Source organism: Lethenteron reissneri, chromosome 3, assembly GCF_015708825.2.
Source record: "Lethenteron reissneri isolate LAM-NWPU_2019-01 chromosome 3, ASM1570882v1, whole genome shotgun sequence".
Taxonomy (NCBI): Eukaryota; Metazoa; Chordata; class Hyperoartia; order Petromyzontiformes; family Petromyzontidae; genus Lethenteron; species Lethenteron reissneri.
The window spans coordinates 9,174,811-9,408,879 of record NC_083781.1 but is presented as its reverse complement, the minus strand read 5'-3'; the positions used below and the strand labels follow the sequence as shown (position 1 = coordinate 9,408,879).

Genomic DNA, 234,069 nt, shown 5'->3' with positions numbered 1-234,069 from the left:
TTCCACAAAGAGATACGGGACAAACGTGATTACAGTGCTCTATTATATTGCAAACCCATATTAAAAAAATAACAAAAATAATTGGCGACGAATTGTCATTAACAATGGCAACTGTTAGCACATACGACGACGGTACGCGCGCACAGACACGCGCACAGACACGCGCGCACAGACACACGCGTGCCCACAGAAATAACTTGACTCGTCCAAAGGGCAGCAAAGGAGTCAAGACCGTAGTCCCGACTCCTTAACCGTGGTCGTCCCGAGAGAACGGCGACACGGGAGCACGCCACTACGCACGCATCCCGGCACCACCAACAGCCCCCTGCCTCCTCACGCACGCGGACAAATCGCGTCGCTAGCAGAGAGCCGTCAAGCCCTGAGCCTCGCCGCGCCGCGCTCTCTCCCCTTCTCCGCCGAATATTTTTGTGGGTCGCTCGCAGACTCGACTGGAGCAGGCGGCTCGTGACCGGTCGTAGCCAAAGGGAGAGGAGGAATACTCGAGGCGGCGTTCCGGCTCGCAGGCAATATTTTACGGGCGGTTTTATTTTTTTCCGGGTCTCTGGAAGACTCGTTCGCGTGGGTTGCCCCGTGACTAGTTAGCCGCCTTGGACACAGCGAAAGGTTGAATACTGGATGCGGGTGTGCCGGCTTGCTTGCAGAAATGTCTCCCGAGCCGCCGACGTATCGTGAGTCGGTGGTACGTTGGGCTCGTGGTCACGGCGAGCGGTATTGCTGGATGTGTGTGGGGTGCCAGAACGTCACCCGAGGCAGAGCCAGCTGACGTGAAAGCGCTAGCCGCCACGTGGTTCGCACGCAGGCAAAGGTGCTCGACCGCTCGAACCGACTCGGCCACTTCCTGAAAATTACGAGGAACTCATCGGAACAGAATTATGAGGCGCAGGCTGGAAACAAATAACGGTTAAAATTATTTGTACCAAAAGGTTATTTCAAGGATAGAAAATAAAAAGTGCGGTTGTGACCAATGGCTTCATTTCTGCTGGGTACGACAATATCTTGGGGCACCTGGCACACCGCAGCACCCAGCACACCTCTCGCACATCTCCCTCGCCCCGTGCACAACGGCGTGGGTTCCATCCCGGACCCTGGCGATGCCTATTGTTGTTTAGTTGGAATCCGCGTGTTCTCTCTCTCTCCCCCCCCCCACGGTGGTCGGAGTGTGGATTTTCTCCTCCAGGTCCCTCCAGTTTTGCCCCCCCCCCCCACCACCACCGCTCCACATTTAGAATCAACGTGCGTTTAGATTATTTGGTGGCTACTTTACCAGGTAAAGCAGTGGGCTTTACCTGGTAAAATAAAAAAAAACACATTTTAGTTACTTTTAGAATTTGTTCCGAGATAGCACCCCGGAAAAAATTCTAAGACATTGATAACAACATTAGGTGGGGGTGGGGGGGTGAGCGGGGGGGGGGGGCTCACGAAACCTGGAGTTGTGGATCTGTCTCAGGAACCGACGCTCACCGTTGCACAAAAACGCGCTACCCCTCCCAGACAGAGGCGATTAAAAACGATCGCGAAAACCACGACATTTGTCACGACCACCTCCCCTATGACCTCCACAACCACGGCCACCACCACAACCACGGCCACCTACACGATCACCGCCACCACCACCACCACCGCACACGCATCACCACTCATGCATTTGTTCTCACGGCCAAACGGAACGGCCTTTAAAAAAGAAATGTCGCTCGCGATCCTTGCAACAAAAAAACTATTCAAGTGAGTTGGACTGCTGCCGTGCTACGAACCCAACGCTGCGCTAGCGCCGACAGAAATAGTTCGGACCGACTCCCAAGCCCGGGGCTGGCATCAAGGCCACGCTCGATTCCGCGGGTGCAACGGTTACGGAAATTGTCCCCAGCCATCGCAAACAGGCGGCTTTCTCGTTGGAACAAAAATGTTGCCGTCCCAAAATCTGAACAAATCGAAATCGCCGCATCCCTCCCCCGCCGTGGGAAACCGAGACGGCAACTTCCAATCGAACGAGAGACGGCAGGACGTGACTGCACGACGTCGCGTCGTCTTCGCTTGAGAGAACCGCTTCGAGTCCGGTGCGCGAGTGGGATGTTGACGGATGAAAGGGAAAGCCACCCTCCTGATTTATAGCGTCTCCATTAAGCAAGGCTTACATTGCAATGCACCGGCGTAAACCGAGTGACCGGCAATGATGGACTGCATCACGGTTTGATGACCTTCACTGCATTCCGTCGGCCAGCAATTTGGCAAAGTCGCTCGCGGTTTAACGACGCTGGCCGGCTAAGGATCGCCGCGAAAATCGCAGTCGTGGATCGCGTTAGGCTTGTGGAGCCCTCACAAGCACCAACGCGGCGGACCTCTAAATACGCAGCTTCCATTTGGAGGTTTAATTCATTCAAAGGCTCCTAACGTCGGCCTGCCCGTCGTGGCACTGAACGTGGACCAACGAACGCCGGAGGCCACGGTTTCGCGAGGGGCGGTGCACGTTCGAGTCGACGGGCGAGAGAATTGGGGCCGCACCGTCCCCGTGTGACTCCGGCTAAGGGGGACGGACAGGCGGCGGTAACAAGCTTTCTAGATGGGCCCCTTTTCAAATAAATCGGCCGACACCTCCGGTGGAATGCCACGAGTTAGCGCCGTGGTTAGGGTCGCACACCTCCGGCGTACAAAGCACCGGGACGTGCCGCGGGGGGACAAGGCCGCCTCTCGATAGCGGACGCGGTGAGGGCGGCGAGACGATGCGGCGAATGCATCGCCGGTCCTGCGCGGAAGGTTCTCCGAGAACGGCGGCTACCTTGTCAACGAGAGGGATAACCATGGCAGGTGGCGACCAGAGCTGGAACGCTCACGGGGCTTGGCAGGCGACAGACCGAACGAAAAAAAATAAACGCGGTTCGCGTCGCTGGACGAGATACCGAAACCCAAACGCTCTGGCAAGGTTTCGCTCCGAACTCGGTCTCAATTCTCAGATGGGTCATCGTTCCTGCGCTCTCCACTCTTAAACGATGCCTCTCCCCCCCCCCCCCCCCCTCCAAAGCAAATTAATCCTTGTGCCCAGTCATCACCGGTCTTCCCTAGCGACTGTCGTAGCGCGGTTGGCGTGGGCACTGGTGCAAGGAATTAAATGCGCCCCTAACCCAACCCCCCCCCGCCAGTGCCTGCCCCCCCCCCCCCCCCCGCCCCCGAATTGAACTGCTTTTTGTGTTTAGCTTGTTGTCCTTTCCCCTGCACCTCCCGTTAGCACGGTTGGCTACGTATGGCGCGAAAGAATCTCAACATACACACATACGTGTATGACCAGCATGCAACAGTCGACCCAATTATTCCCCGGATACTCGCTCGCTCTCTCTAGAGCTCCTTCTGGTGGAACCTCTTGGCAGGCGGGTTGCTCCTTTAACCTTTGTAGGATTTAATTAATTAAAACACCACATTAGTCGGATGCTCCACAAGCAAAGAAATCCGTCTAAATTAACCCCCCCCCCTCCACCGCGTCCGAATCATTACGGTGCAATGGAAAACGTTAAAAGGTGTTCTCACAGCAGGTGAAGGAGAGGGTTTACACTACCGCCAGTGTCTGTCTGTGTGTGTGTGTGCACGTGTCTGTGTGCTGCGTCACACCGTGTCACACCGAATCTCTCGTAGTCCCCACGTAATCTTCCACAAGCGGACGATCCCTTCCCCCACCTCCCCTTCTTTAGATACAGCCCAAAGCAAAGAGCAGGACGAAAGACGTAAAAATAACAAGTAACCCGCGGCAAAAATATGGAAAGGTGGCAGCCGGTTAAAGTTAAATTTTTAAAACGTCGTATGTAACAAAAACTACGTGGGTCTGCTGTGACCGCAAAATTAGCAGAATATTCTTTCGCTCCGATAACTGCAGTTTCAACTGAACCCGTTCCCACCGTGGCAGACGCTGCTTCCGGCGGTGTCTTTACTTCCAACTTGGCCAGAGTGGCTCCGTCTCTGCGTTCTTGCGCTGGGATGGCACAGAGTGCGTTCCTTTTACAGCATTGGGCACCGAATGGTCAGGAATGAGATTTGAGCGCATGCGTGAGCGTGCGAGTGCGTGCACACGCACATACGTCAGTACATTCGAGCGTGTGCGGTGCGGTGCGAGCGTACGGGACTGCGTGTGCGTGCACGAGAGCGCGCGTGCGTCGGCGCACGCAACGACGACGTGTCAGTGAATGTGTGTGCGCATGCGAGACCGTGCGGCGAGTGGCAACGTGTGTGTGTGCGCGTGTAGGCGCGCGCGTGCGTGTGTGTGTGTGTAGAGTCCCCCCCCCACGCATGAACACGTAGAGAGAGAGAGAGAGTTGGGGCGTGCGCCGCGCGTGGCCTTCCCTCCCACCCCTCCCCGAGCACGCCACTACAGCAGCTTGCACTTCTTGGAGGAGCTCCTGACTGGCGGGGGGCAGAGCACGGCACGGATCGCCTCGTCAAACACCGTCTTCAGTCCCCGCTGGGTCAGCGCCGAGCACTCCAGGTACTTCACGCTGCCTGCTCACGCGCACAAAGACAAAGGTGCCCCCCCCACCGCGACCCCGGATAGCCGTTTAACAAACTGTTGGGCGGCGTTGGCGAACTCCTGTTGAGGCCCGGCGAGGCACACGGGGCGGTGGGTGACCAGCACCACACAACCGGTCGTCCACCATCGTCAACCCCAGTGCTGATGTTCACACACCGGTCACTCATTTAAGGCTGATTTGACCTAGGGGAAGGGCTCCCAGGACCGGTTCGGAAATATTCGTAACCGACGTTGCCGGCGAGCGGGCGTCGAAACTCGGCTCGCCGGGTTCGTGTCGCGGTGGTTGCTCGGCCTAGTCTTCCACGCTAGCCAGACGTCTCGGGACGAAGGTGAGGGTACCCACACTTTACGGCACCACACGCGGACCTGGCGATCGACTCTGCCGGGTTGACAGAGGTGGTGGTGGTGGTGGTGGTGGCAAGGGGATTCAAGAAACTTGCACCAAATGGAACCGGCGACCTCGGGACGGCACCTCTGAAGGGCACACGCGGCGCAGCGTCAACACCGCCGATACGGCGACGGAGGCAGATCGGTGTTTTGTTGAATCGCGCGCGGGGACGTTGCGTGATTCAACGACACATTCTGTCCACTCCTCGGTGAGCAACTCGAGCGTTGCGAGGATTGCGGCGAGGAGGCGGCTGGGGGAAGCGAGGTGGGCGGGAGTCGGCACGTAGTGTGCCCACCGTGCCACGTCCTGGCGGGGGATCGCCAGCGCGTTGTGGACAACGAAACGGCGGACGGTGGCATAAACTATTTTAAACAATTTTGTTTGTTTTACCAGGTAAGGCGACCTGGCCGCAAATGATAGCTCAACAAAATGGCTTATCACGTGGAAATTTAGAGAAGCCAAACACTCTAAACACACGTTTATAAATGTGGACGTAAAAACCGGAGGACCTGGAGAAAAATACACACGACCACGGGGAGAGACACATGCAAACTTCAAATATACAGCACAAATGGTAGCTCAACGAAGTGGCTCATCGCGTGGAAATTTATAGAAGCCAAATACTCGTGAATGCACGTTGATTCTAAATGTGGAGGGAATAACCAGGGAAACTCAAAATGTGCAGGTGTCCGGGTCGGGATCGAACGCACGACCTCCTGTATACCAGGCGAGGTAGTCAACATCCCGCCACTGTGGCGCCCTTTGACATCGACGATGACAAAACGCTCTTCCGCCCCAGGGCCTGGCCCAGGATAGTGGTTGAGAGGCAGTGACGTACCGATGTCTTTGGCCATGGCGAGCCCCTGAGGGTAGGAGATGGGGGACAGCTTCTTGTCCTTGAGTCGCTCCGTGGTGTCCTTGTCGTCCCGCAGGTCCAGCTTGGTGCCCACCAGGATGATGGGGGTGTTGGGGCAGTGGTGTCGCACCTCCGGGTACCACTGCACAAAGACACACGGGCCTTATGGCGGGCTGTGGGGGCTTGTGCTGGTAGACAAAACAGCCGACCGGGGCTGGAAAAGCGGACCAGGGGGGTATGGGATGGCCAGCAGTATGCCCGGCCGCCATTGTCTCCACAGTGCTGCAGTGCTGTTCTAGACGCACTGCACCGGGACAGGCACCGATATTCGTCACCGATGTTGGGCGTGAGCAGGTATCGAACTCAGGTTGCCAGGTTCATAGGGCAGTGCGCTAACCACTACACCGCCGCTCCCCGTACCCCTATATGCACACACACACACACGGGCGCAAACACTCTTAAACAAGGCTCCGATAATCAATGAGCTACTTCCTCGCTAATTACTTATTTGGAATAAACAAGGAGCAATATTGCCCTCTAAATGCAGCATAATGCCCACATGTGTAGTGTTGTAAAGGACGGACTAATAAACTTCTTTGTGGCACACACAGTTTATTATCAGTTTAACACGTAGGCTTTCGCGACCAATGTTATTCATAATCAACGTTTTTGGGTTTAGATCGCGTTTATTTATAAATGTGTCGTAACCCTCCACCACCCGACACGGCCAATCAGTAAAAAAGTGTCACGTTGACAAAGACAAATAGTTCACTGCTTTAGCCCACCGGTGTGTTGAAGCCACAACATTTACAATTTGAGTACGACGTTTCGCTGGTAATTGCAACCAGCATCATCGGGCAATTCGCCATTCTGGCTAAAGCAGTGAACTATTTGTCTTTGTCAACGTGACACTTTTTTACTGATTGGCCGTGTCGGGTGGTGGAGGGTTACGACACATTTATAAATAAACGCGATCTAAACCCAAAAACGTTGATTACAGTTTATTATCTTAATTATACAGTCCCTAACACACAAGGGGTATACGGTCCCCTTACCCGTTAACCTGGGAAGCTACAGCCTCCGGACTTGCCGGCTATCTAAGCTCCCCGCTAGCCTAGCGTCCTCCGGCTGGGACCTAGGGGAGGCACACTGACCCGCCGCTGGCCCGGCGGGTCCCCGACCTCTGGTCGCTCAGGACCTTCGCCCTCACAAGGGCGGGAAGGCTGGGAGCCAGGGCCCTATCCAGGACCTATCTCCCCTGACCACTGGTTACACTGAGCCCCAGCCCTGACAAGGGCTGGAAGGCTTGGTCCAGGGTCCTAGCTGTCTCCGGCCGACTTCGGTCTTCGTGTGGCAGAACTGGCCCCGAGCCCTCTGGCTTTCCGCCTTTTATAAGAATCCCCTTCGAGGGGTGGGGCTATGGGGGATCACAGCGCCCCCATGGCCCCCCAGGGTTAACCGATGCGGACGTGGGTGTAGACACCCGTGTGTGGGTGCAGACACCCTTGTGTTTCTTGTCCGCCTCTCCCCGTAACAACCCCTACACATGCAGGCCGAGGCCTTCATCCAGCAGTGAAAGGTTTGAAATGTATTATTATGACTTTTACTGTAGGTCCTGGTGTTTAGTGGAATATCAATAGATGTTTCAAACACCCCTTTTATGGGTCGCCCGCGCGAAGACACTTGAATATTCAGTCAGATCTTATCTCTAGACCTGAATCCCTGTGTTCGTTGTCCACACATCACCTACAGACATCTAAGGGCCATATCAAACGGAAGCTCCTGACCTATAGTTGTGACATGCCGACATAGTCGTGTAGCTTACAATGTTGTGGGTCTTCTTGGTTCTTTCGGTAAAGTCACGTAGAAGGGAAATAATAAAAATAAAAGATAATCAAATAATTCTCACAACGTTTCGGCCACAACGCAGGCAGCCGTCCTCAGGTGAAGAACAGGTCTGTCGGGAAGACGGCGTCTGAATGAAACACCACCAGACGCTGTCTTCCCGACAGACCTGTTCTTCACCTGAGGACGGCTGCTTGCGTTGTGGCCGAAACGTCGTGAGAATTATTGTATTATGTTTTAATTTATTATTTTATTATTTCCCTTCTACGTGACTTTACCGAAAGAACCAAGAAGATGAATCCCTGCAGTCACGGAAGCTTTAAATCGAAATTTAATGTTGTGGGTGTCTCCTAGCCGTGAACAAAAACGCGGTGGGGTGTCTCTCTCGAACTCATCTAAACGGTCCGTGAGTGCTCGGGACACCCACGGCCACCTCCTGCTATCCCAAGCCCCCCCCCCCCACCCCCCCGCCCGTGGGCATGGACACACGGAGACGTGGAGGTTCGCCTGCCGGAACTTGCATCGACGTCGTCGCAGCAGCTATGCGTCCCGCGGGCCCGAGCACAACAGCCACCGCTCTGTGGCCGCCCGCTCGCCCGCCCTTCCCCACTCAAAACGTTCATCTGCCAAACGGCTCCAGCGGCGCGCGCACAAATTTTCGCGCGAGTTTTTCTGCCGCAGCGACCGGTTTTGACAGGAATCGTGCGGTTTTGCTGGGTTTTTTGGACGGGTTAAAAATACGCACCACTTCCAGGAAATGGCTCGTTCCCATTTTTGACAGATATCACGAAGTCTGAATCAAATGTTGGTAGAAACGAGAGAAGGGCGATGGGCGCGTCCGCGATGGTGGTAATGATAATGATGACGATGATGATGACGATGATGATTTTAAATTTAGATTTAAAGCTTTCGTGACTGCAGGGATTCATCTTCTTGGTTTTTTCCGGTAAAGTCACGTAGAAGGGAAGGGAAATTTTTTTTTTATTATATAAAAATGTTTTATTTTTTATTATTTTATTATTTCCCTTCTACGCGACTTTACCGAAAAAACCAAGAAGATGATGATGTTGGCCGTGGAATCATTTCAAGGGTTCTTTTAGATAAAGCGTGGAGTGGCCGCACTGGAAACGCGTCTTCTCCCCGCAAGTGCACACACAATCGCAAGTGCCATTGTGCCATAGGGACCGGCAGCTCGCTGCATATAGCTTCGAACACTTTCCAACTCAATTTGAGAGCGCGACCGCGTTAGCTTTGTCTGTCCCGTCGGGTGTAACGCAGGGAGGCACGCTATCTCTCATGAAGATGATCCAATACGAAAGAAACTTTCGTAAAAAACCTTGCGTTGCTCTTTGGGATGTACCCCGGAGAAAACCGGCCAAATTGATCAAAGAGTTGCCAAATATTCCAGAGACAAAACCCATCGCTAAAAGTTTTCACCCTGGTGGTCGAGGCACGTGCGCCTGCCACCCTCCCTTTAGCCCTCCCGACAACGTGACCACGTGCGATGTCATCCCGCGAAACCACGCCGATCCCCCCCGCCCTGCCCTCTGCTCTGGCGAACCATCGGACACCAAGTATCCACAGAGACACTGAGCAAGCTGCAGAGGAAGTGCATGCGTTTTCTCGACAACGGCAATGACCTCCCGTCAACCAAGATCTCGACAGTTCAACCCCGTCGTCGTTGTAAGTCCTGATCCCATCCCTTCTGAGATGAAGCTGCCGCTGCTACTGCTGCTAGTCGCCATCCCAGACGCTCACCCAGATCCGGAAGAACGCTGGCAAACACAGCGCGGACATCCAGAATAATAAACATCTCACTCGGGACCCAAACATCGCACCTCCTGAGTTTGACATTCCTCGAAGACGCTGGTGTAACCTTCAACGGCATCAGAACACCAGCAGGCCAACGCACACCAGCCTCCTCCAGGAATGGAAAATTAAAGGCACGAGCGGCAATGCTGTGACTGTGGCCATGCAACCTAAGCCATGGGCCGTGCAGTAAACCCACTGTGCTTTCTGCGTTCATTCAACGGAGGAGAAAAAGCAAAATGACACGAACTCTCCCTCTCATCGTGGACAGCAGCAGAACCCTCGGCATTGGCATCGAGCAACTTGAACCACACTGCTGCTGCAATCGGGCGCGAGAGCAGAACAGAACCACGTGACGTCTTGCGACACGCGCGAGGTCGCCTACGAAAGGTTCAGAGCGAAAGGCCTGCGTGCGGACGTCAAACTAAAACGTTGCCGATTTTCATGCTGCGGCGTCGCTGGTTGGGGGTGGGAAGGAGAGGGGGGGGGAAAGGAGAAGTTGGGCAGCGCGGGAAGCAGAGAGCCAGCCAGGAGCAGGAGCCCTGTAGCCGCCCGCCACACCACTACGTACGGTGCGAAATAAGTTCAATGTATGATAATTGGTTTTTTACCCTTTTATCTGGCAACAAAACTGACACCTTTTTTGTTTACAAGGAGTCACGTTTGCATTGACCACAATACCTGCGGTCGGAATGCAAACAAAAAACACAACTCTGATAATGTGTGCACTGTCCGTGAAATTGATTGGTCCAATTGACGTTGACGATGATTGCCGACGATATATACCAACTGGCTTGGGGAGGGGCCTTCATCTAGCGGGCGGGCTGACAAAAGAGCCGTAAATTATTCTCCTCGTGACGATAGTGCGACACCACCAAGTGCCTGCCAAGCGGGCAGGCCCGGCACGGCTCGCGCCGTCCTCGCGTGCTGCAAAACGAGCGGCGTGCAGCGGCGAAACGTGACCGCGGTCGCTTATCTCTGCCGGTGTACGGAGCCCCTCGCCAGCGCACGCACGCTCGCACGCCACGATAACGAGCCACCACGTGAGCCTCTCGCTTCCTTATTCCACGGCGTCACCGCGCAACGCCGGCACATGGGCAAAGATCGCCCGTGTAGCCTTCAACAGACAGCGAGGGCAAGTGCTGTTGGTAAGTAGCACCCTACGAAGGCCGGCACGGCCGCTGCCTTTGTCTCCCCAGTGCTGATGGTTTACACACCGCACCAGGTACTCATTTGAGGCTGAGTCGACCTAAGGGAGGCCCAGGACCGGTTCAGATAAAATTCGTCACCGATGTTTGTGTGAATTGGGCTCGTGCACCACTGGCAAATGCAGTGGCAGCAGCAGCACCGACAGAATTAGTTTAATAAAAAAACAATCTCTTCTCTTTTGTATCTGCAGAACCAGGCCATGTCTCAAGTTCAACGCCTCGTTAAAAGAGAAAACAAAATAGGGGAAAGTCGCGCACGCGCGTGGATTCTGTAACGCTTTCCAACACGCGTTCTGTCTGCCTAAGAATTTAATTTGCGGTGCGGAAGCCGATGGGAAGCAGCTGCCAGAGCAAAATGTGTTTGCGCATTTGCAAATGGTCCTTTTTGCCCCTGGTTTGGGGGAAAGTCTTTGATAAACCTGGGCGGATTTCACTCTGGCAAGTCCCTAACAGCGACACAACTTTGGGCCCTGCTGCAGCTGCACCGCCTGCACACTCGACGGCCACGCCACACCCTCACCTTGGCACGGACGTTCTCAAACGACGCTGGGCTCACGAGCGAGAAGCAGATGAGAAAGACGTCCTGCGAAAACACACAAAAACGCGCACACAAGCGTAAAGATCTAACCGCTGTAGCCTTTCGCCGTCATCACGTGACGATAGTCGGCGTTCTTGAAACTTCTCTTGAGGAATGAGAGAATAACAAAAATAATCGAGAAACAATATAAACGAGCCCAAAAAACAATAATCCACTCTCGAATCTTCACTGAGAAAACGTTGCATTATTACACACGCCGAGCTAAAGCCCCACGGTTGACAAAACTTCAACCACAAGCGGCCGAGCGAGCCGGGGGTTTACACAGTCCGTCCGTTTCCTGCGGCATTAAACAGTGTCCAGTGGTCAATCGTCACCAGCAATCGACCGACCCAATCGGGGGCCATGGCAACGCAACTCAGATTCTCTCTCTTCTCCGACCTGCCTTCCCCCCACAGCCGCCGGATCGATTTTAAAGAGGTTCTCAGCGCATTCGGGGCAGCAGTGACCCTGTCATCGGCTCGCATGCACGCACCCCACCCCCCGCCAACACCCCCCCCCCCGCCCCCCCCGGGCGCGAACCGTGCATTGATTAACTCGTAAATTTCACGGTCGCTAAATGGAAATTTTTACTGCGACATTTTTTACGACCGTTTTATCTGCGATTTTGATATGCCTCTGCTCTGCTCGTACAGTGGTTCGAAAGGGCGGTTTCTAGCAGCAGAGTTTCGCAAAATAGTACCATCCGCAGCTCTGCAATAAGCTCTGTTCTCCTGGCCTTAAATGAACCACCATTCATATTCTTAGGTTTTTTCGGTAAAGTCACGTAGGTAAAACAAATTAAAATGAATAAAAGTAAAATAAAAATAAAATCACGACACTTCGGAGGCAACACAAGCTTCCGTCTTCAGGTGGAACCGTCACTTTTATTATTTTTATTTTTTACCTACGTGACTTTACCGAAAAAACCTAAGAATATGAATCCTTGCAGTCACGAAAGCTTCAAATCTAGAACCACCATTCGTTCATCGTCAGCCATGGTCACTGCCACTGCTGTATAAAACGCCTCCCCAAGCCACAGCCATCTGTGACGACCCTGCAATGTGCACGAGTGTCCTGGATTAGCACGGAAAATCCTCGCAGTAGTCTCGTGGCTGCCTTTAAGGAGGGTCCTGCATCGGTAAGTTTGGTCAAATCCACAAAATGAGTGCTTGATTTTGTCTGGAAGGAAACCGTAGAACTCGCAGGAGACCCACCATACATATGTGGTGGGACGGGTGGGGGGGGTTAACACTCAAAGCTCCGTACAGATAGATTCAAAAATCCGTTGCCATGCTGCCATCTCCTGGTCATATCACAGCCCGAGTGTAGAACACGTGGTGTTCCCAGGCAGCCTCCAATCGCAGTACTATCCAGGCTCAGGCCTGCTTAGCTTCCGAGATCCGACGAGGCCAGGTGCGTTCAGGGTGAATTCTCATTCAGGGCGATGAATGAGCTCCGTGTCCGGGGAGCTTCCTCACTTCCCCGAGAAGCGGGAACGCCGGGAGTCGCGCCGGACAACGAGCGGCGCAACCCGTGAAGACGTCGGCGAGATCCGCACGGGCTTAACAACCGCGAGGAGATCGTGGGTTCGATCCCGTCCCTGAGGCCTGTTGTATATTTGGAGTTTGCATGTTCTCTCTCTCTCTCCGTGGTTGCGTGGATTTTTCTCCAGGTCCTCTGGTTTTTCCCTTCCACATTTAAAAACACGCGTTTAGAGTGTTTGGCTGTTGCTATACATTTCCACGTGATAAGCTGTTTGGTTCAGCTATCATTTGTGGCCAGGTCGCTTCTGACAAAGAGCTACATAGCTCAGTGGGCTTTCCGTGGTAAAATAAAAAAAATAGTTTTTATATATATATATAGTTTAACAATGAGCAAATCTTATAAACCCCTTTCGCCCACCTCCACCCTCCGCCCCACCTATCAGCCCAGCAGTTTAATGGGTACTACACAGCCAGTTAATCGGCAAGTAGCACGTGGTGGGGTAAAGTGTGGGTACTGCCACCTCTTATAAGACATGCGGCGGCGAACCGTGGATCAAAATGCCCTCAAGCAGTGGTGCGAGCCAGCGACTGCAGGGCTGCACCTTTACCACCGATCCCGATTGTGCTTTTAGCGTCGCGTCACGGGACCCTGCGCACTCGGGAACGAACGCCACCGCCCCCCCCCAGCGCAAAGCGGATGCCACAGGGGTGCCTTGGAGGTGACAATCTGGCACGCGCCCCAGAGGGCGGCACTTTTATCACCCATCCTGCCATGCGAGAATTTCAGTGAGTTCTCGTTTAACGCGGCAGACGAGTTCCTGAAAAGTGCCGTGCTGAGCGGGGTATTGCCGTTCACCGAATCACATTTGCGCTTTTAAAATCATCAGCCTGCAGTCATACTCTTAGTTCTTTCGGTAAAGTCATGTAGGTAAAAAATGAAATTAAAATTTATAAAAATTAAATAAAAATCACGACGTTTCGGAGGCAACACAGATTTGCTGCATCACTTGATGCAGCAAATGTGGCTGTGACGGTCCCACCTGATGACGGAGACTTGTGTTGCCTCCGAAATGTCGTGATTTTTATTTTATTCTTCTTAATTTTAATTTCATTTTTTACCTACGTGACTTTACCGAAAGAACTAAGAGTATGAATCCTTGCAGTCACGAAAGCTTCAAATCTAGAATTAGCCTGCAGTCATCCCATAATGGGACAAACTGAGACGATAGCGCAACGCCACCACGTTAATGTATCATTCCGCGTACTGTATCGCACCGCTCAGCCGTGCAGCTCAAGAAAGTAGTTCCTCGTTGACCGCTCCGCATTATAACGGCGTGCGTTCCGCATTCCGTCAAAAAAGTGTTTCCTAATCGAAGAACCGCGTGGGTAGGGAAAACGCCCTTTGCGTGAACACGCGCCAAGCGAGGACTTCCCGTAATGTTCGACACACGGCAGTCAAACCAACGATCCTCTCAAAGCTGGAATGTCGCCAAAAATTACGCGATTTGGTTTTCTTGCTTCTGGGTTTGAATGGGTGACCGCTATGGACAAACAAGGTTGTCATCGGACAAAGGGCTGCGGGTCTGCATGGTGGCCAGCAGTGAGCAGTGCGGAAAAAAATTAACCCGTAAAAACTAAGTTTTTCACTATAAATCCTTTATATGCGTGGCGGCTAGAGTCCTCTCGTCCTCTGGCTTGAGATGGCTGCCACCTATGGGTCAGATGATTGCCTGCCACCATTAAGTAATTGGTAATTAAATATCATTATTTTTTCCTAAAAAGTGTAACATTTTGGAACAAAAATCTTTCACGAAAATAATTGTCACGCACAACGAGTCTGTGTGTAAAATGTCAGCTCGATTGGATCACGGGAAGTGGGTTAAAAAACAACCGAAAGATTTGCACAGTCGTAAGCGCGCAAGCAAGCAAGTGAACTTAATATAAAGGATTTAAAAAATTAAATAGTTCTGCTCTACCTCGACGATTCCATGTGGTGTAGTACGCTCCCCTACCGTCACCAAGCCGCGCTCGGCTGACCCGCATCGGTGACGTACGATCACCTTAACCCCGAGATGCGGGGCCGTACACGCACGGCGTTCCCTCGCTATTCACGAGGGATACGCTCCGGAGATGCTCGTGAATGGCACATTTCACGGACAATGACATTGGCCTACGAAATCCATGAATGAATATGCAAATAAGCTACTAAATGTGTGAAAATTATCATAACGTAACTTTTTGGGAAATAAATATTAAATATTATAAATAGATCATCATGGGACCTTTCCTGCCAGTATCAAAGTATCAAAGATACTGGCAAGAAGTTTGTTGCCCTATTATAAATAGATATTAAAAGATCTCATCGCTTTATCTCTCACCACTTTCTTTCTCACTCTCTATCGATGCAGATGCGTAGAGTTCCAGGTGCGATTCGCGGATATCCAAAATCGAGGACAGAAAGTTTGTGAATAACGAGGGAGCACTGCACCATGTACTAGAATTATGACGTTTAACAACGTATAACATATTCTTGGTTCTTTCGGTAAAGTCACGTAGAAGGGAAATAATCAAATAAAAAAATATATAAAACAATCAAATTCTTACCAAAAGAACCAAGAATATGAATCCCTGCAGTCACGAAAGCTTTAAATAAAAACGTACAACATACCAACCATGAATCTGGGACCCACACAGCAAACCGACAGGCAAATGAACACACACTGTACGGATGGTAGCATGTGCCAGGGCCTCGAAACGGGGGGCGTTACCAAACTCCGTGCCAGGTGAGACCACCAGGTGTGGCTCAACGTCATTGCGTCGGCTCTGCTTGTAAACTGCGTTGCGTTTTTTTCTTCTTTTTTCCAGCCATCCCAACCAAAGTTCACGTACAGGAGCAGGCGACGACGCACGGCGGCCACCCCGTCGATGATCTCTGCGTGCTGTTAATTCTACCACGACTGACGGTGATCGTGATGACGATGATGAAGGTGATGATGGTGAAGGTGATGATAACGATAAGGTGATTGATGATGGTGATGATGCTGAAAGTGATCAAGGTGATGATGACGACGACGAAGGTGATGATGATGACAATGATGACAAAGGTGATGACGGTGAAAGTTGGTGGTGGGGGGGGGGGGGGCGGCGGTGGTACGGTGCAGGAGCCGGGGCTCACCGTCTGCGGGTAGGAGAGCGGTCTCAGTCGGTCGTAGTCCTCTTGCCCGGCTGTGTCCCACAGTCCCAGGTTCACCGGCTTGCCGTCCACCATCACGTTCGCCGAGTAGTTGTCGAACCTGGGGTCCAGAAGCCATCGCAGGAGGTGCAGTGGGGAGCACGGAGGCATGAGGATGTGTGGGTACAACCGTCACAATGTGTGTTTCTATTTTCTATGAAGGCATTTTTTACGATATTAATATCATCGTAGTGCGGTGGGACTCGTCTTATCCATGATGAACTGCTGGGAGCAGGGGACAACTGTCTGAAATTTCAGAATCAGAATCTTTATTTATCCTGGAGAAAAATTATATTCGGTATTAAGCTCTTTTTTCACAGATGTCCAGTAGGGGCGGGTCCGAGAGTTACAACAAACAATACAAAAACACGATAGGAGTGCAAAGAATAGGAAAGGTAAACAAATCACTAAATATAAATAACAAGAGATAAATATTATTGGTTCTTTCGGTAAAGTCACGTAGAAGGGAAATAATAAAATAATGAAATATAAAACAATACAATTATCACGACGCTTCGACTGCAACACAAGCAATCATCATCAGGTGATACGTGACTTTACCGAAAGAACCAAGAATATGAATCCCTGCAGTCACGAAAGCTTTAAATCAAAACAGAGATAAAGTATTCTAATTCATAAGTACACCAATTCCGAAGCTTGACCAAGGCAGCAAAACAACAGCAAACACAGTTCCAGACCACACCAAGACAAGACGGCGAGATGTTAACTATCTCGCCTGGTATACATGAGGTCGTGGGTTTGATCCTGACCCTGACACCTGCACATTTGGAGTTTCCCTGTGGTCGCGTGGATTTTTCTCTGGGTCCTCCCAGGTTTTTCCCTCCACATTTAGAATCAACGTGCGTTCCCGAGTATTTGGCATCTATAAATTTACGCGCGATAAGCCACTTCGTTGAGCCTACCATTCGTGGTAAAATAAAATAAAAATGTGTTTTGGTTTAAAAAATTGTCACCCAATGACCACCGGGAACCATTCGCTGTTGGGACACCTTCAACTTCCAAACGCGTGGCTGTGCCCACGGTAAGAGGACATTGCCAACGCCCTGTAGTTATAGCACCTAGGCAGTGTGTCCCAGGCTACTTTACGTGTCGTTCATGAAATAAATAAACGAACGCTTTTAAGTTACCGTCAAGCCATCGTTGCAACATTGAGTGACGTCACCGTGACAACGCAGTCAGTGGTCACCCATCGACGCACAATCGGGTTGCCATAGGCCGCTTCGTGGAGACACGCGGCAGACAGCAGAGGGCAGTGCAGTAAAAGCCATTGTTGTACTGTGCTTCTATGATCCGGTGTCTATGCTCCCCGGCCGAGCCAACCCGCACTGACCGGCACGGTGAAGTGTGGTCAAACAGCCCCTCCCTCCCAGACCCGCACGGCGTTGGGAGGCCTTCATCCAGCAGTGGATTGACAACAAACAAAAAAGGGGGGGGGCCGCGAAACGTCTCCAAGAGCGGCGACGACGTGGCGGGGGCGGCCGCGGTGGAATGATGCGCCGTCACTTTGAACTCCCTCTTATTATAATTAACGGAGCTTAACGATTCGTGCACGGGACAGGCTGGCACACGCAGGGACCCGGAGCACGCCCGAGGTTTGTTCGGAGAGGGGGGGGGGGGGTGGCGGTCGACAAAGACGGCTGCTTGCACGGTGTCAGTGAATCACGCACAGGTAGCAGTCAAACGCCGGCTAGAGGTGCAGACCCTGCAATTGCTTGATCACGCCACTGCTTGGCAGTAGGGCCTCCACGAGACGGGAGATCTCGAGGGGGCCTGTTCTAGAGGACATTTTTCGGCCCACTCTTTCACACCGATGCCTTGGGAGAGGTGCGGGTACCCACACTTGACCCCACCACACAAGACCAGCTGATCGACTGACTGTGCGTGGTGCGACCGCTCACAATGCTGGGCGGACGGAGGCAAGAAACGTGCCCATTGTGTCTGCTGCCACGCCGGGAGATCAAACCGTGCTCGACTATTACAGCGTGAAAACGAATCGTAACGCCTCCTAATTACTCACCGAACAAGTTCAAGTTCATGTATTAGGTATAGCCCTGTGAGCCATTCGGCTCTTGAATCGGGTGCAACCGCAACAAACAAAAAAACTAAAACATGAACAAAAAAACATCTTAAAGTGAATATTTGACTGAGTACAAACAGAAAATCCAAGAAAAGAAAGCTAAATATTGCATAAAAAAACACCGCCGAGTCTCTGGGACTCTTTGTCAAGAGGGTGCTGCTACACTGCGCTGTGCTTGGGTCAATTACATTCACTACGGGCGGTGGGAAACCCGACTGCTCGGAGGAAACCCACGTGTACAAGGGAATAAAGCTCAAGGCTCCACACCGATAGGATTCAAGAATCCAAGTTAAAGTTCATTTATTAGGTACTAGCCCTGTGAGCCATTTGGCTCTTGAATCGGGTGCAACTGCAACAAACAAAAAACAAAAAAGATGAACAAGAAAACATCTGCAAGTGACTATGTGACTATGTGCAAACTGAAAATCCAGAAGAAAAAAACCAGCAAAAATTCCAGAAAAAAGCACCGTACACCAACGCTGTGTGCAAAAATCCCAGTGGGATGCAAGTCAAACAACAACAACAACCACAAGACAACTGTGATGCCATCTTCTACCCAACCGGAAACCCAGGCCTATAAAAGCACTTATTGTTTTTTGAGGCAGTCTCCGTTCCATGTTACTATCCAGGCTTAAATCCTGCTTATCTTCTGGGATCAGTGGCATTCTGGACGATTTAGAATTCAACAACATATGACGAATCGGCAGCAGCGTACCCATTAACTTACCAAGTCATGCGGTCTGCAGTGTAACACCACCACCACCCTCCCACTATTCGCTTGCCCTCAAATCTCACGCTGGCACGAGAAAATCGCAAGATGTCTTTGCGTTGGCTACACCTGCCACCAGAGGTCGCAAACGGGTTTTGATTCCTTACACGTACCCGGCCGCACCAGGGTCGCAAACGGGTACCCGTACCCAGCCATACCCGTACCCGGCCGGCCGGGTACGGCCGGCCGGGTACGGGTAGGGTACGTGTATCGGGTACCTGATTGCGACCTCTGGGATGAAGCCATGTAGCAGGCGTGGGTGGGTTGATTCTAGGAACTTGAATTGTGAGAAGAGACAAGACGTTGAGAAATGAGTGACAAACAGTTACTCACCAGTGACTCACGGCCTACCCGTACCCGTACCCAGCCGCTGCAACGGGTACCTGTACCCGGCAGGGTATGGGTAGCCGGGTATCGGGTAGGGTACGGGTATCGGGTACCCGGTTGCGTCCTCTGCCTGCCACCCCCCCCCCCTTGACATTTTCCCTTCCGTCTCCAGCCGGCTTAGCGGCTAGCGACGAGCGCTGTGGCGTAAGTGCAGCGCGCTGGTCGGGGGAAGCGCGGTTAACGAGCGTTTCCTGAAGGCCAAGACGGGCACACAAGGTGGCCGGGACCAATTGGAGAGCATTATTAAAGGGTGGTGGTGGTGGTAAAGGTGCAGCCCTGCAATTGCTTGCTCACACCGCAGTCGGCGGAAGGGCCTCAACAAGAGGAAGCTTTAGAGAGCCCCCTCTAAGAGAGTATTGACCTACTCTTCCACGATGGCCAGTACATGTCTTCACAGAGGGGGGAGTACCACGCACTGCTCACAATGGGAAAGTTGCGATTTCGAATCCTGGTTGTGGTGGCGAACTCAGCCCATCATCGCTCTGGGGTCGATAAAATAAACAGCACTTTGTGCGGACATTAACGGCGATTGTCATAAAGAGAGACTCGCCCCCGCCACAGGAATGTGGAATTTCTACCACGAGTTCCGGGCTGTAAACAGGAAATGAGTACCACCTCGCTACGAATTAGAGCAAGAAAATGTATTGACCAGAAAGGGTGTGATCACACAATGATATACTTGATATGGAATGTGTACTATTGTATCGAGTTGGCATGGATACATTGTGTGGGGTAGATACGTATCCTCTGTACAGAGCCGGCTGAAATTAACCTCCGATCAAACATTAACCGGTTTCAAGCCGCTCAGTCAAACAAACCCAGCGGATGACTGACACCGGATGACTGACACCGCTAGGTGTGGGTGCGAGTACACTACATACGGATCATATTTGGACTGCAAACAGTCCAAGGGTTCATTATAACACCACAAGATTACGAGGGACCCACGACTGCTTTCAAACACGGCGCTCCTTTCTGCACGTTTTTGTTTTAATTACACGATTTATTTTAACTCACTTTGTCTGTTGTTGTTGTCGTTGTTGTATCCTCAAAACTCAATTTTAACCCACTTCCCAATGTGGTATCGACTGCAAACTCGGTATACTTATGTCATACTGATGACAACACTATATTCTATCATGAAATAAAACAATATATATTTTTAAACATTATTTTTTACATGTTATGTTTCGGCTTGGGTCTAATTGTCCACGGTCAACTCACGTTGGCTGGAATCGGCCACGGTCCCTTACGTTGTGGCAAGCTTCGGGGCCACTTCCTGGAGTCGTGGAGTTCTGCCATTACTAGTACATTTCTTAAAAGCGTGTTTAAAAAAAGTTTTTAATAAAAATATTACTGATTTTTAATCAATGGCGCGAAATACCAGCCCGGCCACCAAAGGCCCCGGTGTAACATCCCCCACCGTTGTAAACTGTTGTTCCGCCCAACGATTAATAGTTGAAAGGTGCGCGAAGAATGACGGAGCATCGCGTGCTTTGGAATTGCATTGAGATGCGGCGGGGAGCAAAGTTCAAAGTTCATATATTAGATATAGCCCTGTGAGCCATTCGGCTCTTGAATCGGGTGCAACCGCGACAAACAAAAATATGAACAAGGGGTAGAAAAAGAGCGCAGGTTGTCGTTGTTGTCGTCGTCGCCGCCATATTGACGGTTAAGAATCGTCGGTGGCCTTGGGCCAGGGCATGCGATGGTTTTGCGCGGTGCACTATGAACCCAGGGGGAGACTGCGTTTGAGTCGCCGCCAAGGCAAACGTCAGCAACGGGCGCTATCTGAACCGCTCCTCGACCTTCTACCCTGGAGCAGCCCATAGCGGGCTGCAGGGGGAAGTATGGTCAAACAACCCCACCGGCCCCCCCCCCTCCTCGCCCCCCCCCCCCCCACCAAGACAATAGAATGGAACGGAGGTCTTCATCGAGCAGAGGAATGCAAGTTATTCAATTTTTTAAATAAATAAGAAATAAACTTCCAGCCCTATGTCAACCGACACAGCAGGGTGGGTTGCAGTTGTTTGGACCATACTTCATCATGCTGGTCACTTTGTGGGTCGGTGAAGGACATGTGTGGAAAAGAGCTTCATAGCCCATCGGATTCCTCCATTCTAAATAAAGATTCATATTCTTGGTTCTTTCGGTAAAGTCACGTAGATATAAAAGAAAATGACGAAGACCGCTTGTGTTGCGATCGAAAAGTCGTGTTTTTTTTGCTTTTATTATTTTCAATTTATTATTTTATTTTTTATTTTATTATCTGTTATTTTATTTTCTATCTACGTGACTTCACCGAAAGAACCAAGAACATGAATTGCTGCAGTCACCAAAGTTTTACGTCAAAAGATTCTGATTATCAAAAGATTTTGAAGGTGGGAAAAGCCACAGCCGTGGGGAGCATAGAAGTAGAGCACAACAATTGATGTTGCTTCCCACAACAGCCTACAACACCTGTTGTATATATATAAATGGTGCTCACCAATCCAAGCGCTATGCAGGCTCAACCGTTGCTCGGCTTTTGAGATGTGATGAGTTGAGGCCTCGCCGGAGGATTTGGTCATAATAATTCATCTGTAGTCCCTTCTAATAGAATATACTGTAAGGCGAAGCAGCCTTAAACCACACACACACAGTCAACCAACGCGGAAACCCATCCTTGCGTGTCCCAACAAGACTTCCTCACTGTGACAAGAAAACCACACGCATGCACAACTCCTCCGAACTTCCGTGTTCACAGCCACCGGGGCAGAAATGCACCCTGGGGGGGGGGGGAGCCTGGAATGTCATCATTTTGGGGATTTGTCTTGAATGGGAAATTGAAAAGAATCATGTAAGGAAACATATTTGGTCATCATCATAAAGTCATGGTCAATCCACTGCTGGATGAAGGCCTCCCCAACCCGACAGCATCTCTCATGATCACTGTGATGTAATAATCCACCCAGCAATTGCGCACGAGTTCATTTCATGGCTCCATCTCCTGGGAAAGACGTCCTCTCTCTCGGACACGTTCCGTTCGTTTGCTAACCGCCCCGTTCATATGTACGTATGTATTCATCTTCTTGGTTCTTTCGGTAAAGTCACGTAGAAGGGAAATAATAAAATAATAAAAATAAACATAATAAATAATTCTCACGACGTTTTGGCCACAACGCAAGCAGCCGTCCTCAGGTGAAGAACAGGTCTGTCGGAAAGACAGCATCTGAAGACAGACCTGTTCTTCACCTGAGGACAGCTGCTTACATTGTGGCAGAAATGTCGTGAGAATTATTTTATCATGTTTTATTTTATTATTATTTTATTATTTCCCTTCTACGTGACTTTACCGAAAGAACCAAGAAGATGAATCCCTGCAGTCACGAAAGCTTTACATCGAAACGTATGTATTGTTGAACTTCTTTCGCACCGTACGTAGCCAACCATGCTAATCGGAGGTGAGGAGGGGGGCGGGGGAAGGGGGTGGGGAAAGGACGACAAACTGTGATCGTCTGCCATCATCTCTTTTCAAGCGACGTGTCCTGCACAGGCCTAACTCAACTCGGTAAGTTAAAAAGGCACCCCCCTGGGAGCGGGGAAAAGAACGCGTCCTCTTTGCACGAAGTGTTTAGCAGGGCGCGCCACGGACTGCAGCCCAGGGGTCGTTAGAGCTGGAGCCATTTCCGCGTTGGCCTTATCGCGTTTCCCCGAGGAGGAGGGAGGGAGGGAGTGGTTGTGTGTGCCCTATAGCCAGCCTGGGCGTGGTGTCAGTGTTTACAGAGGGGAGAGGACCTGAGGAGAGAGGGCAAGAGGGGTGTGGGGCAGAGGGGGAGGGTGGGAGGGGTGGGGGCAAGAGGGTGGAGGGTGGGGGCAATAGGGGAGTGTGGGGGCAAGATGGGAGGGTGGGGGCAATAGAGGGGGAGGGTGGGGGCAAGAGGGGGAGGGTGGGGGCAAGAGGGGGGTAGGGTGGGGGCAGAGGGGGAATGGTGGGGGCCAAGAGGGGGAGGGTGGGGGCAAGAGGGGAGGGTGGGGCAAGGGGGGGGGTGAGGGGGGGAGGTGGGGGGGGAGGGGGGGGGGGGCAGAGGGGGGAGTGGGGGGGGAGGTGGGGGAGGGGGGGGTGGGGGCAAGAGGGGGAGGGGTGGGGCAGAGGGGGAGGGTGGGGCAGAGGGGGCGGGGGGGGCAAGAGGGGCGAGGGTGGGGGCAAGAGGGACGAGGGTGGGGGTAAGAGGGACAAGGGTGGGGGCAAGAGGGGGAGGGTGGGGGGCAAGATGGACGAGGGTGGGGGCAAGAGGGACGAGGGTGGGGGGCAAGAGGGGAGGGTGGGGGCAAGAGGGGGGAGGGTGGGGGGCAAGAGGGGGGAGGGTGGGAGCAAGAGGGACGAGGGTGGGGACAAGAGGGACGAGGGTGGGGGCAAGAGGGGGAGGGTGGGGGGCAAGATGGATGAGGGTGGGGGTAAGAGGGGGGAGGGTGGGGGGCTGATACTCCAGCTCCACCCGCTACACGGGGCAGCACAACAACATTAGCCCACAGGCAGGACCAACCGCATTTTTTAACGCGTTCCAACCGAGACTGAGCGTGTTAACACGGTGCAAAACTCAGTGTTGAGCAATGTGGCACGACAGCAAATGTAAATCCGAACTCCATTGTTTATCTCCAAGTATAGATTTTTTTTTTTAAAAAGGAATGAGCCTATCGACCTGTTGGGGTTTCCAGACCAACCAGCCGGTTCAGAGGTTTCTTGCTTCAAACTAATTCTGGCGTGGAAAGTCGAAGGGGGGCGAAAGACTACGAACGCAATCTTGTTCACGCGGAGATACAGATTAAGTTTATTTTATTTATTTCTTTCGGTAAAGCCACGTAGGTAGAAAAATAACAGATCGCGACGTTTCGATCGCAACACAAGCAATCGTCATCAGGTGGGACAACCACAGCAAGAAATAACTGCTGAAGTTGTCTTACTTCAGCAGTTATGGATTCCTGCAGTCACGAAAGCTTCAAATAAAGATTTGATTTAATTTCTTTCACTGTTGATCCCGTCTGGCCAGTTTCCCCGCTACTTGACACGGGAGATCCGTGGAGGCCGTGAGCACAGCAACAACAACAAAACAAAACCGAGACAGAAACATCAACAATTGCTGAGAACGAGAGTACAGAGTCCTTATTGAATACTGCAGGCCTAACAAATACTGTAGACTAACAGAACAGAGTTCTGCGTGTGCTGTGTATGTACATTCATTAGTTCTGTTTGACCGTCTGACTCTTGGTCTGCCTGCACCGGGTGTATGATAAACCCTCGAAAGATGATCCGATGAGATGAAAATCTGCGCGTAAAGTTACGATGCCGCGGCGAGGGACTAACCCGACAGAATTCCGGCCAATTTTTTTTTTTGCCTACGTGACTTTACCGAAAAAACCGAAGAGTATGAATCATTGCAGTCACGAAAGCTTGAAATCTAGGATTAGTCAAAGAGTTGCTCTAAAGTTGACAGCAAATTCCAGCTCTAAATGGATGAATTCACCGCATCGGACGAGGCGATTTCAAAGACGTCCACGTCTCGCCTCACCACGACATCATTACGCGTGACGTAACCTCGTGACACGTCACCATCATCATCACCACCACCACCGGACATGAACAATCCACTGCTGAATGAAACCACCGGCCCTTTTATGAGGGTCTCTGTGATGTAACGCTCCACCAGCACTAACATTCCTCCAAGTGACGTATCCGATCCAAGTCACCTTAAACATTCGGCGTGCATATATCCTGGTGTTAATCACAGGCGGCTAGATAGAAACTCAATCGATGTGTGAATGTCGTTTTTAATTTTATCACGGCATTTTTTCCCTTTACATTGTAACAGCCCCACTTATATATAGCACAGCGGAGTGAGAAGGAAGGCAGGTCACAGGCTGAGGGCCGAGGGGGACAGTGGCAGCAACGGAAGTGATCGCGTGGACACTTACACGGTCGGAATGTATTCTCCGGGGAAGGCGTTTGTGGTGTAGCTGATGAGAAGACATGTCTTACCCACGGCACTGTTGGGGAGAGAAACGAGAAACAAAGACGACGACGTGAGGTGGAGCTTGTGTGCGTGTGTGCGTGTGCGTGTGTGCGCGTTCTCAGTTGTCAGTTCGATGAAGACGTGTGCAATGTGTTGGTGACGTGCGTGTCAGAGTTGATCAAGTTGTATGACATTAAGAGTGGCGGGTTTTTGTTTTAAATCTCTCCGAGTTCGATTGTTGGATTGCGTGCACGCAACGTCATTAAGTGTTTTGATGCGTGCGTGTTGAGGATGTGCGTGCGATTGAGTTGGTGAGTAGATGTGTGTGTGCGTTGGTCATCTCGGTCAGTCGACCCGTGGCACCTGGGTCTGCCCCGTGACCTCCTGCCAGCGGGCGTTCGACACGTCACGTGGCCTCAAGGTGCACTTGGCCTGGCACAAGAGTCGTGGTGACATCACCGCCACTTAGTGGCGAATGGCGGTTGTTGTTGTTGTTGTGTGCGTTGGTGCATGTGAGTTGATATGTGTGTGCGTCGATGCATGTGGGTGTTGTACACGTGTGCAAGTTGGTGTTGTACGTGTGTGCAAGTTGGTGTGTAGTGCAGCGGGTGGCACACTGCACGGCTAATCCGGCGAACCGAGGTCGATTACCGCTCACGGCTAACACCAGTGACTAATATCTCAACTGGTCCGAGGCCTCGCCCTGGTCGACTCAGCCTTAACTTAGTACCTCGTGTGGAATGTTCAACATTAGCACTGGGGAAATAAAGGTGGCCAGGCGTGGTGCTGGCCACCACTTCTTTGTGTGTGCCCTGCCAGCCTTCATAGGAGCTTGCTAACAGAACTTACCCCAACAGTCTGTTAAAGGCTCTGCTGGGGATATTTCAGTTTAACTTGTAGGCTTTTGCGACCAATATCATCCATGATAGAGGTTGTTTTGGGTTAGATCGCGTATATTTGTCTGTCTTGCTAGCTTGTGTGATTGAGAGATTGGCAATGTGTTTTCTTGTTTATTGGTGTGTATGTTAGCACGTCTGTATGTATTAAACTAAGCATCTGTTTTGTTACTTATTTAGATTTTACCAGGTAAGTCCCACTGAGCTAGAGAACTATTTTTTTCAGACGCGAACTGGTCAACAAAACGATTGCTCAACGGAGTGGCTTATCACGTGGAAATTTACAGCAGCCAAAGTTGAATTGGTTTAAATTATTCGATAGTGATGTGGCCTAACAGTAGCGACTTCGCCAGCTTATTCCAGAGGTTCACGGTTTGAATCGAACAGGTCGCCCCGATTAATACTGCGGTGTGTATTTACCCTAACATTGCTACAGCCATCTGCATCGCAGAGTCGGCCAAATCTGCTACCGGCTACATGGTCCAAATTTGCCCGATTTTTTTAAACAAAAAATTACATGGCAAATTACTCAAATTGAATACACATCAACCTTGGCAGTACCTTGCTGAAGTGTCATGAAACTCAGCGAGGCTTTCCTGGGTGGTGTCTGATTTGGAGATGATGGTACTTTGAGTTTGTGAATGTGTGTATGTGAGTGTGCAAGTCTGTGCCACGGACACATCTCGCCGTGTTCACGCTGGCAAAGCACGCTGCAAGACAAACCCCACACAACACACACGCACGCCACCCTCTCTCTCTCGCCGCCTGCAACCGACAGATTTTGCAGAACTTCCTGCCTGCGAAGTGATAACGTTTTGGCGCAACAAAAAAAATGCGACGGATGGAACTTCTCCAAACCGGGCCCAGCCACACACACCCGAGTGATTCACCATCTCGTGCGTGGAAGTGCCGTGCCGATTACCTGCTACTCCCATGAAAATTCGAAGGCGCAGACCTGCAACTGCTTGACTCACGGACATTGCTGGCGGGGAGGGCCTCCGCTCAAGACAGCCGCCTTGCTCGAGGCTAATTTGGTCTACTCGTCCATTCCTTTACTGCCACTCCGTCATTACCCTTGGCCATCGGACATTGTATCTTCTCTAGAAATGACAATTTCTGCTACCCATTGCCACGTAACTTCCCCTAACGGTTTTAGTTTAAAGTTCAATGCGTGATCTTTCGCAGTCCGTGGCATTATCAATGAACGTGCGGCGGCTAAAATAAGACATCAGCCCAGAATGTGAAACTGAAACATGTCAACAGCCTGAGATGCGGTGGTGAAAATTCTAAATTACTCTGGCGGGAATGAGTCGTGACATTATAGCCATTGACTTCCCACCACGTCTTGCTACTCGTTTTATCGACCCGGAATGAAATGTTACGCTGGGTTCGTCCTCCACCCCCGATTTGGATTTTAAACTCGTAACAATTCTCGAGCCAGAACGAGAGCGAGAAGATTAAGAGAGTATTAGAATATGGCCATTCCTATGTACCACTGTGATCACCACTAACAACACCAACAACACCAACAAGCACCACCGGCACCAAAATTACCACTACCAGCAGCACCACCAACAATCACCAACACCACAACCATCACTACCAAATACACCACACTTGCAATGCTCTCACCAACACCACAACACGACAACCATCGCAACCCAACGTGAACATCAACCACCACCACCAAATTCTCAACACGAATACCATCGTCAACACCATCACCGCCAACAACAACCACCAACAACAACAACAACCACCACCGAGATGCCAAGTGTTCCTCTGAACGACCTGCTGTCAACATGTCGTCCCGTAAAACACAAACAAATCTATAGTATTTGTGTACTGTTTGTTGCTGTAACGTTCCTACCCCGTGCCCCTACATCTGTGTGGGGCTAAAAAGAGCTTTCTAGATCATCGGATTCCTCCAGTGATGACGGTTCTGAAATCCGTCTTCCACGGGCCTTGAGCCTCACACCGGCCATGGCAAAACTACTTGGTTCACCGACGACCAGCAGATGGGACACCATCGTACCACCCATGTGGAGTGACGTTACATCATAGTATTTGACGTTTCCAGTAGGAATGTCAGTGGCAGCTCGCCAAAAACCCATCCCGACCCAGCCCATCCAGGCCCTGCCGACCGGCCGGCGTCTAAGGCAAATGTGGCCCACGCCAACCACCCCAAAATCTGGGGTTCCAAAACCCCAGGACCCACGGATTTGAGCTATGGGGTGGGTGTGGTTTGGGGTTATAGTTCCAATAGGGTTACTGGGATCAGGGTCCCAGTGGAGCCCTGTGTGGAGTGTGTGAGAGAAAGGGGTGGTTGGAGGGGTACGCAAAGCAGCGCGCAAAAACTCACCCATCGCCGACCACCACGCACTTAATCGCTTGCATTTCACGGGGCGACGGAGAGCGCAGGACAAGAGACGTGAAGACGACTGTGTTGGTTGAAGACAGACAGACAGAGACACAGAGAGAGAGACAGACAGAGACACAGACAGACAGAGAGACGGGCACACTTGGCGCTACGAGACGCTATAATGACGGCTTTTACGGCAACAGGGCACACAGCTGAGAGCAGCAGCAGCCACCACCCAACCCACCCCGCGTATTGATGGCTCGAGGCGGAGATGTGTGTTCACTTCCTCCTGTTGGCCCGGCTTGGGCTGGGCTGGAGGAGGAGGAAGGGAGGAGGAGGATGAAGAGGGAGGTGGCAGTGGCTGTGGGTTGGTTGGTTGTGGCGTGGGCGGAATGGATTTGCTCAATTCAACCGGTGGAGGAAACGCCGCAGCCATCCTGCTCAGGGAGCTTGATGATAGGAGGCCCATCGGGCCTGACTGCTGCTGATGATGAGACACTCAATGTTATTGTTTAAAAAAAAATTTTGTTTCTCTTCTACGTGACTTTACTGAAAGAACCAAGAATACGAATCCCTGCAGTCACGAAAGCTTTAAATCAAAAATGAGACGCTGAATGTTGGAACTTGCCCATGCTTATAAAGATCTGGACAGTTCACCGAAATTGTTGCCCAACGAGGCTGACTGCGACTGATGAGACACTGCAAGTTGAAACCTCCCCGTGCCTATAAAGATCTGGGCAGTTCGTCGGAATTGGTGCCAATCGGGCCTGACTGACGATGATGATACACTCAATTTTTCGATTTAAAGCTTTCGTGACTGCAGGGATTCATCTTCTTGGTTCCAAGAAGAGACACTCAATGTTGGAACGGTTCCTTGCCTAACAAACATCTGGCCAGTTGACCAGCATTGGTGCCAAGCCGGGGGGCCCTGCCTACATCCCTTCTACGTGACTTTACCGAAAGAACCAAGAATATGAATCCCTGCAGTCACGAAAGCTTTAAATACAAAAAAATGAGACACTCAATGTTGGAACCTGCCCATGTTTATAAAGATCTGGGCAATTCACCGGAATTGGTGCCAATTGGGACTGACGATGATGATACTCAATTTTTCGATTTAAAGCTTTCGTGACTGCAGAGATTCATCTTCTTGGTTCCAAGAAAAGACACTTAATGTTGGAACAGGTCCTTGCCTAACAAACATCTGGCCAGTTGACCAGCATTGGTGCCAAGCCTGGGGGGGGGGGGCCCTGCCTACATCTGCACCCCCTGAATGAGTCCCAGAGATTTCGAGGACGCACTCGCTGCTAACAGGACCTGTGAGTGGTGGCGCAGCGATTAGCGCACCACGCGAATGAATCCGGCGATACCTGCGGTTAAACTATCGGGCACGGCTAACGTCAGTGCAACACACCGGTGTGTTGCAGAGTAAACCCACTGCAACATTAGACAACTCTGGCTGTTGCCTGATGATGCTGGTTGTTGTAATTACCAGAGGTGTGGACTCGAGTCATGTGACTTGGACTCGAGTCAGACTCGAGTCATGAATTTGATGACTTGAGACTCGACTTGAGGTGTGGACTCGAGTCATGTGACTTGGACTCGAGTCAGACTCGAGTCATGAATTTGATGACTTGAGACTCGACTTGGACTTGCATAACAATGACTTTGTCCCACCTCTGAGGTGTGGACTCGAGTCATGTGACTTGGACTCGAGTCAGACTCGAGTCATGAATTTGATGACTTGAGATTCGACTTGGACTTGCATAACAATGACTTTGTCCCACCTCTGGTAATTACTAGCGAAACTTCGTACTCCCAATTGTAAATGTTGTAGCGGATTCACTTGCTTGTACTAGCAACGACGTGACACACCTTACATACATTGGCTGCGTGGCGGGTTTAACGAAACGATGTATATTGACACGATCTAACTTAGAACGCAACAAAAACACAACCCTCTCTATTGGGGACGGACGTTCATTTTCCCGTGGTAAGATGGCCGGCTAAGTTGACCTCGTGTTGTGATGACGTCACCCCCACCCCACCTCACACACACCCCCACCCCGAACACGCTGCCGCTGCCTTCTTCCTCTCCCATTGGACACACCAGCCCACGTGTCAGCCTGTTTGGGGTGGGGTGGGGGCGGGGCTGTGCGGTTGGGGGCGGGGCCAAGAGCGGAGAACCCGAAGGCGGGGCGGGCCGCGTCTTCGGAGACGTTCGGCTTTTTCCGTAAGGTGATTACGTCACCCACGTTTCGCCGTTTGTGTTTCCCAGTGCAGATAAGGCGGGATGTGAGGGGGGGAGTCTGAGCGAGCGCTGCTTATCAATTGTAGGAATTGTTACTCGCGCTTGCGGAAGCCGTTAGCGTTATTGGTCGCGTTAAACCACGAGGAGGGTTTTAAACACCGAGTTTTAAGACGTTTAATTGTAATTAGCGTGCTTTGTTTAATTGGTTGAACAGTCTATTTTGCATATTCTTTTTTTTGAGGTTTGCAACCTTGTTTTTTTGCACTGTTAAGTATTTCAGTATTATTTTGTGAGAATAATTAAAACAAATAATAAAATTTTAAAAAATCAGGGCAAACATTTTATTTAGTGTTTTTATTATCAGCTAAGACCCACTGAGCCATCTCGCTATTTTTTTTCATAAGCGACCTGGCCACAGATGGTAATAGCTCAACGAAGTGGCTTATCATGTGGGAATTTAAAGGAGCCAAATCATCTCAACGCAAGTTGGTGAATGTTGGCTGTTCGAAATTAGCACCTGACGAGCCAGGGCTGGGGATAGGCATTGCCACGGTAATAAAATGTTAACTTCCTCGCATGGTATACAGGAGGTTGTGGGTTAGATCCTGACCCTCTCATCATCATCACGGTGGCTAGGAGATGTTAACTACCTCGCCTGGTACACAGGAGGTCGTGGGTTAGATCCTGACCCTCTCATCATCATCACGGTGGCTAGGAGATGTTAACTACCTCGCCTGGTACACAGGAGGTCGTGGGTTAGATCCTGACCCTCTCATCATCATCACGGTGACTAGGAGACTGTTAACTACCTCGCCTGGTACACAGGAGGTCGTGGGTTAGATCCTGACCCTCTCATCATCACGGTGACTAGGAGATGTTAACTACCTCGCCTGGTATACAGGAGGTCTTGGGTTAGATCCTGACCCTCTCATCATCATCACGGTGACTAGGAGATGTTAACTACCTCGCCTGGTACACAGGAGGTCGTGGGTTAGATCCTGACCCTATCATCATCATCACGGTGACTAGGAGATGTTAACTACCTCGCCTGGTGTACAGGAGGTCGTGGGTTAGATCCTGACCCTCATCACGGTGGCTAGGAGATGTTAACTACCTCGCCTGGTATACAGGAGGTCGTGGGTTAGATCCTGACCCTCTCATCATCACAGTGGCTAGGAGATGTTAACTACCTCGCCTGGTATACAGGAGGTCGTGGGTTAGATCTTGACCCTCTCATCATCACGGTGGCTAGGAGATGTTAACCACCTCGCCTGGTATACAGGAGGTCGTGGGTTAGATCCTGACCCTGATGCCTGCTGCTGTATATTTGGAGTTTGCGTCTCTCTCTCATCATCACGGTGACTAGGAGATGTTAACTACCTCGCCTGGTATACAGGGTCGTGGGTTAGATCCTGACCCTGACGCCTGCTGCTGCTGTATATTTGGAGTTTGCGTGTCTCTCTCTCCCCGTGGTCGCGTGAGTTTTTCTCCAGGTTTTCCCTCCACATTTAGACACCTGCGTTTGGAGCTAATTGACTGCTTTAAACGTCTACGTGATAAGCCACTTCGTTGAACTGTCATTTGTGGCCAGGTCGCTTCCGACAAAAAGAGCTATATAGCTCAGTGGGCCTTTACATAGGTAAAAAAAACACATTCCTGCGGAGGGAGCTGGTAGGAACGTTGGGTTGCTCGGTCAATGGCCTGCAGGGTCAACGGCGGCGTGGTGTATTCCGCAAATATGCCCGACTGTGAGGGCGGGCACAAGCCGGCGTGAGTAGGTTAAACGTTGAGTTTTATAAGGGCACCACGAGGTGACCAGCCCTCCCCACCCAGCCCCTCCCCACCCAGCCCCTCCCCACCCAGCCCCACCCCCACCCAGCCCCTCTCCACCCAACCCCTCCCATCTCCACCCAGCCCCTCCCATCTCCACCCAGCCCCACCCTCCCCACCCAACCCCACCCCTCCCCACCGAGCCCCTCTCCACCCAATCCCTCCCCTCTCCACCCAGCTCGACCCCTCCCATTTTTAGATGCACGGCGGACGGACGGACACAATAATCCCGTGGGCTGGTGGAACCAGGTGGTTCCTACCAGTAACAAAAGTAGTTTGGGATGTGTAGCCAGATAGAGGAAGTTGTGATCAGCAGGACATGGGGCGGGAAGCAGAGTTAAGAGTAATGAAAGCGATTATGGCGCAAGAGAAAAACCGAACATTCTATGTGGCAATACAAAAACTCAACACAAGTCAATAAATAATTGTAGGTCCTATGAATGGGGGCAATTGCCCGAAACGTCACATTATTTCGCTTTAAGGCCACAGTGTTGACAAATGTGTTGAGCTTATTTCGTTAACGGAGGCCTAAGTATGTGGACATTGGATCAATTCTGTTAGGCCCTGTTCTAACGTTTCGAAATAGCTGGCAGGTTTAATCGGATCTTGACAAACACTTCCTCACAATTTCATAAAACGCTGCGATACTTTTTTTGGAAAAGTAACGTTAAATTTAATTGAAAACGATTTTCTTGTCAGAGGGAAAAAAAAAAACTCATCAACATTGTTTACCAAGCCATTCATTCAAACACATTTAAGACAAAAACCATCCAAATAAAAAAAATTGACAATTACCTTTTGATTCAATGTACAAAATAAGTCCTCGAATAAAAACAATTACATGCCCCCCCAACCCTGGACATAAAAAACCACTGAAATCCGTACAAAAAAAACTTGTCCGCGTTTACAGCAAAACACCATTGGCCATGTTTTTGTGAACTTTAACCCCCTCGCAGTGACGGCAAGGTCTGGCCCAGCACAGACAAACTTCTCATTATTGCGTTGCCAAGCAGAGGCTGGTGGCTTTATTTGTGCGTGCAGTCGAACCCCAGAGGTGTCCCCGGGATAATGTTGGTGGGCCCTGAGAAATGGCAAACGCGGATAATGCAACACGTGTAAATTTGGCGACAAAATTAGTGAATGCGTGGATTCTCGCCGGTTCTAGTGTTGGCATAGTTCTGCGATGTGTTCGGTTTAAGGTACTGCGTGTTGTTGAGCGCGATGTATTAGTTGTGTATGTGTTGTTCACCTGTGTAGAACATCCAACTGCTTTTTTATTGCTTCTTTGAATACTGTATCTACTTGCCATCGTCTTTCTGTTCACGTGTGCGCTGAGTCACCAACCCTCGAACAAGTGAGGAACGGCGACCGATTCCAAACCCAGCATGCCCATGTAAAGCCCTTTTTTTGCAAGCAGGGTGAATCTGCCCACGTGTAATCGATAGGTCATTATAACACTTAAGCATTGGAGGAGTGACATCACCACCGGTGCATTCACTCAGCCACGCTGGTCAACAGCTGGAGCACAAGTCGGCATGTCACGTGTTCGGGCGATCAACGATCTCATTCAACATCTTGATAAATCGATCAAGATGTCTAATCGAGCGAACCCAATTCCATTTACCCTGGGATAGACCAACTCTCGTCCATTTACACAGCAGTGCTGAGTGCAGATGACCGAGGCACGATTTGATCAACTGAGGCTACAATTTTTCTGAGAGGCTCAACCAGGACTCGTGGCGAGCTGGCCCGCCCACTTTATCATGACCACACCCACTCAACCACGAGCCCCTTCAACAGTTGAGCGGCCTATTTGACTCTTTTAGATGTTTGCACCAGCCTACTGCTTGTAGGCCCCACCCACTACCAAAGTAGCATTGGAGGAGTGATATCACCACCGCCTTCTGCCCGCATCGTTCAGTATGAGGCCAGAACATTTAGAAACCGGCAACGAAACCAAGATGTTTGCAAATGTTTCAAGTGGACACTGAGAAATGACGTTCTGACACCACCGGGACCGTGTCGGCCAAGCCAATACATTTGGTAGCTTATTAAGCTCGTGATAGTCGGGGTTAGACTGGGCAACAAAAACAGGCAGGAATTTGCCCCGAGATCCATCCCTGGAGTCGGGAACGCCTCGTGTGCACTCGGTGGAGCCGAAATAATTTGGCGGCTGATTGAAGTTGAGATTGCGTCGTGCCAGTTCATGCAGTGACTCAATTTCAAGACCGCAGAACCCGGTCGCCCTGGTGATTTGATAAGAGGTCGTCGCCATGGTGATTTGATAAGACGGTCGTAAATACAACGAGCAAACAGTGGGTCTGTTTGCCAAAGAGGAAACGATTGCCGCGTGGCCTGGCAACACCCACAGACGATTTCCGATAGCGGTCTTCCTCCGAGCGTCCACCAGGTCCTGGCTACGTCTGCCTACAACCATGCCCTTAAGCAGGGCCATCCTAGGGGAAGTGAGGGTAGCGGGGCCCGGGGCCCCCTACGCCGGTAGTATTACGTCTTGACGCCTTGATGTCGAGGTGCGGGGTTGGGGAGGTCGCCCCGATTCGCCGCACCCTGGGGACGGCTCTGCCTGTAAGAGTGGGTGGGGCCAGTGCGCAGGCGGTGCAACTGCACAGAGGCCCACGGGCCCGAAGGGGGGCAGGCGCTGGGCTACGAAGAGGCACTGTGGAGGCAGCAGTGAGGGATGGTGGATCGCCGCACGAATGTTTGTGAAACTCCCTTCCCGTGCGGCGTTGAGGAGGTTGCCGTACCCTGGCATGCCAGGAGAAGGCAGTACAGCAGGTGGACTTTATCGCCGTGTGTTCATCTGCACGGGGATCGAGTGTTGCCCCCTCGCGTAAAGGCGCTGGGTGGGTTTTTTCCGGGAAGCTCCAGTCTCCCGCGTATAAACACAACTCGTAGATAATTGGCTGAAAACGTCTTCAATAAACACCCAATGCAGGACCCTCCTCAAAAAGAGTCGTACGACTCGGTGTGGCTTACCTGGATAAATAAGTAATTATCATTATTATTACATAGGAGTGGGGTAGGGGAGGGGGTGGTCAACTATTTAATTCCTATCATTCTTTTTGTATCGTTTGCTGTTGGAACTTGCTCACCTGCCCACACTGTACATCTGTGAAAAAGAGCTCCATAGCTCATCGGATTCCTCCGGCCTAAGTCAAAGATTACGATGATTCTGAATTCGCTGACACCCAGGGCACAATGCTAACCACACGCTGCCACGCCAACCGCCTTTCGCCACGGGCACCCCCCGGCAAATTCGGCACAGGTGCGCTCAGGTGCGCGCGTGGGCACTGGCGGCGAGGGGCGACAGCGCCGGTGCGCCGTGCAGGTAGGTGAGCACGGCGGCCTGCAGCCCGCGTGCCCGCTGGGCCTCCTCCTCCCTGGCGCGCGTCGCCTCTGCTTCACGAGCGCGCACGCTCTCGCGCAGCGACGCGATCTCCGAGTCGCGGTCCCGCAAGCTCTCCCTGTGGCTGCTCGCCTGGCCTGGGTGGGGCGGGGGGGGAAGGAGACGCAGTTGTCGTCATTATTATTCTTCTTGGTTCTTTCGGTAAAGTCACGTAGAATGGAAATGATAAAATAATAAAAATAAAACATTTATTTTATTATGTTTCATATTTATTTTTATTATTTTATTATTTCCATTCTACGGTAAAGTCACGTAGAATGGAAATAATAAAATAATAAAAAGAAAACTTGCTACATTTTTATGTTTAATATTTATTTTTATTATTTTATTATTTCCATTCTACGGTAAAGTCACGTAGAATGGAAATAATAAAATAATAAAAAGAAACCTTGCTACATTTTTATGTTTAATATTTATTTTTATTATTTTATTATTTCCATTCTACGGTAAAGTCACGTAGAATGGAAATAAAAGTTTTTTTTATTTTAATAGTTATTTTTATTATTTTTTAATTTTATTATTTCCATTCTACGTGACTTTACCGAAAGAACCAAGAAGATGAATCCCTGCAGTCACGAAAGCTTTAAATCGAAATCATTATTATTGCCGTGTCCTCCGGATGTTAAGATGCTCCGCAACATAATACGCCCCCCCCCCCCCCACCCCCCACCCGTGGCTCTCGCACACCTCCACCGCTTCTGTCACCGCACAAGGGGGCGGCCCCCCATCCGCGGTGACAGAAGCAACTGGCCGTGTCGGGTGGTGGAGCGTTACGACACATTTATAAATAACGCGATCTAAACCCAAAAACGTTGATTATGAATAATATTGGTCGCGAAAGCCTACGTGTTAAACTGAGAAGCAACTGAGCACACGTAGACAATGATTGGAAACGCGACGCGGCGCGCGTTGTTGGCTGGGAAAAATAATCACCCCCCCTCCCCTCCCGGAGTAACCGATGGGTGCGGTGAGGACGCTCGCAGCGACGGGTGGGTCAACTTCTTGGTTCTTTCGGTAAAGTCACGTAGATTTGAAATAATAAAATAAAATATAATAAAATAATTCTCACGACGTTTCGGCCACAACGCAAGCAGCCGTCCTCAGGTGAAGACCGGGTCTGTCGCGGAGACAGCGTCTGAATGAAACAGCACCACGCTTGGAGCGTATATTTAAGCTGGGTTGGAAGGGGGGGGGAAGGCGCCTTGACAAAAGAATGTGCATATCAAGAGGAATTTAGCATATTTATGGGAAATGCAGGTATGTGATTAGTACTACTTATGCCCGTGCATAACGTCGTTTGCGGGCTGTTTACAAGCGATCGACCTCGTTGGGCCGCGGGCTGTACGACATGAAGTTGTGGGGCCAGATCCGGCTCGTGCGCCTCGGATTCCCTGGCGCCAGTCTCCCGGCCGGACCCGCGCCGAGCCGGTTGCGCCGCCGCCGCGAGCCGAGCGTTTCGTTGCCTTTGAGCTGTCGCTCCAGAGCGGCGATCTTCTCGCGCAGGCCCTCCTGGTGCGTCCTCTCCGCCTCCAGGTGTCCGATCTTCTCCTGCATCTCGAGCCGGACGCGTTGCACCTCCCCCGCCACCTCCTCCCGCTTCCCGGCCAGCTCCTGCACAACCGAGCACGACGCCACCCGTCCCCCCCCCCATTCGTGGTCAGAAACGATGCAGCCTCGTTGCGGATTTAAGTCTGCGCACGCACAGATGAACGGCTCGGTTACAGGCCATTGTGAACCTCGTGAGATGGGGAGAGAGATAAAAACCCAGGCCCAGGGCTCAAACCGAGGCCTCACAGCAGGCAGGGCTAGGTGAGTGTCTCCGACACGGCCGTTGTGAATCCTCCTACCCACCCGGTCGCCTTTCGGCTCTCTCCGGCGCCACAGTTTGAGCAAAATACATTGAAGTCACAAGTTACCGTGGTGACGTACTGTAGATGCAAATGACCAATTCACCGTGCCTTGTGTAATCCACGTACAAATGACCAACTACTTCGAGGTGCGCAATTTAGACTTGAAGTGCAAATTACAATTGCAACGTGACTGCACGGTGCCGAAATCGCACGTGCGATTTATAAATTGCGCGCAATTTATAAATTGAGCGCAATTTCGATTGCAATCCAGATACCACGCCCTCCCCCCCCCGTCACCGGACACGCGAGCCTCACATGGCTGAGCTCTTCGGCGCGTCGCTTCAGCGCCTCCGCGTCGAGCAGGAGCCGCGCGTTCTTGGCGCCGGCGTCGGCGGCCGCCTGAGCGTGCTGGGCTGCGCGAGCCTCCGCCTCGTCTCGAGCCAGGCCCAGCAGACGGCACCGCTCCTCCAGCTGGGACGTGCGCTGGCGCTGTCACCGCGGCACAAGCGTCAGTCCGTCCGTCAGCCAAACGTTGATAATTGTTTTTTTACCCTTTTATCTGGCAACAAAACTGACACCTTTTTTACGAGGAGTCATGTTTGCATAGACCACAATACCTGCAGTCATAATGCAGACAAAAAACATAACTCTGATAATGTATGCACTGTCCTTGAAGTTGATTGGTCCACACCCGAGACAGCTTTCCTTAGAGCCGAGTCTCACATGGGTTGGACCAGATGACGCCAAAAGGCGCACATTATCAAAGTTGTGTTTTTTGTTTGCATTATGACTGCAGGTATTGTGGTCTATGCAAACATGACTCCTCGTAACAAAAAGGTGTCAGTTTTGTTGCCAGATAAAAGGGTAAAAAACCAATTATCATATTTTTCTTTTTTACTGGCAAATGAGGTACCAAAGGGGTTCCAACATTGTTCCCCGAGTGTAGCGAGTGTGCGACTGTGGTCGTCCAGAGCGGACCGTGACAACGTGTAACGACGCAACGGCGATCCACAAATACGAAGAAGACATCACGGCGATACACAACTCCGCTGCTCCTGACGCGGTTGTCCACCTGAATGTGAACTTGTAGTCGTCGCTCTGCTTCTACATCAGCCGTACGAAAGAAGAGGAAGAAGCGAGTGTGTCGCACAGCCTGGATGAGTTGTCACCGATCACTGTCATCTCCCTGAACGGAGAGTTCACTCAGACGTGAGAATCTATTCGCATGATCAACCTCCACCGTTTAGCCCTGCCCACCGTCATGTAGCTCCGCCCCCTGTCATGTAGCCCCGCCCCCCGTCATGTAGCTCCACCCCGTCATGTAGCTCCGCCCCCTGCCATGTAGCCCCGCCCCCTGTCATGTAGCCCCGCCCCCTGCCGTGTAGCTCCGCCCCCTGTCATGTAGCTCCGCCCCGTCATGTAGCTCCGCCCCGTCATGTAGCTCCGCCCCCTGTCATGTAGCTCCGCCCCGTCGTGTAGCTCCGCCCCCTGTCGTGGAGCCCCGCCCCCTGTCGTGTAGCCCCGCCCCCTATCGTGTAGCCCCGCCCCTGTCATGTAGCTCCACCCCGTCATGTAGCTCCGCCCCGTCATGTAGCTCCACCCCGTCATGTAGCTCCACCCCTTGTCATGTAGCTCCACCCCCTGTCTCGTAGCTCCGCCCCCTGTCTCGTAGCTCCGCCCCACACGGCAATGCAAGCCAGGGCCACGCTCACCACCTGCAGTGTTGGCCTGACTTCGGAGAGAGGACAGCGACGCGGCCGGCTGCCGAATGGAGGACTAAATACAAATATTTGTTATTGCGTCATCGCAGCCTCACGAGCTTTTGAACTCCACCGCAGATCATTCGCGAGAAGGGGGCCAGAACACCAACGCAGAGAATCGAGCCCCCCCCTCCCCCCACCACCAACTCCCCCCTCACCTCCCACCAGGTAGTTCAGGCCAGCGGAGCAGAAGCAGCAGACCGTCTGCGCAAGCAGTGCATCGCCGAAGCGACGCTTCAAATGGGGCGACGCTTCCAAGTTCTGTACGAACAACCGAGGAGGTTCATCGGCGGAGAGGGCCTCGCGAAACGGCGTCCTCCGCTCGCCGTGCCAGCGCCGGGCCCCCGCCCCCCCTATGCCGAGCGATCCCACGGCACCTCGGCGCTCTCCTCTCACCTCCTCGTGACGCGCCTGGCTCCGCGCCTTCGCGAGCTCCTCCTCGGCCCGCGCTCGCTCCGTCACGAGCGCCGCCCGGGCCTGGCACAGGTCCTGCGACGTCGGCACACCGACGAGGTCGCTCGGCGTTAGAGTCAGGGTCGCCACGATGCGGCGATGTTACGATGCGGCAATGTTATGATGCGGCAATGTTACGATGCGGCAATATTACGATGCGGCAATGCAATGATGCTGTAATGCGTCGATGCTGCGATACGTCGTACGTTATAACAATATCTGGCACCTTCTTGGTTCTTTCGGTAAAGTCACGTAGAAGGGAAATAATAAAATAATGAAAATAAAACATAATTAAAAACAATAGCCGTCCTGCTTGCGTTGTGGCCGAAACGTCGTGAGAATTGTATTTTATTATGTTTTATTTTTATTATTTTATTATTTCCCTTCTACGTGACTTTACCGAAAGAACCAAGAATATATATAAATCGAAATATCTGGCACGTGCGAATCGTCCGTTTTGTTTCGGGCAATTATCGTTGCTCGTAGAAAATAATTCACAATGTTTTTTTCCCCCGACAATGTTTATAGAAATAACAAAAGCAGTTCGCAATAGCTGTTATCCACTCAATCGGTGCTTTGCAAACGATTTCCGGAGGAATGGATGACGTGGTGTTAAAGTGACAGCATTATCGTAGTTCATGTAACGGCAGCTTCATGCTGAGAGAACTGCAGTAGAAGAACCATGCTGGGAGTACGGCAAAGTGCAAAATTACAGAGATATAGCAAATTGATGTTGCGATAACAACATTGCGAAAAGTTATCACGTGTCAGATTACGTCGATAAAATTTGATATCGCATCGCGAGACTTGACATTGTATGGCATTGCGCAATCCGACGTCGGATCGGATCGCGTTCAACTGACACCGCCGGAAACCCAAACGCTCACGGAACGACCCGGACCTCCTCGAGCGCCAAGCGGGTGTTCTCCAGCCTCTGGACGCGCTCCAGCAGACACCGCTCCGACTCGGACTGGTGGCGGCTCATGTGCTCCACCTGAGGGCCAAGGGTGGGTGCGTGCCGCGGGGGCGGCACGGAGGACACGGTCGTCACTAGGGACGACACGGTCGCTACGGACGACACGGACAGGACGGACGGCACCCTAACTACGCACGACACGGTCACTACGGACGGCACGGTAAATCCAGACGGCACCCTAACTACGAACGAGACGGTCACTACGGACGACACGCTCACTACAGGCATGTGACACGCCTGCAGTGACGTTGGGGCACAGATTGCCACAGGAGGGAAGCTGCAACAGGGCTAGGTCGCCCCTCCAAATTATCACGGTTGGCTACGTGTGGTGCGACGTACATACAGACACATTCGTCGATAAACCGACAACAGCACGAAGAAAGGCCAGAGAGGTAGTGCGGCCCGTGTGCTGTGAAGGGCCACTGCTCGAGATGTAGGCCATGATATACTTTTCTTTTTAAATCCTTTATATTAAGTTCACTTGCTTGCGTGCTTGCGTGCTTGCTTGCTTGCTTACGACCGTGCAAATCTTTCGGTCGTTTTTTAACCCACTTTCCGTGATCCAATCGAGCTGACATTTTGCACACAGACTCGTTGTGCGAGACAATTAATTTTCCCAAATTTTACACTGTTTAGGGAAATTTTTTTAATATTTAATTACCAATTGCTTAATGGTGGCAGACAATCATCTGACCCATAGGTGGCAGCCATCTCAAGCCAGAGGACGAGAGGACTCTAGCCGCCCCGATGCCACGCATATAAAGGATTTATAGTGAAAAACTTTGTTTTTACGGGTTAATTTTTTAAGTTCCCACGCAGTATTACGGACGAATGTGTTGAGTGTTGTTGCTGTTGTTCACTGCGTTTGTGCACCACTGCCAACGCACCTCCGATTTCCCCGCACCTCCGATTAGCACGTACGGTGCTCAAGTAGTTCAACGTACGTACAGGTTGCGTGCCCAATGAACACAGCCATCGCTGTTAACTCGGGTTTCCTAATTTGGCTAAAATACAAAAAAAATCTGACTGCCACATAACGAACACCTGTCCGTGGCACAGCGTCGTTAAGCGACAGCCGATAGAATCGCGGGAAGATCTATTATTTGTTTTATTTTTAACGTAAAAGCAAAGCGAACGTTGTGCCGTCACCTCTTTTTGACGAAGGCTTTCGGCGTCTTCAAGGCTCTGCTTGAATCGCTTCTTCTCCTCCTCGACGCGCTCTGTAACACGCGGCGCGACGCCGCTCAGTTTACGTTCCCCGGGCAACGGCTCATCGGCCCGTCGGCCACAACCACTGAATGCTGCCGGGTCCACGGAAGCCACGGGTGACGTGGATACCCGACGCACAAAGGGGAGAATCAAAGACCTCTCTCTCTGTGTGCGACTGCCGCTACAAACTCCAAACCGTTGACCACGTGACCTTGCGCTGCCACAAATATTTATTTGAAGTCGGTGGGTGGGTGAGTGAGTGGGTGACGAGTGGGTAGTGTAGCGGTTAGCGCGCTGCGCTACTAACCCGGCGACCCGAGTTCAATTATCGCACACGGCCTACACCGGTGACGATTATCTGAACCGGTCTTAGTTCGAGTCAGCCTCAAATGATTACCTGGTGCGGTGTGTAAACATCGCTACTGGGGAGACAAAGGCGGTCGGGCGTGGTGCTGGCCACCCACCCCCTCGTGCGCCGTGCCAGCTTTTATAAGTGTTGCTAACAGCACTTGCCCCAACAGTCTGTTAAGGCTATACAGGGGATCTTTGCCTTTGTTTGAGTGGGTAGAGTGGGTATATCTGCAATTCACCAACTCTCAGACGAAGCAACTAAATGGCTAACCAGCCACTCTTGACTGGCCTCACGAAACCATCACTCGCCGAGGTGGACAGTGGCCATGGGTCAGCGTGGAGTTGAAACCCCGAGTTCGAATCCGGGCAGCCGCCTGTGATCTAAAGCGGCTTCTTAAATGTGAGTGAACCCGATGGTCTCAGCCTGGGCCACCGATGACATTCAATGACGTGTTCCTCTTAAATCCCAGCAGGGGGAGACTTGAAAACGTTGGAACCCTGAGTTCGAATCCGGGCAGCCGCCTGTGATCTAAAGCGGCTTCTTAAATGTGAGTGAACCCGATGGTCTCAGCCTGGGCCACCGATGACATTCAATGACATGTTCCGCTTAAATCCCAGCAGGGGGAGACTTGAAAACGTTGGAACCCTGAGTTTGAATCCGGGCAGCCGCCTGTGATCTAAAGCGTACTTCTTAAATGTGAGTGAACCCGATGGTCTCAGCCTGGGCCACCGATGACATTCAATGACGTGTTCCTCTTAAATCCTCAACAGCGGAGACGTTGAAACGTTGGGTTTTGGTTGAATGACGCGGGCGCGATGCACACGGCCGCCTGCCCGGGCGCAGGTGGGCAGTGGGGCAGAGGCGGAGCAGGGTGCGGTGGCTCACCCTCGGCCTGCGTGACTCGGAGGCGCAGGTCGGCAGCGCTGTGAGTCAGGTCCTGCTTCAGCTGGAAGATCTGCTCCTGCTGCACGTGGCACCTGCGCTCCAGCTCTGCCGCCTGCGGCGAAAGGGAGACGGCCACGCGGGGAGGGCTCCAGCCGCGTGCGGGGGTCGAGTGGGAAGAGCTGCGAGTGAGTGGAGTAGTGGAGTGAGTGGAGTGGAGTAGTAGAGTGAGTCACGCAGGTCGAGGGTAAGCCACCGCACCCCGCTCCGCCTGAGTGGAGTAGTGGAGTGAGTGAGTGGAGTGGTGGAGTGAGTGGAGTAGTGGAGTGAGTGGAGTGAGTGGAGTGAGTGGAATAGTGGAGTGAGTGGAGTGAGTGGAGTGAGTGAGTGGAGTGAGTGAGTGGAGTGAGTGGGGTGAGTGAGTGAGTGGAGTAGTGGAGTAGTGGAGTGAGTGAGTGGGAAGAGCTGCGAGTGGAGTGAGTGGAGTGAGTGGAGTGAGTGAGTGGAGTGAGTGGAGTGAGTGAGTGGAGTGAGTGGAGTGAGTGAGTGAGTGGAGTGAGTGGAGTGAGTGGTGTGAGTGGGGTCGTGAGTGGAGTGGAGTAGTGAGTGGAGTAGTGAGTGGAGTGGTGGAGTGAGTGGTGTAGTGGAGGGAGTGGTGTAGTGGCGTGGTGGAGTGAGTGTAGTAGTGGAGTGAGTGGAGTGGTAGAGTGGTGGAGTGAGTGGAATAGTGGAGTGAGTGGAGTGAGTGGAGTGAGTGAGTGGAGTGAGTGAGTGGAGTGAGTGGGGTGAGTGAGTGAGTGGAGTAGTGGAGTAGTGGAGTGAGTGAGTGGGAAGAGCTGCGAGTGGAGTGAGTGGAGTGAGTGGAGTGAGTGAGTGGAGTGAGTGGAGTGAGTGGAGTGAGTGGAGTGAGTGAGTGAGTGGAGTGAGTGGTGTGAGTGGGGTCGTGAGTGGAGTGGAGTAGTGAGTGGAGTAGTGAGTGGAGTGGTGGAGTGAGTGGTGTAGTGGAGGGAGTGGTGTAGTGGCGTGGTGGAGTGAGTGTAGTAGTGGAGTGAGTGGAGTGGTAGAGTGGTGGGGTGAGTGTAGTGAGTGGAGTACATCCTTCGGGTGATCAGGGGTTTACGTTGGTGGCTCCCCGGTTGTGGAACTCCCCCACCGTTGGAGATGTGGCTTTCCGAGAATATTGCCATCTTAAAGTCTCGACTAAAAACACGTCTTTATGACAGAACAGCTTTCTTCTCATCGTTTACCATTGCTCTCTGACATTTAATCTACCACCCGGCTGCTTCTTCCGTTTCCTTTGATCCTCTTCACGCTCGGCGCTGCGAGACGGTCGTTGTTGTGAACGTGTGAGACAATCGGTACGAACCCGTAAAAAATATGATAATTGTTTTTTTACCCTTCGATCTGGCAACAAAACTGACACATTTTTTTACAAGGAGTCATGTTTGCATAGACCACAATACCTGCAGTCATAATGCAAACAAAAAACATAACTCTGATAATGTATGCACTGTCCTTGAAGTTGATTGGTCCACACCCGAGACAGCTTTCCTTAGAGCCTAGTCTCACATGGGTTGGACCAGATGATGCCAAAAGGCGCACAACTCAAAGACAATGCACCATCAGAGTATGAGAGCTCGGGGTAAGCATTTACACCATTGGAACCTCATTTGCCAGTAAAAAATATGATAATTGTTTTTTTACCCTTCTATCTGGCAACAAAACTGACACCTTTTTTTTACAAGGAGTCATGTTTGCATAGACCACAATACCTGCAGTCATAATGCAAACAAAAACATAACTCTGATAATGTATGTACTGTCCTTGAAGTTGATTGGTCCACACCCGAGACAGCTTCCCTTAGAGCCTAATCTCACATGGTGTTGGACCAGATTATCAGAGTTATGTTTAGTGTTTGCATTACGACTGCAGGTATTGTGGTCTATGCAAACATGACTCCTTGTAAAAAAGGTGTCAGTTTTGTTGCCAGATAGAAGGGTAAAAAAACAATTATCATCATGGTTGTTGTTGTAGATTTGAAGCTTTCGTGACTGCAAGTATTCATATTCTTGTGTTGCCTTCAAAACGTCGTGATTTTTATTTTATTTTTATTTTACTTTTATGAATTTAAATTTTTTACCTATGTGACTTTACCGAAAAAAACCTAAGAATATGTTGTTGTTGTGTTTATTGGGGGTTGGGGGGGGGTGCTCTGGGGCCCGGTGATTGGTGTGCCGCTCACCTTGTGCTGCAACTCAATGTTGTTCTCCCGCGCCGTGCTCAGCTCCGTTTGCAGCTTGCCCTCCCTGCGGCTCCATTCCTGCGGGGAAACCGCACGGCACGAAAATCCGCCGGGCCGTAAGCACCTTTAGCGCATCGCAAAATGTTTCCTCCCCCTCCCTTCGCTTCCGAGTTTTTTGAGCAGAGCTCTGATGAATGTGCCCAGTTTTCAGTGGGGTCCGTCTCAAACAACGCAACTTTACACCAAATTTTGTTCATACTATACTCTCAGTTTTTTCGGTAAAGTCACGTAGGTAAAAAATGAAATTAAAATTAATAAAAGTATTACTTTACCGAAAAAACTAAGAGCATGAATCCTTGCAGTCATGAACGCTTCAAATCTAAACTTGTTCATACTGCATCATCTTTATGACTCATAGTGCCCCGCACCCCGCTTATGGACGGCACCAGATTCGGCCGGCGCTGCCCTCACCAGCGCTGCCCTCGCCAGCGCTGCCCTTGCCAGCGCTGCACTCACCTCGCGTTCCCGCGCCAGCGTGTGCGCGTACGTCTTCTTCGCCGTCACCCTCTCGTCGTCGGTGCGCCGCAGCAGCTCGCTGAGCTCGCGCACACGATGCTCCCCGAGCTTCGCGTTGGATTCAGACATCTGCAGCCTGTGGTGAGCGAGCGGGCGAGCGGGCGAGTGAGCGAGTGAGCGAGCGAGCGGGTGGTTGAGCGAGGGAGTGAACAAGTGAGCAGGCAAGCGAGCAGGCGGCCGAGTGAGCAAGTGAGCGATCGGGCGGGTGGGTAAGCAGGAAGAGCGAACAAGTGGGCGAGCGAGTGAGTGGGTGGTCGGGTAAGCGAGCGAGTGAGCGATCGGGTGAGTCAGTGAGTGAGTGAACGAGTGAGCGAGCAAGTGAGTGGGTGGTCGGGTAAGCGAGCGAGTGAGCGATCGGATGGGTGAGTGAGTGAATGAGCGAGCGAGTTAGCGAGCAAGTGAGTGAGCGAGTGGGCGGGCCAACGGAAGGACGGACGGACTTCATGCAATAACGTGCTCGATCTTAGTTGGGAGTGGAAAAGTGTTAAAAAGAAGTTGGAATCTCGGCAGGAGTGTCGGGATCTGTCCACGAAAGAGGGAAGGAGAGAGGAAGACGGAGAGAGAGAGAGTGTAGGAGAGTGTAGGAGAGCGTAGGAGAGCGGAAGAGAGCGATACACACTCGCCTGGCCGTAAGCGCGTCGACAGCGGACTTTCTCTCGTCCAAGGCGCTGTGGAGCTGACCGAGGCGAGACACGGAAGTCCTGATCGCCGGACATGATGGGGGGAGGGGTGAGGATCACCGAGACATATTCACCGCTTCTCCCTTAACCTCATTTCCACTGGGCAACCGAGCCAGCCCGGCACAGGTCAGGACGCTCTGGGTTGCTTTTCCACTGCAGAAGCCGAGCCGTGCTACCCGGTTGCAGGCCAGGTGTCAAGTTACCTTGTTGCCGCACAGGGGCAGCTGGCACTGGGGGTGCCCTTTCAAACCGTGAGGGTGAGATGGTAACTATCTCTCCTGGTATTCAGGAGGCCGTGGGTTCGATCCCAACCCTGCCGCCTGTATATTTGGAGTCTACATGTGTCTCTCCCCGTGGTCGCGTGGATTTTTATCTGGGTCCTCCGGTTTTTCCCTCCACGTTTAGAATCAACGTGCGTTCAGAGTATTTGGCTGCTAGCAATTTCCACGTGGTAAGTCACTTCATTGAGCAATCATTCGTGGCCAGGTCGCTTCTGAAAAAGAGCTGTATAGCTCAGTGGCCCTTAGCTGGTAAAATAAAAAAATAGTTTAGTCCGAGTTTAAACGTTTGAGATGTGTAAGTCACCTCGCTCACGTATAGATGCAACGGGCGCAAGGCAGGGGATATCAACAGGCTCGCACAAAACGCGCTGCACTCAAATCCACCCACGTTCTCCTCTCGTTTGTGGATTTTTGCGCGGAAAAACAAAGGCTGAAAAGTGCGCAAAGAAGCGCAGGGGAGAGGCTACGGCGGTGAACACGCGCGGAGTTACAAGGGCGCAGGGAGGTGAACACACGGGAGGTGAACACTCGGGACGTGAACAGAGAGATGAACACACGAGGGAGGTGAACACTCGGGAGGTGAACAGAGAGATGAACACACACGGGAGTTGAACACACAGGTTCAACACGTGGTCACCATGCCGACAGGCAGGCAGCGTGAGTGGGGTTGGGCAGGACGCAGCACGCGGAGGGAACGCTGCAGAGAGGACTGCCACAATCACCGTGAGAGATGGCCGAGGCTTGGTGAAGACTTCATCCAGCAGTGGATTGGTCGTGGCTGATGATGATGGTGGTCACGACTACACCGAGGGGCTTCTGATCGAGACTGGTTACGTGTCACTGCGGGTCTCGATCAAAGGCAAAGATCCCCCGTATAGCCCCAGAAAGAGTGTAGGAGCAAGTGCTGTTCGCGATCACACGCACACAGTTGCACGCTCGCTCACCTGTTAGACCGAGCCATCTCTTCCTTCTGCCTCTCAATGGTGTCCATCAGGTCCAGGAACTGACAAAAAGAAAACCAAGTCAATGTAGTTAATTTCACAATCGTTTAAATATATACAGATAGTCCCCGACTTACAATGGTCCGACGTACGATATTTCGATCTTACTATGGCGATAGCAATACGACAAAATTGTAAAATATTTTAAATTTCGCGCGGCAGGCAAACATCAGTCGCACGAGCAGCAGTAACGTCGGCGGCATCAGCAACATCATCAGCAAGCGTGGACAGTAGCGGCAGCAGCATCAGCAAGCGTGGACAGTAGCGGTAGCAGCAGCATCAGCAACATCATCAGCAAGCGTGGACAGTAGCGGCAGCAGCATCAGCAACATCATCAGCAAGCGTGGACAGTAGCGGCAGCAGCATCATCAACACCATCAGCAAGCGTAGACAGTGTGGCGGCAGCATCAGCAAAAACATCAGCAAGCGTGGACAGTAGCGGCAGCAGCATCAGCAGCAGCATCAGCAAGCGTAGACAGTAGCGGCAGCAGCATCAGCAACATCATCAGCAAGCGTGTACAGTAGCGGCAGCAGCATCAGCAGCAGCATCAGCAAGCGTAGACAGTAGCGGCAGCAGCATCAGCAACAACATCAGCAAGTGTGGACAGTAGTGGCAACATCATCAGCAAGCGTGGACACTAGCGGCAGCAGCATCAGCATCAGCAACATCATCAGCAAGCGTGGACAGTAGCGGCAGCAGGCCGGAGCAGCACCTGCTTCTTGTGCTCGTGCTGCAGGTGGCCGATCTCGCGCGTCAGCAGCTGCGTGCGTCCCTGGGCCTCGCGTGCGCTGGCGTTGCGCTCCGCCGTGCGGCCCACCGCCTGCTCTGCACCGCCACACGACGTCATCGCACGTGACAGGAGGGTACGATTACAATGTGGTTTAGCACGAGGGCGGTGGGGGGGGGTGGGGGGCACAGGGCACCGGCGGTCTTGACCGGGGGGGGGGCCAACGGACCAAGCGAGGCTGGGTAACGTTGTCTCTACAGGGATGGAAAATTGAGAATGGCCCACGGTGCAATTGAGGTAGGAAGTGGTGGTGCAAGGGGCAGTATCAGTGCAAGCGGCAGTCTCGATGCAGGGGTCAGTATCGGTGCAAGGGGCAGTATCAGTGCAGGGGGCAGTATCGGTGCAGGGGGCAGTATCAGTGCAAGCGGCAGTCTCGATGCAGGGGTCAGTATCGGTGCAGGGGGCAGCAGTGGCGGTGGCGCCGCTCGGTACCCATGGCCTTGATGACGTCGCTGGGGATGTTGTTGCCGGCCGCTTCGAGCCGCACGAGCGCGCGGTTCTGCAGGAGGCCCTCGAGCAACGCCCGGCCTCCCAGCAGCCCCAGGTTGTTCCAGCGCAGGTCTGGGGGTTCACGGCCGACACACACAAACCCGTGTGTCGGGCCATGGTGGCGGCGGTGGTGGCGATGGTGGTGGTAATGGTGGTGGTGATGGTGGTGGGAGCGATGGTGACGATGGTGGTGGTGACGATGGTAGTGACGATGGTAGTAGCAATGGTGGCGATGGTGGTGGGAGCGATGGTGGCGGTGACGATGGTAATGACGATGGTGACGATGGTAGTAACGATGGTGGTGACGATGGTGACGATGGTAGTGGCGATGATGACGATGGTAGTGGCGATGATGGCGATGGTGGTGGGAGCGATGGTGACGATGGTGGTGGTGACGATGGTAGTTGCGATGGTAGTGACGATGGTAGTGGCGATGGTGGCGATGGTGGCGGTGATGGTGGTGGTGATGGTGGTGGTGATGATGGTGGTGATGAAGATGATGATGGTGGTGATAATAGTGGTGATGGTGGTGGTGATGGTGGTAGTTATGGTGGTGATGGTGGTGGGAGCGATGGTGACGATGGTGGTGATGATGGTGGTGAGGCCTCACCGAGCTCCTGCAGGGTCCCGTTTCGCCGCAGGGCCGTGGCGATGTCGCCGGCGCCACGAGCGTCGATCTGGTTGTTGCGGAGGTCGAGCTGCACGAGCGAGGAGTTGACCCCGAGCGACTCGGCGAGCAGCGAGAAGCTCGCGTCCGACACGCCCAGCGAGTTCCACTCGAGGATCAGCCTAAGAGCGTGCGCACGCGCGCGTTACAACAACATGGGTGAACTTCTTTCGCACCCTACATAGCCAACCGTGCTAATCAAGAGGTGCGGGGCAAAGACAACAAACTAAACATCAAAAGCAGTTCATCTTCTTGGTTCTTTCGGTAAAGTCACGTAGAAGGGAAGTAATAAAATAATAAGTCACGTAGAAGGGAAGTAATAAAATAAAACATAATAATATAATATAATAATATTATATGTTATGTTTTATTTTTATTATTTTATTACTTCCCTTCTACGTGACTTTACCGAAAGAACCAAGAAGATGAATTCCTGCAGTCACGAAAGCTTTAAATCGAAAATCAAAAGCAGTTGTCAAGAAATGAGTTTTGAATCTAGATTAAAACGTGCATAGCTGCGGTGGCTTCCTAATGCTGGAAGCAAGAGCGTTCCAGACGGGCGTCCGTGCGCATCCCTTACCGCTGGATGCTGCCGTTCTGTCGCAGGAGCTTGGCCAAGGCCTCGGCTCCCCTGGCTCGGAGGTTGTTCCCCTGTGTGACGCAGCGGCACGCGCGAGACACGGGTCAGCCCGGAAGTGGGTTTCGCGAGTGGACTGATGACGATGGTGATGATGATGATGGTGGTGATGATGATGATGATGGTGGTGGTGGTGGTGGTGATGATGATGATGATGGTGGTGGTGGTGGTGATGATGATGTTGGTGGTGGTGATGATGGTGGTGGTGGTGTGATGATGATGATGGTGGTGGTGGTGGTGATGATGATGATGGTGGTGGTGGTGGTGATGATGATGATGGTGGTGGTGGTGGTGATGATGATGATGGTGGTGGTGGTGGTGGTGGTGATGATGATGGTGGTGGTGGTGGTGGTGATGATGATGATGATGGTGGTGGTGGTGATGATGGTGGTGGTGGTGGTAACAAGATGAGAGTGGCTGTCACCTTCAGGTCCAGCACTCGCACCCTCACGTTGGAGCAGAGGCCCTGGACCAACACCGCCGCTCCTGCACGCACGCAAGAACCGCACCGCCCATCGATCGATCGTTCATTCCATCCACGAGTTGCAACGCGGCACTATCAACCGACTATCGATGGCATCTCGCGACGGCCACTCATGATTCCTCGTTACGCACCCGCGTGCGTTTTTACCTTCAGGAGGCTCCGAGGACTCCGTGTGGCTTTGCTGCATAAAGCAGTAACTCAGTGTCACTATTATTATTATTCTATCAGAATCTGTGTTAATCCTGGAGAAATCCGATGAGCCATGAAGCTCTTTTTCACAGAAGTCCAGTAGGGGTGGGTAATAAAGTTGCAACAAACAATGGCAAAAACGATAGCAGTGCAAAAGTATAGGAAAGGTAAGCAAATCGCTAAAAATTAAAAATAAATAAAGTACGTAAGTTCAAATTTCATAAGTACACCAAATCCCCAGCTTGGACAAGGCAGAAAAACGGCAAACACAGTCCCAGCACACAGTCCCTCAATACAATTGCACGTAAACTATATAACAACTGATGATACATGGGTAATCTGGTGTCCCCGTAATCGAGCGACGCTGTCGCCCAGGGTGTTTAGTTTGTTGTCCTTCGCCGCACCTCCGATGAGCACGGGTAACTACGTATGGTGCGAAAGAAGTTCAACATACATACAAAACTCTAAAGCAATTTACATTTAATAAAAATAAAACGTAATTCTCACGACGTTTAGGCCACAAAGCAAGCAGCCGTCCTCAGGTGAATAACAGGTCTGTCGAGAAGAGTCTGAATGACACACTCCAGGCTTGGAGCGTCTATTTAAGCTGGGAGGGAGGAGGAAGAGTGCCTTGACAAAAGAATTTGCATATCAATCGCATATCTGCATTTACCATAAATATGCTAAAAATCCTCTTGATATGCAAATTATTTTGTCAAGGCGCTCTTCCTCCTCCCTCCCAGCTTAAATAGACGCTCCAAGCCTGGAGTGTGTCATTCAGACTCTGCCTTCTCGACAGACCTGTTCTTCACCTGAGGACGGCTGCTTGCGTTGTGGCTGAAACGTCGTGAGAATTATTTTATTATGTTTTATTTTTATTATTTTATTATTTCCATTCTACGTGACTTTACCGAAAGAACCAAGAAGATGAATCCCTGCAGTCACGAAAGCTTTAAATCGAAATTTAATTTAGCTTTACCAGGTAAGGTCCACTGATTTGCATAGCTCTTTCCCAGAAGCGACCTGGCCAAAAATGATATTTATAGCAGCAACCAAACACTCGAAACGCACGTTGATTCTAAATGTGGAGGGGAAAACCGGAAGACCCGGAGAAAAATCCACGCCACCACGGGGAAATGGAGAGAGACATGCAGCCCTCCAAATATACAACAGGCGTCAGGGTCGGGAACGAACCCACGGCCTCCTGTATACCAAGCGAGGCAGTTAACATCTCCTAGCAACCGTGATGATGATGAGAGAGACACTCAAACTCCAAATATACAGCAGGCGTTAGGGTCGGGAACGAACCCACGACCTCCTGCATACCAAGCGAGGTAGTTAACATCTCCTAGCCACCGTGATGATGATGATGATGAGAGAGACACTCCAACTCCAAATATACAGCAGCAGGCGTCAGGGTCGGGCTCGAACCCACGACCTACCAAGCGAGGTAGTCACCATCTCCGAGCCACTGTGGTAGCGCCCGGTAGTACATGACGTGAGAGGGGTAAAGCCCGCCGCGTCGCCCGCACCCACCCTCCTCGCTGAGCATGCAGTCGGCGAGCGACAGCTCCGCGAACAGGGAGTCGTCGGCGAGCGCTCGTCCCAGCACGGCGCAGGCGTCGGCCGGGACGCCTTGCCCGGCCAGGTCGAGGCGAGCTCCGTCCGAGTCACCGCTGCCTTGGCTCGCACCGTCCTCCCGCATCTGCCTCAGCACGCAGTCCAGCGGCTCCTGGCGCCCCTCGGTGCACAGCGCCACGTAGAGGCGCCGCAGGGCGTCCATCGTCGCCGTTGTCGTTGTCGTCGTTGTCGTTGCCGCCACTCACGTCTCTCCCTCTCTCTCACACTCTCTCCCCTTACTCTCACTCCCCTTACTCTCTCACTCTCTCCTCTCACTCACTCTCCTCTTTCACTCCCCTTACTCTCTCCTCTCACTCTCTCCTCTTTCACTCCCCTTACTCTCTCTCCCCTTTCTCTCTCTCTCTGCTCTTTCACTTCCCTTTCTCTCTCTCCTCTCTCTCTCTCTCTCCTCTCTCTCTCTCCTCTCTCTCTCTCTCTCCTCTCACTCTCTCCTCTCACTCTCTCCTCTCACTCTCTCCTCTCACTCTCTCCTCCCCGTTGGACGCCCGGCCTGATTGTCCACCAACACCGCCGCTGCATCGCCCACACGCCCGCCCGGTAGCTGCTACCTGTGCATCCCTAACGACATCATTGCATACCCGTCAATCCCTTACCAGCGCCCTACCTTATTAGAGACCAACTTAGACCTTATTGGTCACCCCGTGCCCTTATTCGTCTCAACCGTTCATCCTACAAAGTCCCATGACAAGGAGAGAAACACAAACAAATTGACAAATCATTTGTTTGCCCGCATTAAAACGGCCGTACGCCGTATGGACCTAAAAATAAAATTTCCCTGTACAAGAATACGGGATAAACCATATGGGTTGCCAGGTATGTCGTTGCGAAACGAGATGGAAAAACCCCAGCCAAGGTTGCGGTACACTGTTACAATTCTAACGAGTTGTACAGCCCTCGTGTCGAATCACTGCTGGATGAGGGCCTCCCCATGCCGTTCCGAGTCACGGGGGGCTGTCGTTCGATCGCACTTGGCTACGTTGGTCGGAGGAATACTCCGGGCACCGTACACTCGACAGAGGTCGCAAACGGGTTTTGATTCCTTACCCGTACCCGGCCGCACCAGGGTCGCAAACGGGTACCCGTACCCGTACCCGGCCGAGTACGGGTACCCGTACCCGTACCCTACCCGAAATGAGTAACAAACGGCTACTCACCAGTGACTCACGGCCTACCCGTACCCTACCCACACCAGGGTCGCAAACGGGTACCCGTACCCGGCCGGGTACGGGTACCCGTTCCGTATCCTACCCGAAATGAGTGACAAACGGTTACTCACCAGTGACTCACGGCCTACCCGTACCCGTACCCGGCCGCACCAGGGTCGCAAACGGGTACCCGTTCCCTACCCGTACCCTACCCGAAATGAGTGACAAACGGTTACTCACCAATGACTCACGGCCTACCCGTACCCGGCCGCACCAAGGTCGCAAACGGGTACGGGTAGCCGGGTATCGGGTAGGGTACGGGTATCGGGTACCCGATTGCGACCTCTGACACTCGACCTCTGTACGGCGTTACCATGGCTGGGGTGCCCCCCACTTGGTTCGATGTCGTCGAATCGCCCCCACGCCCCCCCCCCCCCAAGTACATATCTCGTTTACCTCGTGTGGTCGCGATGTTCACACGCCGTGGCAGAGAGCCCAGAGCCGTGTATTAACTCCCTTGCTGCTGCTGCTGCCGCCTCCCTCGCCCGCGTCAACGCCGCGCCACGACTCGTCGCGACCCACGCCGTATCCATAGCGCCGCTCCTCCTCCTACCCACCCACCCACCTCCCCAAAGTTCAACATCCCTCTCTTCATAATCCCAGCGGGCATCACCGTCCGCACGGAGGTCGATTTCCACGTCCCTCTCTGCTCATCCCAGCGGACATCATCGTCCGCACGAAGGTCAATTTAAACATCCCTTAATTCTAGATTTGAAGCTTTCGTGACTGCAAGGATTCATATTCTTAGGTGTTTTCGGTAAAGTCACGTAGGTAAAACATTAAAATTAATAAAAGTAAAATAAAATAAAATTCACGACGTCTCGGAGGCAACACAAGCTTCCGTCTTCAGGTGGAACCGTCAGCTGTATCAAGTAAATGAGAGATTGAAAGAGCTACCACTCCGTTTATATAATGGTTGGAGAGGGGGGAAGGGCCAAGTACAGCACACTTTTTTATCCATATGGTAAGGCAGGGGTCGGGGACCTTTTTGACTGGGAGAGCCATAAAAGCCAAATATTTCTAAATATATTTCATTGAGAGCCATATAGTATTTTTAACGTATAATAAATTAAATATGTCTTACTTTTAATGCGACTTCTGGTGCTGCGTGGTTTTGCTGATGGCCTTGTAGTCTGGTTCATACGTGGTGAGGTTGAGCTTCGTGCAGGCGTGACCCGTGAAATTTATTTAAGTATTTTAAAATCAGTTCCAAACTGATTTTTTTTTTCAACTCAAAATTGTCTGGGAAGCCATATGCCGTCACTGGAAGAGCCATATATGGGCTCGCGAGCCATAGGCTCCCGACCGCTGTGGTAAGGTGAGGCTCATAATCCTAGCGGGCATCACCGTCCGCACGAAGGGGCCTGTAAGCCACCGCACGCCCTCACCGTTCCACCTCCCCCCAACCCGGCTCCCAGCGTGGTGAAGTATGGTCAAAACAAACCCCAGGCGCCAAGACCTAAACGAGATCGCTCGCTATGATCTGGAGCCGGTGGAGGAGCAGCCGTTTGCCGACTGCGATGTGAGTCGGATTGCCGAGCGCGAACATCGGTGGCGAGTTTCGATTTAAAGCTTTCGTGACTGCAGGGATTCATCTTCTTGGTTCTTTCGGTAAAGTCGTTGTAGCCGAAACGTCGTGAGAATTATTTTATTTTATGGTTTATTTTTATTATTTTATTACTTCCCTTCTACGTGACTTTACCGAAAGAACCAAGAAGATCGGTGGCGAGTCGTTCGGAATCAAGAGAGGGCTTGGAGTGTGTGTCTGGCAGGGGTGTGATTGTCTATCGCCACGTCAATAACCTCTTGTTGTTGTTGTAACAGCTCTCTCGCTGCCTCAGCAGGGACGCTGCTGGATCATTTTTTTTCCTACCCGAGGACGACCGCTTGTGTTGCGATCGAAACGTCGTGATAGATTGTTTTTTTTGTTTTGTTTTAGTTTTCTACCTACGTGACTTTACCGAAAGAACCAAAGAGCATGGGATGCCTGCAGTCACGAAAGCTTCAAACCAAGAGGGGTATAAGAGTTAAGAGTTGTTTGGGTTGGAGGTTAGCGCGAGTGTGTGGCTTGCAAGTTAGTTAGAGGCGTAAAAAAAGATGTGCGTTCAACTTCTTTCGCACCATACGTAGCCCAGCGTGCCCATCGGAGGTGCGGACAACAATCTAAACACCCACCCCCCAACACAACCCTCAACGTCTGCGCGTCTCGCCCTCACCAAGCCAAGCGTAGTCGACGAGCGTCTTGACGTGTAGCCACGCGCCAAACCTCTGCACGAGTCACGAGCAAAACTCGTTGCTCGCCATGCGAACGTGGAGTGACCAGAGAGGGCCGTAGGAGTGGCCAGAGAGGGCCGTAGGAGGGAGCGGAGAGGGAAGAGACGGTGACTTCCCCAACTGCGTTTCACGTGGTCCTGCGCCTGTGCCCGGGCAGTCAGCTGTTTCCGGTTGTAACGGACGTGCCGAGTGACGCACTTCCGGGGGTTCCCTCGTGGGCGGTGAGAGGGGATTCCCCCGGCACGGCCCGGCCAGCCCCAACACAGCGTGCAAAAATAACAATTTCTTTATATTCTTGGTTCTTTCGGTAAAGTCACGTAGAAGGGAAATAATGAAATAATATTGATATAAATAAATTAATATTTCTTTATTTTTTCAAATAAAATAATATAAATATAAAACAATTCTAGATTTGAAGCTTTCGTGACTGCAAGGATTCATATTCTTAGGTTTTTTCGGTAAAGTCACGTGGGTCAAACATTAAAATTAATAAAAGTAAAATAAAAATAAAAATCACGACGTTTCGGAGGCAACACAAGCTTCCGTCTTCAGGTGGAACCGTCACAGCCACGACGGCTGTATCAAGTAAATGAGAGATTACAATAGCTACCACTCCGTATATATAATGGTTGAAGAGGGGAAGGACCAAGTACGGCACTAACTACACTTATTTGGTCCATCTTATTTGACAGACAACTATTACAGGTTATTGATAGACAGCCAGGCTTGTTTTTACCATGTTTAGTTGTTTTCTTTTTTCACACTATTGTTATGTGGGCCAGGCTTAGTCACAAACCGTACCTCTCCATAACAAAGGCTCAGCCTTTGTTATGCAATCTATTCTTAGTCTTAAGCCTCACCTTACCATATTAATAAAAAGTGTGCCGTACTGGGCCCTTCCCCTCTTCAACCATTATATATACGGAGTGGTAGCTCTTGTAATCTCTCATTTACTTGATACAGCTGTCGTGGCTGTGACGGTTCCACCTGAAGACGGAAGCTTGTGTTGCCTGTTCATACCCAAAAGGGCTAATTTCTCGTGGCTCGGGGGACGTTCATAAATGACGTCACGCACCTAGGGGGGAGGGGGGGGGTCAGACATTTGTGACGATGTGTGACGAGGGGGGGGGGGTGGTGAGAAATGTGACGTCACATCAAAATGCGCAACTTTAAATAAATATAGACAACACGTTCTACTTAATTAAATATACTTTTCAATAAATATTTTCTCCTACAACATCAGAGTGCAGCGCCACATTAAACACGCGCTACAATGACAATAGTTTAAAGCGATTTGAAGCATGTTTCATTTGGGGGGGGGGGCAGAGCTTTGTGACGTCATATTTAAAGGGGGGGTCTGACTTTTTGTGACGCCGTGTGACGATGGGGGGGGGGGGGGTCAAAAATCGTCCAAAATCGCAGTGACGTCATTTATGGACGGCCCTTAAAGCGATAGGGGTTTGGGTTTGAGTGTTCAGATGACTGACATTGCCCTACCGTTCCGTCTCAATGTCACGGCCAATCGTAGCAGTTATGTAACATTTACCCCACCCCAAAACTCGATCCGGAATCGGCTTCACGATTATTACGACTTAGCTAATGATGATGATGATGTTGTTGTCTGGCGTGTTAAACTGTCTTCACTTTGTGCCCTTCAATCTCCTGCAATATGTACTGCACGTTCTGTACAACGTGTCCGAACGGAATGTGTCCTTGCCTGAATCTGTACTCCCCATTTCGTCCCGTCTGTACTGCGGGGTTTGGGGCCGTCCATAAATGACGTCACGCGATTTCGGACGATTTTTGACCACCCCCCCCCATCGTCACACGGCGTCACAAAAAGTCAGACCACCCCCCCCCCTCAAATATGACTTCACAAAGCTCTGCCCCCCCCCCCCCCCAAAAAATAAAACATGCTTCAAATCGCTTTAAACTATTGTCATTGTAGTGCGTATTCAATGTGGCGCTGCACTCTGATGTTGTAGGAGAAAACATTTATTAGAAAGTCTATTTAATTAAGTAGAACGTGTTGTCTATATTTATTTAAAGTTGCGCGTTTTGATGTGACGTCACATTTCTAACCCCCCCCCCCCTCGTCACACATCGTCACAAATGTCTGACACCCCCCCCCCCCCCAGGTGGGTGACGTCATTTATGGACGGCCCCTTAGTCTGTACTGTCACGTGTGTACTGCGGGGTGAGTCTGTCACGTGTGTACTGCGGGGTGAGTCTGTCACGTGTGTACTGGACAAGCCAGTGGTTCTTCACCTGGGAGTGCGAGATTCCCTTTATGAGAACCATAGAGGTGCGTGGCTGCAGCAAAGGTGAAGAACCACCGGTTTCATAATGAAAACGCAACGCGATAAACAAACAGGACAGATGGAATCGAAACATAACAGATCTATGGGGTTGCCGCGGGCGAGGAATCGATTTGGAAGGGAACGCCAGCGCAAGCGGAGACATCGCTCAGCAGTGTGAGAGGGTGAGTGACTGAGTGTGACAGACTGACAGTCACCCCCCTGAGTGGAGAGAGTGACTGAGTGTGACCCCCCCCCCCCTCTGTGCGGAGTGTGATTGACTGAGTGTGACAGTCACCCCTCTGTGTGTAGTGTGAGTGACCCCCCCCCCCTCTGAGTGGAGTGTGAGTGACCCCCCTCCCTCTGAGTGGAGTGTGAGTGACCCCCCCTCTGTGTGGTGTGAGTGACTGAGTGACCCCCCCCCTCTGAGTGGAGTGTGAGTGACCCCCCTCCCTCTGAGTGGAGTGTGAGTGACCCCCCCCCTCTGAGTGGTGTGAGTGACTGAGTGACCCCCCCCCCCTCTGAGTGGTGTGAGTGACTGAGTGACCCCCCCCCCCCTCTGAGTGGTGTGAGTGACTGAGTGACCCCCCCCCTCTGAGTGGAGGGTGAGTGACCCCCCCCCCCTCTGTGTGGTGTGAGTGACTGAGTGACCCCCCCCCCTCTGAGTGGTGTGAGTGACTGAGTGACCCCCCCCTCTGAGTGGAGGGTGAGTGACTGAGTGACCCCCCCCCCCTCTGTGTGGTGTGGTGTGACTGAGTGACCCCCCCTCTGAGTGGAGTGTGAGTGACCCCCCCCTCTGAGTGGAGTGTGAGTGACCCCCCCCCTCTGAGTGGAGTGTGAGTGACCCCCCCCTCTGAGTGGAGGGTGAGTGACCCCCCCCCCTCTGAGTGGAGTGTGAGTGACCCCCCCCCCTCTGAGTGGAGTGTGAGTGACCCCCCCCCCTCTGTGTGGTGTGAGTGACTGAGTGCCCCCCCCCTCTGTGTGGAGTGTGAGTGACCCCCCCCCCTCTGTGTGGAGTGTGAGTGACCCCCCCCTCTGAGTGGAGTGTGAGTGACCCCCCCCCCCTGAGTGGAGTGTGAGTGACCCCCCCCCCTCTGTGTGGTGTGAGTGACTGAGTGACCCCCCTCCCTCTGAGTGGAGTGTGAGTGACCCCCCCCCTGAGTGGAGTGTGAGTGACCCCCCCCCTCTGTGTGGTGTGAGTGACTGAGTGACCCCCCCCCCTCTGAGTGGAGGGTGAGTGACTGAGTGACCCCCCCCCCTCTGTGTGGTGTGAGTGACTGAGTGACCCCCCTCCCTCTGAGTGGAGTGTGAGTGACCCCCCCCCCCTGAGTGGAGTGTGAGTGACCCCCCCCCTCTGTGTGGTGTGAGTGACTGAGTGACCCCCCCCCTCTGAGTGGAGGGTGAGTGACTGAGTGACCCCCCCCTCTGTGTGGAGGGTGAGTGACTGAGTGACCCCCCCCTCTGAGTGGTGTGAGTGACTGAGTGACCCCCCCCCCCTCTGAGTGGAGGGTGAGTGACTGAGTGACCCCCCCCTCTGTGTGGTGTGACTGAGTGCCCCCCCCCCTCTGAGTGGAGGGTGAGTGACCCCCCCCCTCTGTGTGGTGTGACTGAGTGACCCCCCCCCCTCTGAGTGGAGGGTGAGTGACCCCCCCCCTCTGAGTGGAGGGTGAGTGACCCCCCCCCCCTCTGAGTGGAGGGTGAGTGACCCCCCCCCCTCTGAGTGGAGGGTGAGTGACTGAGTGACCCCCCCCCTCTGTGTGGCGTGAGTGACTGAGTGACCCCCCCCCTCTGTGTGGTGTGAGTGACTGAGTGACCCCCCCCCCCCTCTGAGTGGAGGGTGAGTGACCCCCCCCCCCCACCTCTGTGTGGTGTGAGTGAGTGATTAGACTATTAGAGGATCTGGACTGATCTATTTTTAATGGCTCCAGTATAACTGAGTCTGCCTGCTGCTGACTACGGCACTTACAGCAGAAGCGGCAGCCGCAGCAGAAGCAGCAGCAACAACTGCAACAACAACAACAGCAGCAACAACAGCAGCAGCAACAACAACAACAGCAGTAGAAGCAGCAACATCAACATCAGCAACAGCAGCAACAACAACAACAGCAGCAGTAGCAACAACAGCAGCGGCCGTGCAGTCTCCGAGCTGCTTTGCTCCGAGGCCGTGGTGGTGGTGGAGGAGGAGGAGGCTGAGGAGGTTTAGACGACGAGGGAAGGAGGCGTGGTGCGTATCCCGCGTGTGTGTGTGTACTGTACGTGCCGTGCGTGTACTGTACGTGCCGTGTGTACTGTACGTGTGTGTACTGTACGAGTGTACTGTACGCGTGTGTACTGTACGTGCCGTGTGTGTACTGTACGCGCCGTGTGTGTACTGTACTGTGTACTGTACGTGTCGTGTGTGTACTGTATGTGCCGCGTGTGTACTGTACGTGTGTACTGTACGTGTGTACTGTACGCGTGTGTACTGTACGCGCCGTGTGTGTACTGTACTGTGTACTGTACGTGTCGTGTGTGTACTGTACGTGCCGCGTGTGTACTGTACGTGCCGTGTGTGTACTGTACGTGCCGCGTGTGTACTGTACGTGTGTACTGTACGCGCCGTCTGTGTACTGTACGTGCCGTGTGTGTACTGTACGTGCCGTGTGTACTGTACGTGTGTACTGTACGTGGTGTGTGTACTGTACGTGCCGTGTGTACTGTATGTGTATGTACTGTACGTGCCGTGTGTGTATTGTACGTGCTGTGTGTACTGTACGTGCCGCGCGTGTACTGTCCGCGCCGTATGTACTGTACGTGCGGTGTGTACTGTACGTGCTGTATGTACTATAGTGTTGTGTGTACTGTCTGTGCCGCGTGTGTACTGCATGCGCTGTGTGTACTGTCTATGCTGTGTGTTTATGCTGCTCTGTGTAGGCTGCGTACTCTGTGTGTGCCGTACATGGATGATGTGTGGACTGTGTGTACCGCATGCTGTGTGTGTACAGCACACACACACATACACAATGTAACACTGTGTGTGTGTGTGCTGTACACACCGCATATGCTGGATGTATGCAGTACTGCATGTGCTGTGTGAACTCTCAAAGCTGGAGGGTGTGATGTGTGTACTGTGTGTATGTAGCCATGCTGTGTGTGTGTATATACACACAGATGTGTGTAGTATGTATTCACACACCATACATACATACACAGCACGCAGAGTGTACATACACAGCATGTGCTGTGTGTGTGTATATATGCACACACCATACATACATACACAGCACGCAGAGTGTACACACACAGCATGTGCTGTGTGTGGTGTGTATATGCACACACCATACATATAACACAGCACGCAGTGTGTACACACACAGCATGTGCTGTGCTGTGTGTGTGTGTATATGCACACACCATACATACATACACAGCACGCAGAGTGTACACACACAGCATGTGCTGTGTGTGTGTGTATATGCACACACCATACATATATACACAGCACGCAGTGTGTACACACACAGCATGTGCTGTGTGTGTGTGTATATGCACACACCATACATATATACACAGCACGCAGTGTGTACACACACAGCATGTGTTGTGTGTGTGTGTACATACAGTGCTGCACGTGGTGCACTGTATACGCTGTAGTGTATACGGTACTGTAGCTATTGTCAAGCTATGCGTGTTGCTGCTGCTGTTGCAGTCGCTGTGCATACGGCTTCAATGTGCATTTGCTGTCGTTGCTATTGCTACTGTTGTCTGCGCCTGGTTCTGATGATTTTGCGGTATCTTGCCATGAATTTCTGCTGTCCCTACTGCTGTCTCCCTGGCTGTGGCTTGCATTCTGCTGTATCTCGTTCCAGCTGTCTCTTGCGTGCTACCGATTCGCCTCGATGTCACCTCCCTTGCTATCACCTCTCTTGCTGTCACCTCCCTTGTTGTTTTCATTGCTGGCTTGTCAACCACTGCGGTCAAATTAATGGATGGCAGTGGCAGCTGCTTGTATCTCTCTCTCCCCCCTGTCCCTACAGCCTGCCCGTATCACAAATCACCAAAACTCAGTCACCCCACTCAGTCAAGCATTGGACAGTTCTCATCTCCCACTGGTGGCCCTAAGACTGTCGTAGAATAATTGGTGTTTTACCCTTCTATCTGGCAACAAAACTGACACCTTTTGGCGTCATCTGGTCCAACCCATGTGAGACTAGGCTCTAAGGAAAGCTGACTCGGGTGTGGACCAATCAACTTCAAGAACAGTGCATACATTATTAGAGTTGTGTTTTTTGTTTCCATTATGACTGCAGGTATTGTGGTCTATACAAACATGACTCCTTGTAGAAAAGGTGTCAGTTTTGTTGCCAGATAGAAGGGTAAAAAAACAATTATCATATTTTTTACTGGTAAATGAGGTTCCAATGGTGACTGTCATAGAAATTCCACATTGCTATGGTGGGGGTTTGCACCTCCTGAAGAAAGAAAAACATCAACGTTGAATTGTCACCACGGAGGAGGTGGTGATGATGTTGTGCTGATGCGACCTTCAACCGGTGTGCCAAAGTGTCCGTGAACTTGTCACAGTGGCTCGTGAAATTGTTCACAAATCTGTGCATTTGTTTAGCACGAGGAAAACATTCTTGACAAAGCGTTGACACAGTATCACTCCAACAACAGCTTTGACCACTCCAGCAAGGGAGGCCAAGAAGGCCGAAAGGTCAGAGCGCTGAGCCAACACCTGGGCTTGATCCCAGGTTTCAGACACCAGCGGTTAAGCTGGCTTCTCAGGTGTGTTTCAAACAATCAACCTTTATTGTACGTGCCAATTATAGCCCTTAATAAAGTGGGCGTCAGTGGACATTACAGCGGAACGGGAACCGTCACAGAGGGCACGGAGCAGCAATAGGGATGAGATAAAGAAACCCATCGGCGGCCTACATCGACTGGAGGATCATATATTGCGAGCGCGCGCAAAGTATTTTAATTGAATGTCTCAGCCGGGTCACGAATAACTGCACACAAAAGCCGTAAATAAAATAAAATTGTTTAAATTGCTGTGGCCAAATTCAGACTCTTGAGAATATAAAGCCCTCTCAAGGATGCGACAAAACCCATCTTAACGGACAAAAATATCATAGGCCAAAAATCCATAAGTTTTAAAACACGTGGGCTTTTATTTTGTTTGTTTGCTAAAGTGCAAAGGCCCAGTGCTTCTTGTTCATTTTTATGTTGGTTCGACAACAGTATCTGGCCGCAGAGTGGAGTGTGCAGTCAAGTGTGCCACCAAGTGCGGAGAGATAAAAAGGCCACGTGAAACGTTGACAAACGGCTGTAAAGGATACTGATCATTACGACAATCTAGAACCTTCGTGATCTGGATTTAGACAGCTACATTAAAACAAGCAGGTAACAAAGCTTTCCCAGCAGGTATATGAATTGTCCATGTATCGGCATATCAGCGCTAGAAATACAACATTGCATCACTTCAGCGGTTAAATCATCATGAGTAAACTAATGGATTCATATGGATGTTTACTTTCGTGATACATGCATTGAATACACAATTGATATGTACCAAAATCCAGAAAAACGCATGTCAAAAATGTTATAAATTGATTTGCATTTTATTGAGGGAAATAAGCCAACTACAAGAAACGTCTGACCTCTGTGATTGCCAACAAGGGTTTTGTCACCAAGTACTAAGTCATGTTTTGCAGAGGGGTCAAATACTTATTTCCCTCATTAAAATGCAAATCAATTTATAACATTTTTGACATGCGTTTTTCTGGATTTTGTTGTTGTTATTCTGTCTCTCACTGTTCAAATAAACCTACCATTAAAATTATACACTGATCATTTCTTTGTCAGTGGGAAAACGTACAAAATCAGCAGGGGATCAAATACTTTTTTCCCTCACTGTATACAAGTCTTCACTAATACCCCGCCTCTGCCATCCCCGTTTCCCCGCAGACTCGGAGCGTCGACCGCTACACCCCATCGCCATGCCCTGCGCCTGCCTCTCCTTGCTGCGCCTGCGAGAGGTCGCGTCCAGAGTCGTGGCCAGGAGGGTGGCGGCCGTGACCTTCGCCGGGGTCAGGTCGCGTAGCTTTAGCGAGGTCTCCACCGGGGCAAGAGATACCTCGGAGGTCGTGGGTGACGTCGCCAGTCTGGTCAAAAAGGTGGAGGAGGCGAAGAGGACGCGGAGGAGGAGGGAGGCGGTGGGAGATGGCACGCACAGCACCTACACGGAGCGATACGTGCCCGTGACGAGGGCCAAGCTCACATCGATGCTCGCGAAGGTGTGGGCCTACGTGTGTTTGTACGTTGAACTTCTTTCGCACCGTACGTGGCCAACTGTGCTAATTGGAGGTGCGGGGGAAGAAATTATTTTTCAATGTAGTTGATTTAGAAGTGCTAAGCTCCAGTGGCTTCCGAATATCGGAAGGAAGAGCGTTCCAGACGGCCGCAGAAGCGTACGTGAAAGTGCGCAATGCAGTGGCCGTCTTTGTTCAATGGCTAGCCAAAATCGACAGCCAGAATGACCGGAGTTCGTGTGATGATTTATGCTCCTTGACGAGATCAGCAAAGTATTGTACTTCATTTGAGGCAAACACTTTGTGTGTAATGAGTGCGACCTTATAATGTATTCGTTCAGCAACCGGAAGCCAATGCAACTCAGCGAGCATTGGACGGACATGGTCGGACCCATTGGCGGAGCCAGTGGGGGGGGGTGGGGTGGCACGTGCCCCCCCCAATGAACCGATCGAAATTAGGGATTTCGAAATTAGGGATTTCGAAATTAGGGATTTCGATCGGATCTGTGGGGTTTATTAGTAATAAATTGGCATTTTGCGACCCCCACTGCCACTGTGTAGCATATTAGTACGTGCCAGGGACTCTATGAGATGATAGGACAATAGTCTGATTCATAATTGGCAATAAGTAACGGCAAAGTGGTTATAAGTGACACACAGAATTGTGCGCAGTTGCGTACACAGTCCACGACTTCCCTGAAGTCATTCACCTTCAGCGAGCGCGATGCCGATCACACAACGCGGTTCGAATTCGACCCTCGATCGATGGCTGCGCCATCGCCGCACACGCGTCGAACAAAAATCAAGGCACAAGTCCTCACTTACTAACAACTCCTCTATCATTTTTCATTGCTGGAGGGGTTGCCTCCCCCCTACCTGAAAATCCTGGCTCCGCCATTGGTCGGACCTACAGCAGAGGTGGGGAGTATCTTCCTGACGGGGTGGCAGAGGCCTGGGAGAGGGGTGAAAGGAGGGCAGTTGCACTCCTTCTCTCTCCGCCAGAGGTCGCAACCCGGTACCCGATACCCGTACCCTACCCGATACCCGGCTACCCGTACCCGGCCAGGTACGGGTACACGTTTGCGACCCTGGTGCGGCCGGGTACGAGTACGGGTAAGGCGTGAGTCACTGGTGAGTAACCCTCTCTCTATTTAAGGCCTCGTCACAGAGACAATCTCTCTCTTTGTGCCAATGCGTGTTCTCTCTCTGTGTATCTGTGTGATATCTGTCTGCTTATATGTCTGTCTATAGTTTTATTTCTTTTATACCTGATGATGATTGCTTGTGTTGCAATCGAAACGTCGTAGTATGCTATTATTTAATTTAATATTTTATCTTTATACGTGACTTTACCGAAAGAACCAAAGAATAATTCCTGCAGTCACGAAAGCTCCAAATTAAGATTGGTGAGTAACCGTTTGCCACTCATTTCGGGTAGGGTACGGGTAGGGAACGGGCCGGGTACGAGTACGGGTACCCATTTGCGACCCTGGTGCGGCCGGGTACGGGTACGGGTAAGGAATCAAAACCCATTTGCGACCTCTGCTCTCGGCTAAGACGCCTGCAGTGGTGGATAAATGTCGCTTGTGGGCCGTTTAGAATTGGTAGACCTCACGTGGCCATCATGATCCCGTATGGGATACCACCCTTGACGTTATTTCATGCGGCCCACAATCACATGACGCCTACCACTTCCAAATGTTATGCATCATTGTAAGCATCTCGGCTGCACTGATCGGGTACTAGAGGGGAATTTTTTTGGCCTGGATAAACTCTAATGAACACACTTGGTCATATCTTGCAGTGACAGAAGAGGCTGTTTGCCCGCCATTGATATTTTAAAGTCTCATTCGGCCCTCAGGACTAGCTTCACCCACCCCTGATTGAGGGTTTGGTCTAGGCTGTCCTGTGCTCCCATTGTCCCCGTGGGCCTCGCGTCCCATTTTGCCATCCTCTCCGGCGCAGGATCTGCCCGAAGGCGAGCGAGAAGACTTCTGGAAGTTCTCCGAGTCCCTGGACCCGGCGCTGCTGCCGCACTATCACACCACACTGGAGGATATCCAGGTACCCCAGCCCCAGCCCCCAGCTCCCAGCCCCCAGCCCAGCTGCTCTGCGACCAACCCTGCCGCTTAAGCGCACAATGGAGAATGGCTAAACACGTGGATTGGGCTCGTGGTCAGAGGTGAAAGAAGCTTGCTGAAGGAATTTCTGTTGATGTTGCTGTGTGTGTAATGATGCAGGTTGTAATCATGTGATGATGCTGTGTATGATGATCTAAAAAAGGCTACAGATGTGCGCTGGATACATTTTCAGAAGTGAAAGCTTGATGACGGAAGTTCTTGGAGGAACTTCCATTAGGAAAGAGGCGAATGGTTAAATAAATTAAATAACGTGCTGCTTGACAACTTAAAGGAATTACGGATAAGGATTTGCATTTCTAGGACATGTGCTTAAATGACTTAGCATCTCAAAGCGCCTTACATCACATTCCATCTCAATAAATGATATTGCCATGTGGCAGTCTAGCATAGGGGGGCCTCAGTGGCAGCCATCCCTACGTGGAACAAGGGAGTACGCATCACCGGCCTTCAAATGGGTCATATTCTGGTAGTTAGGCGGCGACCTTGAAACATGGTTTCCCCGCTGAAGTGAAAAGAAAGAGAACGAACTTCCTGGTCTCAACTGCTTAAACAAAGTAAACTTGACAGCTCAAGATCGGACAGGGTGCAGCAGAGTTTGAGCGAAGCACTCCTGCGCCAGAGGTCGCAAACGGGTTTTGATTTCTTACCCGTACCTGGCTGCACCAGGGTCGCAAACGGGTACCCGTACCCGGCCGTACCCGTACCCTACCCATACCCGACCGGGTACGGGTAGGGTACGGGTATCGGGTACCTGATTGCGACCTCTGGGATGAAGCCATGTTGCAGGCGCGGGTGGGTTGATTCTAGGAACTTGAATTGTGAGAAGAGACAAGACATTGGGAAATAAGTGACAAACAGTTACTCACAAGTGACTCACGGTCTACCCGTACCCGTACCCGGCCGCACCAGGGTCGCAAACGGGTACCCGTACCCGGCTGGGTACGGGTAGCTGGGTATCAGGTAGGGTACGGGTATCGGGTACCCGGTTGCGACCTCTGACCTGCGCTGGTTAGTGTTCCCTGCTGGCGAGAGCCCAGCGCCGTCGTCTAGAGAGAGTTGTTGGCACTGCGCTGGAGTGCGTCGTTTCGATTCAGGGCGTCTGTGACGGCGTCTGCAACGGCGTCGTCTATTCTGAAAGAATTATAATTAGACAACTATTTGGGCTGCGTGGAGGGGCCTGTCGACATCATTTATGCTGCTGGAGGAATCCGAGGAAGTCTGAAGCTCTTTTTCACAGATGCCCAGTAGGGGCTGTTCAGAACGCTACTCAGGCCCCACCGGCACGAATGGCAGCACAGTATTTTCGGCAGTAAATGGCTGCGGTGAGTGCTAATTAGGGCGAAACCAGGAAACAATAGCATACTCATCCTTCCGCTGCCGAAATTTTAATTAAGAGATCATGGCCTCCGCGATTGAGATTGTGGCATTCTTGTACACGGGAGTGTGGGGAATGTGTGACATGTAAAGCACGCTGAGATGGATTCTGCTAAAGGTACGTATTCCACATAAATGAAAAAGTAACGGCCCTCTGACTTTATACCCCCCGCCAACCTCCTACGCATTTCATAAGTAGTATTAATCGCATATCTGCATTTCCCATAAATATGCTAAATTCCTCTTGATATGCAAATTCTTTTGTCAAGGCGCTCTCCCCCCTCCAACCCAGCTTAAATAGACGCTCCAAACCTGGGGTGTCTCATTCAGACTCTGTCTTCCCGACAGACCTGTTCTTCACCTGAGGACGGCTGCTTGCGTTGTGGCCGAAACGTCGTGAGAATTATTTTATTATGTTTTATTTTTATTATTTTATTATTTCCATTCTACGTGACTTTACCGAAAGAAACAAGCAGATGAAGATAATGGCCGTCTGTCAATTCACTGTTGGACGATGACCTCTCGGAGCAGTGTTGGTCGTGCGAGGTTGATTGGCCATACTTCACCACGATGGTCGGTGTGGGTTTGTATAAATGTCAAGGGGAGCCAGGGTGCTGGTGGGTAGGGGGGGGGGGTGGTTCTGGCAGGGGAGCTGGGGAAGGGGGTATGACCAGGACTTGTTCAGATATCACTTGCCACTGATGTTAGCCGTGGGTCGGAATTGAACTTAGGTCACCAGGTTCAGAATGGAGGATGTGAACCACTGCGCCGCCACTCCACCCCTTGAGCAAGCTCGGGGCTTAAACTTGCACAGAATCTTTTCCAGGTCATTGGTAGACTGGAGTGGGTGACACGTGATTAGTAATAGCCACAGCCATAGCGATAGGTATACTGGATGTGGTGTGCCGGGCCGAGCAAGATATTATATAAAATTAACCCGTAAAAACTAAGTTTTTCACTCTAAATCCTTTATATGCGTGGCGGCTAGAGTCCTCTCGTCCTCTGGCTTGAGATGGCTGCCACCTATGGGTCAGATGATTGCCTGCCACCATTAAGCAATTGGTAATTAAATATAAAAAAAATTCCTAAAAAGTGTCAAATTTTGGATTTTTTTTCACGAAAATAAATTGTCATGCACAACGAGTCTGTGTGGAAAATGTCAGCTCGATTGGATCACGGGAAGTGGGTTAAAAAACGACCGAAAGATTTGCACGGTCGTAAGCACGCAAGAAAGCAAGCAAGTGAACTTAATATAAAGGATTTAAAAATGCAGCGCGTGCATAATCCTACACAGTGTTTGTATATACATTCGTGTTGTGTGTGTCAAAGTATTGCACGTGACACATAAGTAATGATGCTCTTCGCTTTAATAAAGCATACAAATAGGCGGGGCCCAGGAATTGCAGTTGACCACGCAAACAAAACACACGCACCACACCCTATAACTGGTCCGGTGGTTAATTGTAAAGTTTTGAGTCAAAATCCTGGTTGAGGGTTACCAACCCTCTGGGGTCGATAAATTTAGTACTAATTTGCTAGGGAAGTCGACGGTGGTTGTGGATAGACCCCGCCACCCCCGCCATAGTAATGTGGAATTTCCGCCTCTGGCTCAGGGCTGTAAACGGGAGATTAGCACCAATGTCTCACTGCTTATTTGAGCAGCAGCAGCAGCAGCAGGAGGAGGAGGTCGCTTTGACTGGGTCGTGATGCCCTGTAAACCTCCTTCAAGTCTGCGTTAAAGACGCGAGGGAGGGCTCTTCAAGGCCCTCGCGGGATCATTGTGCTGAACACAAGTAGATAATAATAATCAACATCATGAATTAATGATTAATCACAGTAATAACAGGCTATGGACGGATCTGGTTGGATCTCGTAAGCTAAGCAGGCACAAGCCTGGAGATATCATTATGGTGGCACGGTTAGTTTAGACCCGCGGCTCGCAAGGAGTGAATTGGGAACCCGTCCTGTCCATTTCCACCCCGGGAAGTATAATTTTATTTATAGTGTTTGTTACTTTCTAAGGGTATTTTGTGATGAAATAAAATATCTGAGGAAAACACGATGAAGCAACGAAATATAACGACATATTGCAAAAAAATAAGACGATATGATCGTCGTACATTCGTAAACGACACTGCCCTGAAAAGGAAGGTGCATTATATACAGTCTTGTCTCAGAGTGCGCTGGGAGGGGTTAGGTTCCGTGTACCCCCCTCGTAAGCACAAATTCTCATAAGTTGGCATTCGCCTGTACGAGTGTATACGCTATAGCCACACACAACTGTATACTACTATATATACTATACACTAAATTTCGATTTAAAGCTTTCGTGACTGCAGAAATTCATCTTCTTGGTTCTTTCGGTAAAGTCACGTAGAAGGGAAGTAATACAAGATAATTATTTTATTATGTTTTATTTTTATTATTTTAAAACTTCCTTTCTACGTGACTTTACCGAAAGAACCAAGAAGATACTATACACTACTTTATACTCATATTACTATATACTACTTTATTACTATATACTACTTTACACTACTATATTACTATACAAGTGTAGTATATAAAATGTAAGAGTGATTATAAAATGTTTTTCAATGTACATCATATTTAATCAAGTACAGTACTGTACAGTAAATGATTCGCTAATCATCGGTAGCATCCAGGTCAGGTCGAACACTAGATGATTATTTGTTTTTTTCGCTAAAGTCACGTAGTTAAAAAATAAAATAAAAATAAATGAAAAAACAACAGAATTTCATTTATTTTAATTTTATTTTTCACCTACGTGACTTTACCCAAAAAACCAAAGAGTATGAATCCTTGCAGTCACGAAAACTTCAAATCTAGAATATTAACACGATATATTTTGTTAACACGAGATTAGAACACGACAGTTTGTTTTGGACTCGTTTCTGCCGCGGGCGATACGGTTTACACGCCGTCAAATCCACGTGCGGGTGGATGGCGGGGAGTTCGATTTGACTCCTCGCTTGCCGCCCCGTGCGTGTCGCGAAAGTACGAGTCACAAGATGTGAGTATGAATCGGGGTCGGTCGCGTATGAGCGGGTCCGCGTACTCTGAGCCCGCGTACTCTGAGACCTTACTGTTTATTTACCAGAGCTGACATTCGGGGCAACGGCCCAACTTCGTAACAGAAGGATGGACCATTCGTGAAACGTCTCCTATTGTACATTTATTCCTTCTCGGGGCAGCGTGATCGATGAACGTGTTGAGTATTTTAACCGCGTAGGTTTTCAAATACGAGTTGTGTTCCACGTGCCTGGGTTGGGCTATCCGCCTGGGTTGGGCCACGTGTCAAGAGCCTTCGTTCTCCAAATTCTAAACTCCTAAAGATGCCCCCCGCAGTAGTGGTGCATGGCAAACCCAGGACACGCAGCCCAAATGGGTGGAAACCGCACCCGAGTTCCATCGGAGTAAGAAGTTCATTTCGCACCCGAATAAAGAGCCCGTCCAGCCAGGACGCTCTTTTTTTCAAGGGCGACTCGGCCGGCAGACAACATCGCAGCATTCCACGGTTACAGACAAAAAGCAACAGCCATTTTGCCGTAAAATTACATTCACACTTTGAACCTCGGTGATTTTAAGAGAGTAAGTGTCAATGAGAATATAGACGGCAGAATGGGGATGCCAAAGGAGACAAAACTGAGCGGCGGTTCCAAACACTTTTGGGGAAGCTGCACGAAATGCTTTTGATCTAAATTGCGTGCGAAATATGGGAACCATTGCCGGACAATCAAGACGCTTGTCGGCCGGGTCGCCCCCTCGAGCGTTTGTCATTTTGCGTCTGTGCCCCAACAACTCCACCGGCGGCTCCCTCGTATTTTCTCAAAATATCCTCGTGCGGTACCGCGGCGACCGCCCCCCCCCCCCCCCGCCCGAGGTCGCAACCGGGTACCCGATACCCGGCTACCAGTACCCAGCCAGGTACGGGTACCCGTTTGCGACCCTGGTGCGGCCGGGTACGGGTACGGGTAGACCGTGAGTCACTGGTGAGTAACTTTTGTCACTCATTTCCCAACGTCTTGTCTCTTCTCACAATTTAAGTTCCTAGCATCAACCCAACCGCGCCTGCAACATGGCTTCATCCCAGAGGTCGCAATCAGGTACCCGATACCCGTACCCTACCCGTACCCGGCCGGGTACGGGTAGGGTACGGGTACGGCCGGGTACGGGTACCCGTTTGCGACCCTGATGCGGCCGGGTACGGGTACGTGTAAGGAATCAAAAGCCGTTTGCGACCTCTGCCCCCCGCCCATTGGGTGATCTTGAGCCTCCCCGCCCCGGTGCCGGCTCGCAGATGCTGTACGAGCCTCTGAACCCGGACCGCGACACCCTGACCCACCCGGGGAGGCCCTCCCTCGACCGAGGGCGCGGCTGGGAGGACGAGGAGGCGGAGGAGTGGGACCTGGACTGGGAGGCCGAGGAGGAGGCCTCACTGGCCCTGACCACGGCGGCCCTCACAGAGCCCGAGGGCCGCCTCTCCGTCTTCCTGCGCCGTCTGGCGGAGCTGGCCGACGCCGCAAACTTCTCCCGGCTCTCGGACGAAGCGGTCGCCTACGCCTTGACGCGCCACCACCCGCTCGACGGGCCGCAGGTGGGTGTGGGTTCCATCCCCGGATGTGGTCCGTGTATGATGTTGTTTTTTTCCGTAAAGCTTTCCGACTTGAGGTTGAAAAGCGCGGATGCCATCAGCTCCTGCCACGTCTGTCTGTCAGTCCGTCTGTCTGTCTGTGATGGGTGGGGCACGGTAACTCTCGTAAAGATGATGCAGTGTGAATGTAATTGTGTTGCCGTTAGGAACTTGCTCTACAGAAAACCGGTCAAATTGAGTTAAGGGTTAGTTCTCCGGTGTGCTATCTTTTATCCCCCGTGAGCGGCGGTGCTGCGTGAAGATTAGCGACAGTTGACGTGACCGAGTGGGTTGTTCGCGGGTGTGCTGCTGCGTAGCCTCCGCCGTGCGTTGCCAGGTTGTACCGCGCATCGCTCGGCACGGTGTCCGACGTTTCGATCCGCGTGGAGCACAGCCGTTAAATCCTACACGGTACGATCGCTACGTGGCATCATTACATGCGGCGTCATCTCCCCGTGTGGCTTACAACCCACCATTGATGATGCTCACCAACTACCCGTGGGCAAACAGGTGTTGGAAATCCTCGAAGAATCCGTGCGTGTGACCTTTCTTACCCGTTTTGTTACGGAGGTGTTTCAGTAAGTGGGGAGGAGAGGCTGTGAGTAGCTCTGTAACTATACGCCGGTGCGAGGCGGGTCACAGCTGCTCTGCGAATGGGGCAATGCTCCGGCGGCTACACGTACGGCCTCCTTCGTCAATCCACTGCTGGATGAGGGCCTCCCCTGCACACAGCTATGCGGGTCATGGGGCTTACGTATTATTTTATCACGCTTCACCACGGTGGCCGATGCGGGTGTTGGTAAAGGGCGAGGAGCATTAACGGCGGAAGCGTGGGAGTTACGGCACAGCGGTGGATTTGAACGGCTCTGCTCACCACGCACCACACCTCCGCAGCCACTTAATGGCGACCTGTTTGTGCGTAGCACAGTGGTGTCGAAGGTATAGATGGTTGAGTAGCCACTGAAGGCCTCGCCACCGCGCCTTCACCATCTCGATGCAACGGAGATGACGGTGGTGACGATGACGGTGACAGCGATGATGCGGTAAACGTTGACTCGCGAGCTGCCCGCGTACTTCCGGCCCTCACCAGCGCGCCTTCACCATCTCGATGTCGCTGAGCATCTTGGTCGCGAGCCCCAGCGCCGCCACCTGCGCCGACAGCAACACGATGGCAGCGGCGCCCAGGCCGCCGGCGTTGGCATGGAACCACGCGGAGAAGCGTGCCGCGCAGCCCGCGGCGTGCACGCGCGCCAGCGCCTCCGCCTCGGTCACGCGCAGCGCCCCGTAGCCGCACTGCGAGTTGACCACCGGGTCCGGTAGGGCGGCCTCGCCGTCGATCTGCGGCAGGCAGCAGGAGGCCGGCACGCCGCACGCCTGCACGCCCGGCGAGCTGCAGTTGAAGTAGCTGTGGTGGGGAGGCGGGCGGGGGGGTAGAGGCGCGGCGGCGGTGAAAGAAAATCATCATCATAATTGTTTTTTTACCCTTCTATCTGGCAACAAAACTGACTCCTTTTTACAAGGAGTCATGTTTGCATGGACTGCAATACCTGCAGTCATAATACAAAAAAAGAACTCTGATAATGTGCACTGTCCTTGAAGTTGATTGGTCCACACCCGAGACAGCTTTCCTTAGAGCCTAGTCTCACATGACTGCAGGTATTGCGGTCTATGCAAACATGACTCCTTGTAAAAAGGTGTCAGTTTTGTTGCCAGATAGAAGGGTAAAAAACCAATTATCATATTTTTACTGGCAAATGAGGTTCCCATAGTGTAAAATCATCATCGTTGACATCATGGGCGGTGACAAGGCCGAGCGGGAAGCCCGTTTGCAGCTCGTTGAGAAAGGTTTGTGGTTCGAGCCCCAGTGGCTGCCCCGGTTAATACTTAGTTGTATTAGCCGCCGTCTGCACAACCTTTGCCATCGTGCGTAGATGCGCGGGTCGTGTGTGCCGAACCAAGTCTGCCGAGTTTGGAAGTCACCCTGGGAACATGGCCAATTGGGTAAAAAAAACGCAAAGCAACACTGCCCTCTACCGCAGGCTATACCCGTCTGTGAAGACTAGCGCCTTCGCCATAACCTTGCGCTATGCGAATGGTGCAATAAATACGTGTACGTATGATGATGATAAAGATTACATTATGTAACACAGTTTTTGTTCCTGGGTACTAAGTGTTATATTTTTTATTGCTTATGCCTAAAAAGTATAGAAAATGGCTATTATTCCCCACAAACTTTGCTTTTGTGACCAGGACTTTACGTGAACGAAAGACACAAATGCACACCGCGTTTTCTCATTGAAAATAGCTAAATTTCAAAATATCACTGTCCTGGTAACAAAAGCAAAGTTTCTGGGGAATAACAGCCATTTTCTGTACTTGGGAGGCATAAGCAATTAGGAAATAATACTTACTACCCAGGAACAATTTTTTTTTTACACAATCTTATTGTTGTCTATCCACTGCTGGATAAAGGCCTCCCCATGGCACGGTGCAGTGCTGCTCCCGTCCATCTCACTGCTGCACATGACCCAAGCCCGTCGCTCCGTGTCCCCATGGCTGGTCGGTGTACTTGCCGTCACGCGACCGAAACAACGGTAACTAACGATGCCGGGTTTATTTAGATGGGAGAGCCGCGCCGAGTCTCGCCAAGGCACGCACCAACTTGCTTCTTCAGCGAATTTACCAAACAAAAGAAAAGTTTATTTTGGGGGAATGTCGGTGGGGGGCGGCACGCGCAGAATTTTCTACGAAGCATGTGCGCAACCGGGGGGGGGGGGGGGGGGCAGTCATTGAAGACGGATCCGGGATCAGAGCGGTTGAATAAGGCGGCGAGCAAGAGCAGTGCGTATGTGTGCATGTTGAATTTCTTTCACATCGTACGTAGCCAGCCATGGCTAATCGGAGGTACGGGGGGGAGGGGGGGAAGGACAAAAAACTAAACACAAAAAGCAGTTGCAAAGAAATTAGTTTTCAATCTATATCAAAAATTGCATAGATCCAGTGGCTTCTTAATATTTAAAGGAAGAGCGTTCCAGACGGGCATCCGAGCGGGCTGGCTATTTTGCAAAACCCAAACCTGACCCCCCACCACTCACACATTCCTCTCCCAGTCGCGGTACGATGCAGCGCCGCAGCAGCGCAGGCCGCGCTGCAGCTCGTCCACGATGAACCTCACGTCCGGGTCGTCCCGGTAGCGCTCCACCCCCCTTGCCACCCCTCGCGCCAGCGCCTCGCCGACCCTCTCCCTCGCCCCGTACGCCGCCAGCGCCCCCACGGCCTCGGCGCACACCAGCGCCCCGAGCCCGGCCGCGAAAGCCCGGAGCAGCGGGGGCCTCTCCCGGAGCGACCCCGCGCAGCCCAGGGCCGCCAGCGCGGCCGAGCCGGCGCCGGCGAGCAGCGGGATGAGCAGCGGGTCGGCGGGGAGCAGCGCGGCGCCACCGTCGGCACCTTCCGAGGAGGAGAATCGCTCCTTGTCCGCGAGTCCCCACAGCGACACGGCGAGCGTCAGGCAGCTGAGCGCCGCCACGAAGAACTGCGAGCAGAAGAGCGAGTACTTGGCGCAGAGGTTGACGCGGGGAGCGCCGCGCCGGTGGTGCCGCTGGTGATGCCGGTGATACCGGTGCTGCGGTAGAGAGTGTAGACGTTGGCCGGGGCCCTGCTGCTGCTGCTGCTGCTGCTGCTGATGCTGCTGCTGATGCCGCCGATGGTGCTGGTGCTCCCGCGCTTTGGAGCGCCCGAGTGCGAACCAAGTGCGGAGCCGGACTCTAACCGCGACCCACCGCGCCGCGAGGCTCAAGGGGGCGACCTGCCCAGCCGGCCTGTCCTCTTCGACCTCTCCGACCTCCGTGACATCCTCCGCGGAACCCTCGGGCCGCCCCTTGGCCTCGCGTTGCTGAGCAGCGGAGACCTGCAGACCCGGCAGCACAATGCGAGGCGACCTCTCGACCGGCATCTGCTCATCGTGGGGGGCGCCCGGCGCAGGGTGGGGGGCACCGGGACGGGCCCGGCTGCCGCTGGGACCCCCAGGAGGAGGAGGGAAGAGAGGTGGGGAACGGGGATCGCTAGCTTCGAGCTACGGCGGCACCGGTCGGGGAAGCGACAATCGCCGGCGGCTCCGTGCGGGGCGCGGCGAGGCGCATGCTGACCTCCGGCACAAGCAGCAGAATCAGTTCGAGGAGCAGAGAAGCAGCAGCGGCAACATTGACAGAAGCGTTTGTATTGAAGCAGCGGAAGCACTTCCAGAAATAGCAGTGGTAACTGTCAAAGCGTCAGAGGCTTCACGGGCACTTGTTGAAGCAACAGAAGCAGTTGTATCGAAGGAGCAGAGGAGCAGTGGCAAAAGCAGTTATAGAACCTGCACCGGTAGAAAAAGCAACCGCAGTTATCGAAACGGCAGCAGGAGAAGCAGCAGTTAAAGAAGCAGCATCAGCGGTTATGGAAGCGTCAGCAGTTACGCAAACAGCAGCTTGATCAAAAACCAGTTGCAGCAGCAGCAGCAACAGCAAGAACTATAGAGCCCGAAGCAGGAGCAGAGGCTGCAGCAGCAGCAGCAGGGTAGAAACTGTGCTCGTTATTCAGGCCCGGCGAGAGCCCATTGAGATGGAAAGTGCCCCCACGTTCAAGCGGGACCGTGGCCACAAAGCGACGGAGCGGACACCCGAGGAGGCCGGTCGAAGCACCGCCGATGTCCTCACGAACACTCCCGCAGCAGCAGCAGCAGCGGCAGCAGCAGAAGCAGCAGTTACAACAGAAGAATATAAGATACTCTTTCACGGAGCATGGGAGTGAAAGGGTGGCGGTGGGGGTGGTGATGGGGGAGGAGGTGGCAGTGACTGAAAGAGGTGGTGGTGGTGACAGTGGTGGTTGGGGGTGGTGGTGGGGGTGGTGGTGGGGGTGGTGGTGACGGTGGGGGTGGTGGTGGTGGGGGTGGTGGTGGTGACAGTGGTGATGGGGGTGGTGGTGGGTGTGGTGGAGACAGTGGTGGTGGTAGGGGACAAGGAAATAGTGGTGATGGGGGTGTTGGAAGTGCGCGTGGTGGTGGTAGTGGTGGTAATGCTGATAGGAGGGATTTTGGTGGTGATTGTGTTGATGGGCTGTGGTGGTCGTGGTGATGATTGTGATTGGATAGTGATCATGGTGGTGGTGGTGTTTTTGGTCGTGATAATGGTGATAGTGGTGGTGGTGTACGAGTGATCGTTGGGGAAGTCAAACTATGTCCGCACCCGGCACACCACATCCAGTACACGTCTCGCAGTGGCTGTGGCCAAGCTTAGTCTCGGTGAGAAATGAAGCGACGTGGTTATCGCTGCGAATCTGAACGATGAGACCCAGCACTGCGAATGTTTAACACTTGGGTGCACTTTGCAAAAGCGATCCCCGTTGGGTGCACTTTCATAAAGTTACCTCCTTAATATGCGAGCCATTGAGTCTGGTGTTGGGGGGGGGGACGGGTCACTTAGCATTCCGTGGGCGATGCCCCCAGCGACTCATTGAGGCAGACTCGGTGCAGCGGGGAGCGTCGCACAAAGGAGGGAAGCGACGTGAAGGGGTTGGGGGGTGTTGGCGTTCATTACCACAGACGGAGGAGACACTCCCAGTTGCAAGAGACTGGCAGTGGCAACACGCCCAGTCAAATGAATCTAACAGAGGCACTCTCAAGAGACGCGCTCCCACTGTTGCTGCTGGTGGCTGGTTATGGGTGGTAGTGGTTTTGGTGGTTTTGGTGGTGGTGGTGGTTTTGGTGGTGGTGGGAGGTGATGTTGTGGGGAGCGGTCGTGCAGCGGTTTGCACTCCGCGCTCCGAACCCGGCGATCAGAGATCGATTTCCGCTCACGGACAACACCGGTGACGATTTTTCTGAATAGGTCCTGGGCCTCTCCTAGGTTGACTCAGCCTCAAATGAGAACCTGGTGCGATGTATAAAACAACGTGGTGCTGGCCACCCACCCCCTCGTGTGCCGTGCCGGCCTTCACAGGTGCTACCCGCTAACAGCACTTGCCCCAACAGTCTGTGAAGGCAGCACGCGGGATTTTTGTCTTGGTAGGTGCTTGTGGCAGCCGATGAAGCAATTTCCACAATTGGCTGCCACGTGGCCGCAAGGGCGATCGGAGCACCGTCTCGGGTCTCACTCGAGCAGGAAATCGCCGCGACTTTCACTCTGCGATACGGCGACGTGTGGATATATGGCAGAGGTCGCAAACGGGTTTTGATTCCTTACCCGTACCCGGCCGCACCAGGGTCGCAAACGGGTACCCGTACCCGGCCGGGTATGGGTAGCCGGGTATCGGGTACGGTACGGGTATCGGGTACCCGGTTGCGACCTCTGATATATGTCAATGGGCAGTCGGGGTAATGACCACCGTAGGACTCGGCTGGCCGTCATGACCACCGGCACCGCAGCTGGCTGTCACGGCACACAACTCGGACGTCCGCGTCTGTCTCTCCCCCCACCCCCCGGCCCTCTCTCCCCCCTGCCCCCTCGTCCCGTGAACCACAATGCATTCTTAAGGCTGCGGGTGCGAGTGGTCTGAGCAACGCAAAGGGGCTCCGGCCCTTTGTCAGTCTGGGCAGGGATGGGAGGAGCGACCGGCCAGCAGCTCCGTAGGTCCACCCAGGGAGAGCCGCATGCGAGGGTGCCGGTAGGGGGGTGGCGGGTGAGAGGATGACGAAGGCAGAAGGCTGCGGTCACTACCACCCCCCTTCCCGCCCATCACCCGCTACACTCGCATCTCATGTTCACCGCCACCGCACCCACTGCACGCCACTTTCTCCCTCTCCCCGACTGCTCGTCAGCCGGTCCTGGAGCCCAACTCGCGCCCGAGTAGTTCGATGTCCGAGTGCGTAGTGGCGATTGTCCATTGAGTCCCGACGTGCATCTGTTGGGTCGGACACATCGGCCGCTTCTTCTCCCAGCTAATTGCCAGTGATTTAGGTTTTGCATCGCTTACCAACTGACCAAGGTCGGTGAGCGTGAATGCGTTGGCTCTGTCCGCCTGTAACGGGTCGCGGCGTGGCGGCACGGCGCGACAACTCTTGCAGGCGTGATCCGATGCGGAGGAAACTTTGGCGTAAGGTTGAGTTGCGATCAGGGACATAGGCGATGGAAAATCGGCCACGTTGATCAAAGGGTTGTCCAAAAGATATGTGCAGAATAACCAGCGCATTCGTGGTATATAGCGGCCGAGGCGGCTTAATACGTAACATTCCAATCGCTAATGAGATGCATCCAAGCACAAAGGCACGTTGGAAAGCATTAAGGAAGCCATGTGAATGCATGATTTTTCTTCTTTGTTACTTAATCGATTGATGACCAGGTTTTTTAGTACATTTAAATGTTATCGGCCAAGCATAGGGTGCCAAATATTATTTTGTTAGTCGACATACCCCAGTAAAATATATGTTAATTCTTTCTCACGGATTCTATAACAGAATTGTACAAATACAATTCATGGGTTTTCATTTTACACTTTCCAACGAAGGCTCGTATGCATCAACGCATCGGCTCTCCCCATTCATTCACCTGTCCGTCTGTATATCTATCTATGACGGGGTGGGCGGCACGTGATAACTTTAGTAAAGATCGCCCAATATGAACGCAACTTCACCTTGAAATTGCGTTGCGAGGAGGGATCTCACCCAATTGAAAACCGGCCGAATCGATAGAAGCGTTGCCAAAAAGTGTCCCTCCTTATCCCCCTGGTGCTGTTGCTCACACTATGTATCACCAGACTCGCCCACACTGGACATCTGGAGAAAAAGAGCTTCATATTCTTAGGTTTTTTCGGTAAAGTCACGTAGGTAAAAATTTATAATTAATTAAAGTAAAATAAAATACAAATCACGTTTCGGAGGCAACACAAGCTTCCGTCTTGTGTTGCCTCCGAAACGTCGTGATTTTTATTTTACTTTTAATAATTTAAATTTTTAACCTACGTGACTTTACCGAAATAACCTAAGAATATGGATCCTTGCAGTCACGAAAGCTTCAAATCTAGAAGAGCTTCATAGCTCATCGGATTCCTCCTCCCATCGAAATAATTCTGATTCTGATAAAGGTTCTGATTCTGAAGTTTGCAGGCATGATCCGTGAAGTTGTTCCCTGCTCCCCGCAGTTCTTCACGGACACCAGCAGCCCTCCCGCACTACGATGATATTAATATCGTAAATGTCTTCATAGAGACAAAAACACACACACACATTATGACGGTTGTGGCCCATGTTTCCTCACGGCCGTGCTCCCTGATGATCTCCTAGCCACCGTGCTGCCCCCAGTGGCTAGGAGATGTTAACTACCTCACCTGTTATACAGGAGGTCGTCGGTTCGATCCCGACCCTGACGCCTGCTGCTGTATATTTGGAGTTTGCGTCTCTCTCTCATCATCATCACGGTGGCTAGGATATGTTAATTACCTCGCCTGGTATACAGGAGGTCATGGGTTCGATCCCGACCCTGACGCCTGCTGTATATTTGGAGTTTACGTCTCTCTCATCATCATCACGGTGGCTAGGAGATGTTGAACTACCTCGCCTGGTATGCAGGAGGTCGTGGGTTCGATCCCGACCCTGGCGTCTATATATTTAGGATTTTGCATTTTTCCGCCCGTGGTTGCGTGGATTTTTCTTCCAGGTCTTTCGGGTTTTACCTAATCATTTAGAATCAACGTAGGTATTTGGCTGCTATAAATTTACACAAAAGCCACTCCGTTGGGCTATCATTTGTGGTAGCCAGGTCGCTTCTGAGAAACAGCTATATAGCCCAGTGGGCCTTACCTGCTAAAATAAATCATTGTTCATCGTTTTATCATTAGACCTTCTTTGCCAGTACCAAAATATTATAATAGGGGTTTTCCCATTTTTTCTGGCAACAAAACTGAAACCTTTTTACAAGGAATCGTGTGTGCATTAACTACAATACTTGCGGTCAAAATGCAAAAAAAACCATGCTCTGATAATCTATGCATTGTCCTTGAAACTGATTGGTCCACACCAGAGACGGCTTTCTTTTGAGCCTCGTCTCAATTGGTGCGAGACCAGAGGACGCCAAAAGCCGCCTCTGGTGTGGACCAATCAGTTTCAAGGACAATGCATATATCATCAGTGTGTGTTTTTTGTTTGCATTTTGACCACAAGTATTGTGGTTAACGCAGACACGATTCCTTGTAAAAAGGTTTCAGTTTTGTTGCCATAAAAAAGGGGGAAAACCCTATTATTATTTTCTAGTTTTAGTTTAGACAGAACGAGTGACCCTAGTCTGTTGTCCTCCCACCACACCTGAGCTCACCTGAGCGGTTGTCGACAGCAGCGGTTGGCGCTCCTCCGTGTCGAAGGCGGAGGGAGGCAGGAAGAGACTTCTCCATGGCAGCCTCATCCTTCCCGTACCCAACGGACGATGCCGGCAGTGGCTCGGGGCTGGGTCTCAGAGTTGAGGCTCTGGGGTCGAACCGCCTTGAGAAGAGGTCCTCCAGCTCTTGCTACCGGCCCTCACACCATCTCCGCGATCAAGATCCCATCGCCAGGGGGATGCCGCTTGCTTTCTACCCTCCGTCGGAGTGCGTAGCTGCTGCACAGAAGATAACGCGATCTCCAAGATCTGCCCAAACGGTATCCCGCCGTCCGATGTAGCCCCGAGAGACTGTCGGTCGCAAAGTCCTGTCTGCGAGCACCTACTTGGGACACGGGAGACGCACACACGGGGGTGGTGTGGCCAGCACGACACCCAGCCGCCTTCGTATCCGCAAGTGCTGATGCTTTACACGCCGCACCGGGGACTCATTCGAGGCGGAGTGTACTCACCTACGGGGGGGTGCAGGATGAGTTCAGTTACTGTACGACTGCGCCACCGGTGTTTACCACGGGCAGGAGTTGAACTCGGGTCTCCGTCGCGAAGTAGCGAAACCGCTTACAACGCCGCTCCCCAAACAGCCACACACAGGCAAACCGGAGTGGTCCAGACTTCACTACCGATGACAACTCCTTCCCCAAGCCTCCTCTACTAACCCCCCCCCCCCCCCCCCACTCTCCCCTCCTCACTCTGTGTGTGTGTCACGGCGTGCCTGTCCGTCCATGTGAGAGTCATGTGCTACGGATTAGTTACGGAGAGGACGTGGTCATGCGTATGTGAAAATTCCTCTGGCCCCCTCCGCCCCCCCCTCCCTCCCCTCCGCGGATCGACCAGTTGAGATACTGCCGCCACTGACATTAGCCGTGGCCGGGAATTAAACTCGGGTTGCCAGATTTTATTTTCCATAAGACGTTTTTTTTTTTTGGGGTTAGATCTCGTAAACATAAATGTGTCGTTACACCCGCCACCACCCGACACAGCTAATTAGTAAGGTTTGTCACGCCTGATGTGGCTGGTTCTAATTACTGACGAAACATCGTACTCCAATATTGCAAATATTGTTGGTTTACTCTCAAACACCGGTGTGCTGAACTAGTAACTGAATGGCACGTTTTGTTCACGTGACAAACCTTGCTAATTGGTTGTGTCGGGTGGTGACGGGTTTAACGACACATTTATATTTACGTGCCGTAACCCGAAAAAAGCACTTAATTGGTGTTAAACAGTTTTTAGTTTGTTTTCCTCCCCCCTGCACCTCCAGTGAGCATGGTTGGCTACGTACGGTGCGAAAGAAGTTCAGCATACATACAGATTTGCCACGCAAGTTCGCGCTGCGACGCCAGCGGTGTAGCTATCGAGTGTGCGGGCGGTGGGAGAAGCACCTTCTTGTTGACATCTTTCCTCCCGCGCGATCGGTCAGCCGTTATGCTCTTCAAAAAGATAAACGATGAAGCCACCGCCGCCGCCGCCGCCCACCCCCCACGATCCCGCAACGCGACAATTCCACCCAGCATCTGCGCGCGAGCTGACGTGTGACATCGAGCTGACGTGTGACATCGTTCTTTCGGACGCATACAAATAAATGTTTATCTTGGACCGAGCTAAAAATCAGAAACCCGACTCTATCATCCCCCTCCCAATCTCCCTCTCCCAATCTCCCTCTCCCCATCTTCTCCCTCCGCCCGTCCGATGTGCACCGCCGGCGTGTGGACTGCCTCGGAATCAGAATCTTTATATATCCTGGAGAAATCCCATGAGCTATGAGGCTCTTTTTTTCCCACAGATTTCCGGTCGGGGCACGGGGGGGTCAGAAAGCCTGTTACCGTTTGTCGACGACGATGACGCACGCCGTCCCCATCTGTGCCGTGTGCCGTCTCTGCCTTTACCTTGCGCCGTCTCGCGTGCGCTGCCCTGGTGATGCAGCGAGGTGGCCTTCCTGTGAGAGCAGGTGTCCGTGAACCTGGACCGCTACGAGGTGGTGGCCTTCTGGGCGATCGGAAGTCGCACGTCGCGTGCCGCGGAGCGCTGGAGGACGCACGGCAGGAGGTGGATGTCCTGGATACCGTGGACGCGCGCGTCGGACCCGTGGCCCGAGAGGTGAGGCCTCGTCCGCGCGTGTGACTCTCTCGCACCGGCGGACGAAACGCCGCCACCAGCGTCGGCAATCAGCAACGAGCAACAACCAGCAGCAACGAGCGGCCGCCAGCAGCATCGGCAACTAGCAACCAGCAGCAACTAGCAACCAGCAGCAACTAGCAACCGGTAACAACCATCAACACCGAGCAACTAGTAGCAAAGGCAACTACAACCACTCACTGTCAACTGCCAAGAACGTCAGCCGCTATGAACTACCACGAGCGTCAACCACCGCTGATATCAACCACCATCACCCACCACTGATATCAACCACCATCAATCACCACTGATATCAACCACCATCACCCACCGCTGATATCAACCACCGTCAACCACCACTGATATCAACCACCATCAACCACCACCAACCAAATGGCCCCACCAGCCTGCATCGCCAATTTGCCTCGATGTTTAACAAATTAAATGAAGGTGATGTGGGATGTGTTATCATTCACGTTGATGCTCTGAGCGATGACAGTCTTGGTGACGATGCTGTAGCGAGCGAAGTCTTTGCGATATTTGTGATGATGCCGTATGCGGTGAGCGATGTTGCTCCGAGTTATCATTATTTCTAGATTTGAAGCTTTCGTGACTGCAAGGATTCATACTCTGTTTTTTTCGGTAAAGTCACGGAGGTAAAAAATCAAATCAAATAAATGAAAACAACTAAATTAAATCACGACGTTTCGGGCGCAACACAAGCGTCCTTCTTCAGGTGGGGACAACTTAGCTGTTGTTTTCATTTATTTGATTTGATTTTTTACCTTCGTGACTTTACCGAAAAAACCAAACAGTATGATCATTATTTGTGATGCTGCTGCTGCATGCTGTGAGCGATGTTGTCGTGAGTGATGACAATATCGGTGAGTGACGCCGTTCGCTATGAATGCTGACGCTGCGAGTGACGACGACGATGATGATATTGACGGTGCGATCAGCCTACTGACGTGTGTGAGCTGTGACGCTACGATTCACGTCTGCTGCGAGTGACGGTGCGACGAATCGTCTCGCCCGTGCCCTCCGCGCCTCCCCGTCCACCCCTGTGTGCCCAGACGCATCTTCACGCGCGTCCTTGTCGCGGCGCGGTTGAAGGGCGGGCGCCTGATGCTCAAGGCCTTCAAAGGTGAGAGTCAACTTTGGGAAGAACACAGAGGAGGAGTGGGGCACCGAGCAGGCTTTGGGTCAGAGGTCGCAAACGGGTTTTGATTCCTTACCCGTACCCGTACCCGGCCGCACCAGGGTCGCAAACGGGTACCCGTACCCGGCCGTACCCGTACCCTACCCGCACCCGGCTGGGTACGGGTAGGGTACGGGTATCGGGTACCCGATTGCGACCTCTGGGATGAAGCCATGTTGCAGGCGCGGGTGGGTTGATTCTAGGAACTTGAATTGTGAGAAGAGACAAGACGTTGGGAAATGAGTGACAAACGGTTACTCACCAGTGACTCACGGTCTACCCGTACCCGGCCGCACCAGGCCGGGTACGAGTAGCCGGATATCGGGTAGGGTACGGGTATCGGGTACCCGGTTGCGACCTCTGCCTTGGGCCAAGCGCAAGCCGCTGCTTCATTTCACTCGGCCCGCGGCCCCTGAGGATGGCACAATTGGGCGGCAGTGATGCGGGGCAGCTGGCAACTTGAGATTTTATTTATATCCGATAAACTTGATGAGAGTCGTCGTAAACCAACCCCCTCGCCCCGACCGCGTTACGGACGAACGCATGGACGCTTTCAAATCTGAGTTGGCAAGCGGCATTTAAACACAACACGTGGATTATATTCGTACACATTTTCTACTAAGCTCAGTGGGAAAATATTAAGATATACTTCACCGATATGCTGAATAACATTTTTATTTACGAAAACTTTGCATGTGTATTTTGAAAAAGCGAGAGGCAAACTAAGCATATCTCATTATCACCGAACCCCAACGCTGATGTTTACACACCGCACCAGGTACTCATTTAAGGCTCAGCCGACCTAGGGAGGGGAGGCCCAGCACCGATTCAGACATTAGTCACCGATGTTGACCACGAGTGGGAATTGAACTCTGGTCGCCGGGTTCACAGCGCAGTGCGCTGACCACTCCACTACCTGCCACACCCGACCTCACCCTTTCCCCCCCCCCCCCCCACTATTCCCCTCCCCCCCACCCTGACCCCGCCCCCCTACCCCCCACCCCCCCTCCCCACAGACATGCCATGGACGGCGCTTGAGCTGACGCTGCCCGAGGTGCGGGTGCACATGTCCACGCTGGACAAGACGCTGGTCAACGGCACGCTGGCCGTCGGCGGCCTCGCCGTGTTCGTCAACGTCTACATGGTCATCATGACCGACCTCAAGGTTGCGGCGACGCGGGGGGCGCACGCGCGCGCATCGGGGAGACGCGCGGGGGGACGCACAGGGAGACACGGGTTATGCGCGGGGGGACACGCGGGGGGACACGCGGGGGGACGCGTGGGGGGACGCGTGGGGGGACACGTGGGGGGACACATGGGGTGGGGAGACGCGTGGGGGGACGCGTGGGGGGACGCGTGGGGGGACGCGTGGGGGGACGCACGGGGAGACACGGGGGACGCGTGGGGAGATGCGCGGGGAGACGCGCGATCACCTATGCATCACTAACCGGGTACTATAGGGGAGAATATTTTCGACCTGGCAAAAAATATACGCCTTGTTTACAACTTCGCCGAATCGCCTCTCGGTAAGGCACTCGGCGGCAGTGCGCTGGCGCCCCGGCGCTGCAAACGCAAAAAATCCAAAAAGATTCGTTCGACCGTTGACGCCGCCGCAGGTGCAGCTGATGCTGGTGCTGGCCCTGTTCTCGCTGCTGCTGGGCGCGCGCACGCTGTCCGCGTACCGGCGGCGGCGCGCGCGCTACACGCTGGGGCTGGCGCGCATGCTCTACTACAAGGGCACGGCCAACAACGGCGCCCTCGTCACTGCGCTGGCGCGGCGCGCCCTGCACGAGCACTGCAAGGACGTGCTGCTCGCCCGCGCCGCCATCCTGCGCATGGCGGGAGGCGGTGGAGCGCAAGGTGAGGGGCAACACGGCGGTGGGGGGGGGGGGGGGGAGTTAGGGTGGGGGGACTGGTGGCAGTTGCACCGCCTGCGAGATTCATCCGGAGGGAGGACGGGTGAGGTGAGCGCTGAGCATAGCAGGAGGCCGTGTGAGAGTTTGAGGGTCATTTGGTCGTGGTGAACGGGCATCGGGCAGCCAAGCCGGCGCGGGGGGAGACAAAGTCCATACTCCTAGGTTTTTTCTGTGAAGTCAAATAATAAAAATAAAATAATAATAAATGAAAATAAATCAATTAAATCGATTTAAAATAAATCTCGATTTGAAGCTTTCGTGACTGCAAGGATTCATACTCTTAGGTTTTTTCGGTAAAGTCACGTAGGTAAAAAATAATAATAAATGAAAATAAATCAATTAAATTGATTTAAAAATAAATCAATTAAATTGATTTATTAAAAATTTTTAATTTTTTAATTTTATTACTTTTTACCTACGTGACTTTACCGAAAAAAAACCTAAGAGTATGAATCCTTGCAGTCACGAAAGCTTCAAATCGAGACGAGTCCAGTTCGCTGAGAGTTCGGTTTATAGGCGAGAGGTGAAGGGGTGAGCCAGATGCACAGTTGAGGTAGTCACCTCACGTCCCCGTGTGTCCCCGTTTATCCTCCCTGTTCCTTAATGTCCCGTCTTGTGTGTCTCCTTCAATCTCTGTGCCTCCCCTCTTGCCCACGTGACCTCCCCCCCTCCATGCATGCATCCTCTTCTACGGTAGCGAGATGTCAACTACCTCGCCTGCTATACAGGAGGTTGTGGGTTCGATCCCGATCCTGACGCCTGCTGTATATTTGGAATTTGCACGTCTTTCTCTCCCCGTGATTGTGTGGATTTCTCTCGAGGTCCTCCGATTTTCCCCTCCACGTTTAGAAACAACGTGCGTTTCTAGTATTTGGCTGCTTTGAATATCCACACGATGATAAACCACTTCGTTGAGCCATCATTTGTGGCCATGTTGCTTCTAAAAAAAGAGCTACATACAGCTCAGTGGGGCCACACTTGGTAAAATAAAAATACCATTGGAACCTCATTTGCCAGTAAAAAATATGATGATTGGTTTTTTACCCTTCTATCTGGCAACAAAACTGACACCTTTTTTTACAAGGAGTCATGTTTGCATAGACCACAATACCTGCAGTCATAATGCAAAAAAAAACATAACTCTGATAACAGTGCATACATTATCAGAGTTATGGTTTTTTTGTTGTTTGCATTATGACTGCAGGTATTGTGGTCTATGCAAACATGTCAGTTTTGTTGCCAGATAGAAGGGTAAAAAAAAACAATTATGAAAATAAAAATAGTTTCGAGTTTTTATACTTTAGTTTATATTTTCACCCTCCCTTGTCGCCCGCCACCCCCCTGCACCCCCACCCCTGCAACCCCCCCCACCTCCCCCCCGCTTTGCCCCAGCAGGGTCGTCGGTGTCCCCGGCGGCCGTGTCCCTGGAGGTGGAGCGCTGGCTAGAGTCGCGGTGCGGCCTGCGCGTGGCGTTCAGGCCTCACCGCGCCCTGCGCCACCTTGAGCAGGCCGGCCTCTTGGACACGCAGCCCGTGAAGACGCAGGGGCCACAGGCGCCGACTCCCTGAGCCTATCAGCGCCCACCCCCCCCCCCTCGTCTCTCCCGCTCCCCCACAGCGGTGTATGGGCTCTGGTGCCACAAATTAAATGCCCCATCCCACCCACCAAATTTCCATAATTCCCCTCCTCTTCATAGCGTAGTGCCTGCGACACTGCCCGCCCCCACTCCAGCCCGTCGGCCCGGGTGCAGTTGCACCACCTGCACGCTCGATAGCTGCGCCACCGGACGATGAGGCTCTGTGCGAGTCTATGAATCTCTACGTGAGGCTATGGTAGAGTGTGCTTGCCATGGGTCCTGGTGCAGGGAACGACATCGGCCCCCCCCCCCCATCCAGTTTCTCCCCCCTCTACTTCAAAGCGTGGCATCTGAGACCCTGGATCCGTTTTCTTCAAATGCGGCTCATCCTTGCCGGGTCTTCTTCATCATCATCATCATCATTGGCCAATGTCTATCCACCGCTGGATGACGGCCTGCCCTCGACGCCGTTGACATGCCCTCGCGGTCCAGTGGCGGCGCTGCGATCCACCTCGCGCGCACACGAATTCTCATTGCTCCCATCTCCCGAGCTCACTCGGCCCTTCGCGTGTGACGTCCCCAATTAAGCCGCTTGCGCCCCGATCCGTTGGGTTCTTCTTTTAAGTCTCTCGCTCTTCACTTCGAGCCGTTGACACCCTCTTCGCCGCACCCTTGCTTCGCGGCGGGTCTTACAGCGGCGTAAGCGACCGCAGGATCCGTCGTGAGCTGGCGCGTGACGATGAAGCCGCCGTTGAACCAATCGCCAGGAATGCGCCCGAACCCCTGAACCCCTGAACCCCTGAACCCCTGAACCCCTACCAGACGTCGGGGGCTAAGCAGGCGTTGAGCCTGGACGACGGACGAGCACGCACAACAGGTGTTGCCGGTGTCGTGGGAAGCGGAGGACACCGTTTCGAAAATAGTTGTTCTGTACTCCGCCCCCCCCCCCAGCACATCCACTGACCATGACGGTGAAGAATGGTCAGATAACCCTTGCAGGGGGGGTGGGCGGGGGAGGCCTCATCCAGCAGTGGATGGGACAAACGCGCTGTAACGTGTATATGCGGCGATGTGGTGCTTGAGATTTGGGGGGTCACGATGCTAGAATCGATGCTGTTTTATTTGCCACTGTGCACCGTGTGGAACGTATGCATGTTCAACTTCTTTCGCACCGGACGTAGCCAACCGTGGTTATCGGAGGTGCGGGGAAAGGACAACAAACTAAATACGGTGGCGGCAGTGCTCGCATGAACCAATCGCAGCGTGGTGAAGTATGGTCAAAAAACCCCATTGACCAGCACGGCGGCGAGATGTTAACTACCTCGCCTGGTATACAGGAGTTCGTGGATTATATCTTGATCCTGTATATTTTGGAGTTTGCATGTTCTCCCCGTGGTCGCGTGGAATTTTCTCCGGGTCCCCCCGGGTTTTTACCTCCACGTTTAGAAACACGCGTTTAGCGTAGAGTATTTGGCTGTTGCTAACCATTTCAACTTAAGTCACTTCGTTTGTGAGAAGCCAGGTCGCTTCTAAACAAAGAGCTATACAGCTTGGTGGGCCTTAAAAATGTGTCATCCAGCAGATCATCATCAGCCACGATCAATCAACCGCTTGGATAAAGGCTTACCCAAGCCTTCACCATCCTGGCCAAGTCACCCTTGAAAAGGTCACCCTTGCATAGGGAAATACACTTCTGGTTCTGATTCTCATGATAACTGTGATGTTAAGTTATTATACGAACTGAAAATAAAGTATTACGAAAAGTGTCTTCAATGAAATCGCGATATCCTAGCGCCGCGAATAGAAATGCTACAGAACATTCTGCCGTTGCATGTTGGGTAGCACAGGACAGTCCAGAGGTCACCGATTCAATCTCCTGGCGCGGCATTTGAAAGGGCAATTTATATCTCCCCAGCATCCCCCTCCCCCGCCGCCTCTATCCTCCCAGGGTGTACTGCAGTCGATTGGCCAGGTATAGAATTTCTCAACCGGTGCATCGTAATTGCAATGACACCATTGGAATCTCATTTGCCAGTAAAAAATCTTAAGTTTTTTTACCCTTTTATCTGGCAACAAAACTGACACCTGTTGCCAGATAAAATGGTAAAAAAACAATTATCATATTTTTTACTGGCAAGAGGTTCCAATGGTGTAAATGCTTACCCCGGGCTCTCATACTCTGATGGTGCATTGTCTATGAGTTGTGCGCCTTTTGGCGTCATCTGGTCCAACACCATGTGAGACTAGGCTCTAAGGAAAGCTGTCTCGGGTGTGGACCAATCAACTTCAAGGACAGTGCATATATTATCAGAGTTATGTTTTTTTTTGCATTATGCCTGCAGGTATTGTGGTCTATGCAACATGACTCCTTGTAAAAAATGTGTCAGTTTTGTTGCCAGATAGAAGGGTAAAAAAACAATTATCAATGTGCAATGACTTTATTTATTTAGCAATATGCTTGTTTACCCAGGAAAGCCTCGGCGAGTCTGGAGGGTGCTGCTAGGAGAGGGGTCGACGATTGCTACTTCTCGTCACAATCAAGTCATGCAAAAAATTTACCCGTAAAAACAAAGTGTTTCACTATAAATCCTTTATATGCGTGGCATCGGTTTTATTTTATTATTAATTTCTGTTTTTCTTGAGTAAGAGTTTCATTTTTATCACATTGGTATTTTAAATAAAATATGAAAAAAATGTTTTCCTAAAAAGTGGAAAATTTAGGAATTTTTTTTCACGAAAATAAATTGTCACGCACAACGAGTCTGTGTGCAAAATGTCAGCTCGATTGGATCACGGGAAGTGGGTTAAAAAACGACCCAAATATTTTCACAGTCGTAAGCGCGCAAGCTAGCAAGCAAGTGAACTTAATATAAAGGATTTAAAAAGGGCTTCACGTGACTAAATAAATGTTATCCAGGTAGGAACAACAGTTCCACACTGCCCACCAGGGATTATTTGTCTGTCGTGCATAGCCCCTCCCAAACATGTAATACGCTCCCGGATTGGTTGAAGTGCGTCACGTGACCGCGAGCTTTCTGTCGTGCACGAATGCGCTGTCCAACCAAGTTCCTACCTGCCCACTCCGAAGGAACGTGTTGTTGATGACCAATCCCTTAGCAACAGTTACACACAAGAGACAGACAGGACATCTCTTTTTGCTTCGGGTTGCCTTGTGAGGCCAGGCAGCATTTTATTGTTTCACAGATGTGACGGTGCAGAAAACAGGCGAGGATGTGTGACGGTAGCCATGTATCACTCTTCAGGTCACGTCCTTTCGTACTCATAATAATCACAACTCGATGTATTCATCCAGTAAAGTCTCAGTCTTCTGTCTAGGCCAGAGGTCGGCAACCAAAATAACAAGAAGAGCCATTTCTTTCCAATTCGGTACAAAATTCAGTATTTCAAGAGCCGCAATGCATCTGAGTACATACTGTACATACGTACATATCGTCAAGAAGCAGCCCGTAAAGAGCCGCATGCGGCTCCGGAGCCGTAGGTTGCCGACCCCTGGTCTAGGCCCTAGGGGGTTCCTGCTACATTGGGACGTTTGGTTCATTCCATTCATGAGAGTGTTACAGCCTTTCGGGGGTGTGTGGGGAAACTGGAGAACCCGGAGTAAACCCATCGCCACCCACACCAGATGAGGGGCACTCAAAGCGCCGCACAGTTTCACCACCGCACAGCCCAAGCCTGCAACACGTGGTACACACCCAGGTAGTCCGTTCTCCTTATCCAAGTACTAACCAGGCTCGATCCTGCTCGGCTCGGCTGCCGAGATGGGACGAGATCGGGATGTGGTGAGCGTTACGCGACGACGCGGGGCGCGCACACACATCCACAATCGGCGCAGTTCCAACGCAACTCGTGGTTTAATTTTATTCTTAACTTCAATGGTGAGATAATTGCACCGGTCCTCCCCGCACCCCCATCCCACTTCACCAAACTGCAGTGAAGAAAGTGGTCAAGTAAGGGTTGCTTGTTGGCTATGCGTGTGGCCTGTAATCCTGCACTGGATCGCGCACACACGTTGTGCTATAATACCCTGGGAGATGGCGGTACAGCAAAAATGTTGGATCTTCTTGGTTCTTTCGTTAAAGTCACGTAGAATGGAAATAATAAAATAATAAAAATAAACCATAAAATAATTCTCACGACGTTTCGGCCACAACGCAAGCAGCCGTCCTCAGGTGGAGAGCAGGTCTGTGACTTTACCGAAAGAACCAAGAAGATGAATCCCTGCAGTCACGTAAGCATTAAATCGAAAGAAAAAAAATGTTGGACTCAACCTGTTCTGAACTTATGGGATAGAGTGTTTCCCTCTCGCACGTGTGATGTAAACACTCATTGGCCAATAGTACATGAATACATAGAGGACCTCAGAGCTTGGGCAAGCCACCCTCGCCGTGGGGGGCTTGCATATGGCGGGGGGGCATGCTGAGACCCACGAGGCGCGCCACGTCCTCGGGGGAGCGCTCCCCTCCGCCCTGGTACTTGTGATTCAGCGCCGCGTACTGCCGCGTGCTCCGGAGGAGGCACAGGTAAGTGGTCGCGCGGTGCAGCATCTCCTCGCGAGCGCGGCACTTCTGCTCCTCCGTCACCTGGCGGGCAGAGGAGGTGGGTGGGGGGGGAGTGCAGTGGAGGGGTCGGCGACAGGTGATCAGGAAGTGCTGTGGTAGATGGGAATAGGGGGTAGCAGCTGGTGCATCTGCCGGTCATCTCAGTCGGTTGCAGAGGTCGCAAACGGGTTTTGATTCCTTACCCGTACCCGGCCGCACCAGGGTCGCAAATGGGTACCCGTACCCGACCGGGTACGGGTAGCCGTTCCCTACCCGTACCCTACCTGAAATGAGTGACAAACGGTTACTCATTCTTTGGTTCTTTCGGTAAAGTCACGTATAAAGAAAAAATAATAAATTAAATAATAGCATACGACGTTTAATTTATTCTTTTTTCTTTATACGTGACTTTACCGAAAGAACCAAAGAATAATTCCTGCAGTCACGAAAGCTCCAAAGTTAAGATTGAAACGGTTACTCACCAGTGACTCACGGCCTACCCGTACCCGGCCGCACCAGGGTCGCAAACGGCTACCCGTACCCGGCCAGGTACGGGTAGCCGGGTATCGGGTAGGGTACGGGTATCGGGTACCCGGTTGCGACCTCTGGTCGGTTGACACACGGGCACCTGGGTCTGTCCCGAGACCGCCTCCTGTCGGCGAGCCTTCCGACACTTGGCGTGGCCTCAAAGTGCACCTGGCCTGGCACAGTCGCCGTGGTGCTTGTCACTTTGTGGCCAATGGCGGGCATTGGATGGGAATTTTGGAAGCTATGGTCTCGGTAGTGGCGTCGGCTCATGTCTCTGTCCTGTTTGTAAAAACAAATCACTTGGCGATATTGAGGAGGAACGACCGTTGCCTGAAACGTCGCTTATTGTATATTTTTATTTAGAAGAGCACGGCTATTGACGAGCATGTTTAATCTTTTTTTTCAACGGTTTTACTTAACTGGACTCCTGTATCCTGGTCAAATCGTCAAATCTTGTAATCTACATTTCGTCCACTTCCCATCGTCCAATCAATCCCTAATTTTGCACACGTACTCAGATGCGGTGACAATACATGCCTTTATCGAAATCGGCATCAAATAATCAATTAATTGGCTCCTTGGAAGCAATTAACTTTCTGTATGGACGACTTATTAATTATATATTTGTGTTCTTGGTTCTTTCGGTAAAGTCACGTAGAAGGGAAGTAATAAAATAATAAAAATAAAACATAATAAAATAATTCTCACGACGTTTCGGCTACAACGGCTGCTTGCGTTGTAGCCTAAACATCGTGAGAATTATTTTATTATGTTTTATTTTTATTATTTCATTACTTCCCTTCTACGTGACTTTTCCGAAAGAACCAAGAAGATGAATCCCTGCAGTCACGAAAGCTTTAAATCGAAATATATATTTGTGGTCAAAAACGCCACGGTCCCTAAACTCTGGAATCGCCTTGGCCAAGAAGCAGGCTCCACGTGTCTCAATGTCAATCCCAAACTTTGCCCACACTCAGATCCAGAGGCAATGCATTTTGTATCAACATCGCCATCAAATAAGCAATTAAATCGCTCGTTTAATGCAATACATATTTTGTATAGCACTTTAAAATAAACCCGTTAAAAATTTTTTTAAGTCGTTTATTTATTAGTCCCGATTGATTTCGCCTGTCCCATTGCCTGGCGATGTTCTCTTGTCCGTGTTGTCTCACCTCTACTGTCTCCTGCACGGTCTGTCTCCCTACGTACTGCAGTCTGTCCTGTGCGTACGGTCACGTGCGTACTGTCCCCTATGTACTGTTCATCTCGTGTGTCCTGGGTCACGTGCGTAGCTTCATACGTACTCTGTCTCATGTGTACTGCCCGTATGTATTGTCGCATGTTTACAGGCCATATTGCTCTCTGCCCATCTCGTGTGTACTGCCCGTCCCACGTATACTGTCCATCTCGTGTGTAGTGTCTCATATGTACTGTCTGCCCCATGTGTACTGTCCATCTCGTGTGTAGTGTCCCACGTGTACTGCCCATCTCGCGTGTACTGTATCTCATGTGTACGGTCTGCCCCATGTGTACTGTCCATTTCGTGTGTACTGTATCTCATGTGTACTCTCTGCCCCAAGTGTACTGCCCATCTCGTGTGTAGTGTCCCAAGTGTACTGTCCATCTCGTGTGTACTGTCTCATGTGTACTGTCCATCTCGTGTGTACTGTCTCATGTGTACTGTCCATCTCGTGTGTACTGTCCCATGTGTACTGCCCATCTCGCGTGTACTGTCCCATGTGTACTGTCCATCTCGTGTGTACTGTCTCGTGTGTACTGTCCATCTCGCGTGTACTGTCCCATGTCTACTGTCCATCTCGCGTGTACTGTCCCATGTGTACTGTCCATCTCGTGTGTACTGTCCCATGTTTACTGTCCATCTCGCGTGTACTGTCCAATGTGTACTGTCCATCTCGCGTGTACTGTCCCGCGTGTACTGTCCCATGTGTAATGTCCATCTCGTGTGTACTGTCTCGTGTGTACTGTCCATCTCGCGTGTACTGTCCCATGTCTACTGTCCATCTCGCGTGTACTGTCCCATGTGTACTGTCCATCTCGTGTGTACTGTCTCATGTGTACTGTCCATCTCGTGTGTAGTGTATCATGTGTACTGTACATCTCGTGTGTACTGTCCCACGTGTACTGTCCATCTCGCGTGTACTGTCCCATGTGTACTGTCCATCTCGTGTGTACTGTCCCATGTTTACTGTCCATCTCGTGTGTAGTGTATCATGTCTACTGCTCATCTCGCGTGTACTGTCCCGCGTGTACTGTCCCACGTGCACTGCCCATCGTGTGCACTGCCCCACGTGTACTGTCCCATGTGTACTGTCCATCTCGTGTGTACTGTCCCGTGTGTACTGTCCCGCGTGCACTGCCTCAGCCCCGTGCCTGGTTGTCGCGGAACAGCTGCGCCACGTGGCGGTACGCGAGGCCGTCTCGGAGGCGCCGCTCCGGGGGTGACGCCAAGCGCAGCTCCCGCAGCAGCGCGCGGACCACGCGCGCCGCCTCCATCGCTCGCCCACCACCACCCACCACCACCCACCACCACCACCCACCACAGTTCACCACCACCCACCACCACTACCACCCACCACAGCTCACCACCACTCGCTCGGCGTGTACACCACGACGCGGCCTACACAACGCACCGCTTCCCCACCCTCTCTCCTCCCCTCTCCCCGTGCAGCCTGCTGACGCTTTACACACCGCACCGGGAGACAGGCCTCATTTGAGTCCGAGCCGACCTACGTGACCTCCACACGTGAAGGTGGTGTGAAGGGAATCGATTCCCCCTTTGCGTACACGGTGTAGTCGATTCACTCTCACGATATCGATTCCACCGCTCAGGCGCGCGATTTCTTTCTTAAAGGCACGAGGGGGAATCGATTACGGCAGTCGTGGAATCGATTATGGAATCGAGTACAAATTACTTCCGCGCTACGTCACTATCTCAATTAACATATTGCGACGCATGCGCACTCCGTGGTGTTCATACCCCCCCCGCCCCCCACACTCGCCCACGTGGGTGCCGCGTTGTCCAATCAGCGCTCGTCTCAGGCGGGGGGGATGAGGGGCGGCGGGTGGCGGAGGGGGGGGGTCTGCGTTGCCTATCCTCACTGGGAAAAATAAACAGGTGGGGGTGGGGGGGGTAGGAAACTGGTCACGTGCTGCCCAGTTGTCCAATAGCAGCGCACTTCTGAGCCTTATCAGCGCTACAAAATATAAAGGTGCGGGTGGGGGGGTAAGACCACGTGATCCTGTGTTGTGTGGACATCGGTGGCGCGTGATGGTGAGTCCAGCGAATATACAATCGTCATAGTTTATGATATCATAACGATAACTATTACATCTAGATTTGAACTATTAACTTCTCCAAGTTATAGTCGTAACAGTAACACGACGTTGCTCAACGGCACCAACAACAATTGTAACAATTCGATATTCGTAGTAAACCTGTGGCGGTGCTGGTATGAGGAGGGAGTGATGGAGGGGAGAGCGTCAGCCGCGAAAGTTTCCTCGCTCGCGTCACGGCTCTCCGTGGGCGGGAAGTCAGAATGTTCGTCCTTTGAGCAATCCGAAGAGCTGTAAAGCGCTTTGTTCCACTAGAGGCCGCTGTAGAGAGAACCCCCACTGTACAGGGGGTATGGGGCATTAATTCTAGATTCGAAGCTTTCGTGACTGCAAGGATTCATATTCTTAGGTTTTTCCGGAAAAAGTCACGTAGGTAAAATATTAAAATTAATAAAAGTAAAATAAAATAAAAGTCACGACGATTCGGAGGCAACGCAAGCTTCCGTCTTCAGGTGGAACCGTCAGCTGTATCAAGTAAATGAGAGATTGAAAGAGCTACCACTCCGTTTATATAATGGTTGGAGAAGGGGGGGGGGTAAGGGCCAAATACAGCACACTTTTTATTAATATGGTAAGGTGAGGCTTAAGAGGGTGAGCCTTTGTTATGGAGAGGTACGGTTTGTGACTCAACCTGTGACAAGGAGACAACAACTAAACATGGTAAACCTGTAATAGTTGTCTGTCAAATAAGATTGGCCAACTAAGGGTAATGGGGCACTCAACGTCGTTGTGAATCGCCATCAACAACGATGTGAAATACTCTTAGGTTTTTTTCGGGAAAGTCACGTAGGTAAAAATAACTAATACAAATAAAAAATAATAGAAATAAAAATTGTACATCACGACGTTTCGGAGGCAACACAAGTCTCCGTCAAGAAATAAATAACACGAAATAAATACCAAGAAATAAAAACCATGTGAAACGTCATGAGAATTTTATTGTGTTTTATTTTTATAAATTTATTATTTCCCGTCTACGGGACTTTACCGAAAGATCCAAGAATATAAAAAACGACGACCTGTGTACGTTGGTAACTTCTTTCGCGCCGTACGGAGGCCAACAGCGCTAATCGGAAGTCGTTCTCAGGAAACGGGTTTTCAATCTTAATCGCAGGTGACTGAAATCCAGACTCGCACCTGATTTGCCCGACATCTGAAGCAATGAACGAGCCAAGGTGTATTTCAACGACGCGTTGATTGCTGTGTCCTCGGTGTTACTGACATCGCAACGCAGTGCTCGGCATGGTGAATGGCGTGGGGGGGGGGGTGACCCACTTGTACCGTGACGACCCCCCACGCTGCCTCGCCACGGTTGTGTCAGTCTTCTCCTTCTCTGGTATGGGTCGACTTGAGGGTTCCAATGATACACCACGTTGCAGTGTTCATTTAGACATCAACAGGTCGAGTGTGACTGCTTCTGGTCCATGCTGGTGATGTCTCGCGGCTACAGAGTGCACAAGGGCCACTGTTGATGTCCGTAGCACCCGTGCTAATGCTCCCCAGCTTGTGCTTGCCAGTGTAGAGGTGTATTTGTAAAGGTGTATTGGCACGGATGGGTAACAGACACAAGGGGCGTGGTTATGGCCGTACGCAGAGAAGGTGCTCACACCGACGTCCGCACCTGCCATTCCCCACGGCCCCCCCTGGGGGCCGATTGCTATAAAAGGTGGTGAGCCGGAGGGCTCGGGGTAGAGTGTTCAGCTTTAACCAGCGAAGATTGAAGACCAGCTAGAGTAGGCCCCGGAACTCCCCTGGCTCGCTGTCCTTGTCAGGACCGACCAGGCAAAGCCGGTGGCGTGGCCCCGAGAGCCCGAACTGATGTTCTTATAAGAGCCGGTCTGGAGACTCAGGGTGCCGGGAATCCCAGCTTGACCAGGGCTGGGATAGATAGCCTCCCTTAGCTCTGTAGTGGAGGACCTGGGAGTAGGCTAGCCGGGGTAGACGTTGGGTCTCCCTGTTAGACGGGTGAAGGGGCCGATACCCCTTCAAGTGTTGTGTATCCACGGCTCTGTAAATACGTTGGTGTTAATAAATATGTGTGCCTCCAACTACGTCGTCCAAGCCTCCTGCAACTTACTACACCAGTATGTGCCAGTGGGAAAAAACGCTTACTTGTGTGTGTGTCTCTCTCCTAGGGCACAGCGACTTGAACCCCACACCATCTCCGACTCCATCGGTTCGTCTGTCCGTCCATCGTCGTCGTGATTAGCGCCAGTCGGTTAAGAAGCCCCCAGCCAGCGCTTCACAATGAACGCCATCGTGGCGCTGTGCCACTTCTGCGAGCTGCACGGGCCCCGCACGCTGTTTTGCACCCAGGCGCTGCACTCGGCGCACCCTGGGGGCGGCCCCGACTCGTGTGGCCTCCCAGGGCCGCCGGCCAGAGGAGACCTTGGCCCGGCGGGAGGAGTATCAGCAGGAGGAGGAGGAGGGGGCGATGGTGGGGCGCACGCGATGTCTCGCAGTGAAGCGGTGGACGCTCGAAATTCGATGGCGACGGCCGCGGCGGCTGGGTCTGGCTGCCACCGGGGCGGCGATGGGGGTGACGGCCGCGTGGAGATGGAGCGTGGGGTGGGGCTGGGTCGCGGCACGCGCCCGTCGTCGAGCCTTTCCGAGTCGGACGCCGGTCTCAGTGCCAGCTACGGCCCGATGACCTCGGAAATGTGCGAGGTGTGGCTGTCGTGGGACGGGCAGATCGGTTTCTTTTCGATTTAAAGCTTTCGTGACTGCAGGGATTCATCTTCTTGGTTCTTTCGGTAAAGTCGTCACGTAGAATGGAAATAATAAAATAATAAAAATAAAACATAATAAAATAATTCTCACGACGTTTCGGCCACAACGCAAGCAGCTGTCCTCAGGTGGAGAGCAGGTCTGTCGAGTAGACAGAGTTTTATTTTTATTATTTTATTATTTCCATTCTACGTGACTTTACCGAAAGAACCAAGAAGATCGGTTTCTGTTGCGCTTTTACAACCACGATATTTCGATTTTTAAAGACTCCTGCGACCCCTTCCCCTCCGACCCCTGTGACCCCCCCCCCTGTACTGAACCCTGTGCTAACCCCGTGCTGACCTTTCTAAGCCCCTCTTCCAAGCCTACCCCTGTTGTGACCCCATTCCAACTTCTGACGCCCCTCCCATGCTCACCCTTCTGACTCCGCCCCCCCACGTTGACTCCCCAGGGCTGCCGCTCACTGGCCGCGGGCCACCCCGGCTTTGTGAGTCGCGACCGCGAAGCAAACATCAGCTACGTGAGCCACCAGCACCCGACGCGCTCTGAGGTGTTCAGCATCGTTCGCCAGGCCTGCGTGCGCAGCCTCAGCTGCGAGGTCAGCGAGGGGTCACGGTGGGGTCACGGGGAGCGTGGGGGAATGGGGTGGAGGTCATGGTGAGATCAGGGTGGAGTCGTAGGATCAGGGTGTGGTCGGGTTGTGGGCAGGTGCGGGACAGATTGCGGCGAGGCCTGGCCACAAGGGATTGTGGTGGCTTGCGAGGGCCTTAGTTCAGCTCTATATATATAGACCATGGTTCACGATGAGAATGACCGTGATGAAGGGGGACAGTTTATGCAGCAGTGGACAGACCATGGCTGTAATTTGTTTTATATCACCAGCGAAGGTATGCTGAGGAGGAGGCCGTCATCCAGCAGCGGATAGATCGTGTCTCGTGATGACGTATTGTTGAAAACGTATTGTTTGTATTTGCTTCTGCGACTCCAGGTACGCCGAAGGGTGAGGCCTTCATCCAGCAGTGAGTCGGAAGGTGGCTCACGACGTCTTTGTCGCTGCTGTCTTTGCGACCGTCGCAGGTGTGTCCGGGTCGCGAGGGCCCCATCCTCTTTGGCGACGAGCAGCAGGGCTACGTGTTCAGCCACACGTTCTTCATCAAGGACAGCCTGGCGCGCGGCTTCCAGCGCTGGTACAGCTTCATCGTGGTCACCATGGACCGCATCTACCTCATCAACTCCTGGCCCTTCCTGCTCGCCAAGCTCAAGGCCTTCATCGACGACCTACAAAGCAAGGCCATGAGGGTGGGGCGACCAGCAGTGATGCGCGCTAGGGGGATGGAACGGGGGGAGGGGGTTATATGATGAAGTGTGTGCGCTCGCGTGTGTGTATGCGACGCTCACAAAGACGAGCGGAGCACCGGGCGGCTAAAATACAGCAAGTTGGCACAGTAGGGGGCACAGGTGGTGCAATCGGCCAGTCATCTCAGTCGGTCGACCCATAGCTCCTGGGTCTGCCCAGTGACCTCCTGCCAGTGGGCATTCAACACTTTACATGGCCTTAACGTGCACATAGCCTGGCACAAGCGCCGTGGTGACGTCACCGCCACTGAGTGGCGAATGGCGGTTGTTGTATGTATGTTGCCAGGCTTGGTGCTGGTCACCCACTAACCTCGTGTGCCGTGCCCGCCTCCATGGGTGCTCACTAACAGCACTTGCCCCAACAGTCTGTCAAAGTTATATGGGGGATCTTTGTGTTGTATGTATGCATGTGCAATTCGGAGGTGCAGGGAAGGACAACACACTAAACACAAAAAAGCAGTTGCTACTCAGCATTCATTGGCCTTAACTATAATAATCTCAGCAGGACCCTACTGAAAAAAAAGAGTCGTGAGGAAGTAATAATAATTCTAGATTTGAAGCTTTCGTGACTGCAAGGATTCATATTCTTAGGTTTTTTCGGTAAAGTCACGTAGGTAAAAAATTTAAATTAATAAAAGTAAAAAAATAAAAAACATTTATTTTGCTTTTATTAATTTGAATTTTTTACCTACGTGACTTTACCGAAAAACCTAAGAATAATAATAATGACACGCGCGCGTGAGTTGGTTGTTGAGCGTTGCCCTGTGTGTCGCCGTGCAGGTGTTTGACTCGGAGCAGGCCGAATGTCCCCAGCGAGCGCTGCGCATCAACACGGCGTTCACACCGGGCTCCTACCTCCACCAGCGCAACGGCAGCGCCGCACGCTCCCTCCTCTCCCTCACCGCCGATGACGACCTCTGGGCTCACCTCCACACCTCCTTTGCCTGGTACCGGCTGCCCTCATCATCATCATCACCATCGTCATCATTGTCCTGTTCCTGTCTCTTTCCCTACCCTGTTACATATTGTATCTCTGAATAGCACGGTTGGCTAGATACGATGCGAAAGACATTCAACATACATAGTGCCGCATCAACCCTCCAACCCTTACCCCTCCACCTTTTGCCCACCATCCCCTCCCCTGCCCTGCCGTCCTGTTTCTGCCGCCCCTCTACGCTCTCTGTGGGTCACGTGACCCAGGCTACTGAAGGCTTGTGGGAGCCGTCTTACTGAGAAGCTTCTGGAGGGCGCCCCCACGGAGGACACCCTCGTGGAGATGGAGCAACGCGCCGGTAACTCGCCAACAGCGCCGAGTTCACTCTAGATTTGAAGCTTTCGTGACTGCAATGATTCATGCTCTTAGGTTTTTTCGGTAAAGTCACATAGGTAAGAATAAATAATAAAAATAAAAAGAATAGAAATAATAATAGAAATAAAATAATAAATCACGACGTTTCGGAGGCAACACAAGTCTCCGTCATCAGGTGGGACCGTTACAGCTGAATTTACTGTATCAAGTGAGACAAAATTCCAAGAGACAAGCTTTTAAATACAAGTTAAGGGGGGAGGGGCTTATCTGAATGTGGTAGCCAATGAATGGAACGTTCTAGATTTGAAGCCTTCGTGACTGCAAGGATTCATATTCTTAGGTTTTCGGTAAAGTCACGTAGGTAAAAATTTTAAATTAATAAAAGTAAAATAAAATAAAAATCACAGTGAATCACTGATTTTTATTTTATTTTACTTTTATAAATTTTTATTTTTTACCTACGTGACTTTACCGAAAACCTATGAATATGAATGGAACGTGTTGTGTGGGGTGGGCTTATCTAAAGGAGAACAATAGGTGCACATGTTGTTGTACCCGGTGTTGGTTGACAATCCAACTGCAAAAAGGAGAGTACTGTTAAACGCTGGGGATGTCAACACTCGGTAAAGTAGAATAGTACCTGTCAAGTTCCTCCTGGATTCCAAGGAATTGAGCAAAATAATTTACTTTAAGAGAGTTGTTCTCAACATTTTTGGTAACCAAGACCACCGCTCACTTGAAATGATCTCAGTGGTAGCCCTGTGAGGTCCGCTTGGATTGGGACGTGAAGTGGTCCACTGCAGTTGAGAGATCTGATCGGATACTTTGTCTCATGACGTGACGCTGGTAGCAAGAACATAAAATTAAGGTAAAAGACTCGAAAACAGCAGTCACAGTTTGATCAGCTTTCTATTTTGCTTATATTTAATCCATACTCGTGAGCTTTATAAAATCTAGATTATTATTTTTCGATTTAAAGCTTTCGTGACTGCAGGGATTCATCTTCTTGGTTCTTTCGGTAAAGTCACGTAGAAGGGAAGTAATAAAATAATAAAAATTAAACATAATAATAATTCTCACTGAGAATTATTTTATTATGTTTTATTTTTATAATAATAATTCTCACTGAGAATTATTTTATTATGTTTTATTTTTATAATAACAATTCTCACTGAGAATTTTATTATGTTTTATTTTTATAATAATAATTCTCACCGAGAATTATTTTATTATGTTTTATTTATATTATTTTATTACTTCCCTTCTACGTGACTTTACCGAAAGAACCAAGAAGATAGGTTATTATAAGTCAATCGGTCAACTTAATCGACTCATCATTCCAGCTGGAACCATTAACATCTTCCTTCGTAAGTAAATGCAATTGTCGTCGTCATCATCATCACTACCGCTTGCGCTGCCTACCCGATTCCCCCGCGCGGTCGGCCGCTGAAGAGCGCGAAGAGGAGGCGCGGCTGAGGCAAGACGCGGCTTCCGGTTCGGAAGGAGCCGAGTCCGCTCCGCTGCCCGTCCTCGCCGACGGCGTCTCGCGCTCCGCGGTGGGAGACGGGGGAGCGTGGGGGAGCAGAGGAGGGAGCAGCGAGACGTGGTGTGACGCGCCCGTATTCCACTCTCTACGCCACCTGCGGCAGGTGAGCACGGTTGGGGGGGGGGTGTGGGGCGGATCGTGAGTCGGTGGAGAAGATTGTTACACCTTTATGGGACCTCCTTTGCCAGTAACCAAAATATACTCATAGGTCTTCTTGGTTCTTTCGGTAAAGTCACGTTGAAGGGAAGTAATAAAATAATAATAATAAAATAAATAAATAATTCTCACGACGTTTCGGCCACAACGCAAGCAGCCGTCTTCAGGTGTTGTGGCCGAAACGTCGTGAGAATTATTTTATTTTATTATGTTTTATTATTTTATTACTTCCCTTCTACGTGACTTTACCGAAAGAACCAAGAAGATGAATCCCTGCAGTCACGAAAGCTTTAAATCGAAATATACTCGTAGGGTTTTTCGCCTTTTTTCTGGCAACAAAACGATGTAGCTGCTCACCCCGAGCTCTCATTACTCTGGTAGTGCGTTGTCTTTGAACTGTGCGTCTTTTGGCGTCATCTGGTCGAACACCGTATGAGACTAGGCTCCAAAGAAAGCTGTCTCTGGTGTGGACCAATCAGTTTCAAAGACAATGCATAAATTATCAGAGTATTGTTTTTTGTTTGCATTTGACTGCAAGTATTGTGGTTAATGTAAGCATGATTCCTTGCAAAAGGTGTCAGTTTTGTTGCCAGAAAAAAGGGGAAAAACCCTATTAGTATTGTTACTCCTATTATTTGTTTCCCCCCACTCGGCATCCGAGCCGGGCTGGGCCGTGTCAGCCCGGCTCGGATCAGGAGGCACCAGCTTGTTTTTCCACTGCAGAAGCTGAGCTGTGCCACTGTAACTTAGATTGAAAACGAATTTCTTTAGAACTGCTTTTTATGGTTATTTATTATCCTTCCCCCGCACCTCCAATTAGCACAGTTGGCCATGTACGACGCGAAAGAAGTTCAACATGCACACGTACAAATAAAGATTCTGATTCTGACGTCGTGCACAACCTTCCAAGTTGAGATGCGTGGAGAGACGTGTTATTAGCCTCGCCCCTGACCCTGCTTGCCCCGAAGCCAGTGGAGAAAACAAAACATAAAATAGCCAGTGGAGATAACGACCTGTACCGTGAAGGCTATTTTTGTGTTTACTTGTCCTTCGCCGCACCTGATTAGCATGGTTGGCTATGTACGGGGCGAAAGAAGTTGAACGTAGACACACAAGGCCCTGCCCTGGCTCGGGTTTGACGAGTGAGAAAAATTATAATACTCCGATTGATGCTCCTGCTGTTGTGGAGTGACTCATGCAGCCAGCTTCTGCCTGCAGGGTTTTGGTAGTACATGTTGTTTATGCCATTTATTGTGAAAATTCCGTCACAGTTCCTATGATCACTGTTTCATTGGTTTCATGGCTTTATTTTATGGTGATTAAGAAAAGTGTATTGGTTTAGCCATGTTTGTTTGTTGTAGTACAGAGTTAGACCGATGGCCTTAATCTAAGTTGTCTTGTGGTTGTTGTTGGTTGTTTGACTTGCATCCCACTGGGATTTTTGCACACAGCGTTGGTGTACGGTGTTTTTTTCTGCAATATTTTGCTGTCTTTTCTTGGATTTTCTGTTTGCACTCAGTCACATATTCACTTTAAGATGTTTTCTTGTTCATGCTTTTTGTTTGTTGCGGTTGCACCCGATTCAAGAGCCGAATGGCTCACAGGGCTATACCTAATAAATGAACTTGAACTTGAGTGGAAAAGAGTCGTAGTAAGTGGCGTTTGCCTGCAGGTGTTGGGGCCGGCATGGTTCCGTGTGCTGGCGTGGCACGTGCTCATGGGGAACCAGGTGGTGTGGCAGGCTGACGACAGAAGAATGATGCAATCGGCCTTCGACGTGCTCAAGGTACTGTGGTGTCCAGGCACGTCGTTTAAACTAGAAGTCCTGCGAGACGCGGACAAGTTACCGGCGATGAACACGGTTGGCTACATACGCTGCGGAAAAAGTTCAACATACATACGCCGGGTGACCCGGAGGTTAGAGACACTGTGTAGGAACCGCTGAGATCTCTGGGTTTGATGTCAGGTATCGGTCGCCAAAGTGGGTACGTGTGCATGCGTGTGTGTGTGTGTGTCTGTATTTGTGTGGGGAGCGGTGGTGTAGCGGTTAGCGTGCTGCGCTACGAACCCGGCGACCCGAGTTCGATTCCCGCTCATGGCCAACACCAGTGACGATTATCTGAGCCGGTTCTGGGCCTCCCCGAGGTCGACTCGGCCTCAAATAAGTACCTGGTTGCAGTCTGTAAACAGCACCACTTGGGAGAGAAAAGCGGTCGGGCGTGGTGCTGGCCACCCACACCCTCGTGTGCCGTGCTGGCCTTCATAGGTCCTCGCTAACAGCAGTTGCCCCAAAAGACTGTTAAGGATATACTGGGGGGTCTTTGTACTTGTGTGTGCACAGTGACTTGTTGCAGAGACAATTAGTTGTGTGATACTTAATTCCCCCAGCAATTAATTGGTTTGTCAAGATTCGAGGATCACAGTTCGATTCGATAACCTCTAACCCTTTTTTGTCGTCTCATCTGCGTCTTGTTTGAAATTTTTGTCTGTCTCGCTTGCATTGCCTTGTCCACCCTTGTCCATCCTGTCGGCATGAATTGAGAATATCCGATTCCACGCGCGCAGCCCAACGAGCGCGGATCGTGGTCTGACGAGACTCTGCGTGTGTGCATTGCGTGCCCACAGACGATGTTGCCTGTGGGCTGCGTGCGGATCATTGCGCACAGCGAGGAGTACAAGGAATCCTACCACTGCAACTTCCTGGGCCTCCTTCCAGGAGTGCCACTGCCTCCTCATGTGGCTGTCTCCGGTACGCACGCACGCACGCACAAAAGAACAATAAAAACTGTAGTAGAAGATAAGAATACGAGCGATAACGGATCACCATTTTTGGCCAAGGCCATGACATCACGTGTGATGTCATCTCACGACGTTACATGTCATATGTTGTAATGACATCATCGCGGTAATGTAGCGGTTAGCGCGCTGCGCTATGAACCTGGCGACCCGGGTTCGATTCCCGCTCACGGCCAACACCAGTGACGACTATCTGAACCGGTCCTGGGCCTCCCCTAGGTTGACTCAGCCTTAAATGAGTACCTGGTGCGGTGTGTAAACATCGCCACTGGGGAGACAAAGGCGGTAGGGCGTGGTGCTGGCCACCCACCCCCTCGTGTACCGTTCCGGCCTTCATAGGTGCTCGCTAACAGCACTTGCCCCGACAGTCTGTTAAGGCTACACGGGGGATCTTTGTCTTTGTGCGTCCTGCAGAGTTTTACGTGCTGGTGGAGGCGCGTGGCCCCGCGCTGCGGCGCGTTTACCCCGACCTCTCGGCGCTGGAGCACGACCCCCTTCTCAAGTACGAGTTCTCGCTCAGCTCCGGATCGCCCGCCACCTCCGACAGAGGTGAGGACCGCGCCCGTACACCCACTCGCTCGCTCACTCACTCGCTGGCTCGCTCACTCGCTCGCTCACCCAGTCACTTGTACGTGAATTCAATCACCAACCCACTCACTCACCAAACCACTTGCTTGTTTTATCACTCGATCACCCACTTATTCATCCACTCACGCACCCACTCAACACTTCCACTTACCAACCCACTCACTCGCCCACTCACTCACTCACTCGATCACTGCCTTTCTCACCAAGTAACTAAGCCGCTCACTCGATCACTCTCTGATTCGCCGCATCGTTCTCATTTGATCTGAACGTAGTGTTTTATTACAGGCGGTTGCATCTCGCCTCCGGCACCTTCGCCTCGTCATGAGCAATGCATTCTCTCCCTAAACCACCCAAACCCCCCACCAAACCCCGACCCGCGACTGCAGGCCCCACGATACTCAACCGGCTGGAGGCGGTGCTGGCCAACGAGAGCCTCTCTCTCTCCGTGGTGGAGCAGTGTGTGCAGTGTCTCAAGGAGGAGTGGATGAAGTGAGTTGCCGCGTGCGGTCCACATCCCCGGCGAGTCACCATGAGCCGTTACCCGACGCGCCCCCGTGCGGTTTTAAACTAAAAACTAAAACTATTATTTTTTTATTTTGCCAGGTGTAACGCCTACCGAGTCATGTAGCTTTATTTCCGAAGCTACCTGGCTATTGCAATTCATAGCTCAACGAAGTGGCTTATCGCCTTGTGGAACTTTATAGCGGCAGCCAAATGCTCTAAATGCACGTTGATTCTAAATGCGGAGGGAAAAAAACTGCAGGACCCGGAGAAAAATTCAGGGGGAGAGAGACATGCAAACTCCAAATATACACGCGTCAAGGTCGGAATCGAACCCACGACCTGCTGTATACCAGGCGAGGTAGTTAACATCTCGCTACCGTGTTCCAGGGATGGGGGAACCCACGGTCCGTGGACCGGCCACGGCCCAAGAATTGAGTCCGCCGCCCGACTCTCGATGACCTTGTTTCGTATTGTCGGTGACTTAATGTCACACTGACTTCATTTGATCCAAATACGTCACCGACAAAAAAGACGACTCGTTCTGTGTGTGAAAGACGCATCGTCGTATTAAATATAACACGCGAGGGCACCTCCCGCAGCATGCGTGGCAAAACACATTTAGTAGCCGCTGCTGCTGCCGCCACCGCTACCCCCCCCTCCCCCACATCCGTCGAGCGCCACCGCACGTTGTCACGCGACTCCCGCCACGTCGCCGAGTCTCCCGTTCGGCAAAATCAATTTGCGGCTTCACGCCGAACGCGAGAAAGCTGTCGGGAGGAACGCCATCCCCACGGGAGCGAGCCTACGCCAATGTGGATCCCACGTGGGGGGACACGGTGCAAATTGACGCCGGATTCAGAACTACGTTCGCATCAACGGTGGTACATCATCATCGTGACGACCTGACTCGTCCTGTAGTAGTGATGGGCGTAGTCGTGGGAATAGTTTCCTGTTCGGGAACATTTTGCTCGTCACGGGAGGAAACTGGACTACCCGTGTACGAGGCGATAACACCAGAGGCTCCGCGCTGATAGGTTCAACAATCCGCTGCAGTAGCTGCATCACCCCGGTCACCTCGCGGCCTACACAATCCGCCAGCGAGAAATCCAAACCAACCATTCCCTTCCAGAGCGGTGGATCGCGACCGTGCACCGCCAATCGCGCCGGACGCTGCCGGAGGGAAACGGTCGACGCGCCGGATTTGTGCAATTCAAAGGTCTCCGCTCCGATCTCCCGGCGTCGTAGTTAAAATAATGATGCAGGTTTTTGCATCATTATCCCCACCCTTCATCACCCCTCCCCCCCATTATTTATACACCCAGCTATATGAATGGGTGCACCCCAGAGGTTGCAATCGGGTACCCGATACCCGTACTCTACCCGATACTCGGCTACCCGTACCCGGCCGGGTATCGGGTACCCGTTTGCGACCTTGGTGCGGCCGGGTACGGGTAAGGAATCAAAACCCGTTTGCGACCTCTGGTGCACCCCTAGTCGATTGGCAGTTGTGTGTGGCGCCGTAAGAAGTGGGCACTTCCACCCCGTGGATAAGGAGGCCACTGCACCCTCTAAGAGGAGCTCCTTAGAGCTCCCTCTTGCGTGTAGGCCCTTCCGCCAGCAGTGGCATTGAGCAACCCAATTGCAAAAATGAAATCGGTGATTTAATTTGCTGGCGCCCAATCAAGACTACTGGTCCCCCGTGCCACCCTGCCCGGATGTGTCCACCGCCCCTCTTCATGTTACGAAGGCCACAATACACGGAGATGTATGTATGCCGTATGTTTAAACTCTTTCACACATCACGTCAGCGCAGCGCGAGTAAGGCCGTTTGTTCCACGTTGCGCACTATGTTGTAATTGTCGGCGCAAAACGTGTGGCGCCGGTGTTTCCCGCGCGCGCATCAAAAAAGAAACGTTCCTGCGTGCTAACCGTGCCACAGCCTGTGTCTTCCCCACCAGTGCACGAGGGTGGGGGGGTGGGGGGTGGAATCACACGGCCCACGTGCAGAGAACCGCCGCTTCTCAAATCCGTCCCGTCGCTGTATTTATATTTGTTTGCGTGGTTTGTTTACCTTGCCTGTAATGTGCACTCCTGCCGTGTTTTTCTATTAATCTAAACAATTTTTTTATATTCTTGGTTCTTTCGGTAACAACACACTTTTAATTTCCTGTTGTTTCCCATCCTCCATATGTGTCCAAAGAGAGCCACTTTCATTCCCATCACTGCCTGCATCGACGGGTCTTCTTCTAGTGCAACCTTTTCCTAACTCCCATGTTGGTCACTCTTTGGGTCCAGCTTAGATGCGGCATCCTGCATCGTAAGCTGGATTTCCCCGGTATAAATAGATATTCTGATTATGAAATTTTGTACCTCGACCGGCGCTTCCCCGGGACCCTCCAATCCGTTGCCTCTGACCCAACCCTCCGTCCCTTTTCCCCCTGCCCTGACTCCCCGCCCCCCCCCCCCCCCCACTGTGCAGCAAGGTGAAGGTGCTGTTCAAGTTCACCAAGGTGGAGAACCGCTCGCGCGAGGACACGCACCGCCTGCTCGCCGTGCTGGGGGCGGCCGACGAGGACAACGTGAAGCTGCTCAAGTTCTGGATGACTGGCCTCAGCTCCGCCTACCGCTGCCACCTCCGCTCCGCCGTGCGCGGCACCGCCTGCACGTGACGGCCCGCGGCGCAGTGCTGACGATGCCGGTGATGGCTGATGATGATGATGGTGGTGGCGGTGACGAAGATGGCTCTGCTGTGCCGTCGTGGAGATTTTGGAACTCGGTTAATAAGTGGGGCGGTGGGGAGTTTCGTGTAATGCTTGTGGAAGCGGGTGGGGATGCGGCACCCCACCCCCTTCCGCTGTGACTTTCAGAATAGATTGTCTGAACGTACGCGACGAGGTTAGGGGCGCGTGTGAAACGATCGACTCTGTGAACATCCGAGGAAAACGACGGTTGCGTCCGTGCGCAAATACTGCACCGGCTCATGACTGCTGGCGATAGCGATGATGACTCTGCCGTGTCGCCGTGGCGATTTTCCTAATCGTCGTCGGCCTTCGTCAGTGTACTGCTGTGCGAGGGCCTGTCCAGGTCGTCGCCACCTCTCGCGATCGTGTCGATTTAACGATCCGCCCGGGACCTGCGTGCGACAGCTAAATTCGTCGCTCCGTCCCCTGGGTGGACGTTCTCTCTCGGTTACGTTCCGTTCCTTGGCCCGCAACTCCATTGTCGGTCTTGACCGCTGCCACCATCCCTTCTGGGTTATGACGTGTCCTGCCCGAGCGTTTGAATAACCTTCATTTGCCTGCGTCTGCTCTCCAATCCACGTGTTCCTCTTTGTCGGTGCCGTTCCAATCGTTGACGCCCCCCCCCCCCCGCCTTTGCTTCTTTGTGCACTTTTCAGTTTTTGTTCCGTTTTGTCAATGACCTCCATTGTTGACACTCGTAGTGCGGACCTCCCATGAGAGGGATGAAACTGTGACGTCGGAGGCCTGCTGTCGGTGCTGTGACTGCTGCGGGGGGACATGGCGTGACGGAAGTGATGGGGGAGGCGCTGGCGAAGTCAAACAACATTGCACCTCGATGAAACGTTTCACTTTTTAACTGGAGCGCCTACCCAGCCACGGAGGAGCTACCAACTGAATTCTGGTGGAAGGGTTCGGAATCGGGGAGGTACATACATTCGTTTTATGGGGGGCATTGACCCCACTCCCCCTGCCGCCCCCCCCCCCCCGCCAAGGCCTCTCAAAGAATCACCACTGGGTGGCGGTGGAGCTGTATCCTAGCTGTGGCTGAGCTCTTGACAACCACAGTAGTGATGAAGAATGCTAATGGGCCCACCTTGGTTGGGTGCCACAATGGCGAGCTGTTAAAGCCCTCGCCCGGTATACAGGAGGTCGTGGGTTCGATCGCGTCCCTGATGCCTGCTGTTTATTTGAAGTTTGCATGTTCTTCCCGTGGTCGTGTGGATTTTTCTCCGGGTCCTCCTGTTTTAACCCTCCACATTTAGAATCGACATGCTTTTAAGAGTATTTGGCTGCTATAAATTTCCACGCGATGAGCCGCTTTGTTGCGCTATCATTTGTGGCCAGTTCGCTTTTGAACAACAGATATTTAGCTCGGTGGGCCTTACCTGCTAAAATAAAAAATAGTTACAAAAATGGTTTATAGTTTGCCATGTTGCTGGGACCGGAGGGATTCATTAACGCAGTGTCTCGGCCACTCGGGCCAGCACCGCTGAAATGCTGCGTTCGAATCTGCGTTTCAGCCGCCCACGATTAAACCGGGTGATCAAGTGCAGCGGCTCGATTGCCTTGGCCACAAAGTGGACAATGCACAGGAAACGAGCAAGTTTAACGTTGGTCCCGCACTTAATTTGACGAAGTTCCAGCTCTTTGAGGATTAAAATGTTGGGTTCACTCGCCCAAGGACCGTTAACTTTCGTGTGGCGGAACGAGGTGGCAAAGTGCTGCCCCCACCACCACCACCACCACCCCTATCGTGCGGACCAGAGGTCACTGGAAAGAATCCCTGTTCTACTTATTTTGCTAAATGTAATTTGTTAATTGACGTGCGGTGTGAGTGGCGTGTGACGCGTGCACTTCGCATGGCGTGTGAACGCCGCGCCCCTGGTGTGCTGTGGCCAAGGAGGTTTTGTTGACGGAGCGATTTGGGTTCTAGTTCTGTGATGTCACCTTCGCCGGGTTTGTTCTGTGACATGGGGTGATGCACTACCCACCACGTGATGGTTCCGAAGCGGTAATGTATTCTGTCTCTGCACAATTTTAAACGTAATTGTAATTAAACGACACCTTGAACACACAATGCGCGGAGTAATCGCGAGTCGTGTGCAAGCTTTCCGGCAAGCGTAGAGCCGATCTGACAATGACCACTATTGACGTACAACATCGCGTAATCCGACTCGCTGGGGACATCGGCGGATAAGAGAACAGGTCAGGTATGTTAGCTTCAGTAAAGATGACAGCTGCACCGTTATGCACGTGCACGCATCGCGTGCTGGACGAAAATCCCGCGGTGCTTTTTAAGCGCGTGACGGTGGCTTGACTGTGACTTTCAGAATAGATTGTCCGAACGGACGCGAGGAGGTTGGGGGCGCGTGTGGAACGATCGACTCTGAACATCCGATGGAAACGACGGTTGCGTCCGTGCGCAAATACTGCACCGGGTGTGCGCGGTTGTCTGGTCGGGGCGGGATAAGCGGCGGTCGGATATGCGATGTCGCACTGCGTCGTGAAGCGTCGACACCGTCGCGATGATGACGACGACGATGAAGGTGGCGGCTGCAGTCGGTGCCGACGGCGCGAGGATTCGGCTCTCGATGCCACAAACTGCGTCTGTTTCGTTGGCCGAGCACAAGGTACAAAAGGCTCAACATTTGAAGCGGGCAGCAACAAACGGCACTTAAAGTTGTAACGGATAAGAGTTAACGTTTCTCTGGAAATGAGATTTTGGGGGCGAAAAGAGACGATGCTGGGAGGAGGGAATTTCAAAGTGGAGTAGTGTGCGAGGGGGGGGTGTAAGACGCAAACAGAGAAGCGGTGTGACCTGAAGTGTGGTGGGTGGGTGCGTGCGTTGAATGAGTTGGGGACCTGCATTGTGTGGTGGTAGAACGCAGTGCGGATGAAGTGAAACAGCCTGGCAAACCGAGTCCTCAACATGCGTGGAGGAGGAATCAATGGGGGAACTTCCACAGTGACCGTGGTAGTCCCGATAGCAGAGTGATAAGTAGGCGACAGACGGCCGCCGGTGAGCGAGTGGCTGTCATGAATCCGTGAGTGCCGGTTCATCGATCTTCCCCCACCGCTGCGTTACTCTGAATTCTCTAAAGTGCAGCAGCAGCAGCAGCGAGCCAGCTAGGAAGCGGGATGCTCCAGCCTCCGAGGTTTGCGATGACGGCTGCGATTCTTAATGCTGTTCACGCATCGATGGCGGCAGTAATTGCGTTATGGAAATTGTTTGTAACCTGATCACTCGCTCGCTGCGTTCGCCCGCGGTGTGATTTTTGCAGTCACGTCCGCCACGTCGCGCATGACTCCCCCCCCCCCCAAACCGACATCACCCCCCCCACCTCCCTGTGCCTTGGTTTTTTATCATTGAGTAGAGGTCACCGGGTGGCTCAGAGGTCAAGAGTGCTGAGCCGGCACCGCTGTGACCCCTGCGTTATAATCCAGGTGTCGGCCACTGGCTTTGCTTAAACCGAATTCTCAAGTGTAGCGAGTTAAATGTGGTCTCAGCCCAGTTCCATTGACTCGCATAGAGACCCATCGACTTGTAGAGTGAAACATGGGTACTAATAGAGAAACGGCCAGTACTTATATACGGAGACCCACAGACACGCATAGAGACTCATTGTGCAATTATTTAGACTTTAGTTGTGATTATACCGGGTTCACAAGCGCACGCAGTGAGGTCATGGTTTCAGCCCGGTGACCGGTGACTGCACAATAAATGTGGTGCTGCGTTTGATTTGCCTAAATCACAGCCTTGTCAATTAAACATATTTCGTTTCTACTGACAAACATTACCTGTTGTGTGACAGAGTGGGTGGGGAAAGTGCTGTACCCTGTGCGGAACGGAGGCCCCGCGAGACATTATCTCGGGCGGTAGCTCTGTGGTGCCCATCTCCGTGGGCCACTTTCTAGCACGAAGAAGGGTTTGCTGCTGTTCTGCGAGAGATCCGAGCGAATTCATCGTCTCGAAACGCCAATCGCCGCTAGCTTTTTCACAATGAAATTGGTAAAAAAAAAATCACCTATAAATATTTTGAAGGCCTGAGGTGAGGCGAGTCAATCGGGCATTGATTGGGTGCCACCAGTATCACATTAAGCTCGTGCGAGGCCTGTAGCATATGTTATTAATGGGTCCTAAATAAAAAAAAACACAATTATAAACACATTTTAACTTGCACTGTAAAGTAATTGTATTTTTTCATTTGCTATACAGCCAGATAATACAACACATCGCTAACCTTAAACACCCAGTCGTTCCGATTTAAAGCTTTCGTGACTGCAGGGATTCATCTTCTTGGTTCTTTTGGTAAAGTCTGAATGACTCTGTCTCCTCGACAGACCTGTTCTCCACCTGAGGACGGCTGCTTGTGTTGTGGCCGAAACGTCGTGATAATTATTTTAATATTTTTATTATTTTATTATTTCCATTCTACGTGACTTTACCGAAAGAACCAAGAAGATGAAACCCAGTCGTTCGTAAAAGTTGAAGGCGGTATAGTACTATAGTAATAGAGCAAGTGCAGAATCACTGAACCGGAATTGTAAACTTGAAAGCATTTCGCGCGGGGCCCTTGAAAGTGCTGGGGCCCGTAGCATGTGTAGCTACTTGTGCTACGAGGATAATCCGGCACTGAGGCGCCACACGTGTTCATTGTCGGTCCGAGCGTCAAACTCGCATCTATTCATCAATAGACTCACAGATTGCGTGGCTCTCCGCGGTCACGCGGTGCGGTCCAGTGACCCCGGCGTGTTTCTGCGGGGTTGTTACGCGCGATGGGTCTCCCGGCGTCTTGCTCCACGTGCCGAGCGCACTTCCTGCAGAAGCTTGCGGTCGCTTGGAGCGAAACGTCGAATAACACGCGGCCCAAACCAGAATACGGTTGACATCGGAAAGCTCCTCGTTGATTTATGGACTTTGTCAAATATCTCAGTGTGCCAGGACTCTCCTCCTGAGAAAAGTCTAGAGAGTCGGAGATATTTTCCCGGGTAAATAAATGCACTAATTATTTAAACTAAATGTTTTTTCTCTTCTTGGTTCTTTCGGTAAAGTCACGTAGAAGGGAAATAATAAAATAATGAAAATTTAACATAATAAAATTCAATTCTCACGACGTTTCGGCCACAACGCAAGCAGCCGTCCTCGGGTGAAGAACAGGTCTGTCGCTGTCTTTCCGACAGACCTGTTCTTCACCTGAGGACGGCTGCTTGCGTTGTGGCCGAAACGTCGTGAAAATTGCATTTTATCATGTTTACTTTTTATTATTTCCCTTCTACGTGACATTTATTTTATTTTTATTAATTTTAATTTCATTTTTTACCTACGTGACTTTACCGAAAGAACTCAGAGTATGAACCTCCATTCGGCCACACTGTTGGTTTAATGGTTTCTTAAATTGACGGTAAAAACGCACTTAAATCAATCAGTTGATCAATCGGCTAAAATTGCACTCGCGGCTGGCGAGGGCTTTACTCCCTAAGTGCCGTGAGTGCGACGGCTTCCCAAAAAAACTCCACTCCGCTCGGCATCCGGCCCAGGTTTTTTTTTATATCGAGTTTAGTCCACCCCCACCCATCACACCACCCACCCAACCACCACCCCGCTCTGATATCGTCCCATTGGCTGCGGTTCGTAATTCATATTAAAACAAGCAATAGAACGCTGCCGTGATGCCGATGGTACTGGTAGGAACCTCCTGGTTCCACCAGCCCACAGGGGATTATTGTGTCCGTCCGTCCGTCGTGCATCCAAAAATGGGAGGGGTAGGGCTGGGTGGAGAGGGGAGGGTGGGATGGGCTGGGGTTGGAGGCAGGGGCTGGGTGGGAATGGGCTGGGTGGCGAGGGTGTTGCTGGGTGGGGAGGGGCTGGGTGGCAGGGGTGGGACTGGGTGGGGAGGGGCTGGGTGGGGAGGGGCTGGTCACCCGTGGTGCCCTTATAAAACTCAACGTTTAACCTACTCACGCCGGCTTGTGCCAGCCCTCACAGTCGGACATATTTGCGGAATACACCACGCCGCCGTTGACCCTGGCCATTGACCGAGCAACCCAACGTTTCTACACCAGCTCCCTCCGCAGGAATGTGTTTTACTAACACACCGGACTTGCAATCCAGATGTCACCAGTTTGGATTGATCTCCTGGCTCGGCATATGAAGCGGTGGGGGTGCGGGGCGACGGAATAAACCGGCATACCGGTGTGTACGATGCGATAACACTGGAGGCTCCGCACAGATGGATCCAACAATCCTACAAAATACACGAATAACAAATCGATTATTCGCGCCATCCACAGTGGTGGATTGCGATTGGCCGCCACCATCGTGAGGGATGCCGCCGCAGCAAATTGGGGCGACTGCCCCGAGCCCCGCGCTTTGGGGGGCGGCCCCGCTCTTCTGGTTTACTTTAAAGGCGTCGGCGGGGGGAGGGGGGGTTCACCCCCCGCTCCCTCCCCCCATGGACAGCCCTGACAATGGTGTACTGGGTACCACGTTGGACTCAACAATGCCGCCTTAAATCCCTCCCTGCTGCCTCTGCCAAGCCAGCAGTGAAAATCTGACCCAGCGTGGAGTAGTAGGCCAAGATTACCCTCTCGAGCAGATGGCGAGGACCGTTTGGATTTTATTTCACAACCGGTGACGGTGTAGTGTGGTTTTGTTGTTATGGTTGTTTCTGTTTCACGCAGTGGCGTAGATCTGGAGTGTGCAGGCGGTGCAACTGCGCCAGGCCCCGCGGGCCGTATGGGCGGTGAGGAGTTGTCGCGGGGAGGAGGAGGAGAGGGAACCCCATATTACACTGGTCAACAAAAAAACACATTTTTTTCTGGCCTGGACTTTTGCAGCTGTTTTAGACCAATTTCAGGGTGCTGATTCCAAATCTGATCTCAGATTTGCTCTATCACATCTCATTTTATGCTATTGGCATACCCCATTCTCATTGATTTTACCCGAAATTAACTCTGTCACTTATGATTGCAAGTTGTTGCGAGTCAGTGACTGCTTTAGTGTTAAAAAATGGTGCTGTATTTTTAGGATAGTGTGTTTATAATATCATTTTATGTAGATATCCACATTTATTTAATATTTTTCTTCTGCAGTTTTGATTAAAAATCCAATATTTGATATCTCAAAAACCTGATGTGATAGACAAAAAACTGATGCCAGATTTGGAATCAGCACCCCAAAATTACCTTAAAACCGTGGGAATACCTTATGCCCACGTCAACCATGTCAATCACACGTAACGCTACGCACCTGCAGCCGCAATCAGCTGACCCGCTGGTGGCGATGTTGTGAGACCACATGGGCTTGTGTTCTCATAGCTTGAAATCGTTTACTGGAGTTTTAAATTCTAACAAAAAGGGGGCACACTGGCATTGGTCAAAACTAAAAAGGCCAAATGGTGTCGGGTTTGTGGCTTGAGTGAACTCGTAAGGGGCCGTCCATAAATGACGTCACGATGTGTGACGGGGGGGGGGGTGAGAAATGTGACGTCACATCAAAATGCGCAACTTTAAATAAATACAGACAACACGTTCTAGTTAATTAAATATACTTTTTTTTATAAATGTTTTCTCCTACAACATCAGAGTGCAGCGCCACATTAAATACGCACTACAATGACAATAGTTTAAAGCGATTTTAAGCATGTTTTATTTTCAAAATGGAAATATGGTTTGGGGGGGGGGGGCAGAGCTTTGTTACGTCATATTTCAGGGGGGGGGTCTGACTTTTTGTGACGCCGTGTGACGAGGGGTGGGGGGGAGGTCAAAAATCGCCCAAAATCGCGTGACGTCATTTATGGACGCCCCCTAAGACGAATTTCACACGCAGACGTTGTGTTTCAGCAGTCGATGGGATGATGATACGGAAGGTGGCGTCACTACCGAGTGTGCGACTGCGCCGGTGAATCCACATGCCAGGAGCAGGCAGGGCGAGAGATCCAGATATTTGTTTTTGCCGTATCATCGTAAAACGGAGACTAAGCGATTTGAAAATAAGTATAACCAGTAAAAACAAAGTTTTTCACTATAAATGCTTTATATGCGTGGCGGCTAGAGTCCTCTCGTCCTCTGGCTTGAGATGGCTGCCACCTATGGGTCAGATGATTGCAATGCACCATTAAGCAATTGGTAATTACATATAATATGTTTGTCCTAAAAAGTGTAAAATTTTGGAAAAATGTTTACACGAACATTAATTGTCACGCACAACGAGTCTGTGTGGAAAATGTCAGCTCGATTGGATCACGGGAAGTGGGTTAAAAAACGACCGAAAGATTTGCACGGTCGTAAGCAAGCAAGCGAACTTAATATAAAGGATTTAAAAAGCCTCATGATACATCAGTTTGGCGTGGAGGGAATGGCTCAGCAGTCAATGCCGTCCATAGGAGGGGGTGCGGGGCCCGGGGCAAACCCCACCGTGTGGGCCCTCTCCCTCTCCGACGCCTTCAAACTAAAACTATCGCAGCTGACGCCGTGGGGTGGTGGTGTGGGGGTGGGGGGCAAAGTGCGGGGCCCGGGGCGGTCGCCCTGCCCCCTAGGAGAACGGCTCTGAGCTCAAGTGGTTCTCGTCTCGCACATGGACCGCACACTCGACAAACTGATTTCAATTTCAACCTTAATTTGGAGCTTTCGTGACTGCAGGAATTACTCTTTGGTTCATCTTCTTGGTTTTTTCGGTAAAGTCACGTAGAAGGGAAGTAATAAAATAATAAAAATAAAACATAATAAAATAATTCTCACGACGTTTCGGCCTCTACGGGGAGGGTTTCCTCATAACTTTGAGATCCTTCAACAAACTCCGGGATAAGAAGGCTAAATATACGCTCCAAGCTTGGTGGTGTTTCATTCTTCACCTGAGGACGGCTGCTTGCGTTGTGGCCGAAACGTCGTGAGAATTATTTTATTATGTTTTATTTTTATTATTTTATTACTTCCCTTCTACGTGACTTTACCGAAAGAACCAAGAAGATGAACTAAAGAGATAACATAACAGTCAACACCCTACCTGGTTGATTACATTCTTCCTGAGAATGCTACATTTGAGAGAGAGATCAAGCACAGAACCAGAAATATATAGACATACATATAAGTAGAGACAGATATCACAGAGATACATAGAGAGAGAGAACAAACACAGGCACATTTATACCTGATGATGATTGCTTGTGTTGCAATCGAAACGTCTATGCTAGTATTTAATTTATTATTTTATCTTTATACGTGACTTTACCGAAAGAACCAAAGAGTGATTTCAAATTGCATCCGCGGCTAAAATCAGGAGGGAGGGAGGGGAGAGGGCGAATGACGACGATGTTGCTTCAACGTGGGGCGGTTGGGGGGGGGGAGATAGAGTGTGGGCTGTACAGACAGGTGTCCTGCGTGTTCAAATCACACGAGCGTGAGCGGTAAACAGTGCTGCTATGGAGACACGGGCCCGCTGTTTGTGTAACGCGGTCAGCTGTCACGAGCCCCGCGGTCGGAGTCCGCGGGACGACGATGATGAGACACGTGATCGGTAGTGCGGCGCTAGGAGATGTTGACTACCTCGCCTGGTATACAGGAGGTCGTGGGTTCGATCCCGACCCTGACAATGACTGCTGTATATTTGGAGTTTGCGTGTCTCTCTCATCATCATCACGGTGGCTAGGAGATGTTGAATACCTCGCCTGGTGTGCAGGAGGTCGTGGGTTAGATCCTGACCCTGACGATGCCTGCTGCTGTATATTTGGAGTTTGCGTGTCTCTCTGATAAATCGTCACGGTGACTAAAATATGTTAACTACCTCGCCTGATATACAGGAGGTCGTGGGTTCGATCCCGACCCTGATGACTGCTGTATATTTGGAGTTTGCGTGTCTCTCTCTCATCATCATCACGGTGGCTAGATGTTAACTACCTCGCCTGGTATACAGGAGGTCGTGGTTTCGATCCCGACCCTGACGATGCCTGCCGCTGTATATTTGGAGTTTGCGTGTCTCTCTCATCATCATCACGGTAGCTAGGAGATGTTGACTACCTCGCCTGGTATACAGGAGGTCGTGGGTTCGATCCCGACCCTGACGCCTCCTGTTTATTTGGAGTTTGCGTCTATCTCTCCTCGTGGTCGCGTGGATTTTTCTCCGGTTTTTCCCTACACATGTCGAAACGTGCGGTTTTAGAGTATTTGTCTCCTATACATTTCTGCACGACGACAAGCCACTTCGTTGAGCTATCGTTTGTGGCCAGGTTGCTTCTGAAGAAGAGCTTCATTGCTCAGTGGACCTTACCTCGTAAAATAAAACCGTTTAGTTTTTCATCCATGACCAATCGGTGGATCGATTATCCTGGCTTCGAACCAGATTTATATATTTTTTTATTGTTGTTGTCGATGAATCCGATGAGCTATGAAGCGCTTTTGCACAGTCGGAACTGGAATTTTGTGCCCGGTCTAAAATGTGTTTTTTTTCTGGCCGCGTGCTCATTTTGCTGGCAGAGGGTTGAGGCTCCTGGGTAGTGGGAGGGGCCACCAGAGGAGTAAGTGGGAGGGGCTACCCGGGTGGGCGGGGCTACCTGGGTAGTGGGAGGGGCTAGCTGAGCAGAGGGGCGGGGCTACGGGGTAGTGGGAGGGGCTAGCTGAGCAGAGGGGCGGGGCTACGGGGTAGTGGGAGGGGCTAGCTGAACAAAGGGGCGGGGCTACGGGGTACTGGGAGGGGCTAGCTGAGCAGAGGGGCGGGGCTACGGGCTAGTGGGAGGGGCTAGCTGAGCAGAGGGGCGGGGCTACGGGGTAGTGGGAGGGGCTAGCTGAGCAGAGGGGCGGTGCTACGGGGTAGTGGGAGGGGCTAGCTGAACAGGAGGCGGGGCTACGGGGTAGTGGGAGGGGCTAGCTGAGCAGAGGGGCGGGGCTAACGGGGTAGTGGGAGGAGCTAGCTGAACAGGAGGCGGGGCTAACGGGGTAGTGGGAGGGGCTAGCTGAGCAGAGGGGCGGTGCTACGGGGTAGTGGGAGGGGCTAGCTGAACAGGAGGCGGGGCTACGGGCTAGTGGGAGGGGCTAGTTGAACAGGAGGCGGGGCCACTGCCGCTTGTAGGCGTGGCTAGCTGTTGCATGGGCGTGGTTATGTAAAAGTGGGCGGGGTTTGGAGATCCATCACGTGTCCTGCTTTATCGCCTCCCAGACATTTGGTAGCTATTGATGGAGATGGGATTCCGATGTAAAGCTTTCGTGACTGCAGAGATTCATCTTCTTGGTTCTTTCGGTAAAGTCACGTAGAATGTAAATAATAAAATAATAAAAATGAAACATAATAAAATAATTCTCACGACGTTTCGGCCACAACGCAAGTAGCCGTCCTCAGGTGGAGAACAGGTCAGACTCTGTCTCCTCGACAGACCTGTTCTCTACCTGAGGACGGCTACTTGCGTTGTGGCCGAAACGTCGTGAGAATTATTTTATTGTGTTTTATTTTTATTATTTTATTACTTCCCTTCTACGTGGCGACTTTACCGAAAGAACCAAGAAGAGGAGATGGGATTCTGAGTTTGGGATGAGGAATTGGGTGGCACTCACTGTGGAGGTTGTTCAGACACTTTGATTTCTAGGACCGAGCAGTGCATAGCCTATGGTCCAGATCACCCGGAATGGGCCCGGATGTGAAAGGTCAGCAAATGGACTCATCAATCTCTCTGTGCGGCACCTTGAGTGTCACCCACTCTTGTGCGTGCTGAGTTTCTTCGGACTCTCTGGTTTCCTCCCACAAGAGGCCAAACTCTCGGTACGTTTTGCCAAACATCACAACTGTTGCAGGACCCTCCTGAACAATTGTCTTGAGACTCAGGTAGTGGTACCGGCACTCACGTGGTACTGTGTGTACCGCAACCACGTGGTACTGTGTGTACATCACGTGGCTGTGTACTGCTACCACGTGGCACTGTGTGAACAGCACGTGGCTGTGTGCACTGCGTACACGTGGTACTGTACTCTTAGGTTTTTTCGGTAAAGTCACGTAGGTAAAAAATAAAATAAAAAATTACTAGAAGTAATAATAGAAATAAAATAAAATAATAAAATCACGACGTTTCGGAGGCAACACAAGTCTCCGTCATCAGTTGGGACCGTCACAGCCAGATTTGCTGTATCAAGTGAGGCAACGATGGAACGTATTGGGAGGGGGGGAGCTAAAAGAAAGTGAATGTGGAACTGTTGGTGCACCTGTTGGTGCACATGCTAGAAGAGAACTAAAATGCCCATGTTTTACCCAGTGTTGGTTGACAATCAAATACAAAAAAGAGGCTAGCTTTAAATAAAATGTGGTACTGTGTGTACTGCACGTGGCAGTGTGTACTGCAACCACGTGGTACTGTGCGTACTGCAACCACGTGGTACTGTGTGTACTGCACGTGCGGGTACTGTGCGTACTGCCCGCGCGTGGCAGGGTAGAGCAACAGCGCGCGTGTGGTTTACGGGGAGCGGTGGCGCAGTGGTTAGCGCACTACGCTACGAAGTCGGCCACCCATGTCCAATTCCCGCTCACGGGCAACATTGACGACGAACATCTTAATCGGCCCCTCCGCTAGGTCGACTCAGCATTAAATAAGTATAACTTCCCCCCTTCCAACCCAGCTTAAATATACGCTCCAAGCGTGGTGGTGTTTCATTCAGACGCTGTCTCCCCGACAGACCTGGTCTTCACCTGAGGACGGCTGCTTGCCTTGTGGCCGAAACGTCGTGAGAATTATTTTATGTTTTATTTTTCTTATTTTATTACTTCCCTTCTACGTGACTTTACCGAAAGAACCACGAAGATGAGTATAACTGCTACGGAATGTGTATTTTTTTTTTACATCAGCACTGGGGAGACAAAGGCGGCCGGGCGTGGTGCTGGCCACCCACCCATTCGTGTGCCGTGCCGGCTTTCAAATGCGCTACTCGCTAACAGCACTTGCCCAAACACTCTGTTAAAGGCTACACGGGGGGCCTTTGTCTTTGTTGCGGGGTGGAGTCGCGTTTATTATTGAGCGCGCCTTCCCTTGGCCCCCGTTCCTAATGAACGCTGCGAGTCAACGCGCACCTGCGCCCCACGCTCTCATCATCATCATCATGCTCGTTTGATGGTCGATAAAATATGTACCATTTTGTAAAGACATTTTGTGCAGGTGCCATTATTATTATTATTTGGTCACCACATTGAGTACCATCCCAGTGAGAATCATCGTCGTGGTTATTGGGTCGCTAAAATACGTACTACGTAGTAATTTTGGGGTCGCTATTAAGCAACCAGCTACTGCGAGACTGGTTACCTAGGTCACTCACCTGGTTAAACAAAATAAACGAGCATCACTGACGTAAATATGCGGTCGATAAAATGAGTACCTCTAGTGAGGTCAATGTGATGGGGTAGGTGAATTGAAAGGCACCCGAATAGCGTCGTCACGATCATCACAGCACGTGGTGGGTAAAATTAGTATCGAGTCTGTGCCGTTATAATCATCATCATCATCATCACAACACCGTCTGTGGCTTCTTCTTGGTTCTGAGGACGGCTGCTTGCGTTGTGGCCGAAACGTCGTGAGAATTATTTTATTATGTTTTATTTTTATTATTTTATTACTTCCCTTCTACGTGACTTTACCGAAAGAACCAAGGAGATGAATCCCTGCAGTCACGAAAGCTTTAAATCGTCTGTGGCTTGTTATTTTGTGAAGACGCGTGTTAGCTGTGCAAGATGCAATTGTGTAAAGCAGGTACCAGTGTGTGTGCGCGTGTAACTGGGGCACGTGTGCAACTGTGGGGAGCGGTGGCGCAGTGGTGAGCGCAGCGCACTGCCCGACCTGCACTGACATCCACGTGTTTGGTCCTCTCCCAACCAAGGTCGAGTCAGTCGACGGTGCACGAAGCGCCCTGGCAGCCTTCACGACGGCACTAGTCCCCACCGTTCTGCCCGGGTCTCTGTGTGTCACTGTGCGAGCTACGGTTTTTACAAGGCCGGGAGTGTGGGGGGTCAGATTCCATCGCCCTCATTATCACCACTCTGCCCGCCTCCCTTGCACCCCCACGTCAATTACACACACAAAGACAAAGATCCCCCGTGTAGGCTTAAAGTGTTGGGGCAAGTGCTGTTAACGAACACCTATGAAGGCCGGCACGGCACACGAGGGTGGCCCGCACCACGCCCGACCGCCTTTGTCTCTCCAGTGGCGATGTTTTTACACACCGCACCAGGTACTCATTTGCGGCTGAGTCGACCTAGGGGATACCCAGTACCGGTTCAGATAATCGTCACTGATGTTGGCCGTGGGCGGGAATCGAACTCGGGTCACCTGGTTCGTAGCGCAGCGTAGCGCGAACCACTACCCTACCACACCCCACACGTGACACACACACACACAGCCCCTACACACACACAGCCCATGCACACCCACAGCCCATACACGCACACAGCCCCACCCCTCACACTCAATCGCCCAGCCCCTCCCCTACACACACACAGCCCCTGACACTTTCCCAGCCCCTCCCCTACACACACCCACAGCCCCTCCCCCTACACTCCCTCGCCCAGCCCCTCCCCTACACACACACAGCCCCACCCCTGACACTCACTCGCCCAGCCCCTCCCCTACACGCCAGCCCCCCCTCCCAGCGGACAGGGGGGGCTCTGTGCGCCCCCCATTATCACCGTCCCTCGAGATCAGAGCGTGCACTGTACCGCAGTGACCCCCCCCTCTCCTCCCCCTCCTCCCCCCTCGTCTCTCTCCCCTCTTCTCCACCCTCTTCTGCATCTCTGCAGCTTCCTCCTCTCTCACCATCCACCTCCTCTTCCCGCACGCTCCCCTCTCCTCTTCCTCTCATCTCCACCCTGTCTCCCTCCTCCCTTCTCACACTCTACCTCTTCTCCCCCCTCCCCATCTCCCCCACCCCCCATCTCCCCCCTCCCCATCTCCCTCCTCTGCATCTTCCCCCACCCCCCATCTCCCCCCTCCCCATCTCCCTCCTCTGCATCTCCCACCTCTGCATCTCCCCGCCATCTCCCTCCTCTAATCCTCTGCGTCTCCCTCCAACCCCTTCTCTGCATTTTCCTCCTCGTCCCTCCTCTGCATCTCCCTCCCCTAATCTCCCTTCTCCCTGCTAATCCCCCCATGCCCCTCGTCTGCATCACCCTTCCCTCCTACTCCACTGCATCTTCCTCGTCTGCATCTCCCTCCCCTCTCCCTTCGAATCTCCCTTCTCACCCTCCCCTCCTTCCCTCCTGCCGCTCTCCCTTCTGCTTTATCTTCGATCGCCATCGAACTCCTCCCCCTCGCCCCCCCCTCTCGCCCCCCCCTCTCGCCCCCCCCCCCCCCTCTCGCCCCCCCCCCCTCTCGCCCCCCCCCCCCTCTCTCTCCTCCCTCTCTCCTCGCCCGCCTCCTTTCTCCTCTCCCGTTCATCGCAAATCCCACCGCTTCTCTCTCGAGATCTCCTCCCTCTCTCCCGCCTCCTCCTCCTCCATCCGCCTCTCTCTCTCCGTCTGCCTCCTCCGTCTGTCCACATCCATTTTCCAACCTGCACCACCACCACCGCCACCTTCACCCATCCATCGCCTCTCGTCTCCCATCGGAGCTGCTTAATCCCGTCACCATTCCATCCAGCGGCTGAGTAGCAGCATCACGACCGGCAACCGTCGTCATCACAACCCACCACCACCATCGTCGTCATCATCATCAGCAGCAGCATCACAGCCAACGTCGTCATTTACATTCACAACCATCATCAGCAGCAGCAGCATCAGCATCACAGCTACAATCATCATCACGACTACCATCGCAACCGCCGTCACCACCACCACCCGCTCGCACCTCGCCCACCCACCCACCCCGCCCTCCCTCTCCCTGGCTGACATCTCTCCTCCTCGTGTCCTGCTCCACGTCTCGACTCTTCGCTCACCACAACTCACCGGGTGAGTGCCTCTCCTCACCGGGGACCCCCACCACATGAAGCCCCCCCCCCCCCCCTGGGGGGAGGAGGGGGGTGAGTGGCAGGGGTTGGGGGGGGGGCTCAGTGGTCCATGTAAATGCATCTCAGGCCGCGGTAGCTGCCAATCACAGCTGGTGGTGGATGAAATTGCGTGCGTGTGTGTAGGGGGAGCGGTAGTGTAGTGGTTAGCGCTACGCTGCGCTATGAACCCGGCGACCCCAGTTCGATTCCCGCTCACACCGGTGATGATTATTTAACCGGTCCTGGGCCTCCCCTGGGTCGGCTCAGCCTCAAATTAGTACCTGGTGTGCGGTGTGTAAACATCGCCACTGGGGGAGACAAAGGCGGTCGGGCGTGGTGCTGGCCACCCACCCCCTCGTGTGCCGTGCCAGCCTTCATAGGTGATACTCGCTAACAGCACTTGCCCCAACAGTCTGTTAAGGCTATACGGGGGGGTCTTTGTGTGTGTGTGTGTACGTGTGTGTCAGCATCACCATCAGTGGTGGGGCGTAGTGGCTAGCCCAGCCAACATCATTGGCGAATTATTGGAACCGGTCCTGGAGCTCCCCCCCCTAGGTCGACTCGGCCTTAAAGAGAGACAAAGGCGTCCGGGTGTGGTGCTGGGCACTCATCCCCTGATAGATCCTCGCGAACAGCACTTGCCCTAATTGGCTGCTGAAGGCTATATCGGGAAGGCTGGAATCTTTGTCTCTGTATGTGTGAGTACGTGTGTGTGTGTGTTTGCATGCATATGTGTCTGCTTGTATACGTTTGTGTACGTTCGTGTGCATGCATGCATCTGCGTGTTAGTGCACATGTGCATGCATGTACATGCACGTGTGCGTGCACGTGTGCGCACGTGTGTATGTGCGCACGTGTGCATTCGTCTGCCTGTGTGTGGGAAAATAAAGACTTGGGTCAATTTGCAGGACACTGGCGGATAGACTTGACGCAGTGTGGACTGTAACGCGCATTGCAATATTCGTGCCACTCAGAGAATCCCACAAAACGGTTCCCGTTTTATCCACCCAGAAGTCACGATGATCGATCCACGCGATGGGGGTGATTGATACGGATGTTTCTTGGCTTGGAAATGCCGCCGCTGTAGCATCCGCTGTTGGTTGATCTCGAATTGCTGATTATGATGATGCTGCTGATGATGATTTTGATTGATAATGTTGCTGATGATGATTTTGATTGATAATGCTGCTGATGTTCATTGGCTTCGAAATGCTGATGATGCTGATTATGTTGATTGGCCTCGAACTGCGGATGATTATATTGATGATGATGATGTTGATTAGCCTCATAATCCTGCTGCTGCTGATGATGATGATTGACGTAGAAATGCTGATGATGATGCTTTTGCTGCTGCTGCTGCTGATGATGCATTTAAGACGTCCTCTATGCTTTGTTCTGAATTGTATCCAAGCCTCTCCACATGGCGACTGCGTGTCTGTGTGTCTCTGTGTGTGGACGTGTGTCTGCACCGGCTACTCAAATGAGTACCCAAGTGAGTACCTGGCGCGGTGTGTAAACGTCGCCACTGGGGAGACAAAGGCGGCCGGGCATGGTGCTGGCCACCCACCCCCTCGTGTGCCGTGCCGGCCTTCATCCATCCTTCATAGGTGCTCGCTAACAGCACTTGCCCCTACAGTCTGTTGAGGCTACACGGGAGATCTGTGTGTGTTTGTGTGCACGTGTGTCTGTCGGTTGTGTGTGCCTGTGTTGCCTTCATAGATGCTCGCTAAAAAGCACTTGCCCCAATAGCCTATGCAAGCTATGCGGGGGATCTTTGCCTTCGCGGGTGTGTGTGCACATATGTGCATGTACGTGTGCATGTACGTGTGCATGTACGTGTTCATGTACGTGTGCACATTTGATGCTCGCCATTCGCTCCCGACATTCTGTATGTCGACAGGAGGTTATTTACGTTTGCTTGATGTGTGTGCACGTGCATACGGACCACAGAGACAAAGATCCCCCGTATAGCCTTTAACAGGCTGTTGGCGGGGGGGTGCTGTGAGCGAGCACCTAATGAAGGCCGGCACGTTCGATGAAGGGGTGGGTGGCCACGCCCGGCCGCCTTTGTCTCCCCAGTGCTGATGTTTTTACACACCGCACCAGGGGGCACGAGTACACGCCGGGGAGGCCGGGAAAACCGTTTCAGATCTTCGTCACCGATGTTGATCATCGTCGTCATGATGAGTAGCGGATCGAACTCGGGTCGCCGGCTTTGTATCGCAGTGTCAGTTACCTATGACGCTACCGCTCCCCTCGATCTACGCGCGCGTACACATGCACACGCACGCGCACGCACACACGCACACACATGCACGCACACACACACACGCACACACACACACACGCACGCACACACGCACACACGCGCACACACGCACGCACACACACACGCACACACACACGCACACATGCACACACACGCACACACGCACACACACACACGCACACACACGCACACACACGCGCACACACACACACGCGCACACACTCACACACACGTACACACACACGCACACACACGCGCGCACACACGCACGCACGCGCTTACACACGCACACACGCGCACACACACACACGCACACACACACACACACGCACACACGCACGCACGCACACACGCACACACACGCGCACATACACACGCACACACACACACGCACACACGCACAAACACACACACGCACGCACGCACACACACACACGCACACACACACACGCACACACAAACACACGCACACACACATACACACACGCACACACACGCACACACACACGCACGTACACACACGCACGCTGCCGTCTCCGACTTGTTGTATTGTCATCACGGAGACGGCGCACGGCGAGGAGAGACGGCGCCACTCGAAGTGAGAACGTTGCGAGTCGGAGCGAGTGGGAGGCACGCGGATTCGTGCGACGTACGCGGGGCTTTAAAGGGAAACCGTTCGAACAGGGAGAGGGTTTAAGAGCCGTAGCGGGCAGCAACGAACGGCACCTTTGTTCAGGTCCGATGCCGGCCGATGGACGGAACGGCAGAATGGAAGAGCGGACGTCCTAGAGGACATCCACAGAGGAGATGGAGCGACGGTGAAAGGTATCCGTGACGCAGCGAGGTGCTTTGCGTGGTGCGCATCGAAATCGTCGCAGGGGTGGCGAGATGCGGCAGGCCTTCATCATCCAGCAACGGATTGATCACGGATTGATGATACGTTATAAATACGCATCGTGTAAGTCGTCTTACACACGTGTAAATTTCGATTTAAACATTTCGTGACTGCAGGGATTCATCTTATTGGTTCTTTCGGTAAAGTCACGTAGAAGGGAAATAATAAAATAATAAAAATAAAACATAATAAAATACTTCTCACGATTTAAAGCGTTCGTGACTGCAGGGATTCATCTTCTTGGTTATTTCGGTAAAGTCACGTAAAAGGGAAATAATAAAATAATAAAAATAAAACATTTTAAAATAATTCTCACGACGTATCGGCCCCAACGCAAGCAGCCGTCCTCAGGTGGAGAGCAGGTCTGTCGAGTAGACAGAGTCTGTCTATTTTATTATTTCCATTCTACGTGACTTTACCGAAAGAACCAAGAAGATACACACGTGTAGCATATATATACTGTATATAGGCATATCAATAAACACAGTGCCACATTGTTTTATGATGCTGCTACTGCTGCGTTGGCAGTGGTCAGAAAGCACAATTCACGACAACGATCCGTGTGGACTTCAAATTAACCCAAAAAAATATAAGCGACGTTTCGAGCAATGGCCCTTCTTCATAGCACGTAGCGAGGGCGAGAGAAACGGGGTGAATAATAACAACAATGCGTTGCGGATCGCACTTGTTCACTCCGCGAGGCCTGATGAGAATAAAAACCACGTTGAAAATAGCAGTTTATCAATTAGGAATCCCCTAAGGGCGCAAGTGATGATGTCGTCGCCGAAATGCAATGTGTGTTCGTGGGCGTACAGCGCAGTGGTTGGTGCAGCTCTCGAGGAGTGTGCAGGCGGTGCAACTACGCAGGATTCCGTGGGGAATTGGACGAGGGGCGGGTGGAATTTTGTGCTTTGTGCCGGGGCCCATGCCAACCACGTGACGAGGCCACGGGTTTAAGTGTCAATTACCGAGGCTCATAGTGCCAGACTAAAGCTCTCCCGATGTTCATTGTTAATTACAGAGGCTCATAGAGCCAGACTAAGGCTCTCCCGATGTTCATTGTTAATTACAGAGGCTCATAGAGCCAGACTAAGGCTCTCCCGATGTTCATTGTTAATTCCAGAGGCTCATAGAGCCAGACTAAGGCTCTCTCAAGGTTCATTGTTAATTCTAGAGGCTCATAGAGCCAGACTAAGGCTCTCTCAAGGTCCATTGTTAATTCCAGAGGCTCATAGAGCCAGACTAAAGCTCTCTCAAGGTTCATTGTTAATTCTAGAGGCTCATAGAGCCAGACTAAAGCTCTCTCAAGGTCTATTGTTAATTCAAGAGGCTCATAGAGCCAGACTACGGCTCTCTCAAGGTCCATTGTTAATTCTAGAGGCTCATAGAACCAGACTAAAGCTCTCTCAAGGTCCATTGTTAATTCTAGAGGCTCATAGAGCCAGACTAAAGCTCTACCAAGGTTCATTGTTAATCCCAGAGGCTCATAGAGCCAGACTAAGGCTCTCCCGATGTTCATTGTTATTTCCAGAGGCTCATAGAGCCAGACTAAAGCTCTCTCAAGGTTCATTGTTAATTCCAGAGGCTCATAGAGTCAGACTAAGGCCCTCCAAATGTTCATTGTTAGTTCTAGAGGCTCATAGAGCCAGACTAAAGCTCTACCAATGTTCATTGTTAATTCCAGAGGCTCATAGAGCCAGACTAAGGCCCTCCTGATGTTCATTGTTAATTCCAGAGGCTCATAGAGCCAGACTAAAGCTCGCCCAATGCCCATTGTTAATTCCAGAGGCTCATAGCACCAGATTTAAGCTCTCCCGATGTTTATTGTTAATTCCAGCGGTTCATAGAGCCAGACTAAGACCCTCCTGATGTTCATTGTTAGTTCTAGAGGCTCATATGGCCAGGTGCATTGTTAGTGGCGTAGCGATCGAGTGTGCAGGACGCTGCGATTGCACAGGGGCCCGTAGGCCGTAGGGGTACACAACTCGTTCAGGACGTCTCTGATTGTGTTGTGTTGTGTTTTTCGAGAGTGTTTCGTGTGTCGAGCTGAGGACCACGTCTAGGAGGGACAAGCCCTTGCCTCTACTTTACACGTCTGGCATTCTAACCAACGTCGCATTCAAGCGAGCCCCGACTCTGCTGATGTTAGTGCACGTACGTTGAACTTCTTTCGCACCGTACGTAGCCGGGAAATGATGGAGACAATGAATGTCGTCGACACCGGTGCAGAGGAGTGTGTTGTTGTTTGTTTGTTGTTGTTGTTGTTTTGCGTTGAATCAATGCCTGCTGGGAATGACGCAACTCCTCCGAAGGTCGTGGTCGCTGTTGCGATGTGTGGAGAAAAAGAAACAAGTAAACCCGTAAAAACTAAAGTTTTTCACTATAAATCCTTTATATGCGTGGCATCGGGGCGGCTAGAGTCCTCTCGTCCTCTGGCTTGAGATGGCTGCCACCTATGGGTCAGATGATTGTCTGACAGCATTAAACAATTGGTAATTAAATATTTAAAAAAAATTTCTAAACAGTGTAAATTTTTGGAATTTTTTTCACGAAAATGCATTGTCACGCACAACGAGTCTGTGTGTAAAATGTCAGCTCGATTGGATCACGGGAAGTGGGTTAAAAAACGACCGAAATATTTGCACGGTCCTAAGCAAGCAAGCGAACTTAATGTAAAGGATTAAAAAAAACAAGACAGTCCGTTTACATATAAATATCAAACTAAATACATGCGGAGCATCAGATTCGGTGGTGGGGGAGGAGGAGGAGGGGTGAGTGGATGGGCAGCAACGGCGCTGGAGACGGACCCAGGATCTGCCACGCCCTCGATCACTCACTCACTGCGCGCCGGCTGCAAATTCGTAAATTCATTGCATCGAGTGCAAGGCCAATTAGCAGAGTGAGCCGACGCAGGATCATTGACTCGACCTGTGGAATTATACCGGTTGCCGGTGGTGATGCAGATGTGCATTTTGTTTTGCTTTGTGTGTGTGCGTGTAGAAGGCGGAGCGGTGGCGCAGCGGTTAGCGCGCTGCGCTACCAACCCGGCTAGCCGAGCTTGATTACCGCTCACGGCCAACATCGGTGACGATTATATGAACCGGTCCTGGACCTCTCCTAGGTCGACTCAGCCTCAGCCTCAAATGAGTGCCTGGTGCGGTGTGCAAACATCGCCACTGGGGAGACAAAGGCGGCCGGGCGTGGTGCTGGCCACCCACCCCCTCGTGTTGCCGTTCCGGCCTTCATAGCTGCTGCTCGCTAACAGCACTTGCCCCACCCGTCTGTTAAGGCTATAGGGGGGGCCTTTGTCTGCAAATATAAATCATACATTATCAGTCACGTGTTGCCTCTAGGCTACTGGAATCGAGTTCTATCAAAGCCCCTACGCTGCCTCCATTGATTGCGCGTGCACGTGTGCTCGTGTGCACGCGCGCGCCCCCACCCCCGCCCCCACCCATAAATCCATCCCCTCTCAGCCCCCCCCTCCCCCGTATCCGTGCTCCCACCCCCCATCTCTTAGCGATGACCTCACTAACTGCAGCCTGTCCTTGACATAACGGGGATGATTCAAGGGGTTGGGTTGCCCCCCGTAAAATCCGTTTTCATGTTAAAAACAAAGACGCCCCCCCGCTATTTGCATTCATGCGTAAAGTTATGTGTTGAGTGGTTAAACGGTGTGTGGTGGTGAGTGGTGTGTGAGGGTGAGTGGTGTGTGAGGGTGAGTGGTGTGTGAGGGTGAGTGGTGAGGGTGAGTAGTGAGTGGTGTGTGAGGGTGAGTGGTGAGGGTGAATGGTGGGGGTGGTGAGTGGTGTGTGAGGGTGAGTGGTGAGGGTGAATGGTGTGTGAGGGTGAGTGGTGAGTGCTGAGGGTGAGTGGTGTGTGAGGGTGAGTGGTGAGTGAGGGTGAGTGGTCAGGGTGAGTGGTGTGTGAGTGGTGAGGGTGAGTGGTGTGTGAGGGTGAGTGGTGTGTGAGGGTGAGTGGTGTGTGAGGGTGAGTAGTGAGGGTGAGTAGTGAGGGTGAGTGGTGTGTGAGGGTGAGTGGGGTGTGAGGGTGAGTGGGGTGTGAGGTTGAGTGGTGTGTGAGGGTGAGTGGTGAGGTTGAGTGGCGTGTGAGGGTGAGTGGTGTGTGAGGGTGAGTGGTGTGTGAGGGTGAGTGGGGTGTGAGGGTGAGTGGGGTGTGAGGGTGAGTGGTGTGTGAGGGTGAGTGGTGAGGTTGAGTGGCGAGGTTGAGTGGCGTGTGAGGGTGAGTGGTGTGTGAGGGTGAGTGGTGTGTGAGGGTGAGTAGTGAGGGTGAGTAGTGAGGGTGAGTGGTGTGTGAGGGTGAGTGGTGTGTGAGGGTGAGTAGTGAGTGGTGTGTGAGGGTGAGTGGTGAGGTTGAGTGGCGTGTGAGGGTGAGTGGTGTGTGAGGGTGAGTGGTGAGGGTGAGTGGTTTGTGAGGGTGAGTGGTGTGTGAGGGTAAGTGGTGAGGGTGAGTGGTGAGGGTGAGTGGTCAGGGTGAGTGGTGTGTGAGTGGTGAGTGGTGTGTGAGGGTGAGTGGTGTGTGAGGGTGAGTGGTGTGTGAGGGTGAGTGGTCAGGGTGAGTGGTGTGTGAGGGTGAGTGGTGAAGGTGAGTGAGGGTGAGTGGTGGTGAGGGTGAGTGTGTGAGGGTGAGTGGTGAGGGGAGTGGTGTGTGAGGGTGAGTGGTGAGGGTGAGTGGTGGTGAGGGTGAGTGGTGTGTGAGTGGTGAGGATGAGTGGTGTGTGAGGGTGAGTGGTGTGAGGGTGAGTGGTGTGTGAGTGGTGTGTGAGGGTGAGTGGTGTGTGAGGGTGAGTGGTGTGTGAGGGTGAGTGGTCAGGGTGAGTGGTGTGTGAGGGTGAGTGGTGAATGTGAGTGAGGGTGAGTGGTGGTGAGGGTGAGTGTGTGAGGGTGAGTGGTGAGGGTGAGTGGTGTGTGAGGGTGAGTGGTGTGTGAGGGTGACTCGTTTGTGTGCGGTGTAGGTAGACTTAACCTCAAATGAGTACCTGGTGCGGTGTATAAATATCGCCACTAGGGAGACAAACGCGTGGTTCTGGCCACCCACCCCCTCGTGTGCCATTCCGACCTTCATAGGTACTAACAGCATTTGCCCCTACAGTCTGTTAAGGCTATACGGGAGATCTTTGTATATGAGGTTGAGTGGTGAGGGTGAGTAGTATTTGGTATATGAGGGTGAGTGGTGAGGGTGAGTTGTATTTGGTGGTTGAGGGTGAGTGGTGTATGGGGTGAGTGGTGAGGGTGAGTGGTGACAGTGAGTAGTATTTGGTGTATGAGAGTGAGTGGTCAGGGTGAGTGGTGAGGATGAGTAATATTTGGTGTATGAGGGTGAGTGGTGAGGGTGAGTAATGTTTGGTGTATGAGGGTGAGTGGTGAGGGTGAGTCGTATTTGGTATATGAGGGTGAGTGGTGAGGGTGAGTTGTATTTGGTGGTTGAGGGTGAGTGGTGTATGGGGTGAGTGGTGAGGGTGAGTGGTGATGGTGAGTAGTATTTGGTGTATGAGGGTGAGTGGTGAGGGTGAGTGGTGAGGGTGAGTGGTGAGGGTGAGTTGTATTTGGTGTATGAGGGTGAGTGATGAGGGTGAGTAGTGAGGGTGAGTAATATTTGGTGTATGAGGGTGAGTGGTGTATGGGGTGAGTGGTGAGGTTGAGTGGTGACGGTGAGTAGTATTTGGTGTTTGAGGGTGAGTTGGGAGGGTGTGGTGAGGGTGAGTAGTATTTGGTGTATGAGGGTGAGTGTTGAGGGTGTGGTGACGGTGAGTAGTATTTGGTGTATGAGGGTGAGTGGTGAGGGTGAGTGGTGAGGGTGAGTAATATTTGGTGTATGAGGTTGAGTGGTGAGGGTGAGTAATATTTGGTGTATGAGGTTGAGTGGTGAGGGTGAGTGGTGAGGGTGTGGTGAGGGTGAGTAATATTTGGTGTATGAGGGTGAGTGGTGAGGGTGAGTGGTGACGGTGAGTAGTATTTGGTGTATGAGGGTGAGTGGTGAGGGTGAGTGGTGAGGGTGAGTGGTGAGGGTGAGTTGTATTTGGTGTATTAGGGTGAGTGGTGAGGGTGAGTAATATTTGGTGTATGAGGGTGAGTGGTGAGGGGTGAAGGTGAGTAGTATTTGGTGTATGAGGGTGAGTGGTGAGGGTGAGTGGTGACGGTGAGTAGTATTTGGTGTATGAGGGTGAGTGTTGAGGGTGTGGTGAGGGTAAGTACTATTTGGTGTATGAGGGTGAGTGATGAGGGTGAGTGGTGAGGGTGAGTAATATTTGGTGTATGAGGGTGAGTGGTGAGAGTGAGTAGTGAGGGTGAGTAATATTTGGTGTATGAGGGTGAGTGGGGAGGGTGAGTAGTGAGGGTGAGTAGTGAGGGTGAGTAATATTTGGTGTATGAGGGCGAGTGGTGTATGAGGGTGAGTGGTGAGGGTGAGTGGTGAGGGTGAGTAGTATTTGGTGTATGAGGGTGAGTGATGAGGGTGAGTGGTGAGGGTGAGTAATATTTGGTGTATGAGGGAGTGTTGAGGGTGTGGTGAGGGTAAGTAGTATTTGGTGTATGAGGGTGAGTGGTGTATGGGGTGAGTGGTGAGTGGTGAGTAATATTTGGTGTATGAGGGTGAGTGGTGAGGGTGAGTAGTGACGGTGAGTAATATTTGGTGTATGAGGGTGAGTGGTGAGGGTGAGTAGTATTTGGTGTATGAGGGTGAGTGGTGAGGGTGAGTGGTGAGGGTAAGTAGTATTTGGTGTATGAGGGTGAGCGGTGAGGGTGAGTGGTGAGGGTGAGTAATATTTGGTGTATGAGGTTGAGTGGTGAAGTCTGTTTTCAAAGGGGGCGGCGGTTGAAAATTGTGGGAGGGGCCGCACACAGAAGCCACGTGACTTAACGGGCGCACGAGCTGATTTAGGATCCGTCCGTTACGCGTGCAATTGCGCGTTTGCGAAACAGCACTACGATGCGTTCTTGAAATCGTTCTCGATTGTAGCCCAGGTCGCCGTTGCAAAAGGGGGGGCACTGCTGTGTCTCGCCTCTCCATGGGTCTCTTTCATCATCTCCCCGGTTTCCCCCTCCAAAAGAAAAAAGGAACACGGCAGCGCTCAGACACGGGCCATTACGAACACCCAGGGCCACGCGGAAAACTCACAAATCCATCAGCTGCGACTGCTCCCGCGGTCAGGATCGAGAGGCGCGGGATACGGACAAGAACGCGGCTCGCCCTAATCTCGTTTCCTCCGCGTGCGTCTGGTTTTGTGCACGGCTTGTCTGGCCTGGCATCTGTCCACTTTCAATGCGTGTCTGTCTGTCTGTCTCTGTGCGTGCGTGTGTGTGGCACAGAAAGACTGCGTGTGTGTGTGTGTGAGACTTCGTGTGGGTGGGACTGCTCCTATCGATTCGTTAAGACTGTACGGGTGATCTTTGTCTTTGTGTGGGGAGCGGTGGTGCAGTGGTTAGCGCGCTGCGCTATGAACCCCCAACACCTGTGACGATTATCTGAACCGGTCCTGGGTCTCCTCCCCTAGGTCGACTCGGTCTAAAATGACATCTTGGGGGTTGAGTGAACATCGCCACTGGGAAGACAAAGGCGGCCGGGCGTCGTGTATGTCTACACCCCAGTGCCGGATGAAGCTAGTGCCGGGCCTGTAGCAGGATGTTATAAGGGGCCCTAAATAAAAAAAAATAACAAATATTAAAACATCAATTTTTTTACTTGCATAGTAAAGTAATTGTATTTTTTCATTTTCTATACAGCCAAATAACACGACAAATCGCTAACCTTAAACACCCAGTCGTTCATTAAAGTTGAAGGCAGTATAGTACGATAGTAATAGAGCAAGTACAGAATCACTGAACCGGAATTGATAGATTTCGATTTAAAGCTTTCGTGACTGCAGGGATTCATCTTCTTGGTTCTTTCGGTAAAGTCACGTAGAATGGAAATAATAAACAAAATAAAATAAAACGTAATAAAATAATTCTCACGACGTTTCGGCCACAACGCAAGCAGCCGTCCTCAGGTGAAGAACAGGTCTGTCGAGACGACAGAGTCTACATTGAATTGATAGCTTGAAAGCATTGAGCGCGGGGCCCTTGAAAGTGCGGGGCCCGTAGCTACTACATATGCTACGAGGATAATCCGGCACTGCTACACCCACAAACTCCCTCGTGTAGCCGCGCCGGCCTTCATGACGTGCTCGCGAGCTGCACTTGCCCCAACAGTCTGCACTGCAAGGCTGTATGGGGATCTTTGTCTTTGACAGCGAGTGAATATCTGAGACCCACGCACTCGATATGAACATCACAAAGCAGCCAAATTAGCAAGGAAACAGGCCTGTCTAACTTGTAATTTCCATACAAAAATAGCAAAGTAACTGTACAAAACGACGTTACATAAGGCCTGCAAAGGTATAATCTAACCGTCACTGTTTGACGTTAGACGCAATCGGAACAAGCATTTAATATTTATTTCAGCGTTTATTTATTCTTTGGTTCTTTCGGTAAAGTCACGTATAAAGATAAAATAATAAATAAAAAAATAGCGTACGACGTTTCGATTGCAACACAAGCAATCATCAGGTATACATGAAATAGCAACAAAAATCTAACCAGAAAACACACATGTGTTCTCTCTCTCTATGTATCTTTGTGATATTTGTCTGCTTATATGTCTGTCTATAGTTTTCTGGTTAGATTTTTGTTGCTATTTCATTTATACCTGATGATGATTGCTTGTGTTGCAATAGAAACGTCGTATGCTATTTTTTAATTTATTATTTTATCTTTATACGTGACTTTACCGAAAGAACCAAAGAGTAATTCCTGCAGTCACGAAAGCTCCAAATTAACGTTTATTTATTGTTAATTACAATTAATTGCATGATGGTTAATATGGAGCGGTGGCGCTCTGGTTGACGCACTGCGCTCCGTGAATTCCGGCGAGCAGAGGTTCCGTTCCCGGCAAAGGGCAACAGGAGTGGCGATCGAGATCCGAACAGGCCCTGGGTCAGACCCATTTCACAAACGGGCACTGACCAGCGCGGTGAAGTATGGTCAAACAACCCCCCCCCCACGACTGAAACGAATGAGGAGGCCTTCATCAGCAGTGGAATGATCAAAGGGCCGTATAATAACGCGACGTTATTGATGCCCGTGCCTTTCCGGAGTTCAAATTCACGCTTAATTCTAGATTTGAAGCTTTCGTGACTGCAAGGATTCATATTCTTAGGTTTTTTTCGGTAAAGTCACGTAGGTAAAAAAAATGTAATTAATTAAAGTAAAATAAAAATAAAATAAAAATCACGACGTTTCGGAGGCAACACAAGCCTCCGTCTTAATCTTGAATCAAATGAACCACGACGATGTGATTAGCCCGTACAGAGTGGTGTGCACGTGCATGTATACTCTACGTTTTGGCTTTGTGATCAAGGGCACCAAATTTCGATTTAAAGCTTTCGTGACTGCAGGGATTCATCTTCTTGGTTCTTTCGGTAAAGTCACGTAGAAGGGAAGTAATAAAATAATAAAAATAAAACATAATACAAAATTATTCTCACGACGTTTCGGCCACAACGCAAGCAGCCCATCCTCAGGTGAAAACCAGGTCTGTCGAGGCGACAGCGTCTGAATTATTTTATTACTTCCCTTCTACGTGACTTTACCGAAAGAACCAAGAAGAAGGGCACCAAAGTTTGCCCCGCTTGCTGGCCGCTCATTTATCTCGATCCACATGAACGCGCAAAAACCCGCTTTGGTCGAACAGCTGCTCAGTGCGAGTCGGTGAAGGTCGGCGAGCAGAGACGTCGGGGGTTGCACCGCCGCCGTTTGGCCGTCCACTACCCGGTCTCCGTAGTCGCCTGTTGCAACCCGACTGTGCGTGGCGGTCGCGCGTTCCGAACGCCACACACCAAGGCCGTAATTATAATATATATTGGGTGGGGGACACAACTCCCTCAATATTCGAATATGCTCAAAATGTCCCCCCCCCCCAATGTATTGCTATAAAATAGATTTCTGTTTATGTGATTGTGGTTATGGTTCTACTTTATTAATCCCTAATCTCTGCCATTACATACAATGAAACAAGAAAAGGTAAAAAGGAAAAAAACAGAGCAATGTAATAAAATACACTATGACATTGTAAAAAAAAAAGTCCATCCTATGTGTTCGTGCTTTTTTTTTTATATTGTAGGCAGGAAATGAGTTTTCAAATGTAGATATTTTTTCTGGTGAGGGGGGGGGACCCCAGACCCCCTGGAAGATTTGGTCCCCCCCCAATGTTGACTCCATAGCTACGGCCTTGCTACACACACTCGGTCCCGCGTTACGTGCGGTAATGCGTCGCACGTGGAAGTCAGGTCGGGCACGGTGCGTGGCCTAACGTGGTCATCGGCGGCTGTGGGGGAAGGGCGTGCGGAGTGCTTCGCTGCCGAGATCGGGCGCATTCCGAGTGATTTGGGCCCATCGGCCCCGAACTCGTCTGTCTGTCTGTCTGCGCGTGATCTGTCTGTCTGTCTATCTGTCTGTCTGTCTGTCTCTCTGTCTGTCTGTCTGTCTGTCTGTCTGTCTATTCTATCTGTCTATCTGTCTGTCTGTCTGCGCGTTGCTCGTTTCGCAAGGGCTGTCCGTCTACCCGTGTCTCGAGTAGAGGTGGTGGGGAGCGGTGGGGCAGCGGTTAGCGCTACGCTGCGCTCCGAACCCGGCGACCCGAGTTCGATTCCCGCTCACGGCCAACACTGGTGACGATTATCCGAACCGGTCCTGGGCCTCCCCTAGGTCGACTCAGCCTCAAATGAGTACCTGGTGCGGTGTGTGTAAACATCGTCACTGGGAAGGCAAAGGCGGCCGGGCGTGGTGCTGGCCACCCACCCCCTCGTGTAGCCGTCCCGGCCTTCATAGGTGCTACTCGCTAACAGCACTTGCCCCTACAGTCTGTTAAGGCTACACGGTGGCTCTTTGTCTTTGTCCTCCAGCAGAGCTGGATTGTGGCCAGGAGCCTCCGAAGGATAAACGCCGGAATCGTCACGGCCCAGACGCCACAACAGTCACGGCGCTCTCACGCGACTACGGCTACTACCGCGACTCCACGTCCACGGCCGCGACAGCTCCAGCCGTGACGGCACCTCCACCGTGACGGACCAAGCCTCTAACTCAGCCGTGAGCTCACGTCGGCGCTGCCGCGACAGACGACGCCTCCGCCGTTGACGCCCCGCGGCTGTACCGCGACCGCACGAACGCCTCGACCGTGACCCCCACCCTGCCCCCCCGCCATCATGGACGAGGTGGACGTGTCGCAGCTTCGGAAGGAGATCGAGAGCCTCAAGTTCCAGCTCTCGAACCGGCGAGAGAAGACATCCAAAACCATCCCCGAGTAAGTGGAGTCCTTGGAGGACCGCGTGGCGTCTCACGCTCGTGGCGTCTCACACTCTCTCAGCTTTTCTTGGCGAAAAAAAGATAATCTTAATTTTGGAGCTTTCGTGACTGCAGGAATTATTCTTTGGTTCTTTCGGTAAAGTCACGTATAAAGATAAAATAATAAATTAAATAATTGCATACGACGTTTCGATTGCAACACAAGATGACGATTGCTTGTGTTGCAATCGAAACGTCGTATGCTATTATTTAATTTATTATTTTATCTTTATACGTGACTTTACCGAAAGAACCAAAGAGAAAAAAAGAAAAAAAAAGATAAAAAAAATAATATAGGTTTTTTTGGGGGGGTTAGATCATGTAAATATAAAATATACAATATAGAATTTTATTTCCCCGACACTTTTTTTTCGACGTAAAACGTAGCCGGTGTCTTCGTCATCAACAATGGGGGGGGGGGGGGGGGGGGAGGGGGGTGGATGTAAATGCTCATCAACCCCGCACTGACCAGCGTGGTGAAGTATGGTCATCGTGGCCCCCGCGAGACGCATGGTGCGGGGAGACCCTCATCCAACAGTGCATTGGCAAAACGGGCCGTGCGTGTTTGCAAACGGGTCAAAGGAAACAATACAACCTAGACACGAGACAATACTACAATACAAACTAGAGAGACAATGGAAACGAGACAGACACCACAGACGAGACAGACACAACCAACTAGACGGACACCACAAACGAGACAGACCCCGTGTGGTGGTGAGGACGTCACGGGTCACGTGACCCGCTGAGGTTCAGCACCGCGGACAGCGCCGCGGTGGGACGACCGAGGGGGGCGGGGCGAGCGAGGGGGGGGCGAGCGAGGGGGGGGCGAGCGAGGGGGGCGGGGCGAGCGAGGGGGGGGCGAGCGAGGGGGGCGGGGCGAGTGAGGGGGGCGGGGCGAGTGAGGGGGGCGGGGCGAGCGAGGGGGGCGGGGCGAGTGAGGGGGGCGGGGCGAGTGAGGGGGGCGGAGCGAGGGGGGCGGGGCGAGGGGGGCGGTTCGTGCACTCTTTGTTATAAAACATATTATTTGGGTCTTTCGGTAAAGTCACGTAGATAGTTCTAGATTTGAAGCTTTCGTGACTGCAAGGAATCATATTCTTAGGTTTTTTCGGTAAAGTCACGTAGGTAAAAAAATCAAAATTTATAAAAGTAAAATAAAAATAAAATAAAAATCACGACGTTTCAGAGGCAACACAAGCTTCCGTCTTCAGGTGGAACCGTCACAGCACGATAGCTGTATCAAGTGAGAGAAATTCCAAGAACACAGTATTTGTATATATACTGGTTGAGGGTGGGAGGAGCCAAGGTAGGCCCTGAATATTATTTTTGTGAGGTTCGGTGTGGCTGAAGCACGCTGTTAGGAACACATACATCATCCGCACATAGTCTACACAACAAAGGCTCATTCCTAACAGCGTGCTTCAGACGCACCGAACCTCACAAAAATAATATCCAGGGCCTACCTTGGCTCCTCCCACCCTCAACCAGTATATATACAAATACTGTTTCTTGGAATTTCTCTCACTTGATACAGCTATCGTGCTGTGACGGTTCCACCTGAAGACGGAAGCTTGTGTTGCCTCCGAAACGTCGTGATTTTTATTTTATTTTTATTTTACTTTCATTAATTTAAAATTTTTACCTACGTGACTTTACCGAAAAAACCTAAGAGTACAGTACATAACAAAAAACGACGACGTTTTGATCGCAACGCAAGCGGTCGTCATCGAAACGTCGTAGTTTTTGGTTGTTATTTTTGGTTATTTTCTTTGAACCTATTATCTACGTGACTTTACCGAAAGACGCAAAGAATATGGATTCCTGCAGTCACGAAAGCTTTAAGTCAAGATTTACACCCAATAATATCATGGCAGAAGAACTCCCCTTAACGACGGCGATTGGTTCCACGGAACCGGTCTTTCACTGATTTGGTCGTTAAGCGAGTAGAGGAAATGCACGTTAAATGCTTCATCCAAAAAAAACGTACTTTATAATATTTAAACAATGGATATTAATACATAAGGATACCAATAACATTAAAAACACATTATATAAAAAACGGGTTAATCGATGCATCCATTAATATGTATTGTACCCATCGTTAACAGGGGTATGGTCGGTAAGCGAACACATTGGGTTGTGTGGAGGCACTACACTGCATTATGCACTACTATACACTATACTATACAGTATACACTACACTACTATACACTACCCTACTAAACACTACACTACTATACACTACACTACTATACACTACACTACATTATACACTACATTATACACTACACTATACACTACACTATTAAACACTACACTACTATACACTACACTACTAAACACTACACTACTAAACACTACACTACTATACACTACACAATAAACTATGCACTACATACACTACACTATACACTACTATACACTACACTATGCACTACTATACACTACTATACACTACACTATACACTACACTGCTATACACTACCCTATACACTACACATTGGGCTCTGTGGAGGCTCCGTCGTTAAGCGATGAATCGTTAATGGGGGTGGGCGTGAAGAGGGGTTCTACTGTAGGTGTACAACATTATATACAGAAATATAATCGGTGACGTTTCAGGCAATGATTCTTTTTCATAGCATATGAAAGAAGGGTCATTGCTCGAAACGTTGCCTTTGATAGATTATTCCCCCTTTAAGGCCACACGCAGAGTGTTGCTGTTGTTGTCTGATACACGCTAAATCTTGCCTGACACAAGTTGCCCGTTGCCGTGTTGTCGTGTTGCCCGCTGCGCGCAGGATGGTGAAGTGGATCGAGGAGGGGATGTCCAATGACCCCTTCCTGAACCCCGAGCTCATGAAGAGCAACCCGTGGGTGGAGAAGGGCAAATGCGTCCTGCTCTAGGCCAAGGGCCGGGCCCCCCACACGGCCCAAGGCGGGCCCACCCGGAGTGACCCAATCCTGCCCTCACTTCACCCCCAGTTGACCTGACCTGACCCTGCCCCCACTCCACACTCAGCTCACCCGACACAGACTGACACGACCTGACCCTGACCCCACTTCACCCCCAGCTGACCCTACCCAGACTGACCTGACCCCACTCCACCCCCAGCTGACCCAGACTGACACGACCCTGACCCTGCCCTCACTCCACACCCAGCTGACTCGACCCAGACTGACCCGACCTGACCCCACTCCACCCCCAGCTGACCCAGACTGACCCGACCTGCCCCCACTTCACCCCCAGCTGACCTGACCCAGACTGACCTGACCCTGACCCCACTCCACCCCCAGCTGACCCAGACTGACCCGACCTGACCCCACTCCACCCCCAGCTGACCCAGACTGACCCGACCTGCCCCCACTTCACCCCCAGCTGACCTGACCCAGACTGACCTGACCCTGACCCCACTCCACCCCCAGCTGACCTGACCCAGACTGACACGACCTGACCCTGACCCCACTTCACCCCCAGCTGACCCGACCGATCCAACCCAATCTTTTCTGAGCCGACCCGGCATAGCCTCTAAGTTGACCTGAGCCGACTTGGTCTGATCTGACTTGAGTTGAGGTCAGCCGAGCTGACGCCAGCCAGTCTGACCTGACCCGACCCTGGCCTTATCTTACTTTGTCTGACCTGACCAAGATCTGACCTTAAATTGACCTAACCTGACCGCAGCTGACCCGACCCGGTTTGACCTGACCTGACATGACCTGATCCCCCCCGTGACCCAGCGTCAACTTGATTTCAGGCGCTACAGCAAACAAAAGAGGCCTCCTGCCTCTGACCAAACAGCCCGGAGGACAGTCCATCTCGGAAGCTAAGCTGGTTTGCACCTGGCCAGTGCTAGGATGGGCGACCGACGCGCGCTAAAGAGGTGCTATAGGCTCTAGACTGCGGGGGGTGTGGGGAGGGGGGACAGCGAGCGGGCAGTGTGGCAAAATCCATTGTTGTACTCTACTCCTACGCTAACCAGCTCCCGCTCGGAATTAATGAACGCAGGCAGACGCGCTCACTCCCCACGCAGAGTTGGACAGACGGGCAGCTCCGCGGGTTCATGGGGAGGGGCATTTGGCAGAGGTGGGGGGAGCGGGGTGGTCGGTGGGGGGGGGGGGCGGTGGGGGGGCGGTGGGCGTTTAATCGGAACCAATTAATTTTGGGGATCAGATCGCGCAGCCGGGTTTGACGTCTATCCACCCCGCCAGCAACCGGTGCTCGTCATAATATTTCAGTCTGAGTCGACCTACGGGAGAGTCTGACCACAGGGCCGGGGGGCGGGTATGATTGGCCCGGGGAGGCCACACCGGGAGGATGAGGAGGAGGAAGCAGCTGCGCGCCATGCCCCGGGGAAATTAAATCATCAATTCAAATCATCACTACACGGTTGGTATTCGCGTCGTCATCTTAGCCCAAGGCTATCGCGAAGGCGCTGCGTTTCGCAGGCTGGTATCGCCCCCAGCCAGCCAGCGGGCGGCGTACGTGAGTTTTACCCCCCAGCAAAACACACGTTTCGGCGAATTTGAACCCATTTCGTTGCTGTTGGACAACGTCACCGGATCTTTAGCGCCCGTTGCAAAGCAGTCGGCGCGTGGCGAGATGCGGTCAGTGCACCCGCAGTTTTAAAACCCAAGGGCGGCGGCTGGGAGCGAACAGCCAAGGTCTGCGACAAGAGATTGGGGCTCAAGTAATTGTGTCAGTCCCTGTACTATGTCCACGTCCCCGTGTCCGTACTATGCGTAAATGCCCCCGTCTTCCCATTCTTTTTTCGTCAACGGTCGTCACCACGTGCACAGTTCTAACGATCTCCTAACTCAACGGAGGCTCACTTAATGCACTGGCTTGTGTGTTTCCACCACACAACCAACCAACGACACCAGCCGCCATTCGCCACGAAGCGTCGGTGACGTGGCCACGACGCTTGTGCCAGGCTAGGTGCACGTTGAGACTGTCGGGAGCAAGTGCTGTTAGCGAGCACCTGTGAAGACCGGTACGGCACTTGGAGAGCGTGCGTGGGTGGCCAGCACCGTTTCCCATACATATATACATACAACCACACACAGAGATCCCCGATGTATCGGTATGACCGGCATAGTGCTGTTAGCGAGTGCCTATTAAGGCTGAAACGGCTAGTAACCACGCCCGGCCACCTTTGCATCTCCAGTGCCGATGTTTACACAGCGCATGAGGTACTCATTTAAGGCGAAATCGACCCAGGGGAGGCCCCGCACTGCTTCAAATATTATTTCACTGGTGTTAGCCGTGGGCCAGGAATCGAAATCCAGTCGCTGGCTTTCTTAGCGCTGTGCGCTAACCACTGCGCCACCGCTCGACACAAAGACCCCAGCCCCATCCCACTCCCGTATAGCCATAACAGACTGTTGGGGCAAGTGCTGATTATTATCAAGCACCTGTACGCAGCACATAAAGGGGGTGGTGTGGCTAGCACCACGCCCGGCCGCCTTTGTCACCCCAGTAGTGATGTTTACACACCACACGAGGCACTAATTTGAGGCTGAGTCGACCTAGAGGAGGCGCACGACCAGGTCAGCTATTCGTCACTGATGTTGGCCGTGAGCGAGAATCGAACCCGGCTGGGGGCAGTGCACCAACCACTGCACCACCGCTCCCGAACCACGTTGAATAGCTTTCTAATGAATGCACTTAATTCTGACGATATCCCGAATGCTCACGCCAACACGTGGCTGTCGTCGTCGTCTTTCCCGTGACGAGGAGAGGCGAAGGGGCAACGATGAACCCACGTGGATGTTTGCGGATGAGCCAGTGGACGGAGTCAGGAGTAGCCCGGTGACTGTCTGCAAACGCTGCCAGCGAACGATCGGCTTCACTTTTGGAGTTTTTCCTGACTCCTCGCGGAGAGTCCCACAGGCTCGCTCACTGTGAGAGCGACAAGAGAGGCACGCGGAGAGAGGAGCCAAGCCAGTGACGCAGCGGGCGGCCTCGAGAGCGAATGTGTGGGCCGCGGTTTGAGACCTCGATTCACGCGAATGGTCCAGAGACTTGCAGACACGTGAAGAATCACGCAGAGACGCGTAGACTCACGCAGACAAATGGACACACAGACCCATAGGCTAACAAAAGACACCCATAGACGCACAGAGACTCATAGACTCAGAGAGAGAGCCCCCCCCCCCCCCATGGGGACACGTAGGCGAGTGGTGGAAGTGAACAGTGCCGGTACTCTGCGGTCCGTGGCTTGAGAATGAGGATTGGCAGTCGCGTCCGTGGGCTCGCCTTTCATTCCCCAACGGCGTCGGAGATGGCCGCATGGGTTCATGCAACGGAGGAGTGGAAACAGAATTGCTACCGCTGTTGTTGAAACCGCTCCCAGGGCCGGTATGGGAGTGACAAAAAGACAAAGATCCCCCATATAGCCTAAACCGGCTGTTGGGGCAAGTGCTGGTAGCGAGCACATATAGAGGCCGGCACGGCGCACGAGGGGGTGGGTGGCCAGCACCACGCCCGGCCGCCTTTGTCTCCCCAGTGGCGATGTTTACTACACACCGCACCAGGTACTCATTTGAGGCTGAATCAACCTAGGTGAGCCCCAGGACCGGTTCAGATATTCGTCACCGGTGTTGGCCGTGAGCGGGTGCCGAGCCCGGGTCGCCGGGTTCGCAGCGCAGCGCGCTGACCACTACACCACCGCTCCTCACTATGGGAGTGACGCACGCGCACACACACACAGGACCAGTGGAGTGACACACACACAGAGGACCATTGCAGCGACACACACACTGCAGTGACACACGCGCACACACACACCGGACCAGTGGAGTGACACACACACTGCAGCGACACACACACATCAGACCATTGCAGTGACACACACACCGGACAATTGCAGTGACACACGCGCACAGACACAGGACCACGGGGCAAGACCTGAAGCCAGTTATTTTGGTGGCATTGATGATGATGCGAATGCAAGAGCAGTCCTTGCAGCAGGTTGAGACGTCCACTTAAAACAAAACAAGTACGAGCACTGACAAGGAAGGAGGCAATGGCGCGGTGGTGCTGGGATGGCAGCAAAGGCTTTGACCTTTTGACCTTAGACCTTTAGACCCCCCCCTCCTCCTCCGCCGTCATTGGCGCGGCGGCATCCGCAGATTTCTGTCCAGATACGACCGCAGATTTATAATCGTTTCTCGATAATTGTCTTTGTTCATCGCTAATTTGCGAGGAGTTAATTGCACGGGAGGTGGGGGGGGGCGAGACGTGGTGTAGCTCTTAAAGATCATCACGCTTTGGCCGCGGGGGGGGGGGGGGGATCGAGCTGAGAATCCCAACCCGCGGGGGAGGCGACAAGGCCGCCTTTAGAAGGAAAGTACAGCAAGTAGGACCTGTTCTGGCCTCTTGTATCACCGTTTATGATACAAGTGACGATGGCGATGATGATGATGATGATCGTGCTGGCAGACGACTGGGGCACCCAAAGCTCTGAATAACGGGTGTGCCAACGTGCCGCACCTGGGCACAAACAAATACTGGAAACGACGACGATGACGATGATGATGATGATGTTGATGGCAGGATACGAACAGCTCGGAATATTACGAGAGCACGAGGAGGTTGTGATGGATGGGGACACGTGTGCAGGATGGGATGAGGGCAAAGATCCCCCCCTGCCCCGCTGCCCCCCGATGCAGTGGCAACCCAAAGGGAGAAGACCGACTGAGTTGAGAGGCGGTGCGGCGGGCGACGAGACTGTAAGAGGGCATCGAGCATGCGACGAGGACAAGAAGAGCCGAGGCCCCGGATGGCGGTGGTTTTTGTTGACCTTTGAACTTTACTCTAAGAGCTCGGAGGCGGCGGAATGTCGACTGTTCGCAGCGGCCACGACTGGCAGAAAGAAGGAAGCGATGGCTATGTGCGGTGGCATCGACGGTATTGGCACAGGGTGACCTCTTCACCGTGACATGGTCAGCCGCTGAAAAAGAAGAAACCCTCCTCCTGCCAAATGTGCTCGGCGCCTGGAGTATCCTCTGCCTGTTTTCTGGGCATCATCAGGTCGAAATAAGTAGCATTTTGTTTATGATAATGTACTGTTATAATTACCGTTGTAACGTTTTAAATCGAAACTAACTTCTCAACGGAGGAAAACCTTTAATGGGGAAGGGATTCGAGCCAGAGAGAGAGAGAGACACGCACCGCGGTGACGTCACTGGAGGGCTCTCTCAGGGTAGAGGCGCGGCCCTGCAACTGCTGGTGCATGCCCACTGCTACCGGCGGAAGAGACTCCCGCTTAGACAGCGCCTTGCCCGTGTCCCTCGAGAGAGAGAGGGGATGTTGGCCTGCTCTTCCACGCTAACGCATACGCCTTGGGGGTAAAAATGTGAGAGTACCCACACTGCACCCCCACCACACCGCACAACCGCTTGATTGTGTGGGTGTGGGTTTTTTCGGTAAAGTCACGTAGGTAAAACATTAAAATGAATGAAAGTAAAATAAAAATATAATAAAAATCATGACGTTTCGGAGGCAACACAAGCTTCCGTCTTCAGGTGGAACCGTCACAGCACGATAGCTGTATCACCTGTATCACTTGATACAGCTATCGTGCTGTGACGGTTCACCTGTATCACTTGATACAGCTATCGTGCTGTGACGGTTCCACCTGAAGACGGAAGCTTGTGTTGCCTCCGAAACGTCGTGCTTTTTATTTTATTTTAATTTTACTTTTCATTAATTTTTATTTTTTACCTACGTGACTTTACCGACAAAACCTAAGAATGTGGGTGTGGGGTTGAGGCTTTTTCTTTTTTTGAGTTCGAACGTGCCAGAATGTCTTCACCGCTGCCGCGGCGGGAGATCGAATCTCTCTAAATCGACGACCTCGAAATTTCAGTTCCGCAACCCCCATAACGGCCACGGCAACTTGACGATTTTTCACGGCACTCTTTTAACGCCGCCCACCCCCCCACACCCCCCTTGTCACGAGCGAGTATTTAAACCGGCGCCTAGCTGCGGGACAAGACGTATGTGTGTTCCTTTTGAGTCGCGTCTTTTCCTTTAACCTAAGAGGGCGTGCGTGGGTGGTGACTACCCCCGCTTCCCTGCCGATGCGAGGGAACAAAAAAACCAAACCGAGTCTCGAGAGGATCCATACTTAATTTGGAGCTTTCGTGACTGCAGGAATTACTCTTTGGTTCTTTCGGAAAAAGTCACGTATAAAGAGAAAGTAATAAATTAAATACTAGCATACGACGTTTCGATTGCAACACAAGCAATCGTCATCAGGTATAAGTGAAATAGAAACACAAATCTAGTATACTTAGAAATGTAATGTAATACATTACATTAATGTAATGTAATACATTACATTTCTAATACATTACATTTCTAACCGACTCTCTTCTAAGTATACTAGATTTTCTTGGTTCTTTCGGTAAAGTCACGTAGAATGGAAACAATAAAAATAATAAAATAAACAAAACATAATCAAATAATTCTCACGACGTTTCGGCCACAACGCAAGCAGCCGCCGTCAGGTGCGTTGTGGCCGAAACGTCGTGAGAATTATTTTATTATGTTTTGTTTTATTTTATTATTTTTATTATTCCCATTCTACGTGACTTTACCGAAAGAACCAAGAAGATGAATCCCTGCAGTCCCGAAAGCTTTAAATCGAAATGATACTAGATTTGTGTTTCTATTTCATTTAAACCTGATGACGATTGCTTGCGTTGCAATCGAAACGTCGTATGCTAGTATCTAATTTATTACTTTCTCTTTCTACGTGACTTTACCGAAAAAACCAAAGAGTAGTCTCGAGAGGGTGGCTAAAGCAGCCACACATTTAGTTTACTGCTCATCTTGTGCTCTGTGTGTTTGTTTGAACTTCGTTCGCACCGTACGTAGCCAACCGTGGCTAATCGGAGGTGCGGGGGTGGGAAGGACAACAAACTAAACGCGAAAATCAATTTCTAAAGAAATTCGTTTTCAATCAGTCGTTAAGCAGGATGTGAATCCAATCACAGAACTTGATTGGATTCCAGTTGATTTTATTTTATTTGGCACCACTCCGATAGGGGTTCATGTCGGTGTTAGGGGTTAAGAGGTCGGGGGTTAGTGGTGAGGGTTAGGGGGTTTAGAGACTCGGGGTTGTGATTTTGGGATTCGGGGTGACGATTTCGGTGTAAGAGTTTCGTATTTGGGATTAAGAGTTAAGCGTGCACGATTTAGGGGTTATGGTTAGGGTTTGAGTTAGGGTTATTGTTTAGATGTTATGGTTTAGGGCTAGGGTTCGGTTTAGGATTAGGGTATGGGGTTAGGGTTAGGTGTTAAGAGGTTATGGTTTAGGATTCGGGTATGGGGTTAAGGCTTAGGTGTTAAGAGGTTATGGTTTAGGATTAGGGTATGGGGTTAAGGGTTAGGTGTTATAGGGTTTGGTTTAGGATTAGGGTATGGGGTTAGGTATTAAGAGGTTATGGTTTAGGATTAGGGTATGGGGTTAAGGGTTAGGTGTTAAGAGGTTATGGTTTAGGATTAGGGTAGGGGGTTAGGGGTTAGGTGTTATAGGTTTTGGTTTAGGATTAGGGTATGGGGTTAAGGGTTAGGTATTAAGAGGTTATGGTTTAGGATATGGGGTTAAGGGTTAGGTGTTATAGGTTTTGGTTTGGGGTATGGGGTTAGGGGTTGTGGTTCAGGGCGTGGCACAGTCGCAGCTAAGACTCTGCCCTTTCTTGGCACGCATCTGCGGGGATCGTAGTCTCGGCCTTAAGTTGATCTCAAGTTTGCATGACATGACGAGGTTCACATTGGAACCGGCTATAGTATAAACGCTCCACACCTATACATGTGTGCTTATGCATATAGATGTAGCGCGACGTGAACCGCTTATTTAGCGTTATTTTCATCGGGGGTTACTTTTCTAACTCTCTCTCCACTCTCTCTCTCTACGGCGCCGCAGTCTAACGTCATTAAAAAGCAGAGGTCGCAAACGGGTTTTTATTCCTTACCCGTACCCGTACCCGGCCGCACCAGGGTCGCAAATGGGTACCCGTACCCGGCCGGGTACGGGTAGCCGTTCCCTACCCCTGTACCCGTACCCTACCTGAAATGAGTGACAAACGGTTACTCACCAGTGACTCACGGCCTACCCGTACCCGGCCGCACCAGGGTCGCAAACGGCTACCCGTACCCGGCCGGGTACGGATAGCCGGGTATTGGGTAGGGTACGGGTATCGGGTACCCGATTGCGACCTCTGTTAAAAAGGCATCGGTTCCCAAACTTTCCCAGGGATCAGAGCCCCCACCAACGGCCCTGGCCTCTGCACATCTACCAATCACCTCCGTCCAATCCCCAACTCAAGTCGCCGCACGCGCCTGATGCTTGCGAAACACATCCAAACGCGACGCAGAGAGCTCCGATTTCAATTCAAGATCCGTGTATTTTTTTCTTTCTTTCCGCGTACGTGTGTGTGCGCGCGTGTGCACGCGTCGACGCAATTGCGATGGGAGATTGCGTGTCTTTGTCTTTGCACGTGTACATCTGAACCGGTTCTGGGCATCCCCTAGGTCGACTCGGCCTTAAACGAGTACCTGGTGTGACGCGTAAACATTTACCGGTGGGGAGACGACAAAAGTGGGGCCAGGCGTGGTGCTGGCCACCCACCCAACTCGTTGCACAATACCGGCGGCCTGCACAATGTGCTCACTAACGGCACTTGCCCCGACAGCCTTTCTTCGGCTCTGCAAGGGGGGAATTCTCTGTCTTTGTCTTTGTGTACGCACGTGTCGTGTCGTCAATTCGAGGCGGTGTGAGCCTGCGCACCGATCGTCAGGCGTGTGACTCCTCAATCTGTGTTTGGACGGAGACGATTGGTAACCCCTGACTGTCGGTAACCCCCGCGACAAGGATGCGTCCTTCTCGCATACACGTGGCGAAGATGGTGTGGGTTTTGGGGTTTCCTCGTGTCAAAAAACACTGCCATCGGCCTCACTTTAAAAAAAACAACGGGGTGAGTGGGGGGGTTTACTGGCAGGCACAGAAGGTTTTCTGTCAGAAAGGTCATTCATTACAAGTGCCCTGGAGCTAAACAAAGAACTTGACAAGTCCATTAAAATAAACCACAACCCAGTATGTGATTTACACTCGGACCAGCAGTGGCACTGGACTCACTCCCGTCAAGTCCTCCGTGTGTTTTCAACCACGGGTCGAAATTTCAAGTCACTCAGCCACGGCGATTGCCACTTCGTTCAGTTCAATCGGCCTTCTTATTCCGCGTTCCCTCCCTCGTCAGAGCCAGTCGTCAACCACGTGGACGGCTGATTGCTGCCCCGCCCATGCTGCTGACACACTTGGGCTACGCCCATTTTAAACCTTTATAAACAGTTTGCCTTTAGAGGCCAACCCCCCTTTCCCTGATGACGACCGCTTGCGTTGCGATCGAAACGTCGTGGTTTTTTGTTATTTTCTTTGAACTTATCTACGTGAACTAATAAAATAATAAAAATAAAACATGTTTTCTTTTTATTATTTTATTATTTCCGTTCTACGTGACTTTACCGAAAGAACCAAGAAGATGAATCCCTGCAGTCACGAAAGCTTTAAATCGAAATTTATCTACGTGACTTTACCGAAAGACCCAAAGAATATAATAACCACACTATCTAACTGGACCATAGCCCCTGGCCCCCCAATATTTAACCCCCCCCCCCACCACCGCACCCTCCAAGTGTCACTCTGGTCAAGTTTCACGAGTCGCTGCGATGAACGACAACATTCTCCACTGCTTAATTATTTATTCCGCCTTGTACCGCGTACGTCTGTGTTACTGTACCTTCCGGATGTGTTTTGAGTTTCTCTTCTATTGATTATGAGAAAATAAAATAATTAAGCACCGGCTTATCGTGGCGGCTGCGTGAATTGATTGTGTTTGCGGTGAACGGGTTAACAAGGTTAGTCTCCTCGTGCCTCGCACGCAATAAGTTGTCTCGGTTCGTCGATTCAGGATAACCTGGCACTGTGGGATCAGTGCCAGGTTATCCTAGTAGCACAAGTAGCTGCACGTGCAGCACAAGTAGATACACGCGTATCACAAGTAGCTGCACGTGCAGCACAAGTAGCTGCACGTGGAGCACAAGTAGCTGCACGTGGAACACAAGTAGCTGCACGTGTAGCACAAGTAGCTGCACGTGTAGCACAAGTAGCTGCACGCGCAGCACAAGTAGCTGCACGCGCAGCACAAGTAGCTATGCTACGGGCCCCGCACTTTCAAGGGCCCCGCGCGAAACGCTTTCAAGCTATCAATTCCGGTTCAGTGATTTTGCACTTGCTCTATTACTATAGTACTATACCGCCTTCAACTTTTATTAACGACTGTGTGTTTAAGGTGAGCGATTTGTCGTATTATCTGGCTGTATAGCAAATGAAAAAATACAATTACTTTTCTGTGCAAGTCAAACATTTACGTTTTTTAATATTTATGTGTTTTTAATTTATGCTAAAGGCCCTGCAATAGCTTCATCCGGCACTGTGTGGAGTTTCTATTCTGTCCCCCTCTCCCCCCCGTTCTTGCACGGCTTTCCCTTCACGTTCTCTGGTTCTCTCCTCCCATAGCTAAACTCTTTTCACACACACACATCAGCGTATAACTGGTGTTGGCCAAAACCACATTGCGAAAAAGCTGAGAAAGTACCTGCCAATTAATCAATTAGGATCACACGCAGCAGCAGCAGCAGCATCGCCCCCTACTACAAAACTAGGCAGGAACAAATGAGTCTTGAGATTCTGGCTTTCATGGGTTAACAAGTATGATAATAAGAGCACCATCTTCACTGACAACAGTGTTCATCTTCTGGGACAGAGGTGGAAATTCCACATTCCTATGGTAGTCTATCCACAGCACAATCACTGTTGGTTGATATCCCCACAAGCTAGTACATATTACTGGTCAGAACCTCCTGGTTACACCAGCCCACAGGGGATTATTGTGTCCGTCCGTCGTGCTTCCAAAAATGGGAGGGGTGGGGCTCGGTGGAGAGGGGAGGGTGGTGAGGGGCTGGGTGGGGAGGGGCTGGTCACTCCGTGGTGCCCTTATAAAACTCAACGTTTAACCTACTCACGCCGGCTTGTGCCTGCCTTCAAAGTCGGGCATATTTGCGGAATACACCACGCCGCCGTTGACCCTGGCCATTGACCGAGCAACCCAACGTTCCTACCAGCTCCCTCCGCAACAGGAATGTGTTTTATCTACCCCATAGGGATGAGCCATGTGGCCTGTTTGGTCTTCATGAGGAATAGAAATTTGTAAAAAAAGATGAATCGCTACACTGAGATTGCGTGGACACAGAGGCACACATCTACAGAGGAGTCAGGTAAGAAGATGCGCTGTCGCCATGGCTAATTCACAGCTACATCAGAAGGTAATGTCCAGAACATAACTTGAGTGGAGAAATTAAAACAGAAAAGTGGAGAAATTATTAATTATCCATCTCAGACACGTACGAGACCGCCAAACAAGAATGGACACAAGAATAATCCACACACACAAATAACACTGGTCAACAAAATGTTTTTTTTTCTGGCCTGGACTTTTGCAGCTGTTTTAGACTAATTTCAGGGTGCTGATTCCAAATCTGAGCTCAGATTTGCTCTATCACATCTCATTTTATGCTATCGGCATACCCCATTTTTATTGATTTTACCCGAAATTAACTCTGTCACTTATGATTGCAAATTGTTGCGAGTCAGTGACTGCTTTAGTGTTAAAATATGGTGCTGTATTTTTAGGATAGTGTGTTTATAATATCATTTTATGTAGATATCCACATTTATTTAATAGTTTTCTTCTGCAGTTTTTATTGAAAATGCAATATTTGATATCTTAAAAACCTGATGTGATAGACAAAAACTGATGCCAGATTTGAAATCAGCACCCCAAAATTACCTTAAACCCGTTGGAATACCTTATGCCAGAAAAAGTGTGTTGACCAGTGTAATCGATGTTTTATTTCGTGACATTGCAATTCGCAGTGGTCTCCAATTCACTAAAAATAACTCAACACAAAAAAACGACTCAACACAATCGTAAATAACACCGTGGCCTTGAAAGGAGAAGTACATAATAGGCGACGTTTCGGGCATTGGCCCTTCTTAAAACAAGACGAGTCGTCAATTTCTCTCGGGATTAAAAGTCTTCGCTCGCATGGACCGCCAACTCCAGGGTAAGTGACTCAGTAACTGACAGCTGGGTAATCGATGTATCGATGTCACCCTTCGTGAATCAATACAATCAGTTGGGAGCGAGCCCACCGAGAAAGAATGCCACCCTTTAAAATAAGCCGCGCCTGAAAACAACGTTGAGTCGGCGATGTTGTATTTGTAGCACGATGCAAAACAAAGACACAAAGATCCTTTAACAGACTGTTGGGGCAAGTGCTGCTAGCGAGTACCTATGAAAGCGAGGGGGGTGGGTAGCCACCACCACGCTCGACCGCCTTTGTCTCCCCCAGTGGCAGTGTTTTACGCACTGCACCAGGTACAGTACTCATTTGAGGCCGAGTCGACCTAGCGGGAGGCCCAGCACAATCGTCACCGGTGTTGGCAGCCGTTAGCGGTGCATGCCGACAATCAGACGCACGTGGCGATTTCAACGACAGATTCGAAGCCGACGCACGCGAACCAACTTTTCCAACGAGCCCGCCTGTCAAGAATGCACCGCACCACGCCCCCCTCCCCCCTCGGCGAGTCGTCAACTTTGAAGAGTTTCCAATCAACGTAGAGTACCGGCGGCGTTCAACGTGGGGGGGTGGCGGTGCATGTCTATGCTCACACGCACCTCCGTGTGTAGTGACGTCACTCGCGAAGTGTCACGCGGCGTCAGCATTCTGCGGTGGTTTCTGTAAACTCTCCGTGTCTGGTCGGCGTCTTTAATAATTTCAAATAAATTGGAGTTATTCGCGGTCAGTTATTTCGGATAAGTATCGCGAAACGTTTGTAGAGGACGACAAAAGTTACGGCCGTCATGGAGAGCTACGACGTGAAGCTGTACGTCTACGACCTGTCCCGCGGCATGGCCCGGCAGATGAGCCTGCCGCTACTGGGTAAGGCGCGCCCTGCCCGGCAGGAATTTCTAGGCAAGGCCGGCGCTCGCATCGGACCGAAGGCCCGCGGAGAAAAATGACGAAATTGGAAAATAAAATGTTACATTTAATATTTGTTAAATGTTTAAAATCACAACGTTAGCTCGGTCGCGGTGACCATTATGAGTGAGGAGTGTGAGTTGCCTTCGTGATGATGTTAGTCCTGTGGTGGTGGTGGTGGTGTATGAGTGGTGACTGGCAGTTACTTATGATTCGTACAGTACAATAACATTGCCCATGAACTAACAATGCCCATGAACTAACATTGCCCATGAACTAACATTGCCCATGAACTAACATTGCCCATCACCTAACATTGCCCATGAACTAACATTGCCCATGAACTAACATTGCCCATCACCTAACGTTGCCCATGAACTAACATTGCCCATCAACTAACATTGCCTATCACCTAACATTGCCCATCAACTAACATTGTCTATCACCTAACATTGCCCATGAACTAACATTGTCTATCACCTAACATTGCCCATGAACTAACATTGCCCATGAACTAACATTGCCCATCACCTAACATTGCCCATGAACTAACATTGCCCATGAACTAACATTGCCCATGAACTAACATTGCCCATGAACTAACATTGCCCATCACCTAACATTGCCCATGAACTAACATTGCCCATGAACTAACATTGCCCATGAACTAACATTGCCCATGAACTAACATTGCCCATGAACTAACGCTGCACATTCGCCTTGTGTATCCGCATCTATTTACATATTAGTACAATAGTCGCCCCACATCTCCTTAATGTTTCTGAAACGTCATTGTTAGTATACTGTACTGTGATGAGTCATGTTTTCAGTGGCGACGCAGTTGCTTTTGCCACTTTCTATTCATTTCATTGGCGTACTGTGATTGGTTTTGCACGTTTTGGTGATCAAGGTCACTTGCAGTTAGTGCACCTTGCTGGTCTCTGGAGTTCTCACCTGGTTCAACAAATAAACTCGAACTCGACTGGTTGAGGTTAGCACTTTGAGTACTAGGAGAAGACAAAGACGGCAGACACGGAGGGCTCATGTTCCCTGTGTTAATGGGGGTCAGGGTCCCTTCCCTGTCTTTATAGGGCCCCCTTGTGTTTATTGAGCCCGTTTACGGTGGAAAGGCATCGGTGTTCATGGGATAGGTGATGGGCATCGGGTCCCCTAGTGCCTTTTGGGGTTCCTGTGTTTATCGGGATAAATTCCTCTTACCCCAGACTCTGAAGTTACAAAATAAACGCCTTGGTTTTTGGCCTGGGACTGCCCCACGTGCTTTCAGAAAGGTCCCGGTGCCCCAAAGCATTCGATAAACTCGACATTTCCACCCAAACCCCATCCACCCCCCCATCCACCCCCCCATCCACCCCCCCATCCACCCCCCCCATCCACCCCCCCCATCCACCCCCCCCCATCCACCCCCCCCATCCACCCCCCCATCCACCCCCCCATCCACCCACCCATCCACCCCACCATCCACCCCTCCATCCACCCCCCCATCCACCCCCCCATTCACCCCCCCATTCACCCCCCATTCACCCCCCATCCACCCCCCATCCACCCCCCCCATCCACCCCCCCCATCCACCCCCCCATCCACCCCCCATCCACCCCCCATCCACCCCCCCATTCACCCCCCCATCCACCCCCCATCCACCCCCCCCCATTCACCCCCCATCCACCCCCCTCCATCCACCCCCCCATCCACCCCCCCATTCACCCCCCCATCCACCCCCCCATCCACACCCCCCATCCACACCCCCCATCCACCCCCCCCCATCCACCCCCCCCATCCACCCCCCCGTTCACCCCCCATTCATAAAATGCCTTTGCCTCGTATCTCGGACTCAGGCTACGAGCAGTAGGCGGGGCTATTGAGCGAGTGGGCGGGGCTATTGAGCGAGTGGGCGGGGCTATTGAGCGAGCGGGCGGGGTTATTTTATTATTTCCCTTCTACGTGACTTTACCGAAAGAACCAAGAATATGAACAAGCCTCCGTCATCAGGTAGGACAGCAAGGCTCTTTGGTTCTTTTAATTTCTTGCTATTATTTCTTGCTGTGGCTGACCTACCTGATGACGGAGGCTAGTGTTGCTTCCGAAACGTCGTGATTTAATTTAGTTATTTTCATTATTATTTTATTTTTATTTTCACCTACATGTCTTTGAAACTGATTGGTCCACACCAGAGACAGCTTTCAAAGAAACAGGTGTTCACATCTTAACACAGCTGTTTTGTTGCCAGAAAAAATTGGAAAAGCTATTCTCATATTTTGGTACTGGCAAAGGAGGTCCCGTGATGTAGGTGTTTTGTCGTTGTCCCTGTTTGTCTCGCTGCGTCACTGATGCCCTTGCTCGTGTTCACACCCCTCTCTAGGGAAACAGCTGGAGGGGATTTGGTGAGTTGGTGTCCCACACCTCACCTCAATGCACCTCACCATGTTAAGCTTCACCTCCAATTCCACATTATTCTTTATAGCCCAGGACCTGCCTCCTGCCTTCGACCCTCTCCCACCTCCCAACTCCCCTACAGCTCCAGGCACCAGTTGCACTGCCTGCGCACTCGATAACTGCACCACTGGGTTGCTCTTCCGTTTGAACATCTGACTGCGTGAGACTCACCGCGCCGCTCCGCACTGAAAATCTAAAACCACCCGCGGGTGATACAGCCCCCGCGTGTTGCTGTCCATGCTAAACAAGCAGCAGATATTGGCAGCCTCGGATGAGGTTACCTTCAGACCCTGTGAGCAGGTGTGTGTGTGGAGTGGTGGTGCAGCGGTTAGCGCGCTGCGCTACGAACCCGGTGACCCGAGTTCGATTTCCGCTCACGGCCAACACCGGTGGCGATTATCTGCACCGGCACTTAGGCCTCCCCTAGGTCGACTCGGCCTCAAATGAGTACCAGGTTCGGTGTGTAAACATCGCCATTTGGGAGACAAAGGCGGCCGGGCGTGGTGTTGGCCACCCACCCATTCGTGTGCCGTGCCAGCCTTTTTTGGTGCTCGCTAACAGCACTTGCCCCAACAGTCTGTTCAGGCTATACGGGGGATCTTTGTCTTTGTAATGATTCAGTGTGGGTATGCGTGTGAGAGAACCTACGTGTGTGGGTCGAGTGGTGGTGTAGTGGATAGCACATTACGCGACAAAGCTGGTTATAAATGATTAATAAAACCAAGTAGTTCAACCAATTTGTCCTATTTTGAGTCGGAAATAAAGTGTCCACCTTTCTTGATCCGTGAGAAATATTAATGAAATACTGTGGTGTCGGACAATCTCCCACGGTGAGATGGCGGGACGCTGCATTCAGTTTCACGTACGTGTGCAGCCGATTGGATTATTCAAGAAATAAGCCAAATCATATCCCGTATATATAATTATTAGCACGCTTTCGACATTCTGAATGTCACATTTATTTCGCATGGGCCTGTGAAGAACAACATTTTGTGTTGGCTCGATATCTCGAGCGGAGGGATCGATTACACTGGTCAACACACTTTTTCTGGCATAAGGTATTCCAACGGTTTTAATGTAATTTTGGGGTGCTGATTCCAAATCTGGCATTAGCTTTTGTCTATCACATCAGGTTTTTGAGATATCAAATATTGCATTTTCAATTAAAACTGCAGAAGAAAAATATTAAATAAATGTGGATATCTACATAAAATGATATTATAAACACACTATCCTAAAAATACAGCATCATATTTTAACACTAAAGCAGTCACTGACTCGCAACAACTTGCAATCATAAGTGACAGAGTTAATTTCGGGTAAAATCAATGGAAATGGGGTATGCCGATAGCAAAAAAACGAGATGTGATAGAGCAAATCTGAGATCAGATTTGGAATCAGCACCCTGAAATTAGTCTAAAACAGCTGCAAAAGTCCAGGCCAGAAAAATAATGTTTTTTTTGTTGACCAGTGTTATAATTGGTGAATCGACTCATAAGGGGACCGTACCATTGTTTGTCATTGCTCCGCGTCCTCTGCACATGGTGGTGGGACAGGCACACGGCCGTGGTGGTGTTTGGCCAGGAGTATTTCTACGGCGGAGGAGGCATTGAGTGCTGCCAGCCGGTGAGACCACTTGCATGCACGTGCGCACCCACCCACCCACACACATAAAGACAAAGATCTCCCGTGTAGCCTCGAACTGACTGTTGGGGCGAGTGCTGAGCACTTCACACGAAGGGGTGGATGGCAAGTGCCACGCCCGGCCGCCTTTGTCTCTCTAGTGGCGATGTTTAGACACTGTACCAGGTAGTCGACCTGGGGAAGGAGGCCCAGGACCGGTTTATATAATCGTCACTGGTGTTGGCCATGAGCGGGAATCGAACTCGTGTCATGATGTTTGTAGCGCAGCACACTTACCGCTGCACTACCGCTTCCTGTGCACATGACGTGACATTGCCCTTCAAACACGCGGGCACCCCTCCACCAACGCAGCCCCCCACCAGCAGTGTGCTGGTGTAGCCAGCTGGCAATGTCACCCATAATCAACTTGGTCTGACCCCAGCATGGACTGCTCCGAGCTCAGTGGAGCACCAGCACAGCCTTCTACGAGCACACCACTCTGCCACTAGCATGGGCTGCCACTAGCGTAGCCTGCTACCAGCGTAGCTATCCGCCAGCCATCCCCCACCACCGGCGTAGCTTTCCGCCAGCGTGGGTTAGCAGCAGCACGGCTGTCATCCGCAGCGACGGACCGCCACCAGCAAGGTCAACTATCGGCCGTACCCTGCCGCTCATCGGAATCAGAATCTTTGTTTACACTGGAGGAATCCGATGAGCTATAAAGCTCTTTTTAGTAGATGTTCAGTAGGTGCCGATCAAAACGTTACATCAACAAACAATACAAAAACACGATACAAGTGCAAAGTTTTGAAAAGGTTAATAAATCACTGAAAAAAATCTATACAGATAAAACTAAACTATGTTTTATCTTACCAGGTAAAGCCCACTTGGGTATTAATTTATTTTTCAGAAGCAACCAGGCCACAAACGATAGCTCGACAAAGTGGCTTATCACGCGTACATGTACCGCAGCAAAATAATCAAAATAACCACCATAGGCGGCACCACCTCTGCGCCGCAGGGAGGAACGGTGCTCGGATCCCCGGACTCGGTGGAGGAGCTGGGACAGACGCAGGTGACAGAAGACATCTTCCTGGAGTACCTGTCGGGGCTCGGCGAGGACGCGTTCAAGTGAGCGCGACGCCCGACACGATTCCCCTCCCCGCACGCACGTGAGCGAGTGCCTCATCCCGTCGGTCAGCCCCCACAACGCTCGCCGCGAACCACGCAACCGATTGTAGCGCCAGCTGCCCCCACACCCGGCGATTCCGTGAATTGTGTAATGTCGGGGGACCGCGCATCTGGGGCCGCACTAAAGGCTACCACCGGGCACCGCCGGTGGCCCGCGGGACCTTGTGTAGAGAAGTCAGAGGTCGCAATCGGGTACCCGATACCCGTACCCGTAACCGATACCCGGCTATCCGTACCTGGCCGGGTGCGGGTACGAGTACCTGTTTGTGACCCTGGTGCGTACGGGTACGGGTAGGCCGTGAGTCACTGGTGAGTAACCGTTTGTCACTCATTTCCCAACGTCTTGTCTCTTCTCACAATTCAAGTTCCTAGAATCAACCCACCCGCGGCTGCAACATGGCTTCATCCCAGAGGTCGCAATCAGGTACCCGATACCCGTACCCTACCCGTACCCAGCCGGGTACGGGTAGGGTACGGGTACGGCCGGGTACGGGTACCCGTTTGCGACCCTGGTGCGGCCGGGTACGGGTACGGGTAAGGAATCAAAACCCGTTTGCGACCTCTGAGAGAAGTCCCCACGGACGCACTCGGAGATGGAGGTATGTTATGGGCTTTCGCCGAGGGTTTATTAAAGCTTATCAATATTACACAGCAGGGTACACAACTCCCAGGGGCGAGGGGTCCTACCCTGAGTCCGGGTCCCTGCCGGCTAGCTCCGGTCTCTCTCTCTCTCGTGTCGGATCGTGAACTCTGCCGACTCCACCGAGCGGAGAGAGAAGCACCTCTACGGCTACCACCGGCTTCTCCCCAGACTCACCACTCGATTCCTCTCTCTACCCACTGGTTCCCTCTTCACCCTGCTTACTCTACCCGTTCCCACAGTGACCCCGCTGACGTCACGGGGTCTCCCTTAAGTACCCCAGGAGACGTGACGTCATCGCACTGAACGGCACACCTGACGTCACGTCCCCATTTTACTCCTCTACAAGTAACGGAGAAGAACGCTGCTCCCGAGCAATGCAAGAACCACCCTGGGGGTAGCCAGACACCACGGGGTGCTCAGAAACACTTCGCAGAAGACATCTCCCAGTCCCACTCTGCAGCAGCGCCATTGTAAACAACATTTCATGACAATTAATTTAAATTTTATTTTACCAGATGAAGGCCCGCTGAGCTATTTAGCTCTTTTTTTTCAGAAGTGACCTGGCCACAAATGGTAGCTCAACGGGGAGTGGCTTATCATCACGTGGTCACTCTGAATTCTGAGCCAGCCAGGGTTGCTCCCCGCGAAATACCGAATCGTCCCCACACAGCCGATCGCTGTGCGACTGTCAGGAGAGTGCGTGGCAGTGGGCGGGTACCGGTGTGTGTGGGCGGGTACCAGTGTGTGTGGGCGGGCACCAGTGTGTGTGGGCGGGAACCAGTGTGTGTGGGCGGGTACCGGTGTGTGTGGGCGGGTACCGGTGTGTGTGGGCGGGTACCGGTGTGTGTGGGCGGGTACCGGTGTGTGTGGGCGGGTACCGGTGTGTGTGGGCGGGTACCGGTGTGTGTGGGCGGGTACCGGTGTGTGTGGGCGGGTACCGGTGTGTGTGGGCGGGTACCGGCGTGTGTGGGCGGATACCAGCGTTTGTGGGTGATGACCAGTGTTTGTGGGCGGGTACCAGTGTGTGTGGGCGGGTACCAGTGTTTGTGGGCGGGTACCAGTGTGTGTGGGCGGGTACCAGTGTGTGTGGGCGGGTACCAGTGTGTGTGGGCGGGTACCAGTGTTGATGATGTTGTTGTCGCGTTATCGTTGCGCTGTGTGTGTCCGTGCAGCGGTGAGCGCTACCACCTGTTCAAGCACAACTGCAACACGTTCAGCAACGAGGTGGCACAGTTCCTCACCGGCCGCCCCATCCCGGCGCACATCACGGAGCTCCCCGACGAGGTGCTAGCCACGTGAGTCGCACGGAGCCGCAGTCAAGATGCACCCCTGAGCGGTGGCGGTCTTCGCAGCCGTTAGGACACGCGAAACGATCTGGCTCGTTTTTTTTTAGTCGGTGCTACGGCAGGTGGTGGAGGGTTTTATGACCCGAAAATATTGGTCAAATCAGAATTGGTTTATCAATCGTACTGACCTCTTGCGTGCGGGGTTTGTTGTCAAGTTAACCGTCCAGAGTCTTGGGATACATTCCTAGACTATTAATATTACTCCAGTCAGCTCTCAGTTATCCTTGGGCGGATTATCCGGGTTTGGGATGAACCGGCGCTCGCCGGTTTGACTGTCGGCTGCTCCTCACTCGTTGAGGGTCGGCGACTCTGTGCCCAGGTGATCGCGAGCTCGTCGGCACGCGAACCGATTACTCTACGAAGCGATCTACACACAGGCGCGTGCTATGTAGGTGAACAATAAACATGCTTCTTCTTGGTTCTTTCGGTAAAGTCACGTAGAATGGAAATAATAAAATAATAAAAATAAAACATTATATTATTTCAATTCTACGTGACTTCACCGAAAGAACCAAGAAGATGAATCCCTGCAGTCACGAAAGCTTTAAATCGAAAAATAAACATGCTGCCAGAGCCCTATACACTATGTCTAACATTATTTATCATTTTGTTGTATTGGGACTCCCCCCCCATCTCCGCCATGTCACCCCAGTTAGTTGAAAGTTAATCGAAGTTGGTTTCATAAGTGAGTATTTTTACTCTCCCATTACTTTACAATTGTGCTGTAGATGTCACGGTGTTGCTAGACGACGAATTGTCGATTGGAAACTCGCGCAGAAAGCAGCGAATCACTCCGTGTTTAGATAGCGCCCCTCTGCAAGACGATGCCACGGGACTACTTTTGAGGTCCCTCCGCTTGCCTCTAATCCGTACGAGCGGTGCGGAACCTCCCCACGCTTGTGTATGCACACGCAGTGGTCGTTGGGGTGTTACCCTCTTGGCCAACATCGGTGACGAATGTGACCCGGTCCAAGGCCGTCCCCTAGGTTCATATCGGTCTTTGATGAGTACCCAGTGCAGTGTGCGAAGATCGGCGTACCGGGGAAGACAAAAACGGCCAGGCACCGTTCTGGAGCCGTGCTGGCCTTCATAGCTGCTCGCTAACAGCGCTTGCTTACGCAAGAGTCTACGGAGAGGCTAAGTGTGGGGGATCTTTGCATCTGTGTTTACCTTGGTTGTTTTTTTGTTGGTGCGCAGCCCATTTGGACAGATGATTCTGCCGCTGCTGGAGGGGATGCAGGTGTCGGCAGCCGGGGGTCGACCGGTGGGGACACGTGGCTCCAGCAATCTGCAGTGACATCATCAGCGTCGTCGTCGTCGTCATCGTCGTTGTCGTCATCATCATTGTGATCCGGTTATAACTACGCATGTAGCCCATTCATCGTCCCGTCAATTGGAATCGGTTCTCAGGCCCACAACGCACTCGTGCGCAAGAGAATCGATTGCTGACAATTTATGCAAAATGTTCTAGAAATTGTAGGCAATTTTCGTTTCGCGCTAACGGAACGGACGTGACGCAGCGTAGGATGCGGACAGGATAGACGGGCCGTCATCTCTGCTGTGCGGACCAGAGGTCATGTGGAGCATGGGTCTCGGAGGTAGCTCTGTTATAGCCGCTTCCACGGGACGTTTTCTAACACTCCGGGAGAAATTGCAATGGATTCTCTGTCTCGTGACACGATGCCGAATGTGCTTTCGGGATAAGATCTTGATTTATTAACGACTACAGCAAAATTAGACGGGACAGATCGTACATTCAAGCGGGGAGTCATTTCAGCTGCGTTTGTCTCAAGTTGGCACCGCCGCACCAGGTAGACATGTCGCTATGGCCGTGGCGACTACTAGTCACGTGATGCCCCCACTCCAGTCGAGCAGCGACTTGGACAAACATATTTGGCGACAGGTTAAGAAGCCGTGCGCACAGGACAAACGGCACGGACAGGACGGACGAGACAGACATCGCGAAAATGACGGGCGATAGAAACGAGCAGGATAGTTGATAGTTTAATCGATCCGTGACCTTGAATTGTGAGATTATTGAATCGCTAAGGAGGGGTGTGGGAGGGAATACATGCCTAGTCATGAGGATCACAGTCGGCAACGTCATCATCATCATCGTTAGTGGTTGTAGATCACATTACCTTAATTTCCATCCTGACGTCGACAGGTTTTTAAATGTTTATAATTGGTTAATATATACTGTAACATACGCACACGATAACGAGACGAAACTCCAGCCCTTGCAGTCCGTCCTGGGCCTCGTTGACTCAGCACTGGGGAGACAAAGGCGGCCGGGCGTGGTGCTGGCAACGCCACCCCTCCCCCCTTCAACTCGCGTGCCATGCCGACCTAAATAGTTGCTCGCTCAGAGCACTTGCCCCAACAGCTCGTGTAATCTACACGGGGGACCTTTGTCTTTACGTGTGCAGCCCACGTAATGTGGAGAGTGCCGATTCACGTGAAGACAAAGCTCTGGTGGGGTGGGGGGTGGGGGCGTTGGCTGGAGCCTGTGTGGTGGTCCGCAAGTACTGGAGCGTTGGATCTCTGCTTCCGAGCGACCGTAGGGCTTTGAACCCGTTGGTGGTATTTAACGATGCGTGCGTCTTGCAATAAGCGAATGAAACGTGTTCCTCGGGTCCCCTTCGCCGTTGGCCGCACGCGCACGCACGCAGCACGCCGAGTGTCGTGAAGGAAGACCGTCCGTGTGCATAGATTCTTCCAATGTTTATCCCGACACGCACACGCACGCGCGTCGTCTCCTTTGCGAGTGGTTCAGTTGGGCGGCGCGCGGCCGTCACGTTCTGGCAGCTTTCTTAGCATCCTGAAGAAGCCTCTTCAGCAGAACGTCGGACTTTATGGTGGGGCACGTCATGAAAACCCAGGAGCACAGCCCCCTGGTCTCCAGCAGCTGGAATTGTTCCCGGCCGTTGCCGAGCCGCGTGGCGTGGCGTGCGTGTCATGGCACAGGTGGCCCGAGAGATTTGATTTCGATTTCTTTTTTTACTTTTGTGAACCTAATAGGATTTTTGTTGTTAACGTTACGTTTAAACGTCCTCTCTACATATTATATGCATATATAAAAACGTAACATTGTATTGAAATGTGGCTATTCTACAAAGGAGTATGCTCAGCTAGGCCGCTCGCCCGAAACGTCGAGCGGCGACTTTGTACGCTTCCCCGCTTACCGTTGGCGATTTTATTTTTTGCACAAATTCCATGGAGCCCGTCCCGTGGGATGGCCGGCGCAGTGTGGCGCACGCGCGAGTTCCGGCACCGGAGCGCCACGCCCAGGCACCGCGAGCCTCTCGTGTGCACGGTGCGTTGAACTTCTTCCGCACAGTACGCAGCCAACGAACTCATCGGAGGTGCGGCGGGGGCGGGGGGGGAGGGACGGCAAACTAAAGACAAAGAGCAGTTGCAAAGAAATGAGTTTTCAATCGAGATGATTTAAAAGTGCACAGCTCCCAGCGGCTTCCCGATATCGGAAGAGCGTTCCAGACGGCCGCAGAAGCGCCTCTGAAAGCGCCGCGCGATGAGGCATGCCGTCTTTGTTCGATGACTGTGCGGGTGTTGTATCCCCCTCGTGGTGCGTGGGGTTTCTCTGGGTGCTCTGGTGTCCTCCAATGTTCAGGATAATTCTGAAGGAAACCGTCCAAACATGCACAAAACACAGAATCATTCCTCGATAAATAAAGGGAGCTCACAAGAATAATAATTCGTGCAAAGCAACGATCAGGTCTGCAAGTTAAAATCCTGGTCAAGGTGCGACTCAGCCTCTCAACCCTTAGTCTGGTCCCCGGCATAGTAATGTGGAATTTCCACCTAGATTGATGGGCCCACGCTCGTGTGAGCGCATGGAGGAGCGTTGCCATGTTAGACGCGAGTGTTGATTCGTGTTCGTCATTGCCAAGGCACTGACATGCGCCCCCCCCCAACAATACACAACCAGTGAGAACACCCCCCCCACCATCATCGTGCTGCTGTCAAACCCCCAATGGTTTCAAATGGTGCGACGGCCCTCGCACGGATGATGTCTTCTTCTTGGTTCTTTCGGTAAAGTCACGTAGAATGGATTTAATAAAAAATAAAAAAATTCTCACGTTTCGGCCACAACGCAAGCAGCCGTCCTTGCGTTGTGGCCGAAACGTCGTGAGAATTTAATAGTTATATTTTTATTATTTTATTATTTACATTCTACGTGACTTTACCGAAAGAACCAAGAAGATGAATCCCTGCAGTCACGAAAGCTTTAAATCGAAATGTCTTATCGGCGAAAGCGCCCCTCCCCCTCCCTCTGAAAATGAGTTTGGCACGTGTTCGTTGCCGTATGGCAGGGTACGGGGAAGTTTGACCCACGGGCCGGACGCGATCCGAGACTTCCATTTCACATGACTCCCGCGGCCACGTGAGGCCAACCCCTTCTCAACCAGCACCCGCAAACGACATTTACCTACCGTCGCCGCGAGCATCTTCGCTGCGAGCATCGGGCACTGGGGGTAAGGAGCATTTTCAACGTGACAACGCTCGTGTTTCTCGTGGTATAAATTCGCCGAGTCGCTTGTCAAGAGCCTCCTGCACGTACAAAATGTGTTGTTATATGGTAAAGCCAAGCTGTATGTTCATTTATCATTGCCCGCCAAAGGTAATTTGAAAGTCCCAGTTTATCCCTCGGTAAGGAAAAAGGCTCCCTGCCCCCCATGCCTTATGGGTTTCTGCTGCTGCTGCTGTTCCCGTTGTAGCTGTGACATTTCTCTAATAAACTTGTCGTGGGGATGTACGGTGGTGACGAGCGAAAGAGCCGAGTGTTTGTTCTGCTGCTGGCAGGAGACGGCGGCGATCGAGTGTCGGATTGAACTGTCGGGTTTGGGTAAAGGTGTAGCCCGGCGTGGGTCGGAGGGGTGGGGGACAGGATGAGGAGGGGGGAGGCAGAGGTCGCAAACGGGTTTTGATTCCTTACCCGTACCCGGCCGCACCAGGGTCGCAAACGGGTACGGGTTACCCGTACCCTACCCGATACCCGGCCGGGTACGGGTAGGGTACGGGTACCCGATTGCGACCTCTGGGATGAAGCCTTGTTGCAGGTGCGGGTGGGTTGATTCTAGGAACTTGAATTGTGAGAAGAGACAAGACGTTGGGAAATGAGTGGCAAACGGTTACTCACCAGTGACTCACGGCCTACCCGTACCCGACCGCACCAGGGTCACAAACGGGTACCCGTACCCGGCCGGGTACGGGTAGCCGGGTATCGCGTAGGGTACGGGTATCGGGTACCCGATTGCGACCTCTGGGGGAAGTGATAATTTGCCCACGCCTCGTACAAGCGAGGGCCTCAAAGTGAGCCTCTAAGAACCCCTGAGCTGCCCTGCTTGCGATTGTGCAAACGTCACTGCTAGTGGACGGACCTCCACGAAACGGAGCTCTGTCAAAGCCCCGACAGAGTATTTTTGATCTACTCTTCCACACTGGCCAGAGCTGGGAGGACCCTACACTGTCCCCCACCACACGTGAATTGCCGATCGACTCTTGGTGTCCACATTCACACATTGCTGGGTGGTGGTGTTAGGAGACTGCTGGGGAGAGGAATGTTGAATTTGAGGCGCACCGTCGTTTCAACTGCCACGCTGGGATAATCGATCTAAACCGATGGTACACTCGGCACCTTTTAAAATTGGCCACGAAAATCGTGTTTCATTATTGAAACTGTAATATCGTCTCTTCAACACCTGAAAGCACCCACCTGGGGTGGAGCGGTGGCACAGCGCTTGGGCTATGAACCCAGCAACCTTGCGGGTCGCGGCCACGGTTCCTGGCCACGTCCGGACTCATCCTCGGGCCATCGCCTCACTCACCTACGTGAGGTGTGGTTGGACAACCCCAGTCGAACATGGCAGGGAGGGGGGGGGCAGAGGTCGCAAACGGGTTTTGATTCCTTACCCGTACCCGGCCGCACCAGGGTCGCAAACGGGTACCCGTACCCGGCCGTACCCGTACCCAACCGGGTACGGGTAGGGTACGGGTATCGGGTACCTGATTGCGACCTCTGGGATGAAGCCATGTTGCAGGCGCGGGTGGGTTGATTCTAGGAACTTGAATTGTGAGAAGAGACAAGACGTTGGGAAATGAGTGACAAACAGTTACTCACCAGTGACTCACGGACTCACGGTCTACTCGTACCCGTACCCGGCCGCACCAGGGTCGCAAACGGGTACCCGTACCCGGCCGGGTACGGGTAGGGTATCGGGTACCTGATTGCGACCTCTGGGATGAAGCCATGTTGCAGGCGCGGGTGGGTTGATTCTAGGAACTTGAATTGTGAGAAGAGACAAGACGTTGGGAAATGAGTGACAAACAGTTACTCACCAGTGACTCACGGACTCACGGTCTACTCGTACCCGTACCCGGCCGCACCAGGGTCGCAAACGGGTACCCGTACCCGGCCAGGTACGGGTAGGGTATCGGGTACCTGATTGCGACCTCTGGGATGAAGCCATGTTGCAGGCGCGGGTGGGTTGATTCTAGGAACTTGAATTGTGAGAAGAGACAAGACGTTGGGAAATGAGTGACAAACAGTTACTCACCAGTGACTCACGGACTCACGGTCTACTCGTACCCGTACCCGGCCGCACCAGGGTTGCAAACGGGTACCCGTACGGGTAGGGTACGGGTAGCCGGGTATCGGGTAGGGTATCGGGTACCCAGTTGCGACCTCTGGGGGGGGGGGGGGGGGGGGGGATACGCCGGGCAGTGGTGGCTATGCACGTGGCAGTCTGTGATCCTGCACTCCGGAGGCAAGTGAGAAGTTGGTGGATCACCGCACAGATGATGCGGAACCCCCTTCTCGTCGGCGTCGACGAGGCGCCGTGCCTTGGCTCGCCAGCGTAGGGCGGTGCAAGTGGACTAATTGCCATCGGTTTCCATCTGTACGGAGGTGGAGCGTTGGCCCCTCGCGTGCGTGAATTTTCTCCGGGTGTTTCTGGTTTCCTCCCACCTGGCTGAACAATGATTGGTTGAAAAGATATGAAAAAAAATTAACCCGTAAAAACAAAGTTTTTCACTATAAATCCTTTATATGCGTGGCATCGGGGCAGCTAGAGTCCTCTCGTCCTCTGGCTTGAGATGGCTGCCACCTATGGGTCAGATGATTGTCTGGCAGCATTAAACAATTGGTAATTAAATATTTAAAAAAATTCCCTAAACAGTGTAAAATTTTGGAAAAATTTTTTTCACGAAAATGCATTGTCACGCACAACGAGTCTGTGTGCAAAATGTCAGCTCGATTGGATCACGGGAAGTGGGTTAAAAAACGACCGGAAGATTTGCACGGTCGCAAGCAAGCACGCAAGCAAGCAAGCGAACTTAATATAAAGGATTTAAAAAATGCAGAACCCTCCTGAAAGAGATTCCCTACGACTCAGCGTGGCTCTCCTGGATACATAAAGTGAAATATAAGGGTTGTTGACAAAGGCCTGCAAATTGTAACTATTGTTGTTGAGCCACCACCCATGTTTCTCAGAAACCTCGATAAAAACCATTCAGGACGATGTGAGCCATGATAATTACTTCCATCACTGGAATTAAATGTATCCGCAACATGAAATTGATTAACCACTTTTAGTCCCTAATTTGGGTTTCTAAGAGCCTTTTTAATTATTGAGTGTTCAGGCTTTTGTCAAATATGATGTGAAAAAAGTCAGATTTTAAAATATAATGCCAACGATTGTGGGCCCTTTTCCCCGTCACACGGCAGACTCCTCACACGAGCATCGCAGCGATGTTCTGCTCAAAGTAACTCCGAGGTGGTTACTCCATCCGTTCACATCCATCCGAGTCCGGAGTATCAATTCCACATTTCTCTGGCAGGGGCAAGTCTATCAATCATACTCGCGCCTGTTTACTTAGAGGTCCAGCTCAGTTTCAGTCACCAATTGCCATCAATGTCACACACAATCACAAATTCATTACAGGCACCATGGAGTTAATGGGCATATGTGCCACGAGGTGGGTTTGGTTTCCCAGACGAGAAACGTCTTTGAGTGGAAAGCCCTCCCTTATTCAAGCTTTTCCATTTAACAAATAAAGTGGCCCAGGTCAGACGATGGTCTGACTGGTTTGACTCAGTCCCAAACGATATGGGGGTTGGATGCGTGGGGATCTAGGCCTTGCCTCGACCCATCACGAAGAGCTTGCAGGAAGACTTGTAGTTGGACACTCAACGTCCCAAGGTTCACATTCTGCTGTATTTTACAATAGTGTAACAACATCATGGCTACTGTACAGTATTTATAAACAACAACATGGGGTGGTTCCACCACAATCATAGTCCATCATTGGGCACCAATATTCCATCGGCATTTGTTTTAAGCGGCAAGTCTTGGGCGGGTTTCAACGTCTCCGTCTCATCAGCGGCGTGTGGCCGGGTCATCGATCGTGAATTGGCTGCTGCTGGCTGTTGAAGGTATGAGGCCCTCCTTTATAACCCGAACCCCGTTTAGTGCAGGAACACAATATTCGCAACCGTAAACAAACATGTATTTACGCATTAACGGTCAACACCTGATGTACCACGAAGACCGGAAGAGGAAACGGCCCGCAGGTGTAGACGTGACTCATCGCAAACAGGTCCCCATTGAGCATCCTGATAAAAACACCCAGCGGTAATGACCGCACAAATGTGGGAAAGCCATTAGGCACAATCCTACTCCCGTCACGGCGACCCCCAACTTCGCCAGTTCCATTTCACTCTCGCTGCTCCGTCAGTTGTCATTGGTCCATTGGACATCGCCAGTGGACCCAATCCAACTTCTCCGGTCTTGCGGCCACGACATGAGCCTCCTTGCATGCCAGTCGTCCGCAGCACCCCTGGAATAAACTCGGCGGTGCGACGGAGAGACGGTGCGATGGAGGGGCCGTGCTGGACTTTGGCAGGCTCGGCAGTGGTGTTCCCGAACGCGGCGTGGCCGGAACCTAGCACAGCCGGAACGCTGCCATCGCAGCACTGGCGATCACGGCGCCAGCAGCACGGGCAGGACCACCCGCGTCCAGTTCTCACGCCACCGCTGCTGCTGCCAGACGCGCAGGCGGGCGCGGAAACGAGCCAGCTGGTGCCGTTGGTCGGCAGGCCCAGCCAACAGCATCTGCACACAAGCGACACGAAGACAAAGATCCCCTGTGTGTAACCTCAAGAGATGAAACCGAGCAGCGTACGTGTGCTGCCTGGGGGCCACTTGACAAAGGCCTCTGGGGCGGGCAGTGCGAGTGGAGCAGAGGGCTCCCCCCAGTGGTTGCCGTGAGTCACCTCCAGCTGCTGGGCGAGTTCCCGCGAGTCTGAGAAGACGAGTCCGTTCTCCCCGTGCTGCACCAGCTCGTGCAGGCTGCCACCGGCGCGCACACAAGCAGAGGAATAAAGCCCGTCAGCAATTGGCCGAAAAACATCTTGATGTATAGAGAAGCGCAGAGCTCGGGCAACTGTTGGCTGCTCCCCCTTCCCCGTTAGGTCGGTTCCTCCTCGGCAGTCGTGGGAGGTAATGGCGTGACCCACAACACAATGGATACAAACCATGGGAGAGAAGTGGCACAGTGGATGGCAACACTGCACTATGAACCCAGTGGCCACGGTTAAATTCCCACTTAAGGCCAACATCAGTGAGGAACATCTGAACTGGTCCGGGCCCCCCTTAGCGAGTTGTACGCAGCCATGCTAATCAGATATACTAACGCAGTGTAAAACATCACCACTGTGGAGACAAAGGTAGCAAGGTGTGGTGTATTTCCCTTCCCCCAAAACCCCCTCCCACCCCCTTCCCCCCCCATGCACGCTCCGCCAAAATGCCACCCCTCAACACACTCCACAACCCACCGCCACACACCCCACCACACACCCGCCACCAGCAAGCACACCATGCTTGCCCTGCATAGATAGGGCGCTACTCGCCCACCCGCAGGCCTTGCCCCAACAGGCTGTGTGGGCCACACTGAAGGGCGGCTCCCTGAATGCGGCTCACCACGGGAAGGAGACGGCACACACGGGCAGGCAGCAGCCAAACATGTCCACCACCTTCATGGGCAGGTCGAGCCCACTCGAAGACTTGTGCAGGCACACCCCGAGGTCGGCCGCCCCTACATGTCACACACACACAAAGGTCTCCCGTGTAGCCTTAACAGACTGTCGGGGCAAGTGCTGTTGGGCGAGCAGCACCACCTATGAAGGCCGGCACGGCACACGAGGGGGCTGCGGGTGGCCAGCAACCATGCCCGGCCCGCCTTTGTCTCCCCAGTGGCGATGTTTACGTATCGCACCGGGGACTCATTTGAGGCCGAGTCGACCTAGGAAAGACCCAGGACCGGTTCAGATAATCGTCAGTGGTGTTGGCGGTGAGCGGGAATCGAATTACTGGTCGCCAGCTTCGGAGCGCTGTGCACTCACCGCTACACTCACCGCTACACCACTACACTCACCGCTACACTCACCGCTACTCACCGCCACACAATGATAATCGCCGTTCCCCACTAAGTGGCGCCGACGTCACCACGTCAGACTAAACACCGCCACCATCTAGGTCCCACCATCACAAACCACCACTCTCCAGGTAACAACAATAGCACCACCCCCATCACCACTGCCTCAACCACCGCCCCCCCCGCCGGCGAGCCTCCGGCTGGTGCCAGGCGCGGTGCAGCAGCAGCAGGAGCAGCAGCAGCTGCAGCAGCAGCAGCAGCAGTAGGCCTCTCACCGAGCAGCCGGGGGTAGTCCTCGGCCTGGAGCCAGGGCGTGCAGAACGAGACGTGGCGCAGGTGGAGAGACGCCATCTCAGCCTCGTAGCGGCTCTTCAGCGGCCCGCGGCCTGCACCGCCGCACGCACGCACGCAGACAAACGGCCCCAACCCACACGGCCTTCAGCGTGCTGTTGGGCCAAGTCTCCACTCCGGTGCCCACCGATTTTCGACGCGAGGGGACGCCGCGCGTTTGAAGCGATCGGGTTTGGCGGCACGATGGGGGAGTTTGCGCGTTCGTGCGCTGTCGGGGGTGGGGTCGGGGGAGGGCCGCCAGTGGCCTGCGAACCTTGCAGTCAACAACTCCGATCTACTCGGTGCACGGAGAACTTCCTTCGCAACGTTAGCGGCCAACCGCGCCAATCGGAGGTGCGAATTATTGCTCACATTTTTTTCAATTTTGACAATTATTTCCTCGACCCGTGCCAAGACGGCGGGGGTTCGTCGGAGTGGGATGGGGGTGGGGGGTGAGGTTAGTGTGGGGTGGATGGAGGGGGTGGTTGGCGGACGCACCTGTGATGACACAGAGCAGCGCGGGGAGGGGCGTCCCTTCTGACTTCCTGCGGTCGTAGTCTGTGTTGGGGAGGGGGGGAGGTGGTGGACAGAAAACAAAAATCAGATTCACAAACGCTCTCCATCCAGCAGTGGATCGGCAAAAAGGGCTGCAGGTGTGTAAGGGGAGCAGTGGCACAGTGGTTTGAACCGGTCCTGGGCATCCCCTAGGGCGACTCAGCCTCAAATTAGTACCTGGTGCGGCGTAAACACATCATCACTGGGGAGACAAAGGCGGTTGGGCGTGGTGCTGGCCACGCACCCCATCGTGTGCCGTGCGGGCCTTCATAGGTGCTACTCGCTAACAGCACTTGCCCCAACAGTCAGTTGCAGGCGATACGGTGGGAAGGGTCTTTGTCTTTGCGAGCGTGCGCGCACGTGTGTGTGCACGTGTGTGCGCACGTGTGTGCGCACGTGTGTGTGTTTGTGCACGTGTGTGTGCACGTGTGTGTGCACGTGTGTGCGTTCCCAGGCCTTACCTTCCAGCGCTTTGAGCAGGATGGAGAAATCTTCATCCTCTGCGCGATCGAAGGTGCCGTGGATCAAAACGGAAACATCGCAACGACGACAACGAGAGAGAGAGCGAGAGAGAGCGAGAGAGAGAGCGAGAGAGAGAGAGCGAGTGTCACTCCTCGTCACCGCAACCACACCCAGGTGTTCGCTTCCAGGCCCCGAGAGTTTGGAGTTTTTGCTCGGGATTATTTTTTTTTCAAAGTCGAAAACTGCACAGTCCGCGATAAAACGAGGCCCGATTATGATTTAAACACGTTCGTCAACACCACTGTGTGGCCTCTAAAAGGAAACGTGTATACCAGGCAACGTTTCGGGCAATGGCCTTCATTGGTGCTCGCTAACAGCACTTGCCCCAACAGTCTGTTAAGGCTATACGGGGGATCTTTGTCCGACGCCAACAGCGGCGCAATCGGCATGAAAAACGTTCAGGCTCAACACAAAGGCCTCCCCTGCCTTCCCCCCCACCGTATAGCCTTCACAGACTTTTGGGGCAAGGGTCGTTTGCTAGCACCTAACCCTGGCGCGTGTGGTTAGCAGCATTGTCTTGTGTGGTCGAGAGAATTTGTGTCTACACGACAGCGGTGGGTGACCGGGCTGGCGTGGCTAGGATTGGGCTGGTGTAGCTAGGATTGGGCTGGTGTGGCTAGGATTGGACTGGCGTGGCTAGGATTGGGCTGGTGTGGCTGGGATTGGGCTGGCGTGGCTGGGATTGGGCTGGTGTGGCTAGGATTGGGCTGGTGTGGCTGGGATTGGGCTGGCGTGGCTAGGATTGGGCTGGTGTGGCTAGGATTGGGCTGGTGTGGCTGGGATTGGGCTGGCGTGGCTAGGATTGGGCTGGTGTGGCTAGGATTGGACTGGCGTGGCTAGGATTGGGCTGGTGTGGCTGGGATTGGGCTGGCGTGGCTGGGATTGGGCTGGTGTGGCTAGGATTGGGCTGGTGTGGCTGGGATTGGGCTGGCGTGGCTAGGATTGGGCTGGCGTGGCTGGGATTGGGCTGGTGTGGCTAGGATTGGGCTGGCGTGGCTGGGATTGGGATGCCGTGGCTGGGATTGGGATGGCGTGGCTGGGATTGGGCTGGCGTGGCTGGGATTGGGCTGGCGTGGCTGGGATTGGGCTGGCGTGGCTAGGATGGCCAGGCCGTGCGTGGTACGTGCCGGTCCAGCTGGTGCTGCTAACGAGGAGCGCCGGGCCGTCAGGGAGGCGCCGCGTGCCGTCCACGCTGCGCTCGGTGAGTGCAGTCAGCTCCACGCCAGGCTCACTCCGCATCCTGCCATGCACACAGCAACCGCCGGTCACCACTCACCACTGTCACCACTCACCACTGTCACCACTCACCAACCACCACGTTCCACACTCACCACAGTCACCACTCACCACTGTCACCACTCACCACTCACCAACCACCACGTTCCACACTCACCACTCACCACTCACCACGATCACCACTCACCACGTTCCACAGTCACCACTGTCACCACTCACCACTCACCAACCACCACGTTCCACACTCACCACTCACCACTGTCACCACTCACCACGTTCCACAGTCACCACTCACCACTGTCACCACTCACCACTCACCACAGTCACCACTCACCACCCACCAGCCGTGCCACGGTCACCGCTCACCACTGAATGATTGATCGCGAGCAAAGGTGTCTGGGGTTGGCGAGGAGGGATAACGAGCGGGTGAGTCACGGCGGCGAGGGGGGGGGGGGCCGCGCTCGTTAGGGCCGCCCGGGCGCTCTCATCAAAGACGTGGGGTGGGGGGGTGGGGGGGTGGGGGGGTGGGGGGGTCGGGGGCGCCTCGGGGGGCGGGGGGATCACAAGGGCTCACAAAGGCAAAGATCCCCCGTATAGCCTTCGCAGACTGTTGGGGCAAGTGCTGTCCACGAGCAGCACCTACGAAGCTGAGGGGCTGGGTGGCTTTACCCCATACCCGGCCGCCTTTGTCTTCCCAGCGGCGATGTTTACACGTCGCGCCAGGTACTCATTTGAGGCTAAGTCGACCTAGAGGAGGCTCAGCACCAGTTCAGATTTTCGTCACTGGCGTTGGTGGCCGTGAGCGGGAACCAAACTCGGCTCGCCGGGTTCGTAGCGCAACGCGCCGACCACCGCGGTGACGTCACCACGGTGCTTGTGCCAGGCTAGGTGCACTTTGAGGCCACGTCCAAGTGTCGAAGGCTCTCTGGAGGTCACGGGGCAGACCCCGGTGGCATGCGTTGACCGGCTCAGATGACCGGCGGATGCACCAGCTGTGCTCCCCGTTGTGCCGCCTCGCTGCGTTTTGGCGTGACCACGAGTGTAGAGTGGATAGGGGAGTGAGGCGGAGGAGTAGAGGGAGGGAGAGGAGGTGAGTGAGGAAGAGGAAGTGAGTGGGGGGGAGGTGGGGGTGGGAGAGTGAGGTGGGTGGGTGAGTGAGGTGGGTGGGTGAGTGAGGTGGGTGAGCGAGAAGAGTGAGGATGAGGTGAGTGAGGGGGAGGTGGTGGTGGGTGAGTGAGGTGGGTGGGTGGGTGAGTGAGGTGGGTGGGTGAGGAGGAGGAGGTGAGGAGGAGGAGGTGAGGAGGAGGTGAGTGAGTGAGTGAGTAAGAGGAGGAGGAGGAGGAGGAGGAAGTGAGGAGGAGGAGGTGAGGAGGTGAGTGAGGAGGAGGTGAGTGAGGAGGAGGTGAGCGTGTTACTGTGAGGAGGAGGTGGTGAGTGAGAAGAGAGAGGAGGTGAGGAGGAGAAGGAGGTGAGGAGGAGGAAGTGAGGAGGAGGAGGTGAGTGTGTTACTGTGAGGAGGAGGAGGTGAGCGTGTTACTGTGAGGAGGAGGTGAGCGTGCTACTGTGAGGAGGAGGAGGTGAGTGAGGAGGTGAGCGTGTTACTGTGAGGAGGAGGTGAGTGAGGTGAGTGTGTTACTGTGAGGAGGAGGAGGAGGGGGGTGCGAAGGCGGCGTGCTGCAGGCCCAGGCGGGTGAGCAGCTCGTGCTGCTCGTGCAGCGCCGTCTCGCGGAAGGCCTCCGCAGGACGGTCGTGCAGCGCCACCGCCCTGCGCACCGCACGCCACGCGGGTCGGGGAGGGGCGGTCACAGCGTGCGCTCGTGTGCGTGCCGCGTGCGATGGAGGCGGCACGTGTTGCGCGTGCGGTATGTGCGCGGTTGTGGGTGCGTGGCGGTACGTGTGTGTGTGTGGGGAGCGGGAGTGTAGTGGTTAGCGCGCTGCGCTATGAACCTGGCGACCCGGGTTCGATTTCTGCTCATGGCCAACACCAGTGGCGATTATCTGAACTGGTCCCGGGCCTCCCCTAGATCGACTCAGCCTCAAACGAGTACCTGGTGCGGTGTGTAAACATCGCCAGTGGGGAGACAAAGGCGGTCGGGCGTGGTGCTGGCCACCCACCCCCTCGTGTACCGTTCCGGCCTTTGTAGGTGCTCGTTAACAGCACTTGCCCCTACAGTCTGTTAAGGCTATATGAGGGATCTTTATCTTTGTCTTTGTGTGTGTGAGATGGGGGCGGTGCGCAAGCGGCACTCACTGCACGCCCCACGTCTTCTCCAAGTCGTGCCGCATTGCGGAGGTCACGCAGAGGTGCGCATCGGCCAGCCGCCCCGCACGGCCCTCGTACCTGGGGGGGGGAGGGCATGGGCAGGCGGGGGGCATGGACAAGCCAAAAGTGATCAATAGGTTTAAATAAAAAACAGCGCTCAAAGGAAGCGTCGTCTCTCTGCGCCAACCGATGGTGTCATTACACGAGACGTCATCTCGTGTGGCTTAACGCATTATAAAAACGATGTTATTGACAGTTAAAATACTTCCAAGGACACGTTTTTGAAAGCGTTAACAAGAATCCACGGCCCACGCACGCACGATTTTTCTTTGGCGTTTGTAGCAGATCGTACCATCTCGCCACCCGCACGAGGGGGTGCTCCCCCCCCAAGCTCAGCCCCATGATGGTATAGCCGTAGTTGTGCCAGTCGACGGCAAGGCGGGCACCACGCACGCGGCAGCAGAACCACGACACCGCCATGGCCGGCAGCCCCGGGGGATTCTGGGAGAAGGTGAAGAGGGGGCGGTGGCGGTGAAAATATCACCCGTGAAACGGCAGCAGCAGACACACACACATACCGCAAACTAAACTATTTAAACTTAACGACGAAACTATAATTTTACCAGGTAAAGCCCCACTGAGCTACGTAGCACTTTGACCCGGCCGCAAATGACAGGTCAACGAAGTGGCTTGTCGCGTGGACATTTACAGCAGCCAAATACTCTTAGACGCATGTTGATTCTCAACGTGGGGGGAAAAACCGAAGGACCCTGGGGGAAAAATCCCCGCCACCACGGGGAGAACATGCAAACTCCAAATATAGAGGCGTCGGGGGTCTGGATCGAACCCACGACCTCCGGCAACATCTAGCCACCGCAGCAGTTGAAGGAGCAGATGCGGTAGCAGCAGCAGCATGGCCATCATACGACACGCATGAGGCAGTGCGACACTTTGTCACTTGGCCTGCTACAGAGAGTAATGTTCTTCCCGTGACCGTGAAACCCATCTACTTAATTCTCATTTTGCCAAATCAAGGGATGTGTTTTTCGTGTCGTCAGTGGTGACCCAGGTCACCCTTGCAAATGGGGCTCCTGTCCCGGTCTCTTTTTGAGTTCTCGCTCTGGTTAAACAAAAAATCGACAACTCTGGCTTCATCACGGGTTGACTTAAACCCGGATTCGAACCCAGACCCTTGGCGGTGCGGGGCCTGACGCTCTGGCCTCCGTGCCACAGGTCCACCTCCACCTCCTCCCCACCACACACACACCTGTGCCGACTGCCTGTCAAAGTGCTGTTAGTGAGCACCTATTAAGGCCGGCACGGCGCACGAGGAGGTCGTGTGGCCAGCCTGCGTCTCCTCGGTTCGGCTGCTCGCACACCGCACCAAGTACTGTACTCATTTAAGGCCGAGCCGACCTAGGGGAGACCCAAGACCGCAACCAATATTTTTTTACTGGAGGAATCCAATGAGCTATAAAGCTGCTTCACCTGCAGCAGGAGCCACTGGGGCCGTGGTTCGTGCAGCAGCAGGGTGCACGCCAGCTGCAGGGCCTGGAGCAGGACCTTGCTGACGTAGCGTAGCAGGCGGGGTCCGACTAGCAACAACAACAACAACAACCACAACAACCACAACAACCATATCGTCAACAACAATAGTGCGGTCGTCACCGCGTGCCGTTTGGCACCACAATGTCCGACGTTTCCGCTCCACGTACTGGGAGCTTCTTCAGAAAGCAAAAGACCTAAATGGCACAGAACTACGCCGTACCGCCATCAACGACTGCAGGTCTAGAGCACCACAGCATCAGTGTTGTACTGGGAAGAAACTCCTGGTTACACTACTCCATAGGGGATTATTGTGTCCGTCCGTCGTGCAGGGAGGGGCTGGGTGGGGATGGGCTGGGTGGGTGGTGCTGGGTGGGTAGGGTCTGGGGAGGGGCTGGGTGGGGAGGGTGGAGTTGGGTGGGGAGAGGCTGGTCACCCCGTGGTGCCCTTATAAAACTCAACGTTTAACCTACTCACGCCGGCTTGTGCCCGCCCTCACAGTCGGGCATATTTGCGGAATAGACCACGCCGCCGTTGACCCTGGCCATTGACCGAGCAACCCAACGTTCCTACCAGCTCCCTCCGCAGAGATGTGTTTAACAATGACAACCCTGACCCCGAATGCATTGTTGGGGTAAGTGCTGTCAGCGAACACCTACAAAGGCTGGCAGGGCACACGAGGCGAGGGCGCGAGCACCACGCCTCGCCACATTCATAGACTCCACAGTGCTGATGTTTACACACCGCACCAGGTACTCATTTGAGGCCGAGTCGACCTAGGGGAGGCCCAGAACCGGTTCAGATAATATAATCGTCACCGGTGTTGGCCGTGAGCAGGAATCGAACTCGGATGCCCGGGTTCGTAGCGCAGAGTAGCCTAACCGCTGCACCACCGCTCCCTCACACACCTGGGCAACCCATCCTCTCGCGCAGGTAGACAATGCTGATTCGCTCATTCTCCAGGAGATGCTGGGCAGGCTTGGCTCCTGGAAGACGCAGACACGTGACAAGCAAACTCAGGGTCATTGTGCGTAGCAATTTTCAAAAAATGCCACGCAAACTCCAAAATCGAGAAATTCACGGGTCATTTTAAAATTTGGCAAAACAATAAGTGGCACCATACAGAGTGGCACAATGGCGATCAAGGTCACTCTGCAATTGAGACTCAACCTGGTCTCAGGAGTTCTCACCCGGCTAACCAAAATCAACCTGACACCTGGGTGTGTAAACGCGAGTGTGCGCAGGTGAGGGTAGAAGTGTGTGTGCTGAACCGGGCCTGGGACTCCCCTAGGTCGACTCAGCATCAAATGAGTACCCGGTGCGGTGTGTAAACATCGCCGCTGTGGGAGACAAAACGGCGGCAGCGGCCGGGCGTGGTGCTGGCCACCCACCCCCTCGTGTGCCGTGCCGGCCTTCATAGGTGCTACTCGCTAACCTGCACTTGCCCCGACAGTCTGTGAAGGCTACACGGGGGATCTTTGTCTTTGTGTGCGCGCGTGCACCGGGGTGACGAGTGGGGCGTGCCACGGCTGGTGCGTCTGGCAGTCAACTCGGACAAGCCGATGATGGCACCTGTGTCTGTCCCGTGTGACCTCGCGCGAGCAGAGAGCCTTCCACACTTCCACGTGATGGCCTCAATCTCCACGATAAAAATTTTGAAGTGGCGAAGGGCGGTTGTTGTTGTGCGAGACCAAAATGTCTAGGACTTTGACAGACCGGGCAAGATTTGGGGTGCGTCTTAAACATGGCAACCGCTTATCATCAGTGCCTACATTACTAGAGACCAATTCGGACCTTATTGGTCACTCCCTGTCCCATATAAATCTCAACGTCTATCCTACAAAGTTCCATCACAAGGGAGAAACACAAACTAATACACAAACAAATATTATGTTTCCCGTATTAAAACGGCCGTACACCGTAATGACCTGAAAATTCAATTCCTCTGTACAAGAATACGGGGGGGGGGGGGGGGGGTTGATAATGTATGCACTGTCCTTGAAGTTGATTGGTCCACACCCGAGACAGCTTTCCTTAGAACCTAGTCTCACATGGGTTGGACTAGATGACGCCAAAAGGCGCACAACTCAAAGACAATTCACCATCAGAGTATGAGAGCTCAGGGTAAGCATTTACACCATTGGAACCTCATTTGCCAGTAAAACATATAATTGGTTTTTTTACCCTTTTATCTGGCAACAAAACCGACACCTTTTTTACAAGGAGTCATGTTTGCATAGACCACAATACCTGCAGACATAATGCAAACAAAAAACATAACTCTGATAATGTGTGCACTGTCCTCGAAGTTGATTGGTCCACACCCGAGACAGCTTTCTTAGAGGCTAGTCTCACATGGGTTGGACCAGATGACGCCAAAAGGCGCACAACTCAAAGACAATGCACCATCAGAGTATGAGAGCTCGGGGTAAGCATTTACACCATTGGAACCTCATTTGCCAGTAAAAAATATGATAATTGTTTTTTTTACCCTTCTATCTGGCAACAAAACTGACACCTTTTTTACAAGGAGTCATGTTTGCATAGACCACAATACCTGCAGTCGTAATGCAAACAAAAAACACAACTCTGATAATGTATGCATTGTCCTTGAAGTTTATTGGTCCACACCCGAGACAGCTTTCCTTAGAGCCTAGTCTCACATGGGTTGGACCAGATGATGCCAAAAGGCGCACAACTCAAAGACAATGCACCATCAGAGTATGAGAGCTCGGGGTAAGCATTTACACCATTGGAACCTCATTTGCCAGTAAAAAATATAATTGTTTTTTTTACCCTTTTATCTGGCAACAAAACTGACACCTTTTTTACAAGGAGTCATGTTCGCATAGACCACAATACCTGCAGTCATAATGCAAACAAAAAACATAACTCTGATAATGTATGCATTGTCCTTGAAGTTGATTGGTCCACACCCGAGACAGCTTTCCTTAGAGCCTAGTCTCACATGGGTGTTGGACCAGATGACGCCAAATGGCACCATCAGAGTATGAGAGCTCAGGGTAAAGCATTTACACCATTGAAAAAAACAATTATCATATTTTTTTTACTGGCAAATGAGGTTCCAATGGTGTAAAAGCTTCGCGTCTTTTAATCCGGTACCCCCCCCCCCCCCTCGCTGTTGCTTAAACAGATACGCAAACTCGTCAGTCACCTCTGTAGCCGAGTAGTCGAACCTGGAAGCCGTGCTCCGCTAGGGAGAGCGCGTGGTAAGTCATGCGGGGACTGCGACCCACGTCCCCCAGCACGAGGACGCACACGAGGGGGGGGGACCCGGGCCCCACGGCCACTCGGGACCCGCTACGAACCACGGCCACCAACACCGCCACCATCAGCAGCAGCACCGCCGCCAGCGCCGCCGCGAGGAGGAGGAGGATAACCCCCCCGTCCATTGCCGAGAGAGGGAGAGCAGCGAATCCTGCACCGCTACCACCACCTGCTGATGGATGCTGCTGATGATGCTGATGCTGCTGATGATGCTGCTGATGATGATGCTGATGATGCTTCTGATGTTGATGGTGCTGCTGGCGATGATGATGCGGCTGGTGATGATGTTGCTTCTGATGATGCTGCTTCTGATGATGCTGCTGATGTTGATGGTGCGGCTGGTGATGATGATGCTTCTGATGTTGATGCTGCTGTTGATGCTGCTGCTGATACTGAGCCTGCCGATGAGGATGTTGATTCTGCTGTATCCGCTGTTATCGATTACACTGTTGCCGCTATTGCTTTTACTCTTGCTTATAAATCTCAACGTTCACCCTACAAAGTCCCATCACAAGGAAGAAATACAAACAAATTGACAATCATTTTTTTGCCCGTATTGAAACGGCTGTACGCGGTATAGACCTGAAGACCCCCCCCCCCTGTAAAAGAAGACTGTACGGAGTAACCCGTATTGGTTGACAGGTATGCTAATGCTGATATTGATTATATTGCTGCTGCTGCAGCTTCTTCCTGATCAGCTGCTCGCCTCCACGTGTCGCGCCGCCGCTTCCGCCTTCTCTACGGGAGCCCGAGCGCCCAGCTGTTGGGAGGGATTTAAAAAAAAAACGCGATTTAAAAATACAGGCGTCGGGGTGTAATCCACGTGGACATCACGGACAGTAAATATTTCAAGAGCCGCAAAAGCAATGCGGTGAATATGAGACGCGTTCGCTCCTGAATAAAATCACGTGGTCCGAAGCAATAAATCAATTTTAAAGAAATACTAGCATACGACGTTTCGATTGCAACACAAGCAATCATGATGATGTATTTAATTTAATTTATTATTTAATCTTGATACGTGACTTTACCGAAAGAACCAAAGAATAATTCCTGCAGTCACGAAAGCTCCAAATTAAGTTTACATTTTATAAAGAGTCGCACGCGGATTCCGAGCCTCGGGTTGGCACAGTTGGACTGCACTGCCCTCTGCTGGGCAGATCGCGTTACAATCATCGCCCGCCCGCCCGCAATGATTGTTTCAAGTTTTCAAGTTCAAGTTCATTAAACAGGTCCCTGCGGGGTGGGCTGGTAGGAACGAACAAATGAATGGCTATAATAAAATGAAATGGCAGGGGGTACGATACGAAGGGAGAGTTTGAGGCCAAGTTCTAGGCTTTAGGCTTAGCTGTAGGCTTTAGGCCGCTGTGAGTTAATTTTTAAATTAAATGTTTTAATTAAAAACTATCTCAGGGAATTATAAGAGAATGTTACACTTGTTTAGCCAGGAAAGCCTCACTGAGTCTAAAGCAGGGGTCGGGAACCTTTTTTACTGGGAGAGCCATAAAAGCCAAATATTTCTAAATATATTTCATTGAGAGCCATATAGTATTTTTAACGTATAATAAATTAAATATGTCTTACTTTTAATGCGACTTCTGGTCACGGGATCCGTGACCCGTGAAATTTATCTTCAAAATTAATTTCTGTTTACTTTAAAATGACACAGTATTATTAAGCAATATTACAAGTTTTTTAAAATCAGTTCCAAACTGATTTTTTTTCAACTCAAAATTGTCTGGGAGCCATATGCTGTCACCGGAAGAGCCATATATGGCTCGCGAGCCATAGGTTCCCGACCGCTGGTCTAAAGGTTTTTGTAGAGTCCTGCCAAGTGTTTGCAGTAGGGGGCGATGTTGCTACACCTAATCGGACATCGGACGGACGATATAATCTATTGTAGGCTGGTTCACTTCGTTCCTACCAGTATTAGGTATAGCCCTGTGAGCCATTCGGCTCTTGAATCGGGTGCAACCGCAACAAACAAAAAACAAAAACATGAACAAGAAAACATCTTAAAGTGAATATGTGACTGAGTGCAAACAGAAAATCCAAGAAAAGACAGCAAAATATTGCAGAAAAAAAAGCACCGTACACCAACGCTGTGTGCAGAAATCCCAGTGGGATGCAAGTCAAACAACAACAACAACCACAACCACAACCACAACAACAACAACCACAACAACAACCACAACAACAACAACCACAACAACAACCATAATTGTGACGAAGACAAATGATTTGGTGCCTTTCGGCAGCTACGTTTTCTATGGGGCCGTCCATAAATGACGTCACGCGATTTTGGACGATTTTTGACCCCCCCCCCCTCCATCGTCACACGGCGTCACAAAAGTCAGACCCCCCCCTCAAGTATGACGTCACAAAGTTCTGCCCCCCCCCCCCCCCAAAAAATAAACATGCTTCAAATCGCTTTAAACTATTGTCATTGTAGTGCGTATTTAATGTGGCGCTGCACTCTGATGTTGTAGGAGAAAACATTTATTAAAAAGTCTATTTAATTAAGTAGAACGTGTTGTCTATATTTATTTAAAGTTGCGCATGTTGATGTGACGTCACATTTCTCACCCCCCCCTCGTCACACATCGTCACAAATATCTGCCCCCCCCTAGGTGCGTGACGTCATTTATGGACGGCCCCTAAAGGCGCCTTGTTGATTCTAAATGTGGGACGGAAAAATCGGAGGAGCCGGTGAAAAAATTCACGCGATCACAGAGAGAGAGACACCCATTCCGAATTAACATGACCATTGGGAGTAACGTTTACCGGAGTAATCCTATGAACAAGGAATCATCAGTATCATAACACAATTAGGCAAGATGTACCTATTTCGATTTAAAACTTTCGTGACTTGGTTCTTTCGGTAAAGTCACGTAGAAGGGAAGTAATAAAATAATAAAAATAAAACATAATAAAATAATTCTCACGACGTTTCGGCCACAACGCAAGCAGCCGTCCTCAGGTGAAGAATGAAACACCACCAAGCTTGGAGCGTATATTTAAGCTGGGTTGGAGGGGGGAAGAAGAGCGCCTTAACAAAAGAATTTGCATATCAAGAGGAATTTAGCATAGTTATGAGAAATGCGTAGGAGGTGGGCGGGGGGGTTTCAAAGTCATATTATTTTATTGTTTTATTTTTATTATTGTATTACTTCCCTTCTACGTGACTTTACCGAAAGAACCAAGAAGAAGATGTACCTATGTTTTTGCACTTCTGTCGCACCGTACGTAGCCAACCGTGGCTAATCGGAGGTGCGGGGGTGGGAAGGACACCAAACTAAACGCGAAAAGCAATTTCTAAAGAAATTCGTTTTCAATCACTCGTGAAGCAGGATGTTTATCCAATCACAGAACTTGATGGGATTCCAGTTGATTTTATTTTATTGGGCACCACTCCAATAGGGTTTCATCTCGGAGTTAGGGGTTAAGAGGTCAGGGATTAGTGGTGAGGGTTAGGGGTTTAGAGGCTCGGGGTTGTGATTTGGGATTCGGGGTGACGATTTCAGTGTAACAGTTTCGTATTTGGGATTAAGAGTTAAGCGTGCACGATTTAGGGGTTATGGTTAGGGGTTGAGTTAGGGTTATTGTTTAGATGTTATGGTTTAGGGCTAGGGTTCAGTTTCGGATTAGGGTATGGAGTTAAGGATTAGGTGTTATAGGTTATGGTTTAGGATTAGGGTATGGGTTGTGGTTTCAGGGCGAGGGACAGTCGTAGCTAAGACTCTGCCCTTTCTTGGCACGCATCTGCGGCTAAAAAGAAATGTTTTCCCCATCTAGGAGGAGCGTTCCATGGTTCGATGGCTGAGCCAAAATCCGCTGCCGCTGCGAGCGGTGCCCGGAGCTAGCGTGGTCGATGATCCATTGGGTGGATGAGACGTCGCCAAAAACCAAAGGGCGTCAAGGACGTCCCCGGACAGTCCCGGCTGAGATGCAAACGCGTCCTTTGCTTCGTAAATACATCCCAGCCAACGTTGGTTGGAAACCGTTGGGCCAACGTTGTTGCGCCCAACGTTACGTCAACGTCGGGCGGAATGTTTTGCACGTGAACCGGGGCGATCTGCTTGCCGCTCTCATAAAGGATTCCGACCGCGCCCTACGCCGACCACGTGGTGGCCTTTAATTGCTCCCACGTGACGCACCGGAACCACGTGGGGCACACGGAGGTGATTGTGAAAGATGAACGGCGGCAATGATGTCACGCATTTTCTGGAGTCCTTCCCGCGTTGACTGGCGGGAGAACACCTGTGGGGACATGGGGGTTTACCTGGAACACACCTGTGTAGCTCACCTGTACTCAGCCACCCCCTCCCCCCCCACTGCACTGCACCACTTCCACTCATCAAACATGCGACTTACCTGTGCCTTATTTCACCACCACCACCGTATTTACAATCACCACAACCACATCACAACCAACCACCCTCCCCAATTACAACCACCACCACCACCACCTCCTCCATCAACACCTTATCACCACTGATTCATGCGTTATTTTATTTCAAGGTTTGCAGAGCCCAGGGCTCACGTGGCCAAAATTCCACAGGTGGGTGCGTGAGTGTATTGTTGTGACGTGCAGTGTGGTGAGTGGCTACGTGAGTGTGTGTGGGTGAGCACGTGGGTTAGTGAGTGTGTGTGTGGGTGAGCACGTGGGTTAGTGAGTGTGTGTGTGGGTGAGCAAGTGGGTTAGTGAGTGAGTGTGTGGGTGAGCAAGTGGGTTAGTGAGTGTGCGTGTGTGGGTGAGCACGTGGGTTAGTGAGTGTGTGTGTGGGTGAGCACGTGGGTTAGTGAGTGTGTGTGTGAGTGAGCACGTGGGTTAGTGAGTGTGTGTGTGGGTGAGCACGTGGTTTAGTGAGTGTGTGTGTGGGTGAGCACGTGGGTTAGTGAGTGTGTGTGTGTGTGAGCACGTGGGTTAGTGAGTGTGTGTGTGGGTGAGCACGTGGGTTAGTGAGTGTGTGTGTGGGTGAGCACGTGGGTTAGTGAGTGTGTGTGTGTGGGTGAGCAAGTGGGTTAGTGAGTGTGTGTGTGGGTGAGCACGTGGGTTAGTGAGTGTGTGTGTGGGTGAGCAAGTGGGTTAGTGAGTGTGTGTGTGGGTGAGCACGTGGGTTAGTGAGTGTGTGTGTGGGTGAGCACGTGGGTTAGTGAGTGTGTGTGTGGGTGAGCACGTGGGTTAGTGAGTGTGTGTGTGGGTGAGCACGTGGGTTAGTTAGTGTGTGTGTGTGGGTGAGCAAGTGGGTTAGTGAGTGTGTGTGTGGGTGAGCACGTGGGTTAGTGAGTGTGTGTGTGGGTGAGCACGTGGGTTAGTGAGTGTGTGTGTGGGTGAGCAAGTGGGTTAGTGAGTGTGTGTGTGGGTGAACACGTGGGTTAGTGAGTGTGTGTGTGTGAGCACGTGGGTTAGTGAGTGTGTGTGTGTGAGCACGTGGGTTAGTGAGTGTGTGTGTGGGTGAGCACGTGGGTTAGTGAGTGTGTGTGTGAGCACGTGGGTTAGTGAGTGTGTGTGTGGGTGAGCAAGTGGGTTAGTGTGTAACCTGCGGCAGCGTGGTAAGGGAGTGGGGTAAGCGAGCATACGCATGCGAATTTGCCTCCATGTGTCCTTCCCCGCACATCTAATTGGCACGGTTGGCTACGTACGGCGCGAAAGAAGTTCAACATACATATATCTGCGCGGGAATGGATTTCCGCGGATTTTCTGTACCCCGTCAACGGAATGCTTGAGCGTGTTACATCGGGCATGCGTTTTGTCGTAATTATAGAAAAAAAACCATTTCACAAAACAATCTACAGCCATAAGAAAACCGTGCAAATAAGTTGCGCGTGTGTGTGTGTGTGTGCAACAACATTCCTTATTGGGATAAAATATACATACCGTCAGCAAAACAAAAATATAAATACCCCTCCCCCCCCCCAATAGGTGTGGTAGCAGTACGCGCGTCACACCGGCGTGCAGAGGGTAGCACGCGCGGCCAAGTCCGCTGGTCGATCCACTGCTGGATGTGAGCTGCACCAACCTTACCATAATAATACAACATTAACCCGTAAAAACAAAGTTTTTCACTATAAATCCTTTATATGCGTGGCGGCTAGAGTCCTCTCGTCCGCTGGCTTGAGATGGCTGCCACCTATGGGTCAGATGAATGGCTGCCACCATTAAGCAATTGGTAATTAGATATAAAAACATTTCCTAAAAAGTGTAGAGTTTTGGAAAATATTTTCACGAAAATAAATTGTCACGCACAACGAGTCTGTGTGCAAAATGTCAGCTCGATTGGATCACGGGAAGTGGGTTAAAAAACGACCGAAAGATTTGCACGGTCGTAAGCACGCAAGCAAGCAAGTGAACTTAATATAAAGGATTTAAAATAACCCATAAAAACAAAGTTTTTCACTATAAATCCTTTATATGCGTGGCGGCTAGAGTCCTCTCGTCCTCTGGCTTGAGATGGCTGCCACCTATGGGTCAGATGATTGCCTGCCACCATTAAGCAATTGGTAATTAAATATAAAAAAAAATCCTAAAAAGTGTTTGGAAATTTTTTTTCACGAAAATAAATTGTCACGCACAACTAGTCTGTGTGCAAAAATGTCAGCTCGATTGGATCACGGGAAGTGGGTTAAAAAACGACCGAAAGATTTGCACGGTCGTAAGCGCGCAAGCAAGCAAGCAAGTGAACTTAATATAAAGGATTTAAAATAATTAACCCGTAAAAACAAAGTTTTTCACTATAAATCCTTTATATGCGTGGCGGCTAGAGTCCTCTCGTCCTCTGGCTTGAGATGGCTGCCACCTATGGGTCAGATGATTGCCTGCCACCATTAAGCAATTGGTAATTAAATATAAAAAAAAATCCTAAAAAGTGTTTGGAAATTTTTTTTCACGAAAATAAATTGTCACGCACAACTAGTCTGTGTGCAAAAATGTCAGCTCGATTGGATCACGGGAAGTGGGTTAAAAACGACCTAAAGATTTGCACGGTCGTAAGCAAGCAAGCACGCACGCAAGTGAACTTAATATAAAGGATTTAAAAATGAGGCCTGTCCTGGCCCATCCCCTCCTCAACCAGTATATATACGGGGTAGTATCTCTTGAAATTTCTCATTTACTTGATACAGCAAGCGTGCTGTGACGGTTCCACCTGAAGACGGAAGCTTGTGTTGCCTCCGAAACGTCGTGATTTTACTTTTTTAAATTATATTTTTTTTCCTACGTGACTTTACCGAAAAAACCTAAGAATATGAATCTTTGCAGTCACGAAAGCTTCAAATCTAGAATTAAAGGATGAGAACGTCATCGCGCACAACGCAATGGGCACGTGGTTGGCGTTGCACACACAAATAAAAAACTGCCCGTTTGCTTTTCCTTCGTAGCTTGCGAGGCGGCGCTCAGACGTTGAGGTGAATTCTAGATTTGAAGCTTTCGTGACTGCAAGGATTCATATTCTTAGGTTTTTTTGTTTTACACAACAAAGGCTCATTCCTAACAGCGTGCTTCAGCCGCACCGAACCTCACAATAATAATATTCAGGGTTTACCTTGGCTCCTCCCACCCTCAACCAGTATATATACAAATACTGTGTTCTTGGAATTTCTCTCACTTGATACAGCTATCGTGCTGTGACGGTTCCACCTGAAGACGGAAGCTTGTGTTGCCTCCGAAACGTCGTGATTTTTATTTTATTTTTATTTATTTAAATTTTTTACCTACGTTTAGGTGAAGCCCGCTGGGTCTGAACTTGTAAACGCGTTTCTCGTAAACAGAAGTTGTTGGTGGTGGGGGGGCAATTGTCATTGCACTTTAATAATTATGATTCAATAAAAACCCGCCTCACCGCATTAAAGTTACTTGTAGTCTGATTTGTAGTATTATAATCATTATATGGGTTATTTTATTTCAGTCCTAGTCTTTAGTCTTCTCGATGGCAGCCTGTGGAGCAGCCTGGAGCGCTACGAGGCCACCCGTCATAACTCCGTGTGAAATTTAGTTCTCGTCGCTGGCGGTCGTTGTTGAAATGCTTGGTGGGTAGATGATGCTGATGATAGTGGTGGTGGTGGTTGATGGTTGTGGTGTTGACGATGTTGATATTGGTGATGCTGGTGACGATGGTGGTGGTGGCTACGAACCCGGCGACCCGAGTTCGATTCCCACTCACGGCCAACACCAGTGACGATTATCTGAACCGGTCCTGGGCCTCCCCTAGGTCGACTCGGCCTCAAATGAGTACCTGGTGCGGTGTGTAAACATCGCCACTGGGGAGACAAATGCGGTCGGGCGTGGTGCTGGCCACCCACCCCCTCGTGTACCGTTCCGGCCTTCATAGATGCTGCTCGCTAACAGCACTTGCCCCTACAGTCTGTTATAGGCTATACGGGGGAACTTTGGTGGTGATGGTGATTGTGGGGAGCGGTGGTGCAGCGGTTAGCGCGCTGCGCTACGAACCTGGCGGCCAGAGTTTGATTCCCGCTCACGGCCAACACCAGTGACGATTATCTGAGCTGGTCCTGGGCCTCCCCTAGGTCGACTCAGCCTCAATGGAGTACCTGGTGCGGTGTGTAAACATCGCCACTGGGGAGACAAAGGCGGTCGGGCGTGGTGCTGGCCTCCGAACCCCCTCGTGTACCGTGCCGGCCCTAAAAGTTGCTCGCTAACAGCACTTGCCCCTACAGTCTGTTAAGGCTATACGGGGGATCTTTGTTGTTTGTTTGGTGGTGGTGATAATGATTGTGGTGGTGGTGATGATGATGGTGGTGGTGGTGACGGGTAGTCGTCGTCATCATCACGGTCGGTAATTTTCGTTCACTCGTCATCCGTGACTAAAATATTCTAAAAAAACACACAGACGCACAGGAATATTTCCGTCACTAATTTCCATCACGAATGTAACACTGGGTCTGTGGGCGAGGAGTTTCAACTTCAGAGAAGGCTGCACACAACTGTTGCACTGTGACGGGTGTGGGTTTTCCACGTGTCGGTGGCAGGGCCCAGGATGTCCAAAGGTCAGCAGCAGCAAGGCAGCAAGGTAGCAACCACCGCGGTTCGTTTTCACCCACATCCGGCCAAGGAGTGATGGTGATGATGGCGATGATGATGATGGTGATGATGATGGCGGTGGTGATGATGGTGGTGATGATGGCGGTGGTGATGATGGTGGTGATGATGGTGATGATGGCGGTGATGATGGTGGTGATGGCGGTGATGATGATGGTGGTGGTGATGATGGTGATGATGATGGTGATGATGGTGGTGATGGCGGGTGATGATGGTGATGGTGGCGGTGATGATGGTGGCGGTGATGATGGTGATGATGATGATGATGGCGGTGATGATGGTGATGATGGTGATGGTGGTGATGGCGGTGATGATGGTGATGATGATGGTGGTGATGGTGATGATGGTGATGATAGCGGTGATGATGATGGTGATGGTGGTGATGATGGTGATGATGGTGATGGTGATGATGGCGGTGATGATGATGGTGGTGATGATGGTGGTGAGTCCGGCAAAACAACCTCCTACCTCCTCGCGGTGCCGGACGGGCAACACTGTCGTGGGTAGTGCTGTGGGGGGAGGGCCAATGCCCATTGGCCTCTCCCCTCATGGCGTCTGTGACCACCACAGTGGCTAAACGGGGGCTCTGGACGGGTGTGAGGGGCTGGTAACCCCTCCACCTTCAATTCATTACCACTAAACCACGAATTAAACATAAACCTGTAACAAATAAGCTTGTGCCGGAGGCCCCGGGGGGTCAGGCTTTTATGACGTCTCCTGGCCAAACCCCATTTGGCGGAGCCAGGAGATTGAATTTTCACCCTCGGGGCTCCTCCAGAAACAACAAAAAACCATTGCGGATGGCCACGTGGAATGTTCGAACGCTCACTGCGGAGGAGAGGCTGCCACTCCTCTGTCGGGAGCTGGACCGGTACCGCCTGGATCTCTGTGGCATTCAGGAGGTCCGGTGGACCGGTTCTGGCTCCTGCCACCATGAGGGGTGGACAGTCCTCTACTCGGGGCAGGAGACTGCCAAACAACAGGGTGTGGCTCTTCTTCTGAACAAAAGAATGAAGGGGGCGTGGGAGCGTGGCGGTGAGGTGTGGGAAGCTGTAAGCCCCAGGATACTTTGGGCTCGCCTTCCCATCAACCAGAGGCGAGGAGTGGTGGTCGTGGTTACTTATGCCCCCACCGAAGACGAACATCCGTGGAGGGATGCAAGCAAAGCCGATGAGTCAGACGCTTTCTATGACCTCCTGTCACAGGTGCTGGCTAAAGTGGCCACTCGGGACAGAGTCATCTTGTTGGGTGACTTCAATGCCCGAGTTGGTCATGATGCTGACACCTGGTCTGGAGTGATTGGAAGGCATGGGCCAGATCAGCTCAATAATAACGGTAGGAGGCTGCTAGATTTTTGTGCAGCCCATGGGCTTGTAATTACCAACACGCTCTTCCGGCATCGGCGCATCCACACAACATCATGGATACATGCCGGGTCCAAGCAAGAACATCTGCTGGACTACATAGTGACGGACCAGCGGATGCGAACCCATGTCCTTGACACCAGGACCTACCGTGGAGCTGATCTGTCCTCTGACCATCGACTAGTCATCTGTAAGATGCGCCTGCCTTTCTTCCACTCCGGTGGTGGGTGTACACCCAGGATCCCATTCCAACCAAAAGTGGCCTGGTCTCAGTTAGCTGATGAAAGTTGCAAGCGAGAATTTCATCATCGCTTGCAGCTGGGGTTGGCATCGTCCCCCACTCCACCTGATGTCGAGGGTAAATGGGCGAGGTTTAAGACTGTGACTCATGCAGCTGCAATGGCTGCTTTGGGTACGCGGTCCAGACCTCCCCAGAAACCCTGGCTGACAGAGGAGGTGTTCAGGTTAATTGAGAAAAAGCGTCAGGCCCACTCTCATCGCCTACAGCATCCCACGTCAGAGAATGAGGAGGTTTACCGCAGCCTTCGCTCGGAAGTTCGGAGAGCCGTAAGGCGTTGTAAGGATGGGTGGTGGTCGCGGGTTGCTGAGGAGATGGAGTCTGCCTCAGTGGTCCGTGATCACAAATCACTATTTAACTCCATCAAAAAAGTAACCTGCAGCGCCACACCTATTACCATCATTAGAGGAAAAAAACGGTGATCCAATCTCCGACCCCCAGGAACAGGTTTGCAGATTTTCTGAGCATTTCTGTGAGGTCCTGGGGGAGGGAAATTCTCTCAGCCAGGAAAACATCATGGCACAAAGTGGGGATAACCCTGCTGAGGCTGCGGTGCCTCAAATATTGGAAGAGGTCACCCCCTGTGAGTGGCTGGCTGAGGTTCCAGCTGTTGAGGAAGTACTGAGGGCGATCCGGAGTCTGAGACCAGGGAAGGCACCGGGCAGAGATGATCTCCCAAGCGAAATGCTGAGGGAGGGTGGCGTTTGTGCACAGACTGCCCTATATGACATCATAACAACAGTCTGGACCACTGGACGGGTTCCGCAGGACTGGAAGGATGCCCTGGTGGTCCCCCTCTTTAAGAAGGGGGACCGCACAGACTGTAACAACTACAGGGGCATCTCACTCCTCAGTGTGCCGGGTAAGGTCCTGGCAAGGATTATTCAACATCGCCTTGCTAGGCACGCTGAGGAGGGGCTTGCGGAGCCCCAATGCGGTTTCAGGAAAGGGCGGTCCTGCACAGATGCCATATTTTCTGTCCGTCTGCTACAGCAGAGGTGTAGGGAATTCCAAAAAGACCTACATCTCTGCTTTATTGACCTGGTCAAGGCCTATGATACCATCAGTAGGACTGGACTCTGGGTTGTTCTTCGTGCTTTCGGAGTCCCTGACCCTCTGCTCACGATCATTAAGGACCTTCATGATGGTGAGCGGGCCCGGGTAAAACTACGTGGCCGGGAGTCGGAGCCTTTCCCTGTACACCTTGGGGTGCGACAGGGATGTCCTCTGGCTCCCACATTATTTAACATCTATTTTGACCGCGTAGTTCGTGAAGCCTTCAATAGCTGTACCGGGGGAATTTCCGTTTGGTACAGATATAATGGGAGGCTGATCGACGCCCGGGTGCGATCAAGGGATGGCTCCCTATTGGTCAACCACGTTATGTATGCCGATGATTTGGTAATAGCTGCTCATTCAGAAGAGGAGTTGGAGGCGCTGCTGCTGAGACTGGAGCGTGCCACTAAGAGGTGGGGCCTTACCATCAGCCCCACCAAAACCAAGCACCTGCCTGGGTATTTTGTACCATCGGACACTCCACCCCCACAACTCCCAATTGGTGATGGGGCAGTTGTGGAGAGAGTGGAGAGTTTCCCATACCTGGGCAGTATGCTTATGACCGGCTCCAGTCTATCAGCAGAGGTCTCACTCCGAATCAGTCGAGCGGCAATATCTTTTCATCGGTTGCGTAACGCTGTGTGGAAGCTACCTGGTCTGTCGCTCCGCACGAAGCTTCAGGTCTTCTCGGCCACGGTCATTCCCTCCCTTCTCTACGCTTGCGAGACGTGGACCCCCCTGGTGGAGCATCTTCGCCGGTTGGAAACATTTAGGCTGGCCTGCCTACGATCCATCCTGGGTTTAACCAGGCTGGATTGTGTGAGGAGCTCACAAATCCTTTAAAGATCTGGGCAAAGTCCCATCAGTGAGCCCCTCCGGCAGGCAAGGCTGCGTTGGCTGGGTCATGTAGCCCGCATGCCCAGCCACCGCATGCCTAAACAGCTTTTGTTCGGCCGGATCGAGGGGGCTAGACGGGCGCGGCACGGGCTGGAGAAGAGATGGAGTGATGTGGTACAGGAGGACGTGGAGCTGAGTGGACTTGCCGATGACTGGTACCAGCGGTGTCAAGATCGGCCTCAGTGGAGGAGGCTCGTGAAGGACGCTACTGGGCAGTTGGAGGCAGTCGCCCTCCAACAACAACGGAGGGCGGAGGAGCGACGCTCACAACAACGAGCGGAGCGCCGGGTGGCTAAAGCACAGCAAGTTGGCACAGTAGGGGGCACAGGTGGTGCATCAGCCAGTCATCTCGGTCATCTCGGTCAGTCGACCAGTGGCACCTGGGTCTGCCCCGTGACCTCCTGCCAGCGGGCTTTCGACACTTCACGTGGCCTCAAGGTGCACTTGGCCTGGCACAAGCATCGTGGTGACGTCACCGCCACTTAGTGGCGAATGGCGGTTGTTGTTGTTGTTGTAGATGATGGTGATGATGATGGCGGTGATGATGGTGATGATGATGGTGGTGATGATGGTGATGATGGCGATGATGATGGTGATGATGGCGGTGATGATGGTGATGATGATGGCGGTGATGGTGATGATGGCGGTGATGGTGATGATGGCGGTGATGATGATGGTGATGATGGCGGTGATGATGGTGATGATGATGGCGGTGATGATGGTGATGATGGCGGTGATGATGATGGTGATGATGGCGGTTATGATGGTGATGATGATGGCGGTGATGATGGTGATGATGGCGGTGATGATGGCGGTAATGATGGTGATGATGGCGATGGTGATGGCGGTAATGATGGTGATGATGGCGGTGATGATGGCGGTAATGATGGTGATGATGGCGATGGTGATGGCGGTAATGATGGTGATGATGGCGGTGATGATGGCGGTAATGATGGTGATGATGGCGATGGTGATGGCGGTAATTATGGTGATGATGATGGTAATGATGGTGATGATGGTGATGGTGGTGGTGATGATGGTGATGATGGCGGTGATGATGATGGCGGTGATGATGGTGATGATGATGGTGATGATGATGGTGATAATGGCGGTGATGATGGTGATAGTGATGGTGATGATGATGGTGATGATGGTGATGATGGCGGTGATAGTGATTGCGATGATGATGATGATGGTGATGATGGCGGTGATGATGGTGATAGTGATGGCGATGATGATGATGGTGGTGATGATGATGGCGGTGATGATGGTGATGATGGCGGTGATGATGGTGATGATGGCGGTGATGATGGTGATGATGATGGTGATGATGGCGGTGATGATGGTGATAGTGATGATGGTGATGATGGCGGTGATAGTGATGGCGATGATGATGATGATGGTGATGATGGCGGTGATGATGGTGATAGTGATGGCGATGATGATGGTGATGATGGTGGTGATGATGGTGATGATGGCGGTGATGATGGTGATGATGGCGGTGATGATGGTGATGATGGCGGTGATGATGGCGGTGTGATGTTATACCACTTGATAATACTTCGTTGGTCACCCTTCCAAGCACCGTACAGGTTCAGGGTCTGCTCAGCTTGCTGGCATCTGACGAGATAGTGATTTGGTCGAATGTTCGCCTGCGTGTTTCAACAGAATACGTGCATTGTATCTATGTGTGTGCGTGTGTGTGTGACTGTGTGTGTTTGTGGGGAGCGGAAGTGTAGCGGTTAGCACGCTGCGCTATGAAACCGATGACCCGAGTTCGATTCCCGCTCGCGGCCAACATAGGCGACGATTTTCCGACCCGGTCCTGGGCCTCCCCTAGGTCGACTCAGCCTCAAACGAGTACTGTACCTGGTGCGGTGTGTAAACATCGCCACTGGGGAGACAAAGGCGGCCGGGCGTGGTGCTGTCCACCCACCACCCCCTCGTGTGCCGTTGCGAACTTCTTGAGGTTGCTCGTTAACAGCACTTGCCCCGACGGTCTGTCAAGGCTACACGGGGGATCTTTGTCTTAATCCCTCTTCCCCGCTGACGCCCCGCCCCCTGTGAGAACAGACGCTGTCCCTCCTGCTGCTGCTGCTGCCTTTATCGCCTCTCTTCCCGGTCCTTTCTCTTTTTTTCCCCCCATTGATGACATCCTCGACTCGAACCTGCTTGCAGTGGCGGGTGCTCACTGCGACAACAGTTTTACTTGGAACATCTCAACTTATCATAGCAGCAAACACAAACAAAACGGTTCATCTTCTTGGTTCTTTTGGTAAAGTCACGTAGAAGGGAAATAATAAAATAATAAAAATAAAAGATAATAAAATAATTCTCACGACGATTCGGCCACAACGCAAGCAGCCGTCCTCAGGTGAAGAACAAGTCTGTCGGAAAGACAGACCAGGTCTGTCGGAAAGACAGACCTGGTCTTTCCGACAGACCTGTTCTTCACCTGAGGACGGCTGCTTTGCGTTGTCGCCGAAACGTCGTGAGAATTTATTATTTCCCTTCTACGTGACTTTACCGAAAGAACCAAGAAGATGAATCCCTGCAGTCACGAAAGCTTTAAATCGAAATAAAACAAACAAACGGATTAAACACACCGACAACAGCGAGAGTGAAAGAGGTCCGCTAATAATTATTTTAAAATATATTTAGAATGAACACAAGCTGCGACATTGTAACAAGCAACGACACCAACAATAACAACGAAAACGATCACGTCATCTTTCATTACACTGGTCAACACACTTTTTCTGGCATAAGGTATTCCAACGGGTTTAAGGTAATTTTGGGGTGTTGATTCCAAATCTGGCATCAGTTTTTGTCTATCCCATCAGGTTTTTGAGATATCAAATAATGAATTTTCAATCAAAACCTCAGAAGAAAAATATTAAATAAATGTGGATATCTACATAAAATGATGTTATAAACACATTATCCTAAAAATACAGCACCATATTTTAACAATAAAGCAGTCACTGACTCGCAACAACTTGCAATCATAAGTGACAGAGCTAATTTTGGGTAAAATCAATAAAAATGGGGGGTATGCCGATAGCATAAAATGAGATGTGATAGAGCAAATCTGAGCTCAGATTTGGAATCAGCACCCTGAAATTAGTCTAAAACAGCTGCAAAAGTCCAGGCCAGATTTTTTTACAGGTAAGAACAATGTTCCACACTGCCCACCAGGGATTTATTGTCTGTCTGTCTGACTGTCTGTCGTGCATAAATAAATATATAACATAAACAGCTCTTTGATTGGTGGAGACCTACTGCCGGGTACGGAGAGGGGAGGTGCCTAAGGGAGGAGGGTCAGGGGAGGGGCCTAAGGAAGGGGGGAGTCAGGAGAGGGGCCTGAGGGGGGGGGGGTCAGGGGAGGGGCCTAAGGATATGGGGGGGGGTGGTCAGGGGAGGGGCCTAAGGGAAGGGGGGTCAGGGGAGGGGCCTAAGGATATGGGGGGGGAGGGTGCTCAGGGGAGGGGCCTAAGGGAAGGGGGTCAGGGGAGGGGCCTAAGGATATGGAGGGTGCTCAGGGGAGGGGCCTAAGGGAGGAGGGTCAGGGGAGGGGCCTAAGGATATGGGGGGTGGTCAGGGGAGGGGCCTAAGGGAGGGGGGGGGCGATAGTTAAAGGGACTGTCTGCCTGGCTACCTAAAGTCAAGTTATCTTTTATACATACAGGTAGGAACAACAGGTTCCACACTGCCCACCAGGGATTATTTGTCTGTCTGTCGTGCACGAATGCGCTGTCCAACCAAGTTCTTATCTGCCCACTCCGAAGGAATGTGTTGTTGTTGTTGACCAGTGTTATCAACCGTGGCCCCATCCACTTGCTGGATGAAGGCCTCCACTGAGCCGTCTCCACCTCTCTGGCGATGCCGTCGTCGCTGAAGAATTATCGGAAGCAGTAACAGCGGCGGTCACGACGGACGCAGAAATAAATACGGTCGGCCTGTTCTCCGGTATCGCGGTTGTAGCTGCGTTCCCGAAGAACATCATGTTGTGCAACAAACATCGCGTTGTAATAAATAATAGACAATATAGGCGGGGTGGTGTGGGGGGGGGTTAAAGCGGAGTCCGCGATGACACGCGATCCAGAAGCTTCCAGAAGCATTCAGCAGCATCCCGCTGCCCTGTGCGACGACGCCGTTCCGTTCGCTCGGTGCGCGCTACATCCCAATTCGCGTTGTGAAAATAACAACAAACTGCGTTCCCCACAATGCGTTCATCGCGTTATATCGAAACCGCGTTGTGAAAACACACGGTGTTTTAGGAGAACGGACCCGTACTGTTATACCTGAAAATCATTTACTGGGATGTCTGACCACGTGTTCCGTAGAAAGCACTCGGTAAGGGACATCGAAGGCAGTGTCCTACTTGCTGTACTAGGGTCGGGTCGCCGCGGTACCATTGGCTCGCGATACGACGTCAACTTTCGCGATGCGGTGTTCATCAGTTTTCCTGCACCGTTGCAATTCACATCCTTATTGTATCGTTTCGGGTTTGCTGCACTCCCAGTAAACGTGGAACGTTGGGCCCAACGTTGAGCCAAGAGTTCTAACCACATGCCAACGTTGACCCAACGTTGAGCCAAGAGTTTCAACCACATGCCAACGTTGACCCAACGTTGAGCCAAGAGTTCTAACCACATGCCAACGTTGACCCAACGTTGAGCCAAGAGTTCTAACCACATGCCAACGTTGACCCAACGTTGAGCCAAGAGTTTCAACCACATGCCAACGTTGGACAAACGTTGGACCAACGTTGGACTCACGTTGACTCAACGCCGTTGGACCAGGGGGGGGGGGGGGGGGGGGTCGGCATCCAAAATGACAAGGAGAGACATTTTTTTGTGGATTCGACCAAACAATTCAACAATTCAAGAGCCGCCGATGCAGCTCCACGAGGAGCGATCCCCGCAGTCTGCGCGCGTGACTCCGCAGTTTCACGACGCCCGTGGAAGCACACAGGCCGACAGTCACACACAGACACACACGGTCACAGTCACACACAGTCACACACAGACACACACAGTCACACACAGTCACACACACACACTCACACAGGCCGACAGTCACACAGTCACACAGACACACAATCACACAGTTACACAGTCACACACTCACAGTCACACACAGACACACACAGTCACACACACACAGTCACACACACACAGTCACACACACTCACACAGTCACACACACACTCATAGTCACACAGTCACACACTCACAGTCACACAAACTCACACAATCACACAGTTACACACAGTCACACACACTCACACAGTCACACACTCACACAGGCCGACAGTCACACACACACACAATCACACAGTCACATACAGTCACACACACACACACTCACACAGGCCGACAGTCACACACACTCACACAGTCACACACTCAAATAAACTAAAAAGTCCGAAGATTTGACGCCGGGGCGTGGGGGGTGGCACGTGTTCGTCCCCCACGCCGCTTCGCACGTGCGCTGACGGGCAGCAGGAAAGGCAAGACGGACAAAAAAAACTACCACGGGCGAAAAAAAACCACCACGACAAAAAATACAAAATCATGACATCGGCAACGGTAATCGCGAAATTCCTCAGACGGAATTATCGTCGAGTCCCCACATCGGCGTACGATACAAAACAAAAATATATCGCAGCATCGCAGAGGCGTGCATCGTGTGCGAGCCCTGGGCGAGTTTGGTGGCTTTAAAAGCGACAGAAGCAGACCGCGAGCGAATCGGAGATCGTGCGGAGATGTTAGCCAATCAACAACAAGAAGGGGGCCGTGTGGTGTGGGGTGTGTGTGTGGTGTGTGGGGTGTGTGTGGCGTGTGGTGTGTGTGCGTGGGGTGTGTGTGTGTGTGTTTGTGGGGCGTGTGTGTGTGGGGCGTGTGTGTGTGGGGCGTGTGTGTGGTGTGTGTGTGTGGTGTGTGTGGTGTCTGTTGGGTGTGTGTGGCGTGTGGTGTGTGTGTGTTGTGTATGTGGGGTGTGTGGGGTGTGTGGGGGGAGCGGTGGTGTAGCGGTTAGCGCGCTGCGCTATGAACCCGGCGACCCGAGTTCGATTCCCGCTCACGGCCAACACCGGTAACGATTATCTGAACCGGTCCTGGACCTCCCCTAGGTCGACTCAGCCTCAAATGACTACCTGGTGCGGTGTGTAAACATCGGCACTGGGGAAACAAAGGCGGTCGAGCGTGGTGCTGGCCACCCACCCCCTCGTGTTGCCGTTCCGGCCTTCATAGGTGCTCGCTAACAGCACTTGCCCCAACATTCCGTTAAGGCTACACGGGGGATCTTTATTTCACACGACGCTATACTAACCAATGGGATTATTACTCGATCCATATGGATCGCTTGCCCACGGAATCGACGCGGCGATTCAAACCCTCGATGGATCGACACTCGAAGGTGACCGTCGTATCGAGCCGTGAGCAAATCCACCACGGTATGGGGCAGAGGTCGCAAACGCGTTTTGATTCCTTACCCGTACCCGGCCGCACCAGGGTCGCAAACGGCTACCCGTACCCGTACCTGGCCGGGTACGGGTAGCCGGGTAGGGTACGGGTATCGGGTACCTGATTGCGACCTCTGGGATGAAGCCATGTTGCAGGCGCGGGTGGGTTGATGCTAGGAACTTGAATTGTGAGAAGAGACAAGACGTTGGGAAATGAGTGACAAACGGTTACTCACCAGTGACTCACGGTCTACCCGTTTCCGGCCGCACCAGGGTCGCAAACGGGTACCCGTACCTGGCCGGGTACGGGTAGCCGGGTATCGGGTAGGGTACGGGTATCGGGTACCCGGTTGCGACCTCTGGTATGGGGGCCACAGACACGCCAATTCCCTACGGGGTGCGTGTGGCTGATGGCACACCTGCCCTCCCCTCCCTACCTTATTACAGACCAACTCAGACCTTACTGGTCATCCCGTGCTCATTATACATCTCAACGTTCATCCCGCAAAGTCCCATCACGAGGGAGAGAAACACAAACGAATAAGACAAATCGCGCCCGTATTGAAACGGCTGTACGCCCGTATGGACATGAAACACTCAATTTCCCTGTGCAAGAATACGGGGTGGGGGGTGGGGTGGGAGGGGTCAACCGCATGGGCTGACAGCTGTGCCATCGGCGACCACGTGATTTCGTCGGGTGACCCCCGATTGTGTCGTACCACAGCGCGTCACAGCGCGACCCACGTGACCCATGCGCGTCACACATGACGCACGCGCATTGTGACGCACGCGCACGAGATGCTGGGCGCAAACTCTCCGAGTTCGACAAAACGTTGCCCCCACCCTCGCCGCCTTGCGCTGCGACTCCGGCGATCGTCGACCGACAAAATACAAATCTTGCGCTCATGTCGCGACGCGTGTCAACATTTTTCTCTACGAGTTACCCTCTATGCAAATGTAATTATCGTACCCTAATCATAATCATCATCATTATTACATCAACTTGAAACGCTGCTCCGCCTTCGCTCTCGGGAGGAGGAGGGACCACAGACGAGCCGGGGAGGCAGCCAGGCAGGGAACCGACGCTGACGATAATTTCCCAAGCTCTGAGGTCCTCTACATATTGAGGTGTTACCGGCGAATGAATGGGTGCTGACATGGGAGGAAATCGGAGTGCCCGGAAAAAACCCACGCGGAACACGTGAGGGTCCACGCTCTCGCTACGACGCCTTCCCCTGGCAGAGTCAGGGCACGGGCTCACCCTCTTGACGCCAAACGGACAGACAGATGGAACAGATGGAGATTAGTCCACACTTTGCTGCACCGCCTTATCCTGCCCAGCCGGTGTGTGTAGCTCCTCCTTGACGCATCACGGGAGGGAGATGGAACGGATGGAGATTATCTCTTCTTGGTTCTTTCGGTAAAGTCACGTAGAAGGGAAATAATAAAAATAAAACATAATAAAATAATTCTCACGACGTTTCGGCCACAACGCAAGCAGCCGTCTTCAGGTGGAGAACAGGTCTGTCGAGAGACAGAGTCTGAATGGCACGCCCCAGGCTTGGAGCGACTATTATGTTTTATTTTTATTATTTTATTATTTCCATTCTACGTGACTTTACCGAAAGAACCAAGAAGATGAATCCCTGCTGCAGTCACGGATGGAGATTAGTCCACACTTTGCTGTACCGCCGTCTCCTGGCAGAGTCGGGCTACGGCTCCTCGTCACCCACCCACGGCTACCATCCCAGTGTGACCCACCAACCCCTCGCTCCTGCTTCCGCTACCCACAATGCAGTGCCGGATTTACAGGCTGCTGCTGCCGCGTGCAGTAGCGTAGCCGCTGCCGGGGGTGGGGGGGGGGGGGTGCCCTCTTAATCCGGGTGGCGCCGTGTCTGAAGGAAGTCGTGTGGGGGCCGTCCATAAATGACGTCACGCGATTTTGGACGATTTCTGACTCCCCCCCCCTCGTCACACGGCGTCACAAAAAGTCAGACCCCCCCCCCCCCCCTCAAATGACGTTACAAAGCTCTGCCCCTCCCCCTCAAAATAAAACATGCTTGAAATCGTCTTCTTGGTTCTTTCGGTAAAGTCACGTAGAAGGGAAATAATAAAATAATCAAAATAATACGTAATAAAATAATATTATTTTATTACGTATTATTTTATTACTTCCCTTCTACGTGACTTTACCCAAAGAACCAAGAAGATGAATCCCTGCAGTCACGAAAGCTTTAAATCGAAATGCTTGAAATCGCTTTAAACTATTGTCATTGTAGTGCGTATTTAATGTGGCGCTGCACTCTGATGTTGTAGGAGAAAACATTTATTAAAAAGTCTATGTAATTAAGTAGAACGTGTTGTCTATATTTAGTTAAAGTTGCGCATTTTGACGTGACGTCACATTTCCCAACCCCCACCCCCCCTCGTCACACATCGTCACAAAGGTCTGACCCCCCCCTCCCACCCCAGGTGCGTGACGTCATTTATGGACGGCCCTCTGTCGCGGTGTTCGTCACTCGCAGCGTCTCGTCCGCAGAGTCGGCGGCGTTCGCCTCCTCGACACGTGGCAGGTCACCGGCGTTCCTTCAAGCGAGCCCGACTCTGCTGATGAGAGACTGAACGTCGAAACCGAGCCGGACGTTCCCTTCTGCTCGGCCAGCGTTCTCCGCTCGTTTTCAGAGTGGCGGCCGCCTTCGCCCATAAGACATCGTCGGTGCGAGGGCTGCCACCACACCAATTGAAACCATTGGGGGGGGGGGGGGTGGTGGGTTTGACAGCAGCACGATGCTGATGCTGCTGATGATGATGGGGGTGTTTTCACTGTTTGTGTAGAGTCGGGGTGGCAGCACGTCTTGGGGACCGCACTAAAGGCCACCACTGGGAGCCCGGCGGCGGGGCCTTGCGATGAGCAAGGCACGGCGGGCACGGAACGGCGGGCACGGCGGGCGCCGCACACGATGGCAGCGGCAGCAGCAGCGGCGGCGGCGACGCGGTTCAGGAGCTCGGTGGCCATGTGGAGGTCTGCATCGGTTGTCGCTGTATGGGCCACGGCGAGAGGACTTCATCAGGGAGAGGACTTCATCAGGGAGAGGACTTCATCAGGGAGAGAGCTTCATCAGGGAGAGGGCTTCATCAGGGAAAGAGCTTCATCAGGGAGAGAGCTTCATCAGGGAGAGGACTTCATCAGGGAAAGAGCTTCATCAGGGAGAGAGCTTCATCAGGGAGAGGGCTTCATCAGGGAGAGAGCTTCATCAGCGAGAGGACTTCATCAGGGAGAGGACTTCATCAGGGAGAGAGCTTCATCAGCGAGAGGACTTCATCAGGGAGAGGACTTCATCAGGGAGAGAGCTTCATCAGGGAGAGGGCTTCATCAGGGAAAGAGCTTCATCAGCGAGAGGACTTCATCAGGGAGAGGACTTCATCAGGGAGAGAGCTTCATCAGCGAGAGGACTTCATCAGGGAGAGGGCTTCATCAGGGAGAGGACTTCATCAGGGAGAGGACTTCATCAGGGAGAGGACTTCATCAGGGAGAGGGCTTCATCAGGGAGAGAGCTTCATCAGGGAGAGGACTTCATCAGGGAGAGGACTTCATCAGGGAGAGGACTTCATCAGGGAGAGGACTTCATCAGGGAGAGGACTTCATCAGGGAAAGAGCTTCATCAGCGAGAGGACTTCATCAGGGAGAGGGCTTCAGCAGGGAGAGGACTTCATCAGGGAGAGGGCTTCAGCAGGGAGAGGACTTCATCAGGGAGAGGACTTCATCAGGGAGAGGACTTCATCAGGGAGAGAGCTTCATCAGCGAGAGAGCTTCATCAGGGAGAGGGCTTCATCAGCGAGAGGACTTCATCAGGGAGAGGACTTCATCAGGGAGAGGGCTTCAGCAGGGAGAGGACTTCATCAGGGAGAGGACTTCATCAGGGAGAGGGCTTCATCAGGGAAAGAGCTTCATCAGGGAGAGGGTTCGCGTCGTTGTCGCTGTTCTTCCTCCTTTTCCGTTGAAGGGGTGCAGACCACAGTGGGGTTACTGTGCAGTCCAAAGCGTTGGGTTGAAATCGCACCACGTCTGTGGATTATATTTCAGTATCTCTATGGGTCTCTATCTCTATGTGTGTCTATGCATCTCTATAAGTGTCTATTTATCTCTATGTATCTCTATGTGTCTCTGTGTGTCGATGTATCTCTACGTGTGTATGTATCTCTATGTGTCTCTATGTATCTCTGTGTCTCTATGTGTCTCTATGTGTGTATGTATCTCTATTTGTCTCTATGTATCTCTGTGTCTCTATGTGTCTCTGTGTCTCTTTGTATATTTATGTGTGTCTATGTATGTGTCTCTATGTGTCTCTATGGGTTTGCTCTATGGGTTTCTGTGTCTCTATAGGTTTGCTCTATGGGTTTCTGTGTCTCTATGGGTTTGCTCTATGGGTTTTTGTGTCTCTATGGGTTTGCTCTATGGGTTTGCTCTATGGGTTTGTTCTATGTATCTCTATCTCTATGGGTTTGCTCTATGGGTTTGCTCTATGGGTTTGTTCTATGTATCTCTATCTCTATGGGTTTGCTCTATGGGTTTGCTCTATGGGTTTCTGTGTCTCTATGGGTTTGTTCTATGGGTTTGTTCTATGGGTTTGCTCTATGGTTCGTTTGGGTTTCACGGCCGCATTCGCACCACCGCCGTGTCTTGTGTCAATCATTCTCCGTTTGCGAAGGACACGTGCTCACAATCTCCCCACTCTGCGTCAAACGTCGTCGTCGTCGTCATGAGCCGTGGTCAGTCCACTGCTGGATGAAGTCCTCCCCAAGTCGCCTCCACCCTCACAGTTCCGCGATGAAACAAACCGCCCAGCAGCTGCACGCGAGCTGATTCCATTGCTCCATCTCCGTGGAGGACGATTTTCCTCCCTCCATCTCCCCCATCTCGTCGCCCATCACATCTGCAACCCGCTCTCCGCAATCTCCCATCACAATTCAAACCCCATTTTCACACTCAATCTCTCGTCACATCTCCCACCACATCTCCAACTCGCTCTCCGCTCTCAATGCCCCCCACAACATCTCTCGTCGCATGCCCGGTCACATCTCCAACGCCTTCTCAACTCAATCTCTAATCACATCTCTCATCGCTTCTGCAACTCCCCACTCCACTCTAAATATCCCATGCCCCACATCTCCCATTAAACCTCCAACTCCCTCTCGACTCTCAATGCCTCCCACAACATCTCTCATCGCATGCCCTGTCACATCTCCCATCGCGTCTGCGAACGCCTCTCCACTCTCAACCTCCCAATCACACCTCCCTACTCCGCCTCCCACACCACATCTCCAACCCCCTGTCCACACCACAGCCCCCCCGCCCCAATCCCCTCCGCGTCAGTTGAGCAGCAGCTGCTGGATGTTGTTCTGGATGATGGTGTCCCGCACGGCGTTGAACACCACCTTGATGTTCTCCGTGTCGATGGCCGTGGTGAAGTGGTGGAACAGGGGCTTCGTCGAGTCCCTCCTCCTCTTGGCGCGGAAGCTGCGCACGAGGAACTCCTGGACGTCGTCCAGGCAGCGCGGGTCCCCGCGGAACTCGGGGAACGACTCGGCGATGCTCACGGTGGCGATCTTCTCGAGCAGCAGGTCCGTCTTGTTGAGGAAGAGCACCACGGACACGCCGGCGAAGAAGCGGTTGTTGACGATCGTGTCGAAGACGGACATGGACTCGCGCAGGCGGTTCGTGGCGCCGTCCTCGGCCAGCGCCTGGTCGAACTCGCTGCACGAGGCGAGGAAGAGGATCGAGGTGACGCCCTCGAAGCACTGGAACCACTTGTGGCGCTCGGAGCGCTGGCCGCCCACGTCCACCATGCGGAAGGGCACGCCGTGGATCACGAACTCGTGCTCCACGATGCCCTTGGTGGCGCGTCGCGCAAGCAGGATGTCCTGGCGCGACGGCGTGTACAGCTGGGGGAGGGGCGGGGGGGGGGGGGAGTTAGAGAATGTGGGTGTGAGACGTAACGGTGATGTGGACCGTAATATCCGACTCGGCTTGGGCGTCTTGTAGAACAATCACGCGCCCCTACAACCACACACACCTACAACCACACACTCCTACAACCACACACCCCTACAACCACACACACCCCTACAACCACACACACCCCTACAACCACACACACACCTACAACCACACACACCTACAACCACACACTCCTACAACCACACACACCCCTACAACCACACACACCCCTACAACCACACACACCCCTACAACCACACACACACCTACAACCACACACACCTACAACCACACACACCTACAACCACACACTCCTACAACCACACACCCCTACAACCACACACACCCCTACAACCACACACACCCCTACAACCACACACACACCTACAACCACACACCCCTACAACCACACACCCCTACAACCACACACACCCCTACAACCACACACACCCCTACAACCACACACACACCTACAACCACACACACCTACAACCACACACCCTTACAACCACACACACCCCTACAACCACACACACCCCTACAACCACACACACACCTACAACCACACACCCCTACAACCACACACACCCCTACAACCACACACCCTACAACCACACACCCTACAACCACACACCCCTACAACCACACACACCCCTACAACCACACACACCCCTACAACCACACATCCCCCTACAACCACACACACCCCTACAACAACACGCCCCTACAACCACACACACACCTACAACCACACACCCCTACAACCACACACCCCTACAACCACACACCCCTACAACCACACATCCCCCTACAACCACACACACCCCTACAACCACACACACGCCTACAACCACACACGCCTACAACCACACACACCTACAACCACACACACCTACAACCACACACTCCTACAACCACACACGCCTACAACCACACACCCCTACAACCACACACACCCCTACAACCACACACACCCCTACAACCACACACCCCTACAACCACACACCCCTACAACCACACACACCCCTACAACCACACACACCCCTACAACCACACACACCCCTACAACCACACACCCCTACAACCACACACACCCCTACAACCACACACACCTACAACCACACACCCCTACAACCACACACACCCCTACAACCACACACCCCTACAACCACACATCCCCCTACAACCACACACTCCCCTACAACCACACACGCCTACAACCACACACGCCTACAACCACACACACCTACAACCACACACTCCTACAACCACACACACCCCTACAACCACACACACCCCTACAACCACACACACCCCTACAACCACACACCCCTACAACCACATATCCCCCTACAACCACACACTCCCCTACAACCACACACGCCTACAACCACACACACCTACAACCACACACCCCTACAACCACACATCCCCCTACAACCACACACTCCCCTACAACCACACACGCCTACAACCACACACGCCTACAACCACACACACCCCTACAACCACACACCCCTACAACCACACACCCCTACAACCACACATCCCCCTACAACCACACACACCCCTACAACCACACACCCCTACAACCACACACCCCTACAACCACACACGCCCCTACAACCACACATCCCCCTACAACCACACACCCCTACAACCACACACCCCTACAACCACACACCCCTACAACCACACACACCTACAACCACACACACCCCTACAACAACATGCCCCTACAACCACACACACCTACAACCACACACACCCCTACAACCACACGCCCCTACAACCACACACACCTACAACCACACACACCCCTACAACCACACACCCCTACAACCACACACACCTACAACCACACACACCCCTACAACCACACACACCCCTACAACCACACACACCCCTACAACCACACACACCCCTACAACCACACACACCTACAACTACACACCCCTACAACCACACACACCCCTACAATCACACACACCTAAAACCACACACACCTACAACTACACACCCCTACAACCACACACACCCCTACAACCACACACCCCTACAACCACACACACCCCTACAACCACACACACCTACAACCACACACACCTACAACCATACACACCCCTACAACCACACGCCCCTACAACCACACACACCCCTACAACCACACACACCTACAACCACACACACCCCTACAACCACACACACACCTACAACCACACACCCCTACAACCACACACCCCTACAACCACACACCCCCCTACAACCACACACACCCCTACAACCACACACACGCCTACAACCACACACACGCCTACAACCACACACACGCCTACAACCACACACGCCTACAACCACACACACCTACAACCACACACACCTACAACCACACACTCCTACAACCACACATCCCTACAACCACACACCCCTACAACCACACACACCCCTACAACCACACACGCCTACAACCACACACCCCTACAACCACACATCCCCCTACAACCACACACGCCTACAACCACACATGCCTACAACCACACACGCCTACAACCACACACACCTACAACCACACACTCCTACAACCACACACACCCCTACAACCACACACACCCCTACAACCACACACCCCTACAACCACACATCCCCCTACAACCACACACTCCCCTACAACCACACACGCCTACAACCACACACGCCTACAACCACACACACCTACAACCACACACCCCTACAACCACACATCCCCCTACAACCACACACTCCCCTACAACCACACACGCCTACAACCACACACGCCTACAACCACACACACCCCTACAACCACACACCCCTACAACCACACACACCCCTACAACCACACACCGCTACAACCACACATCCCCCTACAACCACACACACCCCTACAACCACACACCCCTACAACCACACACCCCTACAACCACACACCCCTACAACCACACACGCCCCTACAACCACACATCCCCCTACAACCACACACCCCTACAACCACACACCCCTACAACCACACACACCCCTACAACCACACACACCTACAACCACACACACCCCTACAACAACATGCCCCTACAACCACACACACCTACAACCACACACACCCCTACAACCACACACCCCTACAACCACACACCCCTACAACCACACACGCCCCTACAACCACACACACCTACAACCACACACACCCCTACAACCACACACCCCTACAACCACACACACCTACAACCACACACACCCCTACAACCACACACACCCCTACAACCACACACACCCCTACAACCACACACACCTACAACTACACACCCCTACAACCACACACACCCCTACAACCACACACCCCTACAACCACACACACCTAAAACCACACACACCTACAACTACACACCCCTACAACCACACACACCCCTACAACCACACACACCCCTACAACCACACACACCTACAACCATACACACCCCTACAACCACACGCCCCTACAACCACACACCCCTACAACCACACACACCTACAACCACACACACCCCTACAACCACACACACCCCTACAACCACACACACCCCTACAACCACACACACCCCTACAACCACACACCTCTACAACCACACACACCCCTACAACCACACACACCCCTACAACCACACACACCTACAACCACACACACCCCTACAACCACACACCCCTACAACCACACACACCCCTACAACCACACACACCTACAACCACACACCCCTACAACCACACACCCCTACAACCACACACCCCTACAACCACACACCCCTACAACCACACACCCCTACAACCACACACCCCTACAACCACACACACCCCTACAACCACACACCCCTACAACCACACACACCCCTACAACCACACACACCCCTACAACAACACGCCCCTACAACCACACACACCTACAACCACACACACCTACAACCACACACACCTACAACCACACACACCCCTACAACCACACACACCCCTACAACAACACGCCCCTACAACCAGACAACAACCAGACTATGACCACCCTCTGAATCCCTCCCCCACCATCCCTCTCCCTCTGCCCGCTGCAGCTGCCGCCGCCCACTGTGAAAACAGACGCCGTGGCGAGGTCCCCCTGGTGCTGCCTCCTCCTCCTCCTCTCTATCCTCATCTCTCCAAACGCAGAAGATCGTCTGGGGTTTGATGCTCCCCGACGAAGCTGCTCATGGTCCACCCCTAAAGTGCATCCACTGCACAGACCATGGCACCAGATGTGGGATAACCCCCTCTGGACGATGCACAAATGGAACATTGCAAAACAAGTATAACCCGTAAAAACAAAGTTTTTCACTTTAAATCCTTTATATGCGTGGCGGCGAGAGTCCTCTCGTCCTCTGGCTTGAGATGGCTGCCACCTATGGGTCAGATGATTGCATTGTACCATTAAGCAATTGGCAATTAAATATAATATTTTAGTCCTATAACGTGAAAAATTTTGGAAAATTTTTTTTCATGAACATTAATTGTCACGCACAACGAGTCTGTGTGCAAAATGTCAGCTCGATTGGATCACGGGGAGTGGGTTAAAAAACGACCGAAAAATTTGCACGGTCGTAAGCAAGCAAGCGAACTTAATATAAAGGATTTTAAAAATACCTCTCGAGCAGCGGTGCGACCGTGGTCATCCAGAACGGAACGTGTGACGGATAACGACGCAATGCCCGATCCGCGAATGCGACGGAGACATCACAGCGGCGGTACAACCCCGCCGCTTGTTCCCGACGTGGTTATCTGCTGGTTTGACCACCTGTGATGTGACATCGTAGTCATTTCGATTTAAAGTTTTCGTGACTGCAGGGATTAATCTTCTTGGTTCTTTCGGTAAAGTCACGTAGAATGGAAATAATAAAATAATAAAAATAAAATATAATAAAATACAATTCTCACGACGTTTCGGCCACAACGCAAGCAGCCGTCATCAGGTGAAGACCAGGTCTGTCGGGGAGACAGCGTCTGAATGAAACACCACCACGCTTAAATAGACGCTCCAAGCGTGGTGGTGTTTCATTCAGACGCTGTCTCCCCGACAGACCTGGTCTTCACCTGAGGACGGCTGCTTGCGTTGTGGCCGAAACGTCGTGAGAATTATTTTATTATGTTTTATTTTTATTATTTTATTATTTCCATTCTACGTGACTTTACCGAAAGAACCAAGAAGATCGTAGTCGTTGCTCTGCGTTTACATCAGCCGCACGGAAGACGCTCACTCCCGGTCCCTTGCTGCCGCCTCTCCGTTCCTTTTGCATCTCTGTCCTCCCATTCCCTCCGCTCTCTCTCTCCTCTTCTCTCTCTATTCCCCTTTCAGCGGGACATCAACTCCGCAACTCTGCTCACCCTCCCTCTCCGTGTGTTGAACTTCTGTCGCGCCGTAACGTAGCCAACCGCGCTCATCGGAGCTGCGGTGAGCACGGTTTGGCTACGTGCGGCGGCAATCTGCGCCCGTGGCCAGCGCAGACCTCCTTGAACCCAGAGATTTGCCGTAGAATTTAAAAAGCGACGTCGTTATCATCATCACATCTGGCACGCGGTAGTGGTGGACGTCTGAAGCGAAAAACAATTTCCCCATCAATAATGTGACGATCAAAGTTTGGCGAGATACGACGCACCACTGCCACCACTGCCACCACTGCCACCACTACCACCACTGCCACCACTGCCACCACTACCGCGACTACCACCACTGCCACCACTACCACCACTACCACCACTACCACCACTGCCACCACTACCACCACTGCCACCACTACCACCACTACCACCACTACCACCACTGCCACCACTACCACCACTGCCACCACTACCACCACTGCCACCACTACCACCACTACCACCACTACCGCGACTACCACCACTACCACCACTACCACCACTACCACCACTGCCACCACTACCACCACTACCACCACTGCCGCGACTACGTACAGCGACGCGGCGGGACAAATAACGGAGGGTCAAGCCGCCGCGTCACCGCATCATCACTCCCCGTACTGCGTCCATACCTGTCAAGCCCTCATCAGTGCCCGCTACCTTATTACACACAAACTCAGACCGTGTTGGTCACCCCGTGCCCATTGTAAATTGCTACGTTCATCCTACAGAGTCCCATCACAAGGGAGAAACACAAAAAGACAATTTTTGTTGCCCACATTGAAACGTCTGTACGCCCGTATGGACCTGACAAACTCAATTTCCGTGTACACGAGAATACGGGGAGGTAAACCGCCTGGGTTGACAGCGATGCGTATCACTACACCGCCTCAGCCCAAGAAAGTAGTTCGTCGTCGACCGCTCAGAAACGGCGTTATAACGGGACGCGCGTTATAACGAGGCGCACGTTATAACGAGGCGCACGTTATAATGGGACGCGCGTTATAACGGGACGCGCGTTATAACGGGACGCGCGTTATAACGAGGCGCACGTTATAACGGGACGCACGTTATAACGGGACGCGCGTTATAACAGGACGCGCGTTATAACGGGACGCGCGTTCCACGTTGCGTGCAGTGTTCCCGAATGAAAGAAGCGCGTTCTAGCGAAAAACGCGTTGCAAGTGTGAACACCACGCGTTAAGCGATGAACCCCCACTGTCTTGCTGTAGAATTCAAGAGCCTCATCATCACATCCGAGCTCGCGGGCTGCATGCTGTATGATGTATGCTGCATGCTGTATGCTGCATGCTGTATGCGGCATACTGTATGCAGCATGCTGTATGCTGCATACTGCATGCTGCATGCAGTATGCAGTATGCTCCACACCGCTGCTTGGGGTGGAGGGGGTGGTGAGGTTTGGCACCCCCCCCCACCTCACCCCAAACTCATCTCCCCCCCACCTCACCCCAAACTCATCCCCACCACCACCACCACCACCTCACCCCAAACTCATCCCCACCACCACCACCACCTCACCCAAAACCCACGCACGGCCCCGTCCGGTGCCTCTATCACAGGAAGCCCCCAACGGCTGTGCTACAGCCCGATAACAAAAACCAGCGGCCACGTGGTGCGAATTACCACCCCCCCCCCTCTCTCTCTCTCTCAACGACTCACCCACATCTTCTTGGTTCCTTCGGTAAAGTCACGTAGAATGGAAATAATACAAAAAAAATAATAATTCTCACGACGTTTCGGCCACAACGCAAGTAGCCGTCCTCAGGTGGAGAGCAGGTCTGTCGAGGAGACAGCGTCATTCAGGTCTGTCGAGGAGACAGACCTGTTCTCCACCTGAGGACGGCTGCTTGCGTTGTGGCCGAAACGTCGTGAGAATTATTTTATTATGTTTTATTTTATTATTATAATGCTTTATTTTTATTATTTTATTATGTTTTATTTATTATTATTTTATTATTATTTCCATTCTACGTGACTTTACCGAAAGAACCAAGAATATGAATCCCTGCAGTCACGAAAGCTTTAAATCGACTCACCCACACTCACCACTCTCACGCGCCAATGCTGTCCGCTGCTAATTGGTGAGCAGCGATTTCAGTATCTCACCGGTGACGTCTGACCAACTCACCACCATCCCCCCCCCCCACACACCAACTACCGTCCCCCCGAACCGACTCACAAAGACAAAGATCCCCCGTATAGGCTGCCTTTTGGAACAGGGCTGTTGGGGGCAAAGTGCTGCTTTAGCGGAGCAGTAGCAGCAGCTACGGAAGGCCGGCACGGCACACGAGGGGGCCGGGTGGCCAACGCCACGCCCGGCCGCCTTTGTCTCCCTCGTGGCGATGCTTACTACACACCGCACCAGGTACTCATTTGAGGCCGAGTCGATCTAGGGGAGGCCCAGAACGGGTTCAAATAATCGTCAGCGGTGTTGGCCGTGAGCGGGAATCGAACTCGGGTTGCCGGGTTCATAGCGCAGCGCGCTAACCGCTACACCACCACTCCCCACTCACAACCACACACCCCTACCAACCACACACCCCTACAACTACACCTGGGATGTGCGGTCAGGGGAGGCAGGGAAGGCAGAGCCTTACCTGTCATACTCCAATGAAAACAGCTGTTACGAAAAGTAAAAAAAAATAATTATCAAATGAAATAAATATTAAGATTTCCACTGATCTGTGTTATAAATGTAAATTCTGTACGATTCCAATCATTTTTATAGTAAAAATCGCCAAATTTGCGGAGCTCCGCTGCAAATACAGGAAGAGACGAGAGGTGAGGCAGCGACGAGCTCAGCCTCCCCTCTGATTGCGCAACCCCTCAGTAGCTGGATGGAGCGCGGGCAATAAGCGCGTGCCTGTTACTATCTCAGTATGTCAGCAATGTAATGTTGGTAGACCCCTTCATTTCATGTCCTCGCCTTCCATACTCCAGCTAACTTACTTCACGTGTGTGTATAAATATATTTAGGCTCGCTGGTCTCGTCATGAAACTGCAATGAAAAAGCACCAGGGGAGGCAGCGATCACATGTGCCTCACTGAGGGGGATGTGTCTAACACGCCCCCTCAGCGAGGACACGCCCCCTCAGTGAGGACACGCCCCCTCAGTGAAGCCACGCCCCCCTCAGTGAAGACACGCCCCCTTCAGGGAAGACACGCCCCCTCAGTGAAGACACGCCCCCTTCAGGGAAGACACGCCCCCTCAACGAGGACACGCCCCCTCAGCGAGGACACGCCCCCTCGGTGAAGACACACCCCCCTCAGTGAGGACACGCCCCCTCAGTGAGGACACGCCCCCTCAGTGAAGACACACCCCCTCAGTGAAGACACACCCCCTCAGTGAAGACATACCCCCTCAGTGAAGACACACCCCCTCTGTGAAGACACGCCCCCTCAGTGAAGACACACCCCCCTCAGTGAAGACACACCCCCCTCAGTGAAGACACGCCCCCTCAGTGAAGACACGCCCCCTCAGTGAAGACACACCCCTCTCAGTGAAGACACGCCCCCTCTGTGAGACCACGCCCCCTCAGTGAAGACACACCCCTCTCAGTGAAGACACGCCCCCTCAGTGAAGACACACCCCCCTCAGTGAGGACACGCCCCCTCAGTGAAGACACGCCCCCTCAGTGAGGACACGCCCCTCAAGGAGGCCACGCCTCCTCAGCGAGGCCACGCCCCCTCAGTGAAGACACACCCCCTCAGTGTGTGAATCTGGCTCCGACACTAGCCAATGACTCCCTATCCATTGACCTCACCGCACGTCACTGAACCACACCCCCCTAACAACCACACACCCTGACAATTCTAGCCTGCTTCACCCCCCGTGGCACCCTCCGGCACGTGGCCCCAGCGGAGTGGGACCGCCAGCGGAGTGGCACCGCTAGCGCACTCCGCTAGAGGTCACCGCCTGCGCACTCCGCTAGAGGTCTCCGTCTGCGCACTCCGCTAGAGGTCTCCGTCTGCGCACCGCCGACTCCCAAACTCACCGGCTCAGAGATGCGCTCCAGGTTGTCGAGGAAGAATTTCAGGGACTCTGCCTGCAACGTAAACAAGACCACCACCACCATCATTGCCGCTGTAGCCGTCACAATTCCTCAATCGTCATCATTAGTATCATCATCATCATCATCACCGTCGCATGCTGAGCAGGGTGACTATAGCTAGCATCAGCCATTATCATCAGCAGCAGCATTAATCAGGTTCTCAACGAGCGAGACGATACATACGAGACAATACAAACGAGACAATATAAACGAGGCAATACAAACGAGACAGACAATAGTAAAGATACACACAGAAACTGGACAGACAATAGATATGAGACAGACAATACAAACGACAGAGACAATAGTAATGAGACAGACGATGTTTGTACGTATGTTGAACGTCTTTCGCACCGTACTTCGCCAACCGTGCTAATCGGAGGTGCAGGGGAAGGACAACAAACTAAACACGAAAAGCAGTTCTCTAAAGAAATACGTTTTCCCTCTAGATGATTTCAAAGTGCATAGCTCCAGTGGCTTCCAAACATCGGAAGGAAGAGCGTTCCAGACGGCCGCAGAACCGCATCTAAAAGCGCCGCGTGATGATGCGGTGAGCTCCGTCGTGGTGCGATGGCCGAGCCAAAATCCGCCCAGTGCCAGATTATCCTCGTAGCACAAGTAGCTACACGTGTAGCTACTTGTGCAGCTACTACATGTAGTAGCAGCTACTACATGTAGTAGTAGCTGCTACTACCACCCAGCCCCACCCCTCCCACCCCCCACCCAGCCCCACCCTCCCCACCCAGCCCCACCCCACCCTCCCCACCATACCACCTCCCCACCCTCCCCTCTCCACCCAGCCCCACCCCTCCCATTTTTTGATTCACAACGGACGGACACAATAATCTCCTGTGGACTGGTGGAACCAGGTGGTTCCTAGCAGTATAATAGGTTTTACCCTTTCTGGCAATGACACAGGAGGTGTTAAGATGTTAAAACACCAAAACCGAAACCCTTTGCAAGGAATCATGTCACTGTGTTAACAACACGTGGTGCTTGTGATATTCACGCAGCGTCTCGTCCGCAGAGTCGGCGGCGTTCGCCGACTCGACACGTGGCAGGTCACCGGCGTTGTTTCAAGCGAGCCCGACTCTGCTGATGAGAGACTGAACGTCGAAACCGAGCCGGAAGTTTCCTTGTGATCGGCCAGTGTTCAGAGTGGCGGCCACTTTCGCCGCACCTTTTGAAACCACTCTGGGGTTTGACAGCAGCATGATCATGATGGGGTGGGGTGGAGGGGGGGTGTTTTCACTCTTTGTGTAATGTCGAGGGCCGCACTCAAGACCACCCAGGGGCCCGGCAATGGGCCACGCGGCCTCGCAACGAAGAACACCGCGTTAAGCCAACGTTGTCGGCCGATAGGATGCGTACAGAAATGAATCATTAATTCGTTCTCTTAGGTTTTTTCGGTAAAGTCACGTAGGTAAAAAAATTAAAATTAATAAAATAAAAATAAAATAAAAATCACGACGTTTCGGAGGCAACACAAGCCTCCGTCTTCAGGTGGAACGGTCACAACACGATAGCTGTATCAAGTAACCTACGTGACTTTACCGAAAAAAACCTAAGAATATGAATCCTTGCAGTCACGAAAGCTTCAAATCTAGAATTAATTCATTCGTTTTATGTTGGGGGACAAATAGGAGGTGGAGGGGGTGTATTATCCACTTGATAATGTCGGCTCTGGGGAGCCAATAGGGCCGATGTCGAGGCAGGACAGGGCGGTGGTCCTACCCGCATTTGTTTTCATCTCAAAATGCGGACGATTGTTGTGGGGTGGGGAGGGTGGTGGGGAGGGTGGGTCATGTCATGTTGCAGAGGGGGGCACGTGGTGGTGGTGGCGGGGTGGTGGTGGAGAGTGGGGGGGGGGGTAGCATTATTAATGCATGGCGCCGAGGAGCAAGCAATGCGGCGAGAGAGGAGATGGAGTTGAGATTGCGAGGAGCACAGCGGATGAACCCAAGGTCGTTGTTGAGAGGGCGCGGCACCACCACTGTATATGTCCGCCTTAAATATGCATGAGCTGCGCCTCCGAATCATCACCTCGCAGTCTAAGCCGGCGCATGGCCTGGCAAGCCAAGCCAGGGTGGGACTAATTCACTAACCCTCTCCCCAGAGGTCGCACACGGGTTTTGATTCCTTACCCGTACCCGTACCCGGCCGCACCAGGGTCGCAAACGGGTACCCGTACCCGGCCAGGTACGGGTACCCGTTCCCTACCCGTACCCTACCCGAAACGAGTGACAAACGGTGACTCACCAGTGACTCACGGCCTACCCGTACCCGTACCCGGCCGCACCAGGGTCGCAAACGGGTATCGGGTAGGGTACGGGTATCGGGTACCCGGTTGCGACCTCTACCTCTCCCCGTAACATCACCTTACCCTTCTCACGCTGACCACTCTCCTATCGGTCACTGCGCGATTCGAAAATGTATTTTGTCCCCAAATTTCAGGAATCGATTCGCTCTTGAAGTGACCAGATGGCTCGGAGGTCACGGCGCCACCTGCGGTTCCACCGGGTTTCTCAAGAGCACAGCGAGTTGAGGGCCTCAGCCTGGTCGCCATTAGCTCGCGTCGAGACCTACAGACTTACGTAGAGGCACATAGACCGACCGAGCGACCCAAGGCCATTAACAGACTCTCACGGACCAAGCTGCGGTTGAAGCGGCTTCTTCAGAGTCGAGCGAGTTCGATGGTCCAAGCCTGGTCGCCGATAAAGGCACAGATGATAGAAACACAATCCCGTTAAATTTCGATTTAAAGCTTCTTTCGTGACTGCAGGGATTCATCTTCTTGGTTCTTTCGGTAAAGTCACGTCGAAGGGAAATAATAAAATAAGAATAATACATTTCTTTTTATAATTTTATTATTTCCCTTCGACGTAAAATCACGTAGAAGGGAAATAATAAAATAAAGAAGATTTTTTTTTATTATTTCCCTTCTACGTGACTTTACCGAAAGAACCAAGAAGACCGTTACATTCGGCGTCGAGGTTCACGTACGCCAGGGAGTGTGTGGGGGGGCAAATTGCTGCCCCCCCCCCCCTTAATTGATTTTTAATGGATCTCAGAAGCGACATCCTCTCGTCTGCGAGCCGGTCATAAAGGATCGCGTCGCTGCTGCTGATGGTCCTCCTCCTATTCTCAACAAATAAGCCGCCGTCACCGCCTCGACATTTTCTTGGTTCTTTCGGTAAAGTCACGTAGAAGGGAAGTAATAAAATAATAAAAATAAAACATAATAAAATAATTCTCACGAATTCATACTCTGTCTACTTGACAGACTCTGTCTACTTGACAGACCTGTTCTCCACCTGAAGACGGCTGCTTGCGTTGTGGCCGAAACGTCGTGAGAATTATTTAATGTTTTATTTTTATTATTTTATTATTTTCCTTCTACGTGACTTTACCGAAAGAACCAAGAAGATGAATCCCTGCAGTCACGAAAGCTTTAAGTCGAAATTCGCCTCGACATTGTTTGGGAAATGTCCTCCTCTTTTTGTCGGCATTCAAGTCTGCAGCCATGAAGTTACTGACCCCCCCTCCCAGTGCCGGATTATCCTCGTAGCAAAATTAGCTACATATGTAGCTACATGTGTAGTAGCTACATATGTAGCTACTACATGTGTAGTAGCTACGGGCCCCGCACTTTCAAGGGCCCCGCGCTATAAATGCTTTCAAGCTATCAATTCCGGTTCAGTGATTCTGCACTTGCTCTATTACTATAGTACTGTACCGCCTTCAACTTTTATGAACGACTGGGTGTTTAAGGCTAGCGATTTTTCGTATTGTCTGGCTGTATAGTAAATAAAAAAAATACAATTACTTTACTATGCAAGTAAAACATGTGTGTTCTATTTCGATTTAAAGCTTTCGTGACTGCATGGATTCGTCTTCTTGGTTCTTTCGGTAAAGTCACGTGGAATGGAAATAATAAAATAAAATAAAAGAACAGGTCTGTCGAGAAGACAGACCTCTTCTTCACCTGAGGACGGCTGCTTGCGTTGTGGCCGAAACGTCGTGAGAATTATTTTATGTTTTATTTTTATTATTTTATTATTTCCATTCTACGTGACTTTACCGAAAGAACCAAGAAGATGTGTGTTTTAATATTGACGTGTTTTTTTTAAATCTAGGGCCTCTTAATAACAACATATGCTAGAGGCTCCACACTTGCTTCGTCCGGCCCCCCTCCACCCCTCCCCCGTGCCGCTACCCCGCCACCCCCACCCCGGCCCATAGCACTGAAGAATTTCCCCCACTGCCTGGCTGGAGCGTGGAGATGATGGAGTTGACCCGCGTTACGTTGTCCGTGGTGGACCTTGTCAACGTCTCATCTTCGCAGGGAGACAATGTGCTAATAGAGAAAACGGTGATGAATATGAAACAACAACAACACCGCGCTGAACCGAACCTCGGAGGTCAATGCGATGTAAATGTAAACTTGCGCGTTCGGCGAGAGGTGCACAGGGCAAAGGCACAGCTCTGCAACTGCGCGCTCACGCTACCGCTAGCAGAAGAGTTCCCACTCTGACGGAGCGCCACTGAGCCTTCTCCCCTGGCCTCCAGGGGGTATTTGGCCTCCTCTTCCATCCACCACGCCGGGCCGGAGAGCATCCCCATCCTAGATTTGAAGCTTTCGTGACTGCAAGGATTCATACTCTTAATTCTTTCGGTAAAGTCACGTAGGTAAAAAAATGAAATTAAAATTAATAAAAATAAAACAATAAAAATCACGACGTTTCGGAGGCAACACAAGCTTCCGTCGTGATTTGTATTGTTTTATTTTTATTAATTTTTATTTCATTTTTTTACCTACGTGACTTTACCGAAAGAACTAGGAGTATATATATAAGCATCCCCATCGTTTTCGGCAAACCGCGACGGGAGATCGACTCGGATCCATGTCTACACCGAGAACCCATTCCTTTGTGCTCCCCCCTCCCCACCCCCACCCCCCACACCTTCCGATGAGGACGGTCAGCTACGTACGGTGCGCAAGAAGTTCGACCGTACATACATACGTACGAAGTGTGCAGTGTGTGTGTGTGTGTTCTGATGGGGGGGGGAGAGAGCGGCTGTCGGTGATGTGATTCGAATGCAAATTCGCAAGGAGCACACCGCGCGTGCAGTCGAGCAGTGGAGAAGATGTGCGCCTGCCATAGCTCAGGGGGAGGGGGGGGGGGTTGATGGACCACGCCGAGACCGGGAGCGAACCGCCGACACAACAACGATGTACGCGTCGATTGCGCTCGTTCAGACGGCACGGAGGCCGATTCATTTGTCAGTCCACTGCTGGTCGTTGCTATTTCACCAAACCTTCACCACGTCGCTTGGTGCGGGTGTGGTGAAGGGCCCGGGGGAGTACAGACGCGGACGCATAGAAGTATGGTACAACACTGGATTGTTGCTACACTGCCCTCTGCTGACAAAATCTCCAACCCCCCCGCCTCCCGCATGCGATGGGCACCCTGTTTGTGCACAGGTGGTCACCCACTCAAGCACTGAGCAGGCTCAAAGCTGCTTAGCTTGCAAACACTCATCCAGTCGTTTTGCCGTGGAGGCTGCTCTCGCTGCTAGCGAGCACCTATCACTTGCAAGCAGATACACTCACGGGGGGCACACAGGTACACGCCTGTGTATATACTCACGTATGCGGTCACACACACACACATAAATGCTACCTACAAATACACACATTAGACCTTCACGGATACCCACAAACACCCACAGACCCTCACGGGCACCCACAGACACCCACAGAACACCACCACAGACACCCACAGGACACCACCACAGGACACCACCACAGGACACCCACAGGACACCACCACAGACACCCACAGGACACTACCACAGAAACCCACAGGACACCCACAGGACACCCACAGGACACCACCACAGACACCCACAGGACACCACCACAGACACCCACAGGACACCACCACAGACTCCCACAGGACACCACCACAGACATCCACAGGACACCACCACAGACCCTCACAGGACACCACCACAGACCCTCACAGGACACCACCACAGACCCCCACAGGACACCACCACAGACCCTCACAGGACACCACCAGACATCCACAGGACACCACCACAGACCCTCACAGGACACCACCACAGACACCAACAGGACACCCACAGGACACCACCACAGATACCCACAGGACACCACCACAGACCCTCACAGGACACCACCACAGACACCCACAGGACACCCACAGGACACCACCACAGATACCCACAGGACACCACAGACACCCACAGGACACCACCACAGACACCCACAGGACAACCACAGGACACCACCACAAACACCCACAGGACACCACCACAGACACCAACAGGACACCACCACAGACACTCACAGGACACCACCACAGACACTCACAGGACACCACCACAGACACCCACAGGACACCACCACAGACACCTACAGGACACCACCACAGACAACCACAGGACACCACCACAGACAACCACAGGACACCACCACAGACAACCACAGGACACCACCACAGACACCCACAGGACACCCACAGGACACCACCACAGACACCCACAGGACACCACCACAGACACCCACAGGACATCACCACAGACACCCACAGGACACCACCACAGACACCCACAGGACACCACCACAGACCCTCATAGGACACCACCACAGACACCCACAGGACATCCACAGGACACCACCACAGACACCCACAGGACATCCACAGGACACCACCACAGACACCCACAGGACACCACCACAGACACCCACATGACACCACCACAGACTCCTACAGGACACCACCACAGACCCTCACAGGACACCACCACAGACCCCACAGGACACCACCACAGACCCTCACAGGACACCACCACAGACACCCACAGGACACCACCACAGACCCTCACAGGACACCACCACAGACACCCACAGGACATCCACAGGACACCACCACAGACACCCACAGGACACCACCACAGACACCCACAGGACACCACCACAGACACCCACAGGACACCACCACAGACTCCTACAGGACACCACCACAGACCCTCACAGGACACCACCACAGACCCCACAGGACACCACCACAGACCCTCACAGGACACCACCACAGACACCCACAGGACACCACCACAGACCCTCACAGGACACCACCACAGACACCCACAGGACATCCACAGGACACCACCATAGACACCCACAGGACACCACCACAGACACCCACAGGACACCACCACAGACACCCACAGGACATCCACAGGACACCACCACAGACACCCACAGGACACCACCACAGACACCCACAGGACACCACCACAGACACCCACAGGACACCACCACAGACACCCACAGGACACCCACAGGACATCCACAGGACACCACCACAGACACCCACAGGACACCACCACAGACACCCACAAACCCTCGCAGACACCCACAGGATACCCACAGGACACCCTCAGAGACCCCCTCTCCCCCGGGGACAGACCCCCCCCACCCCCCTCCACGCCCCGCACGCACCACCTGGAACTCCCTGCGCCTGTCCCACGTGTCCTGTATCCCTCGATCTCTCCACAGCTGCTGCATGGCCGGCACCAGTCGCGAGAAGGCGTCTTGGGTGGTCGCCAGTGCCATCCCCTCGGCGTCGTCTCCAGCGGCACCATCGCAGGCAGCGCCGCGAATCTCCCCCGAGCCGGGTTCGCGTCCAGACACAGCCGCGTCCTCTTGCCGGCAAATCCGAGGCTCCAACGCAGCGTCGAGCTCGTGCAGGAATCGCGCGGCCACCGTTTGGCTCCGGCTCTCGCTCCACGGCAGACACAGCCGCTCCCTCGCCTCCACGAGGGCTTTGACTCCGCCGAGCGCGTTCGCGCGCACAGCGGAGCGGAATTCGCGGAGCGCGGGCGCTTGGAAGTCGCCGCCGTGGATGATCCTCATCTGCTTGAGGAATGTGCTCTTGCCGCTCTCGCCGGCGCCCAGCAGAAGGACCTTGACGAGGCGTCTCGCCGCGCGCCGCTCGTGTGCGATGGACGCGTCGATCTGCCTGCTGCGTCGCGCCTGCTCCATCTCGCCGCGGGACAGGCGGCAGCAGGAGCAGCAGCGGGAGCGACGCGGCAGGCAGCAGCAGCAGTGGCGGCAGAGGAAGAGGAACAGCGACGCGGCGGCGGTGGACACGCGCTGTCCCGACATCGCCTTTTGGGATGATGATGATGATGGTGTTGTTGTTGTTGTTGATGATGATGGTGGTGGTGATGATGGTGGTGGAGTTCCCACCTTGCCCCCCCCCCACCCGCCTACTGGGGACGGGCGCGTGGTTTGGAGATAGTGGGGTGTGTGTATTGTGTGTGTGTGTTGTGTGTGTGTGTTGGGGTAGTCTCTTAAGGCTATACGGGGGATCTTTGTCTTGTGTGTGTGAGAGAGAGAGTGCGAGATTGCGTGCGTGCGCGCGTGCGCACGGTTAATGGATGTTGTTGTGGGTGAGAGAGCAGGTGTGTAGGTGTGTGTGTGTAGGTGTGTGTGTAGGTGTGTGTGTGTAGGTGTGTGTGTGTAGGTGTGTGTAGGTGTGTGTGTGTAGGTGTGTGTAGGTGTGTGTGTGTAGGTGTGTGTAGGTGTGTGTGTGTAGATGTGTGTGTGTAGATGTGTGTGCGTGTAGGTGTTTGCGTGTTGGGGTGCGTGTGTGTAGGTATGTGCGTGTGTAGGTGTGTGTAGGTGTGTGTGCGTGTGTGCGTGTGTAGGTGTGTGTGTAGGTGTGTGTGTAGGTGTGTGTAGGTGTGTTTAGTGTAGGTGTGCGCGTGTGTGTAGGTAGGTGTGTGTGTGTAGGTGTGTGTGTGTTGGGTGGATGGGTGGAGAGCGGTAGTGCAGTGGTTAGCGCACCGCGCTACGAACCCCGAGCAGCAGAGTTCGATTCCCGTCCACGGCCAATAACAGTGACAGCGAATGCATGAACGGCTCCTTTCCTTCCCCTAGGTCGACTCGGCCTCAAATGAGTAGCTGCTGCTGCGACGTGTAGACGCATCACCGCTGGGGAGACTCCCTCGTGCGTGTGGCCGTGTTGGCCTTCAGAGGCGCTCGCTCACAGCACTTGCCCCAAGAGGCTGTCAAAGGCTACACGGGTGATCTTTGTGTGAGTATGGGCGAGGTATAGTGTGGGAGCTACAATGTGTATGAGATGGTGTGTGTGGATGAGATGGTGTGGTGTGTGTGAGATGGTGTGTGTGTGTAAGATGGTGTGTGTGTGAGATGGTGTGTGTGGATGATATGGTGTGTGTGAGTGTGTGTGAGTGTGTCTGTGGATGTGATGGTGTGTGTGTGAGATGGTGTGGGTGAGATGGTGTGTGTGGATGAGATGGTGTGTCTGTGTATGAGATGGTGTGTGTGAGATGGTGTGTGTAAGATGGTGTGTGTGAGATGGTGTGTGTGGATGAGATGGTGTGTGTGAGTGTGTGTGTGTGAGATGGTGTGTGTGTGTGAGATGGTGTGTGTGTGAGATGGTGTGTGTGTGTGGATGAGATGGTGTGTGTGGATGAGATGGTGTCTGTGTATGAGATGGTGTGTGTGAGATGGTGTGTGTGTGGATGAGATGGTGTGTGTGGATGAGATGGTGTGTGTGTGGATGAGATGGTGTGTGCGTGTGGATGAGATGGTGTGTGTGTGGATGAGATGGTGTGTGTATGAGATGGTGTGTGTGTGTGAGATGGTGTGTATGTGAGATGGTGTGTGTGTGTGGATGAGATGGTGTGTGTAAGATGGTGTGTGTGTGAGATGGTGTGTGTGTGAGATGGTGTGTGTGTGTGGATGAGATGGTGTGTGTGGATGAGATGGTGTGTGTGAGTGTGTCTGTGTATGAGATGGTGTGTGTGTGGATGAGATGGTGTGTGTATGAGTATGAGATGGTGTGTGAGATGGTGTGTGTGTGGATGAGATGGTGTGTGTGTGGATGAGATGGTGTGTGCGTGTGTGAACGAGCGTGCCACACGGGGAAGTGAGTGTGTGCGCGTGCGAGGGAGTTTGATTACGTGAGCGAGAGACTGATGGGATGTGTGCGTGTGTGGTGTGTGTGAGAGAGAGAGCGAACAATCCGGCGGCTGACGCTTCAGCTGATGCTGCGGTACGTGTGTAAATGAGTGTGTGGACGTGTAAATGTGAGTGTGTGGACGTGTGTAAATGTGAGTGTGTAAATCTATGCTTTCGCCTGCGGAAATGCGTAATTTTTCCTCCACGAGTTTGCGGTGAGAACCTGTGTGTGTGCGTGCGTGTGTGCGTAGCGGGTAGCGCGCTGGCCACCCACCCCTCGTGTGCCGTTCCGGCCTTCATAGGTGCTCCTAGGCTAACAGCACCTGCCCCAAGTCTGTTAAGGCTACACGGGGGATCGTTGTCTTTGTATTAATTTGTGTGTGGGGGGGGGGGGGGGTGAGCGGTGGTGCAGCGGTTACGGCGTTGCGCTACGAACCCGGTGACCCGAGTTCGATTAGCACTGGGGCGAGTGGAGGTAAAGGCGGCCGGGCGTGGTGTTTGACCACCCACCCCGGCCTCACGAGGTGCTCCGTGCGAACAGCACTTGCCCGAACAGTCTGCCAAAGGCTATACGGGTGACCTTTGTCTTTGTGTACATACGTTGCACCTGCGTGCTCAGCGACGTGCTTCCTGGATCGCATTTACCCGCAAGCACCCGAGCCCTCGTGCCGCTTGGGGAAGCGAGAGGGGATGTGGTTGTCAAGGAGGAAGTTGGAGGTTGGTGGTGGTGGTTGTGGAGATCGGTGGATGGTGGTGGGGAGCAGTGGTGGTGGAGATGTTGGTGGTGGTTATGGAGAGTGGTGGTGGTGGAGAGAAGTTGGTGGTGGTTGTGGCAGGTGGTTGTGAAGAAGGAAGTTGGGAGGTTGGTGGTGGAGAGATGTTGGTGGTGGAGAGCGGTGGCGGTGGAGAGATGTTGGTGGTGGTTGTGGAGAGCGGTGGTGGTGAAGAGAAGTTGGTGGTGGTTGTGGCAGGTGGTTGTGAAGGAGGAAGTTGGAGGTTGTGGTGGTGGAGAGATGTTGGTGGTGGAGAGCGGTGGTGGTGGAGAGAAGTTGGTGGTGGTTGTTTAGAGCAGTGGTGGTGGTTGTGGAGAGAAGCGGTGGTGGTGGAGAGCAATAGTGGTGACCAGTGGTGGTGAGTGGTGGTGAGTGGTGGTGGAGGTAATTTGTGGGTGGTGGAGAGCAGTGGTGGTGACCAGTGGTGGTGAGTGGTGGTGGAGGTAATTTGTGGGTGGTGGAGAGCAGTGGTGGTGAGTGGCGGTGGAGGTAATTTGTGGGTGGTGGTGACCAGTGGTGGTGAGTGGTGGTGGAGGTAATTTGTGGGTGGTGGAGAGCAGTGGTGGTGAGTGGCGGTGGAGGTAATTTGTGGGTGGTGGAGAGCAGTGGTGGTGAGTGGCGGTGGAGGTAATTTGTGGGTGGTGGAGAGCAGTGGTGGTGAGTGGCGGTGGAGGTAATTTGTGGGTGGTGGTGACCAGTGGTGGTGAGTGGCGGTGGAGGTAATTTGTGGGTGGTGGAGAGCAGTGGTGGTGAGTGGCGGTGGAGGTAATTTGTGGGTGGTGGTGACCAGTGGTGGTGAGTGGCGGTGGAGGTAATTTGTGGGTGGTGGAGAGCAGTGGTGGTGAGTGGCGGTGGAGGTAATTTGTGGGTGGTGGAGAGCAGTGGTGGTGAGTGGCGGTGGAGGTAATTTGTGGGTGGTGGAGAGCAGTGGTGGTGAGTGGCGGTGGAGGTAATTTGTGGGTGGTGGAGAGCAGTGGTGGTGAGTGGCGGTGGAGGTAATTTGTGGGTGGTGGAGAGCAGTGGTGGTGAGTGGCGGTGGAGGTAATTTGTGGGTGGTGGTGACCAGTGGTGGTGAGTGGCGGTGGAGGTAATTTGTGGGTGGTGGAGAGCAGTGGTGGTGAGTGGCGGTGGAGGTAATTTGTGGGTGGTGGAGAGCAGTGGTGGTGAGTGGCGGTGGAGGTAATTTGTGGGTGGTGGTGACCAGTGGTGGTGAGTGGCGGTGGAGGTAATTTGTGGGTGGTGGAGAGCAGTGGTGGTGAGTGGCGGTGGAGGTAATTTGTGGGTGGTGGAGAGCAGTGGTGGTGAGTGGCGGTGGAGGTAATTTGTGGGTGGTGGAGAGCAGTGGTGGTGAGTGGCGGTGGAGGTAATTTGTGGGTGGTGGAGAGCAGTGGTGGTGAGTGGCGGTGGAGGTAATTTGTGGGTGGTGGTGACCAGTGGTGGTGAGTGGCGGTGGAGGTAATTTGTGGGTGGTGGAGAGCAGTGGTGGTGAGTGGCGGTGGAGGTAATTTGTGGGTGGTGGTGATCAGTGGTGGTGAGTGGCGGTGGAGGTAATTTGTGGGTGGTGGAGAGCAGTGGTGGTGAGTGGCGGTGGAGGTAATTTGTGGGTGGTGGAGAGCAGTGGTGGTGAGTGGCGGTGGAGGTAATTTGTGGGTGGTGGTGACCAGTGGTGGCGAGTGGTGGTGGAGGTAATTTGTGGGTGGTGGTGACCAGTGGTGGCGAGTGGTGGTGGAGGTAATTTGTGGGTGGTGGAGAGCAGTGGTGGTGGGTGGGTGGTGGTGGAAGTTGAGAGTTGAGTTCGCGGTGAGAATCAGGCAGAGTGTGGAACCAACGAAGGAAGTCGGTAGTGAGGTTAGTTGGAGTTGGCGTGGGTAGAGGGGGGGGGGGGGTCGTGGCGACCCAGCAGCTCACAACCCCTCCCCCCCCCAATACTAAAAAAAGTTATTTTCCCACCCCAAAAAAATTAAAAGTGGAAGTGTGGCGTGAGTGGGGCTCGCGTGATTACTTCTCAGAAGCGACGGGCCCCGCTGTGCACTCCGTCACTCGCCATGATCGTGGTGTGTGAGCGGCGACAGAACACGGTTTACAGGGACTCTCCTACTTACGAACTCGTTCGGTTCCAGAGGTGACTGTCCTTAAAGTCGATTTGTTCCCAAGTTCAACTTTCACGCCTGTCGATTCCAAGCACGTTGCTACGGCGTGCACACTAAACACGGGGGGATTGCAGTTTAACACGAAGTAGTCGAGGCTTTCGCGACCAATATCATCCATAAGTTTTTTTTGGGTTAGATCGCACAAATATAAATGTGTCGTTAAACCCGCCACCACCCGACACAGCCAATCACCAATGTTTGTCACGTAAACAGAACGTGCCAATTCGTCACTAGTACAGCACGCCGGGTGGTGACGGGTTTAACGACATTTGTATTTACGCGATTTAACCTAAAAAAGCGATATTCAGGACGGGGAATGGATTAGATGCCTTCATTCTTCCGTCTTCTGCAGATGCGGTCGTCTTTAGGAAGAAGGCGACCGCTTGTGTTGCGATCGAAACGTCGTAGTTTTTGTTGTTGTTTTCTTCGAACCTCTCTTCGTGACTTTACCGAAAGACCCAAATAATATGAATTCCTGCAGTCACGAAAGCTTTAAGTCAAGATTTAACACACAACCGGCTTAATATTAACTTGTTTAAGCAAAACAGTCCACCGCCAGCTGCATTAAATAATTGTGTACCTTTTAAAAGTTTGTATAGTGTCCGCTAGGTTCAAACGCCAGGTTACGTATGATAAGGATTTTGTCAACACGCTCAATGTCAGGATGAAGCACAGCAGCGTCGCTGGCGTCGTCGTTATCATCATCATCCAGCTTTTGATTGTTCTCACCGTCAAACGACTCAGTGGTGTGAATTGCGCTGGTGTCGTTTGACACTGGCCTGCGG

At 52.2% G+C, this 234,069-nt stretch overlaps 10 protein-coding genes across 17 annotated transcripts; 4 read left to right on the top strand and 6 right to left on the bottom strand.

Moving 5' to 3' along the window:
* Positions 1-3,180: 3,180 nt before the first annotated feature.
* LOC133346499 (ras-related C3 botulinum toxin substrate 1-like) lies at positions 3,181-28,741 on the bottom strand. Its single transcript, XM_061558120.1, has 7 exons — positions 28,674-28,741; positions 28,430-28,508; positions 25,134-25,205; positions 15,871-15,988; positions 11,155-11,217; positions 5,755-5,914; positions 3,181-4,500 (listed from the first exon to the last, which is right to left on the bottom strand). Exons 2-7 carry the CDS (start codon positions 28,462-28,464, stop codon positions 4,370-4,372), a joined length of 579 nt encoding a protein of 192 aa, XP_061414104.1. The 5' UTR covers positions 28,465-28,508; positions 28,674-28,741; the 3' UTR covers positions 3,181-4,369.
* A 4,469-nt stretch (positions 28,742-33,210) lies between these two features.
* On the bottom strand, positions 33,211-56,738 carry LRRC45 (leucine rich repeat containing 45). Of its 4 annotated transcripts, XM_061557663.1 has the most exons (19): positions 56,516-56,738; positions 54,696-54,848; positions 52,990-53,652; positions 51,205-51,266; positions 50,724-50,794; positions 50,087-50,265; positions 49,420-49,548; positions 48,913-49,025; positions 48,143-48,201; positions 46,861-46,938; positions 46,178-46,313; positions 45,662-45,739; positions 43,423-43,534; positions 42,126-42,196; positions 40,902-40,994; positions 39,944-40,036; positions 38,103-38,276; positions 37,401-37,548; positions 33,211-36,014 (listed from the first exon to the last, which is right to left on the bottom strand). In XM_061557663.1, exons 3-19 carry the CDS (start codon positions 53,234-53,236, stop codon positions 35,803-35,805), a joined length of 2,055 nt encoding a protein of 684 aa, XP_061413647.1. In that variant the 5' UTR covers positions 53,237-53,652; positions 54,696-54,848; positions 56,516-56,738; the 3' UTR covers positions 33,211-35,802. The 4 variants fall into 4 exon arrangements, with proteins under 4 accessions (XP_061413647.1, XP_061413656.1, XP_061413638.1 ...); XM_061557672.1 differs by lacking the exon at positions 54,696-54,848 and having other exon boundaries at positions 52,990-53,763; XM_061557654.1 differs by lacking the exon at positions 54,696-54,848.
* Positions 56,739-58,783: 2,045 nt separating this feature from the next.
* TMEM143 (transmembrane protein 143) lies at positions 58,784-91,244 on the top strand. Of its 4 annotated transcripts, none has more exons than XM_061557797.1 (10): positions 58,784-59,055; positions 60,842-61,094; positions 64,820-65,148; positions 67,129-67,227; positions 73,000-73,296; positions 84,622-84,770; positions 85,862-85,932; positions 87,003-87,151; positions 87,603-87,846; positions 89,295-91,244. In XM_061557797.1, the coding sequence occupies exons 3-10, from the start codon at positions 64,852-64,854 to the stop codon at positions 89,468-89,470; spliced, it is 1,482 nt and encodes a 493-aa protein (XP_061413781.1). In that variant the 5' UTR covers positions 58,784-59,055; positions 60,842-61,094; positions 64,820-64,851; the 3' UTR covers positions 89,471-91,244. The 4 variants fall into 4 exon arrangements, with proteins under 4 accessions (XP_061413781.1, XP_061413795.1, XP_061413776.1 ...); XM_061557811.1 differs by having other exon boundaries at positions 60,839-61,094; positions 89,298-91,244; XM_061557792.1 differs by having other exon boundaries at positions 60,839-61,094.
* On the bottom strand, positions 73,296-83,238 carry LOC133346407 (tetraspanin-10-like). 2 transcript variants are annotated; one of them, XM_061557950.1, is made up of 4 exons: positions 82,614-83,238; positions 76,428-77,239; positions 74,420-74,737; positions 73,296-73,430 (listed from the first exon to the last, which is right to left on the bottom strand). In XM_061557950.1, coding segments are annotated over exons 1-4 (1,218 nt in total). In that variant the 5' UTR covers positions 82,701-83,238; the 3' UTR covers positions 73,296-73,429. The 2 variants fall into 2 exon arrangements, with proteins under 2 accessions (XP_061413934.1, XP_061413925.1); XM_061557941.1 differs by having other exon boundaries at positions 73,296-74,737; positions 82,614-83,228.
* A 1,386-nt stretch (positions 91,245-92,630) lies between the features above and the next one.
* Positions 92,631-97,136, bottom strand: FMC1 (formation of mitochondrial complex V assembly factor 1 homolog). Its single transcript, XM_061558286.1, has 2 exons — positions 96,957-97,136; positions 92,631-94,079 (listed from the first exon to the last, which is right to left on the bottom strand). Exons 1-2 carry the CDS (start codon positions 97,077-97,079, stop codon positions 93,858-93,860), a joined length of 345 nt encoding a protein of 114 aa, XP_061414270.1. The 5' UTR covers positions 97,080-97,136; the 3' UTR covers positions 92,631-93,857.
* Positions 97,137-97,827: 691 nt separating this feature from the next.
* FLCN (folliculin) lies at positions 97,828-141,845 on the top strand. Its single transcript, XM_061557699.1, has 13 exons — positions 97,828-97,857; positions 100,055-100,586; positions 101,098-101,244; positions 101,724-101,945; positions 102,783-102,949; positions 103,203-103,294; positions 104,764-104,960; positions 106,686-106,799; positions 107,639-107,762; positions 108,224-108,358; positions 108,784-108,886; positions 111,381-114,272; positions 141,712-141,845. The coding sequence occupies exons 2-12, from the start codon at positions 100,167-100,169 to the stop codon at positions 111,568-111,570; spliced, it is 1,911 nt and encodes a 636-aa protein (XP_061413683.1). The 5' UTR covers positions 97,828-97,857; positions 100,055-100,166; the 3' UTR covers positions 111,571-114,272; positions 141,712-141,845.
* A 126-nt stretch (positions 141,846-141,971) lies between these two features.
* Positions 141,972-150,602, top strand: LOC133346607 (guanine nucleotide-binding protein G(I)/G(S)/G(O) subunit gamma-13-like). The gene is made up of 2 exons (XM_061558298.1): positions 141,972-142,106; positions 144,946-150,602. The coding sequence occupies exons 1-2, from the start codon at positions 142,009-142,011 to the stop codon at positions 145,049-145,051; spliced, it is 204 nt and encodes a 67-aa protein (XP_061414282.1). The 5' UTR covers positions 141,972-142,008; the 3' UTR covers positions 145,052-150,602.
* Positions 150,603-157,955: 7,353 nt separating this feature from the next.
* On the top strand, positions 157,956-170,287 carry DESI1 (desumoylating isopeptidase 1). The gene is made up of 6 exons (XM_061558244.1): positions 157,956-158,216; positions 160,633-160,654; positions 162,263-162,332; positions 163,351-163,460; positions 165,336-165,458; positions 166,707-170,287. Exons 1-6 carry the CDS (start codon positions 158,138-158,140, stop codon positions 166,804-166,806), a joined length of 504 nt encoding a protein of 167 aa, XP_061414228.1. The 5' UTR covers positions 157,956-158,137; the 3' UTR covers positions 166,807-170,287.
* Positions 170,288-173,057: 2,770 nt separating this feature from the next.
* ALG1 (ALG1 chitobiosyldiphosphodolichol beta-mannosyltransferase) lies at positions 173,058-186,417 on the bottom strand. Its single transcript, XM_061557854.1, has 13 exons — positions 185,591-186,417; positions 183,324-183,401; positions 182,359-182,465; positions 181,223-181,371; positions 180,859-180,948; positions 180,244-180,372; positions 178,499-178,611; positions 177,311-177,349; positions 176,793-176,852; positions 176,240-176,350; positions 175,511-175,625; positions 174,805-174,880; positions 173,058-174,643 (listed from the first exon to the last, which is right to left on the bottom strand). The coding sequence occupies exons 1-13, from the start codon at positions 185,826-185,828 to the stop codon at positions 174,512-174,514; spliced, it is 1,437 nt and encodes a 478-aa protein (XP_061413838.1). The 5' UTR covers positions 185,829-186,417; the 3' UTR covers positions 173,058-174,511.
* Positions 186,418-210,210: 23,793 nt separating this feature from the next.
* On the bottom strand, positions 210,211-228,595 carry LOC133346399 (guanine nucleotide-binding protein subunit alpha-13-like). The gene is made up of 3 exons (XM_061557929.1): positions 227,872-228,595; positions 220,284-220,334; positions 210,211-210,788 (listed from the first exon to the last, which is right to left on the bottom strand). Exons 1-3 carry the CDS (start codon positions 228,535-228,537, stop codon positions 210,216-210,218), a joined length of 1,290 nt encoding a protein of 429 aa, XP_061413913.1. The 5' UTR covers positions 228,538-228,595; the 3' UTR covers positions 210,211-210,215.
* Positions 228,596-234,069: the final 5,474 nt, after the last annotated feature.

Bases quoted from the DNA above. Each gene is read 5' to 3' on its own strand.
- LOC133346499 (XM_061558120.1), bottom strand. From the start codon at position 28,464: ATGCAAGCGATTAAGTGCGTGGTGGTCGGCGATGG. The intron at 15,989-25,133 runs GTAAGTGTCCAC...TCTGGACCCCAG, and splicing joins GGAGAATACATTCCGACCGT to GTTCGACAACTACTCGGCGA. The intron at 11,218-15,870 runs GTGAGCCCCGGC...GTGTTTTCGCAG, and splicing joins CGCTCTCCTACCCGCAGACG to GACGTCTTTCTCATCTGCTT.
- LRRC45 (XM_061557663.1), bottom strand. From the start codon at position 53,236: ATGGACGCCCTGCGGCGCCTCTACGTGGCGCTGTGCACCGAGGGGCGC. The intron at 51,267-52,989 runs GTGGGTGCGGGC...GCGTGCGTGCAG, and splicing joins CTGCATGCTCAGCGAGGAGG to GAGCGGCGGTGTTGGTCCAG. The intron at 45,740-46,177 runs GTGAGTGCAGCG...GTTTCCCCGCAG, and splicing joins CGCTGGCGCGGGAACGCGAG to GAATGGAGCCGCAGGGAGGG.
- TMEM143 (XM_061557797.1), top strand. From the start codon at position 64,852: ATGCCCTGCGCCTGCCTCTCCTTGCTGCGCCTGCGAGAGGTCGCGTCC. The intron at 67,228-72,999 runs GTACCCCAGCCC...GCCGGCTCGCAG, and splicing joins CCACACTGGAGGATATCCAG to ATGCTGTACGAGCCTCTGAA. The intron at 84,771-85,861 runs GTGAGGCCTCGT...CTGTGTGCCCAG, and splicing joins TCGGACCCGTGGCCCGAGAG to ACGCATCTTCACGCGCGTCC.
- LOC133346407 (XM_061557941.1), bottom strand. From the start codon at position 82,700: ATGAGGCTGCCATGGAGAAGTCTCTTCCTGCCTCCCTCCGCCTTCGAC. The intron at 77,240-82,613 runs GTGAGCTCAGGT...CCGGGTCTGCAG, and splicing joins TGCTGTCGACAACCGCTCAG to GTCTCCGCTGCTCAGCAACG. The intron at 74,738-76,427 runs GTGAGTGGTGGG...TCCCCACCACAG, and splicing joins CGCGACTGGGAGAGGAATGT to CTACTTCAACTGCAGCTCGC.
- FMC1 (XM_061558286.1), bottom strand. From the start codon at position 97,079: ATGGAGGCGGCGCGCGTGGTCCGCGCGCTGCTGCGGGAGCTGCGCTTG. The intron at 94,080-96,956 runs GCACGGGGCTGA...TCTGCCCGCCAG, and splicing joins AGCTGTTCCGCGACAACCAG to GTGACGGAGGAGCAGAAGTG.
- FLCN (XM_061557699.1), top strand. From the start codon at position 100,167: ATGAACGCCATCGTGGCGCTGTGCCACTTCTGCGAGCTGCACGGGCCC. The intron at 101,946-102,782 runs GTGGGGCGACCA...GTCGCCGTGCAG, and splicing joins TACAAAGCAAGGCCATGAGG to GTGTTTGACTCGGAGCAGGC. The intron at 108,887-111,380 runs GTGAGTTGCCGC...CCCACTGTGCAG, and splicing joins CTCAAGGAGGAGTGGATGAA to CAAGGTGAAGGTGCTGTTCA.
- LOC133346607 (XM_061558298.1), top strand. From the start codon at position 142,009: ATGGACGAGGTGGACGTGTCGCAGCTTCGGAAGGAGATCGAGAGCCTC. The intron at 142,107-144,945 runs GTAAGTGGAGTC...CGCTGCGCGCAG, and splicing joins ACATCCAAAACCATCCCCGA to GATGGTGAAGTGGATCGAGG.
- DESI1 (XM_061558244.1), top strand. From the start codon at position 158,138: ATGGAGAGCTACGACGTGAAGCTGTACGTCTACGACCTGTCCCGCGGC. The intron at 160,655-162,262 runs GTGAGTTGGTGT...GTGGTGGGACAG, and splicing joins AAACAGCTGGAGGGGATTTG to GCACACGGCCGTGGTGGTGT. The intron at 163,461-165,335 runs GTGAGCGCGACG...GTGTCCGTGCAG, and splicing joins CTCGGCGAGGACGCGTTCAA to CGGTGAGCGCTACCACCTGT.
- ALG1 (XM_061557854.1), bottom strand. From the start codon at position 185,828: ATGGACGGGGGGGTTATCCTCCTCCTCCTCGCGGCGGCGCTGGCGGCG. The intron at 177,350-178,498 runs GCACGTACCACG...TCGATCGCGCAG, and splicing joins TAGCAGCACCAGCTGGACCG to AGGATGAAGATTTCTCCATC. The intron at 176,351-176,792 runs GTGCGTCCGCCA...GCGGCGGTGCAG, and splicing joins GCTGCTCTGTGTCATCACAG to GCCGCGGGCCGCTGAAGAGC.
- LOC133346399 (XM_061557929.1), bottom strand. From the start codon at position 228,537: ATGTCGGGACAGCGCGTGTCCACCGCCGCCGCGTCGCTGTTCCTCTTC. The intron at 220,335-227,871 runs GTGCGTGCGGGG...TTTACGTTGCAG, and splicing joins GGCGCAGGGAGTTCCAGGTG to GCAGAGTCCCTGAAATTCTT. The intron at 210,789-220,283 runs GTGAGTTTGGGA...CCCCTCCCCCAG, and splicing joins TGGAGCGCATCTCTGAGCCG to CTGTACACGCCGTCGCGCCA.